Genomic DNA, 254,836 nt, shown 5'->3' with positions numbered 1-254,836 from the left:
GCAACCCTCAGATTGAGAACTGCTAAGGGGTTAAAAGCACTTACTGCTCTTGCAGAGAAGCCAGGTTCGGTTCTCAGCACGTCTATGATGGCTCACACCTGCCTGTAACTCCAGTTCCGGGGCATCTGGTGTGCCCTGCTGACATCTCTGCGCTCCTGCACACTTGTGGCACATTTATACACAGGCACATGTTCATAAAATAAAATCTTTTTAAAAGATTCTCTCACCTCTGGATAGCACTGGGGTGGGGACAATGCCTTTAACGCACGGGGTCTTTGGGGACACTCTAATCAGAGTTTCAAGCCTGCAGAATCCTTGAGTGGATAAAAACCAGATGGGCCTCAACAGCAACCTCAACCTTGCTCCACCACAAATCAATGAAATTTGGGTTATTTTCTGAAAAAAAAAAAAAAAAGTTTACAAAATTCAGCCAATCATAAGCTGTAAAGCGATAACTGTGACCCAGGGCTTTTGCCATTGCAAACCAATCAAATAATGTCCTTTTACCTCTTTGTTTTCCCAGTAAATACTTGCCTCTAGCACCTCGTCCTTGGGATGCTGACCCTCTTGGTTTGGTGTACACCCATGGACAAATGACTTCTCCCCAGATAAGCTGTGTGTCACTCATCTTTCTTCTCTCCTTCCTTCCTTCCCTTCTCTTTGACACAGGGTCTCTCTATGCAGCCCTGGCTGGCCTCGAACTAGACTAGCCTTGAACTCAGAAACATTCCTGCCTCTGCCTCAGGTGCTGGGATTAGAAGTGTGGCCGCCATGTCGCACTGTGTGTGTGTGTGTGTGTGTGTGTGTGTGTGTGTGTGTGTGTGTGCGTGCATTCTCACACCGCGGTGCACATGTGAGGACTGTCGGAAACACTGAGTTTCTTCTTTCCACCATGTGCGTTCTGCACATCAAACTCCACACCAGGCTCCGTGGCAGGTGTCTTTACCTACTGAGCCACCTAACCAGCTCTGACTTTTCTTTAACCTTTGTTAAATCCTTTTGTCCCCCTGCCTTCCTCAGAGACTGCCTGGGAGTGTCTGAGACAGATGTGATAAACGCCACAAACCAGGTGTTCCTAAAACCCAGGACGGAACTCAGTCCCCCCGTAGTTCTTGAGGCCTGAGACCACAGCAGTTTCACAGGGTTAGTACTAAGCAGTCCCCCTCACCTTCCAAAGGTCCCCCAGGAGAGCGCCTCTTCACCACTTCCGGCTCCTACTGACTGCTAGCTTCCGGTTCCTGCCTTGCTGTCATGGGCTTTGTTTGCTTTTTTGGAGACAGGGTCTTGCTAGTAGCCCTAACCCACCAGACACTCCCTTTGTACCCAAGGCTGCCCTCAAACGCATAGCCATCTTTCTGCCCCAGCCTTTCGAGTGCACAGATTATGGGTTTGCACCACCAAAGCCAGCTGGGAGCTGGTACCATCCTTCCTCCTCTGATAGGTGGGTAAAATGGAGAGAGGAATGGAGGTGCGCCCCCCAGCTCTGCCCTGCACCAAGGTCTTCTGGGAAATCAGTTGGAGAAGCTCCTGTACGGAATCCCCTTAATTAGCCCAGGCTGGTGTCCTACTCTTGATTCTCTGCCTCAGTTTACCAAGTTCTGGGACTGCAGATATCAGTCACCATGCTCAGCTTGTAGTATAGGAATGATGGGAACTGAGCCTAAGGCCTGGAGGTAGATAAATTCTCCATCAAGGAGCTACACTCCCACCCACCCCCTTTTTAAAAACTTTGACACACTCTTACTGAATTGCCTAATCTAGCCTTGAACTCACTCCATAAGCACAGGCTGTCCTACCTCAGCTGGGTCTTTCCCCCCTAACAACAAATATGTCTACTATGGAAGGCAATATGGTATTTTGTGGTTTTTGAAACGGTCTTGGGAGGCACAGGTAGGAGGAAGATCTCTGTGAGTTCAAGGCCAGCCTGGCGAATTCCAGGACAGGCTCCAAAGCTACAGAGTCTTGAAAAACCAAACAGGAAGGAAGGAAGGAAGGAAGGAAGGAAGGAAGGAAGGAAGGAAGGAAGGAAGGAAGGAAGGAAGGAAGGAAGGAAGGAAGGAAGGAAGGAAGGAAGGAAGGAAGGAAGGAAAAAGAAACAGGGTCTCGTTCTGTAACCCAGGCTGGTCTCAAACTCACAGGACTCCTCCTGCCTCAGTCGGAGTGCTGAACCGCAGGAACGACCACCTGTGGTTTAGTCATTTGGCCTAAGTGTGCATCACTAAAAAAGACCACGAAACTCACCGATGTACCCGTCAGCAACTTACTGTAGGGCGTGAGAATGCTGACCCCTGTTTTAGCAATTTTGAAATATACAGTAATTATAAAATTTCCTTTTTGTTTTGTGGGCCTAGATGGACAACAGCTGTAAGCAGGGCTCCACAGGTTTACCCCATGCACCAGCTGGTGCTGGCCGCCCCCGCCCCACCCCTCACTCCTGTGCTAGCAGGAGACACAGCTGTAAGCCACTGGATCACCTTCATCACCAGGAGAGAGGCTGCAGGTTGTCTGCCAGGACCAGGGATTTGAAGAGCTAATCAGTTTCCCCAGCGGTGATCTTAGCACTTTGCCAAACTCCTCTCCATCAATTGCCAAGTAGCATACATCCTAGAGCAGTAATTCTCAACCTTCCTAATGCTGCGACCTTTTAATACAGTTCTCATGTTGTGGGGACCCCAAAACATAAAATTATTTCGTTGCTACTTCATAACTGTGATTTTGCTACTGTTATCAATTGTAGCATCATTATTCGATATGTAGGATATCTGATATGCGACCTCAGAGGGGTTGAAACCCGCAAGTTGAGAACCACTGTCCTAGAACCAAGACCCTAACCTTGAGATGTAGCACCCTGACCACAGCCCCTCGGGTCCTCTGGAGACCTTCACCCTGGACCTCAGCTCCAGCAGAGTCTGCTAATGTCTTGGGCCATGCGGGTTCCGACTTCCCAGAATGCCCCCCTTGCTCCCAGTAGAAGGCCAGAGCTCCAAGTGATTAACCTCTGATTTCCCGGGGCGGCAGCAGCTGATATACATTGATACTGACTGAAACGGCCCCGCCACCCCCCCTCCCGATCCTGTGCACCTCCCACAGCCACCAGGGAGAAAAGCAGGCACACCTGCGTGGGATTGAGGCCGTGAACCCTTAACAAGGGGGCGGACTGGGGCGTTCCTTATCCTACTAAAGAGGAAGGCAAGGGGGGCATGAGAGCCCTAGACAGTTACTTTGGTAGGTAACGGCTGCACCCGGGAGTGGCTGGCCTGGAAGCCTTGCCATGTCTTTCCAGAGTACTCTCAGCCTGTCCCTGGACAGTCCCACCCATGCCATTTGTGTGCTGGGCATGGAAATCACATTGGACATCAGTGGGTAAGGCTTCGGGGCGTCTATGGGGTTCCTGCAAGGGGTGGTCTGGGTAGCAGCCCCATGCCCAGGAATCAGCTGAACTGGCTGGCCTCCAGGAATCTGGTTGGTCTACGGGGGCCTTCCAGTCCCACTGCAGGAGACCACCTTACAGCTTTCCTCTGCTTCTCACTCCTAAGGGCCCCCTTAACTTTGACGCAGTCGTGAGGAGTAGGCGAGGGGATGTTTTCCTTGTGGTCCTTGCATTGGCTCGCTCCGGGCGTGGGAGCTGGGGCCTGTATATAAAATGAAGATTTGGTTACTTGTGAGGTGTTGGTGGGAGGGTGAGGTTGGGGCTGGAAATCCTCGGGAAGAAGGGAGGTCGCAGGGTAGGGGCGGTAAGAGAAAAGCTGAAGACATTAGGGCCCCCCAAACTCCACTGGCCAGCAGGCCACTTCCTCAACCCCAGAAGATGGATGAGGATTGGAGAGATGTCCTCAGACCCTCCTGCCTCCTAGGCTAGTGAGACCCTGTGCTTCTAACGTGCGGTGTCTCTGTCCAAACCAGGTGTGCCCCCGAGAACTGCCAGTCCTTCACCATCCGTGGCTCCCCCAGGATCCTGATCCACATCTCCAGCACAGTCATCACTGGGAAGGAGGATGCCGTGGTCTGGCGACCCATGAACAAACCCACAGAGGCACTGGTGAGGATGGTGTCACCCAGCCCCACTGTGGACGAGGACAAGGTGAGCCAGGGAGGGGAGAGGGCTAAGCCTTACCTACCCAGGTGATCCCAGTGTGGAAGCCTGCAAGCTTAGCTGAAGCCCATTGGCAAAAGCCAGCTGCAGCTGTCTGTGGGCAGGGAACAAGACGCAGTGGGGGATGGTGAGTGGCTGGAACCTGCCTGTCCGTGTGTCTAGGGCAGGCAGTTTCCTGAGGCGGGTGGTTCACTAGGGTAAGCACTGAGCCTTGAGTAGGCTAGAACCAAGGTTGCAAACTGGACCTAATGGTGCATGCTTATTAAGCCCAGTTAACTGGAAGGAGGATCAAAAGTTGCAAGAGCTACCTGGGCTGCAGAACAAGTTCAAGGCCAGCATAAGCAGCTTCAGTGAGACTCTAGAAGTCCTAGGTGGTTGAGGCCCCTCGGGCCAGCTCACAGTGGGCTGTTGGAAACTTAGATGGCTGGAGCACAAAGCCGAGGTCAAATGCCTAGACTCCACCTAGCACTCTGGCGCTGGGCTCCTGCTCTCCACCCTTAACAGATCCTCCCACTGTCCCCACAGGTGTTGGTCTCCTACTACTGTCCTGACACAGAGGTCCCCACGGCCACCGCTGTGCTGTACCTCACCGGCGTTGGTGAGTCTTGCTGCCTCTAGGAGCTGAAGCCCATCCAGACCTCCTCTGGAGAGGAGGGCAGATGGTGTGCCAAGCTAGGGAGAGACTCCTCATATATAAAATGCCTCCTATTGCTTCCCTTGGGGTTCAGTCACTCCTCCCTTCCTTAATTTCCTGAGGATAACAGCAACCAGAATCTGCCCCCTTCCTCACTCGCATCACTGACAGGTCTGGTACAAAATGCCTATGTCCTCTCACTGTGGATCTCTACCCTTAGCAACTTACTGATGTAAGAAGGCCTTAAAACTTGGTGTGAGTGCGCACCAGGCCAGAGGGAGGGCATCAGGTGCCCCTGGACTGGAGTTACAGGTGGTTGTGAGGTCTGATCATGCTGGGAACCGAACTTGGATCCTCTGGGAGAGAAGCAGTAAGAGCTCCTCGTAGCTGAGCCATCTCTCCAGCCCCATCTCCCAGCCGCTTCATAAAAACCAGGTGGCCACTGTCCTCTCTGCCTTGACCCGCTGCTATTAGACACACCTGTCATCCTTCTCTACACACGTCACCTGAAACGTATCGAGATCCCTCTTTGATCTTTCCCAGGGCCTTTTGCAGAGCCCTTCACCCCCAGCTGGCCACCAAAGGTGTTTCAGGCTCATGTAGCTCTTCTATAGACTCCCAACACTGTCTCTACCCAGGCAGTAGATGCAGGAGTATTGCCTTCCCAACCTAGCTTATGTGTCTAACTTAATGGATCCTAAACTGATTTCTATCTACCCTGCCCCAAGCCTCCTCTTAAATTCTGTGTATGTGTTCATGTGCATCATGTGGTAGACGAGGTCCTTGGGGTCAGAAGGGTGCTTGATGATCTTGAACTGTGGAGTTGGCAGGCAGGTGTGAGCTTCCATGTGGGTGCTGGGAATTGAAATTGGGTCTTCTACATGAGCAGCCAGTCTTCCGGGGGTTGGCAGATTCCCCCATCACAGCAGACATCGCTCCAGCCTTCTGGGTGTTCAGGCTCGTCACCTTGGTGTTGCCCTTCGTCCTCCAGGACTCCATGTCCGTCTAAATCTTAGACACTTTAAGTGTAGCTGGACTGCAAGGAGTCCTCAGCTCTGTCCAGATTGTCGTCCTCCTCGACATTTGCCCAGGTCTTCAGTGGGACTCCTAGCATCTTGCCATTCTGTGGGTCCAGTTTTGATCCCACAGCTAGAGTGGTGTATCTTCAGAAAGACTTCAGTTGACAGGTTCCCAGGCTTAGAGCTGCTTCTGTAGGACCCAAATCAAATCAAACGTCATGACTGCCACAAGCCCTCCCTCCATGAGTAGCCCAGCTACCCTCTGACACGAGTCTGGTTTTCTTGCCCCTTCTATTTTTGGCACTAGTGGCTTCTTTGACCCTTGAACTTGGCACTTCGTACATATTTCCCATTCCTCTGTACCTTGGACTCCAGATGTTAGATTTTTTTTTTTTTTTTTTTTTTTGTCGCTTTCAGGGCTTTGAGATGTTAATTTATAAGACTCCCTTAACTCCCTAAAGACAAACAGCTGGCTCCATTCCCTAGTCCCCTACACCCCCTGGCCCATGTTCCTGTCCATGAACATATATACTATCCTCTCCAGCCAACCTCTGTGCATACTTAAACAGTGCACTCCAAAATGGCAGTCTCTACACACTGCTGTATCCCAAGCGGTCAGGTTCACTGTGGGCAGCGGGGCACCATGCCTGCAGCTTGGGTGCTGAGGCTGCAGCAGCAAGCCAGGGCCAGGCTCGTGGCCCTGACCCTCCCGACGGGGCAAGTGGCACCTCACACAGGACCTAGGAGCCGAGGCTAAGGCCAAGTTGAAAGGAGCTGAGCTGAGTGGGAAGGGTTGGGCAGTGGGATGCCACGAGAAGGGAGTCCCCCAGGAAGGCTTTGGGCAGAAGCCTGGACCCTTAAATTTCCAAGGAATTCTGTGTTGATCCTTGTGTGTCTTCAAGTTCAAAGATTTTTCTAGAAAGGTAAGACGGTAGATTCCCTGTTGGAAGTGCTTGGACGGAAGGTAAAAGGATGAGATCATGTCAGGATCTAGGTCTGAGTGTGGATGGTGGGGGGAGACGGCCCCTTCCCTGACTTATTCGTGGGAACCAGCAGGCCTATGAGGACACTGGCTCACCACAAGTGTCCAACCTGTGGCCCAGTATAGCTATGGATACATTCCAATATAAAATCACACAAGAAAACTGAGTTGTTTTTCCTTTTTTAATGTGTGACTCATCATGTGGCTCTCAGCATGATTCTGAAGATGCTGAAATTCTTGACATTGAGACACCACGTTAGGCTCTCAACAGCATCGGAGGCTGGGCTTGCCCTGTGGGGACCACCGGAGCTTCTGGGCCCCATTAGCAGTGCAAGTGTCTGAGATCTCTCCCTTTCCTTTCAGAGGTCTCCCTAGAAGCAGACATCTACCGAGATGGACAGCTGGACATGCCAAGTGACAAGCAGGCTAAGGTGAGGTTTGCCTGGTCGAGGGAGCAAAGCAGGACCTTAGGGAGCCATCTCTGACCCTCGGGCCTATTTTTATCTGACCTCCAGGGTGTCTTTAAGTTTTATTGCTACACAAGTCAAGGTCAATAAAATCGATTTCTGACTTACTGAAAAGTAGCCAGGTGTGGTGGGAATGTGCCTTTCCAGCATCCACGATGTAAAGCAGAAGCATCAGGCACTGAAGGCCATTCTTGGGAATTCCAAGCTAGCCTGGGCTATAGTAGATCCTGTCTCAGAATAAAACAAAACCAGATGTGGTGGCCCCTGCCTGTCAAAGGCAGGATGGTGAGTTTGATGCCATCCTGGGCTTACATATCAAGACCTTTTCTTAAAACAAAATCAAAATAGGCAGGTGTCCAGAGGCACAGGCCTGCTTATGTAGCCACTAGAGCAGGTTAGCTTTGCCACCCCTGGACCTCTGGGGGGGGACACATCTCTTGTAGCATGCCTCTGTCTCTGCATTCCTGAAACCTGCGTTCAGCTTCCACTCACCCAGTCCTCATCCTCAAAGTCTGTCCCCTGGGTCCCCAGGACTGTGAGGACAAAGCTCTGCATGTGAGAAGCAGAGGGTGTGTTTGTCTCTTTCCTGCCTCAATGTCCCTGTCCTTTGCAGAAAAGATGGGTGTGGGGCCCGAATGGCTGGGGAGCCATCCTGCTTGTCAACTGTAATCCTGGCGAAAGAGGCGAGTCTGAAAAGACCAGTGATCAGGACAAGTGCAAAGGTACACCCTTCCGACGTCCCCACCTCTGCCAAGCTCTGGCCATTCCTTAGCACACATGCAGGTCACAGCCAATTCCTCAGATTAATCAAGTCTCTTTTCATAGGTTGGGAGTGTATTATTCCACAGAAGAGCATTTGCCTAACATATACAAAGACCCTGGGTGACATTGCTGTTATACCAAAGGGTTTTATGCCTTGAAGCTGTATGAGAGGCCACATGGTTTCATACAAAGATGTGTACAGCTTTTAAAAGAATTATTCATAAGCCAGGCGTGGTGGCACACTCCTTTAATCCCAGCACTTGGGAGGCAGAAGCAGGCAGATCTGAGTTCAAGGCCATCCTGGTCTAGAGTGAGCTCCAGGCCAGTCAGAGCTACACAGGGAAACCCTGTCTCAAAAAATTGATTCATTGCGTATGTGTGTATGTTGGAGTCCTTGAAGTCGGAGGACAACAGATCTCCTGGAACTGGAATTTACAATTGGTTGTAAGCTACTTGAAATGGATGCTAGGAGCCAAACCCAGATCCTTTGGAAGAGTAGCAAGTGCTCTTAACCACAAAGGCAACTTTCCAGGTCCTCGGCATGTGTTTTGAGACAAAGATCTCATGTAGCCCAGGCTGGCCTTGGACTTCTGATTATCGTGTCTACCTCCTGTGAGAATTACAAATGTTTCACCACACCATTTATATATAGTGCTAGGGACTGGACACTGAGGCTTTGTGCATGCTAGGCAAACACTATCAGCTAAGCTACATCCTCAGTCCCCATGAAGAGTCTTAATCGGACAACCCATTACTTCCTGGCTATGAATGAGCCTCATTTTGCCAGGGGATGGGGGGGCCGGGTAGAGATGAGATGTTGACCTCACAAGATGGTGAGAACTCCTGATCCCATAAAAGGGGTGTGGGAACCTCTCTATAGTGAGCAGGAGGTGCCTTCAGGCTGGGGACCCTAGAGCATCCCAGGAGTCAGAGGACCTCGGATAAGCCTTCAAGCCAGACATGATAGCTCACACCTGTCATGCCAGCACCTGGGAGGCTGAGGCAGGGGAATCGCTGTGCTCAGCCAGCCTGGACTACTAAGCGAGACTCAATGCAACTTGGCCCTTATCCCTGCTGCTCACTTTCCTGTCCCAGAGCCTGGCCTGCCTGAGCCTGTGTCCATCCTTGGTCCAGCAATACAGAACCTCTCTCCAATGACACTGACTGTGGAGGGCCCACAAGCTGTCCTTAAGAACTACTGTCTGATCCTCCATACTTCCAAGGAAGAGGCGAGCAAGGCAAAAGTCTACTTGCTCCAGAGTAAGTCCCAGCCCTATACCACCTTTAACAGGGTGCCCAGAATCTAGAGTTGCAGGTCACAGGCTGTGTGGCCAGATCTATGTTGCAGGGACTATCTGGCTGCCACCTTTACCAGACAGTTAATTTATATATACTACCATGGGTTAGCCAATCCATCTAGATATGGGGATGATGGTGCCTAGCTTCAGGATTCTCTTAGCTGGAAATGGAGAAACACATTTGAACTGATGGGATGCCTTATAAATATCTCCAAGTAACTCCTGCTAGGAGGATCTATCTTTGAAAAACTTAAATTTGTGTGGGGGTGTCTTGCCTACATGTATGTCTATGCACTGTGTGTGCCTGGTGATTAGGGGTCCACAAGAGGGTGTGAGGTTCTCTGGAACTGGAGTTAGATGGTTGTGAGCCTGCAATGTGAGTGCTGGAAATCTAACCCGGGTCTTCTGGAAGGAGTGTCCAATGCTCTTAACCACTGAGCCATCTCTCTAGTCTGGAACCACCTTAACACAAGACCCCCATTATAGTAAACCTTTGGAATCAAGTGGCTCAGAAGCTGGAGTGACAGTCATCAGGGTACACCCATGTGGTACCCTGTCCCCTGCTCACTCCCCAGCAGGCAAGTGGCATGTGCTGTTTGCTGTCCAGGTTGATCAAAGGCCTGGGGAAAAGGTTCAAGTGGCTTGGGGTGGGAGTCGGGGGTGTTGGTTTTTTCCCCATGACTGGGACCTGGTTTAATTGGGAGTGGTAAGAGGACCCAGGTGGTTATTGACACCAGGGAGAAGCTTGGCAGCTCAGCTGATTTGGAGTCTAGCTACTATAGAGACCACCTGATGTGTGACCAGCCACCTTCAGGGTCTCTCCTGTGGTTTACAGGACCTAAAACTCAAATCAGCTTCATGGTAATGGTGGCAGGGCTCACGCTCTAGGTGCCTCCTGAGATGTCTGGAGGGGTCATAGATCCATTATGTGGATGGCCAACATCTGGTGCAGTTAAGCACATCTCTGCATGCTGAATGTCTCAACCTTTAGGGACTCCTACAATTCTTCCCAAAGGTTAGATTTGTGAGTTCAAGTAGACACCCTACCTCATTAAAAGTGAGCATCACCTGAGCATGGGCTCTCTGAGTCCTGACTTCTGATGTGTTTGTCCTAAGCCTTCAAAAGGATGTTGGTGCTGAGGCTGGGGAGATACCTCGGTCAGTAAAGCGCTTGTAATCATGAATTATGAGTTCAGATGCCAGCACACATCTAGGTGAGGTGTGGCTTGCATCTGGAACCCCACAGCTGGGGGAGGTGGCTGACAGAATCTTGGGGACTTGACCAGCCACTTTAGTTGAATTGATAAGGTCCTGTTTCAGTGAAGGAGACCTTGTCTCAAGGTTATTGAGGACGCCTATGTCAGCCTCTGGTCTCGACATGCATGTGCACACACTTGTAAATACAGTTTGGTGCATTAAGTGACCCTTAACAGTGCTGGCGATCTCAGAGCCCTGGGCTCTGATGTTGAGAATGGATCATAAGCCTGCTGGGTTTGCCCACCTGGAACACCGCTAGCAGCTCCAGCTGCCACTCACCCCCTTCTCTCTCCTAGAAGGTACCGCCACCAGTACCTATGAACTGGTAATAGGACCTGGCAAGCCTGACCATGTCCTGGCTCCCTTTGAGAACCGAGGGAAAGAGACCTTCTACATAGAGGCCATAGAGTTCCCATCTGCCAACTTCACAGGCCTGATTTCTTTCTCCGTCTCCCTAGTGGAAAAGTCTTATGACCAAGTATGTCCCTGGGTCAGGGAGGATCCTTGGGCTTGGTGGAGGGAAGAGCTATGGGTGCTAGGCAGGACACCCACGTACGGCTCTCAGTACAGCTGGGGGGGGGCGGTCCAGAAAGCTGTGGAAGGTAGTGGGCTCTAGTGATGGGTTAAGATGAACAGCTGCAGACCCCAGGGGGTGCTAGGGAGAAAGGGGGCAGATGGAGCCAGGTCTCCATGGAGACCTGTCATACATTGCAGTTGATCCCGGAGGTGCCGCTCTACAAAGACACAGTGATGTTCCGGGTTGCTCCTTACATCTTTACTCCCAGCACCCAGATGCCTCTCGAGCTTTACCTGTGCAGGTAAGAGTTCTGAGGCCACCTGGGGAGGGTGTCTCACTAGCATCCTCTTCTGTCCGTGCTGGCCGGGAGACCCAAGAAATAAGGTCTTTGGAGAGTTGCATAGGATGTCAACAAAAACACTGGGTCTGGGACTGGACTAGAATCCTGGTGAGGACACTTTCCAATTGTGACTGGCTGGTACCATCAACTCTTGAGGGTCCAGTTATTAAATTGGATGTCTTGACATCATCTTCAAATGTCACTTTGTGCCCAAGGAAAGGATGTCCACTGTAGATCCACAAGTGTTGGTGTTCTCGATGAAAACTAAAATCCCAAGTTTTTCCAAGTGTGGTGTGGGGCACACCTTGAACCCCAGCACTCGGGTGACAGAGGTCAAGTCTGAGTTTGGAGCCAGCCTGGTCTGCAAAGCAAGTTCCAGGACACTGTAGTAATAAGACTTTGTCTCCCCCCCAAAAAAAAAAAAAACCACACACACACAAAACCTAACCCAGGTGTCCAGATGTCCCCCCCATCCCCACGCCCCACAGATAGATGACCTCATTGGCCATCTTGAGCTAGTTTCTAGCAGTCCTCATGGGGAGCAAACAGTCATCCAATGGTTTGGGTAGAGGACCCCATACAAGGATATAATAGCTTGTGTGTGCGCACAGGTGATCAAAAGGTGTGAACAGGCTTGGACTGCCAGTAGTTGCCAGCATAGTCTAGGCAGAAAAAGTCCAAGCCAGTGACCTACACTGCGGTGGGGATGGGGGGGCAGCGGCTCAGTTTACCTCACGGGCAGAATGTGGTCCTCTCCCTTGCCTTGCCCCTGGGGCCTGGAGTGGGACTGTTGCGAGGACCCTGAGGAAATCGCGGTGGGCTTCTCTCTCGTGGCAGGGCGCTGCAGCTGCAGGGCTTTGTGGACACAGTGATCAGACTGAGTGAGAAGAGCAACGTGCAGGTGGCATCTGTGTATGAGGACCCCAACCGCCAGGGCAAATGGCTGCAGGTAACTGACACCCCGACCTGGGGTGCTCCAGCTGTGGAGGAACGGCAGAGGGGCTGGACACCTGCCACAAGATGATCTTAACACAGTGAGCCGGCCAGGCTTGTCAGATCAGTCTAGTCCCCCCTCCTTCCAGGTGCCAGGCGCGTTTCGAGGTCAGTTGGAGACCTCGGTTGCAGGTGTTGGAGCTGGGCTGTGAGTCTGGGCTTGTGTCTGGCCTAATGGCAGAGCCGGAGCTGGCTTGGCTCTGGTTCCGGAGAATCCTTCCGTTCCAAGCACATCTGAGCACTTACTAGAGGCTGTGGTACCAGCAGGGGCTAGGGATGAGTGAGGACAGGTACCCTCCGGCCAGGCCCCAGCTACACGCGAAGCTGTCTCAAAAGACACCCCGCCCCCATCTACACACCAAAAAACTCTTCAGCTGAGATGCAGGGAAGTTTGGGTGGGTGGGGACCTGGCTAGAAGGCATCACAGGGTAGGACAGAGAGCATGGTGACTGCTTGTAGGTACCAGAAACAATTGATTTGCTTTGAAAGTAGAGTTTGAGAAGACCTGTCAATGGGGGGGTGGGGGGTGGAATTCTCAGCCTTAAACTGGAAGGTGGGATGTGTTGGGCAAAGCCTCTGGGGGAAGGTTTTGAGGTCCGAGCAGGAGCTGACCAGGCTTCTCTCGGGCTGTTCCCAGGGAATAGTGTAGCTGATGAAGAAAATTAACTACCATCTTTGTCTGCCCCAGGATGAAATGGCTTTCTGCTACACTCAGGCTCCTCACAAGACGGTGTCCTTGATTTTTGACACCCCTCGGGTTTCCAATATGGAAGAGTTCCCCATAAAATACTCACTGGTGAGGAGCTGGGCTGTGTTCTGATTATAGTGAACCTCTAAGGCCCGGGGTTGAGCCGGGAAGATGGGGTGCTGGGGGCAGGGGTCCCAGGTGGCCTCTGGGGAAGAGGGGGGATAGATGTGCATGTTCCTGCCAGTCGGGAGTGAGATGAGGCCTACATCCAGTTCTTCCTATGTAACCCTCTTCCCCATTGGGTGGTCTCCTAGAGCCCTGGCGTTGGCTACCTGACCCACCACACCGAAGACCACGGAGTGGCTAGCCTGGATTCCATCGGGAACCTGATCGTATCCCCACCAGTCAAGGCTCAAGGCAAAGACTACCCACTAGGCAGGGTCCTCATTGGTGGCAGCTTTTACCCCAGGTGAGCTAGACCAGCTGGCAGGTGGCGAGCCGTCTTAAAGGAAAACGACTGTCAGTCTGGTCGCAGAAATTCTCCGTTCCCCTCAGCACGCTGCTCTGCATCCTTTGTGACACTGAAGGGTCCTTGAGCCTTTGGTTCGGGTTAGACTGGAGTTAGCTCCGCCTCCAAGCTTGCTTTCTCTAAGGATGTGGCACAGCTGGCGAGCTTACCTAGCAAGCAGGAGGCCCTGGGTTTAGTTCTATCCCTGACTCCTGCCTCTGTGGATTTGAGAGTAGCCTGAGCTACATGGGACCCTGTCTCAAAGTAAAAACTTCCCCCCCAAAAAAAACCAAACAAACTTTGATTTCCTGGGTTTAAACCAACTAGGTTGTTAAACTGTTAGTCCCCAAAACATGATGTATACAGAACCTGGGTTTGGGTTGGCGATCTTAACTCGAAAACCAGGTGATCCTGTAGTCCAGGGCTCAGCCAATTAGGATTACGTGATCTGCGCTTGAGCTAGGTCACAGTAAGGGCTACTACAAACACACACCCCTCTCTAAGTTTTGTGTGGGTGAGTGCCACGGCACACGTTGCGACCAGGACAACCTGTAGCAATCGGTTCTCTATGTGGGTCCTAGGGATTCAATCCAGGTCCCCAGGCTTGGTGACAAGTGCTCTTCTCTACTGAGCCAATTCCTTGGCACAGAGTAAGGAATCTGCCCCGCTACCTATTGGCAAAAGCAGTTCATAGCCTGGAGATGGCCCGATTCTCAGTGTATGGTGGGCAGCTACTCGAGGCCACAGCATCTCAAAGGCTGCTCGCGCTCTCTCTTCCAGCTCCGAGGGCCGGGACATGAGCAAGGCCCTGCGTGACTTCGTGTATGCCCAGCAGGTGCAGGCCCCTGTGGAACTCTTCTCAGACTGGTTGATGACGGGCCACATGGATGAGTTCATGTGCTTTGTCCCTGTAAATGACAAATATGACGAGGGCAAGGTTTGTGTTGGGGCTGGAGAAGGTGTCTGCTGGAGACCCCAGGGGCCCCGGCACAGCAGGTGACTCTGGTCTCCTTTCCCAGGGCTTCCGCCTCCTGCTGGCCAGCCCCAGTGCCTGCTACGAGCTGTTTGAACAGAAGCAGAAGGAAGGCTATGGGGACGCGAACCTGTTTGATGAGGTCAGACCAGACCAGCTCATTTCTAATGGTAAAGCGGCTTTTCTTCACCTAGGGCCCTTTTGGTTTTTCGAGATGGTTTCTCTGTGTAACAGCCCTGGCTGTCCTGGAACTTCACTCTGTAGGCCAGGCTGGCCTCAAACTCCGATCTTCCTGTCTCTGCCTCCTGAGTGCTGGGATTAAAAGCGTAAGCCATCACCGCCTGGCCACCTAGTACCTTCTTGAGCAGTTCCCAACTTGTGAGTAGAGACCCGGGGTAGGGGCGGTGGTGGGGTTTGAAAAACACTTTCACAGAAGTCGAATATCAGATAGCCTGCATATCAGATATTTACATTATGAATCCTAATGGTAGCCAAATTACAGTTATGAAGTAGCTAGAAAAATTAGTTACGAAGTAGCCATGAAATACTTTTGTGGTCAGGGATCACCACAACATGAGGAATGTATTAGAAGAGCACATCAGCATTGGGAAGATTGAGGACCACTGGTCTTCAATCACCACCCTTGGTAGAGAGGGCCCAGGAAATCCTAGGAGGTGGGGGATGGCCATTGTTGGGACACCTCACACCAGGAGGGGGGCACCCTACTATCCAGGCAGACCTGAGGTTCCAGGCTGCAGTGAAGTAGCTCCATTGGCCCCAACTGGTGATGCTGTATGACCTCCATGAGGGGCCACAGGCTTTAGTGGCCCTGACACTTCAGGTCTCCCTTAAGGAGGAAACACAGGGGGACCGGCAAAGGTGCGCCCCAGGCCACCTTCTGCCCTAAACACGAGAGAAACACGAAGGGACTGACTGTCTCCAGTAAGGTGGGGTCGTCGGGACGGTCTCTCGACCTGGGTTAGAGACTCGGGGTACCACCCCCATCCTGAGCAACGTTCTGTGGTAAGGTCCAGGAACACCTTCTTGTCACAGGGTTGAGAGGTCATGGGATACATACTAGAAAGCAAAGGTGGTGTCACTTCTGGGCTGGAACCTGAGGGAGCAGAGTTAAAGCTGTTGACCACAGCTGAGGCTCCTGGTACCCACGTAGGGGGTAGCGCAGCACAGCTGTGCAGAGTTGGTGTCCAGCTGAGCCGAGTCGGGGCTGATCTCACCACACTGAAGTACTGAGCTGGCTAGGGGCAGTAGATCCTGCCTGGGTTTTCTGGTGTTTTGTATCTTGGCCAGCACCAGATGTAAGACACTAGACCCAGGTGTGGTCCCTGAGACTGACAGTACAGTCACCGGTCTGAGGATGCCCCAGTGGCTGAGTCACGCTGGGCATTGATCTGCCCCCTGCCTGGCCTCTTTTGCTTCCCACAGGGAGGGAGTCCAGAACCATCTCTCAAGTCCTGGCTGATGAGAACTTGCGAAAGCAGAATGATTATGTGGAGGTAAAGGCCTGAGATAGGAGACTGTCCCCAAGAAGGTGCTGATCCTACTGGGGGTGCCAGCCCCAGATACAGATTTCAGGGGTGCAGTGGGGTGCTCTGTTCACTGGGTCTTGACTGCTCTTAGACCAAGAACATCCAATGCCACAGTACACTGGTGCCCTGGTCTCTGCAGAAGCCGCTGAGGGCCACTTGCCCTGGCAGGGTGGGTATGAGTCCAGGGCAGGTGGTTTGATCTCTTTCAAGATGGAGCTGGAAACCAAGGGTGCAGGGAAGTGTCCGAGGCAGGTGTGCCGAGTCGGCAGGAGTGGCTGCTTAGATCTGAGGGAAGGACCTGAAGACTTCTGGGTGCCCCTGCCCCACTCTGCGCATGTGCTTCCTCTCCCCTCCCCCACCCCTGCCCCCCTGAAGGACTAGTGGCCACCCAGCACCCCAGCTTTTTCTCTGAATGCACTTGACCTTAGGACTACTATACTATGTGGGAAGGAAAGGCTCGCATGGCCCACCAGGGCTCCTAGCTCATGGGATCTGAGCCAGATAGAAGCTGCTCCAAGGTCTCTTCTGGATTTGTGTAGAAACAAACAGGAAGGCTCAGCTCCTTCCTGATGATGATGTTCGCATCCCTGCCGTCTCTCCCTGCCTTCCCTGTGGTACAGAAATGCATTAGCCTGAACCGCACCCTCCTAAAGAAGGAACTGGGCCTGACGGACAAAGACATCATTGCCATCCCACAGCTCTTCTGCCTGGAGATGCTGACAAACATCCCCTCCGGCCAAAACTTCACAAAACACTTTGCACGGCCGTACTTCCCTGACATGGTGAGGGTCACTGGGCATGCCTGGTTCCAACAGTCTGCTTGGCCTTGCAGACCAGGGTGCTGGATGGTATCAGATGGGTGTGGCCTGAAATGGCAGCCTGATGTAGTCCCCAGGTTCAGGTGCATAGCACTAAAGCTGCCATGAAAGGGTTAAAGATGGGGGGGGCGGGTGTCAATGAACAAAGCTGAGCATGATAGTCTGGGATTGCTGGAGCCCCCTGGGTCTCAAAGCTGGCAGGGATAGGGTATGCAGACAAAGCCAGAGCAACAAATGCAGAGAGACAAAAATATGGTAAGCCACCAAGGTTAGCTGCTGGTCAGAATTCATGTTTTTCAGAGAAACATTGGCAGGCACTAGAAAACTAAGCAAAAATATTGATTTCACTGAGATTGATTGATACCTGCATGGACACAGGTTTAGGTTTGGCCAACCTTAAGGAGTGATGTGTGGGTTTTCCCTGTATCTAATTCTATATGCCACCCCACCTCCAGGATGGTCAGGGAAAGCTTTCCAGGGCTCAGATCCTGCCTGACCCTAGTTCTGTCTTAACAGCTGCAGATGATTGTGTTGGGCAGGAATCTAGGGATCCCCAAGCCCTTTGGGCCCCTAATCAAGGGCACCTGCTGCCTGGAAGAGCGAGTCTGTAACTTACTGGAGCCTCTGGGTCTCAAGTGCACCTTCATTGATGACTTCGAGTGCTACCTGACCAACATGGGAGACACCTGTGCCTGCGTTGTTATCCACCGGGTGCCGTTTGCATTCAAGTGGTGGAAGATGATCCCTTAAACCCTGGGCCCCGGGGCTGCCGGCTCTGCCCCAGAGTCGACGGCCTTTGTGATTCCTGGTGCACTGGGTTGAAGGGGGATGGGGAGCTGGAACGGTCTTTAGACAAACCTAACTGCAGAGGAAATAAAATAAGGTGTTCTGAATGCATCTTACAGAATCTGCCTCACTTTGGAGAAGGAAGGGGCTTCTGAGGGGGCTTGCGCCACTTGGATGGGGATGCGGCCCCCAGTCCCTGTTCCTTCTGAGTTTATAAAGGGAAACACAGCTGGACTTAGCCAAATGCTTTGGATTGAAGCAGCTAAACCCCACAATCTTTTTTGTTTTTTTGTTTTGTTTTTTCGAGACAGGGTTTCTCTGTGTAGCTTTGTGCCTTTCCTGGAACTCACTTGGTAGCCCAGGCTGGCCTCGAACTCACAGAGATCCGCCTGCCTCTGCCTCCCCAAGTGCTGGGATTAAAGGTGTGCGCCACCACTGCCTGGCCTAAACCACACATCTAGACTCCGGGCTGGAGGAAGGAGAAGGGGGCCTTAACATCTGGACTGCTCTAGAAGAGACCAGCTTCAGTGGGGTCGGCACCCTGCTGGTGGCAGCTGGCCCCAACAGATGGACGCTGGCTTTCCTCATCTGTCCAGTGGCATGAGGGATGAAGAGCTGCGTCAGCCTGTACAGGCTCCCAAATCCTGCAGTCCCCACTCAAGTGTCCTGTCTCACTGCCTCTGTCAAGGGCAGACAGCAGAGGGGTTCAGAGGTCTGGTATCCTCTGGGGCTCTCGCTGTGCTCAGGATCGGGCCCCTTGAGACCTTGGCAAACCTGAAGAGTGGTTCTCATCCCATGTGAGTTGGGGGCAGAGCTGGGTCTGGAGCCAGCAATGACCCCCACACTCCCAAGGGTTGTGTAGGTAGCATGGGTATGTGACCTTGCTTGTCTGATGGAGCAGTTGGGAGCAGGGCCTTACCCCAGGCTGGCCTGAAGCTTCCTGCCCTGCATCACTGTCCTCCAGTGTAGGTGTGACTGAACAGCTGTGACCTGGGGCTGCCACTTGGTGACCTCAACCTATTAAGGGGGCGGGGGGAGGGGGGACGGACTCAACTGTCCCACAGATCGGCTCAGGGCTAGGTATGGATTTGAATTTGCCAGCTGTTCTGGTCTTGGTGACAGTTTATCTTGCCCAATTTGTATCCACTGAATCCAAGTTTACAGCTGACACTACAACAGAGGACTTTGTGGCCGTGGCCCCTACTCAAGACCGTAACTCCTGAAGTTGAGGTGGTGGGTCTGAGGATAAAGGCTCCCCTAAGTCTACTTGCATTTCCAGATGGTTGGTTGAAGATTCATCTCTAGAGTCAGGGAAGGCCTGAGCCCAGGAAGGGGGCGGATAGCACTTGCCTGCCCTGGCAAACTTCTTTCCTGGGGGGACTCTACCTCTAAGGTCCCTGACCAAACTTGCAGGCCTCCCAGGAGCCCTGGTGGGCTCAGCTTGGCTGTTGACCCCCAGACTCCAGCAGCATAGTCTCTGGTACATCTGCTAGAAGCCATCTACCATGGCCTGCCTCTCGGACGCCTACAGAAGTGGATTCTCAAAGCTGGACACAAGAGTTCCCTGAGAGAGGTCTCCCGGTTCCTAAGAGATACCTCAGGTCTGGCTTATGAATGGCCAGTTCTGACAAGGCCAATGATTACTTGGCATCATACATGTTCTTAGTCAAGAAACGCACCTGCCTAAAGGTTCCATGCCAAGTCCTCACCAGATGCAGGGGTGGGAACTGAGGAGGACTCAGGCTGGCTACAAGACCCTAGAAGGAACCCAGTTCAGTGACTCCTCCAGGCAGGGAGATCATCCCAAGACCCACTGTGCCCTGAACCTATAGTTCTCATGGTCCATCTACAACTTGGGACTCCACTGCTCAACTTAAGGGTGGCGTGGATGAGAAAGTTGAGGTTGATAATCCAAAACCACTTATGTGACCCCCTGCCCCACCTCTGGAAGGCTTTTTTTTTTTTTTTTTAATTAGAGTCTCATGTTGCCCAGTCCAGCCTTGAACTCCCTAAATGCCAAAAATGACCTTGAGGGCAGCTGAGATGGCTCAGCAGGTCAATCTTAAATTTGGTCCCTGGGCCCCACAAGTGGAACAAGATTCCCACATCATCATGGGTTATTCTACATGTATGTAGGCGCAAACGTAAACACTCTGAAATCCTGATCTTCTTGCCTCTGCCTTCCAAGTGCTAGCATGTATGTGACTATGGCTAACAGTGGAAATGTAGCCGGGCGGTGATGGCACACGCCTTAAATCCTAGCACTCAGGAGGCAGAGGCAGGTGGATTCCTATGAGTTGGAGGCCAGGTCTACAAAAGAGTTCCAGGGCCGGAGCTGTTACACAGAGAAACCCTGTCTCAGAAGACCTACCAAACGGTGGGAATGTAACAGTGCTCCGGCGTGCTGAACAAACACTCCAACTCAATGACAGGCCTAGGAAAACCTATTAGATGGCACCAGGCCCAGGCCTCGGGACTCCCGCCTTCCTGGAGACATTTAGGGAAGGGCTGGAGCAGTGTGTGGTTAAGAGCACAGGCTGCTCTTCCAGAGGACCCAGATTTGAGTCTCAGCACCCACATGGTGGCTTACGTCTAATTCTAGTTCCAGGGGCTCCATCTTCGGGGCTCTGGGCATGAAGTTTTCACCCATACATATAGTAATGATTTTAAGCTTAGATTGTCTTTGCCCACCTCTGCTGACCCTGGCTCCTACTCCAATGCCTGGACTCCAAAGCTATTGCCTCTCTGTCTAGTGACTGGACAAGGCTGTTCCGTAGGCCTCTCCAACACTGCAGTCCACTGGGAACACCTCCCTTCCCAACGGGCAAGTGTGTGACGGCAGTCATCTGGGGCCCGTGTGTCCTCAGCCTAAGAAGATCCCGTGACAGGACGGCTCAGGAGGCTGCTGGCCTCTCTAGACAGCTTCACCACCAGCAATCAGCATGGCCTGCACCAGGTCAGCTTGTAAAAGGTCAGGTTGGGGTCTCTTCAGCTCTGCAGCGAAAGCCTTTCCCAGAGGGTGGCCGGGGGAAGTGACTACAGCCTTTCATCAGAGGTCTCAGCACAGGTCTCCCCAGCATCGGCCCCCTTCCCTGTGACCAAGCTCATCACATGACCACAACTCCTTTCCTCTCTAAAGCAGGAACCTAACCTTGGTGCACACTGCAGTGACAGCCAGGATGTGTGGGGGGCCAAGGGACCTCAGTCCAAACAGTCCTGTGCCCAGACAAAAGGCTGACCTCTCAGTGCCCCCTGGTGGGCAACTGGCCAAAATGACATGGCCAGGTACCCTCAGATCTCTTGTGAAGTTTGGGGGTGCTCTGAGTTAAGGCAGGGTTTTGTTCTGATAGACCCCTCATAGGGCTAGGGTGGATGAAACTTGCTGTGAGAATGCTTGCCCATCTAGGTGTGATCCCCAGGACCAAAACCCAAAAAAGTCCAAGTCAAAAGCATCTTAGGTCAACATTTGAGTGAGTGTGGTGACTTCACACCTTTACTCCCAGCACCTGGAAAGCAAAGGCAGGTGGATCTGGGTTCAAGGCCAACCTAGTGTACACAGCAAATCCCAGGCCAGAGATGGCTACATAGTGAGACCCTGTCTAAACAAGTCACCAAAAACCAAACCCACATCACACCCAACCCCAAGGACAGCAACAGGTAGCCCCCTGCATGCTCAGCATGCTCCCACTAACTAAGCGCTGGGCTAACTTCACCGTGAGGGTTGACATGTCTCACATATGCTGGGCACTGGGAAGGTGGGAGCAGGAAGCCAGCTTGAGCTCCATGAGACCATGTCCCACCCACAAAACTGAGCTGGGTCGGAACCTCTGTAGCCACTCCTGGTAAGGAAGCCTCTGGCCGTTGTCAACATTGGACTTCACTTCAGCATCATCCCTTAGGGCATCATGACTCTGCACTTCTCTAGGCCAGAATGGCTCAAGAAGCTTCCTAGGGGTTTTCACCCTCTTTAGACCTTAAAAAATCATTATGTAGTGTTCTGCCCGCATACACCCCTGCACACCAGAAGAGGGCACCAGATCTCATTACAGATGGTAGTGAGCCACCATGTGGGGGCTGGGAATTGAACTCAGGACCTCTGGAAGAGTAGCCAGTACTCTTTGGACACTTAAGGGGCACGTGCACAGGGCTGAGGATGCGGTCCATGCTACTGAAGAGGAAACACGAGAGCCGAGGCAGAGTAAACAATGATGCCGTTTATTTAAAATGTTTACTCCAAGAAATATATATATAAAAAAAAATAAGACAATTAACAGCACTAAACCAGGCACCTTCAACCAAATCACATCATCCTCGCTTGTTCCCTTCATGCTACCTTCTTGTTGATGACCGGAAGACTTAGGAGCCCACGGGCGGCCAGAGCCGTTTCCACCCAGGGCTTCCCACCATCCCCCTGTTCTAAAGGCGTTTCCCAGTGGAAAAGCTCAGGTGGACATTTTAGCCTAAAGGAAGGGGTTGTGGCTGGGCTCAAGGGTCTCTCCCTAGAAGCTATTTTAACTCACTCCCCCCTCCCCCTCCCCCCTGCTCTATCCAGAGGGGCTGACTGCTGGGTTTAGTTTGCTCCCTAGAAAGATGAGCCCAGCTCAGCTCAGGCGTCCTCAGCCCTCTTGGTGACCACACAACTCCAGGACAGAAGGAGCAGACACTGAGCGTCACTAGGCAGAGACCAGGGAGGGCTCAGGCGGCACATGGAAGGAGGGGTGGTGTCTGGGGTGACCTGGACAAAGCAGGTTAGTTTTGCAGAAGCATTGCCACTGTGGAAGCTTGTCCCCGGACTGACTATAGTCGGACACACGATGGGACACAGTGGGAACTCGGATCCGTTCCCGTCAGGCCAAGGCAAGGCCGAGACAGACACACCTTGCGAAGCCAGAGCTGCTGGAGTGTGCTGGGGCAGGAGGAAAGCATCGACTAGACCATTTTTGGCATTTTAACACAGAGACAGTAACAAGCGTCACAATAGCAAAAGCGAAACCATAAATTTGAAGACCAGAATTAACTTTCCCATCCACCCAGCCTCACACGTCAATCCTTCTCCCCATCTCCCCCAGAGCACCACTGAACTAAACCTAGTTAAAGCAGCCGAAACAGCCCAGACCCTCTGGAAACCAGGGGCCCCAGCCCGAGCTGCCACCACACTCGGGTCCAGTGAGGAGGGATCCGGGAAAGGCACCTCGGAACTCAGCCGCAAAGTCAATACCAGGACGGGCTCGGGCAGAGGGCACTTGTGGGGATGTGGGCGGCAGTCACAGCATCTGCGCTGACACGCGGGACAGGGGATTTCGGCAGGAATCCCAACTATTTGGTACCAGAGCCAAGCAAATGCGAGCGTCCCAAGAGCATTGGGACCAGCAGAGGAATGACCAAGTCTCAGGACAGGGTGGCCATCCCAGGCAGAGGGGACGGCAGGAGCAGACAGGCCAAGCACGCAGGTGGTAACAGTGGGTCACAGGAGACTGAGAACACACTTGACTGCTGGCTGGTCTCTAGCTGGAAGCTCGGCCTGGGATGGCTCCACGGGGAGCCATAAAACCAAGCCCTTCAACAACACAAAGGTTCCCCACCTCGCCCACCCCCACATCCCATGGTCCCCAATTCTCATTTGGACTTGAGAGCTAAACACAGACCCTAGAGCCCCCACCAGGGGGGAAATGGCTGGTTCCACAAATGCTTCAGCCAAAAGGCAGTGGGCCTTGCAGACAGCAGGCCAGCAACAGCTATGGGGAGAGGTGAGGGCAGGCGGGAGGGCCCGCAAGCAGGTGACCAGGTCTCCCAAAGCAGGCAGGCGGGCGGGCGGGGAGTCTGGGTGGAGACCGACCACTGGGGAGTTCTTGGCCTAGAGGCTGCTGGTTCCTGGAAGGGCCGTTTCTGTCTGGGAAAGTGGCTATTTCTCTCCCACGTGGCACCCACTCGGATCACAATGCTAATTATGGCTGGAATGGAAGGGCTGGACAAGGATACTCAGGAGGGCGAAAAGAGAAATACAACTTGGAAGAAAAAAAAAAAAAAAAAACCCTAAATTGCTCAGAGTTCCTGCCTGTCTTGCAGAGAGGCAAGCTGGCTATGAGCAAATGTTTTAATAAACAATGAGGGAAAACCACTTTGGAAAGCATACAGAAAAAGGTAGTTAATGTTGACTCCTTGGAGATGGAACCGCAGGGAGGCTGACCCAGTGCACCTTCGGTCAACTTTTGCTTCCTAAATTCCTTGTCTGACTTCAGGTCCCAGTGCACGTGAAAACGACAGCTGCCACGGGGGGTGCCACCCTGCCTCAGAGGGTGCGTGGGGTGTACTCGGGCAGCCGTTTGAGCTTCTCTTTCTCGGCTTCACTCTCATCTCGGGCTATCACCAAGGAGTGTGAATAGCCCATGGCCACCTGCAAGAACAAGCCAGGGTCAGCAACACAGGGACGCAGTTCAGAGGTGTCGGGGCGCTGGACTGCCTCAATGGGGGTCAGAAGCTGGGCTGGGCCCTGGGAAGGACACGAACCTTCCCTCCCCCTCAACACCTGTGTCGCAGGACTGGGCATCCAGGTTCCACTCTTCTAGGCCTGAAGGCCCGGATGGAAGCCCACGGAGCCCCTGTGAGCAGGGACTGGGGTGCAGCTTGACATTACACTTGCCCCCCTCCCCTCTCCAGGTCACAGGTCAAATGTATCATCTGCTCAGGGGGGCTAGTCCCTGACCCTGGCCAGTGGACTAGTCCCTGACCCTGGCCAGTGGACTAGTCCCTGACCCTGGCCAGTGGACTAGTCTCTGACCCTGGCCAGTGGACTAGTCCCTGACCCTGGCCAGTGGACTAGTCCCTGACCCTGGCCAGTGGACTAGTCCCTGACCCTGGCCAGTGGACTAGTCCCTGACCCTGGCCAGTGGACTAGTCCCTGACCCTGGCCAGTGGACTAGTCCCTGACCCTGGCTAGTGGCAAGGATCCCAGTTTGGAGAGGATTGAGGGGTGATGACCACAGAACTAGGAACTTGCTGGGGACCGGATCAGCACCCCTCTGCCCTCTCTCCTGCTGAGGACTGTACCCTTCAAACACACAACACAAAGAAAGGAAAGCCAGTGAAGGGATGTCTCACACTCAACAGGCCGGGAAGAGCCCGACACCACAGGCTCCACTCACCTGTTCTGAGAAGATGCCATCCAGGGTCTTCACCTCCTGAGCCGCAGTGGAAGATTTGGGCTTGTGGTCCCCATATCCCTGGAGAGACAAAAACAGACTGTGGCAAGGTCTAACAAAAGGGGAATGTGTATTTCCAGGTATCTCTCACGGAGGTAAGAGATAAGGACCCAGTCACTGTGCTTATGGGACAAAATGTGAGGCCAGCCTGGTCTACAGCATGAGCTCCAGGACAGGCTCCAAAACTACAGGGAGAAACCCTGTCTCAGAGGGAAGAAAAAAAAAATTTTTTTTTTTTTTAAATTTTTAAAAAATTTGTCTTGGGGGGGGGCTGAAGAGATGGCTCAGTGGTTAAGAGCACTGGCTGCTCTTCCAGAGGACCTGGGTTCAATTCCTAGCACCTACATGGCAGTTCACAACTGTCTGTAATGCCAAGATCTGACACCCTCACACCAATGCACATAAATAAAAATAAATTAAAAAAAAAAATTTTGTCTTTGGGTATTTTGCATGCATGTGTGTCTGTGTTCTACTTGTATGCCAGGTAACTGCAGAGGCCGGAAGAGGGTGGTAGATCCCCTAGAACTGTAGTTACAGAGAGTCATGAGCCACTCTAGGGTGCTGGGAACCCTCTCCAAGAGCAGGCAATGCTCTCATCTGATGAGCCATTGTCTCTTGAGCCTCAGAAGATCAAGTGTTTTTTGAAAAAGGGTCTTGATGTGTAGCTCAGGCTGTCCTGTAAGTCATTAGGCCACTGACGCTCCCTCCACTATGCAGTGTAGGCCGTCAAAGACCATTCCTGATGGGCCCCAAAAGCTATCCAACAGCCAAGTATAGTGGTGAACGCCTTTAATCCCAGCACTTGGGAAGCAGAGGCAGGCGGATCTCTGAGTTGAGGCCAGCCTGGTCTACACAGTGAGTTCCAAGACAGCCAGAGTTACATGGTGAACAGCTGTCTTAAAAATTTTAACAGAAGCTGGGCATTGGTGGCACACACCTTTAATCCCAGCACTCGGGAGGCAGGCAGATCTCTGTGAATTCCAGGCCAGCCTGGTCTACAGAGTGAGTTATGGGACAGTCAGGGCTGTTACACAGAGAAATGGTTGAGAAAAAAATCATCCATTCTCTGAAAACAGAGAAATGGAGGATGGTCCCATCTCTCTGATGCCTCAGTAGGGGTCCCTTGGGTCTGGGAGACCTGGAGTGGCTAGTGGCCCACGGACACACCAGTGATAGCTTGAGGGCCAAGGACAGCCCTGCCTCTGACTCCACCAATGAGAAAACTTCTTGTCCCAAAGGACGATGGAATAAGGAAACATAAAAACAAAGAACCACGGGCCAGGCCACACTGAGAACGCAACCCTGGCCACAGGAGATGCACAAACCCACAGCCAGCCTTGGCCTCCACACAAAGCTAAGACTCAAATGGCACAGAGCTGTTCCTAGGATGGGACAGACTGAGGTTAGAACCAAGGGCAGCTGCTTCTGACCTCGCCCCAGTCACTGGGGCTGAAAACAAAGTGTAACTCAAGTTGGAAAAACGAAAAATAAAACCATCCAGTCTTCTGTGTGGCTGACCTGACGGTGCTGATTTACAGCACAAACCAAGAGCCCTGGCTGCCCACTAAGCAGAACGCTGGAGGCTACCGGAGCCAGGATGATGCACGCAGTTCACGAAGACAGTTTCCTGTGAGCATGGACAATGGATCCCAACAGCAGGAAAATATCCCATCACCGGAGGCCCACAGGTCTGAAGCCTCCCACCTGTCCGTTCTACAGCATGGATGACAAGCAGTCTCACTACCAACCAGCCAGGACAGTGTGAGAACTTAAAAGCCAAATGTGACCCAATGTTACACATGACAACTAACTGTCCTTAACAGACAAGGAAACACCATCCATGTTCCTCATGCCCAGTCTCAGGCCTGTCTTGGCTAGTCCAGCTCTTCCCAGACCCTAATGAGGGCTTACCAGTTCCCCGAAGGTTGGCGACGGACCCCAGCTGATGGTACTCTCATCAGCTGCCACAATGATGCTGCTCTTCCTGCAATAGGCAGAAACTGTCACCACCCATCCAAGGCCAGGACACCTCTTAACACACCCACCTCCATACTGAAAACTCAGTAAGGGGTGAGAGGCTCCTCCTGGTCAGGGATAGTCCATATGTTTGCCAGTCAATACTAAAGCCAGGGCCTCACTGCCCTTCTGTCCTGGGGCTTTCCGAGGGAGAGCCCTTTGGGAGAACCACTAAAGTAGGGAGGGGAGGAGGAGGTCACACACATAAGGACAAAGTGACAGTCCATCCTCAAGGGAGAGTTAACAAGAGGGACCTGGGGCGGAGGTGGAGGACAGACAGACCCAGGGGACCAAGAAGCCCACAGCTAAGAGCCAAGCCAACCCGCACACACCCACAGCTGTCACCTCTAAGTACTGGCCAATTCAGCAGGTCCCTTCAATGAGAACACCAGATTAAAAGCTCCCTCCCCACTGTGTGGAGAAATTAAAACCCTATAGTTTCCAAGCTGAGGGAAACCTGGCCAACAAAAACTTTCAAAATTACTTTCCATGAAGGAAGGAGCCACCTGTCCTAGCCAACCAGGCCCCCACTCTCCCCTCTCTCACATTTTGGGGGTTTGGTGTCTCCTATGTCTGGCCAGGAAGACCCCAAGTCAGCAGGCAGAGAAGTCTTCCCAGGGACACAGGCACACAGGGCACCTAACACTCACAGGAAGGAACTGCCCTGGACGCAGCCACTTACCCACAGGCGAGGCTCCGGATCCGCCAGCCACAGAGGTCCTGCACTGCTTTCGGGTACATGGTAGACTCACGAGACGTATTGGTGGCCCCCCAGAAAAACAGGCCACCTAAAAGGAAGCAAAGCACGTTAGTGTCACAGCAAGCATCTCAGGACAGACAGCAAGGTGATGGACATCTGCTTAAAAGGACGCTGCACAGATAGCGAGCCAAGGACACACATGGCTGTGGGCCCTGTGGGAACAGCTAGCCCCACAAAAGGGGAGGCAAAACCTTGCACCCGGCTCCAACCACAGGGACCCGGGAAGTCAGGCCGGGGAACCGCACTGACCCACTTCACTGACAGCAAAGGAGCAGGTGTAGCCCGCGTAGATCTGGGTCGCGCCACGCCCCGGGAAGTCAAACAGCTTCACGAGGCGGGGTACCATCTCATCCTTCTGCTCCGCATGGCCCAGCCGGCCATAGCCACCGAAGCCCCAGGAGAAGACTCGCTTCTGTGAGTCCAGGACCAGCTGCAGGGAGAGGAGGTGGGGACACACGGGTCACGGCTTCTGTCCAGGAGGGTCTGGGACAGCCACAGACGGCAAAGGAACAGCAGCACAGAAACCTCACAGCCTGGGAGGCAGGAAGTAAGCCAGCCCCACGGACAGCCACAGGGGCCAGGCGCACTTCCTTTGTAGGGTGTGATTTCCCTTTTTCTCCTTGAAATCTCCCCTTCCCTCAGCAGAAGCCAAATGGCCACATGCAGCAACTCTTTCTAATTCCTATCACAACACCGCTAAACTACAGAAACAGGAGGTGAAGGCCGCGACCTACCCCTGCCTCTGCACTTGCCTGCCACAGGTGTATACAGGTGAGGCAGGCACAGATGTGCCAGCTGTTTACAATCTGCCTTGTCTGTGTCTGAGGTTTTACAACTAAACCCCACGAATGTGTAAGCTCAGCATGGAACATAAGATGTATAGTTAGGGCCAGAGCACTTGCCCAGCATATACAAAGCTCTAGGTTCCATCCCTGGCACAGTAAAACATGTAACGTGAGTTTCCCAAGCCAAGGTCACAAACAGCATCCTGGTTTAAGGACTTGTGGGCTTGAGACAGCTGCACTGAATCACTGAGCACCACCACGCCGGCAGAGTGGCCCTGGGACTCAACTCTGGGCTTCCTTTCTGCTGCCAAAGCAAGACCCAGACCAGACGCACCTATTCTCAGCAAAGAGATCAAGAAGGGCCAGCAACAGGTGCACACCTTTCTTTCATCCCAGCACAGGAAGGCAGAGGCAGGCGCATCTGGAGTTTGAGACCAGCCTGGTCACAGAGCGAGTTCCAGGCAGTCAGGGATAGAGTCAGACCCTATCTTAAAAAGAGGACCAGCAAGAAGGTTCAGGAGGTGAAAGCACTGGGCCATGCAAGGCTGATGACCAGTTTAACCCAGCATCCTGACTTCCACATACTCCATTAGTGCCTGCGCACTTACAAATACCAAGAGCGGAAGGCAGCAAATGCACAAACCGATTATCCTCCCATGGTTACTCTGCTGAGATGACCTTTAGGAGACACCCTCAATAATTAACCATTCACACCCTAGCAAAAGGTAACTGTCCATCATAGTGACACCATGATGTGTGTGTATGTGGGGGGAATTGGGTGGGTGGGTGTGATCCACAGCTGGATGTTTGGTTAGATGATGGGAAACTCACCCAGCCACACGGCATAAGCCTGAGTAAGGCAGATACCCACCCCAGAACCAGTCTAGAACCAGCATGGCTCTCGGACAAAGAAACAAGGCTTACTGTGTGGTTAGCGCCACAGGCTACATCTCGAACCACCACATTCGGGACAGGCAAGATCTGCCCATCCTTGGTCTTCTCGATGAAGATGGCTACCCGCCGGGGTACCAGCTCACAGTCATACTCTATCCGCTGTGCCCGGGCGATGAACTTCCCATCCGAGTTGTGTCCTGTGGTGAGCAGAGCCGGCCATCAGCAACAGCACAAGGCGCAGGGCAAGGAGGGATGCTGCTATATTTGTACTGCCACAGGCTCAGGGGACCCTCTGTCCCCAGCCAGAGACCCAGCCCACCCAGTTGGTCATGAGTTTGTGGGGAGGAAGGTCACTCTTTTAAAATGCATATAAAATAAGAACACGCTGTGCAGCAGGACCGTAATTTAGGGAAAACCCTACAACTACTCTGGGAGGCAAAGGAAAATGTGTCTCCTCCTGTGGCTGAGATCAGAGTAGGCAGCGCTCACCCTAAAGTCAATCTACCAAGCACCCAGTTGGGGAGCTCTGAGGAACTCCAGAAGGCAGAGCGGACGTGATTGTTCAGCACAAGAGTCTCCATTTCTGCCTACAAATTAGCATAATTTAAACATACTGCAAAAGACATAAAAACCTGGAGTTCACAAACAACCTGCAAGAAGTCATGAGGGACAGGGTCAGTATCGGCTTCACTGGTGAAGGGCCTGCCTGGCACATTATGGGCATGCTCCAGCCAAGCACCGAATTCACATGTCTGTGGCCCCAGGACCCAGTCAGCATTTTTCTGGCTTCTTGCATTGGTGGTATATCCCAGTACTCGGGAGGCACAGGCAGGAAGCAGGAAGATCATGAGGTAAAAGCCATCCTCAGCCACACAGGGAATTTCAAACCAGTCTGGGCTACATTGAGTCTGTCTCAAAAACAAAACCAAAAACTTCTAGGCTAGCCAGAGATATCACCTTCAAAAAAAAAAAAAAAAGAGCAGCGGGGTGGCAGTGGCATAGGCCATCAATCCCAGCCAGGTGGATCTCTGTGCGTTCGAGGCCAGCCTGGTCTACAGAGCGAGATCCAGGACAGGCTCCAAAACTGCACAGAGAAACTCTTGTCTCGAAAACCAAAAAGAAAAGACACAAGGGCCAGTCTGGACCCACTAGCCAAGATGCTGGTTGCTCACAGTCCAGGACATTTTCATCCCTGCCCCACCCCACGCCCGTGGCAGCAGCGCTGTGACATGTGTCACAGCAGGACACTGGCTAGTCCCTGTTCTGCTCCTCAGACCCTCACAGTGGCATGTGTGGGTACTGTGCTACAGAAACACCCCAGACCACAACTGAGCACAGCAGGATGCTGTTCAGGATTCCCTTCTGGAAGCAGTTCAGATCACCCTCACACACCACCAGGAGGTGCCAGGCAGCTGAAAAGCCTGAGGCCACCATGGACCTCGCCATCTTTCCAACATGCTCTCTACTGACCAGGGCTCCAGTGTCCCTTCAGTGTCCTGTCCAAATGTTGACAACTGAACCAAACTGTCCCCGGAGAGCAGCAGGTACATCTGCCATTTTTTCCTCCCACCTCTTTGAAGGCGCTGCACTCAGCACCTGTCTGTTGTCAGTGTGCGGGCAACACTTCCTCCAGGAAGGTGGGGTGGGGGCGGCTACCTTCTCCCCTGGGAGGCATTCAACGTCCTTCCCTGGCCAGCCAGTCACTGCAGCAGAACATGATGGGGTGGAGCCTATGAGCCCCTCCTGAAATCATGTTGGAATTCTAAAGGCAATGTCTGCACCGAGACAAGAGCAAAGGATGGGGGGTGGGGGCGGCGGCGGGGGGTGGGGTGGGGGGGTGATGACTAGGCTGGTCTGCTTTGCAAGACAGCTTTCACTATGCAGGCCTTTCTGGCCTGTAACCATGTCAACTACCCCAAACTCAGATGTGCCAGCTTCTCAGCTGCTGGCCATCACAGGTGTGAGCCAGCACACCTGGCTCGAAGGAAGGACGTGTTGCAGAGTGAACTGCCGAGTTCAGCATGAGACGTTCTGTAGACCAAGGTGAAGCCCGGTTCCTAACTGCACACAAGGGCTTTGACTGTCCTCCAGAACCATCCCACGAATGCCAAAGAGCAAGCTGCTCAAGGCAAGCAGGCTGGCTCCATCAAGGTGCTCGTCTAAAGGTGACAGGAAAGATGCACACAGAGCAGGAAGCAAGGAAACACACACACACTTCCTGTGCTGGGTCTGGGTATGGCAGGAGGCCCGCCCGTGGCCATGGAAACCGTTTATCCAACAGCCCCGAGAACTCCCTGGCAACCAGCACGGATGTGCGTAAGGGGCTGGTCCTTCTTATTCACTTCTGACTGGAGGTATATTTAGTTTCACAGAGTCACTGTTCCTTGGAGTCTAAGGTCAGTGCAGCGCTCTGCTTCTATTTATAGTCTCCCATCTGCACACTTCTAACGACACTGGGACCCAGCAACCCAGATCCCGTGCTGCTGTAGGCTCTGCAGACACCAGCAGGGGGCGCCCACACCTCACCTCCTGCTCAGGACTGGAGAAAGGACCAGGAGGCCTTGAGTCAGAGGGGAAAGGAAAATGGAGACCTTGCAAAATTCGGGTTGCAAGCTTTACCAACTCTGAGGAGAGCTTGCTGACCTCCTCCTCTCTTCTGCTCTGTGAAGTCCACTACGATGAGGGATGAGCTGATGATAGCTCATCCATCCAGGATTTTCAGAACTCCTCACTCTTACGTACGTCTCTCACTTCTAATAAAGGCTCATCACTTATATACGTGAAGAGTGGCTCAGCTTCTGTCCGCTCCAAGATTCTCACACAAGTGGATTTCCAAACCAAAAGAAAAGCTTCTTTGCCAGACAGACTCAGTCCTGATGCTCACTGAGGTAAATGAAGCATTGTGACCCTTGTAACCTAGAGTTAACAGCAAGTTGTTCCACGGAGCGTGAGACGCACTTAGCGGGTAGCAGCTACCTTCTGGATCAATTACCCACACTTGTAACACACACGCACAGCCCCACACTGCCTTCTGGCTCTATACTTCCAGTCAGATCAGAGCTTTTAAGAAAGAGACTTCCATACCCAGCTGGCCATACTCAGGGCACCCAAAGGAATAGAGGTTGCCTTTGCAGTCCATCAGCATGCTGAACTCAGCCCCGCAGGCCATCTTGGTAATCGGCTGCCCATTGTACATGATCTGAAAAGACAGAGACAGCCAACTTTCAGCTCCTTGAATTTCTTTTCCTCATTCCACCCCGGTGCCAAACAACAGTGAGCTCACCACCATGAGGGTAGACTCCATGGTTCAGAAGGCGGCCGCTTGAGCACACCTGTTACCACAAAGCTGACAACGAAGACTCTAACTGCTGGAGCCCCCTACCCTCCCAGGACAGCAGATTCTGGGGCTTTATCCCCTGGAGTCTCCCAGCAGCACCCCATCATCTGGCTCCAGCACCAGGAGCGGGGCTGGAGGCAGCAGCATCTCGCAGTGACCCCAGACAGGGAAGTAACAAGCAGGACCTCGGGGCTGCCCCAGCCTGAACCAGCCAGCTGTCCTGTCGCAGAACTCAGTCAGGCCTCAATGAAGGTGTGAGCCAGACACAAAATGGCTCAAGCGAGGATGCGCAAAGACAGCAAGTGATAGGCTGGTGCCACCGCAGGGGACAGAAACCAGACAGACCCTGGAAAAGGCCCAGGCAGAAGGAACAAACAGTATTTCATCCTCGATGGTGCAGGCGAACATGGCACTCAGGCTCATCTCATCTTTCCCCACTCTTAACTATCCAACTGCACTCCAGAACTCACAGCCAACAAAGCAGGAGCCATTCATTATCCTTCAGTCTCTACAAGGATAATCCCGAGGTCCTCCAGCACACCGCTAAGCCCCTGGCCGGCAGCCAGCACCGTTTTCCAGGGAGGAAGACCCTGCAGAGCCTCTTGCTCCGTTCCAACTTCACACAAGGTCCGAACTCAGTATCTGCCAGGCGGTTGTGGTGCACGCCTTTATCTCGGCACTGGGAGGCACAGGCAGGTCAATCTGTTGTGAGTTTGAGGCTAGCCTGGTCTAGAGTAGGTTCCAGAATAGCCAGGTCTACATAGAGAAACCTTGTCTGGGGGTAGGGGGAAGCAAACAAGCCATGGTGTCTGCAGGTGAGGAGACCTGCATCCCACCGCAGGGCTGACCTAACACAGCTTCTCTCCACCGCTCTCAAAGCTGCCCACACTGTGCTTGTACCTGAGCAGGGCTTGGGACGGCATCTGTCTGGTTCCCGAGGCCCAGCTGCCCCATCTTGTTCTCTCCAAAGGCGAACACAGAGCCAGTGTCTGGAAGGAGAGAAAAACAGGACCGAAAGGGATGCAAGGATGAACGTTTTCAACTGGATTTGGATTAGCATTATGCAAACAGCTCATCCACCAAGCAAAGCATGAGAAAGAGCTGAGTGAGAGTCATTGTGTCCATCCGTCCCAAGGGCGGCGAGGGTGACAGCAGGGTGCAGACAGAGCTGAGCCCTGCCACACACAGAACCTGGTCTGGGCTCCCAGGGGCCACCATAGGGCTCTCGCTACCTTCAGGGAGACACCCACCAAACCAGGGCATCATCTTCGACACTGGCTCAGAGTTGTTCAGCAACTCCTCCCACCCCAGAGAAACCACCTTTGCAGCCTTTTGCCGCAGCGAGACGGAGAAGAGCCACCTTTTTACCTGTCAGCGCCAGGGTGTGGTTACGCCCACATGCTGCCAGCACGATAGCCTCGTGACTGAGGGCCTCAATGAGTCTGGGGGCTTCAACCCTCTTGGTATCACCATGGCCCAGCTGCCCCTTTTCATTCCGACCTGAGGGGAGATCACGGCTGGCTAGGTAAGCAATACAAGGACAGGCTGGGGTGGGACCCACTCTCATCCCCCAGAACAGACCTTCAACAAACCCCGAGAACAGGATGAGCCCGGCTACTTGCCCCAGTGAAAAGTGAATATATCCCAATAGGAAGTGGCCAGCTACAGACCATCCCAATGCACCCCCAGTCTCTATCACCCCAGGACATGTTTGGTGTGGCCTGGATGCTCCACAGGCGTTAAGCTCCAGGAACAGCTCTCACTCTTCGTGGGTGCTGGAGGACACTGTCCCCCTCCTCAGGGAGGGTCTCATACACGTACTATTGACCTTCATTTCTTCTAATCTGCACCCCTACCCTGTTACAAGATCCCAGCCCCAGGTCTGGAGAGGTGTCTCTGAGGTTAAGAGCACTGGCTGCTCTTCCAAGGGACCCGGGTTTAATTCTCAGCATCCACATGGCAGCTCACAACTACCTGTAACTCCAGTTCCAGGGAATCTGACACCCTCACACAGGCATACATGCAGGCAAAGCCCAATGTACATTAAATAAATAAGTCTTTAAAAAGATAAAAAAAAAAAAAAAAAAAAAAAAAGATCCCAGCCCCATGTATCCTCACAGCAAGGACCACCTCCTTCTGGACAGCTGTGTTATATCCATGGATGTTTGAGAGCAAGCGGGACACACAGACACAGACACAGACACAGACACAGACACAGACACAGACACAGACACACACAGCCCTGTGGAAACCTAAGCAATTCACGGCTCCTCTAGGGAGCCCTGATTCAGCTTAGGTGGGCTCCAGGACAGCTGGAAGCCCTAAAATACTACCTAGGTTCCAACACAGATCCAAAACAAAACCCAAGAGGACCCCCAGGACCATCTGTCTCTCAGAGAAGCACTTGGGTAAGTCAAGGTGGAGACTGTACAAGGCTGGAAGAGGAGAGCCACAAGCAGGGTGGGGTTCACACTAATCTTCCCCACGGGGAGCTGAGCCCCAGCAGCCTGCAGGAAGCGGGCAGAACAGGTGACTAGCCTCCCTCACAGGGGAACCCTCCCAGGAGACGAGCATCACTTAAGGGCTAGCTCCAGGGCCAGCACTGGACAGACGCCAACTTCAGGAGGAGCCTGCCATACCCAAGTTCAGAGTTCTGACACAGAACACAGCACTCTCCCTCCTGCTCAGGAGGCCTGCTGGCGGCTGCCCTTCCGTCAAGTGTCTAACAGTGGTCTCCTGACCTCTTGGCTGGTCTCCACAACCCCACTGGGGCTCCAGAGAGCTCCCTCTCTTGCTCTATGGGAATCACTCTTGTCATAGGGTCTGCCCTGAGGCAATCTAGAACCTGAGTGCCATGGCAAGGAGCTCAAAGAGAAGCTGCTGAAGTTGGAGACACTGACCTAAAAGGCCTTGGCCAGTGCGGAGGACGAAGAGCAGGGAATGGGGGAGGGGTCCTCTGCCAACCGAGAAAACAAAAATGGAGCAGATGTCGGTGTGTCACCCAGAGCCCGGGAGGATAAATGTGGGCCACACACACTTGTTAATTTTTTTCAACAGAATTATAAAATTAGCGAAATGCAGAAAGACGGCAGATGTTAATACATTTGGACTCTGGTGCAGCAGCTCATGAAATCACCAAAAAAATGGCTCAAACAGACCAAAATAAAAACGTCATATGGATTAGAAGCCAGCCAAAGGCTAGAAACAAATGGAGAAGCCAACTCCCCCGGAGCCGCAGAGCCCTGAGGCTTGGATGACGTGAGCCTCGAGCACTATCTCCTGGCCTACCTGGAAAAAATGAGAGCTGGAGTCAGGACAGCCTGGCATGAGGGAGGCTGGCACAGGAGGAAAGGAAGATGTGGGCAAAGTCCCGAAATCAGACCGAAGGCCAGGAGCCACAGGGGCCTCTTAACAGACGTGTTAGCCACACACAAGAGCCAGGGAGGGAGTGGTATTCAAGAGTAACGGAACACAGGTCTCCTGCCACGTGGGGCCACAAAGCAGGACAACAGGCCAGGAACAGATGGCTGGTCGGAGGGATGGCAGCACCCGTCTCAAGTTCAGGAAAACAACCTCCAAGGATTCAAAGAACAGAACTAGTGAGATGGCTCGGCAGGTAAAGGAACTTGCTGCACAAGCCTGGAGCCTTGGGTTCAATCCCCAGAACCCACATAAATGGGGAAGGCAAGAACGGTCTCCCAAGTTGTCCTGACCTCCACCACGTATGATGCGCGAGACACACACACACACACACACCCGGGGGGGGGGGGGGGGGGGGGGGGGGGGGAGCGCACCACCATGGATCCAGACAGAAGACAGGGCCTCTTTCCAGGTGACTTCAAGTCATACTTCAGAGCATGTGTGTGTCACCCACATTCAATACTTACCCCAGCTCCACAGTTTCCCTTCTGTGGTGATGAGGAGGCTGTGGGCAGCACATGAACCCGAAACCACAGTCCGCACCCGGACTCCCGACAGGCACCCATACCTATGGGGCCCCCACAAATTCTGACCGAGGTTGCGGTAAGCAGCTGCAAAAGGGAAGAACACGAATTAAGCCCCTGTGGAGCAGGGCCAGACAGGTAAGGACACCCCAACATCTCACCTAGGGGTCGCACCAAACCAAGCCTGCCTGGAGTCACTGGCCACTCTTCAGTGAGTGCACCAACACCTCTCCTCAGACCCACACAGCTCCTGGGCCCCAACCCCACCACAGGGCAGGGCTGGCCTTCCTGTAACCCGTCTGGTGTGGCACAGGCTCTCTGGGTGTTCCCGTCTACCCTCCTGCCTGCACCCCAGGCCTCCCCACAGCCCGAAAGCAGGTCTTTCTGAGGTTTGGTGTTCCCATCGTCCTCGGACCCACTTGCTTCCCTGGAGGGGGGTCTTGTCAGCCACTCAGCTCCACCCACACCCAGGAACTTCAGCTGACTTGCTGAACTGTCACCTGACTTGCCCACCAAGTCACTTCCCCCAAGCATGTCCTCTCATGGTCCCTACTAGCCCTTCAAACTTTCTGGGACACCCACATCAGACTTTGCACTGTACCCCTTATTTAACCTGTATCCCATCCCAAGCATACTACCTACTATAACTGGTGGTGACAGGCAGCAGGGACCAAGCCACGGGCCTGTCCTCGCCAGGCCTCAAATCTGGCACCAGGGCACACCCCTGGGAGCGAGCTGCCACTCCCGTTTCTCAAGGTAGGGGTGTGGCTTTGTTTTCCCTCCAGGACAATGGTGGCTAGCTTGAGAAACTGGCCACAGCTGAGGTGGCTCAGACAGCCCTGCAGGCAGGTCACGGAGAGGCTCCCCACTGGTCACCCATGAGATGAAACTCCCGGGCACCAGAGGGGCTGAGGAGTGCAGCAGAGAATGGCCTGGTTCTTGAACTAGCTGGCCCAGGTGGACTCTGGCTCTCTGGCACCCCACCAATGCCCCTTTCCCTGAAGAGGGCACCATCATCAGCTACAAGAACATCGGGGTATCTCCCTGTCCCAGGGACTCCCTCCCTCCCACCCTCCCCCCATTTCAGTTGAAAGGGACAAGCTGGCAGTGGCCCCAGCTTCCCAGGCTGCAGACATTAATGCCACCATTTACACACACACACACACACACACACACACACACTCCGTCCTCACCACAGGCCACAGCCAAGACCACCATGCTGCCGCACAAACTAGAGCACGCTAAGGGAAGGAGCTACAAAGAGCCCCCTCTACCTGCAGGGTGGTGGGAGGCAGATCTTGCCTAACAGCTCTAGGCAAAGTCACAGACCGCCTAGACACAGCTGAACGTCGACAATTACTTAATGAAACTACACCCCCGACTCTAGGGCCAGGCCGGCAGGGGGCAAGAGCGCAGTTGGGACAGGAAGCCCCCTGGGATGGGCACATTGGCAAGACTCCCAACACCAGTCTGGTCTGCTCTGGACTCGTGGCACAGCTTCTGGGCCACGGAGGGCATGGGAGGCAGAGGTGACAGCCAGGTCAAGGTACCTTGCCATATCTGCAGGGGAATGGACACACTGGAGAAGAGGAACCCTGTGTGCCCTAGCTGCAGAGGTAACTCTGTTCACTCATGAGGACTGACAGGTGCCCAGGGCTGTGCTGAAGGATGGGTATCTTCCACAAGGAGCCACAGCCAGTCAGCTCCATCCATACCATCTTCCTGGAGCAGGGTGATGGCCAAAGCTCCTAGGTTTGGGCACTAGGGTGTGCCGGTGTTCAAATATTTGTTCAAACAAAGCAATGCTGGGAAGCACTTTGGGCATGTGTCCAAATGGAATCAAGAGCCATCAAGTGTGGCACCATGCCAGCCTTCTTCTCCAAGAGGCCCCTCAGGAAGGGACCCATCTTCTAGGGACAGCTGGACACAGGACACTGGTGGGACTGTGCCCACTCCCACAGCTTACTAGTTCCACTGAGTTCTTCTCACAAGTCAGTTAAGTAGCCTGTTCATCTCCATCATCACATCTGACAAGCGTCTGGGGCCCCACGGCACCTCAGCACACGGCCAGCCCCTTCCTTGTAGTGAAAGGCAATCTCAAGGACTCAGGGGGCCATGCCTGTTTGAGGACTACATTCCCGAGTCATCTGAGTCTTTTAAATACAGGACTGTGAAGGCACAACGTGCATGAGACCAGGTTCAGCTCAGATGCAGCACCCTCACCAAAGTGGCTTTGTGGCCTCAAGCAATTTGCGTGGCCTCTCTGAACATGCCCACAACTGCAGAGAATACCTACCTGGTGGGCATGAGCTAGCACTCCAACGACCACCTGGTTGACAAGAAGCAGTCAGTCATCTTTCAGACAGTTTCTCCTACCTTGTTGTTTAGGGACTTCCTTCCGTCCGATCAAGTCCCAGTTGGTCGCCCCAAAAATCAAAAGCTGCCCTTTGCACTTAGACCCTTCGAGTTTCTAGAGAGAGAGAGAAGGACAAGAATGAGCTCATTAAGGCTGCTTACTGCTGGCACCCCACGGCTCTCCTATGAAATAGGAGAGAGATGAGGGCTCTCTCTCCAAAGCCCAGATTAACCTTGAACTCCCATCTTCCAGCCTCACCCGTGTGGGCTGCAAATGTGCACACACCAATGCACCAGCTCAAAAAAATTATCTGCTGGTGTTTCACACTGGTCAGCGGGCCCATCCAATAACCTCCATCTACGTGCTCCAAGGTGGGCGACCCCCAAGCCCGTTCCCAGAAGTCTCAAGCTTGAGCTCAACACTAATGCAGAGCCAAAGGAGAGCTCTGTTCTCCCCCATTCCCTGGGATGAACTACAGAGTCATGCACAAGACCAGCCCCCAAGGCTGGGGACCCAGGAACCACACACCAAGGCCAGCTACATAGTCCCCACTACAAACACCATGGTGTGTGTACTGGCAGCCTTCACACTTCAAGCCTGGCATGACTTCTGCATGATCATCATGACGTTAGTCCTGTGCGCTGCCCACAGTAACGAGAGATTTTGAACAGGGAGGACGGAGAGGGGGTTACAGCCAGGTACCTAACTTCATCAGGGGAGACGGAAAGGGTAAGACAGGGCTCAGCTTTGGTGGGGCAGCAGGGTCTGATGCAGAGGGCCTTCCATAGATCTTCAACACTACCTACAAGCGGGGACCAGTGGTAAAAGGGGGACCCTCCTCACTAGGGCTCCCAGCAAAGAACACCCCTCCGTGTCTAGGTTTAGAGGCAGGGTTTTGCTCTGTAGTTCTGACTGCCTCTCAGTCTCAGTGGTCCTCCTGCCTCCGCCTCTAGCACCAGGAGTACAGTTAGGTACCACTGTACCTGTCTGTTCAGCCAGGGCTACTGAGCCTCCACTCCGCATACAGAGCGAGCATTTGAGAAGGCCACCACACAGTCATGGGCTGCGCCCAGCACTCTCTTTGCCTTCTTCAATGTCAAAACACATTACAAAATAGCCGGGCAGTGGTGGCACACGCCTTTAATCCCAGCACTCGGGAGGCAGAAGCAGGCGGATCTCTGTGAGTTCGAGGCCAGCCTGGACTACCAAGTGAGTCCCAGGAAAGGCGCAAAGCTACACAGAGAAACCCTGTCTTGAAAAACCAAAAAAAAAAAAAAAAAAAAAAAAAAAAAAAAAAAAAAAAAAAAAAAAAAAAAAACCAAAAAAAAAAAACAAAAAAAAAAAAAACAAAATATACCTATGGGCTGCTGAGCTGGCTCAGTGAGGTAAAAGGACTCACTGCAAGCCTGATGACCCGAGTTCAAATCCTCTGCAGCCATGGCCTCTGTGTGCCTGTACACACACACACACACACACACACACAGAGTAAACAGAATACCTGAGTTCAAATCCTCTGCAGCCATGGCCTCTGTGTACCACACATGGCCTGTACTCACACACACACAAACAGTAAACAGAATACATGACTTCAAATCCTCAGGAGCCATGGTCTCTGCCCACACTCACACCTCACACACACACAAACAGTAAACAGAATACATGTCTTTGAGGAAAATGCACTTTTGCTTTGTGTGAGACAAAGTCTCACTATGTAGCTGGCCTCCATTTATATAATCCTCCTGCACCAACCTTCCCAATACTGGGATTACACCCAGTTTCCAAACACACTTTGGAGGGCTAGAGAGATGGACCCAGATCCAGTTCCTAGCACCCAGATCAGGTAGTGAGTGGCTCACAACTCTCTGTAATTCCAGTTCCAGGGGATCTGACACCCTCTGGCCTCTGAGAGCATCCATGTTCGCATGATGTGAACAGGTACACACATATACACAGAATAAAAATTAGAATGAGAAGAAAAGGGAAAAAAGAGTTCTCTGTAAAATACACTGTAGGCTAATGCGTCACTCAGTGGTAAATGTCTAGCCTGGGCAAAGCCTTGGACTCCATCCCCAGCACAATAAGTAAATCACAATAAATAAAAGCAATTAAATAAAGTGGGTCGTTAGGCTCAATCCTGCACCTCCCCCTACACCTCCACCCCTGACCTTTTGTGGAGGCCTGGAGTGAACCAGAACTGAGCTGCAGCTGCGACTCCAGTACCTCCAAACCCACAGTGGCCCCAGGTCAGCTGTCCTGGACAACACACCCCAGAGGTCCCCAATGGCCCCATTTTATTTTGGGGGGAAATCTGACCTCCCAGGTGTCCCCAGTATTATGTAGCCCCTACTCCCATTCAGGTCCAGGAGGCAGATGACAGGGACCAAGCTTCAAGACTGGCTCCACAGGCCCAGGCCTCACAGGAATGGAGTAGCCTCCCTGTTCAATTATTCAGGAGCATGGAGTGTGGGGGCGGCCTTCCAAGGCCAGACTCAAGTTACCCGATGGGAGTCTACTTCCCTTTCTCTCTCCTTTGTTCAAAGGCAGGTGTGGCTGGAATAGTCTACAAGCCTCAGCCCATGGCACTGGGTCCTCTGTAAGGCCGTCACTTACTGGTACACGCTCTACCATTCTCCAGGTCAGGACTCTGAAGGGGCCCCAGAAATGGAGGGGAGAGGCCTCAAAACCAGCTTGATCCCAGGCCAGGCTGCACTGCACTAACAACTTGCGAAGTGAAGAAGTTCAAGGGTTCCCAAGTTCAGCACTCACTGAGACGCAAAGCGTCAAGAGTGCTGTGGCCGCCCCACGCCCTGAGATCCACCAGGCCAAGGGCTGGTGGCCAGTAACTACTGCCATCCCGGGGGCTCCTGAAGCCTTTCATGCCAGCTAGCGTGTATATGAAAGCCCTGCCCTTCTGAAAAAGCGGTCTGTGGGCAACCTTGCCTGCTTGCCCACAAAAAACATGACCTGTTACCCTGGCACCAGTTTCACATCATGGACCCCACGTTCTCACAAAGGATGAGTGATTGTATCCATTGCCAATACCTACACAACTGTTTACTAGTAACCCACAGTTCATCTCTCTACAGCCAAACTCTTCCCTCCTTCTTATGGAATGAAGGTTTTAATTAGTGCTATTCATTTAAAGCCCCCGTCAAAAAAAACCTCAGCCACAGAACTCCAACAACCTATCCTATAAGCCCGCTGGCCCTATCCAGGGGATCCCGGTGAACATATGGATTTGAGAGAGCTTGGGGGCTCAGTGGAAGAGCAGGAGCTTAGCCCTGGGTTCAGTCCTAAGCATCAAAAGGAAGGAGGGAGGAAGAGAGGAAAAGACAGGAAGGAAGGGAAAAGAACAAGCCAGAGGTTTCCCTGCTCTCCAAAGGTTAACCCTACAATGGGACTGCAACGTGTCTAAAGGCCTGCATGCAGACAAAGCCCAACAGTCTAGGACGGAGGAACTCCATCTCAGCCAGCTACCTACCTCCACATGAGGAGTCACAAATGTGACCTGGGCCCAGATGAGGCCAAGGCAGAAGACGCACTGAGTACCTTCAATCTACAAAATGGGAGTTCCTGGCCACAGCAGTTTCTGAATTATTGCCCAAGTACACTTTGCAAGTCTGAGAGAGTCAACCTTTTCACATTTAGGAGACTGATGCTCTGGGACAGGAGGACCACGGAGCAAGACCCTGGCAACCAACCCCCTCCCACTCAGGCTTGGCCTTTATGTTCTCTAAGAATGAACATGTGTCTCAAGAGTCCACAAAACCTCAGCAACCCCCCCCCACACACACACACTAAAAACCCACACAGGCCAGGCGGTGGTGATGCATGCCTTTAATCGCAGCACTTGGGAGGCACAGGCAGGTGATCTCCAGGACAGACAGGGCTACTACATAGAGAAACCCTGTCTACAAAACAAAACAACGTCAACAATAACAACAACAAAAAAACCCAAACAAAAAGACAAAACAAAAGCACACAGAGCTGGACAGCTGTGCCAATAGCCAGTTTCTCAGGACTCAGGCAGGACGACTGGAGATGGATCAGCCTCTTCCTCGAAAGACAAAACACCCGTCCTACACAATGACCTGTGAGCCTCTGTCCTCCACTGACATAGGACAAGACTCAAGTCACAGGCTCTTAAGGACTCTCCCTCTTTCCTAGCACACTGAACTCTTACAGGACAACTCTGCCCCTCAACAACATGAGCATGTGGCTTATCTTCCCAAGCCCACCACCACTGCAAGTTCAAGATAAGGTAGGAAGGCGAAAGCCAGGGGCCCAAACACTGACAGAGGAGTCTCCTTGGAGCTACCCACAGGAGGGAGGCTTGTGTCTGCTCAGCGAAGTAACTTCTGAAAATCAAGAGACTGGTGGCCTACTGCAGCACACAGTCCCTGATCTGCCAAGCAGAGACACCATGAGGGCCCTTGGGCAGGAAACACGGGGCAGCCTGTTGGCCTGGGCCTGTGGGAATGAATGCAAGGCTGTGTTCCCGACCTTGAGCCAAATTCACCAAACCTAAGGGAAACAGAAACTCCAGGCACACACTTCCCAGGTGCAACAGTGTATCACTTCGGAAACCCCATAGGGCCCTGGCTTCGTCTCTCCTATGGCCCCGTGCTAGTTCCCCTAGTTTTAAGGTGACAGACACACAACTTTTAAGTTCCTGTTTCTAAACCTACACAGGAAGCTGTACACATAAAACAGGCACAAACTGCAAGAGACTGCTTCACTCAGGCATGACATCTCCCAGTAGGACACAAGGTACCAATTCCAACACGGGGCTGGTGGAGGTCGAGGCAGGCCTCTGAGTCCCTCCTACACTGATCTTCCACTCCTCATGCGAACCCCTGCGTGGGTTAAGAATCTCTCTCGAGACCACAGAACTCACTGCTCTTCAGTGGGGCTAGAGCAGCACAGCAGCTAGCTCAGACACAGATAATCCAATTCCACGTGGCTTTCCCAAACTCTCGAAAACCCCATACAACAGCGGCAGGACCCCAGCATGCCCAACTCCTTAGCAGCGTCCTAACCGGCTGAGTGGGGAGCAGGAGGGCCATTTGTGAGTTCCTCTTTCAATACGCGGGCTGAGTCCATCACACTATCTGGCAAGCCTACCTCCCGCAGGGTTCCCCCGCATGCCTAGCCAGAGCCTTCCTTCCACTGCAGGGCTGTTTGTGAAATACGTTCACGGGCGCAATCTGCAAGATGGTTAAGGGCTCGCTGCCATCCTTTCTACTGTGCCTGGACGGCTGTGAGGCGCCCGGGTCCCTTTACCCTTGTCACCTCTCCAGAGCACCCTTTGAAACAAGGGTGACACGCTGCAAGAGTCAAGCCCCATCTCTTTCTTAGGGCTAACTGAGAATGTGGTCTCCGGCCGGGGCGGAGGAGAGGGGCACCAAAGAAAACTTGCACAAAGTTCTAGTGGGGACGCTGCGGACCCTGGGCCCGGCTCGCACCGGCTCTGCGGAGCTTTTTCCGCAAGCTCAAGTTAGATGGTGGGGAGACCAGAGCCTACGGCGGGACAGACCCCACCGGCCCCACGCCGTGGCCACCCGAGGCAAACAAAGCCCAGCGCCGCTCTGCGGGGGGTCGCGGGTGGGAGGAGGCGATCCCCGGGCGGGGGCTGGGGGGGGGGAGGGAGGGCCTCCGAGGAGCATGCGCGCTCACACCCGCGCGGCCCCCACCATGCCCCGCGCGCGCACCGGCCGGCCGACCGCGCAGGGTATACATGGAGCATGCGCGCCGCAGGCCAGGCCCCGCCCCCCCGGGGCGCCCGAGCCGCAGCGGCGGGAACCTCAAAGCCCCGGTGCGAGCCCGCAACTCCCGGCGGGTTGCCCTCCCCCCGGAGAAAGAGATGCGGGGAGGGAGGGGGGAGCGCACCCGGGGAAGAGCGACAGCCCCCGCGTGGCCACGCACGCCCGGTTCCCCCGGCCCGGGACCAGCTCCCCCGGGTTCCCCGCGCGGCGTGGGGGGAGGGGCGGGGCGTGACCCCGCGGCGCCCCTCCCCCCCCCCAACCGCCAACCGCCCGCGCCCCCGCCCCACTCACGACGCGCTCCTTCGTGTGCTCGGGCTCCGTGATAACCGCGGCCGCGCCGCCCGCCTTGCCCGCCGCCGCCGGCCTGGCCGCGCGCTTGCCGCCGCCGGGGGCCCCGTCCAGCTCCGGGCCGTCCTCGTCGCCGCTGCTGCCGCCGCCGCTGCTACTGCTGCAGCGCTCGGGCCGCTCGCGCTTCCTGCCCGCCGGGCCGCCGCGCCTCCGAGGCCCCGCGCGCGCCGTGCCGTTGCCCGAACTCGGCTCCTCCCAGGCCGCCCCCTTCTTCCTGGGCATGGTCGCGGGCTGCGGAGACACGGGCGCACAATGCACGGGGCGGGCTGCAGGGCGGGGGAGGGGAGCGCGGCGCGGCGTGGGCCGCCCCACCTGCTGCTCTCCCTCGCCCCTCCCCACGCCGCGCGCCACGCGGGGACCCCCCTCACCCCAGCCCGGCCCCAAGCACCTGCGAGCACGCGCGGAAAGAGGAACTTTCGTGGGCCCCCTGCCCGGCCCCCGCTGCCCCGCACTCGCCCCGTCTGCTTCTTTTTTTTTTTTTTTATTGATTTTGAACAATGGGATCTCTGTCTGTCTCCGATTAAACCACGTGGATCCGCCTTCCTTCCCCTTCTTATTCATTCTGTTCCCCAACCCCCCCTCCTTCCCCTGCGTTGTTTTTTTTTTAACCTTTCGCGTGGTGGGGGGGAGGAGGAGAGAAAAAAAAAAAAAGGAAAAAAAAAAAAACTTTCCCAGACCCTGCAAACTGGTCCCAGTCGGTTTCCAGCCCCTACCTGGTTGGAGTGATGAGAAAAGGGAAGGGGAGCGATTGAAAGACGGGTCAACGGCTTCGTCTCTCCCCGGCCGGGACGAGGGCTCCAGCCCACTCACCAGATACACTTAAAATGTAAATACGAGCTTCCAGAACAAATGCTACAACACAAAACAGAAACACATGTGCGGCCGGGCGGCAAGCGAGCGCGCGCGCGGCGGGCGGCGAGGGGCCCCGGGCGCGGGCGCCCCCTACCGGCCGGAGGACCCCGCCGGCCGAGCCGCCCACCCGAGCCTGCGTCCCGGGCACCCGTCGCCAACGCCGCAAGCCCCGCTGGGCCGGCCGCTGTGCGCTCCGCACGCCCTTCCACGCAGCGCGGCCTGCGCGTCACAGGCGTCTTTGGGGCTCCGGAGAGTGTCAGATTCTTTTGTTTTTTCCTCTGAGCGTCTAGACAGGTCACCTGAGGACACTCGCTGGAAAATAGTTGCTTTGCTCACGCAGCAGCCAACGAGGGACGTGCCCTAATTGAGTGATTGGAATGAAAGATGAATACAATTTGAATAACTTTCTCCTATGCAGACAGAAGCTAGATTTTATTCGCCGCGGATGTGTCCCCAGGATGCAGCCGGGTGCTGTTACATGGTCAAGTTACATAAAGGTTTGATATACTAAGAAATTAGTAATTGGCAGGGGGCATAGGTGGACTTGAAACTACTTGTGGTGGAACGTCTTTCTTTCTCTGTTAACATATTTACTGCGCCCCCAGTACTAGCAATAGAAGATGCAAGGGTGCTAGATGCTGAAAATACAGACATAGAGAACAAGATCTCTGCCCCATTGGAAGGCGGAGTAAGGAGAAAGATTAAGAAATAATTGAAAGTGTGGTAGTTGCCCCATTCAAGGAACAAGGAAGGCGTTTCCTGGGCAAGCTGAGTTGAGCAATTTAAAGAATCCGACCTGCCAGAAAGGGGGTAGAAAGCATTTTCCCAGCCCCGTAGAGTAGTGCAGGGTCCAGGAATCCCGGAAGGGAAGTGGCCAGGCTGAGGACTGGCCGGCTCACAGCACCCGGCAAGCAACGGGGCAGGATTGTCGATTGGAGAGAGATCTCCTTGGCTGGTACCAAGGGAAGGCTTGCATGGCCGTATCACTTTTTTCTTTTACCAAATGTTTCTTCCTTTTTCTTTGGTGTTTTGTTTCGTCTCATGTAGCCCAGGCTGGCCTGAAACTCACCATGTAGCCCAGGCTGACATTGAACTTGATAATCTCCTTCCTCTACCTCTCAAGTGCCTGAGTTCCTAGTGTGAAAGTTTCTTTTTTGGCAACTTCCTTGGTTGGCTAGAAAGTTCTTAGGGTCTTTGCGGTTCATTTTTATTATGTCGAGAAGCAAGGGCTGGGGGACCACAGATATCTGAAGGCAGGCAGAAACTCCAAGAGAACCAAATCTAAGTTATTCGATAAAGTCATATAAGTCTGTGTCCTGAGAGCCGGAAGCACTTATGTAAAACAACTCCGAAAAGGAACTTCAACTGGTGCATTTCGGAGATATTCAGGTCAAGACCACATAGGAGCACCGTTTGAAAGCCTCTTAATAGGCCAGGCATTCGAAAAGATTGAAGAGATTAAACCTTGAGGCTTTGATATAAAACATTAGAACCAACCAGAAAAGAATTCTGCCTTAAGTGTGCCGTCAGGTCCGGGTTTCAGGAAACGGCGTGCCAGAGCTTGTCGGGGGAGGTGGCTGGTTGGGCGTTTATCTTCCCGACAACACCCTGTGTGGCCAATTAGAAACGCTGAGGGCGCCTTTAAAAGGCTTTCAGGCAGCGAGTGTCTCTTTCTTTCTCCTGCCCCATTATACTGCTTTCTGCCGGCGTAAAAGGCACATGCGTCAGAACCGCTGATGCAACCCGACGCTAATATCACGTTGCATCATCTGACCCAAGGTGTGGTGCTTCCAAAACTGGTTTTTCCTGAGGCTGTGCTGGAGAAGAGCACTTGGGGGATAACACCCACCAACTGACCCTCCTCGGCGGATGATAAAAGTGTTTTCTGCCACTACATGCCTCAGTTCCACACTATTTGAGACCCAGGGAAAGCCCAGCAGTGACTCCCCTGCCTGGGATGGGGGTGCACACACTCATCAGTGAGGCATGTCGGCTGCTGCTTAGCTTATGTAACCAGTGTGACAGTGAGGTGCACCAACGGGGCAAGCGGGGAGTGCTCCTTCCAACCCCCACTTAAACTTGAGAATTTTACTTCATTTTAGTTGAGCAACTCTTTGGAGACAGAAGAAAGGTTTAGAGCATGGGATGAAGAGGAGAACGGAGAGCAGGCACTGAGACCCTTCTCTCTGGGCACAGGTGACTGGCCTCTCTGTTCATGGAAATATGGGTGATCTTGCTGTTAGCCTTTTTTGGTGCTCCTTAATAAAGGTTGGACTCAACAACAGTCCAGAGCCACTCCTGGAGGTGCGATTGCATCCAGCTGGACCACAGAAAGCTCCCTTGCTAGTCCACAGAGGCTCTGGTCCCACTTATATAAAAACGAAGCCAGCCGGGAGATTGAAATGGTTCTGTTTTTAGACCAGGCTGGCCTGGAACTCACAATGTAGCTAAGGATGACCTTCAACTTTTGATTCACCTGCATCACCTCTGGAGTGCTGAGATTACAGGCATGGGCCACCATAGTCCATTTATAGTGTGTTGGGAATCGGGTTTTGTTCATGCTAGGCAAACACTCTACCCACCATTACACACCTCCAGCTCCAGACAGAAGTGAATTCTGATGGTCTGAGTAGGTACAATTGGACCACAGTAGGATGATACACAGTCTGCCTGTGCTGTTGAACCAGGGAGTGGAGAAGATACTGGACCCTTGAATGTGGCAGGTTCATGTTGCAAGTATGCTGTAGCATAAACACACTGGATTGGTTTTTGTTTCATTTGGGTTTTATCGTGTAGCCCACCCTGGCCTTGAACTGCTTTTTTTTTTTTTTTTTTTTTTTTTTTTTGGTTTTTGGAGACAGGGTTTCTCTGTGTAGCTTTGCGCCTTTCCTGGAACTTGTTTTGTAGACCAGGCTGGCCTCGAACTCACAGAGATCCACCTGGCTCTGCCTCCCGAGTGCTGGGATTAAAGGCCGCCGCCGCCGCCGCCGCCGCCGCCGCCGCCGCCGCCGCCGCCGCCACCACCACCACCACCCGGCTTGAACTGGTATTCTATTGCCTCACCGCCAGAGTGCTGGCATCATGGGCTTGTGCCACCATACCCAGCTCACACTACACTTGAAGACTCAGAGCAAAACAAAACGGAAAAAACCCCAAAACCAAACAACCCATGACAGATCGCATGAACAGTTTTATTATATTAATGTGGACACGATGGTATGTAGCTATGTAGTCTCAGATATTGGGAAACTGAAGCAAGGGGGATCATAAATTTGAAACTAGCTTGGGCAACATATAGAGACCTCCTACAAAAAGCTAATCAAGTTGGGGATACAGCCCAGCAGTAGAGCACTTGCCTGGCATGTGAATGGCTCTGGTTTCAACCCCAGGCACACCGGAAGTAAAGGATAAACCTGGGATGGCTGCACAGACCTATGGTCCTAACACTCAGCAGCTAAGATAGCATTGCTGGGAGTTGAAGGGCAGCCTGGGCTACATAGTGAATCTCAGGCCACCCTGGTATATAGACCCAGAGCCTGTCTCAGAAGCAAACTGAAACAAAATAGGGGCTGGAGAAATGGGTCAGAGGTGAAGAGCACTGGCTGCTCTTCCAGATCCTGAGTTCAAGTCCCAGCACCCACATGTGGCTCACAGCCTCCTATAATGGGATCTGATGCCCTCTTCTGATGTGCATGAAGACAGGTCACTCATACACATAAATATTTTTTAAAAAATTAAAAATAAATCTGTAACACTAACAAACAAATAACAACAACAAAAAGGGCAGGCAAGATGGCTCAGCAGGTAAAGGCTCGTGCCATCCAGCAGGGCAGCCATGATGACCTGCTTCTTGGAACCCGCATGCCACCTATGTATGGCATGTGTGCTCACATCATACATGCCCCCACAATAATAAACTTTAAAAATGGAAAGTCAAAATGATATTTAAAATAATATATTGATTCCACGTTGAAATGATAACATCTTGCCAATCTAGGGTTAATATACTAAAATAGTCTTTTTCTTTTCTTTATTTCTTTCTTTCTTTTTTTTTTTTTTTTTTTTTTTTAGACAAGGTTTCTCTGTGTAGCTCTGGCTGTCCTGGAACTTGCTCTGTAGACCAGGCTGGCCTCCAACTCAGAGGTCTGCCTGCCTCTGCCTCCAGGGCACTGGGATTAAAGGCACTGACTTACATTTTCTTTCTTGGGGGGTCGGGGGCATGCCAAAGGGTTCCTGTGGAGGTCAGAGAACAACTTGCAGGATGTAGGAATTGGGTCTCTCCTACCATGCAGTTCCCAGGGACCAACCTTAGGTCTTCAAGTCTGAAGGCCAGTGCTGTAACCCGCTGAACCCTCTCTCTTGCCCCGGCATTTCATTCTCTTGAGCTACATTGTCTTCGCAAGCACAACTGGAAAGCCAGTAAGTGGGTGAAAAAATGAAACGAAAGGAGGAACGCATGGCTGCTCCTAAAGGATGGAGATTTTTATTGTGGAGATAAGGAGGAAACAGGCAGAGGGGAGAGTCCAGCCTGATCATGGCCGGTAGACTGAATCGGACCATGAGAGGAGCCGTTGACCAAGAGGCAGCCAAGAGTTTACCAAGGGCTAAAAAAATGCATGACAAGCCGGGAGTGGTGGCACATGCCTGTCATCCCAGCACTCAGGAGGCAGAGGCAGGCGGATCTCTGTGAGTTCGAGGTCAGCCTGGGCTACAGAGTGAGTTCCAGGACAGGCTCCAAAAGCTACACAGAGAAACCCTGTCTCAAAATAAATAAATAAACAAACAAACAAACAAATAAAATAAGCACCTCGTGGCCAAAATGACTGGATTATATAGAGAAGAGCAGTTGGAGGGAGAGCAGACCCAGCCCAGTCCCTGAGCTGGAGGAGTTTAGGGTAGGGGGGACAGGTGTGCCAGCCAGGAGGACCCCGAAACAGGTAGGAACTATGGGATGCTGGGAGAACCTGGTCTCCCTGGTGGCCAGGTCTGCTCTGATGTGTTCCCAGGTGTCTCAGCGGTCTGTCCCGGGTTTGAGAGCTAACACTGCCATTGCAAGCACAAGTGGAAAGCCAGTTGGTTGATCTGGAGTCAACACTTTCTGCTTCCTCTCTGGTCCCCCTGTCTGTAAAATGACAACATTGATCTGGGGTTCCTTCTGAATTTACTATTTCCTCATACCCAGATCTGTAGGTAGTGGCATCCCTGTCCTAATAGTTGAGAGGTTTCCTGAGAAGATCCTGTTCTAGGGGCTGGAGAGATTGCTCAGCAGTTAAGATCACTGACGGCTCTTCTAGAGGACTTGGGTTGGATTCCCATCACCCATATAGTGGCTCGCAATTGTCTGTAACTCCAGTTCCAGGTGATCCAACACCTTTTTCTGGCCTCCTTGGGCACCAGAAATGCATGCCACGTGGTATACAGGCAAAACACCATACACATAAAAATAATTAAAAGAAAAAAACTCTTCTATTTCTGAAAGTGAGTCACAGAATTTTAGAATCCAAAAGGTCTTTAAATGTTACAGCTGGACCTCTAAGTCCCCAGCCTGGCAGCTATCCTGGGCTCAGCCTGTGGTTTTTCTCGCCGTTATCTAGTGAGCAGCCAGGGCAGCTGGCATGCAGGAAGCCGGCTACATTTGCTTGCTGACCTAAATAACATCCAGAAGACGACTCGCAGCCCAGAGAAGCTCTTAGGGCTGCACAGCTGGCTGGTAAGACAGACAGGAGGAATGGAGCTGCTCAGCCCAGGTCAGGAAGCTGTGATGTGACCCTGGGACCAGCCGCGTCAGCATCCCTCGGGAGTTTCTTAGAAGCTAACTTACTAAAACAGAAACTGCAGGGGCGGGAGAGGAGGCACAGCAGTTAGAAGCATGCTTTGCTCTTCCCAGTACCCACATGGTGACTGCCCTGTGCACGTGGTGCACTTACATGCAAGGAGACAAAATACCCATGCACATCTGCTAAAGTTAATACATAAATGTTTGAAAAAATGAAAAGAAATCGCTTATTTTTTGCTTCATTTTTATTTATCTTCATTTATTTATTTGTTTTTGAGTCAGGGTCTCACTATACATCCTTGGCTGGCCTGGGACTTACTTTGTAAATCAGGTTTGCCTTGAACTCACAAAAATCTGCCTGCCTTTGTCTGTGAATGTTAGGATTAAAGGTGTATACTACGAGTCAGGTGGTGGTGGTGGTGGTGGTGGTGGTGGTGGTGGTGGTGGCGGCAGGGCACGCCTTTAATCCCAGCACTCGAGAAGCAGAGCCAGGCGGATCTCTGAGTTCGTGTCCAGCCTAGGCTACCAAGTGAGTTCCAGGAAAAGGCGCAAAGCTACACAGAGAAACCCTGTCTTGAAAAACCAAAAAAAAAAAAAAAAAAAAAAAAGTGTATGCTACAATACCTGACTGTTCATTATGATTATAATTATGCTTTTAGCCAGGTGTGTTGGCATGTTCCTTTACTCCCAGCACTTGGGAGGCAGAGACAGGCTAATCTCTGTGAGTTCAAGGCCAGCTTGGTCTACAAAGTGAATTCTAGGACAGCCAGAGCTATAACACAGAGCTGTCTCAAAAAACCAAAAGTAAATAGATAAATAAAAATAATTATGATTTCAAAGATGTATTATTTTTATTTTATGTATATAAGAGATTTTCCTGCATGTATGGCTATGCACCAAGTGTATGCAGTACCCATGGAGGCCAGAAGAAGGTGTGTCAGATTCCCTAACTGGAACTAGTAAGCCTCTACGCAGGTGCTGGGAGTCAAATCCCCGTCCTCTGGAAGAGCAGTGAGTGCTCTTAGTTGCTGGACCATCTTTCCAGCTCCCTCATGGTCATTATCTTTTTCATCAATATGTACCTCTAAGCTGGCCTCCAATTCACCATGGAGGCAAGGGTGACCTCGAACTCCTGATCCTCTTCAATTTGCCTCACAACTGCTGGGATGATGCGCATGCATTGACATGCTTAGCTAGATTTTATTTCCATGTTTACGGTGATGGGGACCTTACACAGGGACTGGAACATTTTAAGCATTTAACATTTAAGCTGGACTCTGCGATGCCCCCTGTAATGCTTATACTTGGTTAGGGGAGGAAGGAGGATCAGGGGTTCAAGGTCATCCTTGGCGACATACATCCTGAGCTACACAAGAGGCCCTATCTCAGAAGTAAGAACAACAAACAGAAGAAAAAGGAAACGGTGAAACAAGCCAGCAAAAGGTGTACCCTCCACTGAGCTGTGCTTCAGGCAGGAAAATGCATCTTCAACAGATATCCCAGGAGCCTTTTCTGCTTCCAAAAGCCTAAGAAGTGCCACCTGCTTGTCCACTTTCCTCAAGGGAGGGCCCACTGTCTATTTCCATCCTTGGGGTGTTCATCCCCTAATTCATGGAGAGGAGCTCTCAGCTAAAGGACGTAGGACCCAGGGAGCTGGCCCCGTGAGGGCTATGGTTTAAGCCAGTTCCATGAGCAGTTGAGGGCACTCTGCCTCATGCCTGAGCCACATCCTGTTTGGAAGGCAAGAAAAGTCCCAAGGGCTGGAGAGGGCTCTTGCAGTCCCGCCACCTAGTCTTCAAGGATTAAGCATGCACTTTGCAGTTGCGCCCTGACAGGTTTTACCGTTTCTCTTTTAATAGAAGAGAGGCAAGAAGAAATGGGAAATGAGAAGGGGCTCATCTGGGGAATCAAATGTAATTTCTCCAATCCGGGAAAACCTGGATCGAAATCAATTTAATCAACATATGCGGTTAGCTTGCAGCCACCAGTGGCTCCCCATCCTGACCCGTGTTTGCATTCACGACAGAGCCACAACCTGCAGAACTGGTCTCTGATCAATAACTCAGCATCATTCTAGAAGACCATCCCTCTCTCAGGTTAGAGGCAAAGGCCATGTTCTGCAGGGTCTGTTTTCCCTGTCAGAGGACAGGACAGATACTGGGTTGTTTGGTCGGTTGGTTGGTGGAGCAGAAGTTTCTCTGGTCCCACCCGGCCCCGAGGCCCATAGCCGCTTGTAAAATAATCACTCAGAGGCTTATATTAATTACCAACTGCATGGCCCGTGGCAGGCTTCTTGCTAGCTAGCTCTTTCATCTTAAATGAACCCATTTCGATTTATCCGTGTATCGCCACGTGTCCCATTACATGTCGCTCCTTGGATGGCAGTTTAGCGTCTCCCCTTACTCCCCTTTCACCTTTCACTATCTTCTTGGATTTTTCCCACCTGGCTCCATCCTGCCCTGCCATAGGTCAATGTGGCTTTATTTAATAGCCAGGGGGAGTAACACATATTCACAGCATACAGAAAGACATCCCCCAGCAGGTTGGTTTTTGGTATTTGAGGCAGGGTTTGTCTGTGTAGCCCTGACTGTCCTGGAACTTACTCTGTAGACCAGGCTGGCCTCGAACTCACAGAGATCCACCTGCCTCTGGGACTAAAGGTATGTGCCACTATCCCAGGCCAGTTTTGTGTTTCTGAAACAGGATCTCATTTAGCCCAGGATGGCCTCCAGTTCACTATATAGCCGAGGATAGTCTTGAACTTGTGGTCTTCCTGTCTCTACCTGCTAAATTCTGGGATTACCGGCCAGTGTGACCACACTCAGCTGGTTACACAGGTTTGAAATAAGAAAAAGACCAACTAGGCTCTGGTGGCTCAAGCTTGTCCCATCATCCTGGGAGCAGAGGAGGGGAGAGCAGGAGTTCTGGGCTAGCACAAGCTACCAAGTGAGTCTCAGGTCAGTCCGCACTATATTAGCAAGACCTACTGGGGTTGTGGAGGGGACTAGGCAAAGGGATTGTGGGATGTCTTAAGAGACATCCACCCAGCTTCACCTGTGAAATGGGCTGAACCAAGTGCTTTTCTGGTGAGGTTGAGAGCCACTGGGATTTGAACAGACAAGAAAAACGGCATCATCAGCATAGAGTCGTGTCGTCCCCCTAAAGTTTACTGACAAAACAGGAAACAGGACAGCCTGTTTAAGGCATCCTGGTGGCCCTGGTGACTCTGGTGGAGCTCGGTGGCTAGGGGCTTTTGTGCTGCGAGCTATGTTACGTCATACAAAACTATTCAAAGACAGATGCTCCAGCGGCGCAATTGGTTAGCGCGTTAGCGCGCGATACTTATACAAAACTATTCAAAGTGGAAAAGGAATTGCTGGGGATACAGCTCGGGCAGTAGATTGTGCCTAACCTGCAGGAGGCCCTGGTTTCCATCCCTGTCACAGTGTAATCAGGAATGGTGGCACATGCCTGTAATCCCAGCACTCTGGAAGTGGAGGGTGAAAGACAAAAAAAAAAAAAAAAAATCCGAGGTGAGCTGGCTGTGGTGGGCCACACCTGTATTTAATCCCAGCACTCAGGAGGCAGAGGCAGGCAGATCCCTGTGAGTTCCAGGCCAGCCTGGTCTACAAAGAGAGCTCCTGGACAGACAGGACTGTTACACAGAGAAACCCTGTCTGGTGGTGTGGGGGGGGAATCCAAGGTCATACCCCATCCCCTAGGCACAAAGCACATTTGAGGCCAGCCTGTCTAAAAAAGTAAGAAAAGCAAGCGGAGGCATGGCAGGCAGCGCATGCTTTTAATCCCAGCATGCAATTGGCAGGGGCAGGTGAATCTCTGTGAGTTCCAGGCCAGCAAGTTCCTGGCCACCAGCCCTGGCTACATAGTGAAACCGTGTCTCAAAAAAAAAAAAAAAAAAAAAAAAAAAAAAAGGAAGAAAAACACATTATTAATCTCATGGGAAGTACCCACCATTCCAAATATCTAGACTGATTCTAAAATTCACTAACCAGACAGCCAGGTGAAAGGAAGAAAGGCATTCCTACATTTGTTCCAAAAACACTGAACTTTTACTGTGTGCCAGACATGACAAGGCTTGTTTGGGTTGAGGGTGTGGTTCTGTGGTACAGTGCATGCCCTGGGCTCCATCCCCAGCACCGTCAAGGAAAAAAAAGTAAGAAAGAAGAGGAAAGTTATCTCCACCCTGATACAGTTGTGGTCCCACTATGAGTTTGCTTAGGGACACCAATACACAGCACATACTCGAATGCACGAGGTCCTCCCTGGGTTCCACTCCTAGTATAGCAAAGAGAAGATAGGACAGGAAAAGATGAAAGAAAAAAGGAGCTGGAGAGATGGCTCAGCGGTGAAGAGCACTTCCCGCTCCTCCAGAGGATGGGAGTCCAGTTATCCAACACCCTCTTCAGGTGAATAACCACCTAAAACTCCAGCTCCAGGAGACTGGCAGCCTCCTTTGGACTTCTTGGATATTGCACTCACATGCACAATACCCTCCCCACCAACACACACACATACACATTTATTTTTCATTGTTATGTGATGGGTGTTTTACCTGTGTGTGTGTGTGTGTGTGTGTGTGTGTGTGTGTGTGTGTGTGTGCCCAAAAAGGGCAGAAGAGGCCGCTGGAACTGGAGTTGCCAATGGTTGTGAAGAGCCAGAATAATCTGGTGCTGGACAGATGGCTCAGAGGTTAAGAGCACTGGCTACTCTTTCAGAGGTTCTGAGTTCAATTCCCAGCAACCACATGATGGCTCACAACCATCTATATGAGATCTGGTGCCCTCCTCTGTTGTGCAGACAGAACACGGTATATATAATAAATAAATAAATCTTTAAACAAAACCAAATCCAGAATAATCTGCTGGGAGGTGGTGGCGCATGCCTTTAATCCCAGGGCTCAGGAAGTAGATCTCTATGAGTTTGAAGCCAGCCTGGTCTACAGAGTGAGTTCCAGGACAGCCAGGGCTATACAAAGAAACCCTGTCTCAAAAAAAGAAAAGAAAAAGAAAAAGAAAAAGGAAGACAGTTATAGGTCTTGTAAAAATGTGGAAGATGGTTTGAACACAACCATGGCTTTAGGAAGGGGAATTGGATGCTGCCTGATGCCTCTCCCAGCCCCGACACTCCCATCACCTTATGACCCCTGATCTCTCTCTAGAAGCAACTCCTGGCTGGCAAAGTGGCTCAGCAGAGATCGGCTCCCGCTGCTAAACCTGAGACCTTCGTTTGATCTCTGGAATCCACGTGATGAGGGGTGAACTGAATCACACACATTGTCCTCTGATCTCCACATGCTCAGCTCACCTGGTATTATCGTGTGCACATATGGTAGCATGTACCCTTGCACGCGCGCGTGTGCGCGCGCACACACACACACAAAATAAAAATTAAAAAATAAAAACAGAAGCATCCATGATGATGGGGAAATGGAAGGAGACAAGAAAGTAAGACCGCCTGTTCATGCCCTGACTCACACAGATCCTCACCCCATTCATAGAAAACCTGTTGGCGGAGTTAGTGTGCAGCCTGTCACACCCTGAGTTAGTGTGCAGCCTGTCACACCCCGAGTTAGTGTGCAGCCTGTCACACCCCGGCAGGAGCCTCAGCGGTGGGAAGCTGGCCTTGGCCTCTCCAGTGCATACATGTGAAGTAAGGCTGGTCATTTAGAGACGTTATCTTTCTAGCTGGAATCCAACCCTCCTCTGAGAGACAGAACCTCAGAGACCTGGGGAAGTCGCGCCGGCTCCAGTGAGCCCAGAGAAGGACCACGCGTCCACTCCCTGGAGCCTGCGGCTCCCTGCCCTCCACTCGGCCGGGAGCCACTCTGACAGCTAACCCACTCATTATTTTTTTTTAATCTACTGGATACTTTAAATAACTGTTATTACACACACAGTGTTCAAAAGAGTACACTTATTACCAAACCTCATTAAAACTGCCTGTGGGGGGAGACTGTGGCCGGACACAGAAGCACCCCCCCCCCACACACACACACAAATCACCACCCAGAATGCTTCCTGCTGGGGAGGGTCTCAGTGTCCCTCTGCAGAGGTGAGCACAGGTCGAGCAGGGCTGGAAGGGTAGGAGTGCAGGACAGGGAGCTTGAGTCTCAGAGGGCACAAAAGTGCCCCGGCTCATGCCCCGGCTCTGCCACTCACTGTGGGTTCTTCATCAACTTACGGTGCTTTCTCGGTGCCTGGCTTCCCCCTCTCTCTGTGGAATGATCTACCAAGGGGCCTCTGAGAAACAGGATAATCTAGGTGTTACACAAAGGCAGAGTAGCTTAGGGAGAAGAGAAAAGATGTGCTATGACCCACATGGGGTCAAAGCGTCATCGTCGTCGTCTGTCTTTTATGCCTTACGTAGGTGGGAACCGCATCACTTCCCACCAGTCCTACTTCACATCTGACCCTTCGATATCGATATCAGAGGAAGCAGGAAAGGGAAGGCTTAGGAAATATGGACCCTTGCTGTGCTGACTGCTTTGGGGGTGGAGGAGTGCCTGGAGAGATGTTGCAGCCTTTAAGACCTCTGGTTGCAAGTGGCTGCTCTTGCAGAGGACACAGGTTCAATTCCCAGCGCCCACTGGCGGCTCCCAACCACCTGAAACTCTAGTTTCGGGGCATCTGATGCCCTCTTCTGACCTCCACAGGCTCCAGGCACGCACATACATTCAAGCAAAACATTCATATGCAGAAGAAGAAAAAAAAGCCAGGCAAAATGAGCCTTTATTTAATTCCAGCACAAAGGGCGCAGAGGGAACTGAGGGAGCAGAGGGAGATGGACTTTTGTGATTTCAAGGCCAGCCTGTCCTACACAGTGAGACCCCCCCCGCCCCCCATCTCAAAAACTAACTAAACGTACCTAGTGTGTGTATTCTTCCTATTCTTCCCAGCTTGCTACATCCTGGTCCACAGGGCCTCCTTCCCAACTCTTTTTTTCTTTGAGGGGGCGGGATGTCCTTTGAGTGAAGTCGTTCTTTCACAAATGACACCCAGGCCAGGTCTGAGCCTGAGGGACTGGAGCCTGGCAGGGCCCTGGAGAGGTGCGACCTCAAGCTTGATGCTTGGAGGGGGGCAGGGTGGAGATGCTGGGTGGAGTTACCCTGGGGAGAAGGCCGGCAGGCCTTAGAAGGAGGCTCCAAACTGGGGAGACTCGACAGTTATTCCACCCAGGCCTTCGGGTGCCAGAAGAGGATTCAGCTCCGGAAACCCTTGGCGATGGTGGTAGACGGAGAACTTGCTGAGGGCATGAGCCCCTACCCTCCAAAACCCACCCAAAATCTTCATGTCACAGGTGGCTGGGTGGGTAGACTCACAGAGGTCCCCTCTCTAGCCTTTCTGACTGCCCTCTTGATGTAATTGGTGTTGTCAACTTGAGAAAATCTAATCTTTGGGAGGCTGGCCTCTGGGCACGCCTGGGGAGGTGATTTTAATTGTGTTAATTGAGGTGGAAAGACCACCCACCAGGAATAGCACTCTTCCTTAGGCGGTGGGAATGGAGAGAGGGGGCTGGGCAGCAGCATATCTCTCTCTCTCTCTCTCTCTCTCTCTCTCTCTCTCTCTCTCTCTCTCTCTCTCTCTCTCTCTCTCTCTCTCTCTCGGCTTCCTGACCGCGGATGTGACAGGAGCTGCTGTGTCAGGCTCCTGCTGCTGTGACTTCCCACCATGGTGGACTGCATCCTTGAACTGTGAGCCACAACGAACTTCCTCTCAAGTTTCTTTTTGTCCGAGTATTTTATCACAGGAACAGGAAAAGGAAAAAAGAAATGAAAGAAGTGGGAGGAGGGAGGAGGGGGGTGTCTGTGGATAGCATGTGGAGTGAGTAGAAAATTTCTTAATAAAGAAAATGAAAAAAAGAAAAGAAATGAAAGAAAGCAAACAAAAATCCCAAGACGCTCCTTTCTCCGCTAAGCCATGTTGCCCACATGCATTTGCTGTACAAGCTTAAAGGCCCAGGGCATGTCTGGATCTTCCCCCCTTGACTCAGAAACTCTAGAATGCTTCCTGTTTGCATCCTCAGAGAAGACACTTTTAGAGTCCTATTGCTAGCCTGAGCTTATTGCCAGTTTTGTTTTTTTCAAGACAGGGTTTCTCTGTGTAGCTTTGGTGCCTGTCCTGGATCGCCCTCTGTAGATCAGGCTGGCCTCGAACTCACAGAGTTTCCCTCCCGAGTGCTGGGATTAAAGGCGTGCTTAAGGAGAAAGGAGAGTCTACGGAGGCAGTGGGAAGGGAGTGCCGTGGGCAGGAAGACAGAGGGGTGGGGAGAGAGGTGAGCAGCTACTGGGGGCGGCTGGGAGTTGAGGCTGCCACACCACACACCTCTGACACCCACCGTGCTAGGTAGCAGCTAGTCAGTATTTCAGGCTAGAGGATCAGTGAGGATAAATGAACCCTCTCCTCTAATCAGCAGTTTGTAAAACCAGGAAATGAAGCTTCGGGACTTGGATTACTGGTGTAAAGATAAGGATTGGGGATGTAGCTCAGTGGTAGAGCGTTTGCCTAACATGTATAAATTCCTAGGTCTGAATCCCAGAACCCTAGAAAGAGTTAGGGTCCAAGCCATGTCTCTGGCCCTAAGTGGCAATATGACACTGTACATTGACCTGAAGATTTTAGGATTACTATCCAGCCAGAGGCTTTCTGGTAAAGAACAAAGACACAACATATTCTCCTGTCTTAAAACTTAACCCATGGTACTGTCTGCCTATAATCCCAGCACTTGGGAGAAGGCAGAGTTCCAGGCTAGTCTTGCTACATACCAAGTTTGAGTCTAACCTGGGCTACATAAGATTCTGTCTCCCCAAATAAACATAAACATAAACAAACAAACAAATAAAGAGTTGCTCTAAGTAGGTCTGTCAGTTACCCAGGCAGCCCCCAGGAAAGCTGTCTGTTCTGCAGACTTTACAGTATACATCCACATTAGAAGATGGGGTGACTGCCAGATGCAGTGGCTCATACTTAATCCCAGCACTTGGGAGGCAGAAGCAAGCAGATCTCCTTTCAGGACAATCTGGGCTACATAGGGAGCTCCAGCCCATCAGAGTTACATAGTGACATTCTGGCCTTCCCCCCCCCCCCTTTCTGAGACATTTCTCTGTGTAGCCCTGGCTGTTCTAGAATCTATTCAGTAGACCAAGATGTCCTTGAATTCAGAGATTAGCCTACCTCTGCCTCCCAAGTGCTGGGATTAAAAGTGTGTGCCACCACCCCCAGCTGAGAGCCTGTTTTTAAAAAATAACTTAAAAGCCAGGAAAGGGGTGATACACACCTTTGATCCCAGCACTTGGGAGGCAGAGGCAGGCAGATACTTGTGAGTTCGAGGCCAGCCTGGTCTACAAAGTGAGCCAGGGTTGTTACACAGAGCAACCTTGTCTTGAAAAAAACAAAAAAATATAATAAATAATAATAATAAATTAATTAATTAAAAACAACACACCTGTCCTGTTGATGTTCCCTTAGAGAAGAGGTGCCAGAGTGAGTTAACAGGTTTCTTCCTGCACCCCACTTTGATCTGCATGGAAGCCTTCCCCAGTTGTATATGGTCCCAAGAGGTGCCTGAATAGAATATAGAGAGGGTAAAAAAGTTAATTGTGGGGGGAGTCTATTTCTACAGCTTTCAGGAGGCTGGTGGGACTCTGCAACTGTTTGGGTGGGTCGCCCACCATGCTGGTTCATTTTTGCCAACTTGACACAGCTGGAGTCTTCTGGAAAGAGGAAATCTTAACTGAGAAATCACCTCCATTAGATTGTCCTTTGGGCAAGTCTGCGGGGCATTTTCTTGATTAACGATTGATGTGGGAGTACCCAGCCCACCTTGGCATCCCTGGTCCCGTGGTCCTGGGTTTTATAAGAAAGCGGGCTGCAGGCTAGGAAGCAGCACTCCTCCATGGCCTCTGCTTCTGGCCCTGCCTCCAAGTTCCTGCCCTGACTTCCTGTCCTGACTTCCCTCAGTGAGAGCTTGTGAGCTGGGGTTGTAAGATGATGTAAATCCTGCCTTCCCCTAAATTACTTGGGTGTTCACAACATCAGAGACTCCAAGCTAGGCCACCCACACCTCCCACATGCTCCCATAAGCAAACCCAGTAAATTCATTGGTTCACCAAGATGGACTTGGAAATGGTGGAATCTGCTGGTGGTGCCTCATTTGGGATGAACAGACATTTGTTCATATCTCCTGTGGGGATAATCCAGGGAGAGGCATCTTCCAGTCAGTCAGTATTTCCTTTTTCTTTTCTTTCTTTCTTTCTTTCTTTCTTTCTTTCTTTCTTTCTTTCTTTCTTTCTTTCTTTCTTTCTTTCTTTCTTTTTTTTGAGACAGGGTTTCTCTGTATAGTTAGTTAGTTCACTCTGTAGATCAGGCTGGTCTTGAACTCACAGAGATCTGCCTGCTCCTGCCTCACAAATGCTGGGACTAAAGGTGTGCACCACCATCGCTCAGAATGGGGCACCAAGTTGTAGGAAGTCACGACACACTCCTCCTCTCCACCCCTCCCTCTCCTCCTCTTCTTCCTCTTCCTTCTCCTTCTCTTCTTCTTCCTCTTCTCTCCTCAGCTCTTGTCTCCTCTGCTCCAATAAATTTTCCATGTGAAAAAATAAGGGGAAAAAAAAAAAAAAAGGAAGTCACAACACATCGGTAAGTGGCAGAGACCCACCCCAGGCTTGGGGACCCCCAGAGCCTCCACCCTCTTTTGACTGTGCGGCACTTTTCCTGGGATCCCGAGCTTTCCCTGGCGTTCTCCTCTGTCTGGGTCAAGGGTTCTTCCTCCTGCCCGGTGTTTTGCAAGATGTACCGGTCCCTGGCAGACAATGGCTGGGGGAGGGAGAGGGGCCTTTGAAGAGTCAGCAAGCCCCAACCTGCCCTGCCCGGCCTGAGCTTCAGCTGGCAGCCTCTGCTCTCCTGCAGCTCCCTGATTGTGCTAAGGAGCATCCTCCTCCGGGCAAAACCCTGCCACGTGTGAGAGGTTGGCTGTCTAGAGCGCCGCCAGGTGGCTGGTGACATGTCTGCACCCAGGGGTAGGATGCTGGTCTTCGCGGGATTCACCTGTAATTTCAGAGGGTTCAAGGGTAGCTTGTGGTACAGAATGCTTCCTTGCCTCAAAACAAAACAGTAGTGTCACATGCTTCTAACCCCAGAATTTGGGAGTCAGAGGCAGGAGGACCAGAAATTCAAGGTTATCCTTGGATACATAGGGACTCTGGGGCCAGCCTGAGCTACAAGAGACTGTCTTAGAAAGAAAGAAAGAAAGAAAGAAAGAAAGAAAGAAAGAAAGAAAGAAAGAAAGAAAGAAAGAAAGAAAGAAAGAAAGAAAGAAAGAAAGAAAGAAAGAAAAAAAGACAAAAGCCAAAACAAAACAATAACCAGGTGTGGTGGCAGATGCCTTTAATCGGGCCACTAGGCAGGCAAAGGTAGCCAGCTCTGCGTGTTTAAGGTCAGCTTGGTCTACATAGAGGAGGGCTCCAGGCCAAAAGAAAAACAATCCCGTCTTTGTAGATGTCAACAACGTCTACTCTAAAACCAAGCGGTGGAGGAAATCTTGGAGGCAAGCAGGCCTGCTCAGAGGAGGCTGGACAGCCTCCTGGCCCACACATCACCCCTAAGCACACAGAAACGCAGACCTGGTCCAGTGTGGCCACCAAGCCTCACCGACTTGCATTAGAGAGTAGTGCCATTCCAAACTACAAGCGGCTGAATAAAAGGCTTAGGAATATATATATATATATATATATATATATATATATATATATATATATATATATATATATTCTTTTCCAGCCTAGATTTCCAGAAGTTAGAATGTCTAGGATAAAGGATGGAACTTTAGTTTTGTGACAGACTCTTACGGTATGGCCTGGGCTTCCCCTAAGGTGGGTTCCACAGCCTTGGCCTCCCAAGTGCTGAGGTTAGGTGTGTGCCCTGATATGTTCTGCTTAAAGACCGGATTGTTTTTCTTTTTCTTTTTTATTTATTTATTTATTTATTTATTTATTTATTTATTTATTTATTTATTTATTTATTTATTTATTTTTGCATGCAGGAAGCCCTGAGTTTAAATACAGCATAGGATAAACCAGACATAGAGACACACATCTGTAGTCTCAGAAGGCAGCAGGCATAGGAGAATCAAAAGTCTAAGGTTGCCCTCCACTAAAAGGGGAGTTCAAACTTAGCCAGGCTACAGGAGACTCTGTCTCAAAAGTATCAGACTAGAAAACCCCTAACAAAAAAGATGCTGCGTGCCTGGTCTTGGAGCTAGCACTGGCTAAGAGAATGAGCCAGGCACCCTGCTCCAGGAAGGCTTTGAAGATAGCATCTCCTGTGTGACAGGAGATATTATCTCATTTAACACTTGAGGGCTGTCTTTGAAGGTGGAAATGTATGATCCTCTTCCTACAGATGAGGGAAGTGAGACATAGCTCGTTGGAAATTTGCATGGTTAATGTGCTGTGTCTGACTAATTCCCCCTGTGCTGCTTTATCCGTTAGCCTAATTCTCAGGGTCCCAACCCATGAATCCAAGTGAGGCACACTGTCTTCTTCCTCTTCCCCTTGCCAGGGTTCCAAGCCCTAGCGGGCACCCAGCCCTTCCTCGCTGGTGCAAGCTCTTCCACTCACACTAGGCAAACTTTCTCATCTATGTGCGCATCTCCTGGTCCACATACTGGGATGGAGCTCAGGTGGTACAGTGCTTGCCCATGCACAAAACCCTGGATTCTGATCCCAGAGCCACCTAAAACCAGGCATGGTGGTGCATACCTGAAATCTTAGCACTCTGGAGCTGGAGGCAGGAGGATCACAAGTTCTAGGTCATCCTTGTTGATGTAGTGAGTTTTAGGTCAGCTTTGTATACACAGGGTTCAAAAGTAAAAGTGGGGTGGGGTGGGGAGGGAGAGGGGAGGAGTGGGGTGGGGTGGAGAGGGGGTGCAGTTGAGGGGCTGCCTCTTGGGTTGGGGTCCATACCTCTGGGGCCAGCCTCGGAAGTGGCCACCTTCTTGGTTTTTGGCTATGGCTCCAGGGCCCCCAGTCACTTGGCCAGATGACTCTGTACGGGGTGGGCATCCTGTTTTGCTGGGTGAGCGGTTCTGGCATGCACAGTCAAGGGCAGCTTTGCCCACGCACATCCCTTCACAAGTCCTCACAAGCCTGAGTAGGGTCTTTAGGACGGTGAAAACCACAGCTCCAGATGTGAACAGCTTCTCTCTGTGTGCTTGCTCACCAAGAGGAGTTGCTACTGAGGGTTATCCTCCTGCCTCCACCTGCCCAGTGCTGGGATTACAGGCCTGAACCAACATGCCCTGTTTCAGGAAGCCCCGGGCCTGAAACCCAGGGCTTCACAAATGCCAAGCAGGCACTTCGCCTTTTTTTTTTTTTTTTTTTTTTAACTTTCTTTTGAGAAAGAGTTTTGCTTTGTAACCCAAGTTAGCCTCCAACTCACAATCCCTCTGCCTCCCCAGTGGTAAAATCACAGGCATTCCACACTGAAATTTTTTTCCCTACTATTCATCTTAGGTTCTCTGGCTGGGGCTTTGTAGATTGGACTGTTAAAAAAAAATAGGTAGGAGCTGGAGAGATGGTTCAGCAGTTAAGAGCTCTTGTTGCTCTTGCGGAGGATCTGGGTTCAATTCCTTGTACTCATATGGGGGCTCCCAACCATCCTTAACTCTAGTTCCAGGGACCAGAAACTCTGACCTCTGCAGGGCACCAGGCACATGTTACATACATACAGGCAAAGACTCCTACACATAAATAAATCTTTAAAAAATAATAGTATTTCGAGGAGGGGGTGACGCATGCCTTCAGTCCCAGCTCTCCAGAGGCAGAGGCAAGCTGATCTTGTGAGTTTGAGGCCAGCCTGGTCTACAGAGTAAGTTCCAGGACAGTCAGGGCTGTACAGAGAAACCCTGTCTCCAAAAACAAAACAAAACAGAAAGTATAGAAAGAAAACAACAGGAGAAAACCCTATATGTTAATATTTTTGGATTCATTTTATTTTATCTTATGCATAAGTGTTTTGCCTGCATGTAAGTGGGTGCTTGGTGCCCGTGGGATCTGCACCCAGGACCTCTGCATGAACAGCATGTGCTTTTAACTGCTGAGTCATCGCTCGGTCCTGAAGCCCCAGATGCTTGATGTATGCATTTTACCACAACATGGGGACTCCTGGAATGAACACCTCAAAGGTTTAGTTAGCATTTGGGCCTTGGTAGCCAAAGAATGATGCATTTTTCTTTTTCTTTTCCTTCCTTCCTTCCTTCCTTCCTTCCTTCCTTCCTTCCTTCCTTCCTTCCTTCCTTCCTTCCTTCCTTCCTTCTTTCTTTCTTTCTTTCTTTCTTTCTTTCTTTCTTTCTTTCTTTCTTTTTGAGACAGGGTTTCTCTGTGTAGCTTTGCCTGGAACTCACGCTATAGCCCAGACTGGCCTCGAACTCACAGAGATCCGCCTGGCTCTGCCACCCGAGTGCTGGGATTAAAGGCGTGCACCACTACCGCCCAGCGAATGATACATTTTTCAGTGAGATATGTCAGGGCTGGAGAGATGGCTCAGTGGTGAAGAGCACTTATTGCTCTTTTGGGAGACAAGGGTTAGACTCGCAGCACCCACATGCCAGGCAGCTCACTACTGTCTGGCACTCTATTGCAATGTTACTGTTAGACAGGCTGAGGCAGGAGGATTAGCATGAGTTTGAGACCCTTGAGAAATGGAGTCTGTATCTCATTTCTATGGGATCCAGCGCCCTCTACTGGCATTCATGAGCACCAGGCACACACGTGGTGAACAGACACATAGGGAAAACACCTTGTACGAATTAAAAAGTAAAAGTTGCTGGGGTCCTGAGGCAGACACCTGAGGCCTCATTCACGCTAAGTAAGCACTCTGCTGACTGAGCCACATCCCCAGCCCTGGCACCTGTACCCAGCTGTGATCGGGGAACTAGCAGCAGGGAAGAGAAAACGAGAGTGCTCTTCTTGCCCAGGAACGGAAGTGGGAGGCCCACTGGTATACTTTTCACTCCTCGGCGGGGGTTGTTCCAGCGGCTGGGTGAAAGAAGACAGGGAGGGAGACGCCGAGAGAGGGGAGGGCTGCCACTGTGTTCCCTGGGAATGGTCTTTCCCAGGAATTCCGGTGTGGCCCTTTTCCCTGCTTTTCTGGTTCTGTTCAGTCCTCACCCTGGCAATTCAGGGCCACTGTCAACTGTCCTGGCATTTGGGGAAGGGTGTCATTGAGCATATAGATAAGATTTTCTTATCTATTCAGGATTTCTCTATGTAGTCCTGGCTGTTCTGGAACTTGCTATGTAGACCTGGCTGGCTTCACACTCACAAAGAGATCCGCCTGCCTCTGCCTCCTGAGTGCTGGGATTAAAGTCTGCCATTACACTTGGCCTGGGATTTTGGTTGTTCTTTTTTAATTTTATAAAAATTGTTTAGACTGGGCGGTAGTGGCACACGTCTTTAATCCCAGCACTTGGGAGGCAGAGGCAGGTGGATCTCTGTGAGTGTGAGGCCAGCCTGGTCTATGAAGTGAGGAGTTCCAGGACAACCAGAGCTGTTACAGAGAAACTCTGTCTTGAAAAATTTTTTTTTTTTTTTTTTTTTTTTACACAAGATTTTACTCTGGTTGGGTGGGGCCAGCCTTGAATGCCAGCAATCTTCCTCCCTTGGCCTCCCAAGTGCAGGAATTACAAGCATGTGACCCCCAGGAGGCTTGACTCTGTAGATGGGATTATAACGAGGGTGAGGGTGGGGGTGTCTGGCAGTCTCTTAGGCCACAAGGAACTTTAAGGCCACAGGCCTCTGGGGATTAGGCAGGAGGCAGTAGATCTGGAAGAGGGAGGCTTTAGAAGTGCCCAAGACTGTCCTTGTAGGAGTAACTTCCCTCAGGTAGGACCCAGAGCCTCAGCACACACATAACAGGCCCCACCCTGTGCTGGGAACTGCCAGTGACTCAGTAAAGACCTGAGCTGCTGGTGGCTGTGCACCGCCTTGCCTCACTGAGAGTCCACGTTCGTCCACAGCCCACTCACTGGTAGAGGGGATGTCCATAATCTCCCTTTCTGTAATGCTCACTACTGTTGTACTTGAGTTAATTCAGGGTTTCTCAGCACCCACCTCCCTTTTGTTTTTTTATTTAAAAAAAATTGAGTGTGTGGGTCCTCAGAGAGGCCGAGGTGTTGAATCCCCTGGAACTAGAGTTAGAGGCAGTTGTGAGCTGCCCTAGCCGGGTGCTGGGAACTGAACCTGGGTCCTCTACTAGAGCAGCAAGAGCTCTTAACCACTGAGCCATCTCTCTAGCCCCTCAGGTCCCTTTTTCTGGGGCATGGTGGCACACATGCTTTCGGGAAGCAGAGGTTCCTGTGAGTCTTGAGTTTCTGCTCTTCTTCCAGTCTCTGCCTCCTCGGTGCCGGCATTACAGGCACATGCCATCATTCCTGGCATCACTATTTCCCAGGGCTTCCTGTATGCCAGACAAGCCTCCACCAACTGGGCTTCATTCCAGCACACACACACACCCCCAATAAAAATGATTACCTTTTGTTTATTCATTTGTCTGTTTGTTTTGAGTGGCCGGTCAAGGCCACCTTGGGGGAGTCCTCATTTTACCCCATGAGTTTCAGAACTTGAACTCAGGACAATCTTGGAAGCAAGGCTCTCTACTCGAGGAGCTGTCTTGAAGGCCCTGTTGTTTGTTTTTCAAGACAGGTTTTTACTGTGTAACTCTGGCTTTCCTGGAACTTTTTTCATGTTTTTCTTTTTCTTTTTTTCCAGACAGGATTTCTCTGTGTAACAGTCTTGGCTGTTCTTGAACTCGCTTTGTAGACTAAGCTGGCCTGGGACTCACAGAGATCTGCCTGCCTCTGCCTCCCGAGTGCTGGGATTAGAGGCATGCTCTAGCATTGCCTGGATAGCCTAGAACATTCTATTTGGACCAGGCTAGTTTTGTCCTTGCAGTGATCCTCCTGCCTCAGTGCTGGGATTACAGGTATGTGCCACCACACTGGCCTCCCAGGTACCACCGACATCCTGTCACACTGAGCAGTGCCTGGGAAACCCATTGGATGTCCAGCTCTCCCTAATCCACAGGGTGTCTGTGGCCAGAAGTCTCGCTTTAGGTCAACTAGCCCAACCATTGGATCCAAGATGGATCCAGAGTGATGGTGGCCACGCAACTTCTAATCAGCCTCATCACAGTGCCAGCTGTGCTAAGTGACACCACCGGGGGGTGGGGTGGGGGTGGGGTGGGGTGGGGGGCACGAGGGGAGGGACGGGGACACAACAGTCGGCAATGTCATAGCAAGGAAAGAGCCATAAGGAGAGGAAAATGGCTGTGTGACACCAGAATTCCCGGGAAGCTGTGACTGTCCTCATGTCCCTCCCTTCAGCAGCTCATCCCAATCCGCCTTTCTTTCACACTGCATCTTAGTTCCATCCCCAGGACCTGAAGGACGAAAGAGAACAAACAAGCTGTCCTCTGATCCCCTAGACATGCACAGACACAGACACAGACACACAGACACAGACACACACACACACACACACAAACATGCACATACACACACAGACACACACCACACACATGCACTGACAAACACAAAGTACACCCATGCACAGACACACACACAAACACAGACCACACTCATTCACAGACACATACATACCACACCCATGAACAGACACACACACATACATACATGTACATACAGAGAGACACATAGACACACACACATACACATACAGATACACATATACGTACACACACACACAGAGAAACACAGAGACAGATACACATATACTTACACACGCACGCACGCATGCACGCACGCACGCGCACACACACGGGTCATTCTCCATGGTGGGACCACTCTCCGCACTGTGTAAATGGAACTGAAGTTCTCTGAAGAAGCTGCATTTGTCTGGAGCGTGCAGCCCTCTTGACCTCGGCTGAGTAGAACATGGCACACTGGGAGAGATGAAGGGTGTGGGTCGAGAGAGCGATTATCCCAGCTGTCTTCAGTCCTCAGTAATAACCAGTTACTACCCACCTCTCCTGTGACCTGACATCCTCTTGACTTTTAGAAGACATTCTTGACACACAAGGGTGTAGCTTCCATCAAACCTCACACTAGGAATTTCATTAAATAGGTTTCTCAGTGCAGAGAGCTGTTCCTGCCTCCAGCATGCACGAAGCTGGGTGTTTCATTACTTGCACTTTTTTGTTTGTTTATTTGTTTATTTTTTCAAGGCAGGGTTTCTCTGGAGCTTTCTTTGTAGACCAGGCTGGCCTTGAACTCACAGAGATCTACCTGCCTCTGCCTCCTGAGTGCTGGGATTAAAGGCGTGCGCCACCACCGCCCAGCTCATTGCTGGCACTTTATAAAGCAGGAATCGACACACATCTGCAATGTCAGTGCTTGGAAGGTGAGGCAGAAGGATCAGAAGTTCCGATCATTTTTGGTCACATAGAGAGCTCGAGGCTAGTATAGACTATTTAAAGTCTTGTCTCTAAAAAAGGAGCCAGTTGTGGTTGCTTAGGACTTTAATTCTGCACTCTGGAGGCAGAGGCAGATGGGTCTCTGAGTCCAGCCTACATCTGTTGTAGTTCATCTACGTGAAGGCCCCACCAATGCATTCTGGTTTTGCTTTGGGGCAGGGTTTCATGTGTCCCAGGCTGGCTGACAACTCAATATATAGGCAAGGGTGACCTTGAACTCCTGATCCTCTGCTTTCTGAGTGCTGGGATTGCAGGCATGCCCCCACCTGGTTTATGGAGTGCTGGGGATTGAAACTTTGGCTTTGTGTGCTGGGTGAGCAATTGAGCCACATGCCCAGCCCCTCCATCTATAATTTGCAATGACTCATGACTTCTCTTTTGTCCTGTGACTATACAGGTTAATGTCACTTTTCCCAAGTGTCATTTCCACATGTTGTCCCAGTTACTTTGAACTTGAACCTACTCCTGGTCAAGAGGATGGAAACTGTGGCCTGGGTGGAGACTGAACATTCCAGCTGGGCTGGCTTATTCACTTTGTGTAAGGACCATCCCTAGGACAGTGGGCTCACCTTATGCCATGGGGGAGAGATGGGTGGAATAATTAGTCCTTTAGTGAGATGCTATAGTCTCCTAGAATCCCTGTCTTGAGTGCAGAAGCCTATTTGTCACAGCCACATAAGCTGCTAGGTTTATTTGGCAAGCTTCATTTTACCTTTTCTTCTATCTCTTTTCTAAGCCTGCTGTTGTCAACATTTTGGGGTTTCACCCAACATTTTGGGCTTCCTTACACTTTCTCTAAAGCCTCCCTCCACATGATGTGGCTGTCCATCAGCCATGTGTCTGACCTCCCTGCCAGTGTAGATGGCAAGACCCTTTTTCCTTGTCTCCATTCTCCTGCTCTGGCCAGCTACTGAGGTCTACAGCTTGCCTGCCCTGGGGGTTTTCTTTTAAACGCTAATAAAATTCTCCTTGTGTCTCCAATTGAGTTCATTCTTAAAACTTTTTATTAATGAGGCTAAGCACCTCAAGAGGGGACCCCAGTTTTCCCACAGCACCTTCCGCAGAGCTGGTGTTTGCCATCAGCAACTGCAGCTGGTTCAGCACTACCCCCGGCCCCCACCTACTGAATGTCAGCAGCTCCCCTTTTCTTCCAGCTACCAAAGCCAAAACATATCTCCTGACATTGACAGATGTTCTGTGGGGGCCACTGCAGTCTCCTTCCCAATGGGGAACCATGGAATCGCTGGAAAAAATTACCTTCCCATGTGGTCCAGGAGCTGGGGGTCTGGCTGGGGCCCTTCCAGGGGTAGGAATGTCAGAACCAGATGGCTCACTTTGATCCCAACAGCCGAATAGACCGCGAGGCCATGTGTTTCCTATCTGCTGGGGGCTCAGAGACTTCATTGTTATGGGGTGAGGCCCGGAGTCTGTGGGAATTACCAGGCTCCCTCAGGGACAGTAGAAGGGGATAACATGTCAACGATGTCTTCGTTAATGAAGAAACATGTCATTCTGCGAAGGGAAAGAGAAGAGAAGTTGGTATTAGGGACACATGCCTGTGATCCCTGCACTTGGGAGGTAGAGGCAGGGGGCTAGTCAAGTTCAAGACTAGCCTGGGCTACATATCAGGACCTTGACTCAAATAAGTAAGTCAATGAGGTGCTGGAGATTTCAGCAGTGGAGAACATGGACTGCTGTTGTCGAGGCTGTGGTGTAGTTCAAAACCATCAGTAAAGCCAGCTCCAGGGCTCTGACATCTCTGGCCTCTGTGGGCACATACACTAATATGCACATACCCTTATACACTTACACATATTTTAAAAAAAATCTTTGTGTGTGTGTGTGTGTGTGTGTGTGTGTGTGTGTGTATGTGTGTGTGTGTGTGTGTTGAGACAAGGTTTCTCTGTGTGTTTTGAGACAAAGTTTCTCTGTGTGACAGCCCTGGCTATCCTGGAACTTTCTCTGTAGGCCAGGCTGGCTTTGAACTCACAGAGATCTGCCTGCCTGTCTCCTGAGTGCTGGGATTAAAGGTGTGAGACACCATGGCTTGGCAATTTTTTAAAAAAAGTTTTCAAAATAATGAGCAAAGTATATAAAGAAATGAGGGACTAGAGAGATGGGTCAGCCTGTAAAGTAGCTGCGGTGTGAGCCTGAAGACCTGAGTTCAGATCCTAAGTACGCATGGGAGAGCCTGCTGTGCCTTTAATCCTAGCACCAGAGGGATGGAGACCTGAGGGTCCTGGAGCTTTCTGGACTGCTAGCCTTGCAGAACTGGTGAACCCCGTGTTCAGTGAGAGAACCTGCCTCAAAAAATAAGGTGGAGGCTTTGGGGAGGTGCCTCAGTGGGTAAAGTGCTTGCCAAGCAGGCATGAGGACCTGAGTTCGGGATCTGCAAACCCCACACAGATGCTGGGCAGCTATGATGGCCCACCTGTCACTCCAGCTCTTGGGAGGCAGAGAGATCCCCAAGACAAGCCATCTAGCTAGACTAGCTGAATGACTTGGTGAGCTTTTGGTTCAACTGGGTGGCCTTACCTTGATCTATAAGGTGGGGAATGATCAAAGACACTTGACATTAGCCTATAATTTCCACGTACATGCACCCCAATACATGTGACTAGGAATACACACATGCACACCACACCCAAAATAAGGTGGAGAGTCTTGAGGAAGACACCTGCACATGTACACATTTGCACATGCATGAACGTGTATACATACTCACACATACAACAAGTAAGAGAAAAGTGACTGAGGGGCTGGATCTTGGCAGGAGTAGAAGACTGTGTGACCTCAGGCAAGTTTCTTAACCTCTCTGGATTGTGAAAATCAAGTGCCAGGAGTTGGGAAGGTGCCCAGGGCTTCTATGGTCTGCAGCTGGCCTGGCCCTGTGAACGCAGAGTGTGTATTTTCACTCTTGAAATGGAAGCAGGGCTGGATTGCTACAGAAGTCTCCTAAGAACTTTCTGGAAATGTGAAGCTGCAGGGTCTTGCCACACAAGCCTGTCATTTTGAAGTGCTGAGGGCCAGCATGGTGTCTATGTCTAAAAAGAACACAAATCAAAAGGTTGGGAGGGACTTTGGGGTGGGCGGTTCCTTTAATGGCCTTTTGTTTGGGACTGACTGGATTCAGACATTCTTAGAAAGTTTGAGGTTTTCTTGGTATCAGTCGAGGGGGCTGGAGAGATGGCTCAAGGCTAGAGCACTCTGCTCTCCCTGAGGACCCAAGTTCAGCTCCAGCACTCACATCAGGCGGCTCTTAACTGCTTGCAACTCCAGCTCCAAGGAATGGATTTCCTCTTCTGGCCTCTTTATCACCTGCTCCTACATACATATATACCCACACACAGGTGTAGATGCAATTAAAAATCAAATAAATGGTGGGTGTGGGGGCACATACCTTTAATCCCTGATCTCTGTGAGTTCAAGACAGCCAGGGATACAAAGTGGGACCCTGTCTCAAAACAAACAAACAAACAAACAAACAAACAAACAAACAAGCAAATGAATGTTTTACACACACACACACACACACACACACACACACACACACACACACACATTAAAAACAGGGTTTCTCTGTGTAGCCCTGGCTGCCCTGGAACTTAGTATGTAGAACAGACTGTCCTTAAACTCAGAGATCCACCTGCCTCTGCCTCTGCCTCCTGGGTGCTGGGATTAAAGGTGTGCCACCATGCCCAGCTTGTAAAATAAACATTAAAAAAAAAAGACTAGGAATATTAAAGAAACATCCATGGAGGTGATGAATGAAGGCTTAAGAGAAGATAAATAAAAATTACAGGGTCTGAAGAGATGGCTCCGTGGTTAAGAGCACTTGTTCTTCCAGAGGACCCTGGTTCAATTCCCAGGACCCACATGGCAGCTCACAACTATCTGTAACTTCAGTCCCAGGGGATCTGATGTCCTCTTCTGGCTTCCTTGGGCACCAGACATAGATGTGGTGCACAGACATACATGCAGGCAAAACATAAAATATAAATACACATAAACTATACATAAATAAATACATGCAGGCAAAACACCCATACACATAAAATATACAGAAATACATTACAGGAATCCATTGTTTTGGACTAATCCGAAAATGGCTCCAAGCAGCCAGGCTAAAAACTAAGACGGACTCGATTTCATGCCTCTCAAATGAGCTGTTTGTCTGGCCTAGAGAAGTGAAGGTGAGGTGATATTTCCCAGCTCAATTTCTCAGGCAGGCCCTTTAATTGACAGCTAAAGCCGCTCCCTCCTTCGCTACCATGTGAAAGTTCACTGGTGTTCCAAGACACGTCCTCAGCCTATTGTTCGGTTCCCTTTCTATAGAGGTAACTCTGACAGTTCAATGCACCCGAGTACCTATTGTGTTTCTCGGCATGCTAGAATCATTCTATAAAATAATTGTATAACAACTAAAGGCCTTTAATAAAGATTAAGCTAGGGCTGGGGTGTGGTTTAGCTGGAACAGTTCCTGACATCAAGGCATGAAGCTCCAGCGTCCCACAAAGTAGGCGTGGAGGTGCACCCTGCCATCCCAGCATTTGGGACGGGGAGGCAGGAAGATCAGAAGTTCAAAATCATTGTTGTGGGATATTTGTACCCGGTGTGAAAAGATATTGCTGTGATTGGTGCAATAAAAAGCTGGTTGACCAATAGCTAGGCAGGAGGTGTAGGCGGGACTTCTGGGAGGAGAGAAAACTCTGGGAGGAAGAAGGCGTCAGCAGTACAGAGAGGAGGTAGCTAGTCACTCGACAAAATGTAGATTAAAATAAATAGGTTAATTTAAGTTATAATAGCTAGTGGGACAAGCCTAAGCTACAGGCCGCGCTTTCACAATTAATAAGTATCCATGTTGTTATTTGTGAACTGGCAGCCTAAAGAAAAATCCGACCACAGGTCATTTTCAGCTACATAGGAAATTCGAGGCTCGCCTGGACTACTTAAGACCCTACCTTAAGAAAAACAGTACAAGTTGGAATTTTGTTTTGTTTAACTGTTTTTTAGATTTATTTATTTTTCATCTTTCCAGCCCCTGGCATTTTGTTCTTTGACCTTCCTCCTGGGTTCTGTATCCTCCCCCGCCTTTAGACAGGGTTTCTCTGTGTGGCCCTGGCTGTCCTAGAACTCACTCTGTAGACCAGGCTGGCCTCAAACTCAGAGATCCACCTGCCTCTGCCTCCAAGAGCTGGAATTAAAGGTGTGGCCACCACCTGGCTGGTTCTGTATTTTTCGTTCTCAGTGCCAGCCCCATGACACACCCGCTCCCTGCTAGCCCTCCCAATCAAAGCTACACTGCAACGATGTGGTGGGGTGGGGAGACTCCAGGCCTGGAGATGGCACTGTGACCCTAGCCAAGATGGTAGACACTTGGCAAAATTATCAGAAAACAAAAAAGAGGAAGAAAAAAAAAGAGGTAGATTCTTTTTGTTGTAGCTCTAGCACACCAGGGAGCTTGGTAAAGCTTGAGTGTGAGCACACACATACACACACAGACACACATCTTGAGTGTGAGCACACACGTACACACACAGACACACATCTTGTGTGTGAGCAGGCACATACACACGCAGACACACATCTTGTGTGTGAGCACACACATACACACACAGACACACATCTTGTGTGTGAGCACACACGTACACACGCAGACACACATACAAACAAAGCACCCCCCCCCATGCCCACCCCTTCCCATCTCCCTGGCTCACTCACCCGGCACACTCTGCCTTCCCTGGCACACTGTCTCCCTCTGCTGCTCAGACGCGACCTTTGGCCCTCTCGCCACAAACCCAGAACAGGAGGGAAATCGTGGATGCTCAAGTTTTACCAACGGGACATTTCTCTCTCTTTTCCTGGTTTGAGATACGGTCTCACTCTGTAGCTCAGGTTGGCTTTGAATTCCTGACCCTCCTGGCTCCATCTTCCCTGGGCGGAGATTATTACGTGTGTGTGCCACCACACAATCCTGCTCTGTCTCTGTCTCTGTCTCTGTCTCTGTCTCTGTCTGTCTCTCTCTGTCTGTCTCTCTCTCCCACCCCCTCCCCCTCCCTCAGGGCTCCACTCACTATGTAGCCCTAGCTAGCCTGGAAGTAACAGAGATCTGCCTCCGCTTCTGCCTCTTGAATGCTGGGATTAAAGGCACAGGCCGACATGCTCTGCCTTCTTCAGCTTTTCTTAACATGAAATGGTGGTCTGTGCCAATTTCCCTGGTCAAGTAGACATAAATTATTATCTGGGACCCAGAGAACTGAGCCCCTGAATCTGGCTGTCACTGAACGCACATCACTGTTTCAGGAAGACTTCCCAGACTGGCCCAGGTGAGTTTCTTTGGTTCGTTGGCTGGGGGTCTTTTCAGAAATGGTTGATTTCCTCTGAAAAAAGCATGAGCCTTTCAAGGCTGGGATGCTGTGGCAATTATTTTAGAATCCCAGGCAGACTCCGAAAGCACAGGGGTGGAGAAAGTAAGTGCCGTCCTGTTGGCGTTGTTTTCACTGCCACCAGCAGGGGGTGCTGGAGCCCCACACTTCTGCACAGATGGGTTCTGTTGCAGGGGAAGGGGACTCAGGTGAGGGCTCTCTCCTCTCCTCAGGATCAGGTCACTCTGTTAGGGTGTGAAGAACATGGGGACTTAGGCCCAGGGCATCCCACCTAGGACTTTGTGCCTTCCCATCTGACCCTTGTAGTTAATAAAGCAAGGATGGGTCAAGCAGAGCTCTGAGCCTGGCCAGTGTAGCATCTCATGTAGAGCAGGCTGGCCCTGAATGTGCTGTGTATCCAAGGATGGCCTTGGACCTCTGATCTTCCCTCTTCTTCCCAGTGCTGGGATTACAGGCTTGCACTATCACACCTGGGCGCTGAGAAGGTCTCACCCGCAGGCCAGAAGGAGAGGGAGGTGGACCGCAGGGACCTGGTTTTCCACCCATATTCGGAGGACAATAACACACATGCCAATTTTTGTGTTCTGTTTTTTATTGAGATGGGGGTCTCATGTATCCCAGGCTGGCCTTGAACTTCATGTAGCTAAGGCTGGCTCAATTGTCTACAGTGTCTCTGGATGCTGAGGGTAGGAGACATTAGCAGATCCTCCTGCCTCCATCTTGAAAGTGCTGGGATGACAGGTGTGCCCTCCCACACCTGCCCACATCTCTCTTCGGTGCACTAGTTGGGCTTATTCCATCCAGTAGACCCCCTTTTCCTCTCTTTCTTTCTTTCTTTCTTTCTTTCTTTCTTTCTTTCTTTCTTTCTTTCTTTCTTTCTTTCTTTCTTTCTTTCTTTCTTCCTTTCTTCCTTCCTTCCTTCCTTCCTTCCTTCCTTCCTTCCTTCCTTTCTTCCTTCCTTCCTTTCTTCCTTTCTTCCTTCTTTTCATTCATTTATTCTTTCTTTTCCTCTCTCCCTCCTTCCTTCCTCCACCTTCTCCTCTTCCTCTTTCTTCTGACTTGCTATGTAGTTCTGGCTGGCTTAGATCTTACTATGTAGATCAGGCTAGCCTTGAACTCACAGAGATCCGCCTGTCTCTGTCTCCCAAGTGATGGCATTAAAGGTGTTCACCACCAGGCTCCCACCCCACTTTTTCACATACTGGGACTGGACTAACGGCCTCTCACAGGCTAGACAGACACTGTACAACTGAGTTTCGTCAACTACCCTCGTTTTATTATTAATTGGGCTTTTTGTTCTAAATTATTTTTCGATATAGGGCATCAGGGCACGCATCTTTTAATCCTAGTACTGAGGAGGCAGAGGCAGTCAGATCTCTGAGTTCAAGGTCAGTATGGTCTACATAACAAGTTTCAGGTCAGTCATGGCTATATAGTAAGACCTTCTTTTAGTTTTAGTTTTAGTTTTTCAGGGTCTGGAGAGATGGCTCAGAGGTTAAGAGCACTTCCTGGTTTCCACAGAACCCAGGTCTGCCCCTAGTATTCACAGGACAGCTCACACCCCTCTGTACTCTAATTCCAGGGGATACAACACCCTCTTTTGGCCTCCGAGTGTATATATATGTATTTGCAGGTAAAACACTCAGAAGCATAAGGTGAAAATAAGTCAATCTTTAAAAAGAAACAAAATTGGTCTCACTATGTAGTTCTGGCTGTTCTGGAACTTGCTATGTAGGACAGGTTGGCCCTGAACTTTTCAAGGCCTTTCTGCCTCTGTGTATTGGCCAGTTTTACGTCAACTTGACACAAGCTAGAGTCATCTGAAAGGAGGGAGTCTCAACTGAGAAAATGTCTCCATAAGACTGGGCTGTAGACAAGCCTAAAAGGCATTTTCTTTTTTTTTTTCTTTTTCTTTTTTTTTCCTGGAGCTAAGGACTGAACCCAGGGCCTTGCCAAGCACTCTACCACTGAGCTAAATCCCCAATCCGGCATTTTCTTAATAAGTGATTGATGGGAGAAGGGCCCAGTCCACTGTGGGTGGCGCCATCCCTGGGCTGGTGGTCCTGGGTTTCATAAGAAAGCAGACTGAGCAAGCTAGTAAGCAGAACCCCTCCATGGCCTCTGCATCAGCCCCTGCCTCTAGGTTCCTGCCTTGTTTGAGTTCCTGTCCTGACTTCCTTCAGTTTCAAACAGTAATTTGGAAGGGTAAGTCAAATATACCATTTTCTCTTCAACCTGCTGTTGCTCATGGTGTTTCACCATAGCAATAGAAACCCTAACTAGGACCCTCTGTCTCCCAAATCCTGGTGTTACAAGATTTAAGTCACTATACTAATAATAGTGATTATTAAATTTGAAACAGGGTCTCACAAGTTGCCCAGGCTGGGCAAAGACACATCTTCACAGTGTACAAAAAGATTGCTCCCCAACAAACTTTGTTTATTTTATATTTATGAGTGTCTTGCCTGTATGTATGCCTATTTACTATGTGTGTGCCCAGTGTCAGTGGGGGTCAGAAGAGGGCATAGGATCCTGGAACTGGAGTTACAAATGGCAGTGGGTGCTGAGGTTCCAGATCCTCTGGAACAGCAGCCAGTGCCCTTAGCTGAGGAGCCATCTCTCCAGCCCTTTACTTTTTTGAAATAGGGTCTAGCCAGGCAGTGGTGGCGCACACCTTTAATCCCAGCACTCAGGAGGCAGAGGCAGGTGGATCTCTGTGAGTTTGAGGACAGCCTGGTCTACAGAGTGAGTTCCAGGACAGCCAGGGATACACAGAGAAATCTTGTCTCAAAAAAGTTAAAAAAGAAAAAAGAAATAGGGTCTCATATAGCCCAGGTTGGCCTCAAACTTCCTATGTAGCTAGGATGTCCTTGAACCCCTGATGTTCCCTGGGCTCCACACATTCGCGGCAAGCCCTCTACCGACTGCACTTCATCCTCAGCCCCATTTACTTCTTTTGTGAGGAGTCACCCCAAAACGTCATGGCACAGGACAAATGGTTTTGTTATGCTGATTTGGACAAGGCACAGTGGGGACACGTTGCCTCTGCTTTATAGCATCTGGGGCCTCCGTGGGGATAATTTAAAGGCCAGGGACTCTGTAGCTGGTATTGGAACCCTCTAGAAACATCCTCACTCACGTGTGCCACAGTTGATGCCAGCTGGGTGGGGGCTCAGTTGGGTTGCTGACCAGAGTACCTGCATTGGGCTTGCTCAGCTGGAGGGGCTTCTCTCATTATGGTAGCCGAGCGTGGTCAAACCTTCCACCTCAGCTCTGCCAGAGAGTTCCCGTGAGCCACCCATGGCCTACTCTAAGCCAGCCTCCTGAACCACACAGTGTCTCTTCTGCTGCCTTCCGTGGTGTCTTACAATCTGTCTGCAGTCTACAGGCTGTAAACATAGACTTTTCCTTCGTGAGGGTTTGTTGGGTATGTGTAAGCACCACAGGTGGGTGACACCAACAGATGAGCATCCTAGGGCCATGACAGCTGGGGTGAAGCGTGTGAGACACTAGGCCAGTTCAGAGGTCTCAGTCGGCTTTGTTGTCCATCTCTCCCCCGCGCCCCCCTCCACCACCCCTAAAATTTTTTTCCTGCTCAGTCATGTTTGCAACTTCCTGCCTTTGAACTGGAGACTGTGCTCCTAGTGACCAGCAGGGGGCGGCAGATACACTGGGGAGGTAGCTTTTTGACACGGAGGAGCCTTTCCGGCATCCACCCAGGAATTGGATCTCCTTCTCATAAATGCAGAACAAACTAATGATGGCTTCCTGCTTTTCCGTAGCTGTGCTGGTAAGACCCCAGGGGAAGCCCAGGGTTGGCTTTGCAAGTGGACAGATTGTGTCTTGGATTCATCCTTTCCCTAGTCTGGCAGGTGGATCTCTGTGAGTTCGAGGCCAGCCTGGTCTACAGAGCAGGATCCAGGATAGGCACCAAAACTACACAGAGAACCCCTGTCTCAAAAAACAAAAACAAAACAAACAAACAAACAAACAAAAACCCAGAGGCAAAAGATAAATGAAATAATTTAAGAAAAGCTGGCTAGAAACAAGCCAAGCTAAGGCCAGGCATTCATAAGAAAGAATAAGTTTCATTAGGGAGTTGGGTGACCAGCCCCCTAAAAGAGTAAAATGGAAAACAAAAACAAAAACAATCAGCCACAGCCTGGACTACATGAGAGCCTGTTTCAACCACACCACCACTCCAGAAGCTTCAAGTCCAACTGCCTCTTTCTATGGCAACATTCATGGACAACATTCAACTCTCTGAATGAAATTTTTTCTCTGTCTGTAGAATAGGGACAATAATGACAATAATAAACATGTGGGGTAAATCTTGGTGGCGAAATGATAGGGCCAGAGCAGGCACCCTGAAAGTGCCTCTGTCCTTGGAGCCCTAAGGAGTAAGGCTTCCCTCCCTCTCCCCAGTTAGACCCCTCATGCTTTGCTTCCAAACTTTACACTCTCATCCAGTGTAGACGAGACATTTGGGGTCCCAGAGCTTCCTCTTTCTTACAGTGTCTGTCTTCAAAACGGGGCATTGAATTTAGGACCCGTGCACATACAAGGCACATACACTACCACTGAACCTCATGGGCAGCCCAGGGTCTCGTGTAGCCCAGGCTACCCTTAAATGCCTGACCCTCCTCCCCCCAACCCCCACTGTAGGTGGAGTTTTTCTGTGACTCGGCAGCTGCTCCCAAATAACCACAAAGAGGCTTAATATTAATTATAAATGCTCGGCCCATAGTTCAGGCTTGTCTCCAGCCAGCTCTTACAGCTTGAATTAACCCACATTTCTTATCTAAGTTCTACGACGTGGCTCATGGCTTGTTACCTCATTTTCTACATGTCCTGCTTCCTCTGTGTCCGGCTTAAGACTCCTCTGACTCCACCCTCCTTCTTCCCACATTCTCTCTGTCTGGAAAATCCTGCCTAGCCATCGGCCTATCAGCTTTTTATTAACAATGAGAGCAATTCAAATTTGCAGTGTACAAAGATTGCTCCACAGCACCCCACCTCATAAGTGCTTGGGTTATAGGCTTGTGTTACCATACCCAGCATTTTTTTTTTAGACATGATCTCTCTAGGCAGCCCAGGCTAGCCCAAAACTCATCAGCTTCCTGCCTCAGCCCCGTGAGTGGGATTGGAAGTGTACTACTACACTCCAAGTCCCACGTTTTTCTTGTTTGGTAGAATAAAAAAGAACAAAGGCCACTCCCATTGTGCCCACATAATGATCCCCGGCACCTGGGTGCTTTTTGTGGATGAGCTCATTCACTTTGCACAATGGCCTTCACAGTTGAACAGCTTCACTCCCATTTTACAGCCTTGCATATAGAGGCCAATGGGTCAAGTGGCTTCTTCTCAGGGGTCATGTGGCTTGGGAAGAAGCCGGACTCAAACTGGGGTTTGTTTGATCCCACCCTGCGATAATTACAGGCCTGTCCTGAGGCCCTGGCTGCACTGTGTCTGGTTGTGTCTCCATCCAGGGCTAGGAGCTCTTTATTAAGTCAAGCTGTGACATGGCTGGTCAGGAGGGAAGGCTCAGAGGAAGGATGCGTGGCAGTGCCCTCCCCGGGGCAAAGCTCCCGTCTCAGCAGTGATGGTGGGGACAGCTGGAGTCCCTCTGGCCCAGCCCGGTGGCTTGATTCACAGCTAATGGTAGCACACGCCATCTGTCTCCAAGACACGCAGGCAGGCTGCCCCAGAAGGGCTTCTGGCCTCAGCATCCTTTGCAAAGGCTGAGGAGGGTGATGGGGGGGGGTAGGAGCCCCGCTCTGCAGCATGGAGATCACCACTCAGTGTGTCATGTGACCATGACTCTTTACCCCTTCAAGGCTGTGGGCAGATAGCTTAGGGGGTTGGGAACCATGGGCAGACCCCCTGCTCCCCCAGCAGCCTGCCCTAGGCCCCTCAATCGTCTCCTTCCCACGAGGACAGAGTCAAACACCAGCTCTCCCTCTTGCTAGCTCTGTGGCTTCTCTGAACCTTGATTTTCTCATCTTCCAAACTGAGGTGAGATCTGCCACTCGGGCTGTTTAGGAACGGCCTGAGCTGACTGACAAAGAGTGCCTGGTTCCTGGATGGACACACATCTGTCCATCTGTCGGTCTGTCACAGGCAGTCACATTCCTGCAGGAGCCTGGACTGGGGCAGGCTCTCCCCAGCTGCCCAGGCTGCCCAGCTGGCTGGGCCCATAAACCTTCTTCGGCCTCTGTCCTAACCACCCAAGCTTATTGTATAAGGATGTCCTTCCGGTGGGAACCCAATGCTTCCTGTGCTCTGCCTTGGAAGATCTCCAGAGCCTGCTACCTGCCCGTTCTGAGGCTGGGTTTGGTGTTCAGAACGAGTGAGGAATCTTGGGGACTCCACACTGTTGACTGGTTTGAACAGGGCTGATGAGGAAAATGGAGGTGAAATGCAGGGATGGGCCAGTAAAAGGCTCAGCAAGGGAAGGGGCTTGCTGCCAAGTCTGATGACCTGAGTTCGGTTCCTGGGACCCACATGTTGGAAAGAGAGAACCAACTCCCAAAAGCTGTCCTCTGACCTATACACACACACACACACACTCACACCGACTCACACATACAAATGTAAAAGATGAAATGCAAGGATGAAGCTGGATGTGGTGGCGAACACTTGTAAACCCCGGGTGGAAACACTAAGATCAGGAGTTCAAGGCCAGCCACAGCTACATTATCAGTCCAAGGCCAGGCTTGTCTAAAAACCCTAAAAACCTACCAGTACCACCACCGACAAAACTACAAACAACAAACAACAAAGCCAGTAAAACAAAGCAAAAGCCCCCAGTTACAACAATAAACAAAACCAGTAACAAACCCCAAGAAGGAAGTTGGTGGCAGGAAGCAAGTGAAACCCATGGCGGTGAGCTGGAGTCTCCTCTGGGGGCAGATTAGCCCCTCGGAGGGCATTTACAACAACTGGCTGTGGCTGGGGTTGACAAAGAGAAGGTATTGCGGGCATGTGCCGGGGGAGGGGGGCAGAGGCGGAGATTTGGTGCTGATCACCTATGGAGTCCAGGATGATCCCGTGATGCAGAACCACCCGGCCCCTCAGAGCCGCAGTGCAGAGGTGGGGACCAGTCCTTAGGCCACTGCAGCTCCAGGTAGAGGAGTCCTTGACTCCCACGGCACCTGCCATCGGCTGCCTCCCTCCTGTTCTCAAAGGACTGAGGTCAGTGTCGGCTTCAGCAGGGCACTCATTCTAGCTGCCTACTGTTGCATTGTGGGTGCTGGGGTGTGGGGGTGTGGGGGTTAGATAGGGCAAAGGGTGGCTGGGGCTCCGTGAGGACGAGCAGAGGCCCGGTGCATGCTGGACTCCCATACCATTTCTGTAACCTTGGTTACAGCCAGCTTGCTCCTGCCTGAAGACACTGAGGATGGTCTGGTGTGGTGGGTAGATGGGGCATGGGTCTGTTCACCTGCAGACCTGGCTATTCCAGAATGTGCTTCTTAGTTTTTTATCAATTTGGTACAAACTAGGGTCACCTGGGAAAAGGGGACTTCAACTGGGACAGTGCCTCCATCAAACTGGTCTGTGAGTATGTCTGTTTGGTATTTTCTTGGTTAATGATCGATGTGGAAGGGTTCAGCCCACTGTGGGTGGTGCCATCCCTAGGCAGGTGGTCCTGGGTGTATAAGAGAGCCAGTAAGCAGCCTTCCTGCATGGTTCTGTTTCTATTCCTGCCTTGACGTCCCTCCGTGATGGACGCTAAACAGCTGAAATAAAGCCTTTCTTCCCCAAGATGCTTTGGGTCATAGTGTTTTATCACAGCAGTGGGCAGCAGTCCAGGATAAGGAGACTGAGTTAAGAATGATAACAGGACCAGGACTTTAAGACTAACCTGGGCGACACAGTGAGGTTCTGTTGCCAAGGAGGGAAAAATGAAAGAATGAACTCACTGTTACTTTTTTTGTTTGTTTGTTTGTTTTGTTTTGTTTTTTGAGACAGGGTTTCTCTGTAGCTTTGGAGCCTGTCCTGGACTAGCTCTGTAGACCAGGCTGGCCTTGAACTCACAGAGATCCGCCTGCCTCTGTCTCCCGAGTGCTGGGATTATAGGCGTGTGCCACCACCGCCCGGCAAACTTACTGTTACTTTTTTCTGAAGAAATGTGTGTGTGTGTGTGTGTGTGTTTTCTTAAAGATTTCTTTATTTATTATGTATACACACACAAGAAGAGGGCACCATATCGCATTACAGATGGTTGTGAGCTACCATGTGGATGCTGGGAATTGAACTCAGGTCCTCTGGAAGAACAGCCAGGGCTCTTAATCTCTGAGACATCTCTCATGCCCCATGAAAAATGTATTTTTTTTTGAGAAGCTTGTTCTCACCTCTTATGTAGTCCCTCTCAGGTCACCCCGGCTCAGGGATGGGGTGACTTAAAGAAGGGCAGGATAGGGGATTCCAGAAATCCCTTCACTCATCCTGGCCTGGGGCGTGGTCAGGCTTTCCAAAGGCCAACCCTGGTCCCTCCCATTTTCTCTTGCATCTAGGGGGTTCAAGACCAGGTTAGACTCTCCAGGCAGTGGGACTAGAAAGCAGCGGTTCTAGGGGTGGATGTGGCTGGAGACAGAGTGCAGCCTTCCCACAGACCAGCCTCCTCCCCAGGTTGACTGCAGGTACTGGTGGAGGTGGCAGATTTCCTTGAAGGGCCTGGACCGAGGGAACAGGGAGCCAGCCTCCCACACTGGCTCCTGTAGGGGGAGTGACCACTTCCTGCCTGGGGCATACTCCAAACCCTAGTGGCAATGATGAGGGCACTAAAGTCTCAATGGGAGCCTGCCCGCCTGGCACGTGCTGGGCACTCCGTGCACACCATCTTACTTCTGTGGTACTCCTCTTGTTCCACTTCAGAGATTAAATCCAGGCAATGTGACTCATCTGAGATTCTCAGCCTTCCGGGGGAATCCAGGGAAGCAGTCTTAAGGTTCCTCTTCTGGACTGGAGGACTTCTGAGCCCAGCCAGGACTTGCCTACTGGGGTAACTGGTAGAGCAGGAGGCTTTGGACTCACTCAGCCAAATCGGAGTTTCGTTGTTGGTTTTAGATAAGGGCTCGTGTAGCCCAGGCTGGCCTCAAACTTGCTATGTAGCCGAGGATGACCTAGAACGGCACATGTCCCTGCTTCCACCTCCTGAGTGCTGGGTTACAGGAGTGTGCCACCAGGCCTGGCTGAGATGTACTTATTTGATGTTAGTAATTAATTCTTGAGACAGGGTTTGCTATGTAGCTCAAATTAGCCTTGACCTTGCTTTGATCGTCCTGCCTCTGCCTCTAGTGCTGGGAGTACAGTTGTGCTCCGCGATGCCCACTTCCAGATGGTTTTTACATTCAAAATATCCATCCATTGAGAGAGTGTGGGTAAGTTACCTTCTCAGAAGCCACAGTTTCCCTCTCTGCATAAAAAGGGGGAACCCATGTTGTAGGGTGTGAATGGAATTATGCTTGGAGAAGTTTTCTGTGTACGAAACTAGTAGAGCCCATAACCCAACCACCCCACCATGATCAGTACCATCACCATCATCACAGCCATCATCACCATCACTATCACCACCACCACTACCATTATCACCACCACCACCACCACCACCATCACCACCATCATCATCATCATCATCACCACCACCACCACCACCACCACCACCACCACCACCACAACCACCACCATCACCATCACCACCACCGCCATCACTGAAGTCACCGTTGGCAGGCTTTCTTCCTAAAGGGTCGGTGTAACCCCTGGAGCTTCTTGAGGGCTGTCGCCTCTGTCGGGACGAAGCTCTGTCAGGACGAAGCTAGGCCACTGTCTGTGAAACAACTGGGCAGAATGGAGGAGCAAACGCACTTGTCTATTTTGCATTTTAGAGACAGTGTCTCCATATGTGAAACTCACTATGCAGCCCAAGGCTGGCCTCTGCCTCTCAGAAATCCTCCTGCCTCTACGTTCCCAGCGCCGGGATTACAGAGATGCACCACTGTGTTCAGCTAAGCGCACACTAGATTTATGCAAGCAAGGACAGGACAGGTTAAGCCCTAGGGTGGCAGTTGTCTGTCCCGATCTAATACCTCAAGGCTTTGGAGTTTTGGTGGTGAGCACAGAACTGCTTTGGTGTGAAATCTGAGCAGGGCTGTGCACACTGCCACTGATCTGTGTGGATTTGGCGAGAGGGGCCGGAACTACCTCTGTGTCTCCATCTAGGCTTTTCTGAGGCACCTGTGATTAAACAACCTTTCTGCCATTCAGACACCTGTGTTCTTGACCAGCTCAGGGTTGTTCAAATCTGTGATAATTAACCCTGACAACAGAGAAAGATGGCAATGGCGAGGCCCGCTGCCTGTCCTGCAGTGGCAAAGAAGTGTCCTGTGATCTGAGCCACCGTCATGGACTGTCCCTCGGAGCCAGAAGCCTGTGGTGGCGACCCTGTTCCTTACAGTCTCATTTAATTTTCCAGACAGCCCTACCACGCAGAGGCTGTTATAATTACTTGCAGTTAACTGAGGCTCAGAGAGACAAGACCGCTTGTCTGAGGTGACCCAGCTGTCCTGGAGAGGTTCTTTCCAGATCGATGTATGCCTGTAACTTCCCATTTTCCCTGGCTAAAGGGTCTGGATCATGGAGGGCTCCACCCACCCCCGGGCCTTACCTTGGAGCCTCATCTTTCCTCATTCTGTTCCTCCTTCCTACCATGGCTGGCCTCCTGGGCCTCCTAGGCTGGACACAGCCTAACTCTTCCCTGTGGTAGTAGCTAGGGCCCTCTCCTGTCCTCCAGTTTCCCGCCCTCTGCCCGCCTTCATGTCCTATGCACCGGCCCAGCAGGTCTGGCTGGTGAGTGACTCATACACCTGAGCTGTCTGCAAGCCTTGCCAGGCCTGGCTCAGGAGTCTGTGTGTGTCAGAACCGGGGCTCCTGTTCGCTCCACCAGCAGCTTCCCCACCAGACATCCTCCCCTGGTGGTGCCCGCCCCAGCCACTTCCAGCTTCTCCCGTGAGGACCACGTTCAGACTGTGAGCAATCCAGGTCAGTCATTCTATACAGTCCAGCCCTCTCCATCTTTGCAGACCTGGAGGGGGCTCTTTGGATGTGATGGAGGTGGTGAGGGTCTCCTTGTGTCGACACCCCTGGGCTCTGGGGTGCCCAGCTCTCCCCCAGATGGCGGGGTGGCTTGGAAGTGCCTGGCGGTCTCAGAGAGGACCTTGTTGACAGTTCTGTGGTGGTGACCCTGACTCCTGGCTAGCAGCTCGGGGCGATGTGGGAGGAGGAATGTGGTGGGAATTCCCCTGCCCCATTCTTAGGGTTAATGAGGTTGAGAAGGATGCTGTGGCTTCAGAACACCTGTCCAACCTCATCTCTCTATAACTGGAAAATTGAGGCTCCGAGATCCCCCCGGAGAAAGCCAAGGTTGCCCAGTGGATGGGCGGCATGGTGGCTGGACACTAGCAGGTCCACTCGTGGTCAAGCACAACGTCCTTGCCACTCCACGCCTGTTTGTTTCTGCCCATGTTGTTTGCTACCCTGGTGGCCAGCCCTGCCCTGTCCTGTCCCCCTCACCCCCCCACCCCTGTGATTTCAAATCTGGAGGGGAGGGCAGCAGCTCATACAATTTCCTTAGCAGGGATTTTACCGGCTTGGGGTTGGATGGCCTTTTAAAGGTCACCAGGCGGTCTTTCCCTGAGTCCCTTGACAGGTGGCTGTTTAGCCACGGCTTGAATACCTCTGGTGACAGACAGCTCACTGCTTTCTGAAAGAGTCCTTTTCATTGTTTGGTCAATGTCTGGCCAATGATAACATAATAAACTCACTGGACCCTTGCTTCATGTTTTGATTTGGCCGACACAGTGTGGTGCTTGTTTGAAGCATTTAATCCTCCAGCATCCCTGCTGAGTACGTGTTACTCGTGTTACTCTGACCACAGTCCCAGAGAGGTGAGGTAACTTCCTGGAGATCTCATAGATGAAGAAAGGGGAGCTGGGGCTTAAGGAGGAAGAAGGGGGGCTGAGGGCTGAGGACAAGAGGGGCCTAGGTTCCATCTGCTTCTTCTTCTTCTTCTTCTTTTTTTTTTTCCCCTGGTTTTTCGAGACAGGGTTTTTCTGTGTAGTTTTGTGCCTGTCCTGGATCTCGCTTTGTAGATCAGGCTGGCCTCGAACTCACAGAGATCTGCCTGCCTCTGCCTCCCAAGTGCTGGGATTAAAGGCGGGAGCCACCACCACCCCGCCTTCCATCTACTTCTTTCCCCCCATTATTGCTATCTCCCACCTCCTCTTGCTTTTCTGCGAAGGGATTCTCCGTGATCAAGAAGGCAGGGTCTTACCCAAGGCACTTCATGGTCTGCAGAGCCAGCCCGTGCTGCTGGTCCCCTAGGACATTCACTGGTGAACCGGACAGGGTGGGAACAACCACCCCCGTGATGACTGACGCTCATGATGACTGTCCCCATAGTTATGGGACAGAGGCCTAGAGAGGGCAGATATCCTGCCTGAGGCCGCCTAGCTTTGAGACGGCACAGCCTCAGGGTCTCTTCCTTCCCTGGTTGTCTCCTCCTCCCTGCAGGTTTTAGTCTGGAGGACCCTGGAGTGCCTGGCAGAAGGGTCAGAGGTGGGGTTCCCTCTTCCACTGAGGCCCAGCTGTGGCTATCACCCACATGCTTTCTGTCCCCCAAGAGCTGAAGACTTTGTGGTGTTTTAGAGGGTGACCCTCCCATATCCCTGTCATTGAGAAGTCCCCACCGTCAGTCTGGAGGACAGTCATGGGGAGGAGAGCACACGAGGAATCTATCCCCGCCCCCCCCCCCCAGTGCTATAATGGTGACAGCGGCATCCACTGCTTTCACATTGCCATGGCCACCAATCTGCTCCCTGGGCACTGCCAATGTAGAGCACAAGCCACGCAGAGCTCTCCTGATGGCCCATTTCACTGAGGGCTCTCACTACTCATGACAGAGATTACTTTAAAATGCTGGGGTGTGGTGGTGGCTTACACCTGTCATCCCAGCACTCAGGAGGCTAAGGCAGGAGGATTGCCATGAGTCTGAGGCCATCCTGAAGCTGTCTCCCCAACACCCAGCTCCCTTCTCCTTCAAGACAACAGCATAACCCAACAAAGCCCAAACCTCCACACAGTCCAGGCAGCTGCTCCAAAGGTCTGCCGGCCCTTGGGGGACTGTGAGGGTCTGAGGTACTTTTTCGTTTGTTTATTTAATGAATGACTGCAAACCTCTTAAGCATTTCTCTTTACTTTTCTTTTTACTGTGTGCATGCGCGTGCGTCCGTGCGTGCGTGCGTGCGTGCGTGCGTGTGTGTGTGTGTGTGTGGCGTGCGTGCGTGCGTGCGTGCGTGCGTGTGTGCGTGTGTGTGTGTGTGTGTGTGTGTGTGTGTGTGTAGGGGGATGACAAACATGAGCTGTGTGTGCATGTGTGGAGGGAAGTACCCTCATCCACTGAGCTGGACTGTGCAGTTCTTGGTGTCCATCCTTTGTGATGCTGGAGCATAGGCCGTACGATTTTTGCCGGGGAAGTGGAGACTGGACTCACTCAGTTAAGGTCACAGGGCCATCGGGTGGGGACAAGGGTATGAAACAGGTCTTCATGTCCCAGGAAGTGGGCGCTGCTCCTGGAATGAAAGGTCTCCCAGGGTACTCGGGCTGAGCAGGGAGCCTGTTTTGGAGGGTTTGTACAGCAGGCAAAATAAAGGCACTTGACACCAAACCTGATGAAAATTAAAAAAAAAAAAAAAACACCAAGTGCAGATTTAGAGGTTCTGGGATTCCTGAAAGCCAGACCCCAGGGAACAAGTCCCAGGAGCTGAGAGGACGGATCTGAGCAGGTGCAGTGGCTGCCTTGTTCCTCCCTCGAGTCTTCAGGTCCTAGATAGAGGGCACCCCGCCCCCAGTTTCCTCAGTGTGGGGGGAACCCCAGGAACTGGGTGTGGAGGGAGAGAGCTCACTCCCCCCTGACTCAGCCTAGCGTCAGTCATGAGACGGCCAGCTGAGGGAGGGAACCAGGGGTTCAGACAGACAAGCTTCCCTCCTCCACCCCCAACATCTTTCTTGACCCCATCTCTCCCCTAAGCAAGTCGGAATTGAATCTGATAAGCATTCCTTCCATCTGATAAGAGGTTGCAGTGGGTTTTTTTCAGAGCTACAGAGGGGGTAGAACCCGGGCCTGGAGCCAGCAGGCTGCCTTTGCTCCCTAGGAGCTTGAGCCTTCATCTTGTGACCTTGAGGAAACCTTTGTCCTCCCAGGGCCTCAGTTTCCCCTTCTGGGAAAGGAGGGGATTGGTTTTCATCATTCCTAAGAGTCCTACAGTTCTGAGGGTCTGAGGTCTGAGGGTCTGGGGTCTCCAGGGGCCCAGTGGCTTCCGGCAACCCTGCCTCTGTCCCAGGCCGGCACAGCCACAGTGTTCAGGAAGTAGGGCTCCGTGGCTTCTGGTGGGAGGGGAATGAGCAGGACTGGAGTGTGGGTCACACAAGTCCAAGCCTTTTGGAATAAACCGTGGACACTGAGGGCTCATCTTGGGGAGAAGAGGCCTCATGGTGAAGGCCCCTTGTATCCGTGGAGGAAGGATGGACTCAGGCTGGGGTTCTGCGCCCCTCTGTGCCTTCTATGGATGAGTCACTTGCCCAACTCTGGGCTTCCAGAGCTGGGGAGGGGACAAGTTCTCCAAGTCATAGCTAAACTTGATGCATAGTAAGTCACCCAACACCCCAACACCCCCTTCCTTCTCTCAAAAGGACAAGTTCCAGCCGGGCAGGACACCTGCCTCCCCGTGCCTCCTTGGACCACAACGTCACTGGATGGGTATCTTTAACGGTGTGGGGAAGACACATACTTCCAGTCTCTCTCTCCCTCCTTTTCCCTCTCACCATCCTCCCCCCCATCCAATAGGTCTCATGTAGCCCCAACTTATTGTTTATCGGAAGATGAGTTTGAACTTCCGACTCTCCTGTTTCTTTTCTTTTTTTTTTTTAAAGATTTATTTATTATGTATACAGAAGAGGGGTGCCAGATCTCATTACAGATGGTTGTGAGCCATCATGTGGTTGCTGGGAATTGAACTCAGGACCTCTGGAAGAGCAGTCGGTGCTCTTAACCTCTGAGCCATCTCTCCAGCCCTCTGAGCCATCTCTCCCGTCCTCTGAGCCATCTCTCCAGCCCCCGACTCTCCTGTTTCTACCTCCCGAGTGCTGGGGTGATTACAGGCATGTACCACCATGCCTGATTCTGCACTGCTGAGGATTGAACCCAGGACTCATTGCTTGCCAGGCAAGCAGTCCCCAGCCTTTCTTTTCTTTTCTTTCCTTTTCTTTTCTTTTCTTTTCTTTTTTTCTTTACTTTTCTTTCTTTCCTTCCTTCCTTCCTTCCTTCCTTCCTTCCTTCCTTCCTTCCTTCCTTCCTTCCTTCCTTCCTTCCTTCCTTCCTTCCTTTCTCTCTCTCTCTCTCTCTCTCTCTCTCTCTCTCTCTCTCTCTCTCTCTCTCTCTCTTTTTGGTTTTTGGAAACAAAGTTTCTTTATATAATAGTCCTTGTTGTCCTGGGACTCACTTTTAGACCAGGCTGGCCTCAAGCTCACAGAGATCTGTCTGCCTCTTCCTCCAGAGTGCTGGGATTAAAGGTGTGCGCCACCACCGCCCTGCCTTTCTTTTCTTTCTTAAGATTGTTCCAGCAACTAGAAACTGGGTCTCCTGCCTTGATGCCTCCCCTCCCCATGAGTCTTGCCTGTCTTACAGGAAACTGCTCTGAGAAAGGGGGAGGGGCACATCTCTTCATGATATCTTGCCCCAGAATCTGGTAATGAGATGGGAGGACTCATGGGTCACATGAGATCTCTCACATGAGGAGAGCCAGCCTGGAAAGAGCTGCCAGGATGTCCACCAGCCTGGGGTCTGAGAGCTCCTGAGTGATGGTGGCGGTGACTCCAACCAAATCTGCAGCTCTGTTCCCAGGCCCCACCCTGCAGCCACAGGGCAGGGAGCTCACTTGCTGGGTACAGTTTATGGCTGCCTACACCCCCTCCCAGCCCCATCTGGGGACACAAGCTGGGGCTGGTGCAATTCTCTGGCACAGAGGTGTCTGGGAAGGGACTGCGGGATCACTTCTGACACCACTGTCACTCAGCCTTCTCAAGATGTCTCATCTGACCACATTTCCTTGTCCCTAAAAAAATGTCACCACACTCCTCTCTGCCACCTCTGGAATCCCTGCCAGGGGATTTTCCAGTAAACAAGGAAACCACATCCAGCTTCCTCCTTCTCTCCCAGGGGGTGAGTCTCTTCTCTCGGTTTTCAGTTGTGTTCACTCACATGCCATCCTTTCATTTCCCTTCTGTCTGTCCATCCATCCATCATCCATCTTCTCTCCACCTATTTCTTTTTTAAAAATATTAATGATTTATTTATTTTATGTGCATTGGTGTTTTGCCTGCACGTATGTCTGTGTGAGAGTGTCAGACCCCCTGGAACTGGATAGTTGTGAGCCCCCATGTGGGTGCTGGGAATTGAACCCAAGTCCTCTGGAAGAGCAGCCAGTGCTCTTAACTCTTGAGCCACCTCCCCACCCCTTGTCCACCAGTTTCTACCCATCTGTTGACTATCCAAACACTAATCTATCCACCTCTACATGCATCTGTCATCCATATATCTTCCATCCATCAGTCTACCCAGTTTTAGCTATCCATCCATCCATCCATCCATCCATCCATCCATCCATCATCCATCCATCCATCTTCTACACCCCTACCTACTATCTATCCATTTTTCATCCATCTGTCTACTATCCATCCATCTATCTACTCATGTATGTACCTACCATCCATCCATTCATTCATTCAACTTCCATCTATCCACCCATTCAGCCACCCACCCACCTATCCACCCATGCATCTAAAGGCAGTTTATTGGATGTCTGTTCAGTGCCAGACACTGTGTTCAGGAGATAGGATTCTGCCATACAGACAGGATCCTGCCTTCAGGGGGACTAGAGTATCAGGAGTGACAGATAATTGAGCAAGCACTACAGTCGCTATGCTGTGGGTTGGTTGTCTCTGCTGATCAGCTTCCTTGTGTGTAGCACAGGATGGCACTAGCTCCTACCTAAGGAGAGATTATTGCGATCTGAACAGATCACATAGGGAAATACTCACACCCAGAAGCCAACAAGTGCCCATAAAGGTGATGATGGTGAAGGAGAGGATGACGGTGATGATGATGGTGGTAATGGAGAGGATGATGGTGATGATGGTGATGATGGTGGTGATGGAGAGGATGATGGTGATGATGGTCATGGTGGTGATGGAGAAGATGATGGTGATGATGGTGATGGAGAAGATGATGGTGGTGATAGTGATGATGGTGATGGAAGGGATGATGGTGCTATTGCCAACTCCAGGCCAGGCTCTGATGAACCACTGCATCCATGAGTTCCTCTGTGCAACAGAGGTGGCAGGAGGTAATAACACAGGTCAGGTCTCAAGCCAGCTTCCCAGGGTGGGTTAGACCATGAGGGACCGCCTCCACAAAGGGCCTGGGTGCTAGCCCTGGCAGCTGATGTGAAGGCCTAAGGCATTCTACAGGATCTGGGATACCAGAGCTGCCCTTCTGTGTGCCAGGCAGGAGTGGAGTGTCTTAGCACAAAGGAAACCAGGAGGCCAGGAGCTGTAGACTGCCTTTTTCTTTGTCTTTGGATTTGAGATAGGGCCTCCCTGTATTGCCCAGGCTAGCTTGGAACTTGCTGTGTAGTCCAGGCTACCCATTTTATGATCCTCCTGCCTCTGCTTCTCCAGCACTGGAAGTGCAGGTCTGTGTCTCCCCCACCCCCTCCTCAGACTGTCTTCAGGATGCAGGGGTGGGGAGGAAAGCAACAGAAGCCGACAAGAGGCAGACAGTGCAGGGAGTCAGGGGCGCAGGTATGGGTGGAGCCAGAAAGTCCCAAGTGGCTCCTTGGGATTGAGGCACTAGGGACACATCGTTCTCATGTTCTGCTAGACTCCTGGTTTCTAGAAAGATGAGTAGGGATGTCCTGGCACTTGAGGAGTGTATGACATGTGTGTCAGGTGAGGGGACTGGGTGTCCTGACTCTCATGCTGGTCTACCAAAGGGCAGTGATCTATACCCAGACAAAAGTGAGTCCATCACTGGCATTCACACTGACCAGCTTCATGGGAGTATGGATAAGACCTTTCCCTTCCCAGACTTTTTTTTCCCTAGTTTTTTTGAGACAGGGTTTCTCTGTGTAGCCCTGGCTGTCCTGGAACTCGTCTTGTAGACCAGGCTGGCCTCGAACTCAGAGATCCACCTGCTTCTGCCTCCCAAGTGCTGGGATTAAAGGTGTGCACTACCACCACCCAGCCCAGACTTTGTTCTGGCCTCTACAGAGTAAGAAATGGCAATATTGGCATTGGGTTATCCAACAGGTAGAGGGTTAAGGGCTTTAGTACTTAGAAGAGACCCGGGAAAGAGTACGAGTCAGGGCCCATGATGGAGTGCTTTCCTGGCACGTGGCAAGCCCTCGGTTCGGTTCCCTGCTACAGAAATGTAAAACAAAAGTAGAACAAAAATATGAGCCACATATCTGGGGTGACACTTAGGAGGGTGCAATCCAGGGCCAAGTGGCTGAACCCCACTTGTGAAATTTGGGGGCGGTAAGAGGTAGACCTAGAATGTAGTAGGGCTTACATGCTGTGTGTCTCAGGCAGGCTACTTGCCCCCTCTGTTCTTCAGTTCCCCATGTGAAAAGGGATCTTGGAAATCTGTTCTTATGCGAGGGAAGGGGCTTGGGCGTGGAGTATATGATGTATGTACTCCAAGCCTTTGCAAAGCTTGGGTGGCCTCGGGAGGGATGGGGTGGCAGGACTGTGTGAGTCTGAGCTGGTAGAGGATCCTGGGCTTTATGAGGAGCTGGGCTCAGGTACTCCTTTGGGTTAGGTCCTTGATGTGCTGGGTCCCATCCTATGTGATCCCCCTCTCTGTGCCTGACCTGCGTGCTGACAATGACAGATGGTTCCCAGGAGCGTGGACTCTAGGTTTCATTTGCAAGGCTCTGGCTGTGTATCCTCAGGCTAGTCCCCCACCCTCTCTGGGCCTCAATTTCCATATTCATAAGGCGGGACAAAGCCATTGTCCCGGCGGGGATGCCTGAGGGCCTGGTGCACAGTGAGCCTCTGTGAATGGGAGGGATCCAGCAGAGCCTCATACAGGACAAGGGGACGGGATGTTAATTAGCGCTGGGGCTGGTCCAAAAAGCCAGTCTATAAAAGCCGGGCCTGCAGCTTCTTGGGTGCTGCTGATTGGAGTTTATGTGAAGGGTGCAGCCACATAAGGGCCCATTGTTCCGAGTGGGCACGGTTTTATGACTCTTAGAAAGCGTCTTTCATCTGGGGACCCGGGAACTGGTAGCGAGTCCCAGCTCCGGGTGGTGGTGAAGCCGGGCACAATGGAGGTTTCTGGGGCTCGTGCCAGGCCATCGCTGTGGCCACTGTCACTGCAGGCTGGCAGCTGCAGAGCCTCCTCCCAAGCTGAGGCTGTTCCCTTCTGGAGACCTTGTGTCTGGGCCCAGTCCCCTGGCTGGGCTCACACTGTCCCTGGTTCCCTTGCTGTCCCCGTTCTCTGCGGTGTCCCCTCAGCCTGTCTCTCCATCCCTATGGTGACTTCTGGAACAGGCTCCGGGCTCTGTCAGCTGACCAGAAACTCTGAGCTCCTGGTCCGTGGTAATCCGACGCCAGGAGGAAAAGACCTTGCCTCCTGTCCTTTCTGGCTGTGTGCCCAGGCCCCAGGCGGAGCCATCGAAACTCCTGCTCATCAGAGGCCCCAAGCGCTCTGCTTGCTCCTCCTGAGAGGCTGCAGACACCCAGGCTGTAGGTGAGGCAGGGCTCCTGGGCACATGGGATGATACCCCATGGGCCTGTAGTGCTGGGCTGGTGGGCAGAGATGCTGAGTGTCCCAGCAGCTGCCTCTGAGGCCCCTGGCTCACAGTTACCCCGCGGTGACCTTTCAGGTTGCTCTTTCACCTTCTGATGACACAGGAAGGCAGAAGCAGGGGGCTGAGCATCCTCTTGTCCAACACTCAGGTGCTCCCTTCACCCTGCATGGTGACAGTGGCTGGGCCACAGAGAGCACCACCTGCCTCTTGTCACAGGCTACTTCGCTGTCAAGGACTAAAGATGCCCTTGGGAGGGTCCGGAGAAAGGGGCTCTCTGGTGGGGCTCACGTCAGTGATGGGAGTCGGGACCAGGACAAGTCTTTGTGCTTCAACTCCAGTATCTGTAAAAGTTAATATGATACTTTATAGGGTATCTGGGGGTGGTGGACGCAAGTGTCCACACAGAGCAAGGTAGAGAGACAGTGTTCTGTTTGCTATTATCATTATCGTTGCCATTATTTTTATTTAGGATTGTTTATTGTTGGTTTGTTTTGAGGCAAGGGCTCATGTAGCTCAGGCTGGCCTTGAACTCACCATTAAACCAAGAGGACCTTGAATGTCTGTTCCTCCTACCTCTACTCCCTGAAGGCTGGGATTACAGGCGTGTAGCACCACTCCTGGTTTATGTGATGCTGGGAATTAAGCCCAGGGCTTTGTGTGTGCTGAGCAAGAGCTCCACCTGCAGAGCCACGTCTCCCAGCTACGGCTTCAGCCCCATTCTTTTAAAAAAAATTTTATTTTTATTTTTCTCTCAAACCTCAGCCTGAACTCGGCTGCAGTTACTTCGTAATGTGAACACTGACCATGCTCTGAACAATCTTTGTGGTCAATTTCCAGCTCAGCCTTTTGGCTCTCTAATTCCACATTCCTGGGAGCAATGAGCCAGTGGACTCAGTGTGGGTCGAGTGTCCATTCCAGCTGACCCGCTGTGCCGGGGAGGAGGTGGCTCCAGGGTCAGTCTTGTTGGTTGGAGGCCTCATCACCACGGGAGTGGACAGCTGAGGTCTGGTGCCTTCTCTGTCCACCCAAGGATTTCATAAAGTTCCAAAGCTTTCAGCATGATTTATTTTTGGTGTGTTGTGTGGAAGCCAGATGCAGGAGGATCTCTGTGACTTTGAGGCCAGCCTGGGGTATACAGCAAATTCTAGGCAAGACAGGTTTATATAGTGAGACCCAGTTTCCAAACAACTACAAAAAGAGAAAACAGTGTCAAGATGATTGAGGAAGACACCAGAAATGTCAACCTCTGGCTTCTACACAGGCATGAACAGGCGAGTGCCCTCATGCACACACATACACACATGTGGACATATATACACATTGCATATATGCACAAGATAAATGAAAAAAAAATCACATAGTTCTGCAAAATGTCAAGGTTTGTGCTGGGTTTGGGGGCACACACCTGCAACCCCAGCCCTTGGAAGGCTGAGACAGGAGGGTTGCCTGGACTTTGAAGGCAACCTGGGCTGCTGTGTGAGACCCTGTCTCACAAAACACAACAACCAAAAGAACAAACAGACAACAGCTCCTGGCCTGTTGTGTGATTTTTCTTGTGGCTGTGCGAACAAATGTCTGTTCACTCCAGACATGATGCCAATGACAGACCAAAGAAACATTTCCACATAAATCCAGCTTAGGAGCATGGGTGGCAGCCTCCTGAAGGGCACAGGGGAGGGCACAGGGCAGAGGGCAGGGGAAGGATACAGCTGGAATCTCAGATGAGGGGCTGGTGAGCTACCTCCACACCGATAGACCAGAGAATCTGTTTAATGGGATGGATCCTGTGAGCTGTTTTGTTTGCTTGTTTTTTTGAGACAAGGTTTCTCCATGTAACCCTGGCTGAACTGGCACTTGCTCTGTAGATCAGGCTGGCCTTGAACTCAGAGATCCACTTACCTCTGCCTCCTGAGTGCTGGAATTAAAGTTGGGCGCTACCACTGTCCGGGTAGCTGAGGAGTACAGTACATATCTGCTTTTCTGGGCTTGTTTTGGGTGTTTTAGATACATGTATGTCTGTACCATGTGTGTGCAGTGCCCATGTATGCCAGAAGCAAGTGTTGCGTCCTCTGGAACTGGAGTTTCAGATGGTTGTGAGCCACCAACTGATGCTGGGAACTGAACCTGGGTCCTCGTGCAGAAACAGCAAGTGCTCTTCACCACTGAGCCATCTCTCAGCCCCTGTGGGAGTCTCGTGCCATGATCACAGCTGCTCCATTTAAGAGGGTAAGGGTCAGGTCATGCCCCTAGGAAATGTGGGCATTATGTCATGGAACTGAGACCGAAAAGGTGGGCATTGTGTCATGTGCAGATATTGGAACTGAGACCGAGAGAAGGAAATGGCTTGTTTGGTTGAGGATGAGTCATCTGACTTTCCCCCTAAATTTTATTCACTATTATTAAATGTGCTGTGCCATTGCAGGCATGCACATGCCATGGAATGCATGTGGAAGTCAGAGCACACTCCTCTGTAGTCAGGTCTCTCCTTAGACCTCTGTGTGGGTCCTGGGACTGAACTCAGGTTACCAAGCCTGCACAGCAAGCATTTTTAACCAATGAGTCCCCTCGCGGGTCCCAATTTTCTTTAGTGTGTGTGTGTGTGTGTGTGTGTGTGTGTGTGTGTGTGTGTGTGTGTGTGTGTGTGGCGGGGGCACATGAGAAGTTTAGAGGACAACTTCTGGGAGTCCACTGTGGGATTCAGGGATCAAACTTGGTTGTCAGGCTTCCAGTACAAATGCATTTACTCTGGAGCCATCCTGCCAGCCCTGCCAGCCCTGCCTGACTTTGCAAAAGACCTCAAGTATTCAGAACAGTTCCAAGTGCGATATGCTCCCACTTCCCACCGGCTGACCCTCTCAGGGACTGGAGAGGAAGCTGCTGGCTTCATGGTCTTCCACCCTGGGCCCTGTGGTGTGTTTCCTGCCCACAAGGACACTGTCCCTCAAAGCCATCATACAGTCAGCAGAATCAGGAAATTTACATGATACCTTACCATGGTCTAATCTTCAGACGTGGATCAAGATTTTCCAGTTGTCTGTGGTCACATGAGGCAGCTCATGCCTACTGAATACTTCCTGATCCTGTTTGAGCTACCTGAACACCTGGGTGCATTTACTGGGAAGTTGCTTTCTGCCCTTTCGGGGTTAACAAGCATTGTGTGGGGAAGTGTGGAAGACCATGAACTTCCACGTGTTCTTTTGTATCTTTACGGTGTGTGGACCTGGAGGCCCATTGTAGAATGTAAGCTGTTGTAATTTTGTTTTGGGTGTTTCTTTGCCTGTATTGCCAAACAGGGCAGGGGCTGGACAGAGCTGCATCTTAATAAGATTGAAACGGGACCTAGGCTCTTTAGACGCTGCACACTCAGGACTGGGCCTCAGTGTCAAGGATAGGGTGAGGACTTCCTGTGCACACTCAATTCTGCCGCTGTGGGAGGGTGGTCCCTGGGCTGGGAAGTGACCTGCTTCCACAGCCACCCTTTTTTTTTGAGACAGGGTCTCATTAAGTAGCCCCAGCTAGCCTGGAACTCACTGTGTAGACCAGGCTAGCCTTTAACTAACTCACAGAGATTTGCCTGCCTCTTGCTTCTAAGTGCTGGGATTAAAGGTGAGTACCACCATGCCCAGCCCTTATATTTATTTATTTTTATGTTTGTGGGTGTGAGCATGCCATGACTCATGTATGAATGTCAGAGGACCACTTGTGGGGGTTAATTTTCATATTCCACCTGAGGGTCCTGGAGATGCAATTCAAGGTTTAGAGGTAAACACCCTTATGTGCTCAAGCCATCTTGCTGGTTCTTGTTTCTTTTTCTTTTTTTCTTTTTTTGAGACAGTTTTTCTCTTTCTTTCTTTCTTTTTTGGTTTTTTGAGATAGGGTTTCTCTGTGTAGTTTTTTGGTGCCTGTCCTGGATCTCACTGTAGCTCATGCTGGCCTCAAACTCACAGAGATCTGCCTGGCTCTGCCTCCCGAGTGCTGGAACTAAAGGCGTGTGCCACCGCCTCCCGGCTTCTTTTTCTTTTGAGACAGTGTAACCCTGGCTGTCCTAGAACTCACAGAGATCCACTGCCTCTGCTTCCCAAGTGCTGGGATTAAAGGCGTGCGCCACTACCAGGGAGTCAGCTGTCTTGCAGATGTTTGTTTTTACTGCAACAGATTCTGTCCTAGGTGTTGGGAGGATGCTCTGCCCTGTCCTAGGTGTCGGGAGGATGCTCTGCCCTGTCCTAGGTGTCGGGAGGATGTTCTGCCCAATTCCAGACACGGTATCTAGGGCAGGTTATGGGGGCAACTTCCCTGCCATGCCTGAAGGGGACTGCGAGTTACTTGGGAGCCGGGGAACTCCCAAGGAGGGAATGCAGGAAGGAGTCATTTGAGAAGGTGCTGTTGATGTAGAGATACCTGGAAAGCAGTCACCAAGCTTGCCTGTGATTCTAGGGCCTAGGAGGCTGAGGAAGGAGAACCTCAAGTTCGAGACCAGCTTGAGACATATAAAAAGATGGTGTCTCAAAACACCAATGCCTGCCTCCCCAGGATTTGAGAGGCAGAGGCTGGAGGAGCTTGAGTTCAAGGCCAACTTGGGTTATGTAAGACCCTGTCTCAAAACAAAACAAAAGCACCCGAACAAAGAAGTCACATAATAAACAGCACTTAGTGTTGTCTTTGGCATGGAATAGCTAGGTGCAGTCCAGGCCACAAAGACAGCGAGAACAAAGGGCCAGAGATGTCCCTTGTATCATCGTCGTCTGTGTTATGAGCTTAGAATGTGGAATTGCAACAGCTGGCCACAGGATCTCCCGCCTGTAATCATAGTACTGGGAGACCTCCAGACAGAGGTGGGATTGTGAGCTCAAGGCCAGCCTGTGTTACAGAGTGAGATCCTGTCTCAAAAAATCTAACCAACTGAAAACCTTAAAAAAAATAAAAAATAAAAAGAGCCGGGCAGTGATGACACATGCCCTTAGTCCTAGCACTTTGAGTTTGAGGCTAGCCTGGTCTACAGAGCAAGTTCTAGGTCAGCCAGGGCTACATGGTGAGACCCTGTGTTATAAAAATAAAACACTGGGAGTGGTGGGGCATGCCTTTAATCCCAGCACTGAAGAGGTAGAGGCAGGCGGATCTCTGTGAGTTTGAGGCCAGCCTGGTCTACATAATGAATTCCAGGATAGCCAGGGCTACACAGAGAAGCCTTGTCTCAAACAAACAAACCAAACCAAAAATAAACAAATAAAAATAATATGGAGCTGGAAGGGAGGGGAGATTTGTGTGCGCATCCAGAGAAGGAAGTTGACGGGGAGGAAGAGGGCAGGAGGCTGTGCCGGCCCAGCTTGTGAAGGCTGTGGTCTCGTTCCTTGTTGAGCATGCCTCTTTATGGCAAAAGTAGAGAGCAGAGAGACGCTGAGGTCAAAATGCTAAGTCCCAGGGGAAGGCCTGGGAGTCAAGGGTTCCTGGGGCTGGCAGAGAGGGCTGGCTGGTGGAGAACATATTTATGTTGAAGGGGCCTGTCCCCTGCAGAACATGGCCACACCACAGGGAACATGACCCGGTCATTACCATCTCCTAGCTGTATTTGGAGCGCTGGCAACCTGGCCCTTTATGGCCAAGCTCCCTGGGATCAAACGTGGGCCACCAGTTAAGGGCAACTGCAGAGGCCCTGTGTGGAGAGCAAGCCGAAGCTCCCAGCTCGGTTTGTTTTCTCAGTTGGTGGTTTGCAGCGTGGAGCCTTAAGGGTTCAGTGGGTGAGGGTTTGGGGGTGTCCATGCAATCCTTAAATGTTGGGGATGTTTCCACCTTGTGCAGAGCTCTAGGGGGACAAGGGGCATCTGGATCATGATCTCTGCCTTCAAGTCTGGACCACAGCGCCCTCCAGCTAGGTGTGGTTCAAATCAGCATCCTGTTCACAGCTGCATGTTGAGGATGCAAGGCAAGCGTCCTAGGGATTCTGGGTCTTCGTATAGTTCAGGGAGGGGATAGCAGCCTTATGAGCCTGAAGGAGGCCGGGACAGATTCTGAAAAGCAGAGAACAGAGACCCAGAGCATGTGTTTGGCTCTGGTTATGACAGCTCTCTCAAGTCACATTCTGGTCTACCACTTCGTGCTATAAGCTAGGGTCACTCTGCACATCTGAAGTTCTTCCTGCTCTGATGGCCTTTTAGAACATTCCCCTATGTTCTTCTGGCCTCAGTACATTAGCCACTGGCAAGCTCCCCCAGGGCAGAGACTGGATCTGTTTGTTCAAGAAGTCTCCCATCTACCCACAAGGGAGCCTGGAGGGTAGCACGTGTTCAGAAAACACTTGTCACCCAATGACCAGAGTGAGTGCTTGTGGTGACCTCAGAGAGTTCAGCCCCATGACTTGTCTGCACTGTAGCCTGTTTATTGGTGTCTCTTCCTAGTCCGAGAGCCAAGGAGGCAGGGTCTGGGCCCCTCTGGTTCCTTTCTTCTTCGGTGACCCTCTAGGCAGGTGCCTCATAAAGGGAGGGTATTTAATTTTCTTTAGATCTATTTATTTCATTTTGTGTGTATGAGTATTTTGCCTGCATATATGTAGGTTCACCATGTGCATGCCTGGTGCCCGAGGAAGTTAGAAGAGGACTTTGGTCCCTGGAACTGGAGCTATGAATGATTGTGAGCTGCCATGTGGGTGCTGGGAATTGAACCCAGGTCTTCTGTAAGAACAACAAATGCTCTTAACCATTGAGTTATCTTCCCAGCCTCGATAGAAGGCATTCAAACAAACAAACAAACAAACAAACAAACAAACAAACAAACCTACAAACCAATTAAGGGACTGAAACGATGGCCCAGTGTGTCAAGTGCTTGCCTTGAAAACAACAAAGACTGGAGTTTGAATCCCTAGCACCCATGTAAAAAGCTGGACAGAGCGGCAGGACCCTGTAATCCCAGCATTGAGAGGCAGAGACAGGAGGATTGCTAGAGCTTGAATGAGAGACCTCTAAAAAAAAGTGGCTTGGAGAGATTCACTCTAGAGGACTGGGTTTGACTCCCAGAACCCATGCCGAGTGCTCCATAACTGCTGGTGACTCCAGCTCCTGGGGATCTGATGTCTCTGGCCTCTGTGGGTGCCTCTGTGGGTGCACTCACATGCACAGACCCATGCACATAACATCATTAAAAACAAAATAAATCTTTTAAAAAGATACGGAGAGTGATTGAAGAAGATATCTGACATCAACAGAGACACTTACAAGTGTTCACCACACACACACACACACACACACACACACACAAACTACCAACTACCACCAGCAGCAACAAGAGCAAGACGCCTCTCTCTCTGCTGGTTTTGTGGCTACAAGCACAGTTAGATGATGATTTCAACCTGCACTTTGCACTTCTCTCCTTCGGTCATTATTGCTAACCCAGGAATAATTGCTGATAAGCCCAAGTGTGAATTACCTCTCACGTAGAGAGGTAGCTGGGAGTGTTTAATAACAACGGATAATCTTAATTAGTGACCTGATAACTGTAATTAATTACATCATATCCGGAGGCCCTCTCTGGGATTCTGGAAGGGAGTAGCTTGTGCTTGGCAGCCTTGAGGCAAACAAGGCTGGAGAACTGGGAGCCCAGCTTCACCACCTCCTTGCTGGGGGGCTGGGGGCTTTGGTGAATGACTCCCGTTTCTGAGCCTCAGTTTTGGCACTGGGAAATGGGGCTGTATCAAAGGCTGCGAGGTGAGCATGTCAAAGCCCTTCTTTGAGCAAGCCAAGAGTACCTGGGGCTGCTTGGCTGCTACCGGAGTCCAGGCTGCACCCAACCCTCGTGGATGTAGGGCAGCCACAAGGGGCCTTGTGTCTGCACGGGAACACATCACGGGTCTCAGTTTCCCTGAGGACAGGCCCATGCACCTTTCACCCCTTGCAGGGAACTCCAGGTCATGCTGGGGGAATTTAAAGGAGCCTGGTGTCTCCAGGATCTTTCCCAAGGCTGCAGAGGAGAGGCGCAGTGGTATACAGGGGCATCCGGTGCCAGACTGGGAAGGCGGATGTCTGTGTGTGTGTGTCTCTAGTGTTGCCTGGGGTCTCTCCACCCCCAGCCTCAGTTTCCCGGAGAGGGAGGAGGATGGGTGAAGAGCCGAGCCCCGCCCCCCTCTGGGTTCACGGTTAGGGGAGCTGGGAGGGGCGTTGCGTGCAAGCCAGGCCACCAGGGGTTAAGCGGTGACCTCAGCCGCGCGCCCCGGGACCGTGCGGGCGGGGCTGGCCGTGCAGCGGCTGCAGGCCGCGGGCCGGGGCTGCAGCGGGGCTCGGGGCTCGGCCCGGCCACCGGCGCCCGCGGCGGGATCGGGAGGCGCGGTGGCGCGGAGCCTTTGTCAGCGGCAAGGACGGTGAGTTACGTGTTACCCAGGCCGGGGCTCCCGGCTCCGGCTGCTTTGTGTGTCCGGGTCTCTCAGGTGCCTCTGGGGACAGTCCCCAGCCCTGTATGCGCGGGTCCCGCTCTTGGTTGAGTTCTTTTGTGTTCCATGAGTGCCCCTCTGTCTGAGTCCTGACTGGCCTTTGTGCCTCAGTCTGGTTTTGTTTTTTCCCCCTCTGTTCTGGACTCTCCCCTCTCCCCCGCCCCCAGCTCTGTGTCATACTCGTCCCATCCCTCCACTGTAGTTCACTGAGCCCCTCCCACGGCCCTCTGACCTTGGGTGTTGTGGGGTCCCCAGATTGCATGAAGTCAGGTAACGCGGTGTGGCTTCTGTTCTGGGCCAGCCTCTCTCATCTTGAGCCCTTGCCCAGAGGCGGGACAGCCAGGCCTCCTGCAGGAGTGGAGTGTGGGAGGGTTGGATGCTGGGTCAGCGGGAGGCCATGGGCACAGAGCCCTGGGTGGCCTTGGGTAGAGATAGAGTCCAGTGGGCTCTCTAAATGGTGGAGATCAGCTTTCGGGCGTGACTTGTGAGTGGGAGCCCGGGTTTGAAGTCGGGGAGGGCCCAGGTTTCTCTGTGTTCCTGAAGATGGGAGTCATTTCCCACCCCCCCAGAGCCTGAGGACCCCACCTCAGCCGAAAGCAGGGAGATGGTACCGGGTGGGTCTCATTTCTGAGCGGCTTCGGATCTCAGGGCTTGCTTCAAAGACCTTGGAGTCCCCATAGGGAAACTCCTGCCCGCTCCCCACACCCCTGCCCCAGGTCCCATCTGTTCCACTTTGGATGCAGGGGAGAGAGCAGGTTGTGAAAGCTCATTAATACGTTCAGCCCAGCCCTGCGGCCCTGTGGGTTGGAGCTGAAACCCCCAACTATCCACCTGTCCACACAGCACGCTTCCACGGGGGGCAGGCTGGGCACTCAGAGGAGCATAGACTGAAGATCTCAGGCAATGCTCAGGATGCTCTTTTTCTGCACGTGCTACTCCATCCCAGTTGTCTGCCTGGGGCTGAGATCCTCCTGTCCACTGTAAGCCTTGGTCCCACCCTTGCTCCATCTACAAATGGGTTCCATCCCTCACCTCTTCCATTCTCATTTGGGGGGACCTCCTCTCCATCAAGCTAGGCAAGTTCTCCCATGTTCTTAGGACTCTTGTCTCCAGTAGAGAGGCTCCCCTACATTTGGAAGGCTTTGAATGCAGGGGCTATGTCTGTTCTTGGTCACCCGCCTGCAACACTGCCTGGCACACAGTAGTTGCGGAAACCGGTGGTTGCTGCATTGTGCTGTTTCAGGTTTTAACTTTAGGGGCTGAGGCTGTAGCTCAGTGGTAGAACACGTGCCTGGGGTGTGCAGGGCCTTGGGCTCCTTCCGCAACAAACAAACCAACAAGCTGGGAAGAGCTGCTGGGCTCCTTAGGGACCTGGGTCCCAGGCTGTCAGAAGAGGAAGGACCCCTGCATAGACCTGGAGGGCTGGGTGACAAGCTAAGAGCCCTGGAAGCTTCCACAGTGAGAAGGTACAGAGTAGCAAGAATATAATCATCTTAGATACTGTTGCAGAGATAAAGCGGTGGTTCTATAGACAGATGATAACAGCTTAGGTTTACATTGTACTTTCCCAGCCCCTATCTCTTGTTTGACAACAGTCCTGGTAATTAGGCAGCGAAGACAATCTGTTTTACAGATGAGGAAACTCAACCCATAGCAGGCAAGTGTCAGCCTGACGTAAGTCAGGGAAGGCTCCAGCCCAGGCTTTCCACCTCCTCATCCTCTCTGGCCTCTGCAAGCTGCTGTGTCAGGTCTCTGTACTCACCCTGTTCCACGAAGGCCATCAAGTCCCTGTCTGGTCCCCAAGGGATCCAGAGTCCCCACAGATTCAAACTCATAAACAGTGAGTGGTCCAGGGTTCTCTTCCCGTCTTCCTAGACTCCCTCAGGCCCAGCTTCTTGTCTGGTGCCCCCAGTCTCTGCCTTGGTGGAGGTCTGCAGGGCCACTTTTCCTTCAGGGCCCTGGATTGAGTATGTTCCCAGGAATTGTCTGTCCTTATGGGTTTGTACAGAGCTCTGGGCAATGCTGTGCTGGAGTTAGTGAGTCTCGATGCATGAGAGCCAGTGGCTGAGTGTTGGGAGCTGATTAGTAAACATCCATTAGACAAAATCATGAGTGAGGCCGGGAGGATGGCTCAAAAGGTAAAGCCCTTGCTGCCCAAGTCTAAGGACCTGAGTTCGAATCCCTGGAACCCACATGGGTGGTGGAGGGAAAAAGTGAGTTTTTGGAGGTCTGTGAGCCAGTTAGCTTGGTATATGCTGCTGCAAACAGTGAGACTCTGTCTCAAACAAAATGTAAGACAAGGACCATGCATGAGGTTGTCCTCTGACCTCCACATGTGCTGTGGCATGTTCATGTCTGCTCTCACACATATGATCATACACATACATCATACAGACACACAGAAACACACACATACAAAGATTAAAAAATTGTGAGTTAAGGCCAGGTGTGGTGGTGCACACCTTTAATCTCAGCACTTTTAGGACAGCGTCAGGTGGATCTCTGGGAGTTCAAGGCCAGCCTTGTCTATGTAGTGAGTTCCAGGCCAGCTAGAGCTACATGTCTCAAAAGAGAAGGGGAGGGGGATGGCGTGAGGAGACCTGATTTATTGAGAACAGCTTTGCTATTGATTGACAGGGGGAGTGACCTAGGCACTGAGAGGTAGAGTGAGCTGTCAAAGTGACAGACACATCAGGTAGCTCCTGGTGACGTTCAGGTCATCTGTGTGGCCGAAGCTGCTTGAGGGTGGCTTAGGCACTTGGTGACCATGTCCCACCTGGACAGATTCTGGGACCTTGTGAAGGGGAGGAGTTGGCTGGCTTTTAGATGGTTTATGACCTCTGGTTGGGACCCAGAAATGACAGCTTACCGAGTCTGGGCTGGGTCCTGGAGTATGACTGCTGGGACCAGACTGTACCAACACGCAGAATGCACTGCCAGGTTCCAGAGGTGTTCACACTGGTCATTCAACAGAGCCACCGTCAGAACATGGGCGGCTGTACGGCTGCTTCTGGTGCGGGAATGTGTGAGCACAGCGTGGAGAAGGAGTCGCCCTGGAACAGTGTCTGCGAAGGTTCAGTAGCAGAAGCAGCTTCAGTGTGGCCCCAGCATCAGGCGGACTGGGAGCCTGCAGGTCTGTGGCAGAGCAGGCAGTACCCAGTACCAGACCTTCCTCGGGTCTGGGGTTATGGCATCTTCCTGGGTATCCATAAAGGATGCCTGCAGACCGTGTCCGTCAGGCCTTGTGCTGGGTTTGCTCCCTTCCTTGTGTGTCTTGGAGTGTTTCATACTGCCTACCTGCCCTCACCCAGACCTACTGCTGCTGTTCCAGGTCTCAGAGGTTCAGAATGAGTTATTCAGCGTTACTGGGCGCTTAAGTGGGGAGATCATCCAGACAGGCCGCATGTCTTATTTGCATTTGAGACAAGTTTTGCTGTTTAGCTCAGTCTGGCCTCGAACTCATGCTCATCCTTGCTCAGGTTCCAGGTGCTCTTCCCTCAGATGGATGAGAGAGCCTGGCTTCAGGTGCAGGATTAGGAGGATGGCATGGCATGGAAAAACCGCTGGTTCAGATAGCCAAATCAACACACCGCCTTTAAAACGGTATAGTCTCAATTACCCGCCTAAACCAGGACAAGAGACAGAAATTACTTCTGTCAGTTTATCTGGTAATGTAGAGAGAAGGATGAGGGAGGGGCAGGGGGAGAGAGACTCCCCCACCCAGCTGTGTCACATTGGTCTTGATGTGGCTGGGTGACATGTGAGCACCACCATGCCAGCTTAGAGGTTGTTTCACCGTCCTCTGCTCCCACGTTTGTCCTGGGTTTCTCTTCCCTTTGCTGAGGAGGTGGGGAGGAAAGACGGCGGCTCTCTAGATATCTGGAGTGCTCCCCTTTGCCCTTCTTACTTTGAAGCCAAAGAGGTGGGGAAATAACCCCGTTTGGGGGAGGTCCAGTGGTTTGCTACTGCCTCATCATCCCCTGGCTCTACGTTAAGTCTGGGAAGACTTTGGTGTTCTTAGGGATGACTCTGGTGCCTGTCAGGAGAGCTGCAGGGGTGCGCAGCGAGTTTGTGGGGTGGTGGGCACCCTACCATTGCACGGGGAGCATGTTTAGTCCTCCTCACCTCGCGGCAGCCACATTGCTGTCTCCATCCTCTGCCACGAGGTGAGGCCAGGGCCACGTGGCTGGGAGCTGGAGGTGACCAGAGCCTGTTCTGTTGGTCCACAGCTCTGCTTTTCCACCCTGTGCCCTAGATCGCTGCTGTACTCTGTCCTGAGGCCTGGCCTGCAGAGCTGCTGATATCCGGGCAGTTCACACATGATGTGGAGATGAAAAGATGGATGGCCAGCTCGTACGGATGGCCTCTTAGTTACACCCTGGCCCTGGCTCCTGAGTGCATCTCCCCTCCAGCCTGTGGGCTGGTTGAGAGGTGGTCTCGGACTGTCCCTCCCCGCCACAGGCATGTCCCCAGCCCAGGACAGTGGGTGGGTTGTGGTAAGCCAGGCTGTTATGGTACCAGCACACGGTGGCATCTGCCCACGGGGAGCCTAAGGTGAATTCCTCTTCCCTGGCATTTCTTAGTGAAAGTCCATTCCAGAAACCCCTTGCTTGGCATGTGTCCTGAATCCCAGGCATTAGCACAGAATTCAGCCACCTCCTCCTTGCCCTCCTTCTTGCAAGTCTCTCTCTTCATTGTTAGAAGTGGGTGGCAGGAGGGAGCTGTCAGGAGCGGATCTTATTCAATTTCCATAGGAAAACAATGGTTAAATCAAGTAGGAAAATAACAGTCTTAGAAGAGAAGAGAAAACATCTCCCACCTGGATCCCCTCCCAGAACCTCCCGAGTACTCATTACATAAGGGTTTATTTTACTTTTATTATTTTTTTTTCTTGAGTCAGGGTCTCACTGTGTAAGCTGTGGCTACCCTGGAACTTGCTATGTGGACCAGGTTGACCCAGAACTCGCAGAGATCCGCCTGGTTCTGCCCCCTGAGTGCTAAGATAAAAGGCGTGTGTCACCATGCCTGGCTACTTTTATTTTTAAAAACATTCATTTTATTTCTGTGCGTATGAGTGTTTTCTTGCATGTATGTGTACCATGTGTGTGCCTGGAGTATACACAGAGGTCAGAAGAGGGTGTTGGATTTCCTGGAACTGGAGTTACAGATGGTTGTGAGCCCCTAGGTGGTATAGGGAGCCAAACCTGAGTCCTCTGCAAGAGCGGCCAGTGCTCTTAACCACTGAGCCATCCCTCCAGCCCTTTTGCTCTCCAGCCTGATATTGATTTTTTTTTTTGAGACATTATCTTATCATATGGTCCAGGTTGACTTGAAACTTGTTACGGGAGCCCAGGCTATCCTTGAGCCCAGGCTATCCTTGAGCTCATAGGAATCTTCCTGCCTCAGCCTCCTAAAGGCTCCGTTGAGTCTAACCTTTTGATTTAACTTAATTTAAATTTTGGAGACAGGGCGTCCTGTAGCCCATGTTGGCCTAGAGTGACCCTGAACTTCTGATCCTCTCGTCTCCACCTCCCCAGTGCTGGGACGGCAGGTGCGTGTCACCATGCCTGCTTTCTGGGACCTGGGACCTTGTGTGGTCTAGACAAGCATTCTGCCAACTGAGCCACATCTCCAGCCCCGAAGTTGGGGCTCCCCAGAGCAGTGGTGGGAGAGAGACCGAAGAAGTGGACATCCCATGTTAACAAAGGGGGATAAATCTGAACTGCCTGGACAAGTGTGAAGAAGGCCCAGCGCCTAGGGGTCGTCAGTCCTGGGAAAATGACCAGGAAATGGTAGTAAAGTGAGGCTGCGTCAGCCACCTTCCTGTCATTGTGACGACAGGCCTGAAGAAAGCAGCCTGAGGAAGGAACGCAGGTCGGGGCGCAGCCTATCGCGGTGGCCAGAGCGTGAGGCCTCGGGTTGTACCGCAGTCAGGAAGCAGGGAGCCATGACTGCTGGTGCTCAGCTCGCTTTTGTGCTTTCTCAGCAGTCCAGGACCTGAGCCCTGGAGACAGTGCTGACCCTAATCACGGGGCGTCTCCCACCTCCGTTAACCTCCCTGGAAACGTCCTCATGGGTAGGCCATGAAATGTGACTCCGAAGGGTCTCTACATCCTCTTCAGTTGACAACCAAGAAGACCCATCGCAGATGTTCAGTAGGCACCGCATAGAGACAACATTCCTCTTCTTCCTGTTTGAGGGAGAAGGATTTATGTCCCTGTCACAAAGGGAGACATTGGCCCTGGTTTTAGACAGAGGGCACAGGCGGAGAGCATTCCTGTCCCTGCTGCCTGCTCAGGGCCTTTAGCTCAAAAGAATTCTTACACCAGAGTGACAGATTTTGAGGTAACTTTCTTTTTATTTATGCTTTACATGTATTTATTTTGTGTGCCTGTATGTGTGCGTGCATGCGTGCGTGCATGAGTGTGCGTGTGTGTGCATGCTCTGTGATGTTCCTGGGGAGGTCAGAGTCCAACTTGTGGAGTCAGTTCTTCTCACCAAGTAGGTTGTACGGATTGAACTCAGGCTGTCAGGCTTGGCCATCACGCTGGCCTTGGGGTGGCGTACTCTGATCCCTCTCAGTTACAAGGAGCAGGCAGGCTGTCACCCTTTCCTCGTGGATCTTCTCTAATGGCAGATGTACTTACGAGTCAGTTTTCTGTTACTGTAACAGAGCACAAGGTTAACGAAGACGTTTATGACTCACAGTTCTAGATGTTCAAGGGGACTGTACAGCATCATCTTGGCTCTGATGATGGGGTCGTGGCAGATGGCATCATAATGGTGGGAGTGTGGGAGAGAGAAAGGAAGCTGGGAGAAACTGAGGCTCACAGTCCCTCTCCAGGGCCACCAACAACCTCAGAATGGCCACTAGGCCTCCCCCCTTCCCCAACCTTTATGATCTGTTAAGAAGTCTGCAGATAATTTTTCTGAGTGGCCATGACTTGGGGGCATTTGCCTGGGTATCCAGGGCTGAGGGCCAGACACAGGGTAGGGAGGCCATAGTTTCCAGGCCAGTGGAGGGGATAAACAGATGGAGATGGCCGGTGTGGGGTTTAGGAAGGTTTGCACCGTATGCCTAGCACACCTACCCTGTGCTCCACCTGCCTCAGTGCCCCTGAGTTGCCATAGTCACTCGAGGAAGATTTTAGCAATCTGCTGGGCAAGGCAGTGGGCTCCTAGGGCCGGAGGGAAGCAGGGTACAGGTGTGTGTGGTGCCAGGGAGCTGGGGTACGTGTGGGATCAGGGTTATGTGTCTGAGATAGAATCGGATTTCTAGAATTGCGAGCTAGGACTGCATGCACAGGGCAGAGAGGGGGAGGAAGGAATCAGGTGACTTCTAGAATTTTCTCTTGTATCCGTGGTGATTGGCAATGTCAGTAAGTGAGGCAGTTTGTGGGGATGGCTTGTGGGGGAAACTGAGGATTTAGTGCAGGAGGTCACATTCGGAGGTTGGCTGGAAATCCAAAGTGTACTGGCACCTGTGGAGAGTCAGACTTGAGCTCAACATCTGGGCTGGAGGGTGCAGGTGGAGGCAGTGGGGGTTGGGCAGGGGCCCCCCAGGAGATTGGGAACCTGGTTAGGAGGAACCCACCCTGCTGTGCTGGGCGTGGGGCTGAGCTCAGCACTCTGGGAAGATCAGAAGTCAGAAGTGCAAGTGTGGTTCTGGTGGTGGAGCTGGGAGAGAGGCTCCCACAATGCCCCTGGCTGTGTGGGAAGGAGAGAGGAAGGGAGAGAGGGAGGGAGAGCAGGAGGGAGAGAGGGAGGCTCCCCAGCAGGCCAGCTACTGTGTCCATGACCTCGGCCACCTCCTTCAGTCTTGCCAAGAGGATGCCAGAAGCATGCAGTGGTTTTCATCTGTCTGGCTTTGCAATCTTCTCTGACACCTGTTTAGTAAGTGCCTGGATACAGGCACAGGTGCGGAGCCAAGATGCCCAGTGGAGTAGGATATGGGCATGCTCAGTCTCCAGGGAAGGCAGACCGGTCATCACCCAACACAGGGAAAGGGAAGACACTGGAGGAGGGGCTGGGTGAAGTAAACAGGAAAGTTAGCCCAGAGGAGGGAGGGATCTGGAGGCAGGGGAATGCTGCTGGAGACCCTGCACCTCTCATGGGAATCTTCTGACTTACTCTGAAGGTCTTTGAGCCCTTCAGATGTTTGGGTCAGGGAATAACACAACCAGAATTTTCTGTCCCAGGGACATCCTGGGTTGGAGGGGGCTGGAGACACAGGAAGCCCTTTGAAGCCGGTCCGAGACCCGGATCACTAGCCCCGTGTCTGAACCTTTCTTGCTTCCTCATGTTTCCCAAACTCTGCCCATTCCTTTTTTCTTAAAAGAGGTTTCAGAGACTCCGAGAGGTTAAGCAACCTGCCCAAGGTCACAGAGCATAACAAGGTAGATGAAACAAATGACATCTCAGGGCAGAGGCAGGAGGTTGAGTAACCCCAGGGAGGGGCTCACAGGACAGATGCTGTGGCTTTGACCTTTGTCTTTGTAGTCTCAGGGGCCTCTGGAGATGAGTGGGGTGTGGGGCTTCCCGGAGCCACTTGGTCGGCATGAAAGCTTTCTGGGCGTCTGTTTCTTTGCAGTGTTGGGAAAACCACATGGGTCTGGTCCAGGATTCGATTAGCACAGGTCACATGAGGCCATCTAGGGAGGTGGCCCCACTGGGGAGCTGTGTTTCATAGATGGCAGGCCCACGCCTCATGCTGGGGACGGTAAGAGGTGTCAGGCAGGTTTCAGAGCCCCGCCCTTTCTGAGTGCAGCCGAGGTGAGCAAGGGTCTCCCCATCTCTGGAGCCCTAAAGCAGGGGTACCGTGAACATGGCCTGCAGGACTGGAGTCCTAACCGCAGTCACTGTGGCTCATCTGGTGATGTTTTGTATGTAATGTGCAGGGTTATTTATCTCCATTGTTAGATGCGGCAGCAAAGGGTGAGCAATTAGCCCCAAGTCACAGAGTGAGTACATGGCAGGGTGTGAACACTGTCCCATGTGACTCTGAGCCCTCCTTTGAAACCCCGAGGGTCCCTGTCAGCCTCAGTTTATCTGAGCATGTGTGTCTCCTGCAGGCATGCCATCTGGGTAGGATCTTGGAGGGCCTTGATATTTGCTTACCTACTTAGGGACACCCAGTCTTTCCAATTGTTCCCATTTTATCCCAAAGCCTTGGTGCTGTGGTCCGCCTAGTCAGGTAGACCAGGCTGGGGATCCCAGCAGCCCAGTCCCCAGTCTTGGGCTTTTTACTACTCTGGGGTCTTAGGGAGGGTGTGTGCCAGGAGCCTGGAGCCGGGCACCTGGGTTCACACCCCACTTCCAACCATCCAGGAGAGCATGGGTAGTGTGCCCTCCCTACCTCCAACTTCTTCCTGAGCCTCAGTTTCCTCTTTTGTCAGATGGGCAGATTGAACATCTAAGGTTTCTCATTCCATTTAAAAATATTTTTTGGGGGGACTGGAGAAATGGCTCAGAGGTTAAGAGTACTGACTGTTCTTCCAGAGGTCCTGAGTTCAATTCCCAGCAACCACATTGTGGCTCACAACCATCTGTAATGAGATCTGGTGCCCTCTTCTGACGGGCAGGCAGAACACTGTATACATAATAAATAAACAAACAAACAAATAAATAAATCTTTAAAAAATATTTTTTTTGAGATTTTATTTATTTTTAATTTACATGTATAAGTGCTTGTCTGAATGTATGTCTGTGCACCACGTGTGTACAATGTCTGTGGGTGTCAGATCCCCTGGGACTGGAGTTAGAGACGGTTGTGACCATCCATGTAGATGCTGGGGATTGAGCCTGGATCCTTTGGAAGAGAAGCCAGTGCTCTAGACCGCTGAGCCATCTCTCCAGCCCCTACTCTTCCTTCTCCTTCTCCTCCTCCTTTTCTTCTTTTGAGACAGGGTTTCTCTGTGTAGCTCTGGCTGTCCTTAAATTCACTGTGTAGACCAAGCTGACCTTGAACTCACAGAGATCCTCCTGCCTCTGCCTCCCAAGTGCTGGGATTAAAGGTGTGCACCACCATGCTCTGGCTATCCCAATATTCCCTTTAAAGGCATATCCCAATGGCCTCATTTCCTCATTAGGCCCCACCTCTTAAAGGATCCTCCCTCTTCCTCACCCCAGTAACACCACAGGGAGTGACCAGGCCTTTAACTTAAGGGAACATCCACTCTGTAAGAAATACTTGACACACTGGTTACCAGAGTGGACTCTGGAGGCAGGTTGAGCTCAGGTCCCTCCTCCCACTCTCTAGCCCCGCCTCTTTCATTCTCTAGCCCCGCCTCTCTCTAGCCCCACCTCTCCCACTCTAGCCCCGCCTCTCTCACTCTCTAGCCCCGCCCCTCTCTCTAGCCCCACCTCTTCCACTCCAGCCCTGACCCCATCAGGGCTTGAAAGTCTTCCAAGTCAACAAGTCTCTTTATCTTTGTCGGTTCATCAGGCTCTGGTGCCGCAGGACTTCTCAGAACCTTTAACACGTGCATTATTCTGCTGTGATTTCCCTATTGCTCCTGACCTCTGAATGTCTCCATTCTCGAGTGAGTAACCTGTAATGTATTGCAGGACACAGACATTGCCCCAAATGTACATAGTGGTGTGCATGGCTCTTTAGGACTGTTGACAAAACCTTTAAACTCAGACACTATTGCTGGTGGAGTCTGGGGACATCCCTAGGAGCTTTGACGACCTGGGACCAATAGAACTCTCATTCCTAGCCTGTTTCTGCTCCTTGGTTGTCTGATGTCACTTCCCTGAACATGGGTCATGTAACTGCAACCACAGGCCGCCTGGGGAGGCAACCTGGCTGGGATGGCCGGCCGGGGTAACCTGGCTCATGGTGGGGGCAGACACGTGGGCAAGGAGAGTGGGAGGGAAGATTCATCCAGTGATTCCTAGAACGTTTGGATGTTGCACCAGGGACTTTCTCCAAGTGGGCCAAGTGTGTTCAAAGGTGGCAGGTGTAGACAGATGGTCCTGAGCCCTGGAGAACCCAGGAGCCAGAATTCTGACCTGATTGTGTGTCAGGTGGGGCCCTGCAGGCCTGCTAACAATGCTGATCCCCAGGCCTCTTAGGGAGGAATTGGGGGAGTTTGGGATGTGATTTTTTGGGGGGGGTACTAGGGTTGGGGCCTAGGGTCTGCTTTCATTCCCACTCTGGTGCATGTTAGGCTGGTGCTCTACCAATGAGGTCAGCCCCAGGCCGGAATCTGCACGTGAAGCTTCTCCTTGTACTCAGGTGGGTCTGAAGCCAGCAGTGTAGGGACCAGCGTGGAGACGGCTTCGAGACCCTCGGAGCTGGAAATGTTTGGCAGAGTGACTGCCATGTGAGTGGGAGCCCTTTGTGGCTCTGCTCTGAGCTGCCTTTCTCTGCAGCAGCCTCCAGCAGCCTCCGGAGGCTGCTCCTGGGTATGTGCCTGGTACACCCACACTGCGCTGGTGCCTCTGTACAGGATGCCGGTGCTTGACTCCAACCCGCAGAGATGCCCGGGGCCAGCAGACCTTGCTGGGCCTAGCTTTACAAAGCTCCCGGGTCTTTGGTTTGTTTGTTTGTCTTTCATTGAGGACCTGTGAAGGCTGGCGTAGAGAACATGGCTGTCGGGCCAGTCATAGCCTGTAGTGTTGCCTACTTTGCGTCTGGTGATGGAGACGATCATAGGGGAGGTCTAAGCTGGCTTGGGGAAACAGCTGTCTGCAAGATGTCTGAGTCAGACTGAAGCTTGGGACACAGCTGGAGTTCCTGGGGATCTGAGCTCTAGAACATTCCAGGTTGGAGTAGGGCCCCAAAACACTTCTTATAAGTTCCTTTCATTTTTCTTTCAGTTATTCGTTCATTCCTCCATCTTTTTGGCTCTTCAGCTGTCTTGGCATTTATGCATCTATTTGCTTATTCATCCATCTGTTTATCTATCTACACACCCACCCATTATCTACCCCCCTATACATCCATCCATCTACCCACCTACCATCAACCCATTCATCCTTTAACCCATCCACACATCTAAACACCAGTCCATCCACTCACCTGTCATCCATCTTCTACCTGTCTTCTACCCATCCTTCATTCATCCTTTCATCTACCTACCCACACTTCCATCTGTCCGCTGATCCATCTACCCATCCACTATGCATTATTGTATCCATCCATCCATCCATCCATCCATCCGTCCATCCGTCCATCCGTCCATCCGTCCATCCGTCCATCCGTCCATCCGTCCATCCATCCATCCATTCATCCTTCCATCCATCCACTCATTCAGCTCTCCACCTGCCCATCCATACTCCCAACCATCCATTTATCCATCTACCCACCACCTATCCTCCTACCCATCTACCCATCTATCTATCCATCCTTCATCCTCCCATCCACCCAGCACCCGGCTCCTTGGCCTCCCGGTGTGTGCCGAGGACCCTCTAGGATCTGGAGAGACAGTGGAAGCATCATCACTTCCCTTTGGGAGTCAGAAAACAAAACAAGTCGCTGCAGCCCTGAATTTCAGGTGCTCAGAGGGCATGTGGCTGACTATCCTGTGGTCATGTGGCTGGCTATCCTGTGGTCATGTGGCTGGCTATCCTGTGGTCATTGCAGGAGACTTTTAGCCTGGGCTGAGGCTCAAGAGGTAGTGGGAGGGTCCCAGGCAGATGAGGTGGGGGACAGCCTTGGGATGGAGACAGGGTCCTGCCCTTGGGAGCTGGGGCAGGTGGGCACCTCTTCCATTCCCAAGCTCAGGTTATTTTTGTCTTCATCTTCCCACCAGGCCTGGTCCACAGGAGATGCCAACAAGTGGTGGGGTTAGCAGACGGGTCAGAACAGGGCCTCTGAGCCACACTGAGGAGCTGTAGGCTGTGTCGCAGCAGGGGAATGATACTGTTACATGCTGTCCTGGCTGCACAGGCAAAACTGAGGGGTCCTAGCTCTCTTCCTCAGCCCTTCCTTGGTGCTCTCATGTCCTAGGCACAGTTGGGGGTGTGTAATGAGTGGAGTCCTGTAGAGACGGTGGCTGAGACCCTTAGCCTCCCCAGTCACTTCTGACGCTTGTCAGTTGTGTCTCATTGAGACGCTTGTTGGTTAAGCATCTCAACCTCTCTCTCTCTGTTTAGTTTCTAAATTTGGGGTTGTTGTTAACGGTTGTTGCAAGGACTAAGAGAGCCATATCAGTGCCCAGAGTATAGTTAGCATTCAGTGAGAGTCCAGGGAAAGAAGGTCCTCTGCAGGCAGCCTGGCCTCTGTGGGCTGGTGTGAACAGCCTCAAAGAGGGAAGACTGAATTCAGATCCCACCCGTACCTCAGACTGACACTAAGACCTCCTCAAGCTGGCTCAGCACTCTGAGCTGGGTTTCCCACCTGTGTCTGGGGATGGTAACCTACAAGCCGTGGAGTCTGATGACTCATCTGCCTTGTGGGTTCTCCCTGAAGCTGCTGGGAAACTCAGGTCCAAACAGGCCAAGTGAACTTTGGGTTTGGTGAGGGTCATGGGGTCATGCACTGGCCTTAGAGACTAGGGCCAGCTGTAGGGTCTCTAGGGCCATGTGCTCATGGCCCCAGATCCTTTGGAAATGGGCCCTTGAGGGTCAGGTGCCTAAGGTCTTCACAGCTGGATGCTCTGGCTGGCCGGCGGTGGTGATGGGGGTGGGGGAGGCAGGGAGCTGGCCTGGCTATTTCATCTTCTTCAGGTTCACAGGCTCTCCCTCCCTCCCCATCTTCCTGCCTGGCCCATGGGTGGGGCATGCCTGGTGTTCCGCAAGGTTTGGGTCACTGCAGGTAAATATTAACTCATATATCTAGCCTCCATCACAGGCTTGTCTGGACTGGCTTTGGGGGACTTAGATCTGAACCTGGTAGCTGAATTGCAGGCCTGCGTGGGAGGAAAGGGCAAGCATTCTTTGATGGGGATCGTGTTGTGTTCTGACCCCAGCCTTGTCCAGGACTGCTGTAAGAGGAGGCTCACTAGGGTCACACAGCAGTGGAGGTGGCCCTGTAGCTGGAACCTAGCAAAGTGCCTGCTTCTCTCCCCGGGACCTGGGATCATCCTTGTTCGGTCTGGCTTATCCCGGGATGCCATGGCTGTCAGAGGTGTCTGAGGTTTGCCCACCTGCCACACTTTGTCTGGGCTGCCGGATTTCTTCTTGTGAGCTGTTGCCAGGCTTGCCCAGCACACCTTCAGGGCAGAACACCATGAGCTTTCCTCAGCCTGGGTTGGGACCTGGGAGTGACTCCCTCCTGGCCAGCCAGCCAGGCATCTCTGGAAAGTCACTCAGTGGGCACTGTGAGGACCCAAGTGTTGAGTCCCATTTGGGAGTAGACACATGTACAAGAGCCAGCATGCCGGTTGGGCCTCTGGGACCTGGCTTCCAATCTCTGACATTTTCTTGTGACATTGTCTCATTCAGTGTGAGGGGATCCTCTGAGAACTGGGACTAGAATGACCAAGATGATGAGGGGTGTTCATGAGAGCAGGTGCTTGGGGGAGTTTCTACTTTACCCAGGCTCCCTGTGGCTGAGAGCCACCATGGGCCTGAGATAGTAAGTGAGTTCAGTCCCCCATGGTACTGGCTGCTGTAGACAGGACAGAAGGGGTCAGTCCATGGAAGGGCCTTGGAGGTGGGACAAGCTGGGCTCAAGGGGAACGCTGGCTTTGCCTGTACCTTGCTCACGGTCTTGCAGTCAGAGGTGACCCAGTAGCCCTACCTAGGAATGTCCCCATTCCTGTCTCAGAGGGGTCATGCCAGAACCCCCAAGAATACAAATGACACGTCACTATTGCCAGGAGGTGGTGGCCAAGGCATGTGACCCAGCCTAACGCCCAGCTGGTCAGTCCCAAAGTGGCTTGGGTTAGGTTGGGCTTCCTGGCTTTCTGGCATGACCTGGAACCAGCCCTGCATGGAATATTCTTGGGCACATGAGTCACAAGGCTAACTTTCCTCTGCAGGGCACCCTTCATTTTACTTTCTGCAATTTTCCCCTAATATGGTCTCTTGTGGCTTCCACTTTACCCTGTTGGGTGCCTTGTCCTGAAAGTCTGGCAGGAGGTGTCCCCCCCAGAAGACGCTGCCGGACTATGTAAGGGCTTAGGCGCAGGAAGGGTCCAAGGGCAGCCAGATGGACGGGGTGGAGTCTCATGGTTCAGGGCAGTGAGCTGAGGCTGAGTAGCCTGTGAGCATCGGCTTTCATGGGAAGGATGCTGCAGGCCAGGTGTGTCTCATCCCTCAGCCGTGATATCCCCGGCATAGCCGGCTTCTGAGGGGAGTCTGCTGAACTGATGAGACCCAGGACCACCTGGCAACACCCTCTCAGGGTGGGACCGGCAGGGGAAGGGAGGCAGTCAGGCACACGGGCGGGGGCGGGGGGGAGGGGAGAGGACGACTGGACGATACACAAAAGGGCTGAGACTGGTTGGCCAGGGGGAGGGCAGATATGGAGAAGGAAGGACAGCTCTGAGGAGGGAGTATCCTGTGCAGGAGAGATGGTCCTTGTTCCTAAGAGCTCCAAAGGATGAAGTGGGGTTGGTGCGGTGGGAGGTAGTGGGAGGTAGACACCCACCCCTCTCCCAGGGATTGTGAGCTTTCTGCCAAAGGAGCAATTTCAGTGTGTGTGGTGGTGGTGTGGAGAGTCACTTTGGAGACTCGCCCATGCCAGGTACAGGGCTAGGCTCCGTAAGCTCCCTTGGGTCAGGGCCCTTTTCTTCCCTACACACAGTTGTTATATCCCAGTAACTGTGCAGAAGCTTGACGTGGGCCTTTATGAATGTAGGCTGAGGGAGTGAACTAGCATCTCACAGCAGCTGGGTGTGTTTTAGGAGTGTGTTGTTTTACCTGGTAAACTGAGGCTGGGGTAGGCTGAACCTCACAGTGCCTAGGAAGAGATACTGGGTTTGGCATCCACCCTGTTCGATTCTCTATTCTATGCTTTAACCCACCACACCAGGCTCCTTAAGGAGGAGTCCCTGTACTGGCTGCCTGGGGGCCTGTGAAGGCTGGCAGAGAGCTCCTGTCCTTAGCCTACTGAGACTCTGGGACCCTGCCACATCTAAGAAGGTCCTCAGCCACACCAGGGCGGGACACATCTCAGGCCAGCACTGTGGGGTCTGTACCGCCTGTGGATCTGCCTGGGCGGTGGCAGATCCATCTGGCTGAACCCCTAGAGCCCCCAGAAGTGTGTGCGTTCAGGCTGGAGAGATGGCTCAGAGATTAGAGCACTGGCTGCTCTTCCAGAGGACCCGGGTTCTCTGGCAGGGAAATCACGGCTGAGGGATGAGACTCACATGGCAACTCACAACTGTCTGTGACTCCAATTCCAGGGGATCAGACACCCATGGCAAAAAACCAATGCACATTAAAAAAAAAAAAAAAAGCGCTCAGGAGGCAGAGGCAGGTAGATCTCTGTGAGTTGAGGCCAGCCTGGTCTACAGAGTGAGTTCCAGGACAGCCGGGATTGTTTCACAGGGAAACCCTGTCTTTAAAAATAAAGTCAATCAATCAATAATCAATAATCAAACAATCAATCAATCAATCAATCAAATGTGTGTACTCAGCCCCTTCCCAGCTAGAAGTCCATTGAGACATCCTGTGTTTGTATGGAGCTGTTTTCAGAGCCCAGGGCGGAACCTGCATCTGTCTGTCAGTTTTCTCTTAATGTGGTAGAATGCTTGATGAGTGCATGAAGGCACCTTGGGATTGATTTTGTCACCTGCAGATGAGTCCCAACCCCCATATTCCTTCTGTGCAGACACAATGTGCAAATACCTGTGAGGTGAAGGGGCCCAGGAAGCCAGGGCTGCTGTGCTTGGCCGCATAGACTCAGCTGGAGCGTTGCCTGGTTTGTGTGTCTGGGTGGCCATCAACTGAGACCTGGAGAACCAGGGAAGAGCCTTGGACCTAGAGAGTTGAGATGTTGGGCCATCGGCTGGAGCCTGGCAAGCCCTGGAATGCTTCCTTACCTTATGGTTCCTATGAGCACAGGTCCAAAGCTGTGCAAATGGTTAGCATCTTCCTAGAGCCGCATGCCATGCCTGGGCCACAGGCCATCATCGCCGTCACCACCACCACCACCATCATGATTATTTTGATTTGATTTCTGAGACTGGGCCTCATGTAGCCCAGGCATGGGCTACTTAAATGTAGCCAAGGATGACCTTGAATTCCTGATCATACTGCCTCCACCTCCCGAGGGCTGGGATTACAGGCAGGGGCCATCATGTCTGGCTACTCTATAGTCTTTGGCACACGGTCCCTGGGCTGTTGGGTGGTTGGGAGACTCAGAGAGGGAGGCTGGCGTTCCTGCTGTCCCTTTGAGTACATGAGGCTGTGCCTGGGAGATGGGACCACTGACCTTCATTGCCAGGTTTGAGCCTTCCTCTTGGAAGGAGACGGTGTCCTTGTCCTCTGTGAGAGCCACCGGCCACAGAGCAACCTCGGGTGGACTTGGCAGGCAGCATCCATGTGGTGATCTGTGCATTGTCCCTGTTCCAACATTTTTTAGTATAAATTGTTCTGAGTGCCGGCAGCATATGGGGAGAGAGTCCTCTGTCTCACCTGCCCAGGCCACAGGTCTCTGAGGGGACTACTCTGGCTTTGCATGTGTCTCTGTCAGGGACATGCTGATGGGTTTGCTGACTGAAGGGACGTTGCTGGCACAAACTTTAGCAAGCCATGTATGTATGTATATATGTATGTATGTATGTATGTATGTATGTATGTATGTATGTATGTATGTATTGTGTGTGTATGATGTGTGTACACTCATGCACATGTACACAAACATGTACATACCTATGTATGTATATATGAATGTATGCATGTGGTGTGTGTGTGTTTGTGTTTGTGTGTGTATGTGCATGTATGCTACATGTACATGTAGAGATTGGAGGACAACTTGTGGGACTGTGTTCTCTCCTTCCATCATGTAGGTTCCGGGGATTGAACTCAGATTGTCATCCTTGGTGGCAAGCTCCTTTACCTGCTGAGCCATTTCGGCAGCCTAAGCAAGTTATTTTTCAGGCCTAACAAGGGAGTGGAGGCCTGAGTCTCTGTGTTTGTGGCTCTCCCTGGGGCTGGGTGTCCGGGCTCATGTCTCTGCAGGTGGTCCAGTGCAGCCTGTATGGGCCCAAGGACTGGAGGTCCTCCGCACCCTACCCTAAGACCGTGGTCATTGCTGTAGCTTACACGTGAGAGGAAGCCCATCTTGCTGTCTTGATTTCAGTTTCTGCCTTTTCCTGCTGGGCCTCCCTACCCCTGTCCTGGAGTCACAGTTGTGAAGAGGACAGGGGACATATGGAGGCTCGGGAGAGCTGAGGTTTAGCTTTTAGCTCCGCATTGGGCCAACTAGTGGCTGTCCCAGAATACATCAACAATCTCTCATTCTCCACAATGAGGGCTGCTGTGGGCCAGTCCCTGTAGGAAGGCCCACCCCAACACAGAAGCTTCGCTATCCCAGGAAGGGCAAGGATTGGGTGTGGGGGACTCGAGCCTAGGACCTAGGTGATCATTTATTCAATCAACAAGTATATTGAGCGCCTACTGCGTTCAGGCTCCCATCGAGGCATTTTATACGAATGACTACTTTTATTGATTTATCAATTTATTTGCAGCGTTAGGGCTTGGATCCAGGGCCCCCTGCAGCTCCTCCTGTGCCCTGGGTGGTGAAGGTTCTTAGTGGAGGAGGAAGCCAAGATCGGATAAAGGAACCAGTGTACTCCAGAGCCCTGCCCCGCTCACCGGGCCACATGGAACACATAAACTCGTTCTTCTGAAGATGAAGATAGTGGCCGGGGCCTGGCGGTGGCACCCGGGCCACTCCGAGGATATGGGCTGAGGTGGCTTCAGAGCAGGAGGGACCCCAGGGGCAGTGGCCTCCATTCTCCACTGTGCAAGCAGGACACAGGCAGCGTGCGCGGCAGCTTAGGGGCTCTGTGTGATTTCCACACAGTGGGGAGGGGAGCTGGGATGGGGAGATCGGGGAGCAGCAAGTGGGATGCAGGCAGCCTTGTGGAACATGCTCTGGGTAGTCATCCCCAGTCCGTCCTGTCATAGTTGATCGTCTGCAGAGGTTCCCTGCCTGGGCCAAGGCCATGGACTTGACTCCACCCTAAGACAGCAGGATTCAGGGCACATCCTTGCCAGGGCTAAAAGCCTTCTATCCTGGACACCCTAGCCCAGGCTCCCCTGACCCTTCCCACACCCCTGGGTAGACAGACAGCATCTCTCCTTGGAGTCAAGAGTGAGGGAGGCTGGGGAAAGTGCTGGCTGGATCCTGGGGCATCTTGCCAGCTCCCATGGACTCTGGACACCGGAAATAGATAGCCTTGGGGTTTAGTTGGGGACCCGCCGCCGCTGATAAACTTGACTTTGGATGGCTCTGGGCCTCAGTTTCCCCTGTAGATTGGTGGTGCCAGGTAGAGTCTGGCTTGGGGTAGGGTCAGAGTGTATGGGCTTCCTCCACCTCCCTCCAGAGGTGCTGAAGTCCACTCAGAGCTCTCCAGGAGGGGCAGCACTCCACAGGCCACAGGTTTACATCTCTGAGAGTTCAGCCAGGGCTCTCCTGGGCTAGGTGGCCCCTGGCCCTCCGAGTGCCTTGGGCTTGACCTTCTGGAGGCGGCAGACTCTCCTCCCAGCTCACCCTGCCTTGGGTGGGTGAGCCAAGCTGTTTTTAGCTAAGTTTTACAGAGGCGATTTCCTGCTGAGTGCTCCCTGAGGTCAGAGTTGAAGACTCCCTCCCTGACAGACTGGAGATGGGGCCTGAAGCTGTAGATGGAGCCAGATAGATTCCTGCGGCCTCCCAAGGGCCCTTTCGCTCTCTAAGTCCAGCCTTGTCTCTTCCCTGGAGAACTGAGTGAATGTCCCAGTGCCCACCTTCTCTCCTGGGCCCGCAGCCCACTACCGCCCTGACGGTGCAACCGTGACGTTCCGGGTCCTGGCCTCCTCACTGGACCACATGCTTCTGACTCACCAAAGGAGGAATGTGGTGTTTTGGGAGCAAGTTTTTAAAAATAGCACTAGTCTTTCTCCACCCTGCCCCACCCTGCTCTCCCGATCACTCCCTAGAGAGGGCCTCAGATCTCTTTCCACACTGGTTTTGGGGTGCCGCCTCTTGCACAGCCCAGGGCATGGTGAGGGTCCTTGAGAGGTTCTGTCAGATGAAATGTGGTTATGGCTTGGGTGGAGTGAGCTGTGAAGGAGAGGAAGGAGTGGAAGCAGAGAGCGGGGCGAGGGGCAGGGACTTGTGAGGGTTCCAAACAGAGGATTCATTTGGCTCCCATGCTGAGCACGGACTTGCAGGGAGGAGGGAGGTGTGTGAGACCTGGAAAGTTGTGATAATAGTCCAGGTTAGTGACCAGGTGGTGAGATGTGCTCAGGTCCCGGGCAAGCCTAAAAGAAAGAGAACCAGGCTGTGGATGCTAGGAGAGAGGACTGGAATTGGCCCCCAGGCACTGGTGGGAGCGGAACTCCTGTTGGGGGGGGGGTGTCCAGGGAGCTGGCCCACCGGGAGGAGCAGGTGGCTAACTGTTGATGGGACTGGTCCCCAGTTTGGTGTGAGCTCAGTGAGATTCAGACCCCAGTGACAATGGAGTAAGGGTGCCAGGCGGGTAGCAGGCAGCCGGCAAGAGGCTGGTGCGTGCTCGGGAAGGTCAAGGCAGGGCCATGGCTGTGAGACAGCAGCAGGTTGGGTGGGGAGCCGCAAAGTGGGTGAGGTCACTAGAGCAGAGAACAGGTGGAGACGGTCTGGTTTGAGGGTGAGCCAGGGAGGATCTAGGTCTGAGATATGAAATGGGGCGGGGTGGGGGTAGAGGAGGCAGGAAAGCTGGGTGACAGCGGCTGAGGTGGAAGAGGGAGAGACTGAGGAAGGGAGGAGCCGGTGTGTGGGGACTGAGTGGGGGTCGAGGTCTATCTACTGCTTCTTGTATTTTAGGGCCTCTGGTGACCTCGGGAGCTGGCTCCTGGGGAGTGAGCAGACACCTCCTTGCAGGAGAGAACAGGAAAGCTGCGGACAGAACCCAACCATACTTCTCAGGAGCCTTTGTAGGGATGCGTGGAGAAATGGGATGCCAGGCAGAGGAGCCGTAGGGTGGGAGAAGATCCTCACCTCCCTTCTTCCTTCCCTCCCTCTTTTCTGTCCTCCCTCTGTCCCTCCTTCCCATGGCAGGGTGTCATGTAGCCCAGGCTGGCCTTAAACATGTTGTGTAGCCTTGAACTTAGGATCTTTTACCCTGCACCTTCCAGAGTGCTGGGACAGGCGTGTGTCATCATGCCAGGTTTTATGTGCTGCTAAGAGTTGAACCCAGGGCTTTGCACATGCACAGCCAAGTACTCGACTAGTTGAGTTTTCGCTCCAGCCTTCTTACAAGACAAGGCCCGGTATGTAACCCAAACTGGCCTGCAACTTTCAAGGTAGACCAGGCTGCCTTCCAGTGTGTGGCAGCCCTGCCCCTGTCTCCTAAGTGCTGGGGTTACAGGCATGAATCACCCTGTCTGCTAAGTCTCTGTTATAAGGTGGTCAGGAATGTTGCTGTAGAGATGAACTAAGATGTGTGCTAATGGCTGCAGCCTCAACCCCAGAGAGATGTCGCTGCTCCATGCTGCACATTCCTTCTTCTTTCCACATTGGAAGTTTTATCTCATTCTGGTGTCAGCACAGAGGCCAGCTGAGGAGCAGGTGGCTCTCACTGCCCCATCAACATGCAAATGTTGCCAGGGACAGGACGGGCAGGCACGCCTTCCTGCTCAGAGAGGTGGTAGGAGGCCCACGGGGTCTCACTGGTTCATTCGTGTGTGTGTGTGTGTGTGTGTGTGTGTGTGTGTGTGTGTGTGTGTGTGTGTGAGAGAGAGAGAGAGAGAGAGAGAGAGAGAGAGAGAGAGAGAGAGAGAGAGAGAGAGAGAGAGAGATGCAATGTGCTTGAAGAGTTCAGATGACAACTTTTGGGAGTCAGTTCTCCTTTTACCTTGTTGAGACAGGGTCTTTTTCTTTTCCTCTGCTGTAGCTCTGTATACTCCGGCATAACTGGTCCATTAGCTTCTTCTCTCTGTGTCTCACCTTGCTGTGATTACAGAGCTGGGCTACTGCACCGGGCTGTTCATATGTGTGCCTTCCAGGGATGGAACTCAGGCTGCCATGCCTGCAGGGTCCGCACTTTCACCTGCTGAACCTCAGCGCAGTCCCAGCCTGAACTCTTAGCGTGTGGAAGTCTCTGTGCGTGATCCACAGGGTCTGGAGGGCTGGAGGCCACAGGGAAGGGGTCCCAGAAAGGAGGGTGCCTTGTACTAGGTCCATAGGTCTTTGCTGCCTTGCTGGGTGGGGTGCAATCGGACCTCGGTGGGAAGGTCGTGCGAGTGGAGGAAGTGACGGTGTGCAGGTCAGCATCCACCTGAGCACGTGCTGAGCTTCCAGCCGTGGCCGCATAGTCCTGTTAGTGTGAGGTCCCTTGATGACCTGGTCAGGTGCCAGGTCAAGTTCATTCCTCATCCCAACCCCGAGAGCCTCAGCTGCTCAGTACACAAGTGCCCGTTTCACTCACACAGTGGAGTTAACCCAGCTTGTACGCACTGAGCTCCGTGGATGCTTTGCCTCAGAGCACTCGCTGTGGCATCTTCCTGAAGGTGGGCTGGAATACCCATCTGCCCTTGTCCAGGGGCCTGACAGTCAGAAGTCTGGGCTAGGCCATTCTTGCAATAGAGCCTGTACCTGCACTGGGTGCCTGCCACCTGAGGACAGGTACCCGGGGTCCTCTGCAGGCCGGGCTAGCAGGAAGTAAGTACTGCACTCATGAAAATGCTTACTGAATGGCAAAAGGGTGAGAGACTTGGGGTACAAGGGAAGAGAGGTGAGATTAACCCCTTAGAAGTCAGGGCAGGTGAATTGGAGTCATAAGGATATTCCAGAAGTTGTGATATGATCTTACTGTGTTGAGGCCACACATGGACTTTTAATGCTTCTGGCATTTGGGGCTGGATTAGTGGGTCATGTGTCTGTGCCTTTCCCATCCATACTCCACTGCATCCCCTTAAGATGCCCTCCCCTGACATCTTGGCTCTAGCCTACCACCTTTTCCCTGCCTACATCTGGAGGCTGTGGAGCCTCAAAGACCATCACTCCCCATCTCAAGTGCTGAGGGCCGCAGGAATATATCATAAGAACTCAGCTGGTTATGGCAAAGTCACTACCTGGAGGGATCAAGGATTTCCTCCAGAGGAAGTCAAATTCCAAGGAGCTTTTGGTGTTATTTGGCTTGTTTTATATCAGCTGTCTTCTGTTATAAATATCATGTGTGCCTTCATAGTTTTCCCAATTGACTTTTCCCTAAGAAGGGCTAACAGTGTGGACTGATCACCCTCTGGACATACACATTCCAGGTATTTGGAGAACAGCCTCAGGGAAGGCTTCCTCTGGAATCAGATATCTCCCTTAGCCACTTTCAAGGACTAGCAGTAATAACAGTCCACTGTTAGTCTCCTGATTTAAGGTAAATTCCGCAAGGAGACACTGCCTAGGTCAGGTGGACGTTAAGTAATAGCTTTACACAATTTAGCTCGGACCCTCCTTTATTACAGCCTTTATTACTAACTTTATAGACCTTTAACTCCTTACCTAACCACTTCTAGGAATATTTAGATAACTTTCTGTGCTGACAGCTGTGCTCAGCCAGAACCCCAGTTCAAGCCTCCCTGTAATTATCATCATTGGCAGCATCTGGCCAGGTCCAGACGGAGGAAAGTACCTTATCAGAGATACCTCTGTACTCTCTAAGAACAGACTTAAGCATCCAGGCTACCTGTTTGAGAAGGCCTGGCGGATGTGCCAATTAAGCTTAACTTCCTCCTTTCCCAAACCTTACCTCTAGTTCCAGATCTCCCTTTAACTATCACCAGAGGCATCTAGCTGTACACATGTTGCCTAGCGACTGAGCACACTTTCCCCCACCCTGCAGAAAAAAACAGCAGACAGCTCGGACAGATAGGAGCCACAGGAAAAAAGAAGGCAGTTTTTTTTTTTTTCCCCATTGACCTATCGACTTATAGATTCTTAACATTTTCTACCAATCACGGTTAAGATTATAGTTGAGCACATAAGATCCCTCTTCTTGGATATTACCCAAATTTAGCCTTTAGTTAATTCATTAGTCACTTCCCTTTGGGTTGCAAATGATAATTAACAATTACTGCCCCTCTATGTGATTCTTATCACCCTCTGTTTGACCCTGGAAGCCTGACAATCACTGCCTGGGGAAACTCTTACCTGCCTTTATGACCCTGTAGAATTCAAGCCTGGTGACCTTGCTCCACCAGGGGACTGCTATTGCTTGGGTTTATGACTGGACTCCGGAAAGATTTGGGGGGAACGGAGAGACAGAGAATGGAGAGGGACAAGGAAGATTTTGTCCAGAGAGAACGTGTGGACGAGATGGAAGATGAGGAAGAGTCAGATGGGGAAGTACTAGTCGGGTAAGAATGAGATGATAAGGACCTAGATGAGGCAGAATTAAGACAGAACTTAGAGGGAGCAGTAGATGAATATAGAGAGATATCAGGAAGAAAGGAGCTAAAATAGAATAGAAGCTTGTAGAGAGAGAACCTACACAGAATAATAAAGTGTATGGACTAAGGAGTTTCGTGTACATAGATTCATTTCTTCTCATCAAAGATTAATTATCCGCTGGTTGTAGATTCTTCCCGGACCCTGGGAGGGGACTGTCGAGGGGCTGGACCCCCGTAGTCCTCGATACTCAAACTCCTGTTGACCCTGGCCCAGTCATTTTCTCCATTTAAGCCACAACTTTTGTGGTCACAAAAATGAGGGTGGCAGAACCCCCTCTTAGTCTGGCACGTGTTCCCCAGGAAGTGGCTTCCTTTTCCAGGTAGGGAAGCTGAGTTGGGCCAGGCTAGTGGAGTGATGGAGGACAACCCAAGCCTCAAGCTCACCCATCTCTGCTCTCCAGATCACAGCTCAGGATGTGGCTGGCGCCCTGGGCCCCCAGAGAGGAGGGTGGAACAGTGCCGCTGATGGACTACTGTAGGCTGCTTTTCATATGCACTCCAGCTTCTGATTCCCAGCTGGCTGGACCCTGGGGACAGCAGGGTTAATGTGTCTGAGACTGGGAGGGGGAGGGTAGACAAGGGCCGAGCTGAGTCTGGTGCAGCCAGGCCCCCTTACTTGCTGGATCCAGCAGCTTTTCCAGCCGCGCTCCGGTTTCCAGGGCAACAGACCCCAGGGTCCCCTCTGGCCAGGCTTTGGGGCGGCTCCTTCCCACAGAGGCCTGGGGGTGGTGCCCCTCACCCTTCTTTGGTCATTGACCAGGGGCTGGCCTAGGAGATCTGTGGGGTGGGGGCACCTACGCTGAGCTGACAAGCCGTCCTTTGTTCCCAGGCTGCCTCCATTGACCAAGCCTCGCCCACTCCGGGGAGGAGAGACTCCCTCCCTGTTCCCTGTAAAGAAAGGAAGTTAAGAGACAAGGGCCTGAATGACCCAATGTCTGGGGACTCAGTGCCTGAGTGGCCCAGAGGGGAGGAGCCAGACCCTGCTGTCTCTTTGGTCACTCTGCCATCGGGGGGGGGGGGGGGGACGGACTCCCTCCACCCCCAGCATGTCCTCTCTTCCAACAGCAGCTTCTGAGGGACAACCCTGCTCTCTCTCCCAGGGCCTCCAAGCTCAGTGGTCTCTAGGGTATCCCTCATCCCTCTCAGGCACTGGTTCTTTTGGGATGGGAAGGAGTTCAGATGATGGCGGGTGACAGGAATTGACTTCATTTCTGATGTCGTGCTCCTTGGCCGGTCCTTAGCAGGGAGACGTCCCGCTGGGACTTTGCTCGGCCATCTGTGAAGTAGGATCTCCCGGCTAGGGCATTCACGAAGACCCTGTGGTGTTACCCAGTGCCATCCCTGCCTTTGACGGGCGCCCTCTTAGAGCTGAGCTGTCCCCCTGGAGCCCAGCTGAAGCCGGGTCCCCTCTCTCACAAGTGCCTCTTGATTTCTCTTTGCCCGTTGTCTTGGTTGAGCTCGCGGTCTTTGGGAGTCTCCCTGTGTGGCGTCTCCACCAGGTGGCCCTCGGTGCCCAGGGATCCCAAGGGCTGGGCTTTGCTTAGGAGCCATGGTGCCCCCTCCTGGCTGGGACTCAGCCCCACTTCCTGTTAGAGCCCTCTTCCTTAGTAACCCACCTCTCTCCACTGGGCTTCTGGGCAGGGCTGTGCCCCCTGGGAGGGCTTTAGCACACAGTTTCCCCTCCATCCCTCTGAAGCCCATCTATCTCTACAGATGCCCCAGCTCTGTGCCCTCTCTTCTGAAGCGGGGAAATGCTCTGTGTTTAGTTGGGCAGCTGTTATAGGCACTTGCTGTAGGTCACACCCTGGCTGCTGTTCCTGATGCAGAGGGATGCAGCCAAGTGCATCCCAGAGCTTCTAGTCTGGTGAGCAAGACCCCTGTAATAGGGGCTGTGTCACCAACCTTGTGTGCGTCCCGTGTTCTTTGAGCTTTTGAAAATAGCCTCTGGGACTAGGACTGGTCACATCCCAAGTCACAACCTCTGTGTGTTCTTTTAGAAAGCTCCACAGCCAGGGCCCAGAAGCCACTGTGCGAGGTGAACCAAGGGAAGGGTCTCAATGGGGAAAGTGGGACTGGGTTTTGAAGGTTTAGTAGGAGTTTGCTGATTGAGAGAGGATTCCATCTGGAGAGAACAAACAGCCCGAACAAAGACTCAGAGATCTGAAGCAGGTCCCCACCATCCCTGGCAGCAGAGTTTCAGGACAGGACAGGAGCTGCTGAGACCAGAGGGGACAGGTGAGGGGCCAACCTGGGAGGGCTTTGCTTAGGGCCTGGATGAGGAAGGGGCTGACCACAGTGGGCAATCCATGGGAGAGTCGTTGGGGTGTCCGAGGTAGGGGACCAGTTGGCCAAGTACCTATCTGATGAGAACTGGAAGCTAGAGAGACCCTGGAGGACAGTGGGACCTGAGGCTAGCTCAGGTCCAGCCCAACCCAAGCGCCTTGCTACCCACCCCTCCATTCTCTACCTTGCTGTTTGTTTGATTTTCTTGGCATCCAAGAGACAGACATACTGCCTCTGAGGCTGGAGTTCCTCAGTTGGGTACTCGAGACACAGCCTGTTCCCTGTGCCTCATTCAAGGGTGGCCAGAAGCTGCCTGGTACAGACTAGTGCAGCTGGGCCCCATCCCTCTCCCTCCCCTCGCCCCTCCTAGGGACCACCCTCCACTGTTCTTCAATGTCTGGCTTCCCTCACAGTCCTTCCTGAAGTCTGGGTCCCCCCAGGAGTGTTTCCTGGGGTTCGTGAGGATGGAAGGGGGACAGGAGTCACCCAGAGAGCTACACACACACAGTGCCTAGGAACTGAGTTCGCCACCTACCTAGACTTTGAACTCTAGAGAGAGGGAAAACCCCGGGGGAAACCCAGGGCCAGTCGATTGAATTACCAGCTGAGAGGGAAGACATGTCTGGGTGAGCTGCCGTCAAGGGTGCTGGGTGCTTGCTCTCTGGGGTCTGGTCACTGAACTCCACCCGATCTGGCACACCGTGCATACATACCCCAGAGCCCAGACTTTCTCCCTTGTTCCCCTGTGTTTCACCCTGCTGTGTACGACCCCAAGGAGCAGATTCCTCCCCCCGCCCATTCTGCATAGTGTGGCATAAAAGGGACACTCTGGGCTCCACCTGCCTGTCCAGTCTCATTTTAAAAAGGTGCCCGCAAGAGGGGACATCGGTAATCCTGTCACCCAGATATCACGTGGTCGGTGTCAGTTTTAACAGTGGCCACACTGGCGATGGTGGTAATTACTGTGGTGGTGGAGCGATCTTGTCCAACACTTCATCTTAGCTCAGGACATCTCTCTGCTCTTGACAGGTGTTCCTTGTCTTGGCTGGCACAGCCAGAGCTGGGATTTACGCTCAGAAACGCCTGGCTATAGATCCCTACTTTGAGCCACGACCTTCACAGTCACTGCCTGGCTTACGTTGCACCCACTGGGGAAGGTTCTTCCCTTTTCCTTGACTCAGTTTCCACATCCGGGTAGCAACAGCACCATGTTGGGGCTGATTTCTGATTCTGAGGATGTGCTGATGGTCGTGGGAGGTGGAACAGGAGGGTAGGAATAGGAAGTTAAAGGTCATCCTTGGCTACATAGTAAATTTGAGGCCAACCTGGGCTACATCATACTGTCTCAAACAATAAGAAGAAAATGCAGATGGATTGGCTGAGGGTGTATGGTGTGGCCCAGCACTCCTGAGACCTGGGTTCTGTCCTTAGTGTCACCACCAACTGAAGAAAATGTGGATGGTTTTCCCAGTGTGGATGGTTTTCCCGGTATGGATGCGGCATGGATGGTTTTCGCGGCATGGATGGTTTTCCCGGTGTGGATGGTTTTCCCAGTGTGGATGGTTTTCACAGTGTGGATGGCTGCTGCTTCTCTCCCTCCTCAGTGCTCACTACAGAGGGACTGAGGGCAGCAGCAGAGGCAGTAGAAGGAAGACCCTGCTACGACGTTCACCTGCATGTCAGGCTCTGCCCCCCCCGCCCAGGGTTTCCTCTGTGTACAGCCTTGTCTGTCCTGGATCTCGCTCTGTAGACCAGGCTGGCCTCGAACTCAGAGATCCGCCTGCCTCTGCCTCCCGAGTGCTGGGATTGAAGGCGTGTGTCACGGTTTTATCCTGGCTCTGCCCTTCTGGCCCCTTTTCTCTTTGTGCTGCTAAAATACAGCCAGAGGTGCTGAGGATGGGCTCAGTGCACAGTCCTTGTCAGGCCCGCACAAAGTCCTGGGGTCAGCGCTCAGCGTCTAATGAACTGGGTACGACAGTACACATCTGTAATCTCAGCACTCGGGAGATGAGCGAGACGGATCAGGAGTTCAGAGTCAGCTTCGGCTACCGAGCTCGAAAGCCAGCCTGGCCTATCTATATGAGATCTCATTTTTAAACAAACCACACTAAACCAACAAACAAACAATTTTAAAAAATGAGAGGAAAAGAACTGTAGGGAGGCTCTGGGATGGCTGGACCTCTGTGCTTGCCTGGCCACTTTCAGCTGTCTGTTATGTCTTCCCCTCCGTGAGAGCCTGCCACAGGGAGGGTCTAGCTTGGCTCTACCTCACACCTCCACAACGCAGTCATCTGGGCCACAGACCCTTTCTTGGAAGCTTCCCCAGCCTGCACAGCTCAGGGAAAGCTTAAAAAGCGTCAAGTACCCAGCCGAGCAGCTCTTGTCCTGAGTATCACCCTCATCTGCTTTCTCATGGGCTCCTCCATGGTGCAGCCTTGAGGCCTCTGGGCAGCCGTGTGCATACCCACTGCCCAGAAGCAAAGCCTAGAGCTGTGAGAGGTGAGGGGAGGCTGGGGCCACACAGAGATGGGGCAGCCCAGCCTCCACGTAGATCCCATCACTCCATGATGCTGTCCCCTGATCCTCAGGGCTTCAGGTACTGGGGTCCCCTGAACTCCTGTGGCGTGGCATCCTGGCAGAGTCCTGTTGACCACCCTCATTGAGGGTGACGGTATGGGGACAGGTGTGTTGACACACGTCCTTCCAAGGCTCTGGCTGGCCTCAGTTGTCCTGCAGAGCATCCTGTGGGATAGGTCCTAGATCTTCATTTTGTAGATGTGGACACCAGGGCTCTGCTGGACTGAGCTGTCAGTGGTCACGCGGGAGTCTAGCCTGGACCCCAACTCTGTGTTGGCCAAAGGAAGACTGACTGGCGGGGACTGGTGTCGCTGAGTCCTCTTTGGAAGTTGTACCTGTGCTCCCTGTCTTTGTTGTTGCCCACAAGGCCCGTAGAGGTGGCCATGGGCAGCTTCGAGACAGCCCCCTCGCTTTCCCACATTCTTTGGGGACTAATGGCTTCGTGGAGTGGCAGCCACAGGTCTGTGGGTATGACAGGACTCACTAACATATGTCCTTGCTCGGAGGAGTTTCCAGGGGTGCTGATTAGCCTGGATTAGGTGCCTCCAGAGTCCAACCCCAAAGTCCAAGGTAGCAGTGTGGCCAGGGAGCTGATCAGAGTTCCTGGGTCAGAGCCCTGTACTGTGTCCTGCTCTGCCAGCTGCTCGCCTTGGCTGTGTGACCTCGGGCAAATCCTTAACCTCTCTGGTCTGTCTCCTTCACTGTAAGAAGAGATGGGATGGTGAGGGAATTAGATGGAAAACACACAGAAAGCTTCCCGTTCCATAGGTACTGATGCATGCCTTCCTGTCTAGGGAAAACCTAGGCCCTGAAGCATGAGCAGGAGGGGAGGATGTGGAACTTCTGAGCCTGGAGGGGAAGGTCTCTGGATTTTGGCTCTAAGGAGTTCAAGCCTCCGTTGTCACTATTACGCCATCTTTGTGAGGCTGGGTGATGATGCCTCTATTTTCCTTCCTGTGAAATGAGCATTTGTTTTCTTGCCTTTGGGTCCCAGTGCTCACAAGGACTATCTGAGGGCTGAGCCCCCTGGAAGGAGCCCTGCAGGACAGCTACGTGGCTGTACACTCCCATCTTCAATTTACAAGTGGGATGGCATCGGTCCCTCCCTGGGCATGTATCCTTAGAGACTTGTGTTTTTAGGGGTGAACCCTGAAGGCTTGTGAACTCAGCTCCACAAGGCGAGGGTGGGGTCAGGGCAGGGAGGACGATGTCCACCTTTGACTTGTTTATAACATCAAGAAACCAAGGTAGCTTCTGCCTGTGCAGCCGGGGGCGAGTGTGACTTTCAGATGAATCGTGGGGCTGTCTAGGGCAAGAACAGCACAGGTGTGTGCTGTTTGGGAAAGGAGGCTGGGCTAGGAAAGGGCTCAGCGTGTCAGAGTGCTTGCTGTGTGGGCACAAGGACCTGAGTTCAAATTACCAGCACGATAAAAAGCCAGATGTGGCCACGAGCATGCCTGTAACTCTAGCACTGTGTGTGTGTGTGTGTGTGTGTGTGTGTGTGTGTGTGTGTGTGTGTGTGTGTGTTTGTGTCAGAGACAAGAGGATTGCTGGGCACACACACACCCCTATACACATAATTGAAAATAATAAGTATGTCTGAGCTGGGGATGTAGCTCGGTGGCAGAGTGCTTGTCTAGCACACCCAAGCCCCTGGGTTCCATACCCCGTGTCAGAAAGCAAACACACCCATTTCCGCACGCACTGGTCGGGGACCAAGAAGAATGAAATGAAAACCAAACAGTGGAGAGGTCTGTGTCCTTCAGTGTGAACAGGCTGAGGATGATGCTCCAAGGTCCCCAGTGATGCCTGGCGTCCCCGATAGCGCCCAACGCTGTGCACGCTTTGGAAGCAGGCCTGACGGGAAGCTCAGACCCCAGACAGCAGAACACATTAATGATGACAAGCAGCGAGGAAGTTGATCAGTGGTGGCAGCCCTCTGGATAAAAGCTACGGTTAGGTGAAGGCAGGCTCTCACCGCTCAGGTTCCTTCACGGCATCCTGCGTCCCCTCTGGTAGTGAAGGGAGATGCCCAGGGCCCCAGTGATGAGCTGAAGTGAGGCAGGAGATGTGGGTGTGCAGCAGAGCATTAGGCTGTGGTCAAAGGAACAACGCAGAGCCATGGTGACATGCTTGACTGGGGGGGGGGTAACTGACGTAGAAGACAACATCATGAATAAGGGGGGAGGGGACAACTGAATAAGCTTGTGACAGCTAGTGAATCTGTTGGATTGTTCTAGAAGTTGGTTCTGGGTTTTTTTTTTTTTTTTTTTTCTGTATGTTGTTTTTTGAGGCAGTTTCTCTGTGTAGCCCTGGTTGTCCTAGAACTCGCTCTATAGACCAGCCTGGCCTCAAACTCACGGAGAGACATGCCTAGTTCTGCCTCTCATGTGGTAGGATTAAAGGTGTGCGCCACCACACCCGGATAAAAGATTCTTAAGAAACTAACATTAGCTATTTCTGGAAGTTTAGAAACTGGAGTAGAAGGGAGATTTTGTGTGTGTGTGTGTGTGTGTGTGTGTGTGTGTGTGTGTGTGTGTGTGTGTATGAGCACACATGTGCATGTGTGAGCACACATGTGCATGCTTGTACGTGTGTGTGCCTGGTGCCCACAAAGTCCAGAAGAGGACATCAGATCCCCTAGAACTGGAATTACAGACAGTTGTGAGCCACCACGTGGATGCAGGGAATCAAATCCAGGTTCTCTGCAAGAGCAGCCAGTGCTCTGAACCACTGGGCCGTCATCTCTCCAGCCCCATACTGGTTCCTTAAGGAGCACGGACGGTGTATGTCCTTGGTTTGAATCCCTCGTCCTCCAAGCTGTGTGATCTTGGGCAAGTTGCAGACACACTCTGGACCTCATTTTCTCATGGTGATGTATCCATCCACACGAGTGCTTGTCCTGGGCCTGGAGTGGCCTCTGTGCTCCGTGAATGTCACTGTCATCGTTTTTTTCCTGGTCATTCTTGCACATTCCATTTTTATTTGGTCAGTTAGTTAGTTAAAAATAAAAGCTATTTTCAGTTAGTAAAAATAAAAGGCAAGCAGGCCCCCAGCCAGCTGGCGACAGGGTCAGGCGGGCGACAGGATCAGGCTGGACGGAGTTCTCTGCTCTCTCTTCAGGCCTGAGTCCCTCCCTGCAGGGAGGTCGAGAAGGGCAGCTGTCAGATCAGAGGTGCAGGGTGCCTCTCCCTGCTCTGTAAGGGACAGCAGGCAAGGTTGCTCCAGAGCCTGGGGAGCATGGATTGGCCCTGCTCTATGTGTGAGCCTCGTGAGATGAGAGTGGCCTCTGCCACTAGGGCAGAAAGCTGCCCCAGCTTGGGGCATTTTGGATTCTGTCCCTGTCCAGTGCTGTCCACCTCTCTGGAGCCCTCTGCCCTGCAGCCTACAGCCATGTGCTTAGGCTGGCTGCTTGCCAGCTGGCCAACACCATAGGGCAGGACAGTCAGAAATGAAGAGAGGGTGACTCGTATCAGGGCCTCGGGAGGGACCTGGTGAGAATAGTTAGACCCCAGGGAGCCTGTGGTGATGGGGACACCATGAGGAGGAAGTGTCCTGTCCTATCTGTGACAGTCCAGTCCAGGGCAACATGGTTTCTGGAACATGGGGACCTGGGTGCTAAGTGCGACCCCAGGCCCTGGGCTAGAGGACGTGGGGCGGGGCGGGGGGGGGGGACCCTCTTGACGGCCTACAGGCTCTTATGGGCCCCTTGACGGTGGCTAAGGCATTTTGCGGCTGTGGTGAATTCTGGGAAGATGGGGGTTTCTGCCTTGCAGCTGCAAGTTTTTCTGTAAGTTAATGATTTATACTGGGTGGAGGCTGGGCCCTTCCCGGGGCTGCCGGGAAGAGTGTGAGCGTGGCTGGGCCAGAGCATGGCCTACAAGCCAGGCCCCCGGCTGTGTTGGTTATCTGACTGAGTCTCCGGTCTTCTTTTCACAGGCGAACACTGAAGACGGCACTAGTCTGAGCTGGACTCTGATGGCTTCCTCGAGCCCGCCTCCACAGCCTGCCATAGGTACTGTACCCCAGGGGCCCGGTGGCATGGCTGAGCTGTACTGGCTTTGGGCAGGCTGAGCTCCGCTGGCTGTGTGCCCTGCCCTGTGTCTCCATCTGCTTCCCTGCCCACAAGATGGAGTCATGTCTGTGGAGTAAACCCCAGGCATTTCCCGACGTTTTACCTGTCACCTGAGATCACCTGGGGAAATGGACGGTTTGGGGACTGGGACTGAGGGGCACTTGGGGCTGAAGCGGGACAGTTGAAGGTGCAAACTGGGACCGAGGGGAAGGGCCTGACCATAAAGTCGGATCGTGAAGGCCTCCTAGTCTTGACCAATGTATGAAAAGAAGGGGAAAAAAAAGGAATGTATTTTCCTAACAAAACCACTTGTTGATCTGGAATTCAACCCAGCTTCCTGCGTTTTATTTGGTGGTCCCTCCAGTGGGCCCCAGATACCGCAGGGTGGCATCTGTGACTGTCTTACCCACAAGCCCGGCTTCCTCTCCTCTAGTCTCCTTCTGCCCTCCCTCCCCACCCCCCGCAGGGAGGGAAGAGAATAAATCTGCTACCAGCCATGCTCCTTGATTACTGGCCCAGTCTGAGTTGGGATCCTGACCCGGGCACCACTTACACTGTGAGCTTTAGTGATGGGACTTGGTATCTCTCTCCAGCTCAGGGTCCTTGTCCTTACCTGCGGGGTAATAATGACACCCTCTTCTGTACTGTTGCAAGGCTTAAACATGCATAAAGAACTGTGGGTGGCAACCAGTGCTCCGTGCATAGGAGTGTGTGTCACTGAAGGGCGTGGAGAGCCTGTGTGGGTCGTCCTTGTGTGCCTAAGTTCTGGTGGGGACAGAAGATGAGTCTCTTCCCCTCTGGAATGTTCTCTCGTGAAGTATGAGGAATCCACTATTTGTAGTCCCACCTTGACAGTGGTGGAGAGGCCGCCCAGCAGACTGCTTTCTAATGGCAATATGGCTTCTCGGTGTTCTGCCTCCTAGACCCACTTAGGTTGACTGTCTTGAGAGCTGGGTGTGTCTGTCAAGGGCATGAGTGACTGGCATCTGTCATGCTACCTGTCCAGATGGCTAGGAAGGGTTGGGCTTCCAATCACCCTGAGCTGGGTCAGTGGATCCTCCCTCTGATGACGAGCAGTGTGGGGTTCTATAGCAGATAATCCACAGATAACGATAAAGGAACTATTTATGTAGAAATTATATTGGGGAGAACAACTCACTAAACAGAATAGGCAAAATCGTTGCAGAGTCCTGGAAGGTTGATACCCTGTCCCACGATGCTCCTGCCGCCTGAGTCAGTCTGCACCATCCAAGCCCATGAGGGACAGAGACAGCCAGGCGTATGTGCCCCTCAGCTTAGGCCAGCCCCCGAGGCCACGCCCTAGGGGCTGGTACTTCAAGGTCATATGTGTAACAGTTGCCCACTACAGGGTTCCCTGGGGAAGAGGGGAGGGCAGCCAGCCGGGAGGAGACCTTTGCTGTGCCAAGGTCCTCGGGTCCCTCTGGCTCCTGCCACTGGGCTCCCAGCTGTCTCCTATCCTGCAAGGAGGCCGTTTGGGAAGTAAGAATGAAAACAGAATGGACCCGTCCAGAGCCTCTGTTCTAAGGTTTTGACCAACAGTTGGCTCCGGGCTCCTTTGTCACCTGTTGGACTGGTCCGTGTCTATGTCTAGTTTTCAGTTCCCGAGGAAGGGATGCCCTCAGGTACCCGGCCCATGCTGACCCATCCCATGGCTCATGTCTTTGATGTGCTGGGGGCCACTTGCTTTTGGTCACTGACTCCTGCGAGCAGCATCCACTCCCCATCCAAGCACGTCACGTTTCTTCATCCTTCTGGCTCTCCAAGGGTAGCCTCATGCTAGATCCTTTCCCAGGGCCTGGTAAGCACTAGCTGCCTCCTCTTTGGGCATGGCCTTATCTCCCCCCGCCCCCTCAGGGTCCTCAGTGACCTCTGACACCTCAGCCAGTGTCCTAACTTCCCCACAATCTCTGGCTCAGGGCTGCCAGGAGCAGCTGGTTGGATTCATGGTGATGTAGAAGAGAATAGCTGGAGCTATTTGTAATCTTCAAGGAAGGAAGTACAAAAGTGACCTGAGCCCCGAGTACTCCCTGGGGGAGTCACTGTGACAGGGGCTGGCCTGTGAGTTGGAAGTGACAGCTCGTGTTAGCCAGGGACATGGACGGGGCTCAGACAGGGCTGCAATAATAGTAATAACCATGATGGTTAGGAGAACAGGACGTGATAAACGACAGTAATATACCTGGCATCACTGTGCAAACAGCTGGTAGTGACTGAGCTCGGCCCTCACACCAGGGGCCCGATGCTAACCTGTCTTTCCTCATCAGCCCTGGGAGCCGGGGGGCCCTGTGACCCCATTCTTGATAGCAGAAGCCAGGCAAAGCTTGATGGTCAGGTATCTCCTCACTCACCCTAGAGCCGATGTCAGGGCTGAGCGGAGCCTTAAGACCTTAGTCACTGTGGTGACACCTGCCACATGTGCAGAGACCGCCAGAGTGAAGACAGAGGACACTGAGAGGTTAGGCATCCAGGAAGCAGGATGGGTCTGTCTCGTACCTTCCCCACGTAGCAGGCAGAGACTCTGTGGTCATTTACTCTGGGACTGAAAAATTCTTTTGAGAGCTGGGTGTGGTGGTGCCTGTCTCTGCTCCCAGCGCTCCCTCCCACCACAGTGTGGTGGAGGCAGGAGGATCAGAAGTTCAAGGTCACTCTGGGCTACATAGTGAGTTTGAGACCAGCTAGCTTGGGTTACATGAGACCTTGTCCCAGGCTCTCCAAGGCAGCCTGAGGAGGAGCAGGAGAAGACAGATGGGAAAGAACATCTTAGGCCCTGGAGGAGCCAGTGCATAGGTCCTGAGGCAGGAGCTCCTTACCACATCCTTGTACAGCAAGAAGACCAGTGCGGCTAGAGTAGAGAGAAAAGGGAGAGAGCAGAAGGTCCTGCACGCACGCACGCATGCACGCATGCATGCACGCATGTTCATACATGTGCACATTCCCATGTATGCACAGACTGTACGTACACACTGTATATATAATTAACACCACTGTCAAAAACAGAACCAAAATTGTACTTGATATGGGCTGGTGAGTTGGCTCAGCTGGTGGGTAAGGGCACTTGCTGCCAAGCCTAATGACCTGAGTTTGATCCGAGGACCCATCTGGCTTAAGGGGAGAACCAGGTCCCACTCGAGTGTCCTGCAGGAGCACCCTGGCACGTACACACACACATATACAAATAAACAATTTTAAAAATTGTGCCTAATCTTATTTTGTTAATATAAAGCCTTAAAATGTCCGAAATTACCAACCCAATATCAAGTGGATTGTATTTGGTAATGTACCGCCAAATGTGGTTTTCTTTTCTTTGTTTGTTTTTCAAGACAGGGTTTTTCTGTATAGCCCTCGCTGTTGTATAACTTACTCTGTAGACCAGGCTGGCCTTGAACTCACAGAGATCCACCTGCCTCTGCCTCCCGAGTGCTGGGATTAAAGGCGTATGCCACCACCGACTGGCCCTGATAACTGATTTCTTTTCTTTTTGTTTTCTTTTTTAATTTTTTAATTTTAGGTACATTTTTATTTTATTTGGTATGAAGGTGTCAGATCCCCTAGAACTGGAGTCACAGACAGTTGTGAGCTGCCATGTGGGAGCTGGGGAACCCAAGGTCCTCTGGAAGAGCAACCAGTGCTCTTAACTGCTGAGCCATCTCTCCAGCCCCAATATCTGATTTAAAAAAAGTATTATTAGTGTGTGTGTGTGTGTGTGTGTGTGTGTGTGTGTGTGTGTGTGTGTGTGTGTGTGTGACAATATGCCTGCAGAGGTCAGAGGACGGCTTTTTGGAGTTGGGCCTTTATGTGGGTTCTGGGATGGAAAGGAAGTCACCAGGCTGCCATCATTGGGCCCCAGGTGCTGCTACCCTTTCCCAAGTCATCTTTCTGGCCCCACTGTTTTTTTCGAAAAAGACTATTTTTCTGTGTATGTGAGTGTGTGTGCCTATGTCTGTGTCTTTGGAAGCCAGAAGGAGGCACTGGGTCTTCTGGAGCTGGATCCAGGTGATTGTGAGTGCTGGGAATAGAATTCAGGTCCTCTGCAAGTGTTCTTACCTGCTGAAACATCATCTCTCTAGCTCCAGCTTTCTTTCTTTTCTTTTTTTCTTTTCTTTTCTTTCCTTTTCTCTTCTTTTCCCTTCCCTTTTCCTTCCTTCCTTCCTTCCTTCCTTCCTTCCTTCCTTCCTTCCTTCCTTCCTTCTTCTCTTTCTTTCTTCCTTCCTTTCTTCCTTTTTTTTTTTTTTTGAGACAGGATCTTTTTCTGTAGCCCAGGCTGACTTCAAATCTGCAATCCTCCTGCCTCAGCTTCCCAAAATTCTGGGATGAGAGGTGTGAGCCACCACATCTGACAGGAGAGCTGGTCTCCATCTACATGTATGCCTGAGTGTCATGCCTGGGGCCACCATGGGGAGGAATCAAGTCTTCTGGGGAGGAGAGACTATTGGAATTGAGGGTGGCTGCCCATCCATTCATCTGCTGTCCCCTCCACCCTGCTCTCTGCTCTGTCCTCCTCCACCACTCATGTCCTCAGGGGTCTCAGGCAGGCTCCACAATCTGTCATTCAAGTTGGGGGCAACACCTGCCCCAGAAATTCCTGACTAGGAGAGGAGAGGCTTGCTCCCTGGGGAACACACAGTCATGTTTGGAGACACTTTGGGGTGTCATAACTATAAGGAGCCACTGTCCTTCAGTGGGATGCTGTTGAGCCCCCACAGTGTGTGGGAAGGATGCTGTGGTGGTGTTGACATTCACTGTGCCAGTTATGCTGAGCTGAGAAATGTTTGCAGCCCTGCAGCCAGCCTTAGGGGGTACTTTTCTTTTCCCTTGCACAAAGATGTTGAGTGACATGACTCGCAGGCGTGAGATTAGGCTCTCAGCTATGTAGTACTGCTACAGGAGGACCCTCAGAACCAGGAGTGCTCACAGTGCTCTGTTGGGCAGAAATGCCAGTCCTTCAGTATTTAGACAAAAGCTGCAGAGCCCCAGCTTGGACCCGTCAGGCCCTGACAGTAAAGGACACAGTCTGCTAAGGTGTTTGGGATCCGTATCTGGTGGGGATTGCACGATGTACAGAATAAGCCAGTGCTGGCCATGCAAGACCGGGGTGAGGAAAGCAGGAGGCAGGGGCAGGAGGAGGCACCCACGGTGTGGGTGTACTTAGGGGGAGACCTCTGAGCTGGGTTGTGAAGAATGGGGGGCCCGGGGACTGAGAACACACCAGGAGGGGAGGGGCAGGAACCGAGGCCCTGCTGGAGACCTCAGTACTGGGAACTCAGGTCTCACACCTTGCTCCAGCCCACCCTGCCCCAGCACCTGGGTGTCCTCTATCTGCCTTCCAGTCACAGGGTTTCCAGGAGTCTGTTTCACACCGTTTTCATGTGGGATGAAGAGCCTGCTTGCTCTCACTTGCCCCTAGGCACCAGCATGCAAGCACGCAGAAACAGGTGTCTTCACATGTGCATTCGAAAGGACTGGGAACTCAGCCAGGCATGGTGGCGCAAGCCTTTAATGCTAGCACTTGGAAGACAGAGGCAGGTGGATCTCTCTGAGTTCCAGGCCAGCCTGGGCTACAGAGTGAGGTCTTGTCTCAACTGGAGAGACTGTCAAGTAACGCCTCCTCTGATCTTTGCTCAGAGACCTGACCCAGTACGTAAGATGCTTTGGGACCACAGCAGGACCCTCTGGCTTGAGCAGCATTAGCCTAGTCTCCGGAACTGTTAACCAGCCTCCAGACCCGGCCCAATAGCCCACTAACCCCTCCTCTCTTCCAGAAGATCCGCTGGCTCCCAGAGCCCCAGGCCCCTCCCCGGAGGTGGAGGAGGACTCCGGAGAAGCCTTTGAGTTTGACGATAGTGATGATGAAGAGGGAACCAGCGCCCAGGACCTGGTTGCCCCTGGCCTTGCCCCCGAGAGGGATACAGAGCCCTCACTGATCAGCTTCGACCCTGTCCCCGGCCCAGGTGAGGTGTCTCTGGGAGTCTCAGCCAAGGAAGTGAACTGGTGGGGAATGTTAGGCTCCCAGGCTCTCCAGTAAGCAGGAAGAGAGCCACTGGGAAGAGGCTGTGTCCCGTTTCTCTTGGGAAAGGAGATTCCTAGCATTCCTGCAACATCTGTCTTGCACTCTGGCGGGGCCTAAATGGAATCGTTTCTGCCGGGGACACAAGCCCTGAGCTCTTGTAGCCTTCCAGCCACAGCTCCAATGAACCCATCTGTCTGTGTGGGGAGCCAGCACCCCGGGGGTGGGAGGGCCCAGTCGTGTTCTCGGTAAATGCCAGCTGCTAGCTGCTGGGCGCTCAGGTCTGTCATCTGGGAGACACTGGGGACTGGATCAGCCGGAACTTCCTGAGCTGGGGTTGGTGGAAGCCTGGCAGGCGGGGTGCTGGTTCTGACTGAGGTTGGGCTGTGGGGGCGGTGAGGGGCAGGCAGGACAGGTAGGGAGCTTACTCAATAGAGTGGGGGCCTAGGGAAAGGCAGGGATCCTCCAGGCACCCTAGTTCCTTGCAGGGCGGGCGGGCGGGCTTGGCAGTGGTGGAAGGGGGCGGGGCAGTGGTGGAAGGGGGCGGGGCAGTGGTGGACGGGGGCGGGGATAGGCTCAGCTCTTGGACTCAGCCTCTGTCTGACAGGCTGTCTCCTTTGCTCTTCCCACAGACCTGGACCCCGCCGCTGCACCGCCCCAGACAGAGTAAGTGAGCTTACAACTCATCCTTGCTTTGCCCATTGGGAAGAGAGCAGAGCAGAGCAGTGGAACGTGGGGCAGGGTGGGACAGTGGTTAGACCCTTCGCACGGACGAGGTCAGTGCTGAGGCTATGGCGGCCTCTCTTTCTTTCTTTCTTTTTTTTTTTTTTGGTTTTTCGAGACAGGGTTTCTCTGTGTAGCTTTGCGCCTTTCCTGGAACTCACTTTGGAGACCAGGCTGGCCTCGAACTCACAGAGATCCGCCTGGCTCTGCCTCCCGAGTGCTGGGATTAAAGGCGTGCGCCACCACCGCCCGGCTCTCTTTCTTTCTTTTGACTGGGAGCCTGTTGCATAGCAGGAGGCAGGCCTGGCCCCAGTCCCACACCAAGGCCTCTCATCACCCAAGTGGCCCCGGTGGCCTCGTGGACTCTCCCAGCATCTCTGTGTTCCTGCGTAAAATGGAAGCGAGAGGAGACTCTCTCCCCCAGAGCTATACATGGGAACTAAGCCGCTGTGTGGCTACCTCTGCTAATACCAATCCATCGTCCTTTTTTAATTAAATTTTTTACTGTGTGTATGTGTGTGTGTGTGTGTGTGTGTGTGTGTGCACGCACATGTGTGCATGTGCCATGGTTCATGTGCAGAGGTCAGAGGATAACTAATGGGAGTCAGTTCTTTCCTTCTGCTGTGTAGGTTCTGGGGAATTAATTGAATTTAGGTCATCAGGCCTGGCAACAAAGACCCTTACTGGCTGAGCCATCTGGCTGGCCAGTTTTTATTTTGCTTTATTTTGTGGGAGAGGGCAGATGAGTTTTCACATAGTCCAGGGTGACTTTGAACTCACCGTGCAGTGAAGATGACCATGAACCTCTGATTCTCTTGTCTCTACTGAGATTACAGGCATGTGCCACCGTGCCCGGTACTGGGGAGTGAGCCCAGGGCTGTGTGCATGCCAGGCAAGCACTCTGCCAACTGAGTTACATCCTTAGCCCTTTGTAAACTGGACCACTGATATTTTTCTGCTGTGCCTAGCTCAACTTAGAGCCAGTGATACCTAAGCAGGGTGGCTACTTAATTTTTTTTTATTATATTAATTTATGTAGTGTGTATGTGTATTTGTGTGCATGTGTTTGCATGTCATGGCACACAAATGGAGGTCAGAGGACACTTACAGAAATGGGTTTTCTCCTTCTACCATGTGAGTTGTGGGGATTGAACTCAGATCCTCAGGCTTGCCTGCAAGTCCCTTAACCTGCCGAGTCATTTTGATATCACAGCCCCTCTATGCTCAGGGTAACAGAAAGGTCGTGTGTGCGTGCGTGCGTGCATGTGTGCATACGTGTGTGTGTGTGTGTGTGTGTGTGTGTGTGTGTGTGTGTTCACACTTGGGGGGGGATAATTGATGGCTAAAGGCATCTGGAGCCCTGAGTTGTAATTCTGGCTCTCCTGATGTGAGGGGGGCAGAGGAACCCTTTGTCTGCCTGGGTGAGTTGAAGGCTAATTCTTAGGTGCATGGCCCCAGGTCTCCAGGACAGATGCCCTTGCAGTAGAGGGAGGGCCTCAGTGGAGGGAGGTCACATTCATTGCTCATGTTGAGTGGGTGGACCCCTAGGGTTTCTGCCTGGCTTGGAGTGGGTGAGCAAGCTTGGTATGTGGACACCTCTCTCTCCTCTGTGATTAGCTTGGACAGGATCAGCATGGTTCCTCTGTATTGCCTGGGAGTCTGCTCTGGAATCCCCATGGTACGCCAGGGTAGTAAACTGCAGAGAACTTCAGTCAGGGGTCTTGGACACAGGATGAAATAGAATAGGGGTGGATATCCAGGGGTCTGGGGCATGATGGGAAGGGCTGTAAAGGAGGTCTTGCTAAGCACGGGTGTAAATTCATATAGGACTGGGCAGGGTGGGGCAAATGTCTGGGGTGAGAAGCTCCTGAGCAGATGGACGGGCTCTCCCGGATTGGTTTGGGCTACAAGAAAGAATACCCCTCCTCAGGCAGGGTCTGGCTGTTCACTCCATCTCCTTCCCAGAGCCGGAGCTCAGGGCTGGAACGGTGGTAGCGGCATTCTCCTAACACTTTCTGGTGTGCCTGCTCTCTGCCCCCTACCCAGTGTACCCACCATGTCCTGGGGACACGACTCCTCAGCTCAGACTTAATGATCCCAGCCTGATCATATGTCAGGTCAGCGCTGGACATCATGCTGAGGCTAACTGACCCAGTGACCCCAGGCGCTGGCTGTGTGCACTAGTATTTCTAGTTCTTGGCTGGTCTGGTCAGGATGGCTCAGAGTGGTTCATCGCTTAGACACGAGAGGCCAGACGCCTCTCAGTCATCACCCTGTCCTGCCTCTCTGCTGCCTGTTCCAAACTAGCCCAGGGGACAGTCGCTCTGTTGCCTTGAACATCTTCTCTTGGTGGCATTGGACCCAGTTCTAAAGCTCAGCTCTCCACCAGCCGTGTGCGTTTGGGTTGTCTGGGAACCTCTCTGAGGTTCAGTTTCCCCATCAGCTCAGTGGAATGATGATCCGTACCCAGCAGTGGCATTAGGTGTGCACAAGGCTGGGGAGGGAGCCCACCTCTCCGAAGTGTGCCCGGAATGTGGCTTCAGCCCTGGCTTGTGCAGTGGGGAGGCTCCCAGTGAGGGCAGGCTCTGCATTCTCCATGCCTCAGCCTGAGGCAGCGGGTCACAGCTGCAGCCAGGAAGCAGAGGACAGTGAATGCGGCTGCTCAGATTACTCCTTCCTTTTTTCCTTCCCTCCCTCCCTCCCTCCCTCCCTCCCTCCCTCCCTCCCTCCCTCCCTCCCTCCCTCCCTCCCTCCCCCCTCCCTCCCCCTCCCTCCCTCCTTCTTTCCCTCCTTTCCTCCTTCCTTCCTTCCTTCCTTCCTTCCTTCCTTCCTCCCTCCCTCCCTCCCTCCCTCCCTCCCTCCCTCCCTTTCTTCCTTCCTTCCTTCCCTCAATCCCTCCCTCCTTTCTTTCTTTTGGTCTTTTGAGACAGGGTTCTCTGTGTAGCTCTGGCTGTCCTGGAACTCACTCTGTAGACCAGGCTGGCCTCAAACTCATAGTGATCCTCCCGCCTCTGCCTCCTGGGATTAAAGGTGTGCGCCACCATCACCCTCTGATTTCTCTTTTCTTATTTAAGCCCCCAGCCTTGGGATGGTGTTACCCACAGTTAAAGTGGGTCTTCCCACTTCAATGAATCCAGTTGAGAAACTTCCTCAGAGACAGGCCTAGTCATGTGTCTCCTACGTGATTTTGGTTCTATCAGGTGAACAGTTTTAACTGTCACACAGAGGTCCATCTCTGATTCCAACCATGACAGGGATTCCTTCCTTCCCTGGCCACTCAATCCGTAGCTGGGGAGTCGAGGAGGCAGAAATTGCAGGTGGAGAGGGGAGCCAGGGGCACTGAGTGTGGCTGGGCAGGTATGGCCTGGGGTGGGGTCTTCTGGGGAAGAAGTTGTTCTGCCGTCTTCAGATTGTGACATTTTAAAAAATTATACTTGCTGGGCATGCTGGTGCATGTTTTTAATCACAACACTTGGGAGGGAGGCAGAGGCAGGCAGATCTCTCTGAATTCCAGAAGAGCCAGAGGTACACAGAAAAACTGCCTCAAAAACCATATGTATACACACACACACACACACACACACATATGATTTCTGTCTATACACACACACACACACATATATTTGTGTAGGTATGTGGTATGTGTGCATGTGCATGTTTGGACATGTATATGCCACAGCGTGTGCGCACAGGTCAAGTGGGAGTTAATTCTCTCCTCCACCATGAGGGTCCTGGGGACCAAACTCAGATCATTAGGCTTGGCATCAAAGCAACACTACCCACCGAGCCACCTTGCCGGTCTCAGATTGTGGCTCTGTTCCTCAATAGCAAGGGACTGCAGTGCCTGATCCTCACTTTCCCCATCCACAAAGGGGAGACGGCAAAGCCCAGAGTGAGGAGTGCAGGGACACAGTGCTTACCTAGATGGCTGGTGACTCCAGATGTGACCTTTGCTGGGGCTGTGTCCCTACGGTTAGACCATTTGTGCTCACGTGCTGGCTGTCACCCAGACCGGCCCCTCTCCATGTCAGTCTGAGTGACCTGTCTGCTCAGTGAGTCAGTGTCACCTGCCTGGTGCATAGTTATGAGAGGCTGACAGGCAGCTCAGATGTGTCCATCTGTCACCCTTGCTGTGAGGAAGTCCCCAGGACCAGCAATGTGAAGGAGGGAAGATTTATTTTGGCTCATGGTCTCAGTCCATGGTCAAGGTGCTGGGCCTGCTGCTTCTAGGCCTGTGGTGAGGCAGGGGCATGATGACAGGAAGGTATGGAATGGGGAAAGCTGTTCCCACTATGACAGCCAAGAGCAAGCTCGAGAGCGAGCTTCATCCAGGTCTCATCTCTTAAAAAGCCCATTCAGTATGAACTCGTCAAGATTAGCTAAGGCTGGGATCTAGCTCAGGTGGCAGAGTGCTTGCCCAGCATCCACAAAGCCCCGGCTTTGATCCCCAGCACGATAAGTGACATAGTGACACACACACCTGGTACCCTGGATTGGAGATGTGGAGGCGAGAGATCCGCCGTTCGTCTTCAGCTTCACAGGAGTTTGAGGACAGCTTGGGCTAGAGAATTTGTCCCAGAACCAAACCAAAGACAACGGATTGACCCACTGATGAAGTGTGCGCCCCCGAGTCCCATCAGCTGGGGACTAATCCTTTAACATGTGCTTTGGGGAGGGTATTTTATATCCAGGCCATCATACCATAGGGCAGGGGGACACAGTAGTAGATGAACAGGTGACCTGTCACCTCTCCCTTGGAGCAAGCTTCAGCGTGCTCAGCTGACTGGCAATGCATCCCTTTTCTTCAGGGACACATTTGTTAGCAGGCACGAATGTTATTAATGTAGTTTATAATGACAATGACCCTGTTTTCCACACACCAGGCTCACAGCTGGAGGCCCAGGTATCTTTCCATCTCTGGAAAATAGACTCTGTTGTCCTACTAAGGCTCTAAGTGTGTGATATGCACACACACACACAGACACAGACCCATGCACATGCACATGCAGGCACACACACACACTTCTCTGAGAAGAAGATAGAACTGAAACCTCTTTGTCCGTCAGCCCCTGCAGCTCATCACTGAGTCCCCTGCTCCAGGGGCTGAGACTGTGGGTCCTGGTGGGAAGGCTTTCCTGGCTCCAGTCTGATGCTTTAGGAATGTTACCTGCTGAGAGGTGAGCTCTGAGCTCCTGGGAGAGTCATTGCCAGCTTCCTGTGATGTTCTGTAGACCCTGCCTGGAGATCGTCCGAGGTGCCTGGCACTAAAGCCTGGTGTGACTCTAGGAGAGGCCCCTTCCCTTGCAATGAGAACAGAAGGGAAGCCCTGGTCCCTCTCTCTCAGCCCTTGTGAAGGTGGTAGGGTGTCTCTCTCACCTGCTGGTCAGCTCCCAGGTGACAGGGACTCATTCTTGGGGGGTGAAGTTTGGTTTGCTGCCCAGGCCTTACTTCAGTCCCCAACACAGGGGAGAGTGGAAGGCAATCCTTGTTTAAGAGGTGAGGGATGGAAGGCCCAGGGGGGTCGGGAAAGAGACCTCAGTGTCGCTATGGAAACGAATAGGACTCTGATGGGGCCCAGGCCAGCGGCCAGTGGGAAGGGAAAGCGGACTTGAGTGGTTTGAGGGGTCACCATCCGCAGCCGCCCAGCACCCCAATCCAGCTGCTGTGTCTGTTCTTACTAAGCTGCCACATTAGTGTGTTACCTTCAGACACCATCGATCACACCCACTTCGTAGATGCGTAGCTGAGGCTTAGGCACCTGAAGGAAGTTATCTCACTGAGGTAGTGGATGGCAGGGCCGGGACCGGGTCTGTGTGCCCTGACACTGTCCCCGTGAAGTCAGGTCTGTCCTCCAGAGCCTGTTTGGAGTCTGTTCATTCCCTCTGGATCACTGTCAGCGTCAACTAAGGGAAGCGGGATGGAGGAGCAGTCCTGAGCACACGGTAGCGGCGGGATACGTGAGCTGTGGACCGCCGACGACCACTGTTTCTCCAGGACGCGGGCCCACACCTCTGCCTGCTGAGCGTAGTGCCTGGACTCCACCCCCTCTAGCGCTGTTTGCTTTTCCTGCCTGCTTCGCCTCTGTCACAGACACCCCCAGCCACCCCAGCCTTTGCTGGTGGTTCAGGGTTTGGGCTCATGGCTCTCACTGTGTTATTGTCCCCTTTCTGGGCTCATTTGGACCAGGCATGCTATGATGCCAGTTGCCCGGGGTCCATACCTGGGCCTGCAGCCTGAGAGAAGTCAGGGGGCAGGCGGTAGTGTTCACAGGAGGGTCTGGGAGACCCATCCTCCCCCCCACTAGGATCGAGAGGGTGGGGCTTGTGCTTCTGAGCTTCTGGTGTGGGGAGCATAGGAACTTTGTGGGCAGGTCAGTCAGGACAGCCATATTCCTCAATCTGCAGAGGGCATGCTCAAGATTTTCCTTACAGCCTTAGACCTCACCTGCAGCTGTAGTCAGTCCTGGGGTCCTGGGGTCCTGGGGTCCTGGAGTCCTCTTGTACTTGATGGTTCCTGAATCCCTTGAATCAGCTTTCTGGGTTTTGTACCTAAGGGTGGGGCCTGAGACCTGACAGATACAAGTTTCACCCAGTGGAGTCTCTTGTGGGAGGATTTTGGGGTGTGACTTCTCTCTGTGACCCTTGCCAGTTGCTAATTGAGAGAGCTGATTTTTTTCTCTCTTCCTTTTTGAGACAGTTTCTCATTGTTAGGCCTGGCTGACCTAGAACTCTCCATGTAGACCAGGCCAGCCTTGAACTTATAATCACTTGCTTCTGCATCCAGAGAGCTGGGATTAAAGGCTTGCAGCACCATACCTGGCCCATTTTCTCTCCTTTTCCTCTGGTTTCAAGGCCTCTCAGTCTTTGTATCAGCGCCCTCTAGCTCCCAGGCACTTTGAGGGTCCAGGGCCAAAGCTACTTGGCTTCTTTGCCTTAGCCGGAGGCCTGTGTGAGATCCTTGTCTGGGTGTCCCTGGGTTCCCACAGCCGTGAGACTCAGCCTTGTTAGCTTGCTGTCCCCAGTGCCCAGCATAAAGGCGTGGGACTACGTCTCACGCTCACACGGGCCTGATGCTCACACAGCCCTCTGCACACATCTCAGTCGGCTTCCCACCGCTAAGGGGGCGGAGCAGCAGCAGCTCCTCCGGTGCCGTCCCTGTCCTGGTCTCAGAGACCATGAACATGGGCCCTGAGTGGCCAAGGGACTCTCATCTGGGATCTGGAGGTGGAGAGGTGATCCTGGATCCTCTGGGTGGCCTGCTGTCATCACAGGGTCCTCATAAGAGGGAGGCCGGAAGTCAGAAAGGGAAGATGCCATGCTGCTGGCTTTGGAGGAAGGGGCCCTGAGCCAAGGAGTGAGAGCCACTTCTGGAAGCAGACTATCCGCCAGAGCAGTGGTTCTCAACCTTCCGAATGCTGCGACCCTTTAATACAGCTCCTCATGTCATGGTGACCCCAACCATAAAATTATTTCATTGCTACTTCATCACTGTCATTTTGCCACTGGTAAATATCTGTGTTTTCTAACCCTTGTGAAAAGGCCATTTGATCCCCCCCCCCAAAGTGGTCACGACCCACAGGTTGAGAACCACTGCTCTAGAACCTGTAGGAGTCTAGCTTGTCCCCTAAACACCTCAAGGAGGCTCAGTTCGGACTGTGTCAACCTCCACAACTCTAAGATAATAGTTGGCATTTTTTTTAAACATCTTGGGTTTATGGTGATTGGTCCTGATAACTGCAGGAGACCGAGACAGCTCTGGGAGCGGGCAGTGACAGTGGGTCCCATTTTGCAGACAGAGAGAGGGGAGCACCTGATTGGAGGAGGCAGGCTGGCTGGCTGTGCTCGCTCTGGGCTTCTCTGGTGTTCTGTGTGTGTCTGGGTCGTCCTCACAGCTCTGGTGGCTGGCCGGGGCTCTTCAGCCCTTCGCTTCCGTCTCCCCACCCTTCCGTCATTCTTTCCTGAGTGCCCAGGCCGGGGTGCTGAAATACTGGGTGAGCCAGCGATGTGTGTGACAGCTCCATTGACAGATAACCACGCCCCATGCGCATCTGGACTCACTACAGACCAGGCCCAGTGCTAAGAATGTCACCTTGCTTATCTCATCAGTCATGACACACAAATGCTTGTGGGCAGGCATGTCACAACCACATATTACAGATGTAGCAACAGGTACAGGAGGGGCATAACACCAGCCTGGTGTCACGGAGTGAGGTGGGCAGAGCTAGGGTCACATCCAGGCAGCTTCCAGAACCGGTGTTCTGAGTTGGGCATTGGTGCCTCCTTGTAATCTCGGGGCTCTGGAGGCTGAGGTGGGGATGACATGGTTGCACTGTCAGGGTCACGCTGAACTACCTCATGACTTCCAGGTTAGCCTGGACACATAGATCTGTTTCAAATGGAAGAAAGACCCCTCTCTGCTTAAGATTTTTGTTTTGTTTGTTTATTTTGTATGTGTAGGGGTGGTGGTGGTGTCATAGTGCATGTGCGGAGTTCATCAGAGGGTAACATGGTGAGTGTTGGTCCTCTCCTGGGAATTAAACTCAGGTCTTCAGGCTTGCAGCAAGCACCGTTACTGAATAAGTTCACAGTGGATTCTGGGAATTGATTCATTTTTCCCTCCCTCCCTCCCTCCCTCCCTCCCTCCCTCCCTCCCTCCCTTCCTTTCTCCCTTCTTTCATTCCTTCCTTTTTTCTTTCCCTCCCTCCCTCTTTCTTTCAACAGGTTCTAGTAGCCCAGGCTAGCCTCAAACTTACTCTATAGCCAAGGATGACCTCGGATTTTTGATCCTCCTGCCTTATCTCCCTCGTGCTGGGATTACAGATGTGAGCCACCACACCCGATTTATGTGATGCCCAGGGCTCTGTCCTGCCAGGGAAATGCCCTACCTGCTGGGCCCCATCCCCATCTCCCAGGAATCAGTTCTCAACATTGCACATCATTCTCCTCCTCTGCTACCCCCTCCATCCCCTCCTTCCAGTGAGTCAGACATGCTTGTTGTTGAAACACATCTAAGTCAGAAGATGCCAGGCTGTGGCCAGCCTGTCATGTGTGCTCTGTGCTGTCTCGAGTCTCTACTGGCCGCACGCTGCAGCTGGAAGTATGGTTTTTGTAGAGCGGTGGTTTTATTGCGCCTGCCATTTCATGGCTCGCTAATTTTTTTAAACCTAATTACACACAGTGAACATTTTCCCGTGGGAACCTGTGTTTTTGTTTCTCTGTTGACGAGGATGCAATGCCTGTCTGTGCTCTGACTGCGGACCCAGGCCCTCCAGGTGTTAGGGAGCTCCTGAAGTGGGCCAGTAGCCGCCTTGGGGTGGCACCTGTGTTTGTGGAGTCAGGCCAAATGAGACAGTTCTCTGGTGTCCCTAGCTCTCACTTTGGAGGCCAGTATGAAGCACCCCTGCCACACCATTCACTGAGCGTGTGAACTTGTGTCCAGGTGTAGGAGGCACAAGACAAACTGTGCCCTGGAGACCACCCCTACACAGGGGGCCCTGGCCCCTGCCAGTTAGAGGGGACACTACCTGGAGAGGCAGAGGGGCGGCCCGAGTTGATGTGCCACAGGCAGAGCCTAGGCAGGTATTGTCACCTACCTATCTCTGTATCTGCTTTTCGGCAGGACCCTCAGAGGTGGGTATTGTGGTCTGTTCCACAGATGTGGAAACTGAGGCATGGAGGCATGCTGAGTGCTTTACTGTATATTCTTCCTTGATCCTCACGGAAGGAAGCAGAAGTGATGATTCATTTGGTTCCGCATTTAGTGACTCTCCCTGTGCTCTGGGGAAACGGCAGAGGCAGGATCTGTCTTCTGGCTGTTGTAACTGGTGTGTGCTGCACCTCACCTCCAGCCTGGGTCTCTACTTTGCTGCTCATTGGAGCTACTAGAAGGCCCTCCCAGGGCCAGTGATCAGTCCCACGGGGGCAGGGGATTTGAAGCTAGTGTCTTTTTGGAACTCCTGAGTGACTCTACTCTCCCAGAAGCTGGCTTGGAACCTTTGGGTCTGATACACAGTCTCCTTATGTGGTTCAGGCTGGCCTTGAACTCATGATCCTCTTGCTTCAGCCTCCCAGGTCCTGGAACTGCAGGCCTGAGCCCATGTGCTCAGTCTTACTTGGTACTGGGGTGGATCCTAGGGCTTCATGAATGCTAGGTAAGCATTCTACCAACTGAGTTACATCTGGGGCATTAGGGTTCGATGGTCTTTAAGGTCTGTTCAGCTTTGCTGGGCAGGGTGGTCAAGAAAGCTACCTGTAACCCCCACACTCAAGAGATGGGGCAGACAGATCGGTAGACTGCATTTATTTCTTGGTGTGTCTGTAAACGCGTGCTGTGGTTGGTGTAAGGCCGTCCGAGGACAGCTTGTAGGAGTTGGTGCTCTCCTTCCTCCGTGTGAGTTCAGGAATGGAACTCAGGTCGTCAGTCTTGGTGGCAATACCTGTTGAGCCGTCTCACCTGCCCCGAGGCAGAAGGATTTTGAGGTTGAAGCCAGCCTGAGCTACTCAGTGAGTTCCAGGCCAGCCTGGGCTATACAGTGAGACCTTGTCTTAATAAAAGAAAAAGAAAAAAGATCCTTTCAACACGTGTTCCCAACCAGCAAGCACCCAGGCCTGAAGAGAGCCCCCATGTTTCCTTCCAGACTGCTAAACTGACTTTTGTTGGTGTCTCTTGGATGTGGGGTCCCAGGGGGTGGGGGCTTTTGGGGGGACTGGTACTGTCTGAACAGCTGGGAAGGAGAGTCTCCACTCTGCCCTCGGCTGCAGACTGGGTTTTCTTCTACATCTATTAAGGCAGATCCTAATCCCAGCGTGTTCTGCTCCCCAAAGGTGGCATTCTTTCTTCTAGAATATTCCTCATGCCTCACTTCATAAAAGGCCCTGGATTTGCCAGGCGGTTGGGCCCAGCTAGCCAGGAACCTTCAGTGTTCTTGAGTAGAGGCCCACCACCCTGTATAGCCTTTAGGAAGGAGCCCTCTGGGGTCTGGGGTCTAGAGAGGTTCATTGGCAGACCCACATCTGCAGCAGCAGCTGCCACTGGACAGATGATAGGAGTGAGGTCTTTCAGGTGGGTGTTGGGCATCACTGTGTGCTTATGGTGCATGGGGCAGGCAAGACAGAGCAGGTCACTGCTGTCTGTGAGGAAGGAGGAGGGGCTCACGGGCCTTTGGGGCTCCGGGGTCTGGGGGCATGCTGGGAGGCCTGTGTGAGCTGCTCTTTCTGACTGATACCCCCACCCCCACCTTCTCTGGACCCTTAGCCTCAGCATAAGTGGCTTCACCTGGCACTTGCAGGCCAGGTGGTGCAACTGTAGTCAAGCCTTGTCTCCTGTGCCAAGCCTGAGGCCTCAAGAGTGTGGAAGTGCACATGAAGCCAAGATAACGAGCCTCTCCTGGGTGTTTATGGTGGTTATTTAGTATCTGGAGCGTTGGAGGAGGCTCAGAATGAGTGTTTGCTCACTGGGAGAATGGTCTATCCCAGCTGGGCAGTGGCAGAGTCCTGGGTGGTTTTCCGGGACAGCAGCTGGGAGGGGGTGCCCCTTGTGGGCACAGGCTGGGCAGCGGGGAGGAGGTGTCTTGGGCTCATTTCCTGGTATGTTTTCCTTGTACACTAACCTGAGCCTAGACCTCTGCTTGGAGTGTTACCCCATTTGGGGAGCCCCTTGCCTCTTGCCTGCCTGGGAATACTGACTTTAGTGTGTGGGCTAAAGAGCTGACCCCTGCCTGGAGCAAGGGTTTGCAGGAACGGCTGGGGATGTGTCTCAGCTGTAGAACACTTGCCTAGCATGTGCAAGGCCCTGGGTTCCATCCCCAGCACCGAATACACCAAGCATGGTGGTGCACACCTATAATCTCAGCGCTTAGGAGGTAGAGGCAGGAGGATCAGGAATTAAAGTAATTTTTGCTACATAATGAATTTGAGATCAGCCTGGGCTATTGTCATCCCCATCTTAAAACAAAACAAAAACAAACAAAAAGCTTTGCAAGACTATCAGCTTGGTTCATATCTCAGCCGTGTTCTTCCCTACTGGCCAGGAGGCTCGGGCAGTGAGCTGGGCAGGACGGTGACACTGTGTATAGATGACACCTTCCACCCGGCCCATAGCTACAGGACCAGGACCTGTGCCTGATGTTTCGTGTGCTTGGATAACACACAGCCAGGAGGCTCATTCTTCAGCCTCCCTGTGGCGTGTAGTGTACTCCTGGTATTTCTAGGTCCCTCTAAGGCTACTTGACCTCACCCAGTAATGCCCGGCCCCACCTTGAGGTCAACTTCAAAGTTGACACAGGATCTGCCCTTAGCAGTTGTAATAGCCTCGGAGTTGGACGCCAGGCTTTTTCTTGGGCAGCCTATGAGGCAATACCTGGGTGTTCAGCATGGTGGTGGCATAAGTGCCTGGCACCTGTAAGACCTGGAGTTGCATTTCCTGCACAAAGAAGGAAGGCAAGGAAGGAGAGGAGAGGGACGGGGAAGAAGGATGGGTGGGGGTGTGCGTCATAAACAGCAGATGTTACCTCTCGTAGCTCTGCACCCTAGGCATCACTGTGTGCCCACTGTGCATGGGGCTGAAGGTGTGGGGCAAGCAGGACAGAGCAGGCCATCGCTGTCTGTGAGACGGGGGAGGGGCACATGAGGCCTTGGGGCTCATGGGGTGGAGGCGTGCTGCACTGCCTCTGCTCTCCCAGAACTGTCTGGCCCGTGTGGACACCTTTTTTAGATTGAACACTCCAGCTTCCTCCCCGTCCATTCTCCCCGGCACTGGTGGACTGGCCAGGCCTGGCAAGTGCAGGTCACGTGATACCACTGTAGCTTTGTCTCCTTCAGGGGTGCGGAAGCAAAGTTGAAGCTAAAATGAACGCTGAGGGAGATTGAGGGTCTGCAGGGTGTGTGTGTGGCGTTACTTTGTCACCTATAGTTGGCTGTCATCTTCTTGTGAACTCTCACGGTGGAAGGGAGAAGGGGTTGCTGGTGGCTTCTTTTATAAGGTTATTGATTCCTCTCATGGGTCTCTGTCTCATTCCCTAATCCCCTCCCCAAAGACCCCATCTCCTCTCACTGCCCCCTTGTGGGTGACCATTTCTTCTTCTTCTTCTTCTTCTTCTTCTTCTTCTTCTTCTTCTTCTTCTTCTTCTTCTTCTTCTTCTTCTTCTTCTTCTTCTTCTTCCTTCTTCTCCCCCTCCTCTTCCTCCCCCTCCTCCTCTCCCTCCTCCTCCTCCTCTTCCTTTTCACAGAGTTTCTCTGTGTACTCCTGGCTGTCCTGGGGCTTACTCTGTAGATCAGGCTGGCCTTGAACTAAAGGTTCACTTGTCTCTGCCGCCTGAGGGCTGGGATTAAAGGCATGGGCCACCACTGCCTGGCTGTGGGTGAACATTTCAACCTGTGGGCTTTGGCAGGGCCACAAACCAGGGCTCAGGGACCGAGACTTAGCTGGTGCCTATGATTCTATGCTGAGCGCTGTTTCTTGACTTCCTCATAAAAAATAATGGTTAAACAGGTGTCCTAGCTAGGCTCTCTATTGCTGTGATGAAACACCAGAACCAAAAGTATCATGGGGAGGAAAGGGTGTATTTGGCTTACGTTTCTACATCACTGTTCACCATAGAAGGAAATCAGGACAGGAACTCAAGCAGGGCAAGAACCTGGAGGCAGGAGCTGATGTAGAGGCCATGGAGGGTGCTGCTTACTGGCTTGTACCTTCTCATCATAGATGGGCATAAAAGTGATCATTAATAACCACGTGACATATTCAGTCAGTACTGGGCTGTCTTGAGATCTCTTCCGCCAACACCATTAATCTAAACTCTTCGATTTAGCCTCTGGCAGATTATTATTATTATTATTATTATTATTATTATTGATAAGGGCAAAAAGCAGCCACATTTCTTTGTAAAAATATTGTAAGAATACTCGCTAATAGTCTGTACTGGGCCCCCACTGTCCCCATCACCCTCAGCACCACTTTCCATGCTCCTCCTGGGATGGCCCAGTGAGCCCTACTTAGAGCATTCAACTGCTTTTCCAGTCCAAAGTCCACATGCTGCCAACATGCAGCAGAGTCAGGCTCCAGTCCCTGGTACCAATTCCTGTCTCAGTCACTGTTCTGTCACTGTAAAGAGACACCATGACCAAGGCAAGTTTTATTAAAGAAAGCATTTAACTGAGGCTTGCTTACAGTTTCAGAGGGTTAGCCTGTTATCGTCTTGGTAAGAGCATGGTGGCATGCATGGTGCTGGAGTAGTAGCTGAGAGCTACATCCTAATTCATAGGCTGTAGCAGAGAAAGAGACTTGGCCTGGCATGGGCTTCTGAAATCTCAAAGCCCACCCCCAGTGACACGCATCTCCTCCAAGGCCACACCTCCTAGTCTTTCCTGATAACTCATCATCTGGGGACTAAGCATGCAAATATATGAGCCTATGAGAGCCAATCTCGTCCAAACCACCACAACAGGTAGGATTGGGTAGGACATTGTGTGACGTAGTGGGACTGAGGAGTAGGTGAGGATTTAAGTGCAAGCCTTAGCTTTAAAAATGTTTCAGAGATTTTTGTTTATTTGTATTTTTTGTTTGCATATATATTTGTGGTGTGTGTGTGTGTGTGTGTGTGTGTGTGTGTGTGTGTGTGTGTGTATGAGTGTGTGTGTATGTATGGGTATGTAATCTGAGGATAACTTAAGGAGGTCAGATCTTTCCTTCCACTGTGTGGGTCCTGGGAATCAAACTCAGGCTGTCAAACTTGGCAGCAAGTGTCTTTACTGAGCCGTCTCACCTGCCCTCAACCTCAGCTTCTGAATGGTGCTGGGAGAGCATAGTCCTCCCAGCAGACAGACCTGTGTTTAGTGGCCCTCTAATCAGCCCAGTGGTCTGAGTAAGTGAGGGAGCCTGTTTCCCAGCCTGGATACTGGGTTAAAACTCCTTAAACTTTTTCCAATTCATGACCCCTTCTCACCCGAGAAACTTATACCCAACCTCGGACGCATAGGTGTATTATGCGTCCACACACGTACCACACACTTAGCAACGATGGATCATTTAGACATTTATTTAACAACTCCTTAGTGTATTGTGTTATTTTACACAATTTTTCAATGGTTAAAGACATAAACAGATTTTGCATACTAATGAGGTGGGCGTGCTTGTCGGTTGTTATGAAGATTTAAATCTCTGGTAAACACTGGACGCAGCAGCACACAAGGCAACTGTTCCTCACAGTTGATTGGCCGTTTTGATTTTATGATCATCAGCGCTGAGACCTCTCTGCAGTTTCACATAGATACCCAGGACAAAACAGCAGAAGAAGGTTTAAAGCCATCTCAGGGACTGTTAAAGATTATCTCAGGTCAAAATTCATATCATGATTTTACTTAAATGAAATTCAACTCAGCAATTTTTAAAATCAAACATTCGCACACAATCCAGTCCCAAAGACAGAATGGTTTGATACTTACGTGCTGAAGAATGTGGACAGGAGTAAACGAAGTCTTTGCTTTCCATGATGAAACAGTATATTTTTATTTATTTATTTATTTTTTAATTCTAACTTTTTTTTTTTTTTTTTTTTTACAATTTATTTATTACATATACAGTATTCTGTCTGCATGTATGTGTTCTGTCCTTTATGCCAGAAGAGGGCACCAGATCTCATTACAGATGGTTGTGAGCCGCCACGTGGTTGCTGGAAATTGAACTCAGGACCTCTGGAAGAGCAATCAGTGCTCTTCACCGCTGAGCCATCTCTCCAGCCTCCTGGTTCAAGACTATGAATGTTACAAATTGCAATGTTTTTTACTGTACATAGAGTTCTCTGTTTTTACAAAAATATACTGTTGGGGGCTGAGTTCAATTCCCAGCAACCACATGGTGGCTCACAACCATCTGTAATGAGATCTGGCGCCCTCTTCTGGCATACAGGCACACATGCAGATAGAGTACTCCTACATAAAATAAATAAATAAATCTTTAAAAAATGAATTGAAAAAGATAGTCTTGAATCAGAGCCAAGGTTTCCTTTTTTTGGAGGCTAGCCAGCTTAGATGACCTGAGGGCCTAACCCTAAGCCATCCTTCCAGTGTGGCGAGAAGGCTGAAGTTTCACTGAACCATCTCTCTGCAGGGCACCCGCTGTGGTCAGCAATGGGGATGCTGTGGGCGCAGCTTTCTCTGGGGTTCGGCGCTCCAGCTGGAAGCGGAAGAGCTCACGTCGCAGTAAGTTGCTCCCCACTTCCTCCCCCCCCCATCTGCCACCCACCCCAGATAGAACCGAGACTGTTTCTTAGTCTCTAGGCCAAGAGCCGGCATGGGTGCCTGAGGGCCAAGGGGACATTCATCTTTAGAGGGTTTCCGCAGACTTAGTGGCTGTCTGTAGTGGACTGCCCACTCACTGCTCACCAGAGCCCTAGATCCTCAGTCCAGCTGTCCACCTGCTCTCAGAGGCTCCAGCAAGAGGCTGGCCAGAGTTAGCTCCCTGGCGACTGAGGCAGGCCCTCTGCAAGGAGACCCACACTCAGAAGCAGGTGGTTCCCACACAAGTGAGAGGGGCAGCTTCTGTACGAGCCAGGGTCCAGGGGATGAAGTACCGCGTGGCTCATGTTAGCGTGATGGCGCATTAGGGTTGAGGCGGGCTGCCAGCTCCCTAGCTCCTCCGGTACCTCTGCCAAAAGGTGAATGATGGGATCACACTTGTGGTTCATCACTTCACAGGGGTGGGTGAGAGAATGAGACAAAGGGGGAGGGGCGGGACTAGTGAGGACCGTCACAACTATCCAGGAGAGGGGTGGTCAGTCTGGACCCACTGGAGAGTGGGATGGGTGGGAGGAAGAAGAGGGTATGGGGACCGAGCCTGGCCAGGCTCTGGACGCTGCAGGAAGGCATCCCTTAGGGGTTAGGGCCTTTCTAGGAGGCCCAGGGGTCAGGACAGAGTCCCCATCCTGGGGCTAGGCATCAGTGTAGGGCTTCCCGGCAGGTGCTGTGGCCAGGGTGGAGGTCTGTGGGTGGCTGGGAGGCAAGCTGGGGTCTGTGGCGGGCCCTGAGAAGGCCAGTGGGCCAGGGGAAAGCAGTGGTGAAGTCAGGACGCATGATGGCCTCCGTGGCCGTCATCATGTGCCACTTGGGTGACCTTTCTCCCCTCTGTCACCAGTTGACCGATTCACTTTCCCTGCCCTGGATGAAGATGTGATTTATGACGACGTCCCCTGTGAGAGCCCAGACGCCCATCAGCCCGGTATGGCCTCTTCTGGCGTCCTTCCTGGCCTTTCCATGGGACAGGGAGGGAGAGCCATGCTTAGGAGGGTCTCTCCCACTTCCTTCTGTCCCCACCTTTTCACACTCCTGCAGACAGAAGCAGAGATTCTCCATAACCTCAGGTCTGGGCAAACTGGGCAGGACAAGGTTTGGGGTCTTGGGGAGGATGACATTAAGCCATGAGTCCCCAAAGGCTCTGGGTTGAAGATGAAAGAGGGTCAGGTGGTGTGTGTGTGTGTGTGTGTGTGTGTGTGTGTGTGTGTGTGTGTGTGTGTGTTGGGGGACTGAGATACATACATTAAGCCATGCTGCTCAATACACATGTGCATGTACATGTACACACACACACATGTGCACATACATACACACACATGTGAACACACTTATATACACAGGCACACACACACACACACAAAGTGGTCCAAAGCCAAGACCCTGTGCATGCTAACACTCTATCCCTGAACTATATCTCAGACCCTTGGTGCTTTGAGACAGGGTCCTCCCATGTAGCCGAGGCTAGCCTTGAACTCATCTTCCACGTCAGCCTCTGAAGTCAGCTGGGATTACAGGCACACATCATTGCCCCAGGCTGACTCTTCACATGTTGTCATGTAACCCGTGATTAGGGGTATTATGTCTTCATTTTACAGATGAGGAGACGTTAGAGGCCAGGCTGGAATTCAAGTCCAGCACTCCTGCCCTCCCCCGGGAGGATCTGGGTGGCATTTTTTGACAGATGAAGCACATTTGATTCTCCTGCAGAGTCAACACAACCCCTTGAGATAGTCAGGGTGGGGTTTGTGTACCAGACAGGTCAAGCCCCAAGCCCCAGATCACACAGCTAGAATGTGAATATAGGATGACTTTTTTAAAATTATATTTTTCTGTCTGTTTCTGGGGGCAGGATCCCCACCTAGTTGGGAAACATCACCCCTGCTTTTGAGTAGCCCTTAGTCTGATAGGGCATCAGTAGCCATCCTTGGACAATACACAGTACCATGGGGAGCACACAGACACTAGCAAGGCCAGAGGGCTGTTGAGAATCTCCTGTCTCCTGTCCTAAGAAAAGGGACCGATGGGCCAGTGATGTGCATGTCACTTGAGCAGGTCTGGGCTGGGCTTGGATCATCTTTACCTGCTTGCAGCTCACGTGATCCTGGGAAGACAGCTGAGGGAGCGAGGAGGCAGGGGCTCACAGGGGTGTGTCTCACAGCTGGGCAGTTCCAGTGGCTGACTGGGCCCCCTCACGGTGATTTCTCACCTGAATAAGATCAAGCAGTTGATGATGTGACCCAGGTTGTCTCTGTCCTCAGGTGTCACAGTGGGTCTTTTCCTAGGCGTCCCCAGGATCTAGGGTCTGTCCCCTCGGACGATAGCTGTGGGGGTATCCAATGTAGAAATAACACACCCAGCCTCTCCTTCTCAAGGTCACAGCCAGGGTGGCCTGCTGTTCTATCCTGGAGACGTTAGTCACTAACATCTTGGCTTAAAAATAACCTCCCCATGACTGGAGGTGAAGTGCTTGTCACCAAGCAGGAGGGTTTAAGTTTGATCCCCAGAATCCATATAAAAATTCTGGGCATGGTGTAGTCCCACAGCTAGGGAGGCTGAGGTCACTCCCTCGGGCTTGCTGGCCAGACAGCCTAGTCGAATTGGCAAGCCTCAGGTACTTGTGATAGATCCACATTCAAAAAACAAGATGGACAACTCCTAAGGAACACACACACGCACACGCACACGCACACGCACACGCACACGCACACGCACACGCACACGCACACGCACACGCACACGCACACACACACACACACACACACACACACACACACACACGCATGCACACGAGTGCCCAGTTGAATTCTGCCCCTCTAGAGACAGGACACTCAGCTTATTGTCCCCACTTCTCAGTCTAAGCATTTCCTGTGGTCTTAAGTGAAGGTTCCTCTGGGACTCTGGGCCAGTTGCGCCCCCTCCTGGACCCTTGCAGACCACATGGACCACATGGGAGGGACACAGCATTAAGGAAGTCCAGCCCCTTCCTGTGTCTTCCCATTGATGCATTAGAAGTCTCCAGCAACCCAGGAGCATGCTAGGGTTCCAGTTAGACCCTGAGGTTCCCTCTCTCTCCTGAAAAGATGCCGAAGAGTGAGCACCCTGTTCTCAGGCCCTTCTTTCATAGAGAGGTGGAGGACATGCTGGCACTGTCTCTGAGGAAGTGGAACTGAGTCTGGGGCCAGGCCAGCACACCTGCTCCGTCCTCCCTCCCTTTCTTACACCTTTACCCACTGGGGTTCCAGATCTGGGTAGCTGGGGCCTCCAGCTCACCAGATTGTCCCTGGCTGGCAGGGGCCGAGCGGGGTCTACTTTACGAAGATGTACATCGTGCTGGAGCACCACGTGAGGCTGAGGACCTAGGCTGGAGCTCCAGCGAGTTTGAGAGCTACAGTGAGGACTCAGGGGAGGAGGCCAAGCCAGAGGCAGGGCCCACCAAGCACCGGGGATCCTTCCAGCCCAAGGTGAGGAGCCTGGGGGTTATCTCTCAAGGTCTGGGCACCCACACTCCTTCAGGAAGGGATGTGGGTGGTGAGGGCCGGGCACCAGACCCCCAATCTGGGCACCATCAGTTTCCTACAAGGGGCTTGGGTTATCATCCCAAGTTAGGAAGTCACCTGGGATCCCCTGTTTGCCTGTGGAGGACCTGGAATGGAGGCAGGTACTCCCCTGTCTCCCACATTTCTATGCAGACTAGGTAGGTCAGTGGCTCATGATGTTCATGGGCTTAGATTGGTCTTCAGAGTTCTTCTAAACACAGCGGTCTGTGAAGCCCAGCCAAATGATTAGAGTTGGTCATTGGCTCATTCAACTCGGGTTTCCGGCCCTACCAGGTACGTCCTCAGACCCAAACAGTACCATTTGCCCTGGGAGTGGACAGGTGATGGGGGAGTGTGAGCAGGGAACTGCACTGGAGCTGCACTGGCCCGGCATCTGCTTTCTGCCTGCCTGCGGCCTTTCTCCTCCTGCCTGTTTCATGAGGAGCCACTGGGGTGGAGATCTGGTTCTTCCTCTCCTGTGCTCTTCCTACTGCTCTCCTGTCCCATGCTGAGACTGAGAGTCAGTGGGTGACGATTAAGGGTCCTGCCTGACCAGAGGTGACAGCGGTCTCTCTTTAGACATAGGGGTGGGTGGGGTCCAGACTGGCTGGGATTAGTGGCTAGCTCCAGTTGCATCCACAGCTTCCTGCTTGTTCCTGGGTTTCAGGTAGCCCCCCCCCCCCCAGACCCCGGGAGCGGAGTGCTGGCCGGAATAGTCCAGAAAGCCTTTCTCAGCCCTGTGTTGAGCAAGCCCAACTGCATGGACCCCGGACTTCTCAGGACAGGCCATGGGAAGGAGCTTAATGCTCACTGGCCACCAAGCAGAGTTCTCAAGACCCTACTATGTGCCAGGGCATCATCTTAGGTCATGCGGGGTAGTGTGGGTCCAGGAAGACCTGACCCGGGCTTGGTGGACCTTTATGGTCTGGGAGGAGATACTGTGTATGACATAGTTTGTTAAGACTGATAATAAGGACTAGGGGTGCATTCTTAAGCTCCCATCTCCAGTGCCTCATAAACTGAGTGTGGTGGTGTACACCTGCAGTGCCAACGCTGCGCTGGTGAAGGCAGGAGGATCCGAAGTTCAAGATTGTCATCTGCTACTTCGGAAGTTTGAGGCCAGCCTGGGCTACATGAGATCCTATCTTAGGGGAAAAAAAAAAAGATAAAAATGCCTTTCTGTTGAGATGAGGGGTCCTGCCCAGCAGCATGCCTGACATGTGTGGGGGACCAATGGGACAAGCCTGAGGGCTTGCACAGCCAGGTGAGAGTTGGGGGCAGGACTCTAGAGGCCTGAGGAGATGACCCTGATGCCCGTGGGCCAGAGAGACAGCCCAGGCTGGCCTGCGATTGTTTCCTGTTTTCAGAAGGGGTAGTATATGCTCCCTTAGAGAAGAGGTGCTGTACCACAGGCCCCCCAATTCCCTGAGTCACCTCTCCGTAGAGATCAGGGTTTGTCAGTCTCTGCTGCTCTGGATGGTGACAAGTAGACTATTGTGCCTTGGGCATCCTGTGGTCCTTCCTCATCACCCAGGGCCACTCCTACCTCCTCCTCCTCTGGGTTTTTCGAGACAGGGTTTCTCTGTGTAGCCCTGGCTGTCCCAGAGCTCATTCTGTAGACCAGGCTGGTCTCGAACTCAGAGAGCTGCCTGCTTCTGCCTACCTAGCAGAGGGATCAAAGGTGTGCGTCACCACACCGGCTCACTCCTACCTTCTTGACGGGGATCTGAGAGGGAACCTCAGAATCTCTGAGGGAAGGAGTGTGGAGATGGCAGACTTGTGCCACCCGACAGCAGGCCTTAGCCTTACATGACATCAAGGGTCTTGGTGGGAGCTGGTTGATATCACAGGTGCCAGGGGTCTGCTCCCAGGGACCCTGGCTCAGCGCTTGCCTTTTAACCCTCCTGCTCCAGGGGGTGCAAGTGGCCCCCACAACTTTAAGGAGTGCTGGAGTGGGCTTCTCCTACTCCATAGCCTGGCCTGGAGTAGGATCCGCGGCCTGCTGGCAACTTGTGCCCCTTAACAAACTCACTCTGGGGTAGAAGTTGGATGGCGCTTTGGTCTCTTCCTCAACAGTGTCCTATAGCGCAGTTTTAGGGATTTTTAACAGGAGGGCCTTTTCTCTATGCATCTGCTAAGGCCTGCATGTTTGCTAATGGCTGGTTCCCAGGGAGATGGAGGGTGTGTGTGGCTTCTTCTCTCTGCTCTCTCTGCGTAGGGTTGCTGCCAAGCACTGCCTGTGGAGTTTCACCCTCCTGAGCTGCTGGGGCCCCTGCTCTCTGCCCGGCCTTGCAGCCGCTGTGTGTTTCAAGGCCCCTGTTGCTTGCACATGAGCTGTGTGTGCTGCAGAGCTCTGGATGGCAGGCCTCTGGGGAAGCATTTTATCCTGTCCTTGGAGTCTGACGGCAACCCCAGCAATAAGCTAGCTAGTGGACTCCCTGCCTTAAGATGCCCAGGCCAACCAACTCCAGCCCCCCAAATGGACCAAAGTATCTGTAAACAGACCTTCTCAGGTGTGACCCAGGTGTGAGCAGCTACCTTGAGCTTTGTTGGTCCCCAAGTGACTGTTCTATTGGCCACCAGGGTCAGCGGGTGTTTGCTGGGCACGAGGAGGGCTGCCATGAGACCCTCTCTCTCAGCCTGTGACCTCTTTGTGACCGGTCACTGTGACCCAGCTAGGGCAGTCTGGGAAGGGTGGGCACCTGCTATGGCCTCAGTCTCCTTCTGTTCAGCTCAGCCAGTGACCTTGGACCCTAATGCTTCCCTAGTCTTTTGACCCTCAGAGAGGGAAGGGGCCAGAAGGCCAAGGGGCTTGATGGTTTCATGCCGCAGCTGAACAGGGCTCAGGACAGAGCCCCCCGCTGCCCAGTGTGCTGGCAGTGAATGGCCAGTGTTGCTGGCAGAAAGAGTTTCACGCTGATGAGTGAAGCTCAGGGAGGTTAGGAGACATGGTGGGGGTCACAGCCAGTGAATGGCAAGGCCAGGACTCAACTTCACGTATGGGTAAGAAGACCTTATCCATCTGTCCTGTCTGCCATCTACTCATCCTCCATCCATTGATGCATCCATTTAGTGAATACAGAGGACTTACTGAGAGATGGGGTGCTAGTGGCTCCTGCTTTGAATCATGACTAAGCTCTGGGCTTGACATGGGATGTCTGATGATGCTCTCAGCCATCTATGGAGCTAGGTGTCCAGAACTTCTTATGGTCATTTTACCAGCGAGAAAACTGCAACCTCAGAGAGGTCCAGAGACTTCCCTGGCTCGTAAGTGGGGAGCCCAGACTTGCGTGTTTGCCCACCTTCCTGCAGAGCCCCTGCTCCATCTTTCTGTTAGTCTCTCTGTCCAGAAGTGCACCGTGTCTCTGTCATCTGTGCGCTTCATCAGATGCCCTTGTGGCTCACACAGGGCCTGTATTTAAATGTCTGCTTTTTCTGTCTGGCCATTCTCCAGATAGCATGTAAACCAGTCATCACCATTCATGCTTTCATGCTGTGGCCCCTCCCTCCTTCCGTACATCACACCCTCCCTCCCCCTCCCTCCCTCCCTCTTTCCCTCCCTCCCTCCCTCCTTCTTTCCCTCTCTTCCACCCATTCACCTTTTCCTTCAGTGGAATGCTGGGGTGAGCTTGGACTAGCTTGTCTGCATTACAAATCGATGTTCAATGGTGCTACTTTGGTAGCATGTGGCTAGCCAGGGTTGGGGGTTTCACACTGGGGAGATACCAAGACACAAGGCTTGTACCCCTGGGAGCTAGTTGGTAAGTATTTATCAACTCACCACTGCCTCTGGACATCCATCTGTCTTTCCAACATCCATTTGTCCAGCTATAGTTACCCAAACAAATGTAGCCAATTGCTTACCTATTCATTTGTTTGCCTGCTCATCCATCCACTTATCTATCCATCATCCACTCATCCACTCATCCATCCATCCACCCATCCACACACCCATCCATCCATCCACTCATCCATCCATCCACCCACCCACCCACCCACCCATCCACACATCCATCCATCCACCCATCCACTCATCCATCCATCCATCCATCCATCCATCCATCCATCCATCCATCCATCCATCCATCCATCCATCCATCCACACATCCATCCATCCATCCATCCATCCATCCATCCATCCATCCATCCATCCATCCATCCATCCATCCATCCATCCATCCATATATCCATCCACTCACCCATCAACATATCCATCCATCCACCCACCCACTCATTCATCCACCCATCTTTTCATCCACTTATCCATCCATCCATCCATCCACTCACCCATCCATCCATCCATCCATCCATCCATCCATCCACCCATTCACCCACCCATCTACCCATCTATCCATGGGCCCTTGCACATGTCCATCAATCCATTTATCTCTATGTTGTCCACTCATCTGTCCAGCAATCCTCTAACCACTTATCCCTTTGTCCACATACCTGTTCATTGTCCCCACCCTGTTGTTCAGCCCATCCATCCCTTGTCAGCCTTCCATGTTAGAAGTTTCATTGTCAGGCCTGGGGTGAAGAGAAGACACAGTCTTCCAAGTATCATTCCGCCATGAGAGGGAGGCCTGGGCTCACTTTCCTCCCGACTCTGCTGCCCAGCAGCTGGGAATCCCGCAGCAGAGACCCCAGCAGCTGGGAATCCCGCAGCAGAGACCCCAGCAGCTGGGAATCCCGCAGCAGAGACCCAGCTTCAGCTGCCTGGCATGCTGGGCTGGATCTGCAGGTGCAGGTTCCAGTTGGATACACCCAGACTGCTGTCCCATCTGCCTGCCCCGATTGTCCGTCTGCCACGTGACCTGAGTCTCCTTTTCCCCTGTTGTCTGTGTTTTGTCTCCTCGCTGCCCCGCCTGCTCTTCTCGCCTGCTCTCCTTCTGCCTGGCCGCTTGGGGCCCCAGCTTTCTCCAGACCTGACTAGGCTAAAGGAGAGATACGTCAGGACTAAGAGAGACATCTTGGCTTTGAGAGTTGGGGGTAGAGACATGCAGGAGCTGAAACTCAAGTGCGATTGTAAGGTACTGTCTGTCCCTTGCTCCTGGCCCCAGGGGGCCTTCCTGCTGGGCCACAGAGGAGGGTGGGTGTGAGCCTGGGGAGTCCACCCTTGATACTTGGGACCTGGCTGCACCTCACATCCGCACTGCAGAAGGGCAAACCCATGAGCCAGCTGTTCCTTCCACTTCCTGGTTCTTGTCTAGATCCCCACCCACATCCCCCACACCTGCCAGAGAGATACCAATGAACCACAAGAGCACCCAGTGGCGTTTCAAGCTGAAGAGCCCCTACAATGACCTGGGGTTCTCCTTTTAAAAAATGCAGGTTCCTGGCCAGACCTAGCAGCCATGTGCCTGTAATCCCAGTACTTGGGAGACTAAGGAAGGAGGATTGGGAATTCAAGACCGGCTTGTGCTATATAGTAGGATTAGGCTTCTGGGTGATGCCGTTGACAGCAGTAGATGGCCTTAATTGAGCACCACACGGCATGGGCCTGTGGATCTGGGTTCAATCCCAGCCTCACTGCTTACCCTCTGAGTGACCCTGGGCAGACCCCTTGGCTTCAATGAGTCTCCATTTCTCTGCCGTAAGTAGTAGCGGCCCCAGGGTGGATGTGGAGACTGAATGATGATGCCGGTAAGGTACTTGGTGATGTTTGGCTTTGTGCGCTTAATGATGGTTGCCACTGTTATTGTATGGTCCCTGTGGCACCCAGAGATGGCTGTCTTTCCACTATCATTTAGTGCCAGGAGAGTAAGGAGTGGCTGGTGGTCAGCCTGGCAGTCCGCAGCAGCGCTGGGTTCCAGTCTGGTCATGCCAGGGTCTGAGTGCTGTCAGTTCTACAGTTCTGCCCACTGCAGCAGAGCCAGGGCCAGCAGGAGGATGGGGGAGAGACCCCAGCAGACACCCATGAAGGTCGTGACCTAAGAAGGGAGCAAGGAGAGGAGCCAGGAGCCCATGGAGGGTAGACCTTGGGCCTGTGGCCCAGCTTGCACTGTGTGGAAGGGTGCGCATGCCAGGCCAGCTCAGGGAGCCTTCTGGGGTGTTCACCTGCTGCTCATCTTTGCTCAGAAAAACACCAAATGGAAAGGGCTCTGATGATTCCCTGAAGGCCACACTGAGGGATTCTGAGGATAGGCTCATTGATGGTTCCATCTAGGGTATAATCCCCCCTAGTTGGATGTGTCCTAGAAGAGAGGTTCACCCATGTACAGTTTCTGGGGTTGACGTCTGTTCCCCCATTAGATTTTCTTTTAAGATTTATTTATTACATATACAATGTTTTGTCTACACATATCCCTGCAGGCCAGAAGAGGGCACAAGATCTCCTTACAGATGGTTGTGAGCCACCATGTGGTTGCTGGGACTTGAACTCAGAAGAATAGCTAGTGCTTCTAACCTCTGAGCCATCTCTCCAGCCCCCGCCCCCATTAGATTTTCAAAGGCACTGATGACCCTTCCTACCGAGAGACCCAAATCACAGCTATGGCTACAGCAAGGGGTGGACACCCGCTTCCTCTTTGCCTTGTTTCCTGAAAGCCACCACTCTGTGTTAGTTCTCTAGCCTCAGCCCACTCCCTAGGTTCTCAGCCCCCCCAGGCTCTCAGCCCCCCAGGCTCTCAGCCCGCCTACCCCAGGCTCTCAGCCCCCCAGGCTCTCAGCCCGCCTCCCCCAGGCTCTCAGCCCCCCAGGCTCTCAGCCCGCCTCCCCCAGGCTCTCAGCCCCCCAGGCTCTAAGCCCCCCAGGCTCTCAGCCCACCTCCCCCAGGCCCTCTGTCTGTCCTCACTCAGACCCCACGGAGAAAAGTGTGTAGCCCTTCAGTTGGGAGCCAAAGAGCTGATGGAGGTAGAAGTGAGGCCAGTGAATCCAGGGGAACCCTCACTTCCAGATTTGTATCTTCATCTTCATCAGAGTCTGAGGAAGGAGGGGGTTTCATGGAACATCCATACCATGGCCATGTGGCTCTTCCCGTGAAATGAAATTGAGATTTCCAATTCTTAGTCACACGGCATGTCCAGAGTGCCTGTTAGTCACATGTGGGCCCCATATCGGACAGTGCGGATACCCCACCCTTGTGGAGCATTCTGATAGCGAATGCTGGTGGTGTTGAAAGTGTTGGGGCTGGGGCAGGGGCAGGGACAGCAGTTTTCCTCTGAGGGTCCTCGTGGCAGGTGTCTGCTTCCCACTCTGAGCATGTCACGGTCCTCTCACCTCAAGGCCTGTTTGGCTTGCTTTATTGGCAGCACTGGGCGTGGCTTCTGCATCCTGTGGCCTCAGTTTCCCCTCCCTGTGGGCAGAGGCTTGAACCTGGCTGTTGCGGATGAGGGGTGGGGCTCCTCACTTGGCTAGGCAGGGAGGGGGTCAGCCTTCAGGGACCTTCCCAGAGCTGGCCTGTTGAGTCTCTGCTCACCTGGAAAGGTAGCCTGTATGCTTCTGTCTGAGGTTCAGAGAGATGTCTACTTGCTCAGAAGTATTAGAGCCGGGGTTTGAAGCTAGACCCGGCCCTTTTCCCACCCCATAACCTCCTTAGGTAGAGGGAAGAGGTCATGCCCTCTCCTGCCCATGGAGGGACCCTGGAGCATGAGCACATCTCTCTCCCTGCATCTCTGGCCTCTGCTGCTCACCTATCCAGAACGGATGGAACAGGGCTGGCTGGCTGTGATGTCTGGGCTGAGGTCCCTTGAAGGCAGGGATCCCCAGCTCCCCTCAGCTTCTGATGAACCCCTTTTGCCTTTGCTCAGATGACCCAGCTCATGAAGGCCGCCAAGAGCGGGACCAGGGATGGGCTGGAGAAGACACGGATGGCCGTCATGCGTAAAGTCTCCTTTCTGCATAGGAAAGACGTCCTTGGTGAGCAGGGGCGTCGCTCAGCAATGTCTTCGGGGTGGGGGGTGATGTCGCTGGTGCCTGGCCTTTTCTGAACTGAACCCCAAATGTCTGGGTTAGTTCCAGCTTGCTTCCCACACCTCTGACTGGCATAGCCAGTCTCTTCTGTGAGCCATGGGGCCTCCCTTCCGTGTGTGGCTAAGGCTGTTTCCCTCCTGCCTCCTGGTTCACCTGACTTTTTCTAGAATGTTCTTTGTCCATCTTCATCTCACCACTACTTACCGAATACCTGCTAAACATTGTCTTCAGTGAACCTACCAGAATTTCTTCCAGGGGCTCCAGGTGCAGTAGGGCATGGGTCAGACTTGGGAGAGTGTGGAGATGAGCGTGGGTAGAGGTGAAAGGTGAGGCAGAAGAATGGTTACAAGGCAGAGGAGAGTGGAACTCTAGGGCGAAGGTTGAGCATGCGCAAAGGCGTTGAGGGTCAGCATTTACGGAGTGTCTGTTGGGTGCCTCACTTAATCTTCAGAGAGGACAAAACAGGTGTGGAGGGGCATCGTATCGCCAATCTGCAGATGAGGGGGACGGGTACAGAGAGGTCACAGACGTTCCTGAGGACACAGAGGCATGGGGGTGATAGAAGAGGCTGAGGTGAGAGGTCAGGGCCGGGTCAGTGTGGCTCTATGGGCCTGACCGGGCGCTTGCCCTTGCCCTTAAAGACACCAGGGTCACCAGGGTTTTAGACAGAAGTGTCCCGTGGTTGGATCTGATCAAGTGGCCATTTACTTGTTCATGGAACCATCTACTGTGGGCTACTAAGAATGGGAGCCCACAGCCCCGGGATACAGCTGTGAGTGGAGTGGCGATGAATTCTGCCCTGGATTCCGGCACAGCTAATGCTCTGGGATGGGATGGGAGGCGAAAGTGTGAGCAAATAGGGAATATAATGTCCAGTCACAATAGGCGCTCTGGAAGAAAGATATAGCTGGAGGGAGGGGAGATGGAGCAAGGAAGGGCTGTATGGGGTGTGCCGAGAGCCTGGAGCCCTCTGATGAGGAGGCGTTTCAGCATCTGGGGTGAGTCATGCGGGAGGCTGTGGGGAGGGTTGGTTGGGGAAGTGACGCAGGTGGAGAGGGTCCTGTGGTGCCTTTTTGCTACTCTCTGGCTGCCTGGGCCTTCCTGGCTGGCACAGGCCTCCTGCACCTGCCAACCCAAGGCTTTGCCTGGGACCTGCCCCTGGCAGGAGGTGAGGGTTCTGCCGCCCACATGCTCACCTGCCCAGCCGTTGTATTGGTTCTCCTCCCTGCCCTGGCCACTCTTCCAAGATAACCCAGTTCCCGAGCCCCCCACTCGGGTCTCCACCTCTTGTTTCTTGATGCCTCGCTGATCCCCTCTTCAGATCATGTCCAGACTGGGGCCCTCAAAAGGTTCCCAGTAAGGCCCAGCACCGGTGACATGTTACATCTTTGGGGACAACAGACGAGAGTACAAGGGGACAAAGATGTAGGACAGGAGGTGTGTGGCCTGTGATGTCTGGGCAGAACTCTGAGGGTGCCAGACCTCGGGTGGGAGGCAGCCTTATCCGGGGAGTGCCTTCTGCTGGCCTCACACATGGACTGACGCTTGGAAGGAACGTGGCTGCAAGCCAAGGAGAACCCGTAGCGCCTCCAGTTTCTTGGAAATTGTGCATTTTTGCTGTTCCGTGCCTCAGTTTCCTCCTTCATGCAATGGGACTATAATAACAATTCCTGTCTCCTGAGGCCAAGAAGATGATGTCCATGTTGCACACAGAAAGAGTTCTGCACAGTAGGCATTGTTCTTGACAACTGTCAGCCCTGGTGGCATTTGGTGCCAGGGTAGCATCATGCTGACTTGGGTCCTGCCCAGTCTCTCTGGCCTCACAGCTGGGACCTCACCCAGTCTCGTAGAAGTAACTCTTTAACACTGGCTGAGCCAATCACCCCATGCCTCCTCTACCTTTGAGGGGCACTGGCTCCTGTAGGGGAGTACACAGGCTGGATGTTTCTGGGACACCCTCGCCACTCCGCCCACTAGCCCTGGGCCTAAAATGACCCTCCCCCAGAGGCGTTATTAATAGCTGGGCGGCTCAGATCACAGGGCAAGAATGTTACCCAGCAGCTCGTGGGGGAAGAGGAAGCCTCGGTGCCGGCGGCTGGGGTGGATGCGTGATGCCCGAGGCAATATGTGGGCCAGGCAGGAGGGCCTTCACCACCCCCACCCTCACCCCCATGCTATCATTCGCTGCCCGTCCTCCTCCTCCTCCTCGGTGTCCTCTGTGTCCTGCTCAGGTAAGGGCCGGCTGGGTGTCCTGCTTCTCCGGCGCCTGGGCTGGCTACTACTTCTCCTTTTCTGTCTCCTGCTTCCTGCTGTCCGTGGCTGCCATGGGCCCTGCAGCCTCTGAATAGCGGGGGCTCATCTCACGGGGGTCTCAGAGCCTGGGAGGACAACTCTTCGGCATCCTACCAGGCCTCCTTTTCTCCTTAGGGCCTTGGTTGCTGTCGGACTCTGTCTGCCATGGGCTGAGCCCAGCCTCAGTAGACTGGAGTCCCTGTCACACCCAGCTAAGCCTGCTCGCTTTGAGGGGACATCTTTGCATTTTTAAAAATGAAAGAGCAAAGCTGATGAGTTGATTCTTCTTGGGCTGTATTTTCTCCTCCCCCTCCCCCTTGGCATCCAGATAAAAACTATTTTTAGTGCCCAGTGATGGGGACGTGAGTGGCTGGCCCATGCCAGGCTGGGGCAGGCAGAGTGGGCAGGTCTCGGCCGGGACAGTGGCCCTGTGGGGTGCTGTTTTCTCATCCGCCAGCTCTCCCTCCTGCTCCCCGAGCCAAAGGCTCTCAGGGAGCAGCCGAGGACCATGGGGAGCCTGGGAGTTGGAGCTGGAGCTGACCCCACTTGTCTCAGGGGCAGCTGTTCCCAGGTTTGATTCGGGGCCCTTTGGTTCTCATCTCCTGGGGCCTGGGCAGGAGGTGCCACCCCCACCTTAGCTGTGCTACCCTCCCGTTTGTCTTTCCAGGTGACTCGGAAGAGGAAGATATGGGGCTCCTGGAGGTTGGTGTGACAGACTTCAAACCTCCAGCACCAGAGCTGGGCCCCATGCCGGATGGCTTGAGTCCTCAGCAGGTCTGTGGGGAGCGGGGGCATCTGCCAGCCTGCTGCATGGGGCTATGCTGGTTAGAATCTGAGGGCAAGTGACTATGAAGTGTGTGTGTGTGGGCGGCTTTCGCAGGGAACTGGACTCTGTGTGTTCCATACAGGGTCTAGAGACGGTGAGGTCCGTGAATTTGGGATGCTTAAGACCCACTAGCTCTATAACTACCAGAGCAGGGGTGTCTCTTGGTCCCTCCCATGTGGCTCTTGGGCCCCCCTTCTTCTCGCCTTTGGGATCCTTCATCCATCAGGGACTGGCTCGGCTCCTCAGATCCCACATCCTGACTGTGCTCTTGGCCCGAGCAGGTGGTCCGGAGACACATCTTGGGCTCCATCGTGCAGAGTGAAGGCAGCTATGTGGAGTCGCTGAAACGGATACTCCAGGTGAAACTCCAGAGGACTCGAGGGGTCTCTGGGATGAGAGCGGGAAGGGCTCTGGAGTCCCTTTAAAAAGAACACTGGGGGACTGTGGTAGTTTTACAGAGAAGGGGATAAAAGCCATTCCTGCTTCCGAGGAACAACAGGACGTGTGGGTCTGCCAGGGGTTTCCAAGGCTGCTGTCTGTAGTGAGAGCTGTATTCTGAATTGAAACTGGGAATCTCTGAAATGAGAGAGCCAAGGCATGTGTTCCCTTTTGTGTCTGGAAGGGACTGTGTCTTCCTGGCCATTCAGATAACCCTCAAAGCAAGGGTGCAGGGGGACGCCCCCTCTTCTTCACACGGGGGTGCCCAGTGACATGTATGTGGACCCTTGTCTGGTTTGGGTTTCCAAGACCTGGACTCCTCAGGGATGTTGGACTGGAGCTGCTGGTGTAGGAACAGTTTGGGACCCGTATGAAGGAATCCAGGCATCATACAAAGTGTCTGGAGAGTGTAGTTCTGACTTTGAGAGTTCAGGGAACTGTGGTGACCTGAGACCTCACCGCTCAGCCACACAGATGGCTCTGAGCTTCCCCCCTGGCCAGCCTTGGCCCTGAGCCACCTACCCAGAGTCCTCACACACAGATGGTGTAGAAGTGATCCTCTTGCTCCCAAGGCAGCTTAACACAGAAGTTCCTGGGTGGGAGGCGTTGTGGAGTGACAGACAGGGCAGAAATGTCACATTCAAGGAGAACCATCTAGAAACATCCATGAACAAGGCAGGATGCTTTTACCTGCATCAGGAAGGCCCCACTGGGCAGGGGGGTCTGCTCAGTTCTCAGCCTGCTTTGTCCAGGTGGCCTTGAAGATAGCTGGTCTCATTCTCGCTCCCACCCATCCTGGCAGGATTACCGTAACCCACTCATGGAGATGGAACCCAAGGCCCTGAGCGTCCGCAAGTGTCAGGTGGTCTTCTTCCGCGTTAAGGAGATTCTGCACTGTCACTCCATGTTCCAGATCGCCCTGTCCTCCCGTGTGGCCGAATGGGACTCCACTGAGAAGATTGGGGACCTCTTTGTGGCCTCAGTAGGTGTTTCTACTTAGATGAGCTGGTCCAACCTCCACCCTCACCTGGTTGCCTTGTCTAAGTCAATGATATCAGAGTCGTTATGTCCTGCACTAGAGGTTGGGCATGACACCTTGATGTCCCGTAAGAGGTGTGCCAGGCCAAGACAATGTTGAAGCCAGGATATAGTGGCAGCATTGCTCAGAGACCAACCTCATGGGCAGCCCTGAACACAGTGTCGGTTCCTGTCTAAGCATACCAGGAGTGATCAACAAGGCTTGCACATGCTGACCCAGGCTGCATTCATAGCTCCAAGACGAAGTGTCAGGATCTGGGGGAAGAGCCCTGGATCACGGTGTAGGGTCATGGTTCCAGTTTGGTGTCACAGCCTCAGGCAGGTCTTGGGATGTCTCTGGGCTCAGATTCCATACCTGTGGAATGAGGAGTGTACTGGAGTCCTGCTTGTCAAACTGAAACCCTCAGATTTCAGAGAGGGAGTGGGTGAGAAATGGTCCAGCCAACTTGGCTGGGTTGTAAGCCTCTGGGTTCCGCTAGTGTAGTTTGAGAGTGACAGTGCTTGGGAGAGCTTAGATGTGACATCCCAGGTGGGCGTGCCTGGGGCCCTGTGGTGAGAGATCTGTAGCTTAGCTGTGGGTGCATCTCCTCAGTGAGGGCTCAGGAACATTTCATTTCCTGGCCAGGGTAAGGAAATAGATGGCGCCCAGGCAGCATCCCTGCCCTAGGCTGCCTTCTCTCTCGGGTGGGTTCTGAGGTGCTGTAGAAAAACTCTCTGTTTCCTGCCACCTCGAGACAATCTTCCCAGCTCCGAGACTCCTTCCCGGAGCAGGGTCTCAGAAGCATGGTAGGGTGGGTGCAGCTGCCTCCTCCACCATGTTGATGCAGCTCCTGCTCCTGCTTCTTACAGTTCTCCAAGTCCATGGTCCTAGATGTCTACAGCGACTATGTGAACAACTTCACCAACGCCATGTCCATCATCAAGAAGGCCTGTCTCACTAAGCCAACTTTCCTCGAGTTCCTCAAGGTAGCCTAGGGCCATGCAGTCCGCACTCACAAGGGATGGACTCGGGGAGGTGCCTCAGGAGAGAAGGGACATTGTCGTGCCAACTTTGGCATCACGGCTATGGCGAGATTATCTAGGAACCCAGTCTCCAGGGGGGTATCCCTTCTTGCCCCGAGAGGAAGGTGCAAGGGTTAAGGGGTCTGTGCAGTCAGCTCAGGAGCCTGGAGCCCAACAGGGTGCAGGGCAAACCTGGCACACAGATGGATCTGTGGTGGGTACCACAGGGTTGGCCTGTGTTCCCATGGCCTGTGGCTTCCTTGTTTGTGAGGTGACATGGGCATCGCCAGGTCTTGGACTTCACCCAGGAGCAAAAAGGGTTCAAGACTTTGGGAAGCTACAGAACTCTTTAGCTGTGGCCAGGCTCCAAGATCCTCTGCGGTGGAGTGCTGTGGGTGAGGGACACAGCCCTGCATCCAAAAGAGGACACAGGGGGATGACATGTTCAGGCTTTGGCAGGAAAGCTCTCTGCCCCACTGATGAAGATGTGGACCCGGGATGCTTTCTCAAGGGGGAACCATCTGATATGGGTCTTGGGGAAAGACAGTCGAGGGCTGTTTCCAGAGCGAAGACTGACAAGGGTAAGAGGCAGGAATGTGGGAGCAGGCAAGGCTGGGAGGATTCTGGGGGCATGAGTACCCCATAAACAACGCTCCCTGGGGCGGTGTAGTTTAGTTTGGGCTCCTGGATCTTCAGGCCATGGATGAGATAAGAATATTTAAAGCATTGGGAGCCACGGAAGAGCTTTGAGCTGGGGCAGAAAACGTGGAAGCTGATGGGGAAGCCGTGAGGTTGCCAGGGATATGGGCCAGGACCCACGTGACACGTGGGTGAAGTAAACAAGCAGGTATGAGGTAGGACAGGGCGACCCCATGCTCACCCTCGCCCTGGCCCAGGCCTTAGTTTACACAGAGGGAATGGTAATGTTGGTTCCTTATAGACGGCAGTGAGTAAACTGTTGGATTGTTCGGTTTTGCCTTCAGTGGCTGTTCAGGTTCTCCGAGGGTGTGGCTTCCATAGGGTATGCCGTGGTGGGAGGGTCCCTGACTGTGGATTCCAGGTTGAACCGGGTCCTGGAGCCCAGGGAGAGGTTCCCAGGATGGGGACTAGGTCTGGACCCTGGCGCTGGGCCCCTGCTGTGGAAGATTGACAAGTGTCACGGCCTTGTCCCCGCAGCGGCGGCAGGTATGCAGTGCGGACCGCGTCACCCTCTACGGGCTGATGGTGAAACCCGTTCAGAGATTTCCGCAGTTCATCCTCCTGCTCCAGGTACAGCCTGGGACTCCCCAAGGGCCGGGGGAGGGCTGTGGGTAGGGGGGTCCAGTGGATCTCATCTGTGGCCCTCTGCTGTTTGGGGGGCTTGCTTTATCTTTGTCGACTTCGAGAGGGCAGCCTGTTGTGCTTAGCAGCATTTAAAAAAGAAGATTCACCTTATTTAAATTATATATATGGGTGTGTGTCTGTGTGTGGGCATGCGTAAGTGCATGCTGGTACGTTGGAGGCCAGGGGCGTTGGAGCCAATAGTGCTAGAATTACAGGCAGTTTGGGGTCATCTGATATGGATGTTGGGAAATTGAAATTGGGTCTTCTGCAAGAACCGGAAGCTTTTTTATTCAATGAGCCATCTCTTTAATGTGTGTGTGTGTGTGTGTGTGTGTGTGTGTGTGTGTGTGTGTGTTCACAATGTGTGTGTGTGTGTTCACATTGTGTGGGTGTGTGTGCATGCGAGCACACGTGTGGGGCATGTCTTATTCGTGCTCTCTCTGGCCCTGGCAGGACATGCTGAAGAACACTCCTCGAGGCCACCCTGACAGGCTGTCGCTGCAGCTAGCCCTCACGGAGCTGGAGACGCTGGCTGAGAAGCTGAATGAACAGAAGCGGCTGGCCGACCAGGTGGCAGAGATCCAGCAGCTGACCAAGAGCGTCAGTGACCGCAGCAGCCTCAACAAGGTCGGTGTGCGCTTAGCCCTTGGGTCCCCTTGTGCATCGGGGTCTCACCTGCCTCATCTGCTGCTTCTGCAACTTTCCTGGGGTCACTTACTGGGTGGCAATGTTCTCTGAGGGAGGGGAGCCTTAGGACAAAAGAAAGTTTTGTTCATTAGTCTAGTTACCAGGACAGAAAACAGAGACTGGACACTAGTATCGTAGTTAAGTGAATGGATTCTGAAATCTCCATCTAAATCAGATTTATATTTTATTTTATTTTATTTTATTTTATTTTATTTTATTTTATTTTATTTTATTTTATTTTATTTTATTTTATTTTATTTTATTTTATTTTTGAGACAGAGTCTCATGTATCCCAGGGTAGTTTCAAACTCACTCTGTAGCTGAGGAGGATTTTGAAATTCTGATCCTCCTGCCTCTACTTCCCCATGATGGGATTACATGCATGTACCTCCATGCCAAGTTTATGCATGTTGGGGATTGAACCTAGGATTTTAGGCATGTTAGTCAAGTGCTCTATCCACTGAACTACACCCCCCCCCCCCCAGCCTCAGTGCAATTTTTAGCCAGTGTGCTGGTGAACACTTGTGATTCTGGTGCTTGGGAGACAGAGGCAGAGAGAGAGCAGGAGTTTCAGGTCAGCCGGGGCTACATAGGAAGTTCTAGGGCAGCCAGACATACGGACAGAAGAGGGGACAAGGCCAGGTGCTGGAGGCTGCAGGCTCTGTTTTCCTGGCACATGTGGAGTGTGAGTCCCTCACTGCCCAGCGCAGGCCTGCAGATCCTACATCTGGCGGGAGGGTTGAGGTGGAAAGGGATGGTCTGCAAGTGAGGTGACCTTGCCAGGGCTTACGAGATGGTTGTTTCCAGAGAGGCCACGTGGTGTGAGGTCACAGGAAGTGTTCGATGTTCTGGGGAGTCCCAATGCAGAGCTGAGGCTAGCGACTGGCTCTTCCTGGAAGGGGATTTCAGCAGTGTGGAGAGAGTGTCCACTGTTCGGGAGGGTGGCCTGGGAGACAGCAGTGTGGAGAACTCCCAGCTGGGACTGCTGGCCTTGACTTTTGTTGTTGACCTTCGCCAGGTCATGGAATCAGGCCGGGCTGGGTCACCTGAGGTCCTGAAGTCCTGAGCGTCAGGCACTCCCATAGCTGCTCTGCCCGGGCCACAGGCAGGCTGCAGGCCTGTTTGGGTCCACATTGTTCTTTTAAGAAAGTGGAAGTCATGGGCAGCATTTAAAAATTGGGACGTGCCATAGACCTCAGATTCGAGGAACTTTCCCTGAGGGCCGGACTGGCGCAGCCGCCGCCCTGCGTGGTTCCCTTCACCTGAGAGCGGTTGCCCACTTCTGTTTGATCTTACTGTCCTTCCTCGCTGAGGGCACGTGTTGGCTTGAAGACATCTGGTTTGTTCACCTGTCTGGGAGCCGGGGATTTGGGGTGTGTGGCAAGGAGAAAGGGGAACAGGGCCCTCCCCTGGGGGGAGCGTCCCATTCAGGATTGCCCAGGGTAGCTCCTCCAGGGATCACCCCCCGCCCCTCTGGACAGTGCAGACCCCCCCCCCCCCCGTGCCCCAAGCCTGCTGTTTTAGAAGGAAGGCATCAGTTCCCGAAGCTGCCTGCGCTCGCCTTTGTGCTGGAGAGGTTTCTTCTAGCAGCAGATGGTGCCTGGTAGGCCAGAGAAGTCTGTTGTTCCTGCCCTGGAAAGAGCTGTGTGTCCTCTTCCACTGCCCGTCCCCACCCCCACCCCAACACCCAGATGTAGCAGGAGAGAGTCAGCCAGACCCGTTTGCCATCAGGCTAGAGGATGGATGATCTGAGCCTCAGTTTCCCCCTCCACTGAGTAAAGGGTGAGCTGGGCAGGTGTGGATGCTAATGTGGAGAGGGTGTCAGCTGCACACTGTGGGGTCCCCCCCTTCCCACCCCGTCCAGGGGACTCTTTGGACAACCTGGAGCCGTTAAGGATCACATCAGTGGCCGTTCTCCGGCCATCACCCGGAGAGAAGGGGAAATGAAACTGGGAGAGGCAGAAACAGACCCATGAGCTGTTTTTAAACAGCCGACTCAGGAGCCTCCAGAGGGGTGCTGGTGCGACGGTTTTCCTTTTCCTTTTTAATCTGCGTAAGGGACAGGGCCCACGGCCTGAAGCCCAAGGGACTTTCCTCTCCCCAGCGTAGGACCTGGCAATGGTGGCTGCCTGAGTTGTGTTGTCTTGAGCCGGGTCCACCTTGCTTATGGACACTGTGCGGAGAAGCGGGGCCGCCGCAATGGCAGGGCCTCCAGCGACCTTGGGGCTCCTGTAAGGTGGGAACAGTGAGACTGCTCCCACTCCTGTTGAGCCAGGCGCTGCCACACAATGCAGGGAGACAAGGCGGTGTGTGTGTGTGTGTGTGTGTGTGTGTGTGTGTGTGTGTGTGTGTGTGTGATCCTGTGTGGGGGCCGTGGGGGGCGTGGTGGGCGCTGCACACCTCAGGGCTGCTGAGCTGATACATGCGGCGTGCTTCTGAGTCCCATAGTGCCCACCACACAGCAATGTCCACGCCACCAGGACCTTAGTTTGTGCGTTCACTTGAGGCGTGCTCTGAGAAGCCAGGTCCTCTTCAAGGGACGCCAGCAGGGACGGGTTGGGACCAAGACTGTCAGAGTCACACTATTCAGTAACAGATTTCACTGGATCCTCCCCGACCCACTTAAAAAAAAAACCCAGAAGGAAAAAGTCATTTCTCAGAGGGATTTTGGATGGGGGCCCCTGTGAAGTGGAGTTGGCTTGGTCAGGTGCTTGGGGTCTGAGAGTCTTTGGTCTCCCGAGAATAGGCGTTGTTGACCAGCAGATCTGTATACATCCCCTCACAAGGCTGTGCAAGGGATGATGTTGGGCTGATGCCGTTCAACAGTTCATGGTGAAGCCATGGGGCTCCTTCCAGGTCAGGTGTCCCCAGAAAGTTAAGTCTCTCTGTGACAAAGACGGTCTTGAACAGCGGCACTGAAGCAGGGTCCTCTGTGGGCACCCACTGCACATCTAATGCAGGGCATCTTGTGCCCACCCAGGGCTCCGGGCCTGTTTAATGTGTTCTGCTGTGGCCTTGAAATTCAGGCTGACCTTTGAACCCTGTTTGCCTTGCGTAGTGGCTTTGTGTGTTACTTGACTTGGTGATACCATGTTCATTACTCGGGTGATCTGAGCAGTAGAGATACTGAGGGAACTGAGGTTCCAGCTGAAGTGTCCTGTGACTGCCCAGCCAGGGCATGTAGGGCATGTAGGAGCTGCTCAGATCTGCTCAGAGACAGGGTCTGTGGGATCACGATACATGGGGATGATGGCAGAAGCCAGCTCACCTGAAAAAGAGGCTGCTGGACTCTGGCCAGGGTGGCTAGGCAAGGTCTCCAGGGTCTCCCTGAAGTAGAGAACCCAGTGTGTGTGCCCTGGTCTTCCCTGTCTAGCGTACCTTGTTATCTAATGATAGGTGTTGGCTCTGGGTCCTCCTCTACCTCTCCCAGCTGCCCCCTTAGTTTCTCTTTGTCTACAGAGTCTCTAGCCCAGGCTATCCTCAAATTCCTGCTGTTTTTGAGAAGTCTCTTTGCATAGGCCAGGCTGGCCTGAACCTCATGGTCCCACCCCCACCCCTGAGTGCTGGGGTTGCTGTAGGCTTACATTACCACACAGAGTCTTGGTCTCCTTTTCTGGAAGGTGGGAGAGGCTCTGAACCTCTGGCCTGGCTGTCTGCGAAGCATCCTAGATCGTGACATGGGTGTTGACCTTCTCTGTCCCTTCCTTCTGCAGCTGTTGACCTCTGGCCAGCGGCAGCTGCTTCTGTGTGAGACCCTGACGGAGACGGTGTACGGAGACCGTGGGCAGCTGATCAAGTCCAAGGAACGCAGGGTCTTCCTCCTCAATGACATGCTGGTCTGTGCCAACATCAACTTCAAGTAAGAGCCTGGAGTGGGGTGGGGCACCCCCTTCCCAGAGGATCCTTGTTGTCTCCCCTCTCCCCAGCCTTGGCGCCACGGTCCTGCTGTAGCCCTGATTAGGTCTCAGATACTTGGCCTTCCTCGCACCTCCCTCATGCCCTGCTTTGTCCTTGGCCCTTAATGCCAGAAGGATTTGGACTAGTCAGGGGCATCTTCTGACCCCAGACTCATCATCATTCACAGCCTAGGGCCACGTGCTACAAGACTCTGATCTTAGTAGGTCTCTGTGCTACAGACTCTGATCTTAGTAGCTGAGCCTGCAACCTTGAAATTGAAGAGGGTTTTCCTTGTGTCTACCCCAGACTCCTGTTACTTTAGCTCACATGGGGTTCCCATATCTCAGAGCTGCTTGTACCCCTGACCCCAACCCCTTTCCCCCAGCAGTTTCTGCCTGTAGGAACATGGTTTCCAGCCCATGGGAGGCTGGAACGCAGAACTGGGCTGTGGGCTTAGCCTGAGATAGCAGAAACTGGGCTGGTGGGAGGAAGGTGGTCTGTGGCTGTGTTAAGTGGCCGGGACCTCACATTTGGTTGGCACAGGAGTCCACACAAATGTCAAAACCTTTGGTTTCACTTGACTGTTTGGGTGATGTAATATACGGGGCCACTTTGCCCCAGGCCATGAGAGCTAGAATCTGGGTCCTGTGCTCTGCAATCCTCCTGACCTCACCCAGCAGGGCGACTAGCAGGTGTCCCTTGTGTGGCCCTGTAGGTCTAGGGGATGGAGACTATTCTCTGTGCACTCCTAGAATTCATGCTGTGACCTTTGCAGCAGGATCCTGGGAGAATCCTGAGGCTTTAAGAGCCTGGGACACAGCCTGGTGCAGCTGTTAGAGTCAGGCCTGGAAGTGGCCAATGACTGTCAACCCAGGCCAGATCTCCCACCTCCCAGCTTGGGTACTCACAGTGTCGTGTGTGTGTGTGTGTGTGTGTGTGTGTGTGTGTGTGTGTGTGTGTGTGTGTGTATCTCATCTCTGTGTGTGCCCAGAGTCTTATTTACACTCTGCACCCAGCATTGGCTTGTGCATTTCTGTTCATGGCCACTGAGTGGATTTGGGAAACCTTGTGGCTGCAGATCTGGGGTCCTGAGGGGAGAAATCAGGGCTGCAGGCTCATCTACCCACTGTCGTCCTGTCCTTCATCTGCTCACCCTTCAGCTGTAGATGGAGCCTGCTCTGCTGCTTCCCTGCTTCCAGCCTGGAGGGAGACTTGGCAAGGAAGCCTCTGTCAGAGCTGATGTGGGCGCTCACTCACCCATTCACTCCAACATTCATTCATTCATTCATCTCCAAGTGCCTTGAATCTTTCTAAAAACTTTTTCTTTAACATTGTGTGTGTGTGTGTGTGTGTGTGTGTGTGTGTGTTTGTGTGTGTGTCTGTGAGAGAGAGCATGTGTAGGTCGGAGTACAACTTTGGGAGTCCGTTTTTACTCCTCCCACTATTTGGATCTTGGGGATCAAACTCAGAGCAAGTACCTTTATCCACTGAGCCATCTCGCCAATCCTGGGTGCTATGAATCTTAAGTCCCACTATGTCTAGACATCCAGCAGGGCCGGGACCAGACCACTGCCCTTCTCAGCCTTATGTTGTTCAGGGTTGAGCATGTGTGAGGAGTGGGGTGCTAGTGCTCAAGTTTAGGGACACCGGTTTGCAAATTGGGCCGAGTCACTTCACTTTGCTGAGTATCCATCTCCCGTTTTGGGATCCTGAAGCCACTGGGGAGGTGGCTCTAAGAATCAGAGAGGACGGCTGCTTGAGCCCCAGGAAGGCTTTCTGTGTGGTTCCCCTCTGTTCACACCGGGCCTAGGTGGCCATGCCTCCATGCTGCCTAGGCCAGTGGCCGGCCTCCAGAGTTCCCAGCCCCACGGGAATGGGCCGTCCAATAACACCTGTCCTTCTTGTCTTTTCTCCAGGCCCTCCAATCACAGGTAGGTAGCTTGTGGCTTGGGGACTCAGGCATGTGACTCTGGTGCTGGGCCTGGGCTTCCTGGTGCAGTGGCTTGGTGTGGGTTCCTTGCACTGCGTGGCCTGGCTTGGGCCTGAGGTCCCGTGCTTGGGCTGTCCGGAGCCTGGCTAAGCGGAGGTGCTGGGAGCTGCAGTTGCGTTGCCTCTGGGCCGGGCTGCAGCGGACTCTTCAGCGCTCTTCTCCTGTCCTGCAGGGGCCAGCTAGAGATCAGCAGCCTGGTGCCTCTGGGGCCCAAGTACGTGGTGAAGTGGAACACAGCGCTGCCCCAGGTGCAGGTCGTGGAAGTGGGTCAGGACGGCGGTGCCTACGACAAGGACAATCTGCTCATCCAGCATGCTGGCGCCAAGAAGGCCACGGCTGCAGGGCAGGCCCAGAGTGAGTACTGCCCTGCTGCTGTCCCTCACCTGCTAAGTGTCTAACCTGGGCCAGGGACCACAGCTGCTGGGGGCGGGGCCTAGAGAGTCTTGCTGTTGTATCTCAGTGCAGATCTGTGGCTTCAGTGGCACGTGCGTGTCCCTGTGGTCTCATTCCCCACCCAGTGCTCGACTCCCTCACGCACAGCTCACACAGCGACAGAGAGAGGCCGAGTGTGAATGAACTGACTCGGAACTGTCTCTGGTGAGACCTTGGACAGGTGCCTTCTGTTTGTACCTAGTGTGCCTCCTGGTACATTGAGGAACTAGGGGTACTCATCTCTAGCGGTGCTAGAGAACTCAGTCTGTCTGTCTGTCCCTTCCTGGGCCCATGTCTCTCCATTCTGACCCAAGCTCTCAGACTCTGTTGGAAGACGGGGACAACTTAGAAGCCAGAGCCTCCTGCCTGGTAGCGTCTCCCTGTCTGCTCTCTGCCTGCTCACTGGCCACCACCACTGTGCATCTGGACCACTGCAGTGGCCTCTGGCTGCTTTTGTCCTTTGTCCCCTTAACCCCCTGCACCTTCCCCAGAGCTTAGTTCAGATGCAGTTAGTGTATGTATGTAGTGTAGTATGCCACTACCTCCTCAGTGTTCTTCTGATGCTCTCGGGGACATCTGTCTGCCTCCTCCCTCCCTCCTGGCCTCTGATGGGGCTCCTTGGCCTCTCTGGAGTCCTCTCTGGGGAGGGCACTCCTTTTGGCTGCAGGGTCTTCCCCACTCTGTGCCTTTCTTGCCGTCTGTGTCAAGGACTCCCTTCCTTCTCGTCCCCATGCCCGTCTCTCCGATGGCCTGAGTTTGGGCCAGAGCCTCGTCCTGGGCTCTCCAGGCCTCAGGCTGAGTTTGCTGCATTCCTCATGGTGGGGAGGGTGTGATGGTGGGTGTGGGAAGGAACCAGTCACATTGCATCCCTAGTCTGGAAGCAGGGAGAGGTGAATGTTGGTGCTCGGTTCGCTTTCTCCTTTTTATTCAGTCCAGGGCCCCAGCCCATGGGACGGCGCTGCCCACATTCATTCAGAGGGGGTCTTCCCACTGCAGTAAACATAGTCTGGGAACTCCTCTCAAAGCTCGGAGGTGTGTCTCCTAGGCGATTCTAGAGTCTGTCAAGTTGGCAGTACTCACCAGCGTGACTGACCATTGGCTGCATGGAACCTTGGTGTCAGCCAGGGCCTGCGGCCCAGAGATACTAAGCTGCAGGCCTGGCAGGGGATGGAGTACTGCGCACAGTACCTTCCATGAACAAAAGGCACTGGAGTTTCGCTTCCCCTCCCCACCACAACTCTGCCCACAGCCCTGCCTGGGTGCTTGCCTCACTGGCTCCCGAAACTCCGGAAATTTTGAGGCTTGATTGCGACAGCTGTTCTGGCCCTCTGAGGCAGTACCACTATGGGTGAGGCGGGAGAGTGGGGCGGCCCCGCTTGGGTGCCTTCACCCCCATTCGACTCTCTTCTTCTTGCCCACCCCCAGGCTGTGGCTCTGGGAACCCTGTGTCCCCGACTCTGTCCTCCTGCAGCCATGTTCCCCAAGCCTGACCCCCTTGAAAGGTGAGCGGCTCTGTAGATTCTTGGTTGACCTTAGATAATTGTTTATTATATTATTATGCAAATATGGACGCACAGAAAGCACCTTGCATTTAACACATGTGTTTTTAGCCCTTGAACAACAGTGAAACCCAAACAAAACACAAACTGGATAAAAACAACACTATAGAACAATCAATAAAATTCCCGTCCGCAGTGTTAATTTGTTGTGACAGGTGACATTTTGTTTTGTTGAACCCAGACTGCTCACAGGATAGATGCGGCATGCTTTCCCGTGAGTGGGTTCCCCGCCCCCATCCTGCAGGGTGACTTATGTGGAGCCCCGTCTTCCCACCAGCGTTCATCCTTTGGGCATTTTCTTTCTGTCAGTGCGTCATCACCATACCGTGTGCCCCTGCTCTTTGCTGGTTCCCCATGGACCTTTATGCAGTCTCACTCAGCCCCTGAACCCTCAAAAGCCCTGACCCCATGCAGCAGAATGTGACATTAAAGTCACACTATCCAGGGGGCGTGGAATGACCCAGAAAGAGGCCTCAGCAACCTTACGTAGCCTGAGAAACCATGGCCTAGCTTGTGCCATCCTGTTCCCAAGGTGACACCCAAGGACTTCTCTGCACTGTCTTGCCCATCACTCTCACGGTGTCCCTTGCTACCCACCCATCTTCTGTATTTGTATCACCACTGGAGCTTCAGGCCTATTCAGTCCCCACCATTGGCTCGTCACACTGGTGCCTTTCTCCCAGGCATTTTCTCCCGTCTGGCTAATCCCCTCCCCTCCCCTGCTCTCTGCCCATCTCCCTGGGTCCTAAGTCCCATAAGAGCAGGGACCCTGCCTGCTCTGCATACCAGGTCCCCCATATGTCATTGAACAGTTTGCTGTTGGCGGGCTGCTATAAATCTCAGTACCTTTGCACACGCTCTTCTCTGGCTTGGCCATACCCGTCACATTCTGGCCTGCGGTAGGCTCTTCAGTTCTCCAAGCACGGCTGGTTTAGTCTTATGGTCCTTGTGAGCCTCAGTACGATTGTGTCACCATCCCAGGTGTGACACCTTCCTTCTGCTGGGACCTCCCTCCCTGGTCGTGTCTCCTCCAGCGTTGCCAATGCCTCTTCTCTATGGACATGGCTTACTTTTCCCTGTCGGCAGATGCTTACCTCCCCCAGCCCCAAGGCTGAGTCCGGTGTCTTCTCTACCAGACAAGGTGTACCTGGGCCCGCCGCGCCTCTTCCAGGAGCTCCAGGACCTGCAGAAGGACTTGGCAGTGGTGGAGCAGATCACCCTGCTTGTCAGCACCCTGCATGGCACTTACCAGGTGGGTGTGGCCCCGGGGGTGGTGAGGGGGCGTCCCCGCATGGTGCTCCTGTGTGCCCTGGCTCTGAGCAGGGAGCAATGGTAAAGGCTGGGATCCCCTGACCCTCTCAGAAGCTTTTGCACACATCTGGCTTTGTGCAATAGTTGGAGGTCTTACGGATGCTCCCTAGCCTCTGCCCCAGGCTGCAGGGCATCCGGTTAGGAGGGTGTCCCTCTTGGAGGACTCCTGGCTGGGCTTTCATCCAGGGCTGGGAAGTCCCTAGTATAGGTGGGATTGCCTCCCGTGTGGCTAAATTATCCCATCACCCCGGGAGCTGTCACTGTGGTAGGGCTTGTGTGGTTTGGGGGGAGCCAGGAGACGGTGGTGACCCCTTTCCTCCCCAACACTAGAATCTGAACACGACTGTGGCCCAAGACTGGTGCCTGGCCCTGCAGCGGCTGATGCGAGTGAAGGAGGAGGAGATCCACTCTGCCAACAAGTGCCGCCTGAGGCTGCTGCTGCCCGGGAAGCCTGACAAGTGAGTGGGTGGGCGGGTGTCTGGGAGGGAGGGGATGCTGTGATGAGAGAGTCCACCCCCGCTGTGGACCAGGCCCCGGCTAGCACCTGGCACACAGTAGGTGCTCAGCAAAGAACGCAGGAATGCATGGTGGTCTTGCTGACACCCCGGGTCAGCTTGGCTCTCTGTTGGCTGACTCAGACACTCAGTCTCCAGTGAACCCACTGTGTCTTACCTTCTTCCCTCACCTCAGCCTGGGCCTCCCAGATCCTCTTCATAGACCCAGCCTCCCCAGTTCAAGGTCCTCTGCTCACAAGATTCACCACAGGAGCTGTGGGACACCCCCCCATTCCCCCCCCACCCCAGAAGCAGTCCTGAGGCAGTGACTGACAGGGAAAGGAGACCAGTTGGCCCTCTTCCAGCTCTGCAGGGTGGGCCTCAGTATCCCCACTTTACGAACAAGGAAGTGAGGCCAGAGGGACAGGGACAGCCTCGGAACCCCTGGGCTTTGCTTGTGAAAGGAGGTGGGGTCAGTGCAGTGGGAGTCCTGGGCAGGAGAGTGCTCGCTGCTCAGGGGTGGGCCTCTGGGTGGGGGAAGATGGAGCCTGGCGTCAGTTGCAGGGGTGTGGGAAGAGAGAGCAGTGTCCTCATGTCTGAGTGTGGGAGTCTGCAGCTTGAGCTCTAACCCTGCTCCTGACTAACCCTGCTCTCTGCCCAGCACCCTAGAGAGTGAGAGACACAGCCCTGCCCACCTCCCAGGGGGGCCTGGGTTACTCACAGGACTCTAAAGGGGCCCTAGTCCTAAAGGCCACCTCCAACCTTCTCTGTTTCTCTCTTCTCCTTACCCCCTTCCCTTCCATCCATCCTCCCATCTTTCTTCCTTTCTTTCCTCCCTCCCTCCTCCCTCCCTCCCATCTTCCCTCCCCCTTCGTCTTTTCCTTACTGTGTATGCATCCACTCTGCAACCACCTCCTGAGTGACTGCCCCGTGTGTCAGGTGCTGGGGAGAGACAGTGTGAGGCCCTTTCCTCCATGATGAGGCCCACGGAATTCTGGCAGGTGGTGATGCCAGGACCTTAGCTGGGCATAAAGCCAGGGCTGTTGGAGGTCTGGGACTGGGCTGCCAAGAATGGCTTAGCTCCTCTAGCCAGGTGCCCCCTGACCATCACAGAAGGTGGAAGGAGGTCTCCCCAAGGGGGTGGAGCTTTGCCAGCCCACAGGCCTCCCTCCGTCTCCAGGAACATGGGTTGGAAAAGAGCCAAGGCCTTCCAGGTCCTTCTGGGGAGCTGAGCCTCTGTACCAGCCACTCATGGGGGTCCTGCCTCATCTCGCCCTCCACAGGTCTGGCCGTCCCATCAGCTTCATGGTGGTCTTCATCACACCGAACCCCCTGAGCAAGATTTCCTGGGTCAACAGGTTACACCTGGCGAAGATTGGACTCAGTGAGTACAGCCCAGGGCAGGTGTAGGGAGGGAGATGGAGAGTGTGAGCACAAGATGAGGCAGGGGCATTTCCCAGTGGGAGGGGGGTGAAGCCATGCAGAAATGCCTGGAGCCCAGTTCTGAACCTTGGACCAGTCACTTTCTCTCTACACCTCCTCTCTGAGTTATTGGGACTTGACACATCGAATCAGCAGCTACCAGGGCCCCGGTGAGGGAGGGGATGCTTAGGGAGTGAGTGCCGAGTCTTCCTGGTGCACGGAGGTGATGGCTGCCTGTCTGCTAACCAGCTACTGTGGAAAGTACACACCGGTGGTACCTAACCGCCACGGAAGTACAGGAAAATAAACAAGTAAATACCAAGTTGGAGTCAGCTGATCTTAGCCACCGGCCTCCTTACTGCCCAACATGGTGGCATATGCAACAATCCTAGCACTTGGGAGGCTGAGGCAGGAGGATTTGGGGTTCAAGGCCAGTCTTAGCTGCAGAGCAAGGCTGAGACCAGTTTGGGTTACATGAGACCCTGGGCTCAAAAGACTCAAATAAACTCCAAAATACAACCAAACCCTCCTCTGGCTGCTTCCTCTTATGCACCTGTTAGTACTAACAGAGATAAGTAAATGGGTCTTTAGGGAATGCTTCTGATGTAGCACACACTTGCAAAATCCCACATACACCCTTGTCCACAAGCTCCCTGTTGTAGGTCTGTGGAGACCTTTTTCATTGAGGACTCAGGCCCAGGGCGGTGCAGTGACTTTTGTGAAATTGCGTAGCAGGAAGGGGTAGATGTTGGATTCAGACACTGGGCATTGTGCCCCTGGAACCTAGGCCACCACCCTGTCCCTCTGCCCCATGCCCACCACATTCACACACACCGGGTTATAATGGCTTCATCTGTTTGTTTTGTGACTTGGCGTCTTAGATGGTCAGAAGTGCTGTATCATAGAAGTCCAGCTGGTACTGGGACCATTTCTTTACCTTTACTGTGTATGTGATGTTTTCATAGATGTTACTTTTTAATCTTTGTTTTATATGTGGGTACTTTGCCTGCATGTATGAGTGTGTACCACATGCATGCATGCAGGGTCCTCAGAGGCCAGAAAAAGTTACTGGGTCCCCTGGAACTAGAATTACAGATGGTTGTGACCCACCATGTTGGTGCTGGGAATCAAACCCAGGTCCTCTGGAAGAGCAGCTGGTGCTCTTAACCACTGAGCCATCCTCCAGCCCTTCCAATAGGTTTAGAAAACATTTCTGAATCAGGAGTCAGGGCCCTTGTCACCTGGCTTTCATTCATTAAAAAAAAAAAAAAAAAAAACCTTATTCATTTGCCTCATTATAGTTTTTTTTCCCCCAAGACAGGGTTTCTCTGTGTAGTCCTGGCTGTTGCCTGGCTGTCCTAGAACTCACTTTGTAAGGGAACTCAGAGATCTGCCTGCCTCTGCCTCCCTAGTACTGGGATTAAAGGCATGCACCACCACCACCTGGCATCATTACAGTAATGTGTGTGTGTGTGTGTGTGTGTGTGTGTGTGTGTGTGTGTGTGTGTGTGTGTGTGTATTTGTGTAGAGGCCAGAGGACAGCCTAAGATGTTGTTCCCCAGGCACCATCTACTTTAAAAATGAAACTGTGTGAGTGTTTATACAGAGGTCTGTGCATCACTTGTATGCCTTGTGCTTGCATAGGTCGAAGAAGATGCGGAATCTCTTGGAATTGGCAGTAGGGGTGGTTGTGAGCCATCATGTGGGTGCTGGGAACTGAATCTGGGGGCCTCTGGAAAAGCAGGCAGTGCTCTTCATCACTGAGCCACCTCACCAGCTCCCACTTTTTTTTTCTGGGGCTCACTGACTGAGCTCGGCTGGGTGGTCAGCAAACCCAGGGATCTCTCTGTCTCTCTGTCTCTTCAGTTCTGCAATTGCAAGTGCAGGGATCGTTCCCAGCTTGTTCGTTAGTTTTGAACCAGGGTCTCACTATGTAACCCTGGCTGTCCTCGAACTCACAACAAAGTCACAGAGATCCACTTGCCTCTGCCTCCCAAGTGCTGGGATTAAAGGCCTGTGCCATCACACCGTTTTCCAGCTTTTTTTTTTTTTTTTTTTTTTTAAATGTGGCTTTGGGCTCTTGTGCTTATGAGGCAGGTGCTTTACCGAGTGAGCCATCTCTGGTAATTTTAGGCATAAAGAGCCCTGACAAAACTCAGAAGGCTTTCTGCTGTCGAGGAACTTGAATTTGAGATGGACAGGTGGACATTAAGTGAGGTGCTGGGCGGTGAAGTGGGGCCGTGTGGCTGTCCCTGAATGTGAGGGCTGCGTCAGGGAGAAGCCGCCGCCGTGGGAAGATCTGGGCCTCGTGATCCAGGCATGTGAATCACAAGTGTGCAGGTCCTGGGGCAGCAGCAACAGGTGGTTCCCAGTGGCCAGAGCGGGCGGGCGGGCGGGCGGGCGGGCGGGGGTGGGAGTGGGGGTGGGGGAGTCAAAGAAGTAGGTGGTTGAATCGAGGGCAATGGTGCTCTGTAGAGCAGGGGTGAGGCCAGCAGGGTGTGCGGAAAGAGGCACACGTTCTGGCTGTGTTCCAAAGGTTTTCACTGAAATGTGGGAGCCTGTGATATCACAGTTGGGGTTCCATCCAAGGGAGCCATTCTGCTGCTGTGCAGAGGGCCTTGGAGGAGCAGGTGCAGGGGGGAGGGGTGAGGGGTGTGTGGCTCTGGAGGAGCTGTCCCAGCAGTGTCTGCCTGGTCAGTGTCCTAGGCCTGGGGCTGGTGTAGCTTAGAACTTGGCCTTGTCACTGGGAGGCCGCAGAGGGTGGAGGGAGGCCTTTGAGAGCTGCCCCATCCTTGACTTGGAGATCTGGGCCTTGGAAGGGCTGAGGGTGCCCCTGCTGGGCCCTAGAGGTGGGGACATGCTGCCTTCCCTATTATACATGACTTCAGTGTTAGGCGGATGCTAAAACTCAGTGTGAGCCCTGCCTCCCTCCCTGCCCCCCCACTCACTGCCCCCCCCCCCCCCCGTTCCCTGCCCCCTTGCCCCCCTGTCACACCCCCCACCTCCGCTCCTTGCTTCTGCCTCCTGCCTTCCTACCCCCTGCCTCCCCCTCCCCCAACCCCCGGCTCCCTGCCCCCTGTTCCCTGCCCTCTTGCCCCCCTGTCACACCCCCCACCTCCGCTCCTTGCTTCTGCCTCCTGCCTTCCTACCCCTACCCCCTGCCTCCCCCCCAACCCCTGGCTCCCTGCCCCCTGTTCCCTGCCCTCTTGCTGCCCTGTCCCCTCCCCCACCTCTTGCTCCCTGCCCCTGCCCCCTGCCTCCCTAGGGGGCTTCCTGCCTCTTTGCTCCCTCATTCCCCTTCCTTCCCTTTTATTTCCCCCTTCCTTCCCTCCCCTCCTCCTCCCCTCCTCCTCCCCTCCTCCTCCCCTCCTCCTTCCCTCCTCCTTCCCTTCTGCTGTCAGTGGGGAACTCGGGCACCACACATGCTAGGCCAGGCTTTTGCCCAGACTAACGCCCTCAGTACTCCTTTTACTTCTGTTGGGAGGCAGGCCCTCCTTGAGCTGATTTTACTCTGTAACCCAGGCGGGCTTTGAACCTACCATCCTTCCAAGTCAGCTTCCCAAGTGCCTGGGACGCAAGCCGGGGCTCCTGGGCTAGGCTTTCCAGGAAAATGGATTTCCTGTTTGAACCTGGACGCTCTGCGGAGCTGGACTGGTGTGCTGGGCCTGGTGCTGACGGAGGCAGGTGCCTGGGCAGCCTGTGGGCCACATTGTCTCCACACGGCTCACTTCGGCAGCCTTAAGAGGAGAGTCATTTGAAATTATATCTGAATGCCCGGGTCTCCTGGGGCTTGAATAGTTTGTTCTTTTCATTTTGCTGCGTTTGTTCTTCGTGTGTGTGTGTGTGTGTGTGTGTGTGTGTGTGTGTGTGTAGGTGTGCAAGGAGCGGGACCATGTTAAAGATGTGACACTCCTTTATCATGTTTAATTTTCTTCTGCGTACGGTGAGCCAGGATGGTAATCCTCTGAAGACTGAGAAGGGAGAGGGACGGGAGAGCCTTTGGTCTAGTGCTGCCCTGTGGTCCTGGGGAAGGCCTTTTCCCCCAGCCCCAGTTTTCCCACCCTTGACCAGACTAGATCTCTAAGGGCCCTTGCTTATTGTACGTAGGGTCTCAGGTGCCCTGGAAGGTTCAGAAGGTGACCAGGGACAGGCCTTACACCATTTGATCTGGAGCCAGACGGTCCTGTTTGGTTCATAGTTCCAAGGCTTCTAGGCTGGGCTGTCCTGTAAGCTGTTCAGCTTGTAGCTCTGGGGGCATCAGAGATCAGGGACCACGCAGGTGCTTCAGGTGACAGTGTTCTGGTGAGAGTGTGTGGGCCGTGGGGGGCAGCCCTGCACCTGCAAGTTTGAGCCTCACATGATAATGCAGAGCTGGGTCAAGTCTCTTCCCACACATCATAGCTGCTAGCCTCCATTCATAAAGGCTTGGTAGATGGGTGCCCAGGGAAGGCTCCAGAGAAGGAAGAGAAAGCCAGGGCTCTCAGGGTTCTGCTGCACCCCAGATCTCTTCTGACCCTTGTATCCCCAGGCCCCAGAGCCGCTCCCAAGGATAAGCTCTCCAGAGAGGGTCTGGGTGTAGCAGGCCCTCCCCACACCCACACTTACAGAAGCGTCAGAGGCTTGGGCCAGGCATCTGCATGCCACCTGCCAGCCTCCCTGCCTCTCATCTCTGGTCTAGTCTTCCAGTCCCATCTTCTCAACTACCCAGCACTGATGTTTACCTCCTCCCGAGCATGCCTGGGAAGCCTCGGACTGTATCCTAAACCTAATCTCCATTAACCCTGCAAACCATCCTAGGGCTGGGACCCCTAAGCCAGTGGTCTTCAATCTTCCTAATGCTGCGACCCATGAGTTCCTCATGTTGTGGTGACCCCAACCATAACATTATTTTCTGTTGCTACTTCATAACTGTAGTTTTACTACTGTTATAAACTGTAAGTATCTATGTTTTCTGATGGGTCTTAGTGACCCCTTCGAAAGGATCATTCAGTCCTCCCACCAAAGGGGTTGTGACCCGCAGGTTGAGAACCACTTCCAAGATTCTCTGGCTATGGTGTCCCTGTCCATTGGCATGGGGGACAAAGGTCTGTATCCTAGCTGGGAACTTGTGGCCTTCAGCCAGCCTCTCTGGATAGCATCAACATCTCTTGGTGGGGGCGCATGGCTGATGGGAAGGGTGCCTGGCCTTCTGACTGTGGCTGTGACTGACGATGGCATCTCCTGCCCTGGGGAAATGTGATAGGGTCTTGAAGATGGCAGTGGCTCTGAGAATCTCGAGAGCAGTGCGTCCACAATGGTGAAGACCTCACCCCGGAAGCTGAGCACAGAGCGGGTTAGAGGTGGCTCAGCCACTCGCCCTGGTGTTTAGAGGAAATATGGGGATTAGAAATGGCCACCATTTCTCCAGGGCCTGGCATATCCTAGACCGTATTTATGTTCTTTCTGGGCACCTCCAAAACTCCAGATGACTGGAATTCTGTCCCCTCTTTTCTAGACCAGGCAAATGTCACACCGTGAGTTGAAGACTGGGTTAGGCTGTGCCTAGGGTGTTGCCAGCAGACCAGAGGAGATGGTTCCTTGGTTGGGGGCACTGCCAGCCACTGTGCCACAGTGGCTCGCTCTTGAGCTCCGTGAGCACCGATAAACACGGCCTTAAATAAGCCTCTGCTTAGCGTCAGTTGGAATCACGGCCGGCCGTGCCTCTGGTACCTTTCCTGAATGCCACTTACCCCAAGTGGGCTTCCGGCGTTCGGCGGCCACAGCCTCCTCGTTTGGTCTCCGCCGCTCTGGTTTTGTGACATGGACAATGGCAGTGGCAGATGGGGAGCCACAGCTCCATTTTCTTTCCCCGCTCCCAGTTGCACACAAGAAAGGCACCATCTGGAAGGAGAAGGTCAGGCTGTTAAAAATATATATGGTAATAAATTGCCAGGGCCTGACGGGCTGTGGGTGTGCAGGGGAAGGAGGGAGGGGCTGGGGTGAGATAAGGAGGTGGGGGCTGTGCGTGTACCTGTCTGGCTGTTGGGGGGGGGTGAGCTCCGTGGGTCTCCGGCCTGGTAGAGGAGGGTCTGATTCCTTGTGAGTTCCCTGAGGGCAGGGACAGCATCTCAAATTGTGTCCTGTTTAATTACCATTGAGCCTTAACTGAGAGGCAGCAGGGCGGCCGGCCCCTTTCCCTCGGTGCCTGGGCATGCTGTGTAACATGCCTTGTGGCTTCTTTTCTTCATTTCAGCTTCCCAGCACTTTGGGGATCCCCAAAGTGAGGATGAAAGGATATGGTGTTTTGGTGTATATTGTGCTGCGGTCCCCTTTGTCTGATGGATCTCTCATACTCTGGCTTTTTTCCTGTGGCAAGGCTAGGTTTTGTGGGACAGTTTCCAGGGCTCAGAGTGTGAAGGGCTCCTTCTGGGCCCGTTAGGAAACAGTCAATTCTGAGCCCTTCAGGCAGGGATAGGAGCCCGCAGGGTAAGCAGCCAGCTTTGTGTGTTAAAGGAAGTGTTCAGATTCTCAAGGTCTGGCTACAGGTGTGTTTCACTCCGACCCCTCTGGCCCCGCTGGGTTTTGGGCTGGGCCACTCTTGGAGGTGGTTCCTTCTCACACAGATCAGCCTTTCATTTTGCCTTGGTATCTTTTCTTTCACAAAAACGAGTCTTGTTGATGGGGTACGTTAGACACCCATGCAAAGTGAGGCTCCAAGAGAAAGGTCATGTTCAGATTGCCCTTGGTTATTGGTGTGTGATCGGTAGTATCGCTGGCACCGTGTGAGTGGTTATTGGTGTGTGATCGGTAGTATCGCTGGCACCGTGTGAGTGGTTATTGGTGTGTGATCGGTAGTATCGCTGGCACCGTGTGAGTGGTTATTGGTGTGTGATCGATAGTATCGCTGGCACTATGAGTGGTTGTGTGAGGGAAAGTTTTGGCCCTCATGAATCATTGGCATTATAGGGAACCTCCTGTCCCCACACATATGCACTTGTACACACAGGCTCACACACAGGAATAGAGAAGCTCGTGGAAGAACAGAGGTAACCCTGTACCTTCAGTTATAATGGGTAGTGCCTCATGAGCTCATCTTGAGTTGAAAACATCCGAAGAGGAAACTGCATTTAACCTCTAACCTCCCACACATCACAATTTAGCCCAGCATGCCCAGGTCATTTCCATTAGCCCTGGGTTGGGCAAAATGATTTCTTTTTTTTTTTTTAAAGATTTATTTATTATGTATACAGAAGAGGGTACCAGATCTCATGACAGATAGTTGTGAGCCACCATGTGGGTGCTGGGAATTGAACTCAGGACCTCTGGAAGAGCAGTCGGTGCTCTTAACCTCTGAGCCATCTCTCTAGCCCAGCAAAATGATTTCTTAATCAAGTGTGTGTGCACTGTGTATATAAATGAGTGAGGATGAGCTTGGCTGTGGAACACTTGCCCTAGCATGCCTGACATCCCAGGTACCTTCTCTTGTAATGCAAGCAAACCAAACTATGCATGCATGGACACATTCACAAGTGCACAAATGCACACACACACACATGCACACGCACACGCACACACGCGCGTGCGTGCACACACACTGACGGGTGTGGGGAAATGTGACAAGATCCAAAAAGGCAACATCCAGAAATGCCTGGTGTGGTGAACTCAGAGTTCACTTGTTTATCCAGGGTGGCCTGGAGCAGGCTGTGCAGCATCCTGAGAGATGATGCCTCCTAGTGCTCGTCCAGGGAAAGATCAAAGCTCAGAATCGAAGGCTGGTCTCTGCTTTCCCACCACCGCAAAGTGGACGGGCTTAAGTTGAGTCGTCCCAACCCGGAGACACTTGCAGTGCTAAAGTGATGTGACAGCTCTGACAGAGGCTGGGACTCTGTTGAGAAGGAAGGGTGGAGGCACAGGATTTTAGGAGAGGAGCCGGCTGCCGAGTTGGGTAGAGGGGCGGCGTTCCACTCAAAGGGACATCCAGAGCTGCGTGCTGAAATTGCTGACCATTGTGGAGCCTGGTGACCAGGAGATGGGACTGAGAGGGAGGGACAGGTCCTCGTGGCTCTTCCAGAAGAGTCTGGGCCTGACTCCAAGGAGACCAGGACCTTTCAAACAGGGAGCAATGGGGTGCTCTGTGGGGTTGTTTCAGGCTGGCCTTGGAGGCTGGGTAAAGGGCAGCTCACGCATCCAAAGGCAGGGGCAGCATGGGCCTGGTCCCTGCTTCCTGTTTGTCACCAAGGAGGGGTGTGAGGCTTAGGGAGGCTGCTGTCCCAGTAGTTCAGTTGGGACAGTCAGAAAGGGCTTCTCAGAGGAGGCTACCCGTGAGCAGACCGCCCTCCTCACCATGAAGTGAGAAAGCACCAGTTGCTGGCATAGATCCACCCCCATTTCTTTAACGCGAAGCCCAAGACCACGCACAAGCATCTGACCCAGCCCTTGAAAACGAGAACCTTTTTATTTCTTGTTCCAAAACCACATGAAGGCATGGTTATTAATCCCACTCCACCCCCACAGACAGGGCTCACATAGTCCAGGCCTGGACCTCACCTTGTAGCTGAGAATGACCTTGAACATCTGATCCTCCTGCCTCCATGTCTGAGGGCTGGATTGTGGGTGTGTGCCTGGTTCATTCCATGATGGGGCTGGAACCCAGGGCCTCCTGCATGCTAGGCGAATGCTCACTCCGTCAACTGAGCCACATCTCCAGCCTCACGATCTCTCTCTCTTCTTCTTCAACTCTCCTTTCTTTTATGTGGGATGCATGTGCGCGCGTGTGTGTGTGTGTGTGTGTGTGTGTGTGTGTGTGTGTGTGTGTGTGTGTGTGTACGAGTGAACTCACCTGCGCAGGCGTATGTAAAGGCCTGAAGTTGACATTGTGTGCCTTCCCTCTGCCGCTTTTCTCCTTGGTTTTTGAAGCAAGGTCTCTCTGAAGTTGGATCTCTCTCTCTCTCTCTCTCTCTCTCTGTCTAGACTGGATGGTCTGTCTGTCTCTACCCTCCTTCACTGGGGTTACAGATACTGTCACACCCAACTTTTACATGAGTGCGGAGGATTTGAACTCAGATCCTCACGCTTGCCCAGCAAGTACTTGATCCACCAACAACCTCTCCTACCCAGTCACCCTTTTATCAGCAAAGGAACTGAGGCTCAGGGGGTTGTGGTATCCTCACAGGTTGCTCCATGGTAGGGTCAAGCTGGGATTCTGTTCTCAGGTTTCCCAGATCCTTGCCTGTGGTCCATAGCCAACTCCAGATTGGGCTTCATCTCAGACCAAGAGGCACGTGGGGTGGGGGACTGATCAGGGCAATAAGGTCACCATGGGACCTGGCCCGCTGGGGTCGGTGGTGACTGTCAGGGTTGAGGGCCAGCGCCACCTGCTGGGGCTCACACTCACCAGCCCCCTCCTTCCTCTCGCTGCAGGGGAGGAGAACCAGCCAGGATGGCTGTGTCCCGATGAGGACAGGAAAACCAAAGCCCCGTTCTGGTGCCCCACCCTGGCCTGCTGCGTCCCTGCCTTCTCTTCCCGGGCCCTCAGCCTGCAGGTGAGTGGACCCGGCACACGGTGCTGTGGTGGCCCTGCCTAGCCTGGGAGAACCAGTGTCCAGGTAGCATCTGCTGCAGCTGGAAAGGCCCAGCGTCTCAGTCCAGCTAACTGACCCAGGGGGCCAAGCCTTTTTTTTTTTTGTCGTTCTGTGAGTCAGTAGTCCCACCAAAAGAAAGGGTGTGTATGAATGACCAGCATGGGCCATGGGGTGGAAAATTCCGTTATTTTGTAATAGTGAATACCAGCGACCTCATCTGTTGAAGGCCTGACTTGGGACTGTGCCCAAGATGATGCCACGAGGCCAGTGCTGGCTTTGGTGGTGACTTCCCTTATCCCGGGATGCTCCGGGGTCATCACACCCTCTCACTTGCCCACTATTCTCTTCTCGTGTTTAGCTGCACTTCTTGTAATAGTGATTAGAACAGAATTTCACAGGAGATAAAAGCCCAGACAGGTCTCCCAAAATGACAGCCAATAAGGGTTTGGTTCAACTTGATTACAGTTTCCATGGTATTAACCACCAGGAAGCTCGCCCTCCCCCCCCATCCGTCACTTGTCCCTTATGTCCTGGCAGAGCCCACCCCTCCATCTGGAGCAACTGTTGTCTATCCTCTCCCAAGCAGATGAGGACCCTGAGCTCTGGGACGGGCGAGCGAGCGTGGGACCCAGCACAGATAAATAGTCGCAGGAGCCGTGCGGGCTGGGCTGTAGGACTGGGGCTCTAAGAGCTGAAAGAGCCCCCTGCGATGTAAGTTCATCGTTCATTCCTTTACCCATCTGTCCGTTCACAGGTCATCCCTGAGCACCTACTGTGCGCTAGAACTGGGAATGCAGTGGTGACCAGGACGTACGAGGTTCCCACCTCCTGTAGCCTTCAATCTAGTGGGCAAAGACAGGCAGGACCTCAGCACACAGAAGGGAACTGAAAGGAAAATTCATGAGTGTAAAGCAGAGATATGGCAGGCATGGAAATGGGGACCGCATGGTTCATGGGTGCAGGGAGGGCCTCTTGGAGGAGGTGGCGTTAAACAGGAGAGCCACACAGCAAGAAGGACACAGACCCCAGAGGGCCCAGGGGGATCCACTTTGTAAGTAGTCCCATCAATATGGAGCAGACAAATCCAAAGGGACTGGCAGGAAACAGGATGGAGCTTGGGTTAGTTGTCTCTTAAAGGGGCCTTCTTCTAGACCTGTGAACAGTGGCCATTGAATTTCAATGTGGGTTCTGGAGGGGACATTGAGACTGTTGCTATGGGTGATGAGGCCTGTCACTGGGTGAGGGAGACCATGACAGCCTTGTAGTGTTTCACTCTTGAAGCCCTGATGGACCCAAGCCAGGTAATGGTGGCATCTGGATCTTGATTTGAATCCTTGGAGGCGGGGCTATAAGAGACTGAGATGGCTGAATGAGGCTTGGAGCTCAGTGCAGGGGCCTGCCAGAGGTGGAGTCTGGCTGGGGCTTGGAGGCCAGGGCTTGGGGCCAGGGAAAAGTAAGAAAAGCTCTCACTTCTGCAGAGTGAGGCCTCACCCAGCCTCTGATCAGGATACAGAGTAAAGCCATGTACTATTCAAAGTTTATTTAATTTTTTTCTAGAGATTTATTCATTTTTATTTTATGTGTATGGGTGTTTTGCCGGCATATAGGTATGTGCACCACATGCATGCAGTACCCACAGAGACCAGAAGAGGGCATGAGATGCCCCTGGAACCGAAGTTACAGATGGTTGTGAGGCACCCTGTGGGTGCTGGGAATTGAACCTAGGCCTCTGGAAGCGCATCCAGTGCTCTTAACTGCTGAACCTCCTCTCCAGTCACCCATGTAATTGTTTCTTTTTTCATTCATTCATTCATTCATTCATTCTTTTTTTTTTTTTTTTTTTTTTTGTTGGTTTTTCAAGGTTTCTCTGTGTGGCCCTGGCTGTCCTAGAACTCCCTCTGTAGACCAGGCTGGCCTCAAACTTAGAGATGGGATTAAAGGTGTGGGCCACCACTGTCCGGCTTTCCCATATAATACTTAAAAAAAATATCCTTCAGAGTATGGCCTGTAGGTATCTTTTTTAAGGGAATAATGAAGGACTGAGAGTTTCCTGTGGGCCTTGGTGTGGAAGCCAGAGTCCATGGAGAGGAGACTTTTGGTTCTGCCCTGTGTTACTTACACAAAGCTGGCCCTGGAGTGTGGCCTCTGCAGTGGGGACTGGAGTCTTCCGTCACCCCCAGGATCTTAGGGTTTCCTGATACGTAGGTCACACCCTGGCTCAGACACGGATAGTGGATTCCCTAAGTGGGTTTCTGTTTCCAGAGTCTCCTTGAAAGAACGGACACCTGATGGGAACCATCTGCCATCCTGAACCTGGGAGGATGAGCAAGGGCCTGTGTATCTCCTCTCTTGGAGCTGTTGGGGCTCCAGCACATGTGTATGGGCTGACAGTGCTCAACCCATGCTCAGCTGGTCCCAAGGAACCCCCATGTCAGCTGAGAGAGCCATGCGTGAATCTCTGTGGGTAATGGGCCCGGAGGCAGGGGTTCCAGGGGGACCTGCCAGAGCCTGCCTGGCTGTATTTTCTGGGCTCATCTGGCTCTGCTTTGCCCACCTCCGACCTAGCCCAGACAGCTGTGCCCCATCAGCTCAGTGCTGGCAGCCGGATGAATTAGAGCGGAGACGGCCGGCCTTGTCCAATTACTGTGGGAACAGATGTGCCTGTGGGCAGCTGCCCAGGCTTCTCTCCCACTTACGCAGGCTCTCAGGTGGCCACATGAGCTGGCAGCCAGCCTATTTCTTCCCTTGGAAAGCTGGGGTTGGGCAAGGGAATTGCTGGCCCCGCCTCTTTCCTGGGCAGACAAGACCCTGACCTGTAGCTGCTAGGTGACGAGTGTGCTGGGCTGTATCCTTGCTGGGGGCTGAAGAACAATGCTCGTCTTGGAGCTGACAGCCGTGCCCATGCCGGGCCATGCCAGACCTCTGGTCGGCAAGGGAACTGGTTGTGGGGGAGTGTGAGAGGAGTCTGACTGGGGGTCTCCCTGCCCTGGTTACATCCTAGCCTGGAATGCCCCAGTCATGTGACACTAGAAAGCTGTTGTAGCTCATAGTATAAAGCCACATCTTTGTTTGTTTGTTTGTTTGTTTGTTTGTTTGTTTGTTTGTTTTGAGACAGGGTTTCTCTGTGTAGCTTTGGTGCCTGTCCTGGATCTCACTCTGTAGACCAGGCTGGGCTCGAACTCACAGTGATCTGCCTGGCTCTGCCTCCCGAGTGCTGAGATTAAAGGCATGTGCCACCACTACCTGGCTAAAGCCACATCTTTAGTAGCAACTAGAGAGGCCATTGAGACCCCTGGCTGGGTCACAGTGAGGATTAAATGATATGGTTGAGGGTCTGGGGAGGTGGTCTAGTGGTAAATGCTCACCATGCAAACATGAATTCCATCCTCAGCACTCATGTAAACACGATGGGTGTGTAGTGTGGACCTGTAGTAATCACAATGTGGGGAGACGGAGCTGGGTGAGGCTCTAGGCACAGTGAGGTATCCTGTCTCAAAAAATCTGGTGGGTGGTTGTAGCATGAATCCTAATTGCTCTTAATAAAAACCCAGGGCCAGATATCGGGATAAATGCTGAAAGATCAGAGAGACAAAGAAACAAGCCACAGCCACTTCTCACCTCACCAACTCCTCAGCTGAAAAAAGACTTGAGCTCCTGTCTCCTCCCACCTTATATTCCTTTCTCCACCCAGCCGTATCACTTCCTGTGTCAACCTCCCTAGTGCTGGGATTAAAGGTGTGTGCCACCACTGCCTGGCCTCTATGGCTAACTAGTGGCTGGCTTTGCCCTCTGATCTTCAGGCAAGCTTTATTTGTTAGATCATACACAAAATATCACCACAGAAGGTCTTTGAGGAAGACACTCAGTGTTGACCTCTGACCTTTATGCACACGTGTACACACATGCACATATGTGTGTGCAATGCACTCAGGGTTCAAGGAACAGAAGCCAACATCTCAGGACATTTTTACCCTCCCGGAAGAGGCCTCTGGGTCTCCTGGGAATTCCCAAAGATTTGACCACTGGGGAGCCTGAGGAAGCTCCTTGGGCTCTTGGCTCTGTTCCAAAGTAAGAGGCCTGTCCCTAGAGGGGCAGCAAGAGGTCAGGGTGGGCATGCCACAAACTGGGCCAGTCTCAAGGCCTGCCTGGGCACAGGCTTGAGACGGTGGAGTGTGTTGATTCTGAGGGTCTTTAATTTTTAAAATTACATGATTTATGTATTTATTATTTATTTGTAGGGAGGACTTGCCCACATGGTGCACATGTGGAGGTCAGAGGACAATTTGGAGATGTCACTTTTATCCCTCCACCGTGGGGGTTCAGGGCATTGAACTCAGGTCGTTGGACTTGGTGGCAAGCCCCGTTACATGCTAAGCCATCTCTCGGGTTCTCTGAAATGCTTTGCGACTCGAATGCCTTGTGGAAGGGGTTGTAGCCTGGCCCCACAGGGGTCTATAGCCAGAGAGTTTGGTCCTCAGCTTCCCAGCCCAGCAACCTCTGCTTTGATGGACACCAGCTCCATTATCCATAACTGCTAACAGTCATTTTCAGTGACTATGACAAAACACTTGAGGTTGGGTACTATATGCAGAAAAGAGGTTTCTTTGGCTCACAGCTTTGGAAGCTGGATATCTAAAGATCAGGCAGCCCCAATCTGTTCACCAGTAAGGTCTCAGGGTGATGGCATTATGATTGGGGTGATCACATGTGAAGACCATCATTTGGTGAGACCAGAAGCCTGGGAGGCTCAGGGACAGGCTGGTTCATTTGGTGACAGCCCCCTCTCAGGGGAACTGGGGTCCCATGAGAACATTAATCTCTTCCTAGAGAAATGCATCCTTAGCCTAATCACCTCCCCATGTCCCATCTCTTAAAGGTCTCACTATCCTAACACCGCCACCCTGGGGACCTGGCTTCCAGCACACAGGCCTTTGGGGGACACACTCAAACCGTATCTGCGGCACAGCAGTTGGGGACCCTGAAGGCTGCTGGCTGTGCAGTTGCTTGGCTGTGGTACATGCAAAGTGCTGGAGGAATCTATCTAGGCTTCCAGAGGCACAGGGATGCTGGGTGCCAGGTGCCCAGGTCGATGCTCCATGCTGTTTAGCAGTCCTCTTCAGACCCCAAGACCATCCCAGTGAGATGTCAGGTCCCCACTTATATATAGGAAGTTGATGTGTAAGCAGGGTTGGTGCCAGGCTGGCTGATTGCAAAGCCTCCATCCTTTCACTAGCCAGTACCCTGCCTCTTGGTGCGCCTGGCTTTCCAGGAGTCAGGAGCCACACAGGGGTCCAGACACTGGTCGCTTTTCTTGTTGCTTGTTTTTTCAAGACAGGGTTTCTCTGTTACAGTCCTGGCTGTCCTAGAACTCGCTTTGCAGACTAGACTGGACTCAAACTCATAGAGATCCACCTGTCTCTGTCTTTCAAGTGCCAGGATTAAAGTCATGCGCCACCACCGCCTGGCTAAGGACACCCGTCCCTTAAGGAAGCATGTAGTTGTTACCACCGTCTCAGACCCATTTCTGTCAATCAGCTGACATCAGGGCCCTCGGGAATTGCCATGGAGATGCTTGAGTCTGGGCTGTGATGACGCCTTCCTCTCCTGAGAGATCAGGAATGGCAGCCTGGCAGAAAGGCTGGGGCCCTTCAGCCAGTACAGCCACGGAGGCAGAGGGTCTGGAGACTTCTGGCTCAGTGTGTGGGTCCTGGATCCCCATCTGGGAAGAAGTGGAACATTGTAGCCCCGAAGTCTCGGGCCTGGTGCTTCCAGGTAGAACTTCAGGGAGAGTAGAGAGAATCAGGCATGGGAAGTCTGAGTCTAGACCTGCCTCTGTCCCTAACATGCTGTGCGACCTCAAGCCAGCCATGTCCCCTCTCCGAGCTTCAATCTGGCTAACTGCTAAGGTGTCTGGGGCAACTTTTGGCCCTCTTGCCCATGGCCATTAGGAATCTTGGTCGTGTTCCCAAAGCAGGACTGGCAGGTTCTTCACCAGCAGAGGGCAGCACCTGCCTGGGAAAAGTCCCGGTGTCTCTATGTTTCTGGACACAGCCCCTTCCAGCTGCCCCCAGTGCTGTCCTGTCCAGAGAGACAGTCAGCGCCTGAAACAAGGCTCTGAGAGGCCACCCAGCCAGGGGCTGGAAGCAACAGATGCAGGGGGCTGTATAAGAAGCCAGCGACTCTCAGTGACAGCTGGCTGCCAGTCAAGCCCCAGTGTTTTCCTTACACAACCCACCCAGTCCCCTGTCCCAGTGGGTCCTTCTGCAGAAGGGTACTGATGCAGAGCCCCTTTACCTCATTTTCACCTCCCTGCAGCTCTCTGGAGGGATGTGGGAGGCCACTGGGGTGCAGGAGCAAGCGGGGCCCAGTCACTCACTTCCTCTCTGACCTAGTGCTGGCCCCGGCCTTCTGTGGACTTTTCTTTTCCATCTACAAAATAAAGTGCTTGGATGAGGGCGGGGAGCTTAGTGGTCATCAGCAAGCCCTATCTAGAAGCTGCCTGGTTCCAGAGTCTATGGACGGATATAGAGCATCAGTCAGGCCTTTTCTGGACAGAAGGTTCTAGAAGAATGATGGTCAAATATGAAGCATAGGAAACTATGTATGTGGCATGTGGCACTTCCTTGGCCCCCATCCTGAGGGATCTCATGGGTGGGGGCAATGGGCTCAGAAGTGTGTCAAATATTGGCATCTTGGCACCTCACTGTTTGACCTTCCTATACTATCTCTGTCTCTACAGCTTGGGGGTCTGGTCCACAGTCCTGTCAACTGTCCCCTGCTGGGCTTCTCAGCTGTCAGCACTTCCCTTCCACAGGGCTACCTCTGGGTAAGTAGTCCCTTTGCCCAGTCAGGGGGTGGTGGTGGTCTGTCCTCAGGATGGAGACAGAGAGGGTGACTCTCAGGAAGGGTTCTGAGAAAGACACCCTCTTGTCTAGCAGCCCTATCTATCAACCTTGGGGCCTGGAGGTGGGGGGGCATGGAGTCTTATCCAGGGTAATGGAATCCAGGGAGAGTAGGGCTTTTGCAAGGGGCCAGACCTCTAGGAGAGGGATGAGTGTAAGCCATGTAGAGGCCTAGGTTGCAGAGGTCCGGATTGCAGGAGGCCTGGGTTGTAGGAGGCCTGGGTTGCAGGAGGCCTGGTTTGCAGGAGCCCTGGGTTGCAGAGGTCTGGGTTGCAGAGGTCCAGGTTGCAGGAGGCCTGGGTTGCAGAGGTCCAGGTTGCAGGAGCCCTGGGTTTCAGAGGTCTGGGTTGTAGAGGTCCGGATTGCAGGGGGCCTGGGTTGCAGGAGGCCTGGGTTGCAGAGGTCTGGACTGCAGGAGCCCTGGGTTACAGGAGGCCTGGGTTGCAGAGGTCTGGACTGCAGGAGCCCTGGGTTACAGAGGTCTGGGTTGCAGAGGTCTGGATTGCAGGGGGCCTGGGTTGCAGGAGGCCTGGGTTGCAGAGGTCTGGACTGCAGGAGGCCCAGCTCAGAAGAGGCTCAGGTCATAGGAGGCCTGGATCTCTGGCCTCACTGGGGCTTAGGCATCAACACTGCACCTACTAATCTCACATGGAACTTCCAGCCACCTTCTCTACTTCCAAGGTTCTGAGCAAAGCCCTGTCTTGTTTTAAAATGAGGGGCCCCATGCTCCTTGGGTTACTGTTTGTGTCCTCCTATTTCTAAGGTTCTGACTTCTCCATCCCTGGCCAGCCTCTATCACATGCTCCTTCCCATCTCTGGGCATTTGTGCAGCAGAACCATGGCTTACCCTTCAGACTGTAGTACAAATGTTGATTCCCCCCCCCATGCTGTTTTCCAATTATCATCTAGCACCTGGTGAATCTATTCATCTATGCATGCATGCATCCACTTACCCTGTCCATCCTTCATCTGTTCATTCATCCATTCATTTGTGCATCCATCCATCCATCCATCCATCCATCCATCCATCCATCCATCCATCCATCCATCCAACCTTCCACCCTTCCACACACCCACCAACCAACTACCATTTACCATCCGATTGCCCACTCATGCATGCATGCATGCATGCATGCATGCTTCCTTCTATCCATCACTTGACAGGCATACACATTGGGTGCATACCATGAGCCAGACACAAAACAAACAGTGAACAGGACAGAGGGTCATTAAGGAGACAGAGTGGCTCATTGGATGTTACTTGGCAGGTCTCTATAGAGGGGAAACTGGGAAGCTGACTGGGTATTCCGTCCTCTCGAGCCTTTTCTTGATTTCCTTTGGCCCCTGAAACTAAGTTGTTTTCTTGCAGCTGGGAGAAAGTGACCATTGTGAGTGCAGGCTGTGTGTGGGCTGGACAGGGGAATTTCCTCCCCATTACTATCCCCAATTGCTTCTCTCTCTCTCTCTCTCTCTCTCTCTCTCTCTCTCTCTCTCTCTCTCTCTCTCTCTCTCTCTGTGTATTTGTGTCTGTGTATATATGTGTAGTCGTAAGTTTTTCTGGTCCCACTCGGCCCCGTGGTCCTGTGTTACTCCGGTCCTGCCCGGCCCCGCCTGGCCCCACAGTCCCACAGCCACTTATAAAATAATCACTCAGAGGCTTAATTTTAATTGCAAATTATATGGCCTATGACTCAGGCTTCTCGCTAGCTAGCTCTTACAACTTAACTCAGCCCATTTCTATTAATCTATGCATTGCCACGTGGCTTCGTGGCTTACCGGTACATTCATATCTTGCTTCTCCTGGTGGTGGCTTGCAGCATCTGCCTCGACTTCTTTGTCTCATCTTCAGTTTGAATGTACCGCCTAACCTTATCCCACCTCGCTATTGGCCAAACAACTCTATCTATCAACCAATCAGAGCAACACATATTCACAGTGTACAGAAAGACACCCCACAGCACTTCCCCTTTTCTATCTAATCAAAAAGGAAGGTTTTAACTTTAACACAGTAAAATTACATATAATAGAACAGTTATCAAGCAAGGATTACAGTTAGAATATCTGGTCTATTTGTATTTGACAAAATTAAAGAAAATATTCTATCATTTATCCTATATTTGTGAGTCTAAAGTTTTATATCTAATTAATTTTTTAGCATAACCAAGGTAAATTATGACTATCTAGTCTTCAACTACATCAAAGACCCCCAGAAGGATGGATATACTATTAACTAAGTAAACAGGAAGTGCATTGCAAGCAACTTCCATAATTTTAGAAATAACAGAGACATCTGGCTGCCTGGACAGTCACCCAAGGTTCCTTTGTAACATTGTGGCATCCATCTTCAGCCTATAGACTTAGAGTGTCTGGCAGACTTTTTAGAAGCAGGAAATTTGAAGGACTGTTCTGCCTAATGGAAAAGTTCATCAGTTGATTTTCTCTTTGTCCTGCAGAATGTCTGGCAGTTTCTTCTGTGAAGCAGGAAACTGGAGGACCATCTTGCCTCGATTTGGCAAAGTTCAATGGTCACTTTTCTATGGGTCCTGCATGTTCAGTTTATACAACATACTGTCAAGCAGTCCAGGCAAGAGCAGTTTCTTGCCCAAATGGTTAGCCTTTTCCACATTGTAAGCAAACTCCATAACAAGTTTCTTTGATGCCCATCATCTTCTTTGAAGTAATTGGTGCTGCCAGGAGCAGATGTGTCCAGAAAAGTCTAAGTTCTTAAAACATTTTAAATGCCATATTCTGCAGGTCTTTGAAGTGTTTGAAGATTACCTACCTAACAGAAATATATCTTTGTATACCTAGAAAACTTTACTAACATGACTATAAGTTTGATTATCATAGATGACTAACTATTAATATGTATTTCTTAATGATATAATCTTAAATGAATTGCATAAACATAATACCTTAAACAAGAGTAGAAATATACATACACTATAACAAAATTGACCTTAAATTTGTATTAATAAACCAAAATCCATACCAATATAAAGTATTTTGAGATTAACAGTTGTTTTTTTGGATCAAAGTAGATTCAGTAATCTATCTTTTTAAATCGTTTTCTGTCATATGTATGTCTGTATATGTATGCGCCTGTGTATTTGTGTGTTTGTCTGTGTGTCTGTGCCAGGGTGTGATCCCTGGGAGCGTGTGCTCTATTCACCGGCCTGACAGCCTCTCTGGGCCTCTGCTTCCAGGTCGGAGGTGGGCAGGAGGGTGCGGGTGGCCAGGTGGAGATCTTCTCCCTGAACCGGCCTTCGCCGCGCACCGTCAAGTCCTTCCCGCTGGCGGCCCCCGTGCTCTGCATAGAGTACATTCCGGATCCGGAGGAGGAGGCGGCTGAGGGTGCGGAGGAGAGCCAGGTGGCTGCCGATCCCTCAGCTGCAGTGCACCCCACCGTCTGCCTCGGGCTGCAAGATGGCAGGTGAGGGGCAGGAGCACGCGTCGGGATGGCTGGTGCTGCCAGGCAGATGGCTGCAGGCAGTCCCTCCAGCTCTGTGGGTCACTAACCAAAGCCCTCTTCCCCAGCTTGGTGTCACCAGGAAGATGGGAACTGGAGACAGCCAGAGTCTAAGTGTCAGGAGTGGCTTAGGTCACAGCCGACAGCTCCCCCCACCTCTGGCACCACTTCCTGCCTGTGCATCTTTAGACACACCATGTCAAGTCAGGTTCTCTCTGTGGTGAAGCTCAGGAGTCCTACAGTCTCGCCATGTCGAGTTGCTGAGTCTCAGGTTCCTGTGGTCAGTGAGGCTTAGCACCCCCCACCCCCCACTGCAGGGCTGTGTGAATACAGGAGAGCCAATCCTGCCTAATTGGGAGAAGACTGTCCAAAAGAGAATTCCTCTGCCTCTCTGCTCTTCACCATGGCCTATAGAAGGACAGACAGTGTGTGTCTCTGGAGTTCCTACTCTGTGCCTCACACATGCTGAGTGGGATCTTGCAGCCTGGGGGCTATCTCCATTCCCACACAGGGAGGGGCCAGGAAGAAGTGATGGGGAGCCACGCGCCCCCCCCCCTCACACACCGCAGTCCAAGCTGGGACTGTAGCCTAGGGCCCCGTCTGGGCCTGGACTTAGAAGAGATCTGGTGAACACCTTTTGTTTTAGTTTTGAGCCAAGATAATTTTCATGTAATACAAAACCCACCATTTGTGGGGCGGGGGGGGGCGGGGCGGCGGGCGGGCGGGCAGGGGTGCTGGCAGTGTGGCTTGGTGGGTAGAGCACTTGCGTAGTCTACACAAGGTCTAAGTCACATCCCTAGAACCTCAGACTGGGCAGGGTGATTCATGTCTGTGATCCCAGCACTTGAGAGGCAGTGGCAACGAGGATCAGAAGTTTAAGGTCATCCTTGGTTACATAGCAAGATTGAGGCCAGCCTGGATCACACTGCGACCCTGATTTAAAAAACAAAACAAAACAAACAAACAAAACAACAAAATGAAACAAATCACCATTTTAGTCTTATTAAGGAGCACAATTTGGTGGTTCCTGGCTATCACTACCTAGCTCCAGAACATTCTCATTACTCCCCAAAGAAGCATACACCCATCTCATCCTCTCCTTGGAAACTGCTGATCATCTTTGGCCTCTGAGAGCTTGCCCTCAGTCACACCCTACAAACGACATCTAGTGCTTCATGGCCTCTGTTCCTGGCTCCTCATTACTCTGTGCACGCTTGCAAAGCAGGCCAAGGAGTGTTGTCGTGCTTTGTCCCCCTATGGCCCTCAAGTGGGCACCACGGATCATGTGAGGAAGAGAGCTGAAGGTCAGCACTCCAGGTCAGCAGCTAGGAGTTGGTGGTTGGATTTGAACTCAGGTCTGAGTGGCATTGGAACTCAGCACCTTTCTCACTGTATTCTGGAGCCAGAGTCCTGACTTGTGACAGAAGCCAGGGGTCCTGTAGGAGGAACAAGCCTGGGCAGGTGAGGCCCACGCGCAGGTAGGTACCCATGAGTCACAATGCTGCTATCATCTCTCTCTTCAGCATCCTGCTCTATGGCAGTGTGGACACTGGTACCCAGTGCCTGGCAACCTGCAAGAGCCCAGGCCCACAGCCCGTGCTCTGCCTGCGGCACAGCCCCTTCTACCTGCTTGCCGGCCTACAGGACGGGACGCTTGCTGCCTATCCTCGGACCAGTGGTGAGGCCTGGCGGGTGGGTGTGATGGAGGGTGGGCATCTGGGGCACCAAGTTGGGCCTGGATACTTTACTGAGAGATTGCTAAGGAGGCAGGGTTGGAACTGGCTAGCCTCAGGCTGGTGGGGATCTGAGACCTGATCTTCACTGGGGTCTGATGCCTGGTTCCCACGTGTGAATCCCTGTGAAAAGAGAACATTTACTTCTCTGCCAGTAAACAAGCTTTAGGGGACAGTGCTCTGTGCGCTGGGAGACCGAGGGTGGTCTTGGAAAGACCTGGCTTCTTGCCCTGTGACAGCTGTGTCCCCAGTGAGTGGAGCCTTCTTTGTGCCTTGGGCTCTTTCATAAATTGAGAATCGGGTGGTGCCCACCCCTCTTGGTTCTAGTAAACAAAACAACTCAGTATAGACCGGACACGGGGCCAGGACGGGTGCTGAGAAGGGGAGGTACCTTTGGGCTGTCACTGACCATGTCACTGAGCCTGAAGGAGGAGGCTGGCGGGGCTATGCAGCAGCTGTGGGCAGCACCACACTCCAGTGCTCCAGGAACAGTGTCAAGGATGTGATATGCTACCCTGGAGAGTCACCTCTGTTCCAGGTACCAGGATGCTGAGCCTGGGGGTGGGGGAGCAGTTTGTTCACAGCCGTGTGCATGCTGTGAACGGTCCCTGAGCCCCGAGGCTTGCTCAGCCCCTAGCTTGATATTGAGGACCCAGTAGCAAGTGTGGTAGCCCCAAGGCTCTACAGCAGTGTCTCCCCCCTCCTTCCGCCCCCAGCTCAGCTCTGATCTGATGGCTGCGTCATCCTTGCAGCCTGTTGCGGGGTTATAAACGGATATTTGCAATGAGGGTTTTTTTTTCCTACTTGGCACTATGTTGGTATTTTTAATTAGCTTTTGATAAGGCATTTATAGTTTTTAATTAAAGGGGGAAGAAGGGAAAAAAATCCCTCTTACCATCAGACGGAGCAGAGCATGTGTGTGAATGTAAATCCTGGCTCAGATGTGCTGGGGTAGACAGGAGGGTCTGAAGGGACCACCCACCCTCCTGTGTGCCCTAGACACCACGATGCCAGCTTCATCCAACTCTGGCTACCTGTATGGATGCTCAGGTGGGCGGGGTAGGGCTGCTGTAGCTAAGTACCACAGCAGTGGCTCAAACAGCAGAAGTTCAAGATCAAGACACTTGAGAAGGGTCCATCCTAGGCTTCTCTGGCTCTCAGTGACGTCTTGACTTGTAGTGACATCACTCAGGTCCTCATGAGGATGTCTCCCTGTTCATGCACCTTTGCGCCCCAATCTCCCCCTTTATAAGGATGCCTGTCACATCTGTAGGGTTACTGTCTCCAAGAAAGACTATATACTGGTCCAGGGTTAGGGCTTCAGTGAGTGGGTTTTGGGGAGACACAGTTCAGTCCCTGATGGAGTTTTGGGTTTAGCCATTGGCCTTCAGCTTAGGGTTGGAGCCTGCTAGCTTATCAGAATGGAGAACCCATGGTGGTATTACACCTCATCCCCTCACTTTTGGGGGAGTCTTCCCTGCAAACATTTGCTCCCCCAATATGAATGAACACTTACCGTGTGCCATGAATATGCTGGTCAACAAAGGAGACATGCCTCCCGCCCTTATGAGGTTTAAAGTCTACAGAGGGAGGTCAGAATAGCCATGTCAACAAGCAAGAACCCAGGGGCTGCTGAGGCAAGACTGGGGTCACTGTGAGAGCCTGACTACCTAGCAGGGTGGACTGAGCACCTGGGGCTCATCCCAGGAGGCGGGCCCTGAAGCTGAGAACCAAGAGAGGTGGCCAGGCAAGTGGTAAGTGGAGGGAACAGTGTTTGGAGCAGAGGGGCCAGTGTGTGTGAAGGCCAGAGGCAGGAGTATGCCTGGCATCGTGGAGGCCCCAGAGAGGAGGCTGCAGGGCTGGCTAAGAGCCAGAGGGTAGGTGGCACTGGGCAGAGTCTGGGGACAAACTCATGAGGATCTTGAGTTTGTCTCAGCCCATTGGGATGTAGAGAGAAGCAGTACAGTCTAGACACTGGCTCCTTTGACAGGAGGGCAGGTGTGCCTTGCATGGCATCCTTTCTGGGATCCCACTCTCTGGGTGTCTGGTTTGACCTTGGCTGTCATGAAAGGTCTCCCCTTCTCCGGGCCCCCAGCCGCCCTGTGGTGTCCTGAAGAGGTGATCCCCGGCCTAAAGCCAGACTCTTAGGACCACAGCACCACGTGGTTTAAAAGAGGCCTCAGAGTCCCCTTGGTTCAGGAGCAGAAGCCTTGCTCTGTGCCGCCCCTGGGCCAGCCTCAAGGTACCCTTCCAGAACATCTCCAGGGTGCTCCTGGTGGCCAGGAGTGTCTGGGATGTGAACTGCCCAGGCTTCACAGCTACATCCCGGGGCTGGTGCTGGATGAGATGTGTACAGTGAAGTGACAGTCTCCTTACCTGTGAAATGGGGGTGCAGACAGCTCCTCCTCACAGGCTGCTTGTGAGGGTCACATGTGCAGATGTCCCCAGGGCCTACAATGGAGCCTCCCCCGGAGTGGGCCCCTCTCAGCCTCAGTGGCTTTCACTCCTGTGAACTCTTCCCAGCACCAGCCAGATCTGGACCCCTGTGGGAGACGAGCAGGCTGTGCCACCTGAGGCTGGGAGAGGAGGGATGCTGGCACCCTGAAGGTGCCTTTGCTTGAGACAGGCCTTCGTCTCTGCTGACCGGCTTTGCCAGCGTAGATGAATGGGCTGTCACCCAGGGGCGGGTGTGGGCCCGCCAGCGCAGGTTCTGGATCGTGTTTACTTACAGCTACCCAAGGGTTGGGAACTGGGGAGGGCCAGTGGAGGGGACAGTCCCTTGAGCCCTGCCCAGCCTCAGTAATTACCTTTGTAGTCCGTGAAGCTGGTAAAATGGGGGCTGGAAGGACCTCAGAGGACAGAGTCTGTCAAGAAAACCAAGTCCCAGCAAGGTCAGCAAGTCCAGGATGCCTCTATGGACTCCAACAGGAGCTCCTGGCCACTCTCCACTCTGATATAAATTTATATTGAATTTTATCACAGTTCCTTGCTTTGGAGGCTTCTGGGGGACAGCAGCCCACAAAGGTGGGATGGTTAGTGTACATGTGACCCTCAGGACTTCAGTGGCTGTGATGCACTGTCCTTGGGTGGCAGGTGCAAGGGGTCCCCCGCCATTGCTGCTGTGCCCTTGGGTGAACCCCAGTCCCACTCTCTGAGATGCTAACCCAGTGTCTTTAGCTCCTTTCCCTAAATGTTTTCTCACCCATGTCTTGGCCATCGTGGCGGAGGCTCCGGCATCTGGCCACAGACACTGCTCACCTCCTGCCACTAGGGGGGGCTCAAGAGCCTTACATTTCCCTGAATCTGGTGCCCTGGGTCCAGGGTCACATTCCTATGGAGATCTGGCCTCCTTCTGGTCACCTACCCCTCCCAGACACCAGTCCCAGCACAGGACTGGGAGTAGGGCTTGGAGGCAGCCAGGCCAGACCCAGCTGTGGGTTTAAATGCTGCTTGGGTTGACACTCCTTGGGTGAGTTACCCAGGTTCTCTGCTCTGGGCCTCTGTTGTCACCTTTAATTAAATGGCGCCAGCACTGGCTTCTGTAGACTATTGGGAGCCAGTGAGCAGGGACAACTGTGTGCAGCTGTGTGACTGGGGTAATTGAACTTGCGGCGTGTGAGTTATAAGTCAGGGCTAATGACAGTGTCTGCCACACAGGCGTACGGGAGGTAGAGAATTCATTCGTGAGCAGAGCGACCAGCACACGGAAGCAGATGGGACTCAGTGTTGGCCACCGGCATTTTTACCAGTGCCCCAAGCTGTGTTGGGGTAGCACACACAGTTCCTTGACTCCTTGCAGTATCTGAGGAGTGGGGGGGGGGGGCGGTGCGTGACCATCACATCCATTTTAGAGATGAGGGAACCAAGACTCAGAGAGGTCAAGTCTTTGCCCAAATGGACATGGGAGTTCAGAGCCACAGAGGGCTCTGGTCTGGCCTGCTTGCTATGTATGTGGTCATGCTCTGAGCTGGAAGGAGTGGTACTGTGTATGGGAGGGGATTCCCCAGTTCTTAATTTATTAGCTTGGGCTGGGAGTATGAAGCAGGGTTCAGAGGGAGGCTAGCGGTGGGGGACACGCTGACCACCTGTGGCCAGGAGACAGGGTGAGGAGTTTGGAGGCTTTCCCATATAACTTGGGGTCCTCCACCTCTGGGGACAGCTGTGCTCGATCCTGCCACACAGCATCTGGCTCAGAGGAGGATATGTCTGTGGTGAGTGGCTTTGTGTTCCTTCTGGGGACCTAGAGGAGGAGTGGGGGGCTGCAGGGCACCAGCAGCTGACTCTGTCCTGCCTCCCTGGTCCCAGTCACTGTGCCTGCAGCTCCAGGGTGTGCAACTCCCCCACAGACCCCCTCACTGGGCCTCAGCTCCCCTCAAGCCTCCTCCTTCCTGCCCAGCGCCCTGACAGCCTGGGGCAGCCACTGGGGCTTGATGCAGCTTGAGATGTGACTTCAGAGAAGGCGGTGTTGAGCCACTGTGCTTGGGTACCAGGAGGGGTTCTCAGTGAGCGGGCATGGGTGGGGTGGGGAGAGGAGATGCCTGTTTCTGGCCAGGCTGCTGCTGTGGTCCCTGGGAACAGCAGATGGGAATGTCACCTCTCAGAGCCTCTCCTCCCTGCATCTGGTGGCCTCTCTGGAGGGGAAGATCTTGGCAAAGTGACAGGAGCATCAGGTGTCAGGGTCTGAGGAAGTCCTCCAGCTCTTCAGATGAGCTGGGGTCTCCGCGAAGTCCCTTCCTCCCTCCAAACTGGGACTTGGAGAGGCGGAGGGGAGGTGCACTCAAGACCCATAGCAGAATCAGGGCCACGCTGGTCACAAGTCTCGGAACTCTGGGGTCCTCCTACCTTCTGGCAGGTGCTAGTGTGGAGGTTGCCTCTCCCAGAAGCCCCTGTGGATCTGTCCTCCACGTGTGTCTGCTCCTCAGTGCTTGGCACATCCGCTCGGAGCTGGTGGCTGCTGTCTCTACCCAGTGTGGTTCGCCAGAGGGCGGGGCCTATACCTGCGCCTGCCTCGCTTCTCAGCTCATGGCCCAGCTGGTCGTAGGTGCTTTCTGAGTGTGTGTGGAGTGAATGAATGAGGGAGAGAGAGAGTCAGGGAAGGAGGGAAGCCCAGGGTGGTCCCCAGGGCAATGGAGTATAGTGTCAGTCGCCCCGGTGACATGAGGCTGAAGGACCATGGTGGGGGAGGGTATATGGAGCTCGCTGAGCTCCTCCTGCAGGGTCTCAGCCTCTGACCTGTGCCCTTCTTTCCCATAGGTGGAATTCCCTGGGACCTGGAGAGCCTTCCCATGTGCTTGACTGTGGGCCCAGGGCCCATTCGCACACTGCTGAGCCTGGAGGATGCCGCATGGGCCAGCTGTGGCCCGCGGGTCACTGTACTGGACGCTGCCACTCTGCAGACTCAGGTACCAATACCCAGGACTCGTGACTACAGAGTCCCTGCTGGGACACAGAGACACAGCCGTTCTGTGGCCTGTGCTCTTGAAGCAGAGGTAAAGGTGGAGGCCAGCAGTGTGTCTCTGCTGGGATGCTGGGATGCTAGGATGCTGGGATGCTGGGATGCTGGCCTGGCCTCTTGGCCTATGCCAGGCTCGACTGCCCCACCTCACCACATCCTGTGCTTCATCCTTAGTGGCTGATAGGAGCTTTGTGGTGGCTTCCCAAATGGTATTTTGGTGACATTTGCCATTGTTGATTTGTTTGAATTATTGATCTGATCAGATATGGCGCCAGACCCAGAGGGGAGCCTGGCAAAGGTCCCCAGACAGGCAGGCTCCTCAGGCATGCACCCTTGTGTGGGCCTGTTTTCTTTTCTCTGGTAGGTTCTCTGTCTCGGACACCTCCAACTTGATACTTGACAGCTCAGGCACTAGGCAGAGATTGGCGCTGTTAGCTTTTAGGTGGCTAGGGTAATGTCCTGGAGAGCTCCGTCCTCACTGGATAGGTGGGGAAACTGAGGTGTGGGTGCTGTGAATGATCTCTAGGAGTGTGTGTGTGTGTGTGTGTGTGTGTGTGTGTGTGTGTGTGTGTGCGGAGTCTGCTAGTCTCCTTATCTATGGTTCTTGCTTTTGCTGAAGCCTAGAGGTGAGTGAGCATCTGAGGCTGCACATAGGTCTGTGGCCAGTTCTCGCTTGGCCAATGAACACCTTCATGCTGGCCCCTCTGGAACACTGGCTTCTGCTCCATGAATGAGGGTCCTGTGGCTCCCTTTAGGAGGCAGAACCAAGAGGTCTGTAAGTGAACTAGGTGAGGAGGCTCATGTAGGGGTGGAAACTGAGGCGGTCTTAGAGTGGAAGGCCCAGGAGGGCCAGGGTGTGGCTTAGTCTGACACACAGGTCTGAGAACCAGAGAATCACTAGGGCAAATGCCAGTTTGAAGCTGGCAGTCCGAGGACCCCAAAGCTCCAAGGTTTCTGCTTGGTTCTGAAGGTGGGAACACCTTCCGTCTGCCTTAGCTACAGAGGCAGAGAGCCAATCTCCCTTCTCAGCTGCGGTGGTCACTGGACCAGGCGAGGCCCACACCCTTGGGGAGGCCATCTGTGAGACTCTGCCTACAGGTCAAATCTTCCTCTTCTACCAAAACACCCTCACAGACACACCCAGAGTCATGTTTGACCAGCTATGGGGACACTGACGCAGCCAAGTGGTTGCCTGAAGTAACCCTGAGTGGGCAGCGTTGAGGGAGCTGCAGTGCCGGCCCCCACCAGCAGGGGGGGATGTGATGGACATGGAGGGAGTTGGATGACTGACTGACCATATGCCAGCTCCTTAGCAGGGGAGACTGTGTTTTGTGAGCCCCAGGACAAGTTGTGAGACGTGTGTGTGTGTGTGTGTGTGTGTGTGTGTGTGTGTGTGTGTGTGTGTGTGTGTGTGTGTGTGTGTGTACAACCTTGGGTGTTATTCTTCAGATACTGTCCATCTTTATCTTGGAGACAGAGTCTCTCTGACCCTGGGACTCATCAATTAGGCTGGACTGGCTGATTGTGTTCCCCCAGGATCTGCTTGTCTCCGTGCCACCTTCACCCCCAGTGCTGGGATGCAAGCATGTGCCACCATGCCCTGCTTTTCTTTTGTTTTTTTAAATATGTATTCTGAGGATTGAACTCATGTCTGCATACCATGCCATCTCCCAAGCCCCATGTTGCCCTTTGCAGAGAGGAAGCTGGGGCTTCTGGGAGCTCCTTGGTGGCTCCCATGGGGTCTGTCCCATTCAGAGACTCCTTGATCGTGGCACTGAGGACCTGTAACCTCCGTGGTACTGTTGGGCCAGACCAGAGGCCAGGGGTGTGTGGCCAGTGAGACGTCAGCCTGGTTTCTTGTTTAACTGAAGAGTGGGGAGGGGACCTAGTGACTGTAACCACAGACCCTCGTCCTGCCTCCCTGATGCAGCCTGGAAGGCTTCTCTGCCAAGGCCCTCCCCCCACCCACATCACTTCCCTTCAAGGCCCTGTCACCTCCTCTACTTGTGAAGGAAGGTGGGTGAGGTCAGCCGACACACCAGGTCCTGTGGTCCCTGAGAGCGATTCCCACAGAAGTGCCTTTCAGGGGAGGAGTCCTCTTTCAGGGCAGCCGAGGATGGTGGCCGCTGTGGAGTTGGGGATCAGGTTTATAGCTGCGGAAGTGGGAAGCTGGGCTACCTCCCCCAGACTCCCAGGCTATCTTGTAGCCGTGAGCAGTGGCGGCTTCTTAGAGGGGAGCGTCGGCAGGATTGTTAAATGCAGCAGCCCCGCCTCTGTATCAGCCACTGTTGGTCCATCTCTGTTGGGAGGCTAGCCTGCACCCCTGGAGGGAATGTAGTTTGTGAAGAGCACTGGGATAGGAAGCTGGCTTTGTCTCTGCTGGGCTTTACGACCTTGGACAGGTCACTGAACCTCCCTGTGCATGGTGGTTAGTTAGACATCCATTGTCCTTATTTGCCTAGCTCCCCAACTTTTGTCTGTGTGAGGCCTAGAGGGTCAAACTGCTTGTGTGGACTCAGATGTCAGTGGTGTGGGCCTTGCCGGCCTCCGTCAGCAGCGCAGGCCTTCCTCCCTCCCCTCCCAGGAGTGTGAGCTGGGCACAGAGGAGGTTTGTAGAGCCTGTGGGGGCTGCTTTCACTAGATTCTGCCCCTCTACGGCCACAGTGCTGTCTGGCTCTGGCCGACTGTCCCAGGGCCCCAGGGACCTCCTGGCTCCTGTGAGGCTGTGCCAATTTAAGATCAGTGCTGGACCAGCTGCCCTTACGGCGGGATCAGTATGGCCTTTCACCTCCTCGGTACACCTGGCAGGGAGTCCAGGGCCACTGGCCAGGGAGTCCCAGCAGGAGGTGCTGGAAAGCCAGAGGGTGGGCATTTCTGGGCAGCTGGGAAGTTTCTATGCAGGTGGGTGGCAGCTTGCCTCCATCTTCCCCCATACATACGCCACAGTAGTAGCTCGGTTACAAGATCACACCATGTATATTTAATAGAGCCGGCCTCCTGCCGGAAAGGAGGGAGCTGCCTGCTCTGGCATTGTGTTCTAGAGCTGGCTCCATCTGGATGCTGCTAATGACCATCGGCTCGGTCCTGGGCTAGCCGGCGCCAGGCTTGCCTCTGGGTCCCTGGCGGGACTAGCCAGTCCTGGGGGAGCCTCCAGAATGTCCACACATGTCTGTCTGTGGTTGTGCTGAGCCTGGGTTCGACACCTGCAGGGTCTTCGATGCCCCAGCACGGCCCTGGGTTCCAAGAGAGCCCTCTGAAACACCTGCCTCATGCGACTTCCCCCGAGGTTGAGGAGGACCCCGGGGAGGGAACATTCTGGAAACTTAGCGTCAGCTAGCGAGTGTCCCAAGCTAGAAGACCTGGCTGTGCAATTCTCATGGCTGGGGTACATGGTGAAGACAGCAGGGTTAATCTAGGTGTCTCCATGCCCAGGAAGGGACAGTGGATTTTGTTGGACCTGACTTGGACTTATGTATTTTACATATAGAAACTCATTTAATCTTTGAGCCACCCTCTGCTGGGGGTGCTGTTCCCACTTAAAAGACAAGGAATCAGGCACAGAGAGGTTAAGTAATCCACCTGAGGTCACACAGCTAGAAAGAGGCAGAGTCAGGGTTTGAGCACAAGCCTTATGGGTCTTAATTCCCAGGCTGCCTGTCTCAACAAAAACGAGGTTCTGTCTCCTCTGGGGGACCCCATTATGAGCCTGCATCTTCCACTACTGCATCTTCCAGGTCAAGGATTGTGCCTTGGTCACCCTGTGTCTGGTTCATTGGTGGAGACAGCAGGCGCCACTTAGCGGACAGTCCCAGTGGGCAGGTGTTGGGTGCAGTGTATACCACCGCTCTCCAAGTCCTCAGGCACTTAGGGGACCAGGACGAGCAGGACCGGGCGGGCCTCTGCTCTTCAGGAGTTCCAAGTCCACTGTGGAGAGAGGCCAGGGCTGTGGTATTACCAGGCGTGGTGAAGTACTGGTGTAGCTGGAACCCATGGAGGCAGGAGCAGTGCCAGCCCTAGCCAGAGGGGACACAGGAGCTGGGAGTTGGGGGTGAGGGCTGGGCTCGGCTGGGGAGGTAATGTGTGACATGTGACATGTAATGGAAGAGGGGAACAGGGTCTCAGTCGGGAGGAAAGCAGCAGGAGTCAGGCCCATGTCCGGGGAGCTGGAGGCAAGCATGGCACCAGGTGGCAGGGCAGTGGGGTGGATCTGGGGCCACTGTTCCCTCAGTCCACTTGGCAGGGTCCCTACCTCTGCCCTGACCTCGTTTGGCCCCGGCCCCCGATGGTCCTGGGCCACCACTGCCTCTGGGTTTTCCGATTACCGCCGATTGCTTGTTCGGCTCCTTGATCCCAGCAGAGGCAGAAGCGAGGCCTGTTAAATAATAATGTGGCTCACCAGGGCTTGTGTCAACACCGCATCCTCCTGTTCATTATCTGCATCGCCACCTTCAAAGTCTAATCCAGTTGTCTGGAGTTCATTCGGAGCGATCGCCGGAGGGGGAGCTGGCTGTGGGGTGATGGTTGCATCTTAATTAAAAAAAAAAAAACCACACAACTGATTGGGGATAGTAGGCCTGAGGGTGTGCTCTGCTGTGATGGGGTGGTGGGGTATTAGGCAAGGCTGTTCCCACATGAGTCTTGGGGTCTCTGCCTCCTGTTCATGGGACAGGGAGGGGTGATGGAGACAGGGCTGGGCTGTGGATGTCCTGGAGAGGTTATATCTGTGTAATGTTGCTGAGAGATGAACCAGCGTGGTGTGCGGATGGGTGCCAGTCAGGAGCAAGCCCCTTTCTCTTGTTGTATTTTAAAGATTTTTCAATTATATGTATGTATGTGTGTCTCTGTGTGGGTGTGTATCATGGGTATGGGTGCCCACGGAGGCCAGAAGATGCCCTGGAGCTGGATTTAAGGCAGCTATGAGTGCCGGGAATCGAACTCGGGTCCTTTGGAAGGTAGAAAGTGTTTTTAACCAACTGCTGGGCCATCTCTCTAACCACCTCCTCCTCCTCCTTCTTCCTGTCTTCTTCTCCTTCCTCCTCCTCCTCTTTAAGTTTTATTATTATCACTGGGGGAGGGGCACATGTACCACAGTGTGCCTGTGAAGGTCAGAGGATAATTTTGTATAGTGAAGTCTCCTCCCTTCACGTGGGTCTCAGAGTTTGAGCTCAGGTCACCAGGCATGCAGGACCGGTACTATATTTTTTGAGCTATCTAGCTGGCCCCATGCTTTTATTTTTTCTCCAAATCCACATGCCCACCCACCCTCCTACCCTTTGTTGGCCTTGGAACAGGCTGGCTCCTTCCCACAGCCAGCCTTTGCCCTCTGCTGCCCACTGTCCTAGGAACACATTCCCATCCCCCACGGCTCCATGTCTGCCATTCAGCTCTTTACCATCACCTCCCCAGGAAGCCACTCTGCCCTGCAGCTTCAGCCGAGTCGCTTCCATGCCACTCACGGCTTAACACGTCACCTGGCTGTGTGGCCACATAAACAGTAGTCACTTTCTGAAAGCATCTCCCTGATGGCTGTCCCTGGGGCCGCTAGGACATAGGACCTGTGATCGTAGGTACAGCAGGCTCAGGGGCTCGTGACTTCATGACGGGCTTCCTACAGGGCAGGTCCAGCTTGCAGGTCTGTGCCACATGGCAGCGGCCACCTTTTCTGTACAGTCTGGGCTGGGAGAGGCTTAGATACCAGGGACCAGCCCAACTGTCCTAGGAGGAAGTGTGAGACGGAGGAGATAGGGACAGGGAGGCCATACTAGGAGTCAGGTGGAAGTGGAGTGAGGGGCTGGTCAGGGTGTCCCTGGCCAGCAGGGATAAACCCTACCCATATGGTGGCTGCTGGCATAGGGCAAGATGGACAGTGCACCCTTGATCCAGATGTGCCAGGCAATGGGGGACATGAACCCACAGCTATGCTACTGGAGGGCCTAGGACCCCATCTGGACATGCCTCAACACCAGCCTTGAGGGGTTTCCACAGCCCAGAGGCCCGGAGCTCAGCCACTGTCTCTGGTATATTGTTTTTATCTTGCTAGGCATGGACCCGGGGCCCCATGCATGCTTAGCAAGTGCCCTACCACTGAGCTACACCCCCAGCCCCTGGGTACCTTGCAGAAGCCTGGCCCTGGGGTCTTGCACCCACGGGGCTGTCATGAGGGTTCACTGATGCCCCTCTCCCATTATAACCCCGCTCCCTGACCTCTGGAACAGCCCGTGTAGGTCACTTGGACTCCCCCACACCCATGGAGTTCTGTCTTGGGACTCACCACTGTAGCCCACACTGTAGCTGTCTATGGATACTTTGGGACTGAGTATGAGATCAAGCAGAATGAAGCCACACAGGCCAGGGCTGTCCCCTTGCCAAGATGTGCAGGAGAGGTTCAGGCCAGCAGGGGGCAAGCACACCAGCTGACCCAGGACCTAAGTACCCAGCTTGAGAGCACCAAGGCCCTTCTGGAAGGAAGCCAAGTGTCCACTGTCAGTGGGCAGTCCCGCCCTGCTCGTGCACCACCTGCCCCGCTGACCAGTATGAACCCCATTTGCCACTCAGCCCAACAGGGAAGAGACTTCTCTGGGCTAGGACACCCCACAGCCTCCCATAGCCTCCCTGTGCACCCCATGCACCCATGCCTCCCCCACCCTTAATTTTCATGTTAGTACCCAAACTTCGTTTGCATGCATTAGCTGTTGTAAATCCGTCACAGTTCTCGACACAGCATGAATAAAACATCACTGGGCTGTATTAGTTTTCTGTCTCTCATCTTATTTATGACACAAAACGGGTGGGAATTTGAAAAAACGAAATCCAGGCACGCGGCTTCTGGGGTAATGCTATGCAAATTGGCCCGGGAGCAAAGTGAACCCCAAGTCCTTGTAGCACCTGGGGACCCCCCCCCCAGTAGAGTGCCTGATGTTTGGGTCACTGGAGCACGTGGGGTCTGGAGCCAGGTCCGTGGAGTCAGCTCTGTCCGGTTCTGTCTTAATGTTTTTTTAACGCGTGTTTTATTGTTCTCGTGTTCTTATAAACAAGGAGCTAGTGAGCAAAAACCGTGAGAGACTGATTTGCTGAAGATAGTGGGAACTTCCTAGGAGTTCAAAAGGAGGGTAGGAAAGTAGCAGCAAGTATTAGGTTAGATCTGCAGAAGAACTGCTTGTGGGGAGGGGGCCGGGGGTGTTTTTTGGGATCCTGATGTTCCCTTCCCACGGAGCAATGGTAGAGCCAAAAAGTCAGCCGTGAGGGCGTGGCCAGCGGCGGGGCGTGGCCAGGCATGGGGGCGTGACCAGGCATGAAGGCGTGGTCAGGTGTGAGGGAGTGACCAGGCTTTGGGTCCTGTCTTCTCACCAGGAAGAGTCAACTCTCTCTCCATCCAGTATTTGATCTCCCATTGGGAAGGTTTGGGTTGATAAAAGGACTTTTATAGTTTTTATAAGAAGTGGACATTGTGGCTCGGAGCTAAGCTGTCTGGCTTTACCGTTTCTGTTGTTGAGTGCCTCGGTTTCCCCCCTGTAAGCATCGGGATGGTTGTAGAACTCACTGGGACTTCAAGCTGCTCCGTGCTTATTCAGCCCCTAGAGCTGGCTGAAGGGAAAATTGAAGAGGGGTCCTCTGTAGTTTTGAGACTTACTCAGGGTGCTGGGGCTCCCAGCCCAGGGTGCAGTATGGCTCTCCCTCCAGAGCCCTAGCCTGCCATCTCCATGCCTTGTATCCCACAGGGTCTTGTGGATGTGCACACCAGGGCTGTCCTCCATGGAATGGTAGGTCACCGTGAAGAGGGACAGTGTCCAGCTTCCTCCCAGGTCCTCAGGTGGGTGGCAGGCGTCTGGGCACACATGCACAGGGCCAACTTACAAGCCAGCTGTCAGTTTCTGCAGAGGGTGGCCCCTCACCCATGGTGTCTATTCTATACCCTGCTGGCCCCCAGCTGGCCACTGGTCTGGTCTCAGCAGCCATACTGGGAGGCTTCCTCTCCCTGGGTCTTCAGAAACATTTTAGTCTTCATGTGGCTTCCTCAGCTCCACCCTGGTCCCATGGCTATACGGATGCCATGAATGAGTGGCTCAGGGTAACCTGGAGCCATGGGAGGGTCAGAGCCAGACAGAGAGAGGAGATGGAGTGAAAGGGGCCATGAATGAGAAGAGCGAAGAAGAGAGAAGTCTCATCCACACTTGCCCTCATGTCCCAAAGTAGGCACTGGGTCCAGCAGAGGCTCTGTAACTCATGGACCTGCTCCTCCCATGAGAGGGTTAAAACCCTGGTCTCCATGCTGAGTTACAGTGAGGGTGCCTGAGGCTGGTCAGAGCCCTAGGCAGGCAGGACCCTGTGACAGAACAGCCCTGGGCAGTCCTTGTCATTACCACTTTGAAGTTGAAATGACTGAGGCAAGGAGTGGCTGGACCGACTGAATGCAGCATTCAGACCCTGGCTTTTGCCTCCCTCGGGCAGTAAGGAGCAGGCAGCAAAGCCTGCCTCAGGACAGGAGGGCCCAAAGCAGGGGAGGCACACAGCCTTGCCTAGCCCACCATTTCCTGTACCGGCCATGTCCTGCTGGCCTCCAGGTCCTCCTCTGACTGAGGCTGCAAGATCTCCCCTTTGTCTGGTGTTTGCCAGGGGATCTGCAGGGTGAGTAGACTGGGGTGCGGCCAGCCCTGGTGCGTGGAGCATCAGAGAGCAAGCTGCCCAGCCTGTGGCCTCTGCAGTGCTGGGCGGAGGCGGCCTCCAGCTCTCTCAGCTTAGCCCCGGTACTGGTTTGTACAGGGCAAGGCTGGGAAGGGGTTGAGGACAAGACGGATCAGAAAGGTGCATGGTGGCCCTGGGTGGCCGCTGCCCCAGCCCTCTCCTCAGGTGTCCGTGTTGGAGAGGAAATGCTAGGCTGGCTTTCGTAATGGCAGAAAACAAAAGTCATTAAGTGGAGGAGGGGACAGCGGTGTCCCGGCCTGGAGATGCTTTTCACAGTCCACTTTGCCAGAAGAACCACGTGCACCCATGGTTGAGCTACAGTGGTGGAGGGAAACACCAGTACAGCTGTGACGGTGACATGAATCTTTGCAACGACGCCTTCCGAATGCCGTGGTTTAGGCTGTCATTGGGGTGACTACAAAGGGTCACCTTCAGCAGCTTCTTGAGTGCTTAGCGACAAGCAAGACTTAGTGTGGGATTTTACTTTACTTTTTCTGTTCTGAGATTGGAACCCAGGGTTCCAGTTCATGCTAAGCAAGTGCTCGGCCGCTGAGCCAGGTCCCTAGCCCTGATGTAGGGCTGATTTTTTTTTTTCCAAAAATATTTTGAATTCAAAAATGAACTCATGTGTATGATGAGTGCTTTGCCTGCACTCTTTATGTACTATGTGTGTGCCGATAGCCACTGGCACCTGATCCCCTGGAGCTGGAGTTACAGACGGATGTGAGCTCGCAATGAGGGTACCAGAAGTGAACCTGGGTCCTCTGTGAGAACAGTGTGCACTCTCAAACCGTTGCGTTGTCTCCCCAGCCCAGAATTTATTAAATTTTATTAACAGCATATTTTTATTGTTTGAGAATTTCATATGTGTATACAATGTATTTTGATCATATTCACCCCCCGCCCCCCGCTCTTCCCCCTGACTCCTCCCGGACCCCCCTGACTCCTCCCGGACCCCCCTGACTCCTCCCGGACCCAATCCTCCACCAACTTCGTGCCCTCTTTTTTTAATTATTATTTTATTTCTAAGTAACTCTGCCTGTTCCCCACAGTGGGTGATGTCCCTTCCACTCTGTCAAGCATGAGGTGGCTTTCTGGGGAGAGGTGGAGATGACGGTATCTCAGGCCTTCCTGATCAGGGCAGGGTTTTTTGTTTTTTGTTTTTTTTTCTGGTTGAGCCCTTGACCTCAACCAGGTCGGGCAAGGTAGAGCATCACACCAGCCAGAGTGTGGGAACTGTGTCTCATCTGAGCGACCAGCCACGCTGGTTTGTCCCAGGCTGGGAATGTCCTGAGGTTCCAGAGTCAAATGTCACAGCTGTCACAGCTGGATGCGTGGACCGGAGCGAATTAGCTACCCAGGTTAGGGGCTTGGTCTCTCCGCTTTCCCGGCAATACAAGGCTGCAAATGTCACTCTAGTCTTTCATTCTGTGGCTCTGGCTGTGGAGCGTTGATGAGAACGCAGCACATTAGGACAGGAAAGGGACATTTTTGACGATAGCTTGTACAAGGCCCCCCTCTGCACACTCAGCGGGGCAGGCCTGAGTCTCAATTCCCCGTCTGTCCACTGGCCAGCTGAGCCACGACACCCCATCATTCCTTGAAGTTCCTGTGTTTTGCCTGGAATGATGGTAGAAGCGTGGTCCCCACGCTATGGGTGTACCCAAGGATTGGAGGGAGGCAGTGTTGGTGGGGTGTGGGCCAGTTTTGGGGAGCAGTTCATCCTCAAGCCCATGACCAGACTTCTCAGGACCAGCTGGTCCGTGGTAATTGGGCAGGGATGGGTGGCAAGAATTGCTTTAAGCCCGTCTTCGGCTGAATGCTAGGGCTGAGGTTCCTCTGAGCGTCTGGGAGTGGGCTGCAGAATGGCGTCCGCTCCTGCCCCACTCGGCCCGTCAGGCCCCTGTCTGGATTTGTTCACCGTCTTTTCTGTGTCAGGAAAGTCCTGGTGTCCAGTGCCCTGCCTGACTCTGTAGAGGCCTAGTGCCCTGTTGGTGCCCACGAAGTAGAAACAGACTCTCCCGTTCCCTGGTAGCTTCGGTCTCGATGCTGTCCTCCAGGCCCCTCACGTCATCTTGGGCTCTAATGACTTGGAGTGCTGAGCGCATCACCCTGGGAATTTATGGCAATGGTGCACAAGTGTCACCGGGAGGCACATAAATATTCCAGGACTGGCTGTGTCAGCCGTCCTCTGAGGAGATCACTCACCTGGAACCCGCAGTGTGGGTGGCCATGGCTGGGTGGCCAGAGGCTGTGGAGACAGGCACCGTGGGGAGGGGCAGACCTTGTGTCGTCCTGGCCCCACACAGCAGCATGCAGGGGCCCTTTGGGTGTGCCACATGCCTTCTCCACTGAGTCCTCAGCACCTGTGAGGCAGATTCTTTCTGTGCCCATTTACAAAGTGATGGACACACTAAGTTACTCACAGAGGCCAGCTCTCTTTATTTAATCATCTACCCCCTACTTTGTTTTTTTAAAGATTTATTTTATTTTTAGTTGTGTGTATGTGTGTGTGTGTGTGTGTGTGTGTGTGTATCTGTCTCTGTGTGTCTGTGTGTGGGTATGTGCACATGAGAGTGCAGGTGTCCTCGGAGGCTGGAAGAGGGTGTCAGATCTCTTGGTGCTGGAGTTACAGCTGGTTGTGAGCTGTCTGATGTGGGTGCTGGGAATTGAACTCACATCCTCTACAAGAGCAGTACATGCTCTTAACCCCTGAGCTGTGTCTCTGGTGTTTTGCTGTGTAGCCCACACTGGTCTTGAACTCCTGGCCATCCCTCCGGCCTCAGCTTACTGTGTACCAGGATTACAGGCACGAGTCTCCACACCCAGCTCTCAGACTCTTTAGAGAACCCAGCACCCTAGAATCCAGGCCCCTCATTACTAGTGCGTACTCGGCCTTGTTTGGATTGGCCGGGGGCCTCTTTGATCTGGGTCCTGGATGCTGTGGACACATTCCCTTCAGTCTTTCACTAACTCCTTGTTGTCATAGTTGTGAGAGGCTCTGGGCTGTACCTCTGCTTCCCCTGCCCCAACCCACTGTCCCCCTGGTGCCCTAGCTGGTGGCTCTAGAGGGAGCAGGGGTCGAGGTCAGGATGGGGCAGTGTGCTCGATGCTGCCCGCGGGTGCTGTCACCTCCAGTCTCTTTTCAGGGGCGGAACTTGGGAGAAGCCTCAAGCCCCTGCCTCTGTGGTCTCTTTCGATCACATGTCATCTTCTTGGACTAATGGTCCCCTCCCACTACCACCACACCCGCCAGGGAAAGCTTGGTGTCTGCTGACAGATCTCTTCATCCGTAAGCAGGACCACCCCCTACGGCCAGAGGGTTGTGTGCCAGGCTCCCTGTCTGGATTCTTTCCTGTGGTCAGGGCTGGTTTCCAGGAAAGCCTGGTTTACCAACTCAGCAGTTACGTGGCTCGTTGGCACTGAGCCCAGTGGGCACTGAGGTCTGGGCCCCATGGCTGCCTTCCCTCACCCTGGGGTGCTGGGCTTGGCTCCCCCTAAGAACCGTGATGCTGGCATGTTCTCTGTCCCTCTCCGCTATCTCTCTATGGGCCCAGGAGGCTCAGCCAGGACTCCGAGACCAGCTTGGAGTCCAGGAATCAGTCTCCTGATATGAGCAAAAGTACCTGGGGAAGCCTAGATGGCCCGGGGCCCCAAGTGGTCCCCCGTCTCCCTCATGTCCTGTCCCTGTGAGTTGGCATGGGCATGCATGGTCCACTAGGCCCAGCATTGACTAGTCCTACCTCTGGAGGAACAAGGCTGGGTTTGCATTGCAGACTCCTTCAATCGGACTGGAGGCAGGGCCCAGTGGTGGTGGCTGCAGACTCAGGAGCGGCGTCTGCAGGCCCAGGCCTCACATTCTTCAGTGCGTTTGGCTTCTTCTGGGGTCATCAATGCTTTCCTCTGAGCGGCCTCACACATGCCTCCTGCTGCTGCGTGCGTGTGCATTTGCACGCAAAGATGTGTTTGCTGTTTTTGGAAAAGACCGCAGACAAAGCTTGCTGGGCCTTCCCTGTGCTGCAGGTGCTGAATCAGTCCGTCTGTGTGCCGAACACTGACCACTGGCTGAGGGGTATCTGTCAGGTTTGGCTTCTGTGTCTCCCCTGACTTTCTGCTGCCAGACTTCAGAGGAGGATCCCGCTTGAACTCTCCTGGATTCCCCTCAGGCTGGTTCTAGCAAACAAGGAGCCATCATAGATTTCTCAGAAGAAACAGCTTAAGCTAAGGGCTGGGCTGGACTCGCAGAGGCAGGCTGCAGGCCCTGAGTGATAGGGCTGTTGTGTCCCTGCTGAGGCCCAGCCCTGGCTCCATGTTGGCTTAGTTTCCCTCAGAGGTCAGAGTCTCCAAGCCCTCTGCTCATGAGGTGGAGGCTGCAGCTGAGAAGAGAGACACAGCCCCTCAGGAGTGCTTAGATAGAGCCCCCAGTCTGAGGGAGGAGGCAGGTTCTTGTCTTCACCCTAGGGATGCCCCACCCTGTGGAGACCATGCACCCTGCCTATCTGAGGGTCAGGGACTTCTGCTGTGTGTGTGTGTGTGTGTGTGTGTGTGTGTGTGTGTGTGTGTGTGTGTGCATATTGCATACACTTGTGTATATGAGTGTGCATGCATGCATATAGATTCACTTGTGTATATATGTGTGTGTGCGCACATGTGTGTGCGCATGCACATTTATATGCGTGCACCGTGTACGGATGTGTTTGTGTGGAGGCCAGAGGACAGCCTAGGATGTCATCCTCAGGTATATCCATATATCCACTTTTTTCTTTTGAGACAGGGCCTTTCGTTGGTTTTTAACTTGCTAAGTAGCCAGTGAGTTTCAGGCCTCCACCTCTGTAGTGACGGGATTGTCATGTACAGTACTACAATTGCTTGGGAGGAAAAACAAAGAAAACAAAAAACAGAAAGCATTGGTTCTGGAGATCAAACTTGGATTCTCCTGCTTGCAAGGCACACACCTTACTGACGAAGCCACTTGCCCAGCCCTGTATCCGGAGGGTTGTATTGTTTGCTTAAGATCAAAAAGACCCATGCCGATAAGAAGAAAATCAGCTGGCATGGAGCAGTTCATGCTCGTCCCCCATCCTGCCTCCCGTGCTCTGTCTTTAATCCACACACCTTCCTCATTTGCTCCTGCGCTCTTGGTCTCTGGGTTTTGAACATTATTTCTTGACTTTTCCTGCCTTCACCACTCTATGAGAGATGAGGATTTGGTTCACACTCTTATTTCCTTCCCCGGGTAGTTCTGCAGGTTGCCATGGTTACTTTAAATAATACACATAGTTGGACATGGCCTGTGATCTTAGTATTTAGGAGGCAGAGGTGGGAGAATTATGAGCTGGGGGCCAGCCTGGGCTACATAGTGAGTATCAGTCTGGCAAGGGCTATATAGCAAGACCCTTTCTCAAAGCAAAAAACTATGCATATAGCTTCAGCTTCTGCTAGCGGGTGGCTCCGCTTTTCCCTGCTGGAAGCCGAGAACCTGAACGGAGCCCTTGTGTGTGTTGGAGCTGGGTCTCCACTCGAGAGCCAAGCATGCATTTTTGCCTTCTCACCTTGCTGTCACCTTGGTTGTCTGTAGTCACATTAGGAGCGTTTATGCCACCACAGTCAGTCCGCACTGCAGACCTGATTCCTGTTGGTTGCTAATCTGTGCAGCATACTGGGCTTCCAAGGCTTATGGCAGACAGGTTCAGGCAGAGGCTTGCTTAGCTTGCACCCTTGAAGAATATGGGAACACTTGATCCTGGAGAGTGGGGGCTGGTCAGGATGGCAGCCTCAGCCTGACACCTCCATCCCCTCTGTACACAGCAAAGCTTCGAGGCACACCAGGATGAGGCGGTGAGTGTAACGCACATGGTGAAAGCGGGCAGCGGTGTCTGGATGGCCTTCTCTTCTGGCTCCTCCATCCGCCTCTTCCACACTGAGACCCTGGAGCATCTTCAAGAGATCAACATTGCCACCAGGACCACCTTCCTCCTGCCAGGTGAGGCTGCTGGCTTCCTGGGGTCTGGAGTCAGGAGGACCCCCTTCCTCGTGCCAGGCGAGGCTGTGAAACCAGCTGGGGCTGGCATGAGGGGACTGACGTTCATGGATGGCAGCGGGTGGTTGTGTAGTGGACAGCCCAGCTCATTAACTGCCAGGGTAGCCTTGGTCAGACTTAAAACTGGTTCATGGTAGATGGGAAGATGCTGGGCTGGGATTTATGCCCAGGCTTGTCCTACTGAAGCTTCCATTCCTGACCCTCTGCCCCCTGGACCACATCCCAGCACTCTAGGTGCTCAGGAGTGGGCTGTAAGCTGGTAGGCTTTCAGGTGCTGAGAACTGGTACCAAAAACACATGGGCAGGGGACCCAGGCTGTCTACACCGTCCCAATGCTCAGGTCAACCAAAGCCTCATTCTGCCTCTGATCTGTGGGCAGGAGAGGAGGCCTCCATCTGTCTCTTTCTGTAGAACTTTCTAGAAGGAAGGAGAACCTCTACATTTGTTATTCAGCAGGTTTGGAAACACTGTAAAGGTGAAGAATTTGGATGGCAACTTCTAGGGGACTGTACTTCCTCTTACAAAGCTGTCCGTGAGATGAGGGGGTGAGGGAGGAGGGATTACCACTGGGTCTCATACCACACCCCACCTTACTGCTCTCTCCTGAAATCCCTGTGGAGTTGGCTTCCATCCCTACCCACCATTGCTGCCCATATGAAGGGCTGCTTTGGAGACCCTGGGCAGATGCCTGCTGTGGTCCACTTTCCCTTCAAATGGCTTCTGGGCTACCCATGGAGCTATAGGTACCAGCTTCTTCGGCTTCTATCCTTGTCCCAGCTTCTACCAGTCCACTTGACCTGGGACTAGTTGAAGAGGATGACATCCTTAGGCAGGGCTGGGTTTGTCACCTAGGAAACTGGCCCTGGGGCTAGGGAAACAGCAACACTTTTACCTGGGTCCTGTAGAAGGGCTGGGGCAAGGCTGGGCGTGGGTTTGAGCTGAACTGGGGAAAGGCTCACTGGCCAGCGCCTTGGGGTCTGAGGGCCTCTGTCCTCCCCTGAGATCTGATCCCTATTTCCAGACATCATCCTGGCTGCCACTTCCACCTGGCTAGTCAGGGCATCACCTAGGGTCAGGTGGCCATTAACAAGCTAGGCAGCAGCCATGCCTATCTACTCAGAGCTGCCAGTCTACCAGAGTCCGGTGCCAAGCAAGGCTCTGCTGATGGCCATCACACTGTGCTCTAAGCCCCCAAGCTGCAGATGGTCCCCGAGTTAGAGATGCAGACATAGGTCTCCTCAGCAGGGTCATAGGCCTTGTCATGCAGTGGCTCAGAGTCCTGCTGGATGATGGGAAGTGCGGGGGATCACACACATACCCAACTTCAGAGTTAGTCGAGTCCGGGCGTAGCCACTGAGTGCTCTGGTCCCTCCATGTGTTGGGATACAGTCCTGAGGGTAGATCCCATGGCTAGGAAGGTGCTTCACGTGGCTGAGGTGGGGACAGTCCCTTTTGCACCGTTCCCCTGCATCAGAAGCCCTGTGCTGTTTGTGGTCCTGTTCCTTCCTGCCTTCTCCTCCCCCTTCCTCCACTTTGAGTCTATTTCCTGAAAGAGGGAAAGGGGGGGGGGACGACGGGACAGGACTGGGATTCGGACCAGTTTCATCCATTATACAACATAATAAAAAATTCTCCGTATCATAGAACTACTTCGGCATTTATCTTGATAGCTAAATTATTTCAAGATAATGGAACAATGGAAAAAATGGTTAATCTTATGAGGTTTTGAAAATCTTAGGAGTCTTGTCTAGTCAGGGCAGAGTAAAGGGAGAGACAGTGACTTCAGCTGTCAGAGGCCAGTGCGTGGGAGGATCCCGGGAGTAGGGTGCGGGGGTGGGGGTGCGGGGGTGGAGAAGCCCAGCTCTGGTTGGGCTCATGGCTGTATCCCAGAGGACCCCAGGCATTGTGTTCTTGGCTTTTAAAGGGGAGCTGCCACGGGTGAGTGTCATTGTTTCCAAGTCATGTGAGCAGAGACCCTCGAGGCTGTGTGACAGGCCTGTCCTTGTCACTCTGCTGGTCAGGTGGTGGGCACATCCTCTCCCCAGTCTCAGTTTCTCTATGGATACAGGGCTGAGTCAGAGCTTGGCTGATCTCTAGCTCAGAGTCACATTCTTGATAGACCCCTGCTCTGCCTGGAAACAGTGGTCAACTCTCTTATCCCCACTTGTCACCCTGCAGTTCTTGGCAGGAGAGAGCCTCGGTCCTGACAGGGACGTTTACTGTCATCATTCTTATCTTTGTATTGTTATCTTTGTCACCTTCATGCCCCGTCACTCTGACCTATTGCCAGGTGGCTCCTGCAGAGCCTCCTTGTGCGCCCTGAGCCTCTGGGTCAGTACCTTCCCTGAGGCACCAGCTGTGTGTGAGCAGACAGGGAGCCCTTTCCTACGTCTGAGCCCTCCACAGACCTGGGTCTCCTCTAGGCCTGGGCACCCCTGGTCATCCAGGCTGAGTATCTAGCTCCATTGAGCTGAGAGAGACTCCCAACCCCCCAGCTGAGCTGGAGTCAGTCTCCGAGGCAGGAATCGGAGGGCAGAGGGCGGCTTCCTGTCCACCCCACACTGTGCCCTGGAGGAAGAAAAGCTGAACAGGATTTTTAAATTCTTTATTAGAGATATTTAAAACAGGCTTTTAAGTATTTCTTCTCCCCCACACCACCAAATGAAATAATTGCATAATTAGTAATAAATTTGTTCTTCCTCTAAGTGTGGATTTTTTTTTTTTTTTTTAGGGCGTGTTAAAAAATTTATCACGCTCCCTTCCTTCCACTGGAGTTCCCGACTGGTATTAATGCATTTTTTTAAACCTAAACTCCCTCCTCCTTTTAACTAGACAGGTCATTAATAAAATGTTCTCCGAGAGCCTGAGCTTTTAAAAGTTGTATATCTCCAGATAGATGGCCAGGGTGAGCTGAGCCCTGTGTATTAAGTCTCTATGATCAAATATTTATCCACCATTAGAAATTTTTTCTTTTGGACTGTTTGTGAAGTGTCTCACTCTCTTCCTTGAGGCGGAAGAGAGGGGCCGCAGAATGAGGCCTGCAGATGAAGTCGTTTCTCACCTCTGTCGTCCCTTTGGGTTTCTCTTTCACCCTCTTCCATTTGTCAAGCTTCTGCTGTGGTTGGGATGAGGATGTGAGGCCTCCGTACCTCCTGCTGTTGGTCTTGGGGTCTCGGGAGCTTATGGAAAGGAAGGTGAGGCATGTGGGGGGCAGCATAGCCACAGCTCCCCCTTGGCCTTACTGTTTTGGGGGTTTGTATCTGGGATGGAACTGATCTTAGCGTATTAGAGTCTAGTGCCTTTAAGTATTTATAAATATTACTCCATGCACCTCCAGTGACTGTGTGTTACCATCTGAGAGCTGTGTGTGTGTGTGTGTGTGTGTATGTGTGTGTGTATGTGTGTGTGTGTGTATGTGTGTATGTGTGTATGTGTGTGTGCGTGTGTGTGTGTGTGTGTGTGTGTGTGTATCTACCCATCCACTCATCTACCCACCCTTTTTATCATCTGACCATCCATCTATTCACCCATCTATCCATCTACCAACCTATTCATCTACCATTTGCCAATCTATCCATCCATCCATTATCCCTCCTGCCATCCATTTACTGATTAATCCATAACTGCTTAATCATCCATCTGTCCATCTATCTACACCCATGCCAATCTGTCTATCCATCTGCCTGCCCATCCATCAATCCATCCATCCATTCACTCATCTACCCATTCACCTATCTATTCATCTACCAGTCAACCTATCTATGCATTTGTGAATTCATCCATCGATCCATCCATCTATCCATCCATCCATCCACCTACCCACTGCCCAATACATTCTTCCATCCACTCACCTATCCACCCTTCTTATTATCTATTCATCTGTCTGTCCATCTACACATCCACCCATTTACCTCGAGTAACCTGGCAGCAGGCCTGTTCACAGGCTCTGCCCTGGCCCTCTTCTAGTACATGCCACTGCTGCCAGCTTCTACTTTATCCCTGCCCATTGCAGACTGTCCCACCTGCTCTTCATTGGCTTGCAGGCTGGCTTGCTGGGTGTGGCTTTCAAATGGACACCCAACTGCCCTGGGTGCCAGGCAACTGGGCCCTGACACACAGAGCCCACATGGGCCAGTCACCGTGTCCTGTGGCATTACCCCGCTGTGTCCCCACAGCAGTCCACTTACACATGGGGAAACTGAGGTCTGACTGGGTGCCCATGTCCTCACCATGGCACCCTCCAACTTGTCTTGGGGGACATCAGGGCTGTGTAGCTCCCTGACCCGGATGAACCGAGCGTATGTTACCCCTTTCTCTGCAGGCCAGAAGCACCTGTGTATCACCAGCCTCCTCATCTGCCAGGGTCTGCTCTGGGTAGGCACTGACCAGGGTGTCATTGTCCTGTTGCCTGTGCCCCGGCTGGAGGGCATCCCCAAGATCACAGGTAAGGTTCTGGGGCTGTCTCCGTGGGTTTGGGGGAACTGGGAGGAGAGGGAACTGGGCCCAGATATCTGCAATCCCTACTGATTTGTGATCGAGTCCAGCCTCTCTGCCCCTCTCGCCTTAGCCAGGGCATAGTAAAGTAATACCCCAGGCTACCACCTCCTACCTTCTGAATCTTACTTTTCTGAGCTGGGTGGAGATTCTCAACGCTGGCCGGAGAATCTGAGGGTTGGCTGAGGCACCCAATTAATGGCAGAGTCTCTGCTGGGCCCTGCTGCCTGTCTCTGTGGCAGAGGATCAGAGTTAGAAGTGTGGGCTCTGGGGATGACGGGCCCGTGGCAGCCGTGGCAGCTGTGGCAGCCAGTCGGCCCTGACCTGTGATCCTACGCCCAATAGAACAGAAGCAGGGTCAGGGAAGCCCTGGTGTTTAGACACTGGAGCTCTGGTCCCCTTTGCCTCTGCCCTGAAAGGGAAGGCAGTGGTCTCCTCTAGCGGCCAGCAAGCATAGGGGTGAGAGGGAGGAGTCAACCGTGAGTCAGCCCTGCCAGACCTCTACCCTCTTCTAGACTCTCAGAATTCTGGGTGTCTTGTCTTCAGGATGCACTCGCTTAGAGCAATTTGTGCATGCAAGGAAGGACCCAGGCTGGGTGGGACACGGGGATGCGTGAGGCAGGTAATGTCCAGGACAGCCATGGTCCCGGCAGAGGGTGCCATGGTGGAGAGAGATCAAGGAGTCGCTAGGTGCCAGCTCCCCTGGGAGGATGCAGACAGGATGCACTGTGGATGCTGGAGCTTGGCCGGAAGGAAGAGCTGCAGAGCTTGTTACAAGACTTGGCTTTCTGGGTGGAGCTCAGAGGAAGTGATCCGTGTGGTTGTTTCACCCTGGAGATGGAGGATGGCCCCTGTACCAGGCCTTTTCTTTTAGGCCACCAACCAGCTCCCAAATCATGACACAGAGACTTCTTATGAATGCTCAGCTTTAGCTTAGGCTTGTTTCTGGCTAGCTCTTTTCACTTAAATTACCCTGTTTCTCTTTATCCACCTTTTGCCTCGGGGCTTCTTACTTTTCTTTCCTTCTGTACATCTGACTTTCACTGTTTCTTGTGTCTGGCTGGTGGCTGCCTGGCTTCCTGCCCCTGGTATCTCCTTCATTCTCTCCTCTCTTCATCTCTATTTCCTCCTCTTGAGCCTAGATTTCTTCTCCTGTTTATTCTGTCTGCTCACCAGTCCTGCCCAGCCTTTCTCTGCCTAGCTATTGGCCATTCAGCTTTTTATTGAACCAATCAGGTGCCTTAGGTAGGCAAGATGAAACAGCAATGCATCTTTTCATAATTAAACAAATGCAGCACAAACAAATGTAACACATCTTTACATAGTTAAAATAATATACCACAACAGGCCCCGTTCTATAAAGACATGCCATGAAGCATGGCGTAGACAGATCTTATGGCCTCCGGGGAGATGCCAATGTAGGTGGCAGACAAAAATGTCCAACCCACTCAGAAAGTTCTCCAGCAGTACTTGGCTATCTCCCTTAATGACCTGGTCTCTTGGCCCTTCTCCTCTGCTCTGCTCTCACAGGGAAAGGCATGGTGTCTCTCAATGGTCACTGTGGACCTGTGGCCTTCCTGGCTGTGGCCATGAGCATCTTGGCCCCTGACATCCTGCGGAGTGACCAGGAAGAGGCTGAGGGGCCTCAGGCTGAGGAGGACAAGCCAGATGGACAGGCTCATGAGCCAGTGCCTGCACCTGATAGCCACACAGGCCGAGAGCTGAGCCGCAAGAAAGGCATCCTGCTTCAATACCGTCTGCGCTCCACGGCCCACCTCCCCGGGCCCGTGCTGTCCGTGCGGGAGCCGGCACCCCCTGATGGCTCAGCTCTGGAGCACAGTGAGGAGGATGGCTCCATCTACGAGATGGCCGATGACCCTGATGTCTGGGTACGCAGCCGGCCCTGTGCCCGTGATGCCCACCGCAAGGAGATCTGTTCTGTGGCCATTATCTCCGGTGGGCAAGGTTACCGACACTTTGGCAGTGCTCCAGGTGGCCTGAGTGGGCGGCCGGCCCCATGCAGCGAGACAGACAGTACACTTCTAATCTGGCAGGTGCCCTTGGCTCTATAGCTATCCACCCTGTCCATCTGGAGGTCGTCACAGGGCAGCTGGACCGCTGGAGACATGCTGGGACCTTTTTTGGCCCACCTGGATTCCTCCCCAGGGACTTGCACAGGCCACAAGACGGGCCTGGATTCTCCACTGAGGCCTTGAAGAGCAGAGGGAAACCTTTGAAAACAAAAATTCAGAATGTTTTGGGGAGGGGTTTTAGGGTCATGGGGTATGGAAGGACACACTTGGAGAATATGGCCTTTTTGTTTTGTTTTGGTTTTGAAGCAAAAAACATAAAACCTCACCACTGCCTGCTAAACCCAGAACCTTTTGTTGGGGCTGAGTGAGGCTCGGAGGTGGCCGTGCCCCTCCAGGAAGGATGTATGTGTGAGTGTCTGAGCATGTGGGCTGGCGTGTGAATATATATATGAATACGTATATACGATGTATATTATATGTGTATAAATACAATCTGTACATAATGGGTCTCTGGGAGATGCTGGAATAAAAGGCAAGAGATATGTGGGCCATGTGGGCTTTATGGGATGTCATGGGGATGGGATACAGTGAATAACTATTGCCAGATAAGGGGGGACCAGGGGCGCCCCTGCTCCAGCATGAAGGACTGAAGCCAGGGCCAGGTTGGAGGCCACTCAGAAACACACTTCAGAAGGCCCTGTCCAAGGCAGTTATCAGTAGCTAGCCACAACCACTTAATTTGCATATTAATGAGTTGGTCCATCATCTCTTAGCCACCTTTCAGGTGTGACCGGAAGAGCCCTGCTGGGTAGCTGAACATTGAACAGGTTGGACAACATACATGACCATCATTTTCATCATGGCAAAAGGTCTGCTTGCTTGAAGAAGGGCTCTTGGGCGCTTTCTGGAGTGTCTTGGAGAGAGGCTGGTCACCTCGCTCTGGAGGGGTCATAGTGCATGAGGCAGTGAGAAGAGGGTGCCCTTGGGCTCTCAGTAGCTGGGGCCCAAGATTTTGAGCAGGGAGGGCCTGCTTCCGAATCTGGAGACATGGATGAACACCAGGCAGGACTGTGGCAGACTGCCAGAAAGGACCAGTGCTAGGACCGCTGACCTCTCCTGGCTCCATCCTCCTTGAGAGTTCAAGCAGCTGCTGCACTGCCAGCAAGGGCAGTATCTCCTCCATCTTTCCCTCGTCATCTGCTTGTGTGTCTGTCTGTCCACGTCCATGGATTTTCCCTCCATGCTTAGGGATGGCAGAGCCAGGTACTGAGAGATATGAGGCAGAACTTTCATCTAGGCCTGCCCACAAAGTGCACTGAGCACTGTCTTCTGAGGGTCCGAGGACCCAGGGGAAAAGCCACCAGAGTTCTGGAAGCCCCAAAGGATCTCACCTTCTGCAGTCATTCATCCGTTCACTGCCTTTACATTTCCTGAGTTTCTACCACGCCAGGCACCATGGTAGTTGGTGGGGCCGTGGGGGTGACCCACAGGAAGTGTGTGGTCCCCAGTTTGAGGACAGACCCTGAGTGAGGCTGCTGCAGAGGAAGAAGAGGGGTAAGCAGGCTATAAGGAGGTGACTCGTTGCTGGGGGGCAGGAGTCCAGTGGGTCTCTAGGTGGGGTAGAGGGGACACTGGATTCCCAGGAGGCACTAGGTGGAAGGGTCTGGTTCTCACTCCCACACCATGGCTTTGATGGGAGACATCTCTGGTCCTCAGTTTCCCATTTTGTATCAGAGGAAGTGCCATCACTGTCCACCTGTCAAGGGGCAGAAGAATTGCAAACATTCCTTTTTCTGCTGCTGTATTGATTTTCAAATATGTCTTGATGGGACTTCACATAGTCACGTTAGCCTGTTGGTCAGTGCTGGCCAAGATGTTCTTGGGACAATGATGGGCAAGGAGACGCTGTTTAGGACAAGGGGCAAGCCTGGACTCTAGGGCAGCTCTGCTGAGCACCTGCTGTGTGGCTCCCAGAATGCCCCTTGGTTTCCTCATCTATCAAATTATCATCTATCAAAAGGTACTGCTTTCCTGTGGGTCCCCAGTGTGAGTGTGTGGGGCGTACCGTCGTTGCCTCCAACAGCAGATGTGGGATTGTCCCTTTATCCTTGGCCCAAGAATTTGTGGCAGAAGTCTCCCCTTTTGTGAAGGAGCTGGTGGCCAACAGCCGTAGTCTGTCTTACAGCTCACTCATCTGGAGGGGACCTGGGGATCGAATGGGCCTGTGTGTCACTGTCACTCGACATTCTTAGTCCAGTGAACCGACCTCATTGGTCAACAGCTCCTCTCTGCCTCTCTGACCACAGAGGAGAGGAGCTGGGGGTGTGGTGGTGTGGGGTACCTGACAGAGGAGGCCCCGGTGCTCTGGGTCCTCATCATGTTTAACAGCTGCCCTACTCGGCCTCATTTTGCACACAGAGGATTGGAGATTCATGGGATGTAATGAACTTGCCCAGCAAGCTGCAGGCCCCAAGTCAGGCAGGACTGAGGTCTGTCCTCAGACACTCAGCTCCTCCAGAAGAGACTCTTTGCAGAACATGCTAGTGAGCTAGCTCTGCCTTCCACCTTCCTGTGTGATGTCCAGCAAGATCCTTAACCTCTCTGAGTCCCGGCAGAGGGGCAGCCAGGCCTCAGATACCGTCATGCAATTCAGTTTCACTCAGTACCTGTTGTGTGCTAAGACTTGCTTCAATGTGACCTGTAGATAGAGTGTGGCAAGCAAGACAAATGCTGTATCCCCCCGGTCACCCCAGTCACCCCCATTCTGCCCGTGAGTGTGAGGAACAGAGTAAGGAAGTATCGGTTAGTGTTGGCACTCCAGAGAGGCAAAGTGCTGAGAGACAGAGACGGAGTCTGTGGGGAGAGGACTCAGGGTGTTGAAGTGGGTTGGCAGAAGGCCACATGGGGCGGGTGGGTGGGTTTGAGCAAAGACTGAGAAGAAAGCAGGAGGCTGGAGAACATTCTGGATCTAGAACTTTCCAGGCAAGGGCAGAAGACTAAGTAGGGGTGCGGCTATGACGGAGGGAATAAGGGGTGCGGAAGACAGATGGTGAGTGCTTGGCGACAGGGGAATCACTGGGGGTTTTAGCAGAGAAAGACCCATTGGTCTTGAGTTGGCTCTGTTTCCATTTACTCGTCCACTCATTTATCTGTTTATTTATTTATTAAGACAGGTCTCATTATGAAGCCCAGGCTGGCCTCAGATGTAAAATCCTCCTGCCTCAGCCTCCAAAGTACTAGGGTTTTAGGCCATCTTCGGTTTTCCAGCCATCCATGTTGGGGAGTCCTGGGGGGCAATGTGTGGAACCAGAAGCCTTTGGGGAGGGTTGTGGCGTCCTCCAGGTTCAGAGTTCAGGCTGGGCACGGGTAGGCACGCTCAGTGAGCAGCAGCCCGGGAGCAGATCTGAGCTGTCTGGTACAGAGAGAGCCAGTCTCCGGAGCTCTGGGAGGGGAGACAGCAAGCCAAAGGGAGGTGAGGAGGTTTACCACAATGTCCCCATTCATGCCGTGACAACAGACTAACCAAGGCTAGGCGTTTTGTAAAGAAAAGAGGTTTTTTTTTTTCACTCTCAGCTCCAGTGAGGATGTGGTGGCTGGTGACATTGCAGGGTGCTTGTGTATGCAGAAGAAGGGCTCAGGAGGTGCCTGTCTCAGCAATAATTCATTCTTACAGGAATGAAACTAAGTCCCATGAGACCCGACCCACTCCAGTGAGGCCAGCATTAACCCTAATGGTAGCACCACCATGATTGAACTACGTCTTAATGGGCCCCTCCTCTTAAAGGTTCTATTACCTCACCCCCTTTAACACGTCAACTTTTAAGGAACCACACATAAACCACATAGTGCATGGAATGAGGTGGGAAGCTTGGAGCCATGGAGGGTGTTTGAACTGGTCTGTCCGGCACTAAGAGTCAGGTGAACCCAAGCATCCTACCTCCATAATTGTCACACATGTAGACCCAAGGGACACAAATTGTAGTCACAACATAGTTTCTTGTGGGTTGTTGTGTGACACACCCACCACCCTACCCACTGACCTGCACACCCACATATGCGCTCATTCACTCACACAGACACACACACATTCCATCAGACCTCACACATTCATTCATACACACCTGCATACTCTCTCTCACACACACACATTCATACATTGACATGTATACCCACAAACTCAGCACCCTTATTCACAGGCATATACACTCAAGCAGTCACTCGAACATTCAAACGCTTATACACTCTCCCTCACACACACACACACATACACACACACACAAACCCAGAGCATGTGTTGTATGTGCAGCAGTTTCCCCTGAGGTTAAAGTCTCCCATTTTGGAGGGAAACTTCCTAAGACACAGTATGTTTACAGGGAGGTTAAACAACAGGATTTTCTAAGAGGAGGTAAAACACGCATTCTTTAGGGAAGCTCCTTAAGACAGGAAGTAAACAACTCAAAAACAGCATCAGGAAGTTCCTGAAGCTGAGCGGATCCACTAGGCCCCTTCCTCCCTGAGAGTATATAAGTAAGAACTGCTGGGAGACACTCTCAGACAAGCCCAGCTGTCTAGGAGAAGCAGAGACCAGCTGAGCTGCCTGAGAAGGACATTTTCCAACCTGTGGAGGTGCCAGCAGGCTGTGCAGAGTGCTCCAGGTTCCCAGCTTTGTGAGCTGTCACCCATGCTGGGTGGGCCTTGGTGACACAGCTGTCTTTGAGTCATTTCTGCTCCCGTAAGTGACCCCAATAAAACTCACTGGTTCACCAAGTTGGCCTTTGGTGGTGTCCACACTTTGGTCTGTTGTCAGTTTCCTATTTGAGGTGAGTAGACATTGGTTCATGTCACCCCAGGAACAGCGTCACACAACCCAGGAATAGCATACTCACACAAGCACACACACCTGTGCATACAAATGTTCATGTGTGCACACGAACACACACACACACACACACACACACACACACACACACACACACACACACACCTTGGATTTAGATTTCAGACAAATTGTCCCCTCTACCCTACTCCCACCACACTAAGCACTTTCCTGTACCTTGCCTCTGTTGTCACAGGGCAGTCCTTGTCCTCAGGGAACACACCCCATCCAGGAGGCAGGATATGGTGTGAAAGGACATGACCAATAGTAGGAAGCTTCCTGGAGGCAGCTGGGCTGGCTCAGCAGGCAGGGCTTTGATCTGCTCAGATTTGGGACTGAATCTTGGCTCTGTCATGCATTGAGTATGGCCTTTGACAAGGGACAACCTCCAGAGCGTCCAGATGTCCTCAGCTGAACAGGCAGGCAAGGAGGCTGTCCTCCCAGGTCCTCCCAGGTCCTCCCAGGTCCTCCCAGTCATGCTGCCTCAGCACATCTTTAGATACTAAAGGCAGGCAGAGGAGCAGGAGGCCACAGGTCAAAGACCACGCTAGATGCATAGGCTGTAGTGGTCCAGGCTGGCTGACTCACAAGTTCTAGTCCTGGCAGGGACTGTACTGAGGCTGTGTTTCCTCTCACATTGGCTTGTTTCCAAACCCTGGGCTCCGGCAGGTCAGCTGATCCTCCTGGGAGCCAGTGCCATCTCAGGCCCTCTAGGTGGCGATGGCTCTGCTGCCACCAACACACCTTGGTTTGTCCCTAGCCTAGTACAAATACATTCCAGCAAAGATGTGACTCCAGTGTTCTGGGGACATAGCAGAACCTCCACAGGCTGCCTTCTCTGGCCCGAAGGTGGTTTTTCTTTTTTTAAAAAAAGTCTTACTATATTTTTATTTATGTTGTATGCATATGTGTGTATGTGGAATTTGGGGTTATGATGTCATAGCACATGTAGAGGTCAGAGGACAACTTAAATTTAGGGTCAGGTCTCTTCTGCCACCGTCCAGGGATCGAACTCAGCTAGTAAGGCTTGGGGGCACATGCCCCTCACCCATGAATATCATCTCAATGGACTGTGTGTTCTAGTGGATGACACTGGGAATGTGGGTGGTCTGTAAAGATCACAGTCACAGCTGGTGGAGCAGCAGGGGCCACAGACCTGGGGTACCCCCAGTTTCTGGGGCTAAGGGGAGGGCTATCTTGTCTTTTGGGGCTCCCTGTCTGATGCCAGCCACAACCCTGTCACTCAGCTCTATGAGGGAGCTGCTGGTCTGACAGGGGAAAGGATGGGTTCCGCCCAGGAGGAGACTGTAGTCTGACGGATACGTCTCTGCATCCTCAGAGGATTCTCTAGTTCTAAGTGGGAGACCCGCAGGCTGAAGGGGAGACAAATCCCTAGTCCTTGGTGGGCTCCAGTCTGGGGTCGGGGAGACGAGCCCCTCAGCTGCGGAAGATACAAGATAATAAGACACGCAACAGAAACTTCCCAGTAGCGTGGACCTAATCAGCCTGCGGCTGCTCGAACTCCTCATTTACACTTCCCGGGGAAATGGCAAAGTAGCAGGAATGTGCAAATTGAGGAAATTAATATAATTATCCGAGCTAGCTCCTGTCAGTTCTCCCCATCAAGAGAAGCCCTGGACCTCTCAGTGAGTGGTGATGGGCTGGTCCTTATGTCCCTAGCCAGCAGCAGGGCAGACAGTTAGATTCTTCTCTGCAGGGGTGGGATCCCACAGGGCCCTGCGGGTGTTCTCAAGGGCAGGAGGATGACCTTGGTGTGGAGTGGGCACTTGGCTTCACATGCGGTGGGCTTTAGCTCTGGTTCTATCTCCCTTGGCCATGCAATCCATAAGCCTCCGCAGCTAGGTGAATGTGCATCCGTCCAATCTGAATCCATTCAGCCCATTGTGTTATGTCCCCAGAGAGAGGCACCAGCATGATCCTGCTTCTCAGGAAACCCAGGGCAGAGAGTGAGGGTCACCGCACGGAGGAAGCCCCCAGAACTTCAGGCTCAAAGTGCCTCCCCTGGTCCCCCTTCCCTTTAGTCACAAAACAAGGCCCCACCATTTCATTTGCTGCCAGCGGACCCCTGTGAGGACAGATGCTCACAAGCCCACAGGAAGCTCAGCACAGTCCAGACCCTTAGCTGAATTTTCAGTTCCAGGATGTGGGGATTTCGGCAGTGCTGACCACATAGGCTGTCTCATGATAAGTGGAGTTACTTTGTGACAAGTGGGAGCCTGGAGGGTATTCATGCTCCTAGACGCTCCCCTTAGTGTCCCTTGAAAGGGATGGTGGAGGGGGGGGGTGTAGCTCATTCGGTAAAGTGCTTGCCTTGCAAGCCTGAGGACCTGAGTTCAATTCCCAGGACCCATGTAAAAAATGTGGAGTCTGGTGGCATATTCTTATAATCCCAGTGCAGGGGGGGGGGGGGCAAGGGAGGTGGGGACAGGGGAGGTGGGGGGGCAGCGGGGGGGGGGACAGGCCCTTGCTTTCTGGGAGCTGAGCCTGCTTTCACAGGTGACATAGCTTAGAAAAGAGAAGATTCCAGGAGGCTTGTCCTGCTGGGTTTTCGGCTTCTCTCCTGGTGCTCTGTCCCAGCTGGCCTCAGTTTCCCCCTCCGTAAGAGTGATGACAGTGCTTTCTGGGAACTACTCAGCTTTGGCCTGGTGCAAGGCAACCATGCTCAGGGGTCGCCACTGTAAACAGTGATGATTATCTTGGTGAGTCACATGTGGGTGGGGCCAGCAAGATGGGTGGAGTCTCGGGTCCAGAAACCGCCTCTTAAAGGACCCGGTCTGGGAGACTGGAGGGATGTCTCAGTGATTAAGAGCACTGGCTATTATCCCAAAGGACCTGGGTTTGGTTCCCAGCCCCCACGTGGTGGCTCACAACTGTCAGTAACTCCAGTTCCAGGGGATCTGACTCCCTCTTCTGGCCTCTGTAGGTACTAGGTATACACAAGGTGCATGGACATATATGCAGGCAAAGCAATCATACACATAAAATAAAGAATAAATAATTAAAGGACTCTGTCTGGTGGGAAGGGGACCTAGAGGTCCAGCTGCAAGGGGATCAGGTACCCCTGTGAGGCTAGACTCTCCTGGCAAGGCCAAGGCTGTGGGACTCTCAGTTCAGGGTCACCGGGGCCAGGAGTCCCTCAGTTCCATTCCAGGCTTTGTGACTTCTTCTTGGCCTGAACCCAACACAGGGACAGACAGTCTTCTACCCCTGTTATTTCTGCTAAATTAGGTGACAAGGCTTTTTTCCTTTGGCAAATCCAGGGACATGCATTTATAGGCTGTTTTGCATAAATCAGGGTCTCATTTGCATCTATTTGCATGTGTTCCTGGGTGTGTGGTTCAAAAAGGCCCAAACTGAACCAGTGTGGAAGGAAGCGGGTGTGCTCAGTCCACCCTCTGAGCGGGCCCGAGTCCCTGAGGCTGGGGTGCAGGTGCCCAGGGGCTCGGCTCATCCTGGGAAGAACTCTGGGCCAGCTCTCCCTCTGGCTTCCCCAGTGTCCTGAGCCAGACATGTTTGTGTGCCCTCTGGTTGGTTGGAGTCGGCTTCTGTCACCTGCACTGTGGGATCTGCTTCGGGCCAGCTCACTTCTAGTCTCCTAGATGTCACACAGACCTGAGCGTGTCTCCAAGGCTTAGTTCTCAGGGGAGAGGGGAGGACGTGTGCCTGGCTCTATTGAAGGGGAGCCTGTCCTTGCCTCCTGTCACCCCCCCCCCCGTTGGCCTTCCAGAGGCATCTTGCAGGCTGGTGCAGGTCGGAGGCCAAGAGGAGGGGTTCGGGGCTCAGAGGCCACTGGTGCCCTCTCCATGTGGCCAATCTGTGAGGCACAGATGGGCGGGGGAGGAGGAGCAGGAGAGGGAATCCTATTAACTTTCTGTGTCCTAAATCAATTTAATGGGAGCTTCCGATGCCTCCGATTTGATTTTTCCTTCTCAGTATTACAATTATCAGCATGATGTGAATGGCAACTCAAGCTTGAAATGGGACATGGTGGCAGGGGCTGTCAGAAAGGGAATAGCACCAGATTACACCAATTATCGAATATTTTACTAATTAGACACTCGGTGCCTCTCTCTGGTTTATAGCAAGGGGATGGGGTACCCAGCCTGGCATTGTCATCTTGGTTGAGCGGTGGTTGCCACATGCTAACTCTGCTCTGGGGGAGCACGGTCCTTCATAGACATAACTCAGGCATGTGCACACACACACACATGCACACACACATGCTCACACGCTACCCAATGTTCATCCTGCTGTCCCTGGAAAACCTAAGGGCAGGTGACTCTGAGGAGGATGAGTGGAAGGTGTTGAGAGTAGGAATTCTTTCCCTTTTACAAATGGGGACACTGGGGTCAGCGAAGGGTGTGACTTGGTTTAGATGTCACCGGCAGCTGTGGCTGAGCTGTGTGTGGCTGAGATCCTCACACCCCCACCCTCGCCCATTGGTCTGCCCATCTTTTGTGGATGTCCAGTGTGAACCAGGGCTGTTTAACTCTGCCCAGCTTCTGAAGGTCTTGGTAAACACAGCTGGCACAGGAGGAAATCTTAAAGGCCCAGGCCAGGCTCCTCACCTGGCCCCAGGCTCTTGTCAGCACTGCTGCCCTTCCTTAGCATGTGGACAGGCATGAGAACCAAATCCAATCCTCTACCTCCAGTTTAAGGGCTGTGTGATCTGGACCAAATTCTTCAGCCCTTTGAAGGCCAGGAGAAAATGAAGGTGTTAATTGGCAGTTTGGGGAAACAGATGCCCGAGGTTGGAAGCCGGAGGTGGGCTTGGGTAGGTGGACAGGGCGAGAACTTGTTATTTTCCTCTAGTGATAAAAGTGATACAAGGCTGCAGTCCTAGCTATTCAGGAGGCCGAGGCAGGAGAATTTCAAATCTAGACTGGGCAGCTTAGTGAGACCCTGTCTCAAGAAGCAGAAAAAAACAAACAGAAAAAAAAAAAGAAAAAGAAAAAGAAAAAGAAAAGAAAAGAAAAGAAAGGGTAAGAGAGCTGGGAGGTGGGACAGGGTGGAGTGCTTGACAGGCACACCCGAAGCTGTAAATTTAACCCCAGTACCTTCCCCCAACAAAGCTGCCTGCCCCTCACTGGGAGGTGGGGTACCACATGCTCCTGGCATTTAATCTGAGCCAGGAAGTGGGGTGTCAGCAGACAACCCATTTCACAGCTTTTGAAACTGAGGCTCTTAGCAATCTGCTGAAGGCAGTGCTCAAAATCCCTCAGTTCCTCCCAGATCTAGGTCCCTGAGCTCCCGCCTCAGGGCAGCTGTTCCGGTACACACAGGCAGCCCTGCTTGCTGAGTTCTGTTATCTTTATCAAATTAGTTTACACCAGCTACTCTGGTCACCTAATTAAGACATTTCCCAGGGCCCTGTGTTGGCTGCTTAATGAGGCAAGCTGCTGGACTCCGGTCTCGTGTCCTGGGGCGAGGGGGAATAGAGGTGTCAGTGCGTGACCAAGGAGTAATCACCTGCACCCCCCCACACCCCCCTGAGCCTGCTGCAGACTGCAAGGTGGGAGTGGGGTGGGGAGTGTGGACAACGATGGGCCATGGGCACAGTGCCCCAGGCTGTCAGAGGGAGACCACATTCTGGGGTCCTTCCCCTTGCTGATTCTGTAATCGATGGAGATCAGACTCTCAGTGCCTGCAAATGATCCTACCCTGAGGCAGGATGCCCTCAATTTGGGTGGTGGACTTGCTTGCTTTGTTTCTGAGAGTTAGATTTCTTCTTTTTTCTCTTTTCTTTCTTTTTTTGGTGTTAGTCAAGGGAGTGAGGCTGGAGGCTGGAAGGCCAGTTAGGGGCTGGGGCAGCTCTGCAAGTCAGTGAACATGGCCTCTAACGGGGAGGAAGGTGGGGCTCTAGCTAGGGAAGTGTAGGGGGCAGCGAGGCAGAGTCAGAGATGGCCTCCTTGTCTCTGGTTTGGGCATTAGACAGAGAATGTAAACTTTTTCCTTCCTCCATCCATCCATCCCTCACCCATCCATCCTCAATCCATTTATTCATCTGCCCACCTACCCAGCCACCCACACATCCATACATCCATAAATCCATCAATCAGTCCATCCATCTATTCCTCCATCTACCCACCTACTCATCCATCCATTCATTAACTATCCACAGACCCATTGATTGATAGATTGATCCACCCACCCATCCATCCACTCACCCACCCACATATCCATTGATTGATCAATTGATTCACTGACCCATGTATACCTCCATCAGCTTATCTATCCATTCACCCATCTACTCACTTACCCATTGATCTACTCATCATCCATTCACGCACCCATGCATCCACATATGCACATATGTATCCAACTGTGTACCCATTGATCCATCCATCCGACACATGGTACATACATACATTTCTGTGTACACAGTGCCTTGTACAGGGAATGAAAGCCCGAATAAGAAGCAGCCACACAGAATGACACCTCAGTAACGTTCAATGGAGCCAAGGCCACCTGAGCCCTAGGGTGGGAGGTGTTCACTGCTGACTGAAAGTCCCAGCTCCATTAGCAAATGTTCCACTGATGGCGTCTGCATGGTGCCAAATGATTGTCCTCTACCGAGGAAGGGTTTCATTGTACAGGTTCTCCTGCGGGGGGCCTGACTCATCACAGAGGGGAGGCTGATTCCTTTTGTGGATTCTTTCTTATTTTTATTTGATGAGGAACTGGGGTTTGAACCCAGGGCTTCACACATGCTGAGCAAGTGCCACACCACTGCCCAGCCGGGCTCTCTTAGAAGAAGAGACGAGACCTCCAATCCTTTTCATGCTGTGGTCTGGATGTGGCTCCTGTCGTCTGGTTGTTTCAGATGAAATTATCACCAATCAATCGGGCTTGTGGGGCAGGGGTGTTGCCTCTTTCTTCTGTCCCTGTCCCAGCTTTAAGGTCCTCAGGTCCCTGCTCACTAATCCTTTCATCCTAGCTCTTGCTTCTTGCTCAGCTCTCCAGCCAGCTTGTCTGTCTTGAGTCTTGAGGCTCCAGCCGCGGAGTTTTGCAGAGAGAAAGCTGGGTGAGGAGGCTGAGAGGAGGGCAGTGAGGATTGGGAGGGTGGCTGGGGAGCTGTGCTGGGTAAGTCTGTGCTCTAGCTTGGTCCTGATCCCTTATCTCTAGCTGGAAGCCCTCAGTCTCGACTCCCCCACCCCCGCCTCACCCACAGCTCCCAGAAGATGCCCCTTTCCTCCGGTACAGACCTTTTGAAAGCAGTCAGAGCTTTGTTGCGATGCCACCTGACACTGGCTCTGGGCATATCACTCAGATCAAAGCAGGGCCAGTCTTGTGGCAGCTGGAGCCCGAGAACCACTTTCTGTTCCTTCCCCTCCAAGGTGCCTCTGGGGCGATGGCAAGAAATCCCAGGATCCCAAGAAACATACTTTACATGGCTCTAATCATGTCCACGTTCTTTCTTGGTGGACAGAAACAGGATGAGAGAGGTCACATGCTGTGCTCAAGGTCACCCAGGGTGTCATAGGCAGAGGTGAGATTTGGTTGGTGGCAATTGTCTCCACTGATGTCTCTGGGGCTGTCTGTGGCGCCTCCCCGTGTTGAAGAATCACCTGTGCAGAGCCTGAGCCTGCAAAGCCAAGGCCTGCTTACCAGGGTCAGGCTGGAGCAATACAGCATCAGCTACACCAGCAGCTTGTAGCTCCTGTCGCCAAGAGCTGAGTGCCAGAAGTAGCCTGTAGAGACTGTGTCCCCATCAACACTGCAGTCTTCTCCCTGAAGAAGACACAGACAGAGCTCTGTGTCCCCAGTCCCCACAGCCTATCCCTGCCTTTCTAAGGCTCCCTCTCTGTAAAAGCTCCTAGGTGACAGGGACCAGTCACAGCTTCCACTTGGCTGTGAGGCTTGGCCAAGCCTCTGCTCCTCTCTGGGTCTCAGTGTACCCATCTGCACCAGATGCCATCAACCCGCTGGATAAGCCTGGTGGCTCTGTGCTCTAACCCTCCTGCGGCCTTGAGTCTGCTCCTGCAGACAGGCTTGTGGCTTCCCGCTCCGGTCTGCAGGCTCGGCTGCGGGGGGGGGGGGGGGGGGGGCTCCTCTCTGCTCCCCTCAGGGATGACTGACTCCAAAAGAACCGTGTCTTTTGTCAGCAGAGCAGCCTCTCCCAGCAAAGCGGCTTTCATCCTTGTGGATGAGGCTTCCCGCAGCATCAGCAGAAACGGTTAGAAAGGGAAGAGGCAGGTTCCCAATGCCCACGGGACCTCCAGAGACCTGGAATGTCAGGGCTGGAACAAGGCTCAGCCTCGGAGGTGGCTCAGCAGTTAGAGACCTGGGAGTAGAAGAGCCCTGGTCTTATTTTCCCTGTGGCCTTGAGTTGGTCAGTTAAGCTACCTCGGACCCAGTTTCCCTAACTGGGATGCGGGGACTGATGATAGTATGTCATTAAATGTGAGGGTGGATGAGAAATAGCTGTCAGCAGGCATGGCATTCCCCGAAGCCGGCTGGGATAAACTGGTTTTGTGAACATCCCCTCCTCCAGTCTCTTCAGCGAGACCCTGCGGCTGCTGCTCAACATGCAGTGGTCACCCCCATCCTTAGTCTGACCTCCCAACCAGAACCATTCTGGGGTCCATGCTAACTAGATCCCTGAAGCCGCTCAGTTGGGGAGATCGCTGTTAGTAAAATGTTTGCAGAGGGCTGTGGTTTGCATTCCAGAACCCATGCTAAAAAAAAAAAGTTGGGTGTGACGGTGCATGCTTGTAATCCCAGCTGGGGGAGGTGATGGGTGGATTCTTAGGGTTCGATGACCAGACAGTCTAGCATATTCTGAGAGCTCCAGGCAAGGGAGACACTGCATCTCAAAAAGATATGGTGGTGGAACCTGAGGAATGGTGCTGAAGGTCCTCTGGCCTCTACATACATGTACATACATGTGGACACATGTGAACCTGCACACACATGAATACACATGGATAGGCATGCACACACAAAAGACACCCGTTTTGGGGTGTTTGTCACACAGTATGAAGAGGACACTCCATCACTGATGCAGACACCCAGAAGAGTTGACTCACAGCTGCTGAGGGGAGGAGCCCAGGGCCAGGGCCTCCAACGCTCTAAGCTCTCCTTCTGCATACCCCATCCCCCCAACCCCGCCCCCCTCCACTTGCTCCATGCCTGAGTCCAGCAGCACTTGCCCTTTCCAGCTTCATTTCCTCCCCTCACTGGGGACTACGACTCTTACGGGACAGTTGTGTTGGACATTCTCCTATAGAGGGTGTGGTACATCCTGGAGACTTGTCTCAGCTAGCTGTGGCTGTATAACGAAACACCTCCACACGGATGTTCGCCATTGTGTTCATAGATGGGGTCACTGTTTTTTTCCTTTGTGTGTAGCTTTGGCCATACTGGAGAGGGATCAGAGGTTTTCGTGCCTGTGAGCTATATCCCAGTCCACGTGTGTGTGTGTGTGTGTGTGTGTGTGTGTGTGTGTGTGTGCGCGCGTGCGCGCGCACGCACTGAGGTAGTCTCATTATGGAGCCGCCCAGGCTGGACTTGGACTCCTGATCCTCCTGCCTCAGCCTCCCAAATGCTGGAACTGTAGACATGCGCCACCATGCCTGTCTCTGTGGGTTGACGTTTGGTTCCTCTGTGCTTAGTGGGTGTCACACCCAGAAGCTGAGACTTCCCACAGTACAAGCCCAGAGCACCCCAAGTGTGCTGCGTTGGCCATCTTGGTTGTTGTCTGGGTGGCTTGCACAGGTGATGGCAGCTAGGTGGGCGGGCTCATCTGGTCCCCCCTCCCCCACGCCATGCACACTGCCAGCAATTGGTACAGACCATGGTCTGGGGCTGGACCGGGGCTCTCTCGAGGCCTCCACAGCTTTTCACTCTAGCTGCCTTCCTTGCGACAACAGAGTTTAAGGTCCTGTCTAAGAGGGATTGTTTGAAAGAAGTTGACCCCAAAGGGAGCACCTGTACAGTTCCCCTGGCTTCAACTGGCTAGTGTCCTGC

General features: G+C 52.9%; 3 protein-coding genes and 1 long non-coding RNA gene across 16 annotated transcripts; 2 read left to right on the top strand and 2 right to left on the bottom strand.

The window, feature by feature from the left end:
• The first annotated feature begins 3,271 nt into the window (after window positions 1–3,271).
• Padi6 (peptidyl arginine deiminase 6) lies at window positions 3,272–17,733 on the top strand. Its single transcript, XM_006975488.4, has 16 exons — window positions 3,272–3,363; window positions 3,904–4,081; window positions 4,619–4,691; window positions 7,092–7,159; window positions 7,809–7,917; window positions 9,092–9,217; window positions 10,809–10,990; window positions 11,227–11,330; window positions 12,207–12,318; window positions 13,051–13,158; window positions 13,365–13,519; window positions 14,339–14,495; window positions 14,578–14,701; window positions 15,975–16,045; window positions 16,699–16,860; window positions 17,413–17,733. The coding sequence occupies exons 1-16, from the start codon at window positions 3,272–3,274 to the stop codon at window positions 17,644–17,646; spliced, it is 2,055 nt and encodes a 684-aa protein (XP_006975550.1). The 3' UTR covers window positions 17,647–17,733.
• Window positions 17,734–21,881: 4,148 nt separating this feature from the next.
• Rcc2 (regulator of chromosome condensation 2) lies at window positions 21,882–46,033 on the bottom strand. 2 transcript variants are annotated; one of them, XM_076565560.1, is made up of 13 exons: window positions 45,800–46,033; window positions 45,030–45,317; window positions 38,994–39,087; window positions 36,561–36,704; window positions 34,042–34,173; window positions 33,574–33,662; window positions 32,421–32,535; window positions 29,367–29,533; window positions 27,907–28,087; window positions 27,580–27,685; window positions 26,793–26,865; window positions 24,825–24,902; window positions 21,882–24,076 (listed from the first exon to the last, which is right to left on the bottom strand). In XM_076565560.1, the coding sequence occupies exons 2-13, from the start codon at window positions 45,306–45,308 to the stop codon at window positions 23,972–23,974; spliced, it is 1,563 nt and encodes a 520-aa protein (XP_076421675.1). In that variant the 5' UTR covers window positions 45,309–45,317; window positions 45,800–46,033; the 3' UTR covers window positions 21,882–23,971. The 2 variants fall into 2 exon arrangements, with proteins under 2 accessions (XP_076421675.1, XP_076421676.1); XM_076565561.1 differs by lacking the exon at window positions 45,800–46,033 and adding an exon at window positions 45,475–45,569.
• Window positions 46,034–87,499: 41,466 nt separating this feature from the next.
• Arhgef10l (Rho guanine nucleotide exchange factor 10 like) lies at window positions 87,500–240,512 on the top strand. 11 transcript variants are annotated; one of them, XM_076565558.1, is made up of 29 exons: window positions 87,500–87,649; window positions 138,275–138,350; window positions 144,194–144,379; window positions 145,068–145,101; window positions 161,263–161,354; window positions 162,286–162,369; window positions 164,736–164,905; window positions 169,894–170,010; window positions 172,729–172,837; window positions 175,851–175,957; window positions 176,291–176,368; window positions 177,250–177,429; window positions 178,335–178,451; window positions 179,664–179,756; window positions 180,264–180,437; window positions 184,211–184,356; window positions 186,311–186,325; window positions 186,557–186,738; window positions 189,512–189,627; window positions 190,017–190,144; window positions 191,464–191,564; window positions 201,002–201,123; window positions 207,902–207,988; window positions 211,271–211,497; window positions 213,057–213,211; window positions 218,520–218,668; window positions 233,212–233,386; window positions 237,765–237,887; window positions 239,468–240,512. In XM_076565558.1, exons 2-29 carry the CDS (start codon window positions 138,314–138,316, stop codon window positions 240,007–240,009), a joined length of 3,846 nt encoding a protein of 1,281 aa, XP_076421673.1. In that variant the 5' UTR covers window positions 87,500–87,649; window positions 138,275–138,313; the 3' UTR covers window positions 240,010–240,512. The 11 variants fall into 11 exon arrangements, with proteins under 11 accessions (XP_076421673.1, XP_076421672.1, XP_076421674.1 ...); XM_076565557.1 differs by having other exon boundaries at window positions 144,191–144,379; XM_042272227.2 differs by lacking the exon at window positions 87,500–87,649 and adding an exon at window positions 104,733–104,881.
• On the bottom strand, window positions 92,988–105,386 carry LOC143272041 (uncharacterized). 2 transcript variants are annotated; one of them, XR_013049424.1, is made up of 2 exons: window positions 105,183–105,386; window positions 92,988–97,681 (listed from the first exon to the last, which is right to left on the bottom strand). It is a non-coding gene; the product is annotated as an uncharacterized LOC143272041 (long non-coding RNA). The 2 variants fall into 2 exon arrangements; XR_013049425.1 differs by having other exon boundaries at window positions 92,988–96,878.
• Window positions 240,513–254,836: the final 14,324 nt, after the last annotated feature.

The sequence above is a fragment of the Peromyscus maniculatus genome, chromosome 2, assembly GCF_049852395.1.
Source record: "Peromyscus maniculatus bairdii isolate BWxNUB_F1_BW_parent chromosome 2, HU_Pman_BW_mat_3.1, whole genome shotgun sequence".
Taxonomy (NCBI): Eukaryota; Metazoa; Chordata; class Mammalia; order Rodentia; family Cricetidae; genus Peromyscus; species Peromyscus maniculatus.
The sequence above is the reverse complement of the archived record's forward strand: the minus strand, read 5'-3'. Positions and strand labels throughout refer to the sequence as shown.

Bases quoted from the DNA above. Each gene is read 5' to 3' on its own strand.
- Padi6 (XM_006975488.4), top strand. From the start codon at position 3,272: ATGTCTTTCCAGAGTACTCTCAGCCTGTCCCTGGACAGTCCCACCCAT. The intron at 4,082-4,618 runs GTGAGCCAGGGA...CTGTCCCCACAG, and splicing joins CCACTGTGGACGAGGACAAG to GTGTTGGTCTCCTACTACTG. The intron at 7,918-9,091 runs GTACACCCTTCC...TCCTTGGTCCAG, and splicing joins TGATCAGGACAAGTGCAAAG to CAATACAGAACCTCTCTCCA.
- Arhgef10l (XM_076565557.1), top strand. From the start codon at position 138,314: ATGGCTTCCTCGAGCCCGCCTCCACAGCCTGCCATAG. The intron at 190,145-191,463 runs GTGAGTGGGTGG...CGCCCTCCACAG, and splicing joins CTGCCCGGGAAGCCTGACAA to GTCTGGCCGTCCCATCAGCT. The intron at 213,212-218,519 runs GTGAGGCCTGGC...TCTTTCCCATAG, and splicing joins TGCCTATCCTCGGACCAGTG to GTGGAATTCCCTGGGACCTG.
- Rcc2 (XM_076565560.1), bottom strand. From the start codon at position 45,308: ATGCCCAGGAAGAAGGGGGCGGCCTGGGAGGAGCCGAGTTCGGGCAAC. The intron at 39,088-45,029 runs GTGAGTGGGGCG...CTCTCTCTCTAG, and splicing joins AGCACACGAAGGAGCGCGTC to AAACTCGAAGGGTCTAAGTG. The intron at 34,174-36,560 runs GTAAGTATTGAA...ATCTCCCCTCAG, and splicing joins AGGGAAACTGTGGAGCTGGG to GTCGGAATGAAAAGGGGCAG.